The 285,986-nt window shown below is 39.9% G+C and overlaps 8 protein-coding genes and 1 pseudogene across 9 annotated transcripts; 5 read left to right on the forward strand and 4 right to left on the reverse strand.

Moving 5' to 3' along the window:
- Positions 1-13,877: 13,877 nt before the first annotated feature.
- Positions 13,878-33,020, forward strand: LOC139474235 (citramalyl-CoA lyase, mitochondrial-like). Of its 2 annotated transcripts, XM_071257158.1 has the most exons (8): positions 13,878-14,117; positions 14,703-15,017; positions 16,750-16,938; positions 18,641-18,833; positions 19,677-19,790; positions 20,380-20,558; positions 30,789-30,814; positions 32,898-32,949. In XM_071257158.1, coding segments are annotated over exons 2-8 (1,017 nt in total). In that variant the 5' UTR covers positions 13,878-14,117; the 3' UTR covers positions 32,899-32,949. The 2 variants fall into 2 exon arrangements, with proteins under 2 accessions (XP_071113259.1, XP_071113257.1); XM_071257156.1 differs by lacking the exon at positions 30,789-30,814 and having other exon boundaries at positions 32,898-33,020.
- Positions 33,021-42,209: 9,189 nt separating this feature from the next.
- Positions 42,210-59,386, forward strand: LOC139476037 (organic cation transporter protein-like). The gene is made up of 10 exons (XM_071259278.1): positions 42,210-42,475; positions 50,337-50,577; positions 51,147-51,250; positions 52,370-52,524; positions 53,095-53,260; positions 55,364-55,582; positions 56,009-56,235; positions 57,124-57,305; positions 58,418-58,569; positions 59,245-59,386. The coding sequence occupies exons 1-10, from the start codon at positions 42,330-42,332 to the stop codon at positions 59,384-59,386; spliced, it is 1,734 nt and encodes a 577-aa protein (XP_071115379.1). The 5' UTR covers positions 42,210-42,329.
- A 10,362-nt stretch (positions 59,387-69,748) lies between these two features.
- LOC139475952 (organic cation transporter protein-like) lies at positions 69,749-88,357 on the forward strand. The gene is made up of 10 exons (XM_071259161.1): positions 69,749-70,032; positions 79,033-79,273; positions 80,215-80,318; positions 83,421-83,575; positions 83,984-84,149; positions 84,986-85,204; positions 85,594-85,820; positions 86,581-86,762; positions 87,424-87,575; positions 88,228-88,357. The coding sequence occupies exons 1-10, from the start codon at positions 69,749-69,751 to the stop codon at positions 88,355-88,357; spliced, it is 1,860 nt and encodes a 619-aa protein (XP_071115262.1).
- Positions 88,358-93,251: 4,894 nt separating this feature from the next.
- LOC139475225 (organic cation transporter protein-like) lies at positions 93,252-97,502 on the reverse strand (annotated as a pseudogene).
- A 7,279-nt stretch (positions 97,503-104,781) lies between these two features.
- LOC139475953 (organic cation transporter protein-like) lies at positions 104,782-133,720 on the forward strand. The gene is made up of 10 exons (XM_071259162.1): positions 104,782-104,930; positions 107,385-107,625; positions 107,928-108,031; positions 109,960-110,114; positions 111,342-111,507; positions 128,292-128,510; positions 129,236-129,462; positions 130,590-130,771; positions 132,824-132,975; positions 133,582-133,720. Exons 1-10 carry the CDS (start codon positions 104,782-104,784, stop codon positions 133,718-133,720), a joined length of 1,734 nt encoding a protein of 577 aa, XP_071115263.1.
- A 14,806-nt stretch (positions 133,721-148,526) lies between these two features.
- On the reverse strand, positions 148,527-171,548 carry LOC139476047 (organic cation transporter protein-like). The gene is made up of 10 exons (XM_071259285.1): positions 171,403-171,548; positions 157,477-157,717; positions 156,893-156,996; positions 153,477-153,631; positions 152,010-152,175; positions 151,438-151,656; positions 150,866-151,092; positions 149,496-149,677; positions 149,065-149,216; positions 148,527-148,641 (listed from the first exon to the last, which is right to left on the reverse strand). Exons 1-10 carry the CDS (start codon positions 171,546-171,548, stop codon positions 148,527-148,529), a joined length of 1,707 nt encoding a protein of 568 aa, XP_071115386.1.
- Positions 171,549-188,600: 17,052 nt separating this feature from the next.
- On the reverse strand, positions 188,601-213,674 carry LOC139475996 (organic cation transporter protein-like). Its single transcript, XM_071259220.1, has 12 exons — positions 213,605-213,674; positions 203,642-203,793; positions 202,329-202,581; positions 200,452-200,555; positions 199,648-199,802; positions 199,002-199,167; positions 198,008-198,223; positions 196,721-196,947; positions 190,981-191,162; positions 190,477-190,628; positions 190,044-190,136; positions 188,601-188,688 (listed from the first exon to the last, which is right to left on the reverse strand). Exons 2-12 carry the CDS (start codon positions 203,785-203,787, stop codon positions 188,601-188,603), a joined length of 1,782 nt encoding a protein of 593 aa, XP_071115321.1. The 5' UTR covers positions 203,788-203,793; positions 213,605-213,674.
- Positions 213,675-233,172: 19,498 nt separating this feature from the next.
- LOC139476055 (methyltransferase-like protein 27) lies at positions 233,173-238,956 on the forward strand. The gene is made up of 5 exons (XM_071259292.1): positions 233,173-233,322; positions 233,653-233,781; positions 235,484-235,619; positions 236,877-236,975; positions 238,766-238,956. Exons 1-5 carry the CDS (start codon positions 233,173-233,175, stop codon positions 238,954-238,956), a joined length of 705 nt encoding a protein of 234 aa, XP_071115393.1.
- Positions 238,957-247,069: 8,113 nt separating this feature from the next.
- LOC139474229 (beta-1,4-N-acetylgalactosaminyltransferase bre-4-like) lies at positions 247,070-284,672 on the reverse strand. The gene is made up of 7 exons (XM_071257150.1): positions 284,417-284,672; positions 280,647-280,879; positions 263,562-263,749; positions 256,947-257,069; positions 252,352-252,456; positions 247,317-247,455; positions 247,070-247,185 (listed from the first exon to the last, which is right to left on the reverse strand). The coding sequence occupies exons 1-7, from the start codon at positions 284,670-284,672 to the stop codon at positions 247,174-247,176; spliced, it is 1,056 nt and encodes a 351-aa protein (XP_071113251.1). The 3' UTR covers positions 247,070-247,173.
- Positions 284,673-285,986: the final 1,314 nt, after the last annotated feature.

Consider the following 285,986-nt stretch of genomic DNA (forward strand, 5'->3'; position numbering starts at 1 on the left):
TAACATGTTGATATACATGTACCTAACATATATGCATGCAGCGTGATTTAGCATACATTTCGTGCCATGTCTAAGTTAGATGACAGGAAATACTTATGGTTCTTGTTTGGCATCTACAACAGAGTAGTAGTATATTTGAACTTAATAATGGCATGTTTATCTCTGTTGTTTTCAAGTGATCCATTCATATAATTTTAGTACTGCAGGGGTCGTATTTATTTATGACTTAAGTTGTTTGATAAATAAGGCCCCTGGTCTTTAGCAACCCATGCGTGTGGTCAGGCGACTAACGGGAAGTATGTCATCGTATCCCATTTGCGTGATCGATGCTCACGATGTCAATCACAGAATTGTCTGGTGCAGACTCGATTATTTACAGACCCGTGGTCATTAAGCTGGAATATTGCTGAGTGCGGCGTTGAAAAACAAACAAAAATGTCCCAATGGCCATAAATATTGATGTCATCCTATGGGGAGTCCGAAGAAGGCGTTGCCTCAAGTAACCTGTGCTTGTCGTAAGAGGCGACTAACTTGGATTGGGTGGTCGGACTCGGTGACTTGGTTGATTGCGCATCACAGTGCCCCGAGTGTGTAAATAGTTGCTGGTGCAGTGGCTACTTGGAGCAAGTATACCCAAAACACCTTTTTAATTACAATGGATATATCATGTGTTTATTATTCGGTTATGAAATAAATGCCTTTGTTATTATGTACCCCATTGTTTATGTTCTGTGTGTGCACTAAATGCATGGGTGTGGTGTTATACGCTTCGCGGTCGAGGACTGTAGGAATGGGCTTCATACGAAACATTAGCCAGATGTAAGGAATCGAACTCTGCCGTTTCGGCGTGACGTGCCAAAATTTGAATGAGACACTGGGCTACCTTACTGCTATTATGGACATATTTCCATCACACATACACAATTACCGTGCACAGTGTAATCTGTCGAGACAGGACTTTGACTAATCAGCATTTGTAATACAAGGCGATATCAATTGTGCCAAGTATTCTATGATTCATAATAATACATATTTGAATTTTGTTTCTATTTACATTTGTTATACTCTGTTATAATATTCCAAATACAGGCCTCTGTAAGAATCAGACTCACTTTCGGCCCCACAAGAAGTAAAACGTTCATTTCGTCTGGATGTCAAAACAATGACGCAAAGGAGATATTCCACTGTACTACATTGTACACATTGAATGTCAAAAGCCCCTTGCATGAATGCGTGATACGGATGCGACGAGGTAATTCTCTCAAATGTTTGAGGAATTTCAAAGCTTTTTACACATGGGTTGTGGTGTTCTCAGCATCCCAGTTAATAATTCTGCGCTGGCCCTTACGCTCTACGGGCTAGCGACGACGCCAAATACATGATGAGAAATGATGATTAATGATCAATATTTGTTTGTTTGTTGTTAAACGCCACAGTCAGCCGTATTCTAGCTATATGAGACGTGCCGCCAGTCTATATAACCCAACTGTCCCCTGGGTTCACGCTGACTGGCACTTTCTTGTGGCTCCCGGCACACAGCACATAGGAGTCTACCCCTCTCCAACAGCCCTTTATGACTAGGACTTCTTGAGTGTACCAAGTTGTAGAGAATATCCCATTAAATAGAAAGGCTGTCTAGAACGATAAGCCTATGGATGAATAGCAAGTCTATCCTATTCAGAGAACAACTCATTATGTGAAGCCGCGCATCACAACAGGAGCTGAAACATTAGAGACCAACACATTATGTGAAGTGGCGCGTCACAACTCGAGCTTAAACATTAAAAGTACAAAGTCACTGTGACTATATCAAAACTATTTGAGTTAAAAGTGCCCCAGGTTTAACCATAATAATGAAAGAGATTCTGTCTTGATAAAGGGGCGTGTCACTAATGGAGCTGAAACATTCGAGACCAACTCCTGAAGTGGCGCTTCTGGACTGGATCTGAAACATCAAAAGACTAAATCATCGTTATAGGAGGTGGTACTTTCAAAATAGAGTCTTGATTTTGTTTTCTCAATGATCCTTTGGTAATGATACGCAGATCGTTATAAACCTCTACAAAATGTATTTGCCTGAACGGGTATGCACGACAGAGGTCCATAACTACAAATCTTTGCATTGACTATTATGCTAAATAATGTCCAAACGGAGACAGTGTATCGCAAAACCTGAAGCTGAGAGCTTTTTAATATCTATCAGTTAAGTGCTCTGGAGATCAGACTTCCAGACGACCTCAGCTGACACTACAACTGCCTTTCTCCACTACTCGGAACATTCGGACCAGCAAAATACATCCCCTATTCTACCCACCACATTATTCACAGAGAAAGTCCAGCAAAGCATGGCTTTGGTCGTCTAGGTATAACGCACAGTTGTAGAAGGACATGCTTACATTCAGTCAAAGTTACCGTGACGTTCGGAACTATATGGAGTTAAAGCAGCGCCGAGTTCAAACCATAATTGTGGAAAAATGATTCTGTCTGGAAAAATAATCTGCTTCGTCTAAGTGATGCGTCTCAACTGGACATAAATCATAAAAAAAACAGTTAATATTAGTAGGAAGTGGCGCGTCACAACTCGATCTGAAACATATTAGAACAAATGATATGAAGTAACTACATCTGAAACATCAGAGACCAACGCATTTTATGAAGTGGTGCATCACAACTGGAGCCCAAACATTAGAGACCAACTAGCTTAAACACGAGACACCAACTCATTAAATGAAGTGGCGCGGAGCCAAAACATCAGGGACCAACTAGCTCAAACACGTGACACCAACTCATTAAATGAAGTGGCGCGGAGCCCAAACATTAGAGACCAACTAGCTCAAACACGAGACACCAACACATTATATGAAGTGGCGCGGAGCCCAAACATTATAGACCAACTAGCTCAAACACGAGACACCAACTCATTATATGAAGTGGCGCGGAGCCCAAACATTAGAGACCAACTAGCTCAAATACGAGACACCAACTCATTAAATGAAGTGGCGCGGAGCCAAAACATTATAGACCAACTAGCTCAAACACGAGACACCAACTCATTAAATGAAGTAGCGCGGAACCCAAACATTAGAGACCAACTAGCTCAAACACGAGACACCAACTCAGTAAATGAAGTGGCGCGGAGCCAAAACATTATAGACCAACTAGCTCAAACACGAGACGCCAACACATTAAAAGAGGTGGCGCGGAGCCCCAACATTAGAGACCAACTAGATCAAACACGAGACACAAACTCATCAAATGAAAATGGAAATAATTTGCTTCGTCTAAGTGATGCGTCTAAACTGGATATGACTCATAAAAAATCAGCTCATAATAGTAGGAAGTGGTGCGTCACAACTGGAGCTGAAAAGGTAGAGACCAACTCAAAATATGAAGTGGTGCATCACAACTGGAGCTACAACACTGGAGACCAACTCATTTATTCATATCTAAAGGTGCGTCACAACTGAACCTGAAACATGAGGGACCTACTCATTATATTTAGTGGTGCTCACAACTTGAGCTGAGACATTTGAGACCAACCTATTATATGAAGCGGTGCGTCACAACTGGAGCTGAAACATTAAAAACCAACTCATTACATAAAGTGGAGCGTCACAACTGGAGCTGAAACAGTAGAGATTAACTTATTGTATGAAGTGTTGCGTCACAACAGGAACTGTAACATTAGTGACCAACTCATTATGTGAACTGACGCATCACAACCGGAGCTGCAACATAAGAGACCAACTCATTGTATGAAGAGGCGCATCACCACTGGAGCTACAACACTAGAGACCAGCTCATAATACCGGTAAGTGGCGCTTTTCAAATGGTTCTGAGACATTGAAAGACCAAATCATTAAAATAGGATTTTGCACGTCTGAACTGGATCTAAAATATTAAAAGACTAAATCACCGTTACTGGAGGTGGTACATTTCAGTATAAACTATAGTCTTGGGTTTGTTTTCGAAACGATCCTTTGGTGGTGATACGCAAATCGTTATCAAACTCTACAAACGTAACTTGCCGAAACGGGTATGCACAAAAGAGGTCCGTAACACGAACTCTTTGCTTTGACTATTGTGCTAAATAACGGTCAAACCGAGTCAATGTATCTGTTCATTTGAACCTGAAGCTGAGAGCTTTTTTAATATCTATCAGTAAATGTGCTATAGAGATCAGACTTCCAGACGACCTCAGCTGACACTACAACTGTCTTTCTACGGTAACTGGGGTATCATTGGGTGTGGACAGCACCCGCAACTCATTCTTACACTTAACCATGGATGCGGAAGGTTATACTTTCTCCACTACTCGGAACATTCGGACCAGCAAAATACACCCCTATATCTACTGACCACATTCTTCACAGAGAAAGTCCAGCATAACATGGCTTTCTCAGAATGGAGCCCACATGACCACGGACAGTTGCAATGTGTAACCCATGTCCAGGCACCTTGGTCGTCTAGGTATAACGTACAATTGTAGAAGCACATGCTTACATTCAGTCCAAGTCACCGTGACTATAGAAACTATTTGGAGTTAAAAGTAGCGCCGAGTTTAGACCACAATGGTGGGAAAATAATTCTGTCTGGAACAATAATTAGCTTCGTCTAAGTGATGCTTTCACTGGATATGAATCATAAAAAAATCAGCTCATAATAGAAGGAAGTGGTGCGTCACAACTGGAGCTGAAAAGGTAGAGACCAACTCAAAATATGAAGTGGTGCATCACAACTGGAGCTGAAACATAAGATATCAACTCATATGAAGTGGTGCGTCACAACTGGAACTGAAACATTGGAGACACACTTATATGAATTGGTGCTCACAACTGGACCTGAAACATTGGAGACCAAGTCATTATATGAAGTGGTGCGTCACAATTGGGAATGAAAAATTAGATATCAACTCATTACATGAAGTGGTGCTCACAACTGGAGCTGAAACATTACAGACCAACTGATTATGTGAAGTGGTACCTCGCAACTGGAGCTGAAACCTAATAAACCAACTCATTATATGAAGTGGCGCATCAGAACTGGAGCTGAAACATTTGAGATCAACTCATTATATGAAGTGATTCGTCACGACAGGACCTGAAACATTACATATCAACTCATTACATGAAGTGGTACGTCACAACTGGAGCTGAAACAGTAGACACCAACTCATTATATGAAGTGGCGCATGACAACTGGAGCTGAAACATTAGAGACCAACTCAATATGTAAAGTGGTGCGTCACAACATCTAACGTTAGTCGACGCCATATTGTAAGCAAATCGTGTCAAGGTCGGTTTCACATGTGGTAGCTCAGCCCTCGTTTCTGTCGACGGTACACGCGCTACAAACATAAAACAGCTATTGAATACATCGACATAATTTCTAAAATGATGTCTGTTTGTTTGTTGTTTAACGCCACACTCAGCAAAAGTTCCGCTATTTGACGGCGGTCTGTAAATATTCGAGCCTGGACCAGACAAACCAGCGATTGACATGAGCATCGATCCACACAATTGGGATACGATGGGGATGAAATGGAAACCTGTATTGGAAATAAACTTTCACGAATGTCTTTGAATTTGCATGTACATACCTCGGTGTAAAACACACTTTTAAGTCGCATATATGAAATAATATAAAAGAAAAAGTTGTATTTCAAGGACTGGCCATACAAACATATTTTGAGCAAAGGTCAAAGTGAGGCAGCAAAGTTCGAAGTACATGCTGAGACGAGGAGATATGTTTTCTAGTGGTAATTGTGAAACAAATTTGTTTCGAGCACATGACCTGTATATACATTGAACACTACTTCAATCGAAGTAATTGATATTTTCGTAATTTTCTCTTTCACTTGAGTTGGATATTACTAAAGTCTTATAATTGTACCGCAAAAACAATCATATTGCCTTCTTTCACCTGTGCAAGTTATCGTTTCCTTGTATTAAATATCGCCTACTCTATGCTTCTTGAGCTTTCAAATTCAAGTATTAAAATTGTCCAATTACATCTCGTTTCAGGTATTTTTGTAAGGCAGATTAAAACCATTAACAACACATCATAACAACCGAAGTATAATTAAGCGGTCTGTGTAATTGCACAAAGAAGCAATATGCTTGTATGACATACAGCGCCGCAGTTACGAGTGATCGAAAATAGGTTTGTTGAATAGATTTGCTGCCAGTGAAGACGTTTCAACGATCTAGATTGAATCTACATGTACTTCCTATTGGGTGGTAGTACGTTATAATCTTGTTAGTTATTAAGAAATAATAATGATGTCAGATATTGTCAATTTGAGTATTGTTAGGGCTGTTTCGCGATCTTTCACATTTTGTCCTTTGAAAATGTCCGATGTCGAACCCGGGTCGCGAGCGCGCAGATCTTTATGTAAACACATCGCGTACAAAGTCAAGGACGAAAGTAATTAAGGGACGTTATTCTAAAAGACAATAACGAGACCTATGATCGAACAGCTGGCGTTCAGCATTTAAGATGCGTGTTCAGGTCTGGCGTTACTTGATGTAAACTGGGCCAGTTTCACAATACTGCTTGAGTTTGTGATTATGTCTAAAGTCAAGTTTATAGAGAAATCCCTAACATACCTGGAAACACTCAGACTCAAGTATTTACAGACCGCCGTAATATAGCTGGAATATTGCTGAGTGCGACGTTAAACAACAACAACAACAACTACTACTACTACTACTACTACTACTACTACTACTACTACTGCTAAAAACAAATATTGTTCAGGAAGCAGCGCACCCACGAGCGAGTTATGACAATGTAAGTTTCTTTCGTTATTTACATATCCACTCTATTTCACGAATAAACAAGGGACTCAAATACAATATCAAGCTATTTGTATTTAGAAGATGTATTTTTTTAACCTGTCCAGATCCATAATTCTTACCAAAATTTGAAAGTGACACTTTCGTTCACAAAGGGAGATAATTTAGGAATTGTCAAGTTATGTTGTCTCATGGAGTACGCCACAAGTTAACGTGAACATACATATAACGTAGTCCATTTAAAACAAGTGGAGCTAATAAACTGATTTGTCTGATTTGATTTAAATCTGGATGAGGAGCGAAATATCTATACTTTAAATGTGTAAAATCTATCCCAGAACGTAGTTCGATGACGCTTGGCTGGTCTGACAGCATTGCTGAGGGTCACTTAATAGTATTTGTCCGGTGACCCTATCCTTTACAATGATATTATTGTTTGAATAGTCTCATGTATCTATTTTTTACTAACATAAAAAACGGGTAAATGTACATTATTAAGACCAACATCAATTGTTATTTCATAATCGGTCGATTGAATGCAAAATTCAAAGATTATTAATTATGGTGAAAACGGCTATTTTATACAGATCAGAAAAGTTCATTCAATTAACATTTTCTGCGAAAATATATTGGAAAAGGGATTTTGGGCAATGTTCAAAATATGTTACTTCTTTACGACATTTTAAACCCAAATGGGCATGGGAACCCATTTTGTACTTGATTTTTCAAATCGCCATTCTCGAAAATACGATACGAAAATATGTGCTTAATTTCTTCGTGTTTTCTCTAAGTGTCAGTTTGAATCACACAGTTTTTAACAAACCGAAATTTCAATCTTTGAACGTAAAGCAGATTATTTGTTTGAAAAATATCTATGGATGAAGATAACATAAATTTGCGACAGGTATGGGGCTTTCTTAGATTTATGATAATCTTACAGTGTCTTAGGGCTACGGCAGTTTCGAAAATAGGATACGATAGGCTACGATTTCCTTACGATAACTTTACCATAATTTTAGAGATACGATCGTTTCGCAAAAAATATAGCTGATTATTATAGAAGTGATGCGTCTTAGCTGGAGCTAAAAAAGATACATTCATCTTAATAACAAATGGGGCGCCTCAAGTGATACTGACACATTAAAAGACCAATTCATTTCAATAACCATAAAATTGAAAACGATTATGTCTGTATTGTCCAATAGATCTAGATGGATCTCAACTCGAAAACATTAAAAGTACAACTCATTTTGATAGGACGTCGCGTGTCTTAAATCGAATACATTAAAATAAAAATTCGTTATTGTAGGAAGTGGGACGTCACAACTGAAGCTAACTCAAACGAGACAAACTGAACATGATAGGGTTTCACGCATCTGGGCTGGAGCCAAAACATAATAAGTCGCCCTCATCATGATTCATTCATTCATTCACATTATTTCATGGTATAATCGACCGTAGCAAGTACTATCAGCGACAGCAACATCACAGCATCAACATCAGCACAACGTTCGATTCGCCAACAGCTTTCACCGAAGTGGTAAACGTCTGAGACGTGCACCACTTCGGGCTTTCCTCCCACATTAAGCTGACACGCCGCGATATAACTGGAATACTGTTAAAAGCGGCGTTAAACCCAACTCACTCACTCACTCTGACCTATTGTCTACCCCCGCCAACTACTTCAACTCTTAAACTTAGCAAGAGGATCAACACATCAATATAAAATAGCATCTAATTTCAAAATTTATATTCCAAATTGTAAACAGTATTCTCGGCAATTTCAAATTCCACACAGCAAATATTTTAGATTAATCTTTGACAAAGCAAAATTCCCAACAAACCAATTGCCATATATATTCAATCTAAATTCGTCTTCCTTTAAAAATCTTTGTATTCATGTAGATGTCGGTCAATGGGTGTAGCAAAGTCTCACCTTGTGAAGATGTGTTGATAAAAAGTTTGAAGGAAAATGTGACACCTAACCTCACCCCTCCCTATTCAGACACTGGTACTAAGTTTGCGATTGCTTACAGCGGACCAAACAAGTACCCTCGTCGGAGTAAGATTGCTGAATCGACGGTGCTAAAATCGTTTTTATTGCAGTTAATAATGTCACTAGGTTTATTGATATTAAACCAACAGTTTGCTGGTTTCACAAAGAAGAAAGCATGTATTGATGTTACTACACCTTCCATAGCGGAGCTGGACAAGATAGAACTGCAGTGAATGGTTAAAACGACCATTTATGTTCTTACACCTATGTCGTTGGTGTTTTCAACTTAACCAATTACACAATTACAATTATATTTTAACCGCATTACGACGGTAAGACCAAGGATGGGTTTCACACATTTTACCGAATTTGGGTACAAGACCCGGATTTTCATCACAGAAGCGAGCGTTTTAACATGGTTGCTCCGTACACTAGTGATGTAAACAAGAGAAAACAGTTTCGTTGCCGTTATAACGGCTTCCTCAACACAATTCGGCAGTGTTAATATACCATTTCTAAACTCCACCCGTACGAACAAGTGGTACATGTATATCATTTATCAGTAATGTTCTTTTAGATAATGAATGAATGAACGAATGAGTATGTTTGTACGCCGCTTTTAGCAATATTACAGATATATCACGGTGGGGCACACCAGAAATGGGCTTCACACATCGTACCCATGTCGGGAATCGAATTCGCGCGCAAACCCCGAATTATTTTTTTCAATACATTTTCACAAGGAGAATTTTGTCCAACGCCTCCACACATTGGCCAACAACATATGCATACAAACACAGTATTTGCTGATTTAAAACATTTAGAATCAATATGTTTTATGTACATGCATATGCTGTATTCTTACATTAAATAATACGCTTCATTCATTGACGACATGGGAAAATCTCCTCCATCCCCTCCACACACATACAGCCACATCGATTATTCGTATATTTATATATTTACCAACAGATTGTATAATTACATATTGTTGCACTTACCTTGTCGTTTCTTTCAACGACATCTCAAGAGTGAAAACATACGGCAGGGCAGGGAATCACGCTGAAAAATGTTTCTTCGTGAAAAGTCTTCATAATGTACATGACATACCAAAGTTTTAAACGGAGCGTTTAACGTAGCAAGTGAATAATATAAACATGAGAATTAGGGGTCTAAGCCCATTGTAATCTCGATTTTAAATGAATTCCAAACAGCTTTTTTAAAATTAATTGAACATGCACCGGTGCATTTGATAAAGCAAGCGTCGTCTGCTTCGATCCATTGAGTCTGGAAAAGCTCGTGCAACGGAAGTGTTTCCCTATTGGCTAAACTCGTTACCATGACATCACGTGACTATTCTGGTGAACACCTGCATGAAATTAACAACACTCCTAACCTGATATGACATTTGTTTATATAAATAATCTTAACCGGCGTTGGGGGTCATTCTCCGTAATATGGCTCGGATTTTGTTCCAAATTTCGCATATAAATTTGTAACAATAAATGGTACTTTTTAGCGGTATTCATCATAATAGAATGGAGATGTAATACAGTGGATGGACGATCACGAGTTGCCAAGCGCCTTAACTTTTCAATGCATTTTAGTCAAAATGATGATTATGAAAAAGAAATTATCAAAGAATTATGAACAATGTGTATAAAGTAACACCCGAGCAAAAACGCATTACCCTAGGGTCAAAGGAGAGTATACCGAGTTTGTGATATCATGTGATTGAAAATTATTGAAAGAACTGTTGTTAAATTTGATAATGACTATTCAATCATCACCATAAACGTAATCTGTGGCTGGATAATTTTGTGTAAAAATATATTGGTTAGGAGTGAGTGAGTGAGTGAGTGAGTGAGTTGGGATTAACGCCGCTTTTAACAGTATTCCAGTTATATCACGGCGTGTCAGCTTAATGTGGGAGGAAAACCCGAAGTGATGCAGGTTTCAGACGTTTACCACTTCGGTGAATCCCACGAGCACGGTTATGGTGCTGACAAACCTAGAAACATAATCGGGGCGAACCGGGATTCGAACCCACAATCATAGGTTTCTGGCGTGCCCAAAGGACGCAACTCTGCACAGCGAATCGCGGCGGCGCCTTAGACGACTGGGCCACCCGTACCCCCTGAAGGGTAGGAAGTGAACTTGCAACCACATGACCCTAACATGTTCGAACATGTAAGATATCAAAGATACCCATCAGCGAAATTCATAGAGTCCGTCCCTTAGAATTATATATTGTGAGTCAATTTTAAAGAGACCAAATTGCTTGGTTAATCACTACATTCCAGTTCAGTTTAAAGTATTCAATGGTTCAGATGATAATGGGGGAGGGGAGGGTAGCCTTGTGGTGGTTAAAGCGTTTTGTCGTCACGGCAAATGCCCGGGTTCGATTCCCCACATGGGCACAAACCGTGATTTGTCGTAGAAGGCGACTATGCTTGTCGCAAGAGGCGACTTACGGGATCGGGTGGCCAGGCTCGCTGAGATGGTTGATGCAAGTCATCGTATCCCAATTGAATGGATCGATGCTCATGATGTCAATCACTGGATTGCCTGGTCCGGTGTTTACAGACCGCGGTCATAAAGCTGGAATATTGCTGAGTGCGACGTTAAACAAACCAACCAACCAATTGAGTGGATCGATGCTCATGATGTTAATCCCTGGATTGTCTGGTCAAGACTCGATTACTGACAGACCGCCGTCATATTGCTGGAAACCAGGTTAGAATAGGTCTTCAGCAACCCATGCTTGTCGTAAGAGGTGACTAACGGGATAGGGTGATCAGGCTCGCTGACTTGACTGATGCATGTCACCGTATCCCAATTGCGTAGATCGATGTTCATAATGTCATCTCGTATATCTGGAATACTGCTGTATACGACGTTAAACAACAAACAATCTCTATCACATACAGGGGCTTGGATGGCCCAGTCATCTTAGGCGCCGCAATTAGCTGTGCAGAGTTCCTTGTGCATGCCAGAAACCTAAGTTCGTTGGTTCGTATCCCGGTTCGCACCGATTATGTTTCGATGTTTCTCAGCGCCCTGCTCGTGAATTTTACCAATGTGGTAAATGTATGAGACGTGCATCACTTTGGGTTTTCATCCCTCACTAAGTTGACACGCCGTGATATAACCGTAATACTGTTCAAGCGGCGTTAAAACCAACTCCCTCACTTAACTGACATATACAATGTTGTCAGTTAGTCGACCTGAATATTGCTGAGTGCAGCGTTAAACAAAAACAAAACAAAACAAACCAACAAACCCACAGGGGTATAATGTGTGAAGCCCATTTCTGCTGTTTGGCGCTGTAATATTGCTTGAATATTGCCAATTGCAGTGTAAAACCCTACTCACTCACTCATATAAAACCATGACTGCACATTTCATAAATCTGATCTTATTGACGATGCAAAGCCATCTTAATCTGAAACTGTTCCAGATGACTGCCGAAAGGAACAACACTAAAGAATTATCATTATAATTTACCCATTCCTTGATTGTGGGGTTCTAAAGTCATTCCTTTTGGACATATACATCTGTTTCCACCTCTCTTTAGAGTCACAACATTACATTCATAAAGCAAAGAATTTAATCAAAGATTTCAGGGCATATTTTCAAATGAAATTTGAGCTCTGGTTCATCTCTTACTGGTGTAAATAACTCATTACATAAGGCCTACTAACTGTATTTGTATGGTTATGAAATTTGCCAAGCAGCATTGACCAGTTGCCTATAGGTGGTGGGAATAGTTACAGCTAATATAGGCTCAGTGGCGATATATTCGTAACAGGGTGGGACAGGATGAATAGGCCAGCTGACGAAGCACGCGGGTCACCATCCGTGACAAAAATCTCTTAGAATATTAGATTTCTGCTGGAAACGTAATAATTAGCATACAAATGAGTGCATATTTTCAAACACTGACACCAACTAATTCTGAAATAAGAAAGTGATTTGAGCGTGTACACTTCCCCTTTAAGGGATATCACATGAAGATCATGCATATGGGATATTCTATATTGATGTCTTTTGTGTGAGTTTCTAGGATGAACCAGGTATAAGTCATTTTAAATCGCGAACCTTCTAGAAGAATTGTTTTTTTTATTTAAGATGCTAAGAAGACATGCACAAATATCCTTATTCTATGTTAAATAAAATCAGGATCGATACGAATATAGAATCAACTGGCATGGCATCCAAAGGCTTTTACTTGTTATTGTGATTGTTCATTAGCCCGGGATAGCACAGAATAATAATATCGTAAATAATATTCGTTGAATCATTTCACTGGGTAGCATTTAGACTATCTGTTGTTTGATAGAATAGCTTCAAGAGTATGTCGTATGGCAGTCGGAATTTGTGTCGTAATTCACTTAAATTTGTCTTTGCTAAGGCTGCTTCGTGAAAAGGCCGCCAGGTGACCTATAGCTAGTTCAACATTTAGTTGTGCGTTCGGGGGCGGGTGTTGTTTTGTGATTTGATAACCTTCATTTATTCAACCACATTACAATTTATAACTATGACAATGTCACGTTTTAGAAATTAAAAATACTAACAGATTTCCCTCACAACCATACAGACACTGTTCAACTCTCTCTCAATCTCATTAAAATCAGATCTTAGTTTTCGCTACCGCTAAACAAAGCAAGAACTAAGATCTGATTTTAATGAGATTGAGAGAGAGTTGAACATTCTCTCATCAAGAGACGGAGCCCCTTTTCAGCTATGGCTTATGGAACTGATCTTATACAACAGAAGATCCACGAAATCAGTCACTAGTAAAATAAAATGTTCAACATTTCCTGGAATAAATTATTATTTACGAAAAAAACCAACCAAAAAACTAAAATTACCTAAGCCATCCGATACATTACGTGCGTTCGGCTATAAAACTGAGCGAAACGCTTCGCGTGAAGTGTAACAAGCTCCTCACAGCAATAGTTCGTTCGCGGAGCTCTATCGCTGTGATGTTACCGAGAGCGTAAAGAAGGTGTCACGCGCTGGGAAAGAGCTTGGAAGCGTCATGGTCCACGGGAGGTAACTCTTAAATTATATCCCTTCAATTCATGGCCGCGAAGTTTAGGATTTGTCTGCCGAGCAAAAAGAACGAATTAGAACCCCAAGGACCTTCATGGCGTGTGACACCCTCGTTGCACTCTCGGTAACATCGCAGCGATAGCATAGTGAGCTCTGCGAACGGGATATCGCTGTGAGGAGCTTGATTAAACCCCACTTGCTGGTAGTCAAGTCAAGAAATCACTCAGATGCTGGTCGGGCGGCTTTGATAAGCCTGACTCCAAGTGGTAAGTAATGAGAGAATGCGATGCATTACGCAAGTCCTGCGACCGAAAAGTGTTTCCTGTGTGGTGTTGGCTATAGCCTCGAGCATGTCAGCCTACAAGGCCTAGATCTAAACACAGTCGAGACATGATCACTGGAACAGCATGACAGCATCATTTCTCTTGAGACAGATAATCCCTAATCCCGACTAGGGTATTCTGTCTAGTACTCATTGCAATTTTAACAATGAGAATTAATCATCGGATCCATCATTTGATGAAATTAATAATCCCCATCACATTAACTTAATACATGGCATATAATGATTTCTTCCCACAGTTTATGACTTTCCTGCAAATATACTCTTTTTATGACTGTAGAATTTGGGATTCGATAACGTAGTGAGTTACCACTGTGCAAGCATTAGCAAGAATGGTTGCCAGGCCTCTAATAGATGCTTGGTCAACAGCTTGCTCCAAATTAATCGACGCCTGCGCATCTAGTAGCGGAAATATGGTATTAATTTGAATTGAGATGTATTAAATTTGTCATATCATGAACTTTTGATTATTGATTATGAGTAAACTCTTTTTTCCGATATTGAAAAGATGAAGATGAGGACTATTTCAACTCTAACTGGTTGTGTGAAGCAACTGATGTCACAGACTCCCAGGGTGTGTGCATCACAGACGCCCCGTGTACCCCCAATACTCACCCCCTCAGCCACCCGTGCCCCGCCCTGCTTGGTCCCACACCGATGCTACTCAGACAGGGCAAAAGCCTACCACGAGCGGCCATACATTCCGCGGCGGACCCTCATGTATGTTCCTGGACATGATGTGAAGAAGTTGCGGAAAGTCCCGAATCTCGGAGTGGATTGTGCTGTGTTGGAGTGCGAAGATGGAGTGGCTCTTAATAAGAAAGTAGGCAGGAATTTACCTGGGTCATTCTATTTTTTAAGGTCTTAGGACTCTAGGTGACAAAGTTGTAGCCCAAGGCATATGTGGCATGCTTCATTTGATCACAGGAAATTTACTGATGTAATATTATGACACCTGGTCAGAAGCCTGAGTCTGTTATAAATTGTGACCCACAAGGAGAAAAGGGACCTCAGGCTAAAAATAGTAATAGTCTTGGTTCTCAGGCACCACCCGCATCATCATAAAGTAAAACAATTAAAAAATCCTGATACTAGAGAACAATGTGATCCAATATAGCACACAGTTACTTCCCTTTACATGCGCAGTGCGTTACTACGCATCTCGTGTTATGGTCATGGTGGCAGTAGGAGTTTATATGCGTATTTATTTTGGGAGGCCCTTTTTCAGGTTGATCGTACACAACTGTTTATATGGTTACTGGTTTTTTTCAAAAGTCATTGCCTGAGACCAATTAATTTTTTTTTAAGCCTTATGTGTTTGGATACAATTGTACTATGAGGTGTTGAAATGGGGTTTAAAGTCGCGTCCATGATTATTGCACTTATATAGTGACGTGCATGTACGTGTGTGTGTTTGTGTGGCTGCTTGCACTAGTCCAGATTGATGCTTATTAATAGTGGGATTAGTGCTAGCTCACTGAGATACCATGCCGCAGTTTAACATGAATACCCCACTCAGACACAGTATACTGACTCCGAGCCGACCAGTCCTTGTTTTAGCCCCTGAATGCCGAGCGCCAGACAGGGTAACAACAAGTACCATATTTTAACGTCTTTGGGTAGACGCGGCCTGGGGTCGAACCCCGGACCTTCCGCTCTCCGGGTGGATGCTCTACCACAAGACCACGGAGGCGGTTGTCAAGTTAGGTGTAACATGCAAGCTGCAATGTTTTTGAATTTAATCAGTCAAACAGTCATACTGTTTTGCGGCCTGTGGGACCCACAGTGTAAATTATCGGCCTTGTAAAATCACAACCTTGCCAGTCTATTTATAGTTGTGGTTGTGTTTTGCCAGAGTGGTTGATTGTCATGTGAGTAACTGCTTGCTCAAACCAGTTGAATAATCTCGGGAATTCTGGGATAGAATAATTCATGAGAAATGTATACTTGGGGTATGGTGTAAGGTGATGTGACATAACCTGTCCTTGTTTTATCCACAATGTCTAGTGATGGGCAGGGTAACAACAAGTACCATCTTTTTACGTCTTTTGAAATGATGCGGCGATCTGCCACTCTAGCGATGCGGTAGCTTGTTCAAAGAAGCATCTTAATGGATCAAGTGAATCTGTTTCACTGATACTCTGCATGAGTCTATCACTTTATTTATCACGTGACATCTTCATTTCTTGACTCTGTGGTCAAGTGGAGCATCTGCCCGGAGAGCCGAAAGTCGGGGGTTTGATCCCCGGCATTGTCATAACAAAAGACGTTAAAAGCTGGTATGTGTTGTTATATTGCCTGACGCTTGATACTAAGGAGCTAAAACAAGGACTGGTCGGCTCGGAGTCATTATACTGTGTCTGAGTGGGGTATTCATGTTAAACTGTGGCATGGTATCTCAGTGGGCTAGCACTATGAGATTGGCATTAGTCTAGAGTAGTACAAGCAGCCACACACACGTGTATGCATGTCGCTAAATAAGTGCAATAATCTTAAACGCAATGTTAAATCCCATTTCAACTCACCTCACCACATTTCTTTAATTTATGTTTTAGGCTGAAGCTAGAGAGAACATCCGTCAGATGCTGGATGAAGTGGACTTCTCAGGTGTGGACTGTGCACTCCGAGTCAACTCTGTTTCCAGTGGTCTGGTGGAACAGGATTTGAAGGTCATCTTCAAGGCTGACCGGCTACCTCAAACAATACTCCTTCCTAAAGTGGACACTGTAGAAGATCTAACGCAGGTAAGTTGTGTGTAGGTGAGAGGTCAGTGTGTAGGTCATAGGTCAGTGGGTGGGAGAATTGTGTGTAGGTCATAGGTCAGTGGGTGGGAGAATTGTGTGTAGGTCACATATCAGTGGGTGGGAGAATTGTGTGTCGGTCACATATTAGTGGGTGAGAGAATTGTGTGTCGGTCACATATCAGTGGATGGGTGAATTGTGTGTAGGTCACATATCAGTGGTAGGGAGAATTGTGTGTCGGTCACATATCAGTGGATGGGTGAATTGTGTGTAGGTCACATATCAGTGGGTGGGAGAATTGTGTGTAGGTCACATATCAGTGGGTGGGTGCTGACTTTATGGTTTATGCATGTCATCTTATCCCAAATGCATAGATCAACGCTCATGATGTATTTACATTATTTACAGACCGCCGAAATGTAGTTGGAGTATTGCTGAGTGTGGCATAAACAAACAAAAACTACCAAACAGACAAACACAAGTCAGTGGGTGGATTAATTGTGTGAAGGTCACAGGTCAGAGGTTTGGTGAATTGTGTGTAGGTCACAGGTAAGAGGTTGGGTGAATTGTGTGTAGGTCAGAGGTTGGGTGAATTGTGTGTGGGTCAGAGGTTGGGTGAATTGTGTGTAGGTCAGAGGTTGGGTGAATTTTGTGTAGGTCACAGGTCAGAGGTTGGGTGAATTTTGTGTAGGTCACAGGTCAGAGGTTGGGTGAATTTTGTGTAGGTCACAGGTCAGAGGTTGGGTGAATTGTGTGTAGGTCACAGGTCAGATGTTGGGTGAATTGTGTGTAGGTCACAGGTCAGAGGTTGGGTGAATTTTGTGTAGGTCACAGGTCAGAGGTTGGGTGAATTTTGTGTAGGTCACAGGTCAGAGGTTGGGTGAATTTTGTGTGGGTCACAGGTCAGAGGTTGGGTGAATTTTGTGTAGGTCACAGGTCAGAGGTTTGGTGAATTTTATGGAAGACAAATTTGTGCACATCAATAGTCTACTGCTATGAAATATGTTGTGTCATAATAACTAAAACAAGCACACTGTGTGAACACACAATCATATGAACCTCCCCAAAAGTTGAAGTAGCTGCTTGCCAAGCGTCACAAAGGAAAATCAAATTATTTAAGTCAGTTTAACTAAAACATTGTTTCATTGATCCAAGATAAGGCTTTATCACAAAAAGGGAATCAGAGGCAGTTGTTGTTGACAAAAGTCTTCCATACGCTCTGATTTCCTAAATACTTCAGCAGTTGTTATTATATGTCGGAAGTGGTCCATCTCACATGTTTACAATTTGCATGCTTGGTCTTCATACAACTGCACTTCATGTTCTCATTATAAAGACGGGGCGGTCGGGGAGCCTACTGGTTAAAGCATTCGCTCGTCACGCCGAAGACCCGGGTTCGATTCCCGACATGGGTACAATGTGTGAAGCCCATTTCTGGTGTCCCCCTGTGATATTGCTGGAATATTGCTAAAAGCGGCGTAAACCCATACTCACTCATTATAAAAACACACAGACACTTTGTTGATAATCGATTATAAATCATTGTCGGTAGTAAGTATGTTCCCGTGTAAAAAAAGTCTATGTCCCTGTTGACACAAGTGTTTTCTGTCTCTTGCTATGTAAATATCATTCCACCTGGGACACAAACTCTACATGAAATAGGAAGCTTGTTTGATATAATTATGTGTCTTCTGCGTCCTGTAGTTCACTGACCTCCTGCGAGCTGTGACTGCTGACCGCAAGGGCTACTGTCCATACCTACTGACCTATGTAGAGAGTGCCCAGGGCGTCCTAAACATGCAGGACGTCCTACAGAAGGCCAGGCAATACTCAACACAGGGTGTGTTCCACATGGACGGTGTCGTGTTTGGCTCAGATGACTTCTGTGCAGATATTGGTGAGAAATTTGCTGATGGAACTTAATCCATTTGACAGAGACTGAATTTTGAATAATGCTTTTTATATTTGTGTTTGGCTTGGAAAACTACTGTGAAGATTTTTGTGAGACATTCGCTGATGGAACTTAACAGATTTGACAGAGACTGAATTTCTAGTAAGGCCTTTTGAATTTGATAAGTTCACAAAACCGCCTAGGAACTAATATTGTTTATGGCTATATGGAGGAAAGAACCATTACTGTGGCTCCTGGTACTTCTTTTGTGTCATTATCACAATCGACACACGCGTTGATGTTCTCCTTTACCTGTTACAAATAGTTATCAAATAATATAGAATCTGCTGAAACTAGTGGCAACTATCGACTACCAACACAACCAACACTGAGATCAACATCCAACCAAGTTAAGGCTTGTTTGTGTTTCATTTACACAGCATAGGATTGTAGAGGTTGAAATTATGAAGAAAATATATTGGACAGTGTACATTGAATTTTGGCCAAAACATTGGCACAAAGGGAAATTCTCTAGCAGCAGCCCCTTAGTGCCAAGAGAATTTCTGTAGCAGCCTTCAAAGGAAGTTGGCTTCAAAAATAGCATATGTGTTTGAGTGAACATTTGACTTGCCTTTGCATGTGTTTGTGATGGGTACCACCGGTGGGCAGGATACACTCACCTTTTGGCCAACACCTGGATTCATCAATTGATAGTCCTACCTAGACAGATGTTTATATAAGCGTCAGAGTGGGATGGTGAACATTTCTTGTGAATATATAAAGGGTTTTGTTGCTTAGGTATGGTATGTATTTGCAGAGAGACAACAGTGTATGTGTTCTCTGTACCAGGAGCAGTGAGGACGACTGATGCAAGAGAACTGACCTACGCCAGACAGAAGGTGGTGATGGTGGCCAAGGCGTTCCGACTGCAGGCCATTGACCTGGTGTTCATTGATATCAAAGGTAGTTCTCCATTATACTATCCTGTTGGGATTCTGGGGCCAAATAGGTCCCCAGTCAATGTTAGCTGTTGATGCCCCCGCTGTCCGAAACAACTGCCTGCCCACCTTATTTTGGGGAACATTTTCAGGAACAGATTATTTTTTTGTTTAAATTGCCAGGCCCCAAGAATATATCAAATTGTCCACTCCTCATAGGAATATAACACAACGTTTAGGTCACACCTGTTCTATTTTTTGTTTCACAGGCTCGATGACCCTTCTGAAAAGCAGTCTGAAAAGAAAGAAATTAAAGATAAAAATATTATTTTAATATGTCTGCTGCTAGTAATATAGATCCTCAATAAAAAATGTTATATATGAATTCCATTATACATTACTATCAGTGATTCAAAAAGCCAGCTGCAGTTTTAACTCAATGGTAGAATAAATAAATAAATAAATAAATAAATAAAAAAGCTTTTTATTATATTTTGACCAATATTATGTGGAAAAACAGGAATGAATCCGTCAAACATAAAATTTAAAAAGTGTTGCCTTAGTTTATTGCTGAAGATGTGGTCCAGGGTGTTACAGATATGGTCTCTTTCCAGACACAGAGTCTCTCCGACATCAGTCGTTGGAAGGGGCAAGGTTGGGGTACACTGGGAAACAGGTCGTCCATCCCGGTCAGGTCTCCACTGTTCGCGATGCCTTCACTCCGAGTGGAGAGCGAGTGCAGTGGGCGATGGAGCTGGTTGCAGCATTTGAACAGCACCAGGACTCGGGCAAGGTATGCAGGTCTAGATAGGAGGTATTGGTTAAATCTTGGACACTGGTCACAACCATGTGTCACATGTTTGTTTGTTTCTTGTTTAACACATCGCTCAGCAAAAGTCCAGTCGGCGGAATTCAGTTCCTGACGGCAGTCTGTAAATAATCGAGTCCAGACCAGATAATCCAATGATGACATCATGAGCATCGACCCATACAGTTAGAATACGATGACATGCATCAACCAAGTCAGCGAGCCTGACCACCCGATCCTGTTAGTCACCGCTTACAGGCAAAGTTTCATTTTATGACAAGCATGGATTGCTGAAGACCTCATCTACCGTGGATCTTCACAGGTTTTGTCATATCATATGTGGATATGTAAAAAATATGCATAAGATTTTACTGCTTTAATACATTGATTTCAATAATTTTTGCGTTTTGGGAGGTATAACCATAAAAAACCTGTAAATCCAGATTTACACAAAGTGTTCACACCAGTTTTTGTGTTTACAACTCTATAAACATAAAAATTGGTGAATTCAATTGTTATAAATAAACATGTCAACAGTTATAACTTCGCAGACTGCTTATGTAATCATTAAAACACAGTGAAATACACAACAATATGAAATCAGTGACATCTTTCAACACAAGTCCTGCTCATACTATTATCAGCCAATCAGGAAACATTAAAACACAAGTCATGTTGGCTCATTAAGTGTGATAGAATCGCTTGTAATTTATTTGTGTGAAAAGGGTTGGTGCTTAAGGTACACTACTGCCCAAAAGTTCATTCCCCTAACACGCGTTGAGAACGCGTGTAACACGCATGTGACACGGGTGCTCAACGGGTTGCACACGGGGTGAGCACCCGTTGGACATGGGTGTGCAACGGGTGTGCGTCGCGTGTGCAACCCGTTGCACACGCGTGTGCCACGCGTGTAACACGGGACCGGGTTCCAGTTGAAGTTGACAAATTTATCAAATGAATAGTGAGATAAAACAAAACAGTGAGATGTGAAATTTGAGTTAATGAGCGGCCATTGAGCTGTGCTCACCAGACCGTAAATACAAGGTCGGCCCATCTTAATTAGTGTTCGGTTGCTAGACTTTCATGGCATGAACCATTCCACTAGGGTCCAGTCTAGCCATTGTGGCTAGCCGACAGTAGAACAGTAGTGAATTTAGATGCGAGTTTATTGCTAGGGGAACCCCCGTGTTGACACGATTGTCGCGGGTTGGTAAATGTTCGCCATTAATAAAATGATTGTTTGTGGATTGCGAACATATTCATTTGCCCACACGAGGCATTCCATTTGATTGCAAATATAACGTTTTTCGTTCGCCAAATTTATGCTTTAGACAGTACAATTATGATATAGCCGTCACCACTACTAATGTCTCATTATTTCACGAAGGAATATGTCCCATTTCCCCACACCCCACTTTCTGTGTTGTATTTTGAAAGAATAAATAAAAGAAGGTTTTGTGTGGGACACTTTTATACTAATTATAAGAGGATGTTGTAAATGAATATGAACAGCCATGCTGTCTGACAGTTGATAGAATTTGAGATCTTCACAATCACCGGGTGTGACCATGTTGACAGAATCTCGTTAGGGTTTGTGATTTTTACATTTGCCCAATGACCATGGTGAGTATTGCTGGGGATACCAAACGTAACAGTTTATTATTAGAGGTTGTGAGTACCTATACCACGTAGATAGGATATCTTTAGGATTTTAATCCTTCTTTGAGAGGCATTTAGAAGTTGGAGTACTACGTTAGGAGAAGATTTATGGGTGACTTTAATCCTTTCTTTCTCTGTGGGTAATCCTTTCATGTTGATTGGAGGAAGTCACTCAACCAGGTCATGACAGGTCGTGAGTTTACTCACTAACTACTGTGAGCGTTTTTGGCATGACATCTTTTCTTGTATAAACATAGAAACGATGCTCACTCACTCACTGTTAATCTTATGCAGTTTGCTGGCAAAGTGGGGATAAACCTCAGTGTCAAAGACGATCAAATTTAGTTCGAATCCTTGTTTATATGTGACATCTCCCAAATGGGGACATTTTCATAAACTTGGCAAGTGATGATGAATTTTAATATTAATATTATTATAGTTTATGAAATTGTTAATAAAACTTTAATAAAATTGTGCTTCACTCTCACGAAAAATATATTGTCTGTCTGTAAATTTATATGTCACGTTACATCGGCATTTTTCAGTGATATTGGGACTACATGAAACATGGCTGGTTTTACATTTCTGATACAGGTGCTTGACTGACATATATTTATGTATGACCAGAACAGCAAATAAAGTTCTGGTAGATAGGTACCTCGGAGATTTAACGTGCGCTTTCCGACTTTAGCCTATCTCGCACACGGGGAAGCACTTATACTATTAGGGTAAAAAAGCGTAATGATTAAATAAAGAAGTGCAACCCCCCCCCCCCCAAAAAAAAAATAAATAAATAAATAAAAAAAATTAAGTTTAGTCCTTGTAGTAGTCTCTTGGTCAGCTTCTCATCCTGGGGGTCGGGATTCTGGTAGAGACTCTTGGCAAGGAGGGCGGCGGTATTGGCGACGAAGTGGTTTGAGGTCGGTACGCCACTACTCTGGAAGAAGTGGTACAAGTCTGTGTAGTTTGTGATGTCTTACTCGATGTCCTGTCCCCCCTTCTTGTGCACCATGACGAAAGGGACTCCTTGTTTGGCGTAGAGATATTCCTTTGGGGTGTTGATCTGGTCAACCTTGAGATCCGACCGGGGCTTGTAGTGGTTGATCGGAATGTCTGATTTTTCCACTAGTAAATAAAGTTCTTTGGTATGACCTCTTTTATCCCTGCTGACGTTATCCTAATGTTCAATTTCAGTCTGCCTCACCAAGCGTAAGAAAGCATTGTACATGATAAACCACACTGATGCAATTTTCTATATATATATTTGTAGATATGAAGCATTCTAGTTAATTGTGGATACACTGGGCAGACAGAATTGTGTTTATTTCCAGGCCATCCTGATCGTCGTTTACTACTATAAGGTGTATGGTTGGAGGCAAGATCAAAGGCGCCGCACAGCATTTATTAGATAACAGACGGGGTCGTCCGTTTCGCTTTGAACAACCACCCCACCTGTCTGTAGGAGTTATATAATCAGTGCGCAAATAACTGTGTCAAGTCCACTGCCGGGCTGATGCGGTGTCAGTGTCAGCGATGAACATGAATGCCCAAATCATAGACCTGTAGCACTCACAAGTTGCTTAGCCAAAATATTTGAAAAGTGTATATTCAATTCTCTGATAACAGCAAATATAACCTTAGAAAAAGATTCAACATACAAACAATCAAATGTAGAACACAGACCTATGCTTATTATCATTTCTTCTGGATATGATCAACCTGCGGAACCCTCTATCCGATGAAGTAACTAATGCTCGCTCATTAAAAGAAATCAAATCCTCAATTAATCGTTCTGATGCAATTATTAATAATTTTGACTTCAAATATTTTCATAGATCATGCCAAATTGTCCACTGTCGCCTTAGGCTCGGCTGCAGTGACTTAAACGCTGATAAGTTTAGACGACATGTATCAGACATACCAGACTGCACTTGTGGATATCACCTTGAAGATGCAATTCACTTTTTCTATAACTGTTAAAAAATACGATAATATCAGAAACACTGTGTATTTCTACACACATGGGTATGGTCTAAACATGATATTACATGGCAGTAGTTAAGCAGTTCTACAAACATGACTCTTCTTAAATCAGTTCATGACATCATTGTCAAAAGCAAAAGGTTTGAGTAGCTTAATTTTATGCATGTAGTAAAGGAAAACTGCATTACCTTATTTCACAGACACCACTTGCTTCAGTGTACTGGCTTCGTGTATTTCATTTGTGCATTTTGTATGTTTATGTTCATCACTCTCTTATATATATCCAGCTGTTGTTAAGTTGTTACCTGGAGAGGTATTACATAAGCAAGTTTTGCTTGTTTACCGATCCAGATTTCTTTAGAAATAAAAATACGTTTAAGCCAACACAGCTAACCCTAAAACACATGATTGTAAAGTATTCAAAAAGGAGTACTAATCTCTGGCTTCTTCTCGGGTGTCGAACTCAAACTCAAACTCATTTATTGTTAGAATAACATGACATACAATTATCTACAATTTTTATTATGTACAATTTAACAAAAATAATAAAAATAGGATACGTGGATACTAATACAATTTACCAATTGTATTGTACACATTGTTAAGGAATTTAGATAGGCCTTTTAGATTTCTTACACTGTTAGTGGTCATAATTTTCTTAAATGTTTGGAAACTTTAGATATTGCTTATTTAAGAGTTCATATCGCCGTTGGTGTAAAGCTTCACATCGGAATGAATAATGCAATTCATCTCCCACAGCGATAGAATCACAGAGTGGACACTGGCTGTCTTCCCTGGGAATGTTCAGCCATCGACCAGTTTCAACTGGTAATCCTTGGTTAGAAAGTTCTGAATTTTAGTATTGGGAGAAATATTGATTTTAAGAGCAGTAGATATTTCGCAAATGCAGGTTGATTCTTCAGGTAATACGACCTTTGGATTTCCGTTTGGGCTTACTAGCTGCCGTGAGTCAATTTGCTCGTTAACGCAACCGAGCGTGACAAGAGACTGGGCTACCAGTCTGCAAGGACAGCTAAATAAACTTACGCATTTTTGAAAACTGATTGGTTACCCGTGATCTATGAAGATTTCAACAAAGGGCGCATGGTAATTAATTTCTTCAGCCTAAACAAACAGACAAATAACGGCGAAAGCTCATCGGATGTCGTTATTTGGAAATACCCCTGATTGTTACAGTTTGATAATAAAAAAAGTATCGCTGATTGAAAGCATTTGCGGATTTCGGATTGCGTGGATGATACAATTACTACTCCCTTGTTGTCATCCACATTTTCTGGTATAACCCTACACTTCTGTATTTGTCGTAATTCACATGCTGCTCAGTTAATGAATTTATATTATGTATACTCAGTTGTAGCATCACTCAGATTACCGGATAAAGGTTCAAATTTGGTCTTTCTTGTACCTGGGGTAATTATTTAATCTAAATCCAGGTTTGAAGTGAGGTGGAATGTGAATTATGCACGTGGCAGCCCAGCAAGAGATGTATGATCAGTTGATTTACTTTTTTTGTAAATCAACTGATCATTCCCAGATATCAAAGGATCAACAGGAAATACGTTGATTGATTAATTACTGTTATCTTGCACAGTGGATATGTCAAAAGTAAGTGTTTACATGTGAAGGTAGGGTTACTAAACCTAGCGAATACACTCATATCATGGCGTGAAGTACAGATGTAAAAACAACATACTTTGTTCAAAGGGTAACCGATAATACACTGACTGGTTGTTCATTGTTATCTAACTCAATGTATGTTTTTAAGAACCGTGGACATTATAAAAATAGTTGTCACGTGGGCTTTCTCAGCTAACTTGGCACCTATGTGAAACAATTGAAACAAACTAAGTGATCAGTTAAGAAACAGACACGGGTTATAATATTCGATACATTTAAATAACGTTTAAAAACGATATATTTAAATATTTTGATATATTTCATATATATTCCAAATATTGTTTCCAAATAATTATTATCAAAGTATTTGATTCTCACATAGGCATTTGACATCGAATAAGTATTTTTGTACAGCTGCAGACGCAATGGATATTGTTCCTTTATGTTGATATTCCCGGATACATTATAACTTTGGTAGGTTGTAATAATGATATTTGCATTTTGTTTTCATTCATTCGCTGCAGCTTTGAACAGAATCATTCTTGTTCCTTTCCGTTTGGTTGGGAAGTTTTTCGATGCGCGATAGACGTTGTTTTCACAAATATTTTCTTTTGTAAGCGTGTATATGTTACAGTCAATGTGTAAAATATGATTCACTCAGGCAATTTATTAAATATCTAAATATTTCAGTCATTTTACAAATTGACTGAATAATCCATTCATTTATTTAACCGACTGACTAAAAATGATAAAGACGACCAAAAGAGCTTAAACACATCACAATATATTAATTATGCTAAGAAAAGAAGCCAAACAATACAGAACTGTACTTGGTGATGATATTAAACATAAACAAATATTTGGAATTCGTTATCATATTAATAAAGATGGACATATTTTTCAGTTAATTTGTAAAATAAACTGAATATTTAGGCGTTTAATACATTTCCTTAGTGAAATCTGTTTACATTTTGAATGTAAACATATACACACGGTAAAATAAGCAATGTGCAGATGAAATATTTTCTTTGTGTTGCAAGTCAAAATAGTGTACACGAAGATCGCACAATTACCAAGCAAGTGACTTATCAAAACTGCATCACCATTACCGATGCTCCCCACAAATATACCTACATTTCAAAAACTGTATTTCATTTTTGTTGATCAGTGTGACCATATGTCCTTCTACTTTCAATAAAAATGCGCTTACGAATGGCGAGCACAGGTCGCGAACAAGTCTAGATTTCTGCTATATCATCCGGGTACTCACTGAGAAAATACAGTAATGCACAGGTAACAACTACTCCCGCGGAATTGCTTTAGATCAGTGCTCTTTTGTACGTTGAAATACTATATATTGTGAATGCCAAAATGATGTATCAAGGATCAAGTAGAAGATACATTGACCGTTGCACTGGGAGTTTATTCAACAGACCGTGAAAATAACACTGCTGTATCTTATTATTTATTTTAGATGACGCAGTCAAAGCTCACTTCTCCTGGCGGCCATTATCGAACGGCCAGCTAAAACACAACCCCGCGCTTACGTCTACAGGTCTCTTCCTGTAGTACGGTAATTAGTATTCTCTCCCTCAAGTGTATCCTCAATGATATAACCCACCCTCATTAATTACATGCTGCTCTTTTCCAGCCTCACGGCTATGGAGCTGTGATAAAGAGTCCAAGTCATCACAAAGTAATTAGGGTCCAATAAAAACAATGCGCCGCCAAACCTCTTACATATTATCACTGAAAGTCGTACTGCAGACGGTTAATGTCAAATCACAATAAAAGCATTTCAATTGCAATAACATGTTCCAGGACCATGTATTCTCTTAACACCATCGGATTTAGAAGCAATGGTCGTATAAAACAAAACACATCTATTTGATCACAACAGTATTCATGTTATTCCCACAAAATCACATAAAGAAAGGAGACATTATACATGTGCATTATCATTTTTCGTCAGGATAACAAAATTTTCTCTCCTTGTTACCACCTCCAGGTTCAGCTTAAGACGGGTCCTCCTTTGGTCAAAAGTTTGTTCCCCCTCTAATGAGTGTGTCACGCGTTGCACACGAGTGGCGGATGGGGTGCACACCCGTGTGCAACGCGTTGCATACGGGTATCACACGCGTGACCAACCCGATGCACACTGGTTGCGTAACGCGTTGCCCATGCGTGTAAGGGGAATGAACTTCTAGGCAGTAGTGTACAGGGCTCGATTTATCTATATGAAACATGCACTAGTGCAACCTATTCTTAAAAAGTGCAACCGTCACGCGGAAGACCCAGGTTCGATTCCAGACATGGGTAAAATGTGTGAAGTCCATTCCTGATGTCCCCCGCTGTGATATTGCTGGAATATTGCTAAAAGCGGCGTAAAACCATACTCACTCACTCACTCACTCACTCACTCACTCACTCACTCACTAACTAAAAAGTGCAACATATTACACAGTGCTATATTTGACTGACATGGAAGGCGGGCTTACTGTGAAAAGCACCAGGCACACTGGCGTTCCGGCACCAAGGGTGTGTCAAAACAATTATAATTTGTGACTAACGCTTACTTTTCCACAGAACAATGATCTTTGAATATACTCAGAGCCTGTAAGCTTCATGTATCATAGCACATCACAATTCCATGTGTGGTTATGCCCTGTCACGACATGGGGATTTTGGAATGGGTGCTGTCTGTCTGTCCATCCATCTGTCACATTTCGTTTCTGGAGCATAACTCGGAAACTGTTTAATATTTTATCATGAAACTTTGCATATGTATTGAACACATGCTGAAATGGTGCCATTTGATGTTTTGGTATTTCTGAAAAAATAATTGGTGTTTCCTTGGCAACAAACCAGACTTATACTTAAAGATGCGAACCATTCGTTTCTGGAGCTTAACTTGATAACTCGAAAACGGTTTAATATTAAATTACATATATTAAACTTTGCATATGTATCTTCATTTCTGAATCATATATACATAATTTTTTTAATATATTCTCCATGACATTTTATGCCCAAATTAACAGAGTACTGGAATTGTCATGCTATTTTGGATTTCCTACAAAAAGATGTAGCCAGGGTTGTCTGAAAACTGTTACCATAATGTCCTTGTTAAGATGACAAAAACAATTAACACTTGACAAAGGAACTTGTACAAGATCTATGTTGAATGGTGAAAAAAACAACAACACAAGCCACAATTCACAAGTGGCACCAGAACCAGCCTACCTCCTTCCAGTGGGATTAATCATTTTTTTAGTGTTTGCAGTAAGGTTTTTCCAAAAAAGTTCCAGTGAATTTGTCAAGACTGGTGCCGTAATGTTTTTGTTCTGGAGTTACCTCCCTTTCTCAGTAGCTATTAATTACTTTGTGAACAAACAAAATGTCCCCCATGGCAGTGCTAGTTATAACGCGGTTTTCTTAAAGTGGAGAATATATGGATGTCAACTTCTTTATTATGAGGAGTACAATGTTTCGGAGTGTAAGCTTACTCCTTCATCAGGTGAATGAATGCCATGATGCAGAGAGCATATATATGTACATGTAAGGACAACAAAATTAATTAGATAATAAAAGGTGCTGTTTTCTTGTTTATAATTTGTCACATTTTCTTGGGCTTGACGTCATCAAACTGTGGGTACTGCAAGATTGTATGCACATGTTTCAATTAGGTTTTACAGCAATACATCATTGTTTCACTGAAACTCCTGACAAGTCCTGAGAGATTTGAGATTTTATTTGTTTTTATTATTATTTATTTTAGACTAGTGAGGTCTGAGTTTCGACTTAGACAAGTTTATGGGACATGGAGCCATCCTGGTTTTGTCCAAGTAGATTTTCATGTTAACATGCACCTGGTGCGCATTAAATAAAGTTTCTTAAATTGATCTCTGACGTTTTCCTCCTCGTAAGCCAGGATAAGCTGAGTTTTGACCTGGCAATTAACCCCCTATGACTATGTATGTGGTCAGCCCACTGGCACGTACCATTGTGAAGAAAGGGGTAGCAGGTGGTCCGGAACAGGTAATAGGATGTATATCTAGTTCTAGTGGTGTGTTCAATACCACATAATAGTATGTGCCAATGTGAAGTACCTAAAAGTTGGAAATTTCTTAGCAATACATACAAATTGTGCACAAATTTGCGAAAAAACAAACAAATCGAAATTGTCATGTTGGGATTGAAACAATGGACGATTTTGTGATTTACTTCGTCTAATGAACTTACTCTCAGTGATGCCTTTTGCTCCGAGGCACTTTAGCTTAGATACAGACCGACCAGTGGCAATGATGGCTTTTGAGATTGCTTGAGATATATTTGTACATTCTTTCTCCATGTAATTCATGACATTGTAGGCCTGTTCTCGAGCTTGAGAATGTATGAATTGGCCATTCTCACTTACTTGTGACATGTTTATTTGTTTGTAACTCACTTCTATCAAATGACTTTGACTTCTGGTATCGACTTGTCACACCTATCTGTTAGTAGCCTCATGTGTCACGACCTGCACAACATGCATACACCCTCTCTACCAAATAGGTTTGCACAAATTCTGTGCACCACCTATTTGTCTCAAATGTTTTGCGAGTTGGTTCAACTTATCCTGGCTTACCAGTAGGTGCAGGGTTAGAAACTAACAGTTTTTGTCCACAAGTCCTTGTAATGATAACATATAGCAAAACCCTTAAAATGGGCTAATTTCCACTAATCCTTAAGATACCTTTACTATTGGGCAGTTTGGTAAGGACTGCAGGACTAGTGCCAATTTCTAACGCTGAGGTGGACATTTTGATATCAGGTTTTCCGAGTCTCACAACCTCACCTGTTCATATGGTTGACTCTTAGGAACCACCTGTAAGATGAGGAAAATAATGTTGCATGTTCTTTATTTTCAGACCAATATTTTGTCTTGTCTTTCAGATATACTCGTCATCAATATATCACTAGTTTGTATGAACTACGTTCCTCCACCCCCCTGTGAATAGATAGAGCTGTACTGCATTGTAGTGACGCGTGTGTATGTTAAGTCAAGCAGTGAAATAAGGCCATGCAGAAATGATGGAAGTCCAATAAGCCCTTTAATCCTTGCATGGACTTTTGTGATAACTAGTGTTAGGTGATTTTGACCCAGTGTCAAAGTTTGTGGCTGCTTGGCTGTAGCTCAAGTTCCACAAGAATTATTTTTTTTGATTGTTGCTGTTTTGGGGAATTATTGCTGTTTATGGAAATTATTGCTGTTTTGGGGAATTATTGCTGTTTATGGGAATTGTTGCTGGTTATGGGAATTATTGCTCTTTATGGGAATTATTGCTGTTAATGGGTTTTTTGTTGCTGGTTATGGGAATTGTTGCTGTTTTGGGGAATTGCTGTTGCTTTTGGGAATTGTTGCTTTTTATGGGAATTGTTGTTGGGAATTATTGCTGTTTAGGGGTACTATTGTTGTTTGGGGAATTATTGCTGTTTATGTGAATTGTTGCTGCTATTGGGAATTATTGCTGTTTTGGTGAATTATTGTTGTTTATGGGAATTATTGCTGCTTTGATGAATTATTGCTGTTTATGGGAATTATTGCTGTTTATGGGAATTATTGCTGTTTTGGGGAATTATTGTTGTTTATGGGAATTATTGTTGTTTATAGGAATTATTTCTGTTCATGAATACATGCAACTTTTTATGGATAGCAACTTCTTTTATTATTTGTTACGACGTTTCAGAACAACTTCTTGCTTCATCGGGTGAATCATTCTTATAGCCCTGACAAAGAATAAAAGAAGTTGCTATTGATGTAAGGGAGATAACTCTCAGTCCGGAAGTTCTTGTGTTATGATAGTAAATCGTATCAGAGAAGTTGACAGTTGTAAGTATAGAATTATGTCAGTTGTATCATGAAATTCTAACGAATAACGTTTACTTGAAGCAGCGAGTTGTGTTGTCTTATTACTGCCCAGAAAAAGTGTCATGTATTCAGTTTCTTCCAACTTCTAAATGTCTATCAAAAACTATTACTGTTTAGCAGTGTAATCTGAGTGTGCTAATTGGTCAGAGTGCTCGCTAGTTTTTGTCAGGGGACCTTGCTGTGGCTAAATCTGTTGGTAATAATTAGTTACTACCCTACAATGCAATCATATATCTTCACCAGTGATGGAGGTTGGTTGGTTGGTTGGAATGTTATGTTACATAGCACTCAGCAATATTACAGCTATATGACGGCGGTCTGTAAGTAATAGTGTCTGGACCGGACAATCCAGTGATTAACATCATGAGCATCGATCCACGCAATTGGGATACGATGACATGCATCAACCAAGTCAGCGAGCCTGACCACCCGATCCTGTTAGTTGCCTCTTACGACATGCAAAGTCGCCTTTTACGACAAGCATGAGTTGCTGATGACCTATTCTAACCCGAATCACGTGTCTCAATCATAAGAACATGAATTTTCTATGTAAACACCAACTGGGACTATTTGAACACCTAAAATTAAAATTGATAACCGAAGCATTGTTGACTTTTACGGCAGGCATGGTCCCGGTGATGGAGGACCTGGGTATGACCATGACAGATATCCTTAGATATGATATATAGGAGGAAACAGTTCTTAATTTTATTCATCAATGAAGATTGATGTCAGCTAGGTACAAAGACAAATGAATATAAAATTACAATCTGACAACCCAGATGCTATTTTGTGCTTGTCTGTTAGCATGGATAATTATGAGGGTAGTATTATATTTGATTAAAATTGTGTTTGAAATTAAGGCGTATTTATGGTTAAAATGAGCATATATGTAACAGAAACGTTTCTTTTTTCATTTTGGGGTTGCCCATATGACAACAGAACAACGTTTTAATATTTGGCTAACACAGTAATTTGCACATGAAGGCTTGGAGCCTTTCTGAATCAGTTTCTTAACTTGCCTATGAACCATGTGAATAAATTAGTTCTTGAAAATTCCTCCAAGCGAAAATAAAACGTTATTCAATCTCCCTCACAGCTCAATAACACAGATATGATTTTACATATTTCAGGGGGCCTTCACCTTTCACGGAAATATGATCGACATGCCTTTACTACTGCAAGCCAAGAATACCCTGAAAATTGTAAAGAATATTGAGTCATCGGATTCCTAGCAGGTTATTGTTTGTGTCTTAAGTAAACTTTGAATGTGTTGACATGTAACATGTAGTATTTATGGCAAGTAAAATATAATATAGATTATTTTTGTCTTTAATTATCCCTGTGTGATTATTATTGATGAGATGTCTAAATCCTCTTGGTGATTCCAGGGTAGAAATGGTTTAAAGTATCCCAAGTTTGTGTAAAAGCATGCTGGGTTACAATGTGTAGCATGGCTGTCAGAATGCGTTGTCATGTTTTGCTTGTTGTTAACACAGCACTTGGCCACACCTGGGTTTCAGCATCTTCCCGAGGCAAGAGATTTAACTGACTTTAAAAGTAGAAACTGGCCTTTTATAGTCAGTTAACTCACTTGCCTCGGGTAGATGGGGTTTCAGCTATGTGACAGCAGCCTGTAAATAATCGAGACAAAACAGTGATTGATATTATGAGCAATGGACAAAGTCATCAGGATAACAGGATTGACATGCAGTCCCCATTTACTAAATATTCCACCCGTGTCGCATGTTATCAGTTTTGGCACGTCAAACCAGGGGTTGATGGTATGATCATCGTAACATACTGTTAAGGTATGACAGCACACAACCCTCCATCTCATGGAGCCTGAACCCCCAATCCCATGTTAGTTCTTATTGTTATCATAAGTGAGTTCAGTTTTACCCAGCTTTGAGCAGTGGATTCACTCACATCACTGAGGATCAACTTGGTTTTGAAGAAAGCTTGAAGTGATGCAGGTCCCAGACGTTCCACTTTGCTTCAAACCTATGAGAACAGGTTTGGTGCTGACTAACCTAAATGCTGGGTTTTTATGGACGGACCAGGATTTGAATCCTCGATCCCACATTTCTGGCAATGCTATGACGTAACTCTGCACAGCAAATAGCGCACGCTCCGGCGCAATGGTGACACAACACACTACTGCCACAGGCTAATTTGCATATCACGTGACCGGACTTTTGTCGTTTGAAAATAAGACGCTTATTCTGAAAACAACAGACTGGCCTGACGCAAGCCTTTCCGTGCGCTTTTCCTATTGTTTTGCATAATTATATAGATATGCTACTACAACTGCGACAGTGAGGTGCATGAGAATATATCTTTATGGATCAAAGTGACTATAATGCTAGCTCTCCGTTGGTCTTCGATGACAGCACGTGGAGCTGTAAAGCCATTGTAAACAATGGATAAATACACAGATGGCCACACATTCTAGGACACATGTTTATCTAAATGTATAGATGTTTCAAGAATGAATCCTATGTCAAACATGCAATACCTTGAAAGGAGTGTGTACGATGAATCGTCTAATGGCGCTGCCCGCTGGCAAAGGCTCTATGCTGACCGCATGGAACTCTGGGTAGGAGAGTGCAAACGGCCGTGCATTCAACATGAGCAACCTTGTACTGTGCAGATTGTCTTGGCCAAGGCGTATAAATTCTCTTTACTTAGGGAGCAGTCTAAAAATTCAAAGTTTGATTAAAAATACTTCAATCCTTAATCCTTTTGAGACATGCCCCAGGAAAACCCCACACAGTTGCGGGAATTTAACTTTTGGGTTTTACCAAGAATAGCACTGCTGTTGTAGCAGAGTTTTGTACTTTAACTTAAAAAAACAACAGTTTGTATTTTAAAAAAAGGATACATGCAGGGATGCGTTTAAGTCAATTTATAAATAATTTATGTTATAGATATCGATATATGGGTATTGTATGAGTGTTTCATGCAGTTTTTACAGCTCTTATTGAACACTGTTTCAAACAGGATTTCATTTAATGTTAGAACATGAGAAGACGATGTCTTTTCACTAAGAATTTCATCGATTGGACATCAGGGTCCCGAGTGGCATCAATCATGACCAACATTCACAGAACCTTAGCGCCTAAAATGTTGAAACAATATTGTTTCCATTACTGTATTTAATATGACTCGGAGGCCTTCGCACGTGCATTTTGCTCTTTTGCGACTCGTGTTTTGAATTGCATGTTCCGGGGCGAGTATACAAATCATTTAGGACCAAGTCGAGTGTATCGTCTTTACACAACTTGCCAAAGTTGGTGGTCAATTAAGAGCAAACAACTGTTCGTTATCAAGAAAAGAAAATGATTATTGTCTATTCGTTTTAATGTGTAGAACTACAAAATAAAATGCATGTCACTTTCATACATGGTTTTACTATAGTTGTTCTGTTAGTAAAATACAAACATAGAATATATAGGGTAGAATAGGTCTTCAGCAACCCATGCTTGCCATAAAAGGCGACTATGCTTGTCGTAAGAGGCGACTAACGGGGTCGGGTGGTCAGGCTCCTCGCTGACTTGGTTGATGCATGTCTTCGTATCCCAAATGCGTGGATCGATGCTCATGATGTCAATCACTGGATTGTCAGGTCCAGGACGCCGTCATATAGCTGTAATATTGCTGAGTGCGGCCCAGGTCATGTTCATGCCACGGTGGCAGAACACTGTATTCACTGGCCGTCGGTGCCGACTTGAAATCACGCTAAAGACACACGTTTGCCTCAAATTGTTTTGTCATGAAAGGCAATAATAGAAATAAAACCATCGTCATTGCCAAGTGGCGTTTTAATGTTCATTTAGTTAATGCCCGGTCAACAGAACCATGGTTTAGTTTTGTACATGTGGGAGGCGACGCAGGTCAGAGACGTTGACCTTTCCGTTCAACTCACGCGCTCCCGTCATTCGTGACCAACTCGTGTTATTCCGGGAGAAGCTTGCAGGTTACGGAAAGGGACGAGTGGTGACAAATGGGGCTCCTGTGTGTTCTGCTGACAGCAAGGACCAGGATTCCTGAGCTCGCATGAACCCCGCTCAATATACAGCTTAGTAACTCCTCACCCCACCCTAAATAAACGCCCCCACCCCCACCCCCACCCCCCCCCACACTCTCCCCCCAACCTGCGCCCCTCCATCTTCAGTATTTGACACTTTGAAAAACATGATAATTAACCTTCAGATCACCCCCCCCCCCCCCGTCCCCATCTAATTTATTATTTAAATCAAGTCTTCAGTCCGGTCTATACAAGATATCCCGGGACCGATCCATCAGCGGCAGGGCCACCGGTTTATAAACGGCTGATGCACACAATATATAGCACCTTCGGGAGCTAGTAAATTTCTATCCTACAAAATATATTCCGCTCACGTGAATGCTAGTTCCAAAAGTACCGGTTTGGTTGTTGATCAAGCTGTGACGGTGTATTTTGTCACATGGGAGCATGATGTTCGCAGGGAGGCATTGGGCACCGTTGATGTTTCTACATAAACAAAAGCATCTATAAGCGGATTTTTATCCACCACACTGTTACAAGTTAAAATGCGTCTCAAAAACATGAGAAAATGGTAACAAAATTGTAATAAATTAAACCGTTCATAGCTGCAATGATGAGTTGCATTAGATATACAAAGTCCGTGACAGAGAACTTTTAGTTAAAAGGAATTAATAGAGAAAAGACATTTCACATTTATCACAAGAGTATTCTGGAATTTCATATTTATCATTGGATTGGTTCCATGTTATCGTCTATTAGTTAATCAATCAGCATAGAGGTAAGATACTTTTCATTTGTAGAATCCGGAGTGAGTCACAAAATCAATAGAGAGATGATCAATCTGGCACATTGGCTTCGTTATTTTTCCGAATACGACACACGTGAGTTCATGGTCCGATCAAATTTTCAACGAATCAAACTGAGGCATTGTGACACGTGACAAAGAAAGGTTAGTCTCGACTCCTCCAAAAAGATACGTTCTGCACGAGTAAAGTGGCGCGGTTCTGGCAGTGACTGAGGCAGATCGATATCACTCTGTTTGTCCAGTCTATGACGAGTCTAACCTATCTTCTGTAGAAGTTGTATTTGAAGATGGACTGGAGCGTTATTAAAAGTATGTGAGTATAACCCATGTGCTGTGTTAACTATTTCTATGTAAGGGCCGGTACATGAATGTTAATGGAGACAACTCGGAGTAAAAGTCGATAGACCAATCACTCCTTGACTAAGATGACCCGATTCTGACCAAGCCAGTTGCTAAGTCATGGCTTACCTTATCTATGACGACACGGAACGACAATAAACTAGTGAGTGAGTATGGTTTTACGCCGCTTTTAGCAATATTCCAGCAATATCACGGCGGGGGACACCAGAAATGGGCTTCACACATTGTACCCATGTCGGGAATCGAACCCGGGTCTTTGGCGTGACGAGCGAACGCTTTAACCACTAGGCTACCCGACCGCCCCTCAAGTTAATGCACTGGCTGGATTCGGAGGTTTAATCGCTAGCGCCTCGGTTCCATAGAACAGACTCGTGAGGTATGGCACGCTGCTCATAATATCAATCATCGGCTTGTCTGGTCCTGACTCGAGTATTTACAGACAACCGTGATATTGTGGACTGATCACATCACATTTTTTTATGAACATACCTATTGTGTTTTCTCCAGAATAATGTTTCTGGTGTAAATCTAGTTCCGAGAATGTTAGCCCACAAGAGGTTATGACGTCACTATATCACACGGCATAACTGCATTTGATAATTGCAATAACACTGATAGTTATAATAATACTATTGTCTTGGTTATTGGCACTTCTTAACCAAGCAACCTATTCCGCAACAGAATAGAATGTCACACGGCTATGTTAAAGCTGTTGTTACCACTGCCACGTACTATCCTGAGGTGAGGTGAAATGGGTTTTAACGACGCGTCCGAGATTATTGCACTTATATAGCGACGTGTGTGCGTGCGTGCGTGTGTGTGTGTGTATGTGTGTTTGGCTGCTTGTACTTGTCCGGACTAATGCCGATTTACAGTGCTAGCACACTGAGATACCATGCCTCAGTTTAGCATGAACACCCCACTCAGTCACAGTATACTGACTCCGAGCCGACCAGTCCTTGTTTTAGTCCCTTAATACCGAGCGCCAGACGGGGTAACAACAAGTACCATCTTTTAACGTCTTTTGGTATGACGCGGCCGGGGTTTGAACCCCGGACCTTCCGCTCTCCGGGCGGACACAATATCCGAAGGCAGTAATGGCGTTACAAGGTTACAGCATGGCCTTTGTAGTGAGTGAGTGAGTGAGTGAGTGAGTGAGTTTAACGCCGCTTTTAACAGTATTCCAGTCATATCGCGGCGTGTCAGCTTAATGTGGGAGGAAAGCCCGAAGTGATGCAGGTTTCAGACGATTACTCAGCAATATTCCAGATATATGACGGCGGTCTGTAAATAATCGAGTTTGGACCAGACAATCCAGTGATTAATATCATGAGCATCGATCCACGCAATTGGGATCGATGACTTCATTTGAATGAACATGAATAAATTCACTTTACTTGATTGACATTTATGCTTTTCTAATCTATAGTGAAGTGGAGACTCGCCTAGCATGACACGTGGCATGTCGCTTTGGGCGTCAATCAGCCATCCTAAAATACAAATGACGGACAGGCCAAGCTGTGTCACTTAATTATATAATTGAACTTTTATTGTGTGACGTCAGTGCGCCAACAGTTTTTGACGATACCATTATAACTTAATGATTTAACTTCCTTCTTCATATTTCTTTATGCTTATAAGTTATTGAAATATGTATGCACATTGTAAATATATATATACATAAAAGTGAGTGAGTGAGTGAGTTGGGCTTAACGTCGCTTTTAACAGTATTCCAGTCATATCACCGCGTGTCAGCTTACTGTGGGAGGAAAGCCCGAAGTGATGCAGGTCTCAGACGTTTACCACTTTGGTGAAACCCACGAACACGGGTGTGGTGCTGACAAACCTAGAAACATAATCGGGGTGAACCGGGATTCGGCAAACTTGTTCCTGGATTGAATCTAATATATTCTAAACACTAACTCACAAAATAAGCCTATCTAAAGTGTCACGGATACGAAGAGTTTCTTCAGCAGAAGAAGTAAGTTTTGTTTAACGCCGTTTTGAACTTTGTATCAGTTAATCCATGACGTTGAACCTCAATGGTGGAAATGATTGGTCTGCCAGCGATCGGGGACTTTTTAGTCTTTCGGAACTCAAGAACATGCCGAAGTGTCAGGAAAAGTACCAATTTTCGCAAACTACTCGTAAATATACTATTAAAAAAAAAGAAACGCATAGCCCGTATTTGCTGAGAAAATGTTGTATATTCAAACATGAATAACTTGGTAGGAAACGATCTTGAGTACATGAAATTTTACATCCGTTTAGGAGAGATCAATGTCTATACAATGATGTCCATAACGTGAGGTAAGGCATTAACAATATTCCTCAAACGTGAATGGAGTATCAATATATGTTGTGCCCACCGCGTGCACGAATAACAGTTCTCCACGCCTTGTCATGGACTGGATGAGACGCTGGATAACGGCCTGGGGAATCCTCCGCCACTCCTCCTGCAGAAATGCAGCTAGTGCCTGGATAGTTTGGGGTTGATGTTGACGCTGACGGAGGCGGCGATCAAGTTCATCCCACAGGTGCTCTATTTGGTTAAGATCCGGGGAACTGGACGGCAAAGGGAGCACGTTGACATTGTTAGCAGCGAGAAAGGTCATTGTGACACGTGCCGTGTGTGGCCGGGTGAAAGGGGGCATAAGACTACTCTCTCCTATCCCCACTACTCAAGTAAACGTTAGTGCATAGCACAGTGCAACCAATGTGGATGTCATGATTGTGTCTTCTGTTCATACGAAATAACGATGACATGTATGTGTATTAGATCACAGTTAACAGTGAGTGAGTTGGGTTTATCGCCGCTTCTAACAGTATTCCAGTTATATAGCGGCCCGTCAGCTTAATGTAGGAGGATAGCCCGATGTGATGCAGATCTCTATATGGTAACATCTGGGTGAACTACATGTATTCTTGAACCGTGAAGATCCAGGTTAGAACAGGTCTTCCATGCTTGTCGTAAGAGGCGGCTAACGAGATGGGGTGTTCAGCTTAGCTGACTTGGTTGATGCATGTCATCGTATCCCAAATGCTAGAATCAATGGATTGTCTGGTCCAGGCTCGATTATTCACTGACCGCCGTCATGTAGCTGGAGTATTGCTGAATGCGGGGTTAAACAACAGACAGACACAAAATCAAAAATCTACTGCGCCCTGTAGTTCACTGACCTCCTGCGAGCTGTGACTGCTGACCACAAGGGCTACTGTCCATACCTGCTGACCTATGTGGAGAGTGCCCAGGGCGTCCTACAGAAGGGCAGACAATACTCAACACAGTATGTGTTCTACATGGACAGATACTGGTTAGAAATAAGCTTACCTTAAGGGACTTTTTTCATAACATAAACCAGCATGAATACGAAAAACAACTCTTTTGCCAACACTCCTATTGGTCAACTCCGTCGTCATCCTAGGAAAAAAAGGCACCGAATACCTGCCAGTTTCCAAAACTATTTCGGATTCAAGACAGGTCTGTCTCAAGATACTCAAACGTGGCACACTTCTGGAAACTCATTAGTACACTTACATGTGTCATAGGGCCGCTTCTTGCTGTTACCTGGGGCGTTCGGGTAGCCTAGTGGTTAAAGCGTTCGCTCGTCACGCCGAAGACCCGGGTTCGATTCCTGACATGGGTACAATGTGTGAAGCCCATTTCTGGTGTCCTCCGCCGTGATATTGCTGGAATATTGCTAAAAGCGGCGTAAAACCATACTCACTCACTCTTGCTGTTACCAGTAGTGCAACCCGTGGTAATGCCTTTTGTATTGTCAACCTCACATTGTGTGTTTCAGTAGAAGTTACTAACTATTCATGTGATCTTGTGTGGTCATTTACTGATTTCACCATTTAGCACTCTACGAACCGATTTCTGGGCTTACCTTTGCGTTTCAAAATGGGAATCACCTCACAAGTGAATATGATGAAAACAAGGAACCATGATGAATTCAAGTACCGACAGACGCTAGTAGACATGAACACTATTAGACATGAACAGAACAATTATGATAAACATAATTATTAGCAGCCACGAGTGGCACAAGAAAGCATTATCATTACAAATATCCATGAACACAAATAAACACGATGAACACGACTAAGCATTAAGAATGTAAGTATATATGATAAATTAGAGTAAACATGAAAAAAGGCAACCAAGAAAACAAATAAACATGTTGATAACAAGTACACATGAACACAAACTAGTAAACGTACTGGTGACGGTAATGATACATGAATACCAGTTACCACGAACACAAGTAAACATGTTGAACACAAATAAGCATGAACACATGCAAGCAGAGTGAGTGAGTGAGTGAGTATGGTTTTACGCCGCTTTTAGCAATCTTCCAGCAGTATCACGGCGGGGGACACCAGAAATGGGCTTCACACATTGTACCCATATCGGGAATCGAACCCGGGTCTTCCGCGTAACGAGCGAACGCTTTAACCACTAGGCTACCCGACCGCCCCACATGCAAGTAGATATGATGGTAAAGGTGAGTAAACATGAAGAACACAAGCAATCACAAACACAATAAAACAAGAACATAAGTAAAGATGATGAACACAAGTAATCACGAACACAATAAAAGTTAAACACGAACATGAGTAAAGATGATGAACACAAGCAATCACGAACACAATAAAAGTTAAACACGAACATAAGTAAAGATGATGAACACACGTAATCACGAACACAATAAAAGTTAAACACGAACATAAGCAAAGATGATGAACACAAGTAATCACGAACACAATAAAAGTTAAACACGAAAATAAGTAAAGATGATGAACACAAGTAATCACGAACACAATAAAAGTTAAACACGAAAATAAGTAAAGATGATGAACGCAAGTAATCACGAACACAATAAAAGTTAAACACGAACATAAGTAAAGATGATGAACACAAGTAATCACGAACACAATAAAAATTAATCACGAACATTATTAAAGTTAAACACGAACATGAGTAAAGATGATAACAAAAGTAAGCATAAACAGTAAACATAACGAGAACATGTACACATGATGAACATACTTGCAACTGATTCCCCTATGACTGATATGTTTATTGCAAGCTGGCAGTTGAGCGAGGACACATTGCTGTCATTTGTTAAAATAATGCCAGTGCCCCCAAAAGAAGGTCAAACTAACCTGCGTATGCATGCCCCCGGCCACGTTTGTATAGCAATAACACAGAGTGGGACAGTACCATGTACTCGGGGGTACATACAGTTTCTGCTCTCATGTTATCAAGTTAACGATACATCATCACATCTTGTGTTCACCTGTGTTTTGAATCACTGTTGCAATTTCTCTGCACTTATTCTCAACTCGGTGTTTTTTTCCAGAACGATGAACTTTGACGACGTGTTGAGGCAACTGGGGGAGTTTGGGTCATACCAGAAATGGCTCTATGTACTCCTGTGCTTAGCAGCAATACCGGCGTCTCTCCAGGTTATACAGGCAGTTGTGTTTCTATTTGCCGTTCCTGAACATAGGTATGTGTATTCAGCAATTATATAAATTATTTTAATGTGATGGTATTCGAATCCCAGATTTGCATCGATCATGTTTCTAGGTGTGCTTGTTCGTTTTGCCTAAGTGTTAAACGTCTAAGACCTGCGTCTTTTTGGGCTTTCCTCCTATATCAACCCAATTCATGTGCTAACTAACGCATCATTACCATGATGCTAGTTTCACACAGTCGTTTAGTCATGCATATACGTGCAACGAATATAGGTAATAGTTTTGTTTCTGGGATAACGAACATAAATGATTTAGTATCCATGGTTACATACATGTAAGTTTATCTGTAGTTGGATCTTTGCAGTTTAGCCTAAAACTCTTCATGTGTACATGAGTTACACTAAATATATTCTTTTTATTTTTTTCTTAAATAACAAGTGTATATAGCGAAACTTGCTCTTCAATACTTTAAAAATAATGTTTGCTTTTCTACATAATTCCCTTGTGTCTTCAATGTTTGTTTTAACAAATGCACGATAATTTGGAACAAAAATTGCATAAAATGCAATAGTTGTAAATTCTGAATAATGAAAATACTTAATACACAAAGAAAAAGGTTAAGCACATCCTAATATATTTAATTATTGTTTGGTTCCAATATTTGTAACAGTCATTAATGATCTAATTAGGGGAAGAATTATGTTTTCTCGAGAAGATGTAATCAGTCATGCGAGACGAAAGCTCACGTGTCATGCATGGAAGGCAGCATGCTACCCTCGAGTATCACTAAAAGCAGTATATCCAAACGTTCTAATTGCTTTCTTAAGCTCGGTTTTAAACAGTTATTTCATAACATTGTGTGACCATGACATGAAGGCGATGATCAAACGCCACAAGATGGCAAATAATCGGCATGTATAACGCAGGAATGTCTTGTAATGCCATTGGTCGGATTTGGGGTTATAATCACACTGTCGTAAGCCTTTTAGTCAAGAAACTCAGACCGGTGATGTACAGGACCGTCCCAGATCCCGAAGACCCCCAGTGACGATGCATCGCGAAGACAGGGACCCTCTCCGTCTCATACGCCAATGCAACATAGACTCTACCTTGGCCAGCAATGAGCCCAGATTTTGACCCCCTTGAACATGTTTGGGATATTCTCGGGCGGTGCATACAGGCACGATATCCTCCTGTAATAGATTGGAAGCAGCGTTGCATCATGTTGACCCATCAACAGATCCAACGTCTGACTGGAGGCATGAGGCGTAAGGTGGAATGCTTCATCGGGTACGTGTCGGTTATGCACGCTACTGATCTGTTTCACATGTCATGTCAAGTAGAGACTTTAAGGAACATTTTCACTCGAAACATCAAACGTAACTCGTTTACTTAATCCTGCAGCTCCATACCTTTAGGTATTGTCTAAGGTAAAAAACAGTACCTGTGTTAGCATGATGTTTTTGTCAGTAAATTTCAATCACAACTCATCTATATCTTCTTCATTTGGTGTCAAATGTTTGTTCTATCCGATGACATTGGCATCGCCCAGCTTCTGTGGTCAATTATCCCATGCCATGATGTTTGCAATTTGTCATAGTTCAGAAATAGGGGTCTGCTTAACATTTTTCTTTGTGTATATGTTAACATAGCACAAAGCTTGACGGTTTATCAAAAGAACGATTTACGTCGTATTTACCGATGACTGCACTTGAAAGAGCAGATATGAGATGGCTCTTGCTTTGTCTGAGGCGCTGTGCAGTATTACGTCACTGGTACTGTCGTCAGGTGACTCGGTACTGACATCAGAGGTGTGTGTTGGTACTGCAGAGAGGCATCATTGGTTCGGTGGTTAAAGTCTTATCATTAGTACTGCAGTGTTTTATAATGTAGTCCGAGTTTCGTTATTGGTATTGTCGACGTTGGTACTGTCGAGGTGCGTCACTGATACTGCAGAGTTTTGTCGTCGGTACGGATGTCAGAGTCGCGTTATCGGAACTGTATACGTACATGTAGTCATAGTTACGGCATTGGCACTGTAATGAGAGACGCGTCATCGGTACTGCAGTGTGACCCCGAAACTCGGGAACTATCGATATTTATCTATTTTCGACTGATCCCAAGATTGTGGCTTTTACGAGGTTGTACCGGTTTCCTATTTGGAATACGGGAAGAGGACATCCGTATATCAGAAACTCATGATAATGTTTGGGGATAGAACTTAACAAAAATGGGGACGATATGCAAAATTCGAAGACATAATTTTGAATATAGTGATGTTCGCCCACGTACATTATGTATGGAATAGAACCTCTCAAAGTCGTGTTTAGGGAATAGTGTTTGAAATCTCTGAAACAGTTATACATTGTTTTGAAAATGCTCATTTATCGTAAAGCAAACAGAAGATATTTCCAATAGATCTACTTCTTCTTTATGTTCATGTTGATGTAGCAGGGCGTGTAGTCATCCCACACATGACATCCTTACCTATTCAGTTTGCTGACGGGGTTAACCTCTTTGGTCATGTGGACGAGGCGTCCGACCTGTCACCAGAAGGTCCCTGGTTCGAATCCAATCACTGGAATCGGAAATTTTATGGTCGCTACCTTTACTCCCCCGTCAACAGGAGGCACGTCCCGGGCCGCTTTGTAGGGTATGTAGGCTTATTTTGCTCAAATTTAATATGAACGTCCTCAGCCCCACGTTGGGCGCCAAATGTAGCGGCCATACAATTTCCGAGTCCCGTGATGGGATTCGAACCACGGACCTTCTGATCCGAGGTCGGACAACTAGCAAAAAAGTTAGTTAATATTTGTACAAACTACTGGAAGTCATGAAAAGTAATATCTATAAACACACATTTCTTTTATCATTCGTAACCAACTCGTGTTATTCCGGGACAAGCCGAATAGCGACTCGTGCCCCTCTTATGGCCATTTTTGCGACTAGGTTCCGTCTTAGCGCAAACGGGCATACCTAAAACAATTGTCAACTCGTTGCGTAATGGTTCACATATATTTCCCCATATATTATATATATTTCTGATGCAATCTAAAGGACGTCGGGACGTGCGGAATTATACAGTATGATTGAACACATTTAACTGTGTCTTGGGTATATTTTTAGGTGCAAGACATATGTAAGATCAAAAATCATTTCTGAGGGATTATTTGACAAAGAACTCGAAATCATACGCGCATTTTGATTGGTTTGTCGTATTTTCGCACATAACATCCATCGAGAGGGGGACGAGTCTTCTTGCAGGTTACGGAAAGGGGCGAGTGGTGACGAATGTTCTTTTATAAGACGTTGCACAGTATTCCAACGACATTCTATGTCTCATACAGTACTATATTTTACAACCATACTATATAAGTGCAATAATCTTGTAAGCATTTGCTATGAGATCCCGTGGTCAGAAAGGGGGAAAACAAAAGGTTTTAGAAAGTAAAAACTAAAAGAAATCCGCAGTGTAATCCAAAAATACCATGTACAGGATGTTTTTTATAACAGTATTCACGAAAACATTTCTTCGGCATATAACAGCATTCTCAGCATCGATCCATCACTATTGATACGACAGTATAGGTCATTAATATCATCAACCAAGTCATAAATGAAAACTGAGAATAACGTCGGACACAACACACAACCTTGCTTTTCACCGCAATGCATAAGGAATTCATTGATAAAGTGACCGTTTAACACAAGTCTTCATGTAATGACGATGTAATGATGTTGTCGACCTCAGAGCAACCATTCTTCACATACGTGAAGTTGTGTGAACCGTTTAATATAAAGAGGTTGACGTTCACCAAAAAGTCAATCAATACATGAACATATGCATATTCGTTACAGAAGATAGCTTCTCTCTGGGTCACTGTGCCTACACTCCTATGTAATCCTTTTTGGACCCAATTGGAGAATTGTAATCACCACAGATACCAACAGACCCTAAGATTTGGTAGAAGTAGAGCTGTTCTAGAAGCATTTAAAAAAATTCGAGGCAAGTAGGCGGAAGAATGCAAATAAGTACAAAATCTGGATCTTCGCATGATGCTACCTTGAACCTAATAATGCCATCTGTGTCATCATTGTCTAAAATATGAACATCGATTTTTTTTAAAAAGAATTTAAACAATAAAACACCCACCATATCCCACCCGATTCGCGTCTAACCCATGAGTCAGTGTTATTCCTATTATTGCCCCCAAGTAAAACCGTCAATATTCAGGCGTCATTCTTCCATAGAAACCTTTCACACACACCGAACATGTCGCATTAAAGATCCTTCAAAACATATTCTCTTAATTCTTTGTTAGAGTATTTGCGCTGTGACCATCCACCTGCATTCCAGCATCCAAGCCGCACTGACTCTTATTCCTTGGTTGCTACGAGACGTTTTCCGTGGAGACGCTTTCCGTGAAAAGTGCAGATTCTTCCTATTCAACATCATCTTTCACTTGTGCTCGACTGACTCTTGTGTCGACTAAATAATCCCTGGTTTATCATCCTTACATGTCATCCGCTTTGCACTTGCATCCCGCACATCGGCAAATATCAAGCCATTTCAAAATAGTTTGTTGACACCTTGGATTGTGACGTTTTTATCGTTTGATTCTCGAGTGTCGACCTGCAAATTTCGAATGACTCCATTCTCTGTCACTATCACTAGCCTTTTTCACAGCATCCCCGAAGTTAGTATTCACCTGGCTTGTAACAGCTTCCAGCCTCTTTATATGATTGTCAGTTGATATTGTATGGGAATGTTCTAGTTTCTCATGTTTGCAGTTTCTTGTTTCAACACTGCTGTTAAAGTTCTTTTGTCAGTGTGGCCTTATTTTCTACGAATGTGTCAGTGAATAGTCCCTCATTGTGTTAATTTCTGCGAGGATGTCTGTGTTAGTAATGATGTTATTAACACACTCGTTAGACATATTATCACAATCAATATTACCTGCCCCGCAAGCATAAGGAGTAGTAGAATGTTCAACTTCATTATTCTTCATTCAACTTTTTATTTTTATTAGCAGCTGAAGGTTCACAGAAGTAAACGGATACCGACGCATGTACACCCGGCTGTGGCAACACAGCATCCACAAAGTCACCTCGTCTTCCAAAGCATGAGACATAATTCACAGTTTATGTCAAAATTGTTAACAAAACTTATATCAAACTTGTCAGTGAATGTTTATCTGATGCAAGAAAGCACAAAAAAGGTATATTCGACTTTGGATGGGTACTTATATGGATGAACTTTGAAAGCGTGTCTTCCAAATTCAGGGGCGGGTAACTCAAAATGTGTTATGGTATGCGTGTGTGTACGTGCGTGTGCGAGCGTGTGTACGTGTGTGTGTGTGGTCAATCAAGAAAGGGAGGAGCTTGATGAAATCATACTCTCCCAGTTAATTCTTATGTCATTAAAACGATGGTTTGTAACCGTCCAAAAAACACTGTTTTCCCGTCCAAAGACTATATACCGAAAAAACGACGTTTTCCTGTTTGCAGTGTTCGATTTTCAAGTAGTGACTTGTGCTGATTTCCAAGAGATGACTTGGACAGTCCAAACAGTGTACAGCAGGTTGTGATGAAGTTAGAACATATTTCTTTGGACTAAGCTTGGAGGGTCATTTGGCAACTTCTTTTTGAAATTATATGTGTTTTGAACACTGATGTTGAGCCAGTAAAGACTATGGGTATTTTAATGTTAAACGTTAGTAGTATGCGTTACCTAAATAACTACGGGTGACCCCTTTTCAGAATTTTTTACGATGTTGGAAATTTGTACCCTGTGTAGTTCTCCCTGCAGTGTTTACTCATCGTTTATTTTTTAATACATACTTCAATATAACACATGTCGCATAGCAAAAAAATAATATATACTGACAGGCCTGCAGAATAAGTCCCTGTCGTAGGTGTTGCAACCCCTTAGATGTGGATACAACAACCCTTCACGGGTAATTGCGATTTGGAGAACTATACCTTAAATGGACCCTTTACCCTTAATTTATATATGGGCATTTCTTTCGTACCTGTGGGTGAGAAACCCATTTGAGATAACTGGTATTAAACATATGTGTGAGGTCAAATTCCGGGCCAGTGATTGGCTACTCCATAGTGATGACCTGAAGTCAGATTATGACGGACTACTTACATGTACCTGATCTTAAGTCATTGATAAGTTGCTCGTGCTTCAGTCGAATGTCAACATACGTCTGTGTTGAACAATATGGTTTTAGATTGTTAACCCCCTCCCCCTGGATGTCACATCGACATATTGATGTATTCCTGTGTTATGGGTTTTCCGACACTTAAGAAACATTTGCAAATGACAATAACCGTAAAACATCTCATTCACTTGTCAAGGACAGCTTTATCTAAAATTCACTCCATCGTCGGAGTATTTACAATGTCTGTTCACACCACAACCCTCGTTATAGCTGAAGTAATTCGCGAAAGACATGGCCGTCTGAAAACATACGATGTCTGAAAACATATGATCCGACAATATACATATATCTCTCCTCTTCAACCCTCACTTCGCAGTCAACTAAAATTCAAAATACACCATGCAAAATAAAAGTTTGGATTCTGTGGGAAATGTCCTCTTCTGCGACATCATCCACTGTTATTTTAGGCAAAGCAAAATTGCTGATATTTAGTCGAAGGAAGGAATTTCACAAATAGCATATTAGTGATAACGGGAATTTGTTTTTCACCAAAACACCAATGATAATTCTGAAACGTCGTCAAGGAACCTAGAATCGTTTAAATGTTTGGAAAACATTTGACGTATGCCGGTTATGAGACGCCTATTAGATCACGTTCATTTCAAACTTAGCTGCGATACGTACATCCCTGAATTCCTTATAAAGAGTAGAATCAAATGACAAATGGTCTACAAATTATCTAGATGAAATCAAACGAAATAAATTAGGTGTGGAAAGGTACACTGTGCTCGGAAAATTGTACTTGTTGAAATGTAAACAAAGCAAAATTCAGATTTTACCCTCTCCCATTTTGAGATCAGTTCATCTAATTGTTGCATACATTGGCTAACGCGTTTGAGAATATTCGTGGGAAGAGTATCGTAGCACGAATTATGGATTTACAAATATATACATTACAATGATCAGATAAATTCAAAAGAAATCGTAAAAGTTTCCGTCCTGTGTGACGCCATGACTGACGCAAAGTCATGCACAACAACGACAATAGTAATCTGCATTTCTGACAAGTTATCTTGGTTACGTTGTAAGACATAAAAACAAATAACAGTATGCACATTTTCTGATTGTTTCTGATTACTTACATGGCACATTTATGTATATACCATCCCTCAATCAACGAAAATCCTCCTCTGAAAATCGCGCGTACTGTCAGATCGTTGTTTCAAAACGTATCACACAGACATTCGTGTAGTAATCTCTATGTACAGTAAACTACGGTTATAACGAACACGCTTATAACGAACTGATGGATATAACGAACTTACTTTTTGGTCCAGACTATTTGCTGTTGTTATGCTGTATATATGCTTATAACGAACTACGGCTATAACGAACTAAAATTAGTGGTCCCTTTGAGTTCGTTATAACCGTAGTTTACTGTATCTCATATACATGCAAAGCACAGTGCAACCTGTGTGGATATCATGTTTGATCTTCTGTTTTTACTTAATAACGATGACATGTGTATTCAATAAAAGTTGACATTACCATAAAACTTCTAGATGGCTCTAACACGGCGACCACACTTTAATTACAGTTGGGAAGGAGACTTTAAACAACTGTCTTCTTCTTCCTTCTCCTTTGGCATGAGTAAGTAAAAAGATATTAGGTGATAAAATTGTAACACGTTGACTGCGACATAATACTTACTTTGTTATAACAGGTGTGCCTTTCCAGGATTTGCTAATGACACCTACGAAATTCAGAATGACTTTCATAAACAACTCGTAAACCGTTCCATTCCTATGACATCTGGTTACTATGGTGAGGAAAAGTATTCCCGCTGCCAACTGTATCTACAAACCAATGCCTCCAATGTTTGGTTGTCCACGAGGAATATCACAGAACCGTGTCATGCCTGGGTGTACGATCAATCACAGTTCATATCCACGGTTTCAGAGACGGTGAGTTGTGATCCAATATGCAAACTTTTCTCATATTAAACCTTTCAATACTTCAAAGAACATTATTCATACATTATTCGTACAATGTTTACCGATGTTGTCAGGAAAAAAGATGAAACTAAAAGTTCTGCCAAAAGTTTTGGACAAAATTGTTATTCTTGCATATATCTTTGGGGTTATACGTGTACATGTATGTTGAATTAAAAAAATCATTTATCTACTCGTAACCTTATTCACTCTCGGGATTTGGCAAGTTTCGTCTCTCTCCATCCCCATACTAATTACGTCCACCAGTTGCCCTGGTTCTAATGATTTGATTGTAGGCATGGTACCCGTGCTCGATGGTTTCATCAAAGCGTCATACACCTGAGTCCTGCATCATTTATGGCTTTCGTCCCTCATGAGCATGTGCTAAGTTGTAAAGGCTAATAAGCTGTAAAAAAACATTTTTACTTTGACTGTCAAAGGTTAACTTCATCAACGCATTTATGGAAAGTGTGATGCATGGTTGTTTTCATTGAGCGACGAATCAGTAATTGCTTAAATAGGTTTTATTGTATTCTTTTCAGATGAACTTTGTATGCGAGAAAACGTCCTACGTGACTAATGCCAAGATGCTCAGTATGTTTGGACATTTGGTTGGCACCCTGATTATTGGTCCATTGTCAGACATGTGAGTAGTCTTCACGGAATACAGGAGACAGGAGAAAGGGAATGAATGAATGTTGGTTAACGATACAGACAGCAATAGTCCAGCTAAAAGGCGATATGATCGAAAACCAGTGATTGAACACATGACCAACAATTCACCGCAAAAATCGAGGTACGATGAGAATTAATCACAGACCCTCACCACTCGATCCCTATTTTAGTAATCTGGCATGAGGTTGTGGAGATCTGTTCTGTGACAGGGATTCAAGGCAATAAGAGACCGTTATGCAAGTGGCAAGAGCCAACTACAATTGTCGATTTGTACAATTTGTACTGAAATCGAAATTAAAAGTACAGTATGTTTATGAATGGAGTGTCATACGATGTCTGTATCTATGGAGGTTCGGCTTCATATGCTCAACAATTGAGTACACAAAAACATCATTTGACATCATTTAAAGGAGAGAGTGTTTGGCACCACCATTACAACAATATGTCATTGTTTTCAATAGAACGCAATCGAAAGAAGACCTATATTAAACGCCTGCGGAAGTTCACAATCTATTGTCAGTGAAGAGATTCTTCTTTTCTGGAAGTGACAATAATGTAGAAAAACCAGCACAAGATTTACTAATATGGATTGTCTATCTCTTGTCAATGGACAGGGCAGATAATCCGTCGTTGTAGCTAAGATAATAATGATAAACCACTGACATATACTAATCTTCTAGAATTTCAAACGAATTATATTTTTCATTGATGCTATTACGATCCAATCTCCAGGTTCGTTCCTACACAACAATCAACAAAGGAGTTGACTAGGGTTGGGTGGTGGGGTTGGGGCTGGAAGGTTCGAAAGCACGTTAATAATTGCCCCAGAGGATGGTATCTAACTGAATTAACCTATGGTATATACTTCCGTTTAGTTCTAATTGTGTTTATCCATTATGCATTATCGATATACTTCATGATATCCAAATATAAGTATCGGAGCCCAATTATCTTGATGTTTTTCGTATTCTGGTGGGGTGTTTTTAGTTATGAACAAAGTTATAGGGTCATTGTTAATACATTTATATAACTGAAAGCCGTTAAGGAGAATGTTGAGTCGGATTATCTTCAAAAGTTTTGTTTTCTGCAGGTTTGGAAGAAGGCCAGTTGTAATCAGCACCATGTTTATAATGGTGCTGTGCAGCATCTGTCTGGTGTGGTCCAACTCAGCCCCTGCGGTCCTCTTCCTTGAATTCGTCATCCAAGCCTCTTGCCATGGCCAATATCTCGTGTGCTTCGTATTTGGTAAGTCGAACTGATTTGATAATCAACTATAAATTCACGGTCTTTGTCATCCGTCCAAGTAAGAGATCAGAATACTTTTTCTTTGCCTAACTGGTGAACTTGCTCATTCCATTTGGGATTGTGTGTGTGTGTGTGTGTGTGTGTGTGTGTGTGTGTGTGTGTGTGTGTGTGTGTGTGTGTGTGAGCATTAGTGGCAGAGCTTTCATGTGTCTATAGGAACAAGAATAACAGGAATGACCAAAGCACAGCTACTGTCATTGTGATATGACACTGTCCTCGTCATACATCTTTTATGTCTGCCCATGTATGAAGATATTTGGTATCTGTAAGTGCACCCCGTGTGCAGACCGGTGAAGACTATGTCCGTAGTATTCCATGCTTGTCATAAGAGCCATCTTGAAAGGATCGGGTGGTCAGGCTTGGAGACTTTGTTTGTGATATTGTGCTCCTATAGCATTGGTCGTTGCTGATGATTTCAGTCACAGGTTTACTTGTTCCAGACCAATTTACTTACATGTCGCTGTGACAAAGCTAACTGACATCAAACGCTTCCATTTATGTTACAAACAGGCATGGAAATAGTCGGTCCTTCTAAGCGCATGTGGGCAGGTGTTGCCATGAACCTCTTCTGGAGTGCGGGGAACATGGTTACAGGTCTAGCGACCTATCTCTTCAGGGACTGGAAGAGTCGACAACTGATTGTCAGTGTCCCTGCAATTGTCTTTGCTTATTTATAGTAAGTACATTGACTGGGATATCAAATCTTAAGTTTTATGTACATAATGTAATGTACACATGGAAAGAATACAGCTGTGTTGTTTGCATAAACCTACAGAACTATTAGTGAAATGGTTGTGAAGGTGTAATGACGTTTATGTCTGTAAAATTAATTTCGGTGTGTAGATAATATCTGGAGTGTTGGCCAAAACATGCACGACACCCTGATGGCATACAGTATATTATCTTACCGTACCGATGCCCTTGGTATTGCCCGACATTCCGCCTGAAGAGCTGTTCCAGACTGGGCCACGTTTGCAGGTGCTGGGTCCCTGGCGTACATTATCCTCCCGAGAACATACCACAGATGCCTAATTGAGGACATTTCAGGGGACTTAGCGGGCCAGTCCAGTGTCCGTATGCCTTCTTATCAGAGGTGATTGGTGACGACTGTAGTTATTGTAACTAGATGTAGAACTCGAATGAACATACCACAGATGCCCTATTGAGGACATATCAGGAGACTTAGCAGGCCAATCCACTGCCAGTCCACTGCCCATATGCCTTCTCGTCGGAGATGATCGGTGACGACTGTAGTTATTGTAACCAGTTGTAGAACTCGAATGATGAGCCTTTTTCTTTAGCAACAGTTTGTTTAGTAAAGTCGTGTTGACTTTGTGTCAATGACAATGTGTCCATACTCTCTGCCAATTGCCCAAAACACAATTGTGCTGCCACAACAACGAACTGAGCATGATCTGGGCAGACATGTCATCTTGCAGTTCAAAACAAATTCCTGCAAATAGAACTACGACAGGACGCAAAATTTCGTCAGCATATCGCTTTAACACAAATGTTGATTCACAGTAACCAAACATTTCTGCAATCTGTTAATCGGAGGCAACATCTTGATTCGTCTGTACACATGGTGTTTCGACATTCACGCAGAGCCCGTCCCTGGTCTTGCTCAGTCCACCTCAAACTTTGCCGCCGATGGTAAGCTGTTAGGGTACCGCTCTTTACAGGACACATTGCTTTCGGGCGGGCTGCATAGAACCAGTTGTTGATGATGGATATTGAAATTCGCCTTCCTATTATGGCATGGACTTCTCTACTGATAACAGGAACAGATTTGAATCTACTGCATAGGGCAGTTATTGTAATGAGACGGTATTGTCTAGGTGTCGTTTTGCAGGCCTGCCACGTCCAGGTGTCATTGCAACTCCAACTGTTTGATGGTAATTGTCCCACAGTAAAAAAATTACACTTTTTGTGTGCACACATTCGGGCAACTTGGTATTTCTCCCACAATACACCGTTTTGTCTTACAAACTGCATCGGAGGCATTTGTAAGCGTGGTTTTATGACAACTGTATTTAATAGAGATTGTCAGTCCCCTTTGGTTTCTGTGTTCAAGAATATCACTCCCTGTTCATCCATGATGTGAAATGTCATTGTGATGAGATGTTGCATTCAGATGCAACGCCACGGTATTGTAAATGTACACCGCAACAATAGCTTCACTGAAATCATTAGTTCCCATATTTGTTTTCGGTAGTACATTTGCTTATGTTCTTGGCATCTTCTGAAGTAGGCCTCTTATGTTACGATGTTCACCTAATCTTGATCTATCGTCTTGTGATTTCATAAGGTACCCACGAACAACTGTTAACTGTCCAAATCCCTCTGGTATAATCTGGCAGTGATGTAAAACAGGTGGCATATACAGAGGAATTATAAAACAATAGTTATCATTGTTAAAAATTTAACAATACCGACTCTTTAACTTTAGGAGTAATCCCTCCCACTTCTCAAACTATCTCCATCTAGGATGATGTTTGCTTGAAAAAAGTGAAGTTTCCCGCCTTGCGCATGCGCAAGAGCAATGGACAGTATTAGCCTATTGTCTGCACAACTATTAATGAATATCTGACTGAGGAGAAAATCGGAAGATTTTATTGTGTGATGTCAGCCAAAATTCAGGATTTATAGCAGTGATGTAACAGAGGTAATATTCTTACAAATATAAGTATTTCGTTACATCATGAACATATCATATGGTTCATAATATATTCATGAGATTTACAAGAAAACAACTAAACTATATTTATCCACCACACAGTTTTATCCCAGAGTCCCCAAGGTGGCTTCTCAAACATGGAAAGAAGGAGGAAGCTAAACGGATAGTGGCAACTATTGCGAAGAAGAACAAAGTGAAAATAGATCTAAATATTCTTGATGAGATCGATATTGAAAATGAGGAAGTTAAACAAGAACCATTCTGGAATCTTTTGAAGTCTTCAGTGATGATGCGTCGAATGATTATCATCTGCTATAATTGGTACGAGGTTGTTCCCCAAATTATCAGTTCTCTGTTCTCAAACGTTTGATAGTAATGTGTGTGAAAACTAGTTTCCAAATGCACTCCAGACAGTAATTGAAATTAACAATGTTTGAAAAAGATGCAGGTGTTTATTGTTATAGTAAGTTCCTATTAAGTACCCGTTAGTTCATGCTATGATTGTAGATAGTCGTTACTAACAACATCTTCTTGGGAAAGGTATAATCATTGGGAAAAAAGTCATGACAGAATATAAGCAGACATAAGTGCAAGTCGTTGGAAACGCATTTAAGTTTTGTACTCCTTTTGCAATATCTTTTTGTTTATTTTGCTCACACAAGTGATTCTAGCGAGAAATAAGACACTTGTCATTCGTAAGATTCCTTCTCTTTTATGCTTGATCACCATCTTTTAATGTCTCTTCAGGTTTGCAGTTGGAATGGGTTTCTACGGCCTCAGCATGAACGTCACCACACTCTCTGGAAGCATCTACCTCAACTTCTTCTTATTCATCCTCTTAGAGGTTCTAGCTTATATTTCCTGTTTTTTCCTAATGGATCGTATCGGACGAAAGTTGTTGCTGTGTATGTCTCTATCGCTAACCGGGGCAGCTTGCATTCTTCCTTTGATTCCAGTACTACTTTCAGATACACGTAAGTGTCAATATCAGAATGCACAAACACGTAAAGTATACTTATGTTCTTGATCCCTGAATTAAATCCAATGTGTCATTTCTAGAATTCATACATTTGCATACTTATGACAGGTAACCGATTATAGTTGAATAATATATTGCAGAAAGAACCTAAATATCTCCAATAGCATCATTACAAAGCGTACATTTTCTTTGTTCCTTTACAACATTGAGACATCTGACAGTCGATCCGACCCGTGAAGGTGTGGGGTAGAATTGGTCTTCAGCAACCCATGCGATGCGCATGATGTTAACAGCTGGATTGTCTGGTCCAGACTCGATTATTTTACAGACCGCCGTCATATAGCTAGAATATTGTTTGTTGCGTTAAACAACAAACAGTACAATATATATACAATACACAGTCGCTCCCGTGGCCACGCCATATTAAAAGATGTTAATATGGTTCTTGGTGCCTTGAAGGGATACAACAAATGCTGGCTAGGATTGTGTCAAAAATGTATTTTTGTTTGGTATCCATGTTCCGTTGGCTAGCAGTAAAAAAGGGCATGTGTACAAACAAGTTCAAGCAGCCGCACATCACATTACGAGTTAAATAACCTTTAACAGGTATATCACCTCACCTGACACATGTAACATACAAATTGCTTAAATTAATCACAAGCTTATCCAATTTTAATATTTACCTTGTAGAAAATACCTGTATATTTTTCATCTTGCCTGTAATGTATAAAAATCAGCAACAATTAAATTAATGCGAATGACGAAAAACAACAAAGGTGGATATGGTAAAAGAGTAATATAGAATTATGTCAGAAAACATATTCCGATTTGCCTTTTGTAAATTTCCCTTTCCTGTAACAAACTCTGCCTCTCTGTCCATTAGCTGAGAAGTGGGCAATCAACATCCTCGCCATTGTAGGAAACACGTGTGCCTCTGCTGCCACGTGTGCCGTCTACACCTTCACAGCTGAACTCATGCCGACCACATCAAGAACATTTGGCATGTCAATGAGTTCCATTTGCTGTAGAGTTGGCAGTCTACTGTCTCCCTATATTGTTGACCTGGTGAGTTTATGAAATCTTTATGATTGTAGGGTTTATTTGTTTAGATTTATAAAAATCATTGCGACTTCTTAAAGGATAAGTATGATGAGATGGTAAAGTGCTGTAAATATATAATGTTAATCCTTAGAAGAAGAGAGGCTTTACAATAGCCATGACATTGAGGAAATAATACAGAACAAACCTGCTGTGGAACTGGGGTTTGACACAACCGAGTGATAACAAAAGATGACTGGGGGGCCTGTGATTAACTATGAGATAACCGGCGGAGTTATGGGTTAACTATAAGATAACTAGGGAAATATGTCCTAACAATATAATAACTGAGAAAATATGTGTTAACATCGAGACAACTGGAGAACTATGGGTAAACTACACGATAACTCTAAAGCTAAGACTTGACTGTGAGATAACACGATTTTCTATGGGTTAATAGAATACCTGGTTAACCAAGCGATAAATGGGTGACCTATGGGATAACTGTGAGATAAACGATGGAACTATATGTTTACGACAAGATACTTGGGGGAAGTATGAGATAACACGATTAAGCATGGGTTAACAAGTTATCGGGGCGAGCTATGGGTTAGCTACTCAATACCTGATGGATGATATGGGTTAACTGGGGTCAATGTTTGGAGAACAAGATAACGGGGGCAACTATGTGGTAACTACAAGATAACTGATGGTACTATTGGAGGATCATGGGTTAAGTACAAGATAACTGGGGAACTATTGGCAAACTACAAAGTAACTGCAGCGCTATTGGTTAATTGTGAGATAACTGGTGGAATTAGGTGTTGACGTTTTAGATACTTGTTTCTTGGAGATCATGGTTAACAGTGCGAATCCAAGGTAGTCCCGTGTAAAGTTTTAACTAAGTGGAGGACCTCTTTGTTAACTGGGACTCTCAGTGCGAATCCAAGGTAGTCCCGTGTAAAGTTTTAACTAAGTGGAGGACCTCTTTGTTAACTGGGACTCTTTAATACTTGGTGACCCTTGGTATGACCTGTAAATAACCGAGGAGCCATGGTCATATGGTCACAATAACGATAAACATAGCAATGTGTCGAAACCAATGAAATAAAGCACTTACAAATAACCCTACATTTCAGACGATGTACATATCCGGACGTTTTGGTCAGATTCTCCCCATGCTAGTATTCGGGGGAATCACCATCTTGGCGGCCCTCCTGGCTCTGCTTCTCCCGGAAACAGTGAACAAGAAGCTACCGGAAACCATCAAGGAAGCTGAGATGCTCGGGACGTTAGTAGTTTTAACTATCACTTCAGTGACGTTTTAGTCTCAGCATCAGTCCTGGTCTTGTGATCGGTTTCAGTCTAGTAGCTGACTCAATCTCAGGTATGGTAAGTCTATTTGCTGTTTAAATCTCGTCTGGCCAACAAGTCAATTTTAATTTCATTTTTAACCTAATTTATTTGAAGCTTGGGTCCAATTACCGATCAGTGTCAATTTCAGTTTTATTCGAATTTCAGGTTCAGTACCCTATTTGTAAAATTAACGGCCAATGTCCGATTCCAATCTAGTTTCGGTTTCAAGACCAAATTTAATTTCACTTTCAGCCCAATTTTCTTGCAATTTCAGTTCAATTACCGATCAGTTTCAGTACATCTTTCGAAATGTTAACGGTCAGTTTCAGTCCAGCTTCCCTGACTTTTATTTTAAATACATCTGTCAGTCTTCTGGGTAAAGAAAAGGTTTCAAAATCTTGAATTTCGAGTCAAAATCCATATTTGTATGTTGGTCACGGATACAAATTGGTCAGCGTAACTGGACCCGATTACATCCCAAAATACAGCTGCAAAGTGTCACTGGGACCTGAATATAGATCTTTGTATGTCAATGTATAATCGCGACCATATTGTATATAAATGACATAAACATACATTTTATGTGAAGCACCTAATTCGTTACTTACAGGAGTGCGTACGAGGCTGCAGATGCATCTCCTGTTCAGCTGATTCCACTTGAATCTCAGTCGAAGGAGAAAGATGGAGAAGCTGAATATAAGCACGGCGCAAGAAAAATAGATGCAGTTTCGAGGGATGATCCCCTTGTATGAACAAACTTAATAAATAAACTCATAATATTATTACTAACACTTCTCGTTGTGAATGCCGTTCCCTATGTACTTTCACATATCAGACACAAAGATAGAATATTACCATACATCAAACATTGTTTTCAATACTCACAAGTGATAATCATGGATAGTAGTTATCCTTTTAGCATATGATATACTGCTCTTTCGCGCCGTTGAAGTAGAATTGTCAAACGTATTACAAAATGCTTCTTTGACGTTCCTATACTACAAATACGTAGACACATGTGTGTTCATGTATATACATTTAATGTATACAATGAAAATCCCCTGTTAACCAACAGTAACAGTTTCATTGATGAGCTTCAGATTAACTCATTCCCGGATTAATTCGTACATTCTTAAAAAGTGTTGATGTCTGGTTTCCGGGTTAGAAATGATCCTATGCAAACTAGTTGCAAATGACATCTAAATTGACCGGCTACCTGGTTGATAATTATTTGTAATGATCAGACACTGGTACATTTAACGTGATGCATTTCTATTGCTGGTAGCTTACAATATTCGCTGTTTGTTGTTCTTTTCACACACTGAGAGACGTATATACGGTTATTACGTACACAAAGATCGCACAATTACCATGCAAGTGACTTACCAAAACTGCATCACCATTACCGATGCTCCCCAGAAATATACCTACATTTCCAAAACTGTATTTCATTTTTGTTGATCAATGTGACCATACGTCCTTCTACTTTCAATAAAAATGCGCTTACGAATGGCGAGCACAGGTCGCGAACAAGTCTAGATTTCTGCTATATCATCCGGGTGCTCACTGGGAAAATACAGTAATGCACAGGTAACAACTACTCCCGCGGAATTGCTTTAGAACAGTGCTCTTTTGTACGTTGAAATACTATATATTGTGAATGCCAAAATGATGTATCAAGGATCAAGTAGAAGATACATTGACCGCAGCGCTGGGAGTTTATTCAGCAGACCCGTGAAAATAACACTGCTGTATCTTATTATTTATTTTAGATGACGCAGTCAAAGCTCACTTCTCCTGGCGGCCATTATCGAACGGCCAGCTAAAACACAACCCTGTGCTTATGTCTACAGGTCTCTTCCTGTATACGGTAATTAGTATTCTCTCCCTCAAGTGTATCCTCAATTATATAACCCACCCTCATTAATTACATGCTGCTCTTTTCCAGCCTCACGGCTATGGAGCTGACATAAAGCGTCCAAGTCATCATAAAGTAATTAGGGTCCAATAAAAACAATGCGCCGTCAAACCTCATACATATTATCACTGAAAGTCGTACTACAGACGGTTAATGTCAAATCACAATAAAAGCATTTCAATTGCAATAACATGTTCCAGGACCATGTATTCTCTTAACACCATCGGATTTAGAAGCAATGGTCGTATAAAACAAGACAGATCTATTTAAACACAACAGTATTCATGTTATTCCCACAAAATCACATAAAGAAAGGAGAAATTAGCAAATACATATGTATTATCATTTTTCGTCAGGATAACAAAATTTTCTCTCCTTGTTACCACCTCCAGGTTCAGCTTAAGACGGGTCCTCCTTTGGTCAAAAGTTTGTTCCCCCTCTAATAAGTGTGTCACGCGTTGCACACGAGTGGCGGACGGGGTGCACACCCGTGTGCAACGCGTTGCACACGGGTATCACACGCGTGACCAACCCGATGCACACTGGTTGCGTAACGCGTTGCCCATGGGTGTAAGGGGAATGAACTTCTAGGCAGTAGTGTATACAGTTATGTTCTAATCTTAGACGTCACTTGCCTCAGGGGAACGTTGCCAGCACTTGATATTTTGACCGTTAGGACAGTCTGTTATGAGGAATCTGTCATATATTGCCCTCATGACATCTCTATCACAGCCTTGCTACTTTGCAGTGTACAAAGCAAAATTGAATGCTTGATGTCGTATGAGGAAACAAAATGGATCTGATGTATAGTTTATAACGGACCGCCGTCTGTTGGACAACAAATACAGACAGACAGACAATCTGTCCTCTGTCTGTCTGTCTGTCTGACAACAAATAAACAACCTTATTAGTATAGGAATTGTCCGAGTATGTGGGCTTGCCATTGTAACGACCATTTCGATTGTCGCGTTCCGTTTGGCATTGACTATATACATGTATGACTCGAGTGGCGTTTCTACTGCATCTCGTGCATCGATACTGTTTATTCTATCTGCGTCAGTTGCATGTAATTGGATTAATTTAATTTTTGATTTTCGTTGTTTGTTAGTTCGTAGAATGCACAGTTAAATATATCAATAAACGCATTGCAAACAATGTTGGTTATTAGAAGTGTCGGTTGTAATAGTGGGTGTAGTTTTAAACTATTCAAATGTAACCCGAAACCAGTGTCACGGGGTGACGCAACACCGACGGGACAGATTGAGGTAGGCCAGTAGGGTTCGCCATTGGCAAGTGCGTGATTTGGGACGTGTTGTATACTCTGAAGAGAGCAGGGTTTCTCTGGTCACACCTGATGGTCGGCGTCCGTGGATTCAGACGTGTGTCCAGGAAGTTCAAGGGTAAGGACGGAGAGGGGTAGCGTCTTTGTCTGGGCAGCAATGTGTGGGATTTGAACACAAGGTATCGGGATGCAGGTTCCCTGCGCACACTGCTGCCATCCCTTCACCAGCAGCCATTGGGTATATACTCTTTCAACAAGACCCCATTCTTCAATATTAGACGGCTGCAATGGCTGGTGGTTCGAGAACTCCTGGTGTCATTACTATTTCATAGTGATTCATTTACACCTGCTTCTGACTTCTTGTCGGAATCGTACCATACTGCTTTTGACTCATGCTGATAACACAATTTTAGTCGCGGACAACACTGAATCTTATAAATGTCACTGGAATATTTAAAGACCATGTTTTATTATACACTTCAGTGTGAAAGACTGAGTTTTCTGAAGTGTAGAAGAAGGGATATGTTAATGACATCAACAGGAAACCCTGTGTATACAGCATTCCAGAACAACCTGACAGGGGTCCGGGGGCATGCTACAAGATGTATCAGGAGAATCGTCCTACTTAAAATCGTCCTACTTAAATGCTCCTCGCCATCAACCATGGAGGAAAGGCAGGTTCACCCTGGTACAAGAACTCTACAAAGGCCTTTTATAAATTATACAGCATAATGAATGAGATGAGATGAAGGATGGAGCCAAACTTGCTCAAGAGAAACGGATCAAACCGTACAGGTAATATTTGATAATATGACTATTAAAAAATATGTGCAATAAAATCATTTACAGTTTGTGTACTCTCACGGAGTTTTCTGCCACTGCCCATTAATCAAATGGCTAATAATTTGAATAAGTATAAAAAAACTTACCATATTATGTTATTTCTTCCAAGAATATTATAATTGATTAGAAAAATATAAATTGACGAATATATGTGTTACTTTTTCAGAATGAGAAAGCACCTTCTACAGAAACTGGTGGATGAAGGTGTTTCTCCTCATCAGATCATGGAAGTATCAAGTGCATTCAATGGAAATATAAATCTGAACATTACATATATTAAAACATTAAAACACATTAATTTTTTTCTTATCATGGCTGGATTCACTGGATCACTGGATTGTCTGGTCCATACTCGATTATTTACAGACAGTCGTCATATAGCTGGAATATTGCTGAGTGCGGCGTAAAACAACCAACCAACCAACCAAAGCATATTGTCAAAGAAAAGTATATCTTGGTGTCGTATTAACGAATGCGGGAATGTTTTGCTGATGACACAGTTTTAATCGCAAACACGCCACTGGATCTTAAAACTCATTGGGAAAATTTAAAGACCATGCTGTATGATGGAAACACAAAATCTGTGACTAATTATATATCAAAGACTGAGCTTTTTATGACAAGGTCAAGTCCTTCAGGTTATATATCTTCAGGTGTCTTATGTACGAATGATGGAAGGTTTTGAGGGGCGGTCGGGTAGCCTAGTGGTTAAAGCGTTCGCTCGTCACGCCGAAGACCCGGGTTCGATTCCCGAAATGGGTACAATGTGTGAAGCCCATTTCTGGTGTCCCCCGCCGTGATATTGCTGGAATATTGCTAAAAGCGGCGTAAAACTATACTCACTCACTCACTGGAAGGTTTTGTAAAGCTCCAAAAAAGATGAAAGTGTCCGTGTGTGACGTCACACCTTTACTCCGCACAACCAAGCGCTGCGCAGAATAACAGGCTTCGCTCATGATTTTATAAGAACAAATCGAAGAGAAGGTTCGTGTGTGTTTCATAATGATGAGTTACAATATGCTAATTGCCATTTTGACTAGATTAGAAACCAGTGTTGGTCAAGCCGCTATTATTATATATATATGCCTTGGTCGTACGAAGCCAATCACTACCCTACACAGACTCCATTGCGGCCAGCCAAGTGCCTCTGCCACACCGTCATATATTACACAGTCCATTCAAGGTATTAGAAAAAATAACATTTGCAGACTTTTTGTAGCACCCTAAAAAAGGGAAGCCAAATACTAGGTCCCTGTGGTAAAAAACATTTAAAGCCGTAAAGGAGATTTCAAAATCTTTACATTCACCCCCATTTATCCTAACCACAGATGAAGAAAAGGCTTACTTCTCCGATGTCATGGCTACCAACACCACGATCATAACCAAAACAAACTTACCCGCCATGCTGCTGCCTCGCCTCTCCACCTATCCAAACTTTTTACACTTAAACTTAAAGTTTATTTACAGGCCAATATCACAATCAGCGGCTTCACTGGATAGATATTTCTTATTTAGTTTTTTCCTTGTTGGAATATATTATATATAATACATTCAAAACAGTTTTTCTCTTCTGAATTGTTATTAGTAATTTCATAAATAACCCCCTTGCTTTAATATTTTGATAAGGTTTTTACAACTATCTTCTATTCTACATATTTATTGTTACTTAACCCCACCTGCCTCCGTCCACGAAATTGAAGCGGACGTAAAACACCCAAAATGAAGATGATGATGGTATTACATATGTTTTTCATTTCTTTGAGTCGACACATTTAGTAAAATGTCACATGTTTCTACAGGAACAAAAATGAAACAGTTCAAATAGTCTTTTTCTCCTCAAACCACCGACAGTGGTACAAAGAAGTAGAAAAAAATAAAAACGTGCTCATAAAGTGTTAATATATACACAACCGCTAAAGAAACGCAAGTGAAGTTTTTTTTGTGAAATGCACAAAATAGTTATTTCTGAAAAGAAATGTATACAAACGTAAAGATAAGCATTGAAGAAACACTGTTCACTGTTTACATCATTCATTTTGAGAAGGTCACAGGAACGCAAATAACATGTAAACATGCGTGTATTTTCCCCCTTGTCTATCCTTTATAAGCCACCGTATTAAATAAAACACACTAAGTATTTCACACTCGACTCGCACTCGAAAAAGGACATGGAACATGGTTCGGTTAACTGAACTCCAGAGAGGGGTAGCCATTGATATGCTACAGGCTGGATCAACGTCAACTGCAGTGGTGAGGCAGTTTGAATGTTATATGTCTACCATCACCAGATTGGTCGCAAGGCATAAACAGATAGGCAATGACCGAGACCGGCCCGATGTTACTTCAGCCCAGGACCGTTACAACCGTGACACATCAGCCTGACGACAGCGATCAGCAGCACAGACAGCTGCAGCCATTCCAGGCCCACGTCATGCCGTGTCAGCCGAGACAGTTCGTCGTCTTAGAGCGGCAGGAATCAGATATGGCCTTACTGACTCGACGTCTCCGCCTACGTCTGCGTTGGCGACGTCACGAGTGGCAACAAGTTGTCTTCTCAGACGCATCAAGGTTCAACATTTCGCAAGCCGATGGCGGCATCAGAGTGTCGAGACGACGTTATGAGCGTTAAGCTAACTTCTGTGACTAACAGGCCGACCGATGCGGAGGAGGAAGCATCATGGTGTCACAGGGACCCTCTACACGTGTTCCGTCAGCTTTTGACTGCTGTCGTGTACCGGGATTTTGTTCTGCGGAATCACGTCAAGCCTCTCTTCCTGGGTCATCCTCAACTCCAGGTCTTTCAGCAGGGCAACGCTCGTCCCCATACAGCATAGGTCGCTATGCACTTCCTCAGAGTGAATAACATTCTTGTGATGTCCTCTCCGTCTTTGTCACCGGACATGGCGCCAAGTGAGCATGTCTGGGACGAGATGGGGAGACGTCTTCAGGCAGCTACATAAACTTCAAGACCTGGAAACATCTTTGGTACTGGAATCGAACGGGATTCCTCAAGCCTTCTTCCAAATACTTGTCGACTCAAAGAGACGGCGACGCGGGGCCTTTATCGCAGCTACTGGAGGCCACACACGTTATTGATGGACACGACTGACACTTGTCATTCTTCTGGTTGGGGGTACACTGTTTTCGGGGGGATATCTCAATAAACACGGATGGTTGTCATCAAACAATCAACGCCTATTTGTTATCAAATGTTTTCTCTGTTATCATTTTTTAATATTATCTACATATGTTTTATGCTCTTAACATTATCCGCATTTTATGTACAACTTGCGTTGCTTTTGCGGGTGAGTATATGACAAGATGACAGCATTCATTGACATAATAACTTTTCTAGTTAGTATTTTCTTACAGCTTTATATATTTCATCGACATACCACGATAGGTCCTTATGACTGGACAAATATATCTTAAAAGTATACTTGTACAATTTAGACCATTTACTCTGATAAGCAATTGGTAAGTACACGCAAGTCCATGTTATAACAGAGCTTGACATCTAAACACAAAGGAATTCGTCTGCAGCTGAAGGAGAATTCCACAGTTCACATACACGATTACATTATTCCAGCGACCGGTTTCAAATAATGGTTACGTGTTCTGAATTTTCAGATTGAGATTACATATTTTAAAGAGCGTCATACGACTCTTGATCAGAAGTTGTTCCATCAAGGTTACAACATTCAAGGCCTCAGGAAAGCCTACAAAACGTTTTATGGTAGACATGTGGAAGACATTTCCAAATTCGACGCATCAGTGACAAAAATGATGTCCGATGCAATCCCCTATTTGACTTGTACCATAATGTTCCCGTGTTTTTTTAGGTCAACATTTGACTTGCCTTTGCATGTGTTTGTGTCGGATGCCCTCGGCATCTTTTCGCGAACACCTGGTATCATTACTCTTTGATAGTGATTCATAAACACGTGCTTTCTATTGGATATGATACGGTTTTGTCGCTTTATATACCTTTTGTCAATAACAGATAGCTTTCAAATGTTGGCGTCTCTGTCAGATACAACTAATTGTAACCTCAACTGCTCAATTTCTCATTGCTTCTCCATTCTTGTATTGCTATAGTACCTCGCCTCCCTTGAAACTATGCGTTAGTCCATAGTTATTTAATATAGTTTTAATCCATACTAGCCAGATATTAATCACATCATAATAATTGAACGTAATGATAAGTCATTTGTGAAAAGAGCCGAGTAAGCTCGGGGTTATCTTATGTTTGCAAAAAATGCTTTACAACGTTTGACGAACTAGCCCTTTAAGGGTTAATATAAGCTGTCAGTGCAAGAGAATTCCAAGTCTAGATTATCCGCCGAAACAGTTCGATTCGGCAATCATCTCTTAGCTATCTGTTATGTGGCGCATAAGGCGGGCAACACCTTGACATCAAAATCCAAATCAGGTAATATGTAACTGCAACTTGATGACATGATGACAGTGTTTACAAAAATCAGCGTGCTGTCGACTACGACGGGGCAGAGCCTCTGAGTCTTGCGATGGCTCGTTGATATTTTGTTTGCACTGTCGAGTTTCAATCATGTAACTGTTTTCTCCAATGGTGGACGACAATTCTCCTGAGTGACATGTGCACATTCGCATTAAATCTTTCTGGCACATCCGCATTAAAGCTAATTCATTATTTCAAAATATTTGACATAGAGGTGCTCGATTTTTATGATTTGGTGTTCATTTAATAGCACGTATTAATTAAAACGGGTGTAATTAAAATGTTTTTATTTTCTCCTGACTTCGTTTGAAGTTGTTACATTGCATTGTGTGAGGGCGACGTCGTTATCGGCCAACTCCGCCTTCATTTTGCGAGTCATCAGTCAGCCTGGTAACCAAGTGCTGTGGTATTTCAGATACAACATATCAGGGCCTGTTTTCGAGTATGGCAATATTCACCATTTAAGCATACACGGAATTTATGCCGGCAATTGGATAATTGTTTCTTATCATGTACTATAATAACATGTGTGCTACAAGAATTCTTGGTGAAAACACACAGTGAAAACTAAATTTGAAATTACCTCTCACAACCGAAATCAAACTAACGTACGTTGAAGTAATCTGTTTTGGATAGTTTTACCAACCTCGAGGTAAAGGAATATAGCCAGAAGGAAGAGAATATATGGATCTCAACTTCTTTATTACCAGATGAAGGAGCAAGCATATAATCCGATAATCCGGAACGTTGAGTTCCTCAGAATAAAGAACTTGACATCAATATATTCTCTTTCTTATGTGCATCACTTCTCAATGCATTTCAAAGACCTATAATCAGAAGGTTTGAATTTTTGTGCTTAAACATGAACCTGTACATGAATACTTTTTATTTTAATTTATTTATATTTTTTATGCTGGTTTTATATCGCATCCAACTGAAGTAGAGTATGCTGACCCATGGCGAAGCCGTTCTTGTTCTATCCCCTTAATGGCGAGCGTAAGGCAGGGTGTTACGGAGCTGTGCTCCGATGATCAGGGATGTCATTGAAGTTTCGGATCCCGGAGAGGACTATATCTCCTAGACATCCGGGTAGAACAATAGTCTGCTGCGCTTAGTCAAAGTGTTTCTTAACCTGGGAAAAACACGAAAATCTAAGTACTATATCCAGATGCAAGTATCAAAATAAAGCGCTGAACCTTAGCCGTCCTCCGGTATCACTAACGATTTACTATCAACTATGTACAATTATTGAGGAGGCAAACACGATCTTATATCCTATGAAAATATCTGTACCTCCATAGGAATTTCGCGCTACAGCGTACAAGTAAAGCCAAAAAACATTTTCAACACATGCAGCAAGCATATAAGGGATTACAAACATCAAGTCAATACATGGTCAGAGTGTGCCATTAAATCACAAGAGAACGAAATAGTCGGGTCACTAATTCTCTAGCGAAGACTGCAAAAAATTGTTCGACGACGAAAACCATTTGACGAACCGTCACAGAAACAACGCGAGGGAGCGGTACGGTCACTAGACCGCGACACAGGGTAGTTTTTCGACCCAGTGATACCATCTTTTACCCGGATTTCACTTTTTCCCTCAATGACCCGTCCTTTATGACGATTGTTAATATCCATCAGTAGATATGTGTGTATCTCATATCACTAGAACCATGTTGTGATAAAATAACATAGTTATGTAAAAGAGGTATTAATATACTAGATGATATATTTTTTGTGTCATTGGTCTCTCTGTAATACATAGGGAATGAACGCTAACAAATGTTTGGCATATGCTTTGATTTCCCAAATACGTCAGAGTGAGTGAGTGAGTATGGTTTTACGCCGCTTTTAGAAATATTCCAGCAATATCACGGCGGGGGACACCAGAAATGGGCTTCACATATTGTACCCATGTCGGGAATCGCCCCAAATACTTCAGAAGTGGAAGTGCTACGGTTAACATAATACCTACTTTTTATTCACATGCACTTTGTACTCATTAAAAAGACACAAAGGCAGTCTGTTGATAATTGGTTAAAACATTGTCGGTTATAAATAGGATGCAAAACATCGAACAATTTCATATCAATATAATGTCCCTCCTATCCCGCTTCACACAACATAACATTTGTTTGTTTCTTGTTTAACGCCGCACTCAGCAATAAACCAGCTTTTTGACGGCGGGCTGTAAATAATTGAGAGTCTGGACCAGACAATCCAGTGGTTGACATCATAAGCATCGATGCGGATGGAATACGATGACATGCATCAACCAAGTCAGCGAGCCTGACAGCCCTATTGCCTCTAACGTTAGACGCTTCTTACGACAAGCATAGTCGCCTTTCACGATATGGGTTGCTGAAGACCCCGAGTCGTCACGGGCCACACAACATAAAGACTCCTGAGGGACAGCAAATGTGGCCGACGTTATTGTAATAACCCACGCATGGTTTCATTTCAACCCTGGGTTGTGATACACCAAGTAGGACACGGTTGACGTCAGGCTATCCAGGTGTACATAAAAGGCCCTAGCACAAGTTCATACACCATTAACATATAGCGGGGCAGTACCACGAACTCGAGGGTACATGCAGATTCTACTCTCATGTTATCAAGTTAACGATTCATCATCACATCTTGTGGTCACCTGTGTGTTTGAGTGTGTTTGTTTTGTTGCAATTTCCTTTCACTACTTCTCAACTAGCGGACGGTGGTTTTCCAGAACGATGAACTTTGACGACGTGTTGAGGCAACTGGGGGAGTTTGGGACGTACCAGAAATGGCTGTATGTACTTCTGTCTCTCCCAGCAGTAGCGGGGTCTATTCAGGTTATACAGGCGGTTGTGTTTCTGTTTGCGGTTCCTGAACATCGGTAAGGATTTAAAGTTTTTATTTGATGTATTTCGAATCCAGATTCGCTCTGGTTATGTTTCTAAACATTACCCGTGCTTGTTGGTTTCATCTAATTGGAAAACATTTAAGACCTGCGCCAAATCAGGCTGAAACGCCATGGTATAACCGAATCACTGTTCAAAACAAACTTTAAGTTAAATCAAACTCACTTCATGACTAATTTTACCATTACAAAGTTGCAAATTTCTCAGAATGCCTATGTTTATGACATCTGTAGGAATATAGATTTGTAGAGGAACTGATGTGAAATGGTTTTCATTGCTATCGATTATCTGTGGTTAAATAGTGGGTGAGTGAGTGAGTATGTTTTTACGCTGCTTTTAGCAATATTCCAGCAATATCACGATGGGGGATACCAGTAATGGCGTGGTTAAATAACTGAATCTGGATCTTTTCAATTGAAAACTGTTAACAGAGTTCAATAGAGAGTTATGCTTAAGATATTAATATTTCTTCTCAAATGACAAGAGTATATGCCGAACCTTTGTCCATCTTATTATGGAAATTTCGTTTTCTTACGTATTACATTTTGCTCATCGATTATTAGTTTAAAATAATAATGTATGGTATTTCGGGACAAAAACTCCGTGGAGTACAACAGTTGCAAATATTAATTATGAAAAAATTAGTTATCTATGTTAATAATTCACAAAGTGTGACAGTCAGAATAGCGTCATTGGTACTGTAGTCATAGTTGCGTGATTTGTACTGGAGTTAGGGGGCACGGGTGGCCCAGTCGTCTAAGGCGCTGCGATTCTCTGTGCAGAGTTGCGTCCCTTGGGCACGCCAGAAACCTTTGATTGTGGGTTCGAATCCCGGCTCGACCCGATTATGTTTCTAGGTTTGTCAGCACCATATCCGTCCTCGTGTGTTTCACCGAAGTGGTAATCGTCTGAAACCTGCATTACTTCGGGCTTTCCTCACACATTAAGCTGACACGCCGCGAACTAACTGGAATACTGTTAGAAGCGGCGTTTAACCCAACTCACTCACTCCCTGTACTGGAAGTTAGATGTGCGTCATTGGTATTGAAGACCGAATAGCCTCATAGGTACTTTTGTCGGAGTCACGTCGTCGGTACTGCAGAATGACACTGACACACGGTAATTACTTTAAACTTGATTTAATTCTACGAATCCCAGAATTGAATGACGAGGTTGTCACGATTTCCATTTTGGAATATTTACACATCGATTTCAAGTAATCAGAACCTGATGATAATGTTTAGCGATAAATCTCAACAAACATGGGGAGTATCTACAACACATGACGACATATTAATCATGCTGATGTTCGTCCAAGTCAAGTATATATGGAATGGAACAACTTATAAACGCGAAGAGGGAATATAGATAGATATAACATTTTGATATCTTGAAAATGCTCATTCATCGTAAAGCAAACGGTTGACATTTCAAATAGATCTACCTTTGTTCATTGTTCATGTTGACAATTAGCAGAAACTACTCATCTTTAAATTAGGTAATATTTGTACAAACTACTGGAAGTCATGCAAAGTAATATCTGTAAACACACATTTCTTTATATGAAGTATCCGTATCCCACGATATTCTATGTCTCATACATTACTTTTTCTTGCAATCACATTTTATACAGTATACTACGGTTTTAACAAACTGAAAGGGACCACTAATTGTAGTTGGTTATAACCGTAGTTGGTTATAGGCATTACACAGCATATATACAGCAAATGGCCCGGACCTTGATAACCACACATTTCTTTTGTGTGAAGTGGAATTGCATTGAAATGACAGTCTAGGTCTCCCACAGTAAGATTTCTCGCAGTCAGGGTGTAGCTTACTTTATGTAAAGTTTAAGCCTCTCTTTCAAAAATCAAACTGGGACAAGAGTCAGTGGTATCCAAAGAATATTTGACACGATCTCATTTATGCCATGAACCACTCGACCATGACGGCGGATGAGTTAAAGCTTGCCTTGGGCCTTATAGTGTTCATAATAGTGTCAATAATTTTATAGAGACGGCGATATGCCCCGCGCACACGTTTTGCAACGTGTAAAGCCCACGCTCCGACGTAAAGACTTATTTATGATGAAAATAATCAAACGTTCTGCTACGATATGTTGACTTGTTCATTTACAAGGTGTTTCAGGAATTGACGTATAACTGTGTACAATAGTGCAACAAACAAACAAACATGGAATAAACCCTTAGGATATCTGGCTTTTAATTTTACGATACTTATTTTGCAGATATTTTCTTTGCTAAGAATATACAAATAAAAATTGTCATTAATTCTGAGATTTGAAATCTTACCAAACTGAAAACAATCCACTTAAAACGCATAATTATCTGTAACTCGAAATGAATGACAAGAAAACGATTTTGGCAGTACATGTTTCCACAAGAAGAAAAGACTAGGTACCAAGCTATGCATGTACTCTGTTATACTACTACTACTACTACTACTACTACTACTACTACTACTACTACTACTACTACTACTACTTCTTCTTCTTCTTCTGCGGCACAAGTGCTTACAATTATTATTACACCTGACAATGGTCCCTGAGGAGAATATAATCCAATCTGGGTATTTTTTGGCGGAAGATGGTTTATAGTCATATGCCATTCTTTTTCTGTGAGCCCTTGATTTGATCAAATCAGCCCTCGTATGACGCGGGAGGAGATCGAACATCCGACATCCCGCTTTTCGGGCAGATTCTCCATCAAATGTCCAATTAATATGCTTATAAATACGATTTGTCCTCTCTCTGTTTTCAAACACTTTATTAAGTTAAAGGGGGCGGTCGGGAAGCCTAGTGGTTAAAGCGTTCGCTCGTCACGCCGAAGACCCGTGTTCGATTCCCGACATGGGTACAATGTGTGAAGCCCATTTGTGGTGTCCCCCGCCGTGATATTGCTGGAATATTGCTAAAAGCGGCGTAAAACCATACTCACTCACTCACTCTTAAGTTAAAGATATATAGTATATTTATACCCACATGTAAAATTACAAAGGCAACACAATATTATGCAGCGGGGCTTTTGAAAAAAGATGGGATAGGCTCGGTCTATCAGTCAGTTCCAAGATCTTGTAGATCTTTTAGGTTGCAATATCCACAACCTTGGCACAAGAGACGACTTCGGGTATTCGTACCGAGAACTCTTATTAAAACAGAACAGCAGAAACTAGTTTCTTCACTACTCACCAATAGGTTTAGTTTAACGCCGCTTTGCACTGTGTATTTCAGTTATGTCATGGCGTGTCAGCTTAATGTGGGAGGAAATCCTGAAGCTATCCAGGTCTGAGACGTTTCCCACTTTGGTGAAACCCACGACACCGGTATGGTGTTGACAAACCAAGAAAATATAATTATTCAATGGAGCAATCGAACCCACGATCATAGTTTTCTAAGACACCATATTACACTTTTCCTTTCTCCTTGTCCCCTACATACTTAATCAAGACACAACACCATTAACATGGGAATACGCTGTGTGATATACGGCCGATTTATTTGGGTATCGTAAAAGACAAAGATATTCATTTCTACACATTTGTATATACATGGTCAGCAATCTGCTATGAATATTTATATTTTGCTGAAGCGTAAAACGTAAAACCAGATATACAAACCTATATAAGAAAACATCTGGAACCGTGTTCCCTCACCGGATGCAGCAGCCAATACTGGAGGGTATAAAGTATAGTCATGATATGTATATGCAAATCCAAACAGAAATACTATTAATTCATGAACATATGTTACAAATTAATTTTATAATCTATTATATACAGTGCAACTCGCATAGTATATGCAGTATTATCAAAGCTCTTCAGCTAAGTCTATATGGTCTTATTTTGAAGATATGTGATATAAGGGCTCTGCAGCAGACGGATTTTCTGTTTTAACAGATGTACAAATTACACATAATTCATAAAGCAACGCTGTATTATAAAGGTCCGCCGGCCAAGCAATACCATTGCATCCAACAATGCAGACTTTCACAATAAAATAACGCTGTATTATAAAAGCTTGCCAGCCAAGCGATATCATTGCATCCAACAATGCACACTTTCACAATAAAGCAACGCTGTATTATAAAGGCCCGTCGGCCAAGCAACATCACTGCATCCAACAATGGACTTTCTCAATGTAGCAACGCTGTATTGTAAAGACTCGCCAGCCAAGCAATAGCAACACTTATAACAGTACACATTACCCCCAAATGTGCATTCCATTTCCACGATTATTTGCAACACATGAATTTTTACTATATACATGTACATCAAATAACTATAAGAAACAAGTGTGAGGCCGTGCATGCACAGTGAGCGAGAGAGAACAATTCAAAATTGTACCACCCCTTATATAGTCCCTTAATCACGCCACCTAGGGGCACGTAATCACCTTGACCGACATATCGCTAGGAGAAAATAATTTCAATCTTATTCATTCTTCAAACGACAGAAATATTATTTCGACTTGCAAGACAGGCCTTCCGTGCAATGGACCAATTTACACACGGTAAACATAAGAATTTACGACAATTTAACAAACATCACTCGTCCTCTTTTCTTGTGTTTTCGTTCCTATTACCATAAAGGTACCGAAAAACATAAATTGCTCTTCAGTGGCAGCTTAAATTAAAACGAAAAATGATTCCACTTATTGTCAACACAACCCCACCCACCTGACAGAGTTAAATGTCACAGTCTATGTATCTGATAGACAGGTAATTCAATGATAGATGATTGGAGATCACATCTACACTGTCTATTCAACAATACACACTTTCACAGCAGGTCTTGTGTATTCATCCTTGGGAGTTTTCACCCTTGGGAGTTTACACTCTCACAGTTCTCACTTCACTATCATCACCAGGCAGAATGTCAATTATTCTTCCCATTGCGCACTGACCTCTGGGTTTAGAGTCATCAACTATCAGAACAAGATCACCCACTGATATTCTGCCACCACCAACTCTCCAGCGATGCCTTACTGTCAAGTTAGGTAAGTACTCTCTCATCCATCGGCGAGTGAGATGATCTGCAAGGACATGGGCTTGGGGCCATCTTTTTCTGCTGCACAGCGCTTTGTCCTGGAACACATCAACTGGTTGGAAAGGGTGAGATCTGCCGAGCACAAAATGGTTCGGTGTCAAGGCTGTGAAGTCGTTTGTGTTTGCACTGCTGTAAGTCAAAGGTCGACTGTTCAGCATTGCTTCGACTTCAGTCAGATATGTGCGAAGCACAGATTCATGAACACAGGTTCCTTTCAAAATACAATTTAAGGCTGTTTTTACATTGCTCACCAGTCGTTCCCATGCACCACCAAAGTGCGGGCTAAGCGGCGGATTAAAGTGCCACTGAAAACACATAGAAAGTCACTGATTTTGGCTTGTTTGAGATTGTGAAGGCACTGACGGAGTTCGTTGTCTGCTCCATGTAAGTTTGTACCATTATCGCTATACAAACGTTGAGGGTTTCCACGACGCCCGATAAAGTTTCTGAGAGCGAGAAGAAAATCATCTGTTTCAAATGAATCTGCAAGCTCAATGTGTACTGCCCTTACAGACAGACACGTAAACAAACATCCCCACCTTATCATTGTGCTTTGCTTGAACTTTACCAAAATCGGGCCGAAGTAGTCCACTCCAGTATGAGGAAATACTCCATCTGTAAGGCTTACACAACATGATGGAAGGTCTGCCATCTTGGGTGCAACTGGATTCACGGAACACTTTCTACACTCTTGACAACTTCTGACAGGACGCTTTGCTAACTTTCTTGCATGAAGAGACCAGAATTGCTATCTTACTGAAGCTATAATGTGTTCAGTACCACAGTGAGCATTTTCCTTGAGAGTTTTATTCATCAGTAGCAGTGTGACTGGGTGATAATGGGGAAGGTTGATACTTCGCTTCTCTCAGAATAGTAACTTTTCGAAGTCGTCCTCCCACTCTGGGATGTCGTCCATCATAGAATGGTGATAGTGTTATCAGAGATGAATTTGCAGATATTTCGTTTCCGTATTGAGCACAATAAATCTCATCTTGAAATGCATCCTTTTGTGCTTTTGAACCCAGGCAAGCAATGCTTCCTCACATTCACTCACTGTCAGACTTTCCTCTGTTACGAATTTGAGGTCAAGATACCTGAGTTTCGACGGAGAGTTTCTAGCAGCTCTGAGAACCCAAGCTGAAATGCGACACAATCTTAGCCATGAAGAATAGTCAGCTGGATTCAACAAATTTGAGATTTGTGGTTCAGTCAAATGTCTTTGATTCAGATTGATTTCAGATGATGCATTTCTAGTGGTCTTGAACCCACTTTTCTTCACTTCAAGATCACCACAGAGCATATCAATAGGGTTTAACAGTTTTGGCCATGTGTCGTCACTTTTCCATAAGAAGTCTGGACCCCGCAGCCATGGATGTGTTTCTGTGTCCTGTTTTGCCTGATGTTTGCGAGTACAGTGATCAGCCAGATTGATATCTGACATGACGCAATTGTTGAGGTTTTGTGGAATCATGGATCTCTGCTATCCTGTTAGGGACGAAAGGCTTGAATCGCTTGTTTGAATTGTTCAAATATTGTAACACTGTATTTGAATCAAAGACACGCGGGTCTTTGCGGCCAGGAATTAACAAGTAACTTTATCCTGGTCAGGGTAAGATTTGTAGCGCATGTATGCACATGCTCCAAAGCTTTTCTCGGAGGCATCCGCGAACAGATGAACTTCAATGAGACTGGATTGTGATGAAAAGCCCTGGTGATGCCTGCACAGGTCTTGAATTTCCTCCAGCCAGCCATTCCATCTGGATTAAAATTTCTAGTGGCAAGTTATCATCGCAATCAAGACCCCTAGCTTCCATAAGTCTTGTATGAGACACTTTGCGCAAACTGTGTATGGAGCCAAATACCCACAAGGATCAAAGATGGAGTTCACCATGCTTATCACACCTCTCTTTGTTTTGGCACTGTTGTGAATTCTCGGATCAAACATAAAAGTGTCCGAGACAATATTCCATTTTAGTCCAAGGGCTCTGATAGTGGCTATTTCGTTAAGATCAAGGTTCTTTGAGCTAACAGCTCTTTCACTTTCAGGGATTGATTTCATCCCAACTTCTGAATTCGAAATCCACTTCTGGAGGTGAAATCCACCCATTTTCATGAGGTATGTAATGTTTTGGATCAGCTGCACTGCAGTAGTTTTAGTCTCAACTGATTCCAAAAGATCATCAACATAGAAATCATTTAGGGCTGTATCAATCACTGACTGCTCAAATAGGTCAAATTGTCCTTAGCTGTGCGCTTCACAGTGTAGTTTGCACAAGAGGATGAGTCAGCTGTTCCAAACACATGTACTTTCATCCTGTACCCATCCGGAGGACCAGGAGTCTTGAGATCGGATTTCCATAGAAATATGAGTGCTTCAGAGTCCTCCTAAGGGATCCCCACTTGATGGTACATACCTTCTATATCAGCAGCTATCACAACTTCAAAAAGTCTGAATAGCTGGAGAATGCCAAACAAACTGTTGACGAGATCAGGACCAATCATTAACTTGTCATTCTGAGATGTGCCCAAGTATGAAGCCGCAGCGTCGCACACAACTCTCACCTTCCTTGGCTTATTCGGATTCGTCACACCATGATGGGGTAAGTACCACTTACGACATGATGAATTGTCAATTCTTGAGCCAGGAGTGTCTCTGCTTGATCCTTTGACATCTAGTCGTTGAGGGTTTTGTTATAAAGAACACCAAATTCAGAGTCTCTCACAATGCGAAAAGGTTAAGATTTTGAGTCTTCTTTGAGCTGCTTTCAACTTGTTTGGCAATGGTGATTCATCACGCCACAGCATGCCAATTTGATAGTGTCCTTCAATGAGTTGAGACGTTGTTTCAAGGATGTATTGTGCCTTTTCATCTTGAGTTGAATAGGGCTTTGTCCTGTGAAATCCCAAAAGATTCTGTTTTCCAGAAGTCTTCGAGCTGATTACTCAAATGTTGATCACGAGCAACTTTTAGGTTTATTCTAGCTTGAGTTTCATGATACAGTTCATCATCACTGTGGGCTATTCCCATGACTGTCCACCCCAGTAGGGTTTCCACTGCAACGGGTTGATTTTCAAATCCTCGGATGATGTCAAGTTGAAGGTGTGCTTCAGGGACATCAACACCAATCATGTTGACCTGGGTGGGCAATCAAAGGCATAAGTATCAACTGCCCAAGTTTTTTTCAATTGGATTTTCTGTGCATCAAGATCACTATCTGATTCAATGTCAAGTGATACCTTAAGAGAGTTTTCAGTTGAAACACTGTTGTATGTTTTTACCTTGAGCTTTCTTCTCTCTCCAAGGAGACCCAAATCGTTTACCAGATCCCTATGAATAAGGGTGACATCACTTTCTGAGTCTAACAAGGCAAAAGTCTAACAATCTGCAAATACACTTTTGCTCTGGATGACTGCAGTTTCTTATTATAAACGACCAGTGGCTCAGAAAAAAACATTGTGCAGTAGTGTGTGATTTTTCTTACCACAATGTTTAACATTTGAGAATTAAATTTATATTATTTCGAACGAAAGATATCTAATTTAATATCATATATTATATATGATTATATCTAATATTTAAAGTTATTTTCTATTGAATATGTTACTCAGTGGTACATATTCTAGTTCAATTATTGTAAAATAGAAGCAACAAAACCCTTTCCATATTCATAAGAAAAAGTCGATTGTACGATTCCTACTATATCATGAGCATGTGTTTATGAATCACTACCAAAAAGTGATTATATCGGGTATTCGCGAAAAGGTGAACGTATCCTGTCCCACCGGTGGTACCTGTCATACACACATGCAAAGGCAAGTCAATTGTTCACCCGAAAAACAATTATTTAACATAATAAAGTTGTTACACGTTGATCTTGCCCTTACACTCGTCATGTTATTTCCAATTACAGATGCGCCATTCCAGGATTTGCCAATGACACCTACGAAATTCAGAATCACTTCCACGAACAACTCGTAAACCGTTCCATTCCCATGACATCTGGTTACTATGGTGATGACAAGTATTCCCGCTGCCAACTGTATCTACAAACCAATACCTCCGATGTCTGGTCGTCTACAAGAAATGTCACAGGACCCTGTCATGCTTGGGTGTACGATCAATCACAGTTCATATCAACGATTTCAGAGACGGTATGTTGTAAGCAATAAGCGTGAGTGAGTGAGTGAGTGAGTGAGTGAGTGAGTGAGTGAGTTAATATTTAACGTCACATCGGCAATATTGCAGCCATATCGTGACGAGAGAAAATGTGACTTTAATAACATATATGTAAACTGTATAAAATTCTGTCGACGAAGGACAGTAAAACAACTAGATTATCACAGATGTAGATTGTAAAACTAGCATATCATAATGAAATTCATAACAATTCAGAACAGTACACAATAAAATGGGCTATAGATCACCAATAACCAAAGGTAGGTCACCATACTAGGTACCATGGGGACTTACGATACTTCTGCTACCTACATGGTAACCCAGCAGGATTTACACCATCCCTCTGGCTACTGGTGATTGTCGCCAAAATATTTAAAAACAACAAGAATTCTACGCTTAAAAACATGGAAAATGAAAAATACTTTGAATGAAATGGGACTTACATACCTTCTCAGGGGGACAATTATTTTACGTTACTTCAACCCCCTTTGAAGGTACAGCCACCAACAATCTCAGTTATTAGTTCATTATACCAAATTAAAATCACATATTTTTTAACAATACATATCAAAATTTGTCAATCAATTCTATTTCTTTTAAAAATCCAAGAATTAAACGAGGGCTTACAGTAAAAAGATCCTTTATGGATGAAACCTTGAAATAATTTTCCCTTGTGATGGAAAAATCGATACAGTCAAGGTAAGCAATAAGCAAAACGTAACCCATGACAAACATTTTAATACATATGATATCGATTTTATGTGGCATTTTGTCACGAATCAATGTTAAGAAGTGTTAAAGGATATCTTTTGTGACTGCCTAGAAATGTGTACAGATCCATGGTTGTTTCATTCGTACGACGAATGTAATTATTTAGATAGATCCTATGAATCTGTTTGAACTGTATTCTTTTCAGATGGATTTTGTCTGCGAGAAAAAGTCCTACGCGAGTCATGCCAAGATGCTCGGTATGTTTGGACATTTGGTTGGAGCTCTGATTAATGGTCCAATGTCAGACATGTGAGTAGCCATGCCAGAATTCATTAGACAGGAGATAGGGAGACAGGGAGTAAATGCATGTTATTTGACATGTTATTTGATTAATGGTCCAATGTCAGACATGTGAGTAGCCCTGCCAGAATTCATTAGACAGTAGATAGGGAGACAGGGAGTGAATGCATGTTATTTGACATGTTATTTGATTAATGGTCCAATGTCAGACATGTGAGTAGCCCTGCCAGAATACATTAGACAGGAGATAGGGAGACAGGGAGTGAATGCATGTTATTTGACATGTTATTTGATTAATGGTCCAATGTCAGACATGTGAGTAGCCATGCCAGAATTCATTAGACAGGAGATAGGGAGATAGGGAGTGAATGCATGTTATTTGACATGTTATTTGATTAATGGTCCAATGTCAGACATGTGAGTAGCCATGCCAGAATACATTAGACAGGAGATAGGGGGACAGGGAGTGAATGCATGTTATTTGACATGTTATTTGATTAATGGTCCATTGTCAGACATGTGAGTAGCCCTGCCAGAATACATTAGACAGGAGATAGTGAGATAGGGAGTGAATGCATGTTATTTGACATGTTATTTGATTAATGGTCCATTGTCAGACATGTGAGTAGCCCTGCCAGAATACATTAGACAGGAGATAGTGAGATAGGGAGTGAATGCATGTTATTTGACATGTTATTTGATTAATGGTCCAATGTCAGACATGTGAGTAGCCATGCCAGAATGCATTAGACAGGAGATAGGGAGATAGGGAGTGAATGCATGTTATTTGACATGTTATTTGATTAATGGTCCAATGTCAGACATGTGAGTAGCCATGCCAGAATACATTAGACAGGAGATATGGAGACAGGGAGTAAATGCATGTTATTTGACATGTTATTTGATTAATGGTCCAATGTCAGACATGTGAGTAGCCATGCCAGAATGCATTAGACAGGAGATAGGGAGACAGGGAGTGAATGCATGTTATTTGACATGTTATTTGATTAATGGTCCATTGTCAGACATGTGAGTAGCCATGCCAGAATACATTAGACAGGAGATAGTGAGATAGGGAGTGAATGCATGTTATTTGACATGTTATTTGATTAATGGTCCAATGTCAGACATGTGAGTAGCCCTGCCAGAATAAATTAGACAGGAGATAGGGAGACAGGGAGTGAATGCATGTTATTTGACATGTTATTTGATTAATGGTCCAATGTCAGACATGTGAGTAGCCATGCCAGAATGCATTAGACAGGAGATAGGGAGATAGGGAGTGAATGCATGTTATTTGACACCACAGTCAGCACTATATCAGTCTCATGACGGCGATATCGTCGAATCTGGACACCAAAACTGTGAAACTGTGAAAGCATGACTACAGATTGATTGATTGATCGATTGATTGCTTGATTGAGTGTGATTGCTTGCTTGCTTGATTGATTGTTTATTTTTGCTTTTACGCTGCTTTTAGTAATACTCCAGCAACATCACAACGGAGAACACAAACGCCAAGATGCTCAGTATGTTTGGGCAGTTCGTTGGCGCTCTGATTAATCCCTTGTCAAACATGTGAGTAGCCTTGACAGACTACGTTAGACGGGAGAGATGGAGTGCAATAATGTTTGCAGCTGCAGTCAGCAGTATTTCAGCTACATTTGGGCGATATCGCCGAATCTGAACCAACCAAAACAGTGATTGAAAGCATTACTAATGATGTATTCCATCGAATGAGTGAGGAAGTAAGTTAGTTAGTATGGTTTTACCTTGCACCGAGCAATATCACGACGGGGGACACAAGAAATGGGCTTTACACGTTGTACCTATGTCAAACCATAGAGGTTCGATTATCTGACAAGCCATGGATCCTGATCGGATGTTACAGGCATATACTGGGGGTATGTTCTGAACTGGGATCCCAACAAGATCGGGGATAGGGATTCCAGACTACAACAGACCCCTAAGCCAGTAATCAGCCGACTACAATTGACGATACTTTGTGCTTTTAAAATCGATCTTCACACATCATGACTACGTTTATGCCTGGGATATATTGTGAGTTCTGGATCTGTGGCAATTAGGCCATGAAATCATTGCAGCAGGATCACTCGGGGATTATATAAAACCTAACGCGGGACGCATTGAACCCTGTGTACCCTGCGTGGTCCTGCTACAACTTATATTGTATAGAATAACCAGCTCTGAATTACGGATTATCTGTTTCTTGTGAAAGAACAGGTCAAATAATCCGTCCTCAAAGCTGAGTTATTAGACTCAGGGTTAGAAAGACGACAGCGCGTTAACCAGAAGCTGGTATCTAAGTAAATTCTTCCACCTCAATTGGCTTGTGAAGTTGAGATATGCAAAATATTAATATCTAAACACAGTTATCGGAACCCAATTATAATAATTATCCTTGCTTGACAACGGTATAAGGATCTATACCAAAGTGTCACCTTGATAGTAAAATAAAGAAGTTGTTGTCCATAAATTGTGTCTATTTCTTCATCAACTTCATTCTAAGACATGCCTATCAATCAATTCAGGGTTTCTTATTGTTTTTTACGGCAAACTGTTCGAATTATTCGATAAATTGATAGAGGTCATATCCATTAAGCATTTTCAATATGCAACATATTGATATCCAAAGTGTGTTATTGGAGTGAGGGAGTGAGTTGGGTTTAACGCTGCTTTTAACAGTTATATCACGTCGTGTCAGCTTAATGTGGGAGGAAAGCCTAAAGTGATGCAGGTATCAGACGTTTACCACTTCGGTGAAACCCACGAGCACGGGTATGGTGCTGACAAATCTAGAAACATAAACGCGACGAACCGGGATTCGAACCCACAATCATAGGTTTCTGGTGTGCCCAAGGGACGCAACTCTGTACAGCGAATCACAGCGCCTAAGACGACTGGGACAATCCCCTCCCCCCCCTCCCCCTCCCCCTGTGTTATTGGAGCCCAATCGTGATGGTTTTCGCATTTTATTATTGGTAACCCGTTCAGCTCTTCGATGAAGTCATAGTGCAATTGTGATTACATTTAAAGGACTGAAAGCCGTTTGGGAGAATAATGTGTGTTAACATCTTGTGTTTTCTGCAGGTTTGGAAGAAGGCCAGTTATAATCTGCAACATGTTCATCATGGTGTTGCTCAGCATCTGTCTGGTGTGGTCCAGCTCAGCCCCTGTGGCCCTCTTCCTTGATTTCGTCATCCACACCTGCACTCTTGGCCAATATCTCGTGTGCTTCGTTTTTGGTAAGGCAATAGATTGTTTTATCTCTTATAGATCCACGGTTTTTATCAGCTACGATGATCAGAAATATTATTTGCCCAACAGGTGATTTTGATCATTCAATATTCCCTCGGGGATTATGTGTGTAAGCATAAGCGGCAGAGGTGGTATTGTACTCTGATAGCATGGATCATCGTTGACGATTTCAGTCACTCGTTTGCTTTTTCCAGACTAGTTATACTTTGTAATAAAGCTTGAATTTCATTGTCTACGATGTTTATCAAAATTATTCACTCACTTTATTTGAGAAGTCAACTCGTGTGACGCAAACCAGATATCGTGAGACCAGTGGTGTATTGAGGACGCTAGTTGTATTTTACCTATCCAGTGTATAACCAACAATAAATTCTAACCATTTATCTCACAAACAGGCATGGAGTTAGTCGGTCCCTCTAAGCGTATGTGGGCAGGTGTTGCCATGAACCTCTTCTGGAGTGCGGGGAACATGGTAACAGCTCTCACGGCCTATCTCTTCAGGGACTGGAAGACTCGACAGCTGATTGTCAGTGTCCCTGCAGTTGTCTTTGCTTACCTGTAGTAGGTATATTTATTGTCAATCTGATGTATTGTGTTCATGAAAAAAGATTACAATTGTACCATTTGCAAATACTTGTTAAACCGAAAATATGAGGACACGGCAGATTTGTTATTTTAAATGTTGTATTAAAATACAAACAACGATTTGAAAGAAAGCGACAAAACGCTTCCTCACCATAATCATAAGAAATCTGTGCCACAAGCTGATTCCATTGTACGATTTCAACTCCAAATCGTACGCATGTGTTTATGAGTCACTATTAAATAGTGATGCCAGGCATTCTCCACAAGGTGAGCGTATCCAGTCCCATAAACACATACAAGTAAGTTAATTGTTCACCTGAAAAACACACATGATAATATATGATACAAGTCATAATAGGGAATTGCATCAGACATAATTTTTGTTCAATGAAGAGTCAAATTTGGAATTGTCCTCCAAATGTCTACCATAAACGGTTTTTGAAGCTTCACAAAAGAGTTGAATGTTGTAAACGTGATGTAACAGACTTTGAGCAAGAATCGTAGGATGCTTTGAAAGATGCATCGGAATTTGATGTTTTAGTTTGTATGCATGATTTCTGAAGAAAGTATACTTTCTTATTCATTCAGTTTGATGTTTTCCCGTGAGCTGTAATCTCTGCTTACTGCTTCATTTATGACTTTATATTGTGATATCATAGAGCTAATGATATTATACATTGCATTAAAGTATTATTCATATAAATATTTGTTTTGTAGCATGAATATGTGCTTCAGTATATCTTCCTAGGGTTGACAGGAAACCCATGTCCATTTATTTATGATAACAAGAATTATATTTAACCATTATACAGTTTTATCCCAGAGTCCCCAAGATGGCTTCTCAAACATGGAAAAATGGAAGAGGCTAAAAGGATAATAGCAAATATTGCGAAGAAAAACAAAGTGAAAATAGATCCAAATATTCTTGATGAGGTCGATATTAAAAAGGAAGAGGTAAAGCAAGAACCATTCTGGAATCTTTTGAAGTCTTCAGTGATGATGCGTCGAATGATTATCATCTGCTATAATTGGTATGCGTTTGGTCTGATCTCAGGTGTACAATATGTGACAACTAGTTTCCGTAGACACACACTAACAGATTCACTCGAGTCAGTCATTTACAGTAACAATGTTTGTAACAGATGCAGGTGTTGATCCTGAATGTCACTTCGTATCAATTAACTGTTTGAATAGTAGTTTTTAAAACATCTTCTTGTGAAGTTTCTTGAAAATATTAACATTGGCATACGTTGCTCTCGGTGTGTGCAAGTCGACGAAGACGCTTTTAAATTTGTACTTATGTCCCAATGACCTAGTAATTTTCCTCTCTTACAAGTGATTCTAGCGAGAAATATGACAATTGTCTTTATAAAAATTCCTTCCCTTCCTGTCAATTCACCATCTTTTAATGACTCTCCAGGTTTGCAGTTGGAATGGGTTTCTACGGCCTCAGCATGAACGTGTCCAACCTCTCTGGTAGCATCTACCTCAACTTCTTCTTGTTCATCACAGTAGAGGCTGTTGCATACATTTCCTGTTTTGTCGTAATGGATCGTATTGGCCGCAAGTTGCTGCTATGTATATCGCTGTCGCTAACAGGAGCAGCATGCATTCTTCCTTTGGTTCCAGTACTAGTTTCAGATAAACGTAAGTGTTAATATCAGAAAACACCATTGTACTTGAATAAAATCTAATGTTTCATTTCCAGAATTCACACATATGCATGCTTATGACAGGTGATTGTTTAAATTAGGGCATTGCAGTAAAAAGTTAAAATATCGAATAGCATTATTACAGATTGTCTTTGCTTCTTTCTGCCTAACTAAATCTAATGTGTCATTTCTAGAATTAACACATACAAAAACATATCTGTACCACGTCTGATTACATAACCTGGCCGCGTCCTATAAAAGGATGTTAAAAATGGTACTTGTTTCCCAGCGTTCGGCAATAAGGGGAGAAAGTAACGACTGGCCGGCTCAGGGTCAGTATAATGAGTTTCAGCGGGGTATCCATGTTCAGTGGGCAAACTCAATAAAAGAGGCAATAAGTACAAACCGCACTCTATCAAAAGCCACACATACATGTGCATACCCGTCGCTGTGTAAGTGAAATATCCTTGAACGCGATGCTGAACACAATTTCACCTCACCTATTACAGGTAACATGAAAATTGCTTAAATTGTTCACAGGCTTATTTAATTTGTATGTGTTGCATGTAGAAATGTCATTATGTTCATTTCACAATTAAACTAATGTTGATGAAATCAAATTCTTTTTAATTAAATAAAATAAGAAAGGTGAAGATGGAAAAAGAGAGATGCAATCATGTAAGAATACACATTCCGTTTTGCCTCTTGCAAAGAATCCTTTCATTCAACGAACAAACTGTCTCTCTGTCCATCAGCTGAGAAATGGGCCATCAACATCCTCGCCATTATAGGAAACACGTGTGCGTCTGCTGCCATGTGTGCCGTCTACACCTTCACAGCGGAACTCTTGCCGACCACATCAAGGACATTTGGCATGTCAATGAGTTCCATTTGCTGTAGAGTTGGAAGTCTACTTTCGCCCTATATTGTTGACTTGGTGAGCTTTACGAAATCCTTTTGATTGTATGCAATTTATATTTTAGTCGTTCGCTAAACTCATCGCGACTTCTTAATGGGTAAGAATGATGAAATGGAATGTTGTCAATATTTAACGTGACGCACCTTCGATGACGATAGGTTTTACTATAGTGAATAAGTTGGGTTTAACGCCGCTTTTAACAGTATTCCAGTTATATCGCGGCGTGTCAGCTTAATGTGGGAGGAAAGCCCGAAGTGATGCAGGTCTCAGACGTTTACCATTTCGGTGAAACCCACGAGCAGGGGTATGGTGCTGACAGACCTATTAACATAATCTGGGCGAACCGGGATTCGAACCCACAATCATAGGTTTCTGGCGTGCCAAGGGACGCAACTCTGCACAGCGAATCGCGGCGCCTTAGACGACTGGGCCACCCGAGCCCCCGGTTTTACTATAGCCGTGGCTGAGACATTGAGCAAATACCGTCGAACAATACGTGCAGTAGAACTAGGGTTGTAGACAACCGTATGACATGAACGTCCTGAGTGGCCTTTGTCATTTGTTCACATAAGCAGTAAATATAACAATGTGCCAAGCTTTATTCTAAACTAATGCCATCACTTTCTACCGAGTTGTCAACATATGATTTAAAGCATTCACACTAATTTCCACATTTCAGACCATGTACATATCAGGACGTTTCGGACAAATTCTTCCCATGCTGATATTCGGGGGAATCACCATCTTGGCGGCCTTTCTGGCTCTGCTTCTCCCGGAAACGCTGAACAAGAAGCTACCGGAAACCATCAAGGAAGCTGAGATGCTCGGGACGTAAGTACATATAGTATTAATAACTATCACATCAGTCCCAGCATGAATTCACCCATGTGATTGGCTTACGCCCAGTGGCTGATCCAATCTCAGGTACGGGAAGTCTGTTCGCTGTTTAATTCCAGTCTACTCTCCATATTTGTCTCAAACTTTCAGTAGCATGACTGTGATTCATTTCACGTTTCAGCCTAATCTTATTGCATATTCAGTCCAAGTTCCCATACCCGTGCTCGTGGGTTTTGACCGAAGTGGTAAACGTCCGAGACCTGCATCATTTCGGGCTTTCCTCCAACATTAAGCTGACACGCCGCAATATAAATGGAACCCTATTTAAAGCGTCGCTAAACCCAACTCACTCACGCACTCTCGTTCAGTGTTTCATTCATCTGGACAAATATTTTAAAACCTTGGCTTTGGAGTTGATCCGTGCAAGCAAGCATATCTGCATCCCCCAGTATGCCACTGATATAAATTGCAAAACACAACTCTACCCTTATTACATTCCATACATTCAGCTGCAAGTGTCACTGGGACCTTTATATAGAAACATGTTTATCTTTGCATTTCAATGTGCAACCACGACGGGATTGTTTATAAAATGAAGTGAATATGTACAAGAACAGCTGTGAAACGCCCAATTCTTTGCTTACAGGAATGCGTACGACGAAGAGGTTACAGATGCATCGCCTGTTGAGCTGATTCCACTTGAACCTGAGTCAGGGGAAAGAACGGGCGAAGCTGAAAATGATAACGACACAAGAGAAAAAGATGCCATTTTCTAAAGATAGCCGGCTTGTGTGAAATCAATACAGACACGTATCCAGAACAATTCATTATCACAAACTTGTATCATTGTGAATGCCGTTCCCTTGAATTTAGATAGAGATTCAGATACAGATAGAGATTCAGATCAGATACAAAAATCAAATGTTTCCATATTTGTCACATAGTTTTCATGAATACTTTTAAGCATATGATATATAGAACAGATTGTATATACAGCATTGCATGACACACAAGTGATTTAAACAGTTCAGAACTTAACAATCTAATTTAGAGACGGATGCTTCATAAGATAACAAATCCAAGAAACAAGAAATGGTTATTCGATGGTGATGGAATTTGGACATTATGTTTGCAGTGTTTCGGTGACTGTTTTCAGCCTGGTTAAGTTTTGATAACTTTTGTAATTTTATTGTTCCAGTAAATTACGTTTATAACGAACACGCTTATAACGAACTGACGGACATAACGAACTCACTTTTTGGTCCCGACTATTTGCTTTAGTTACGTTGTATATATGCATATAACGAACTACGGCTTAAACGAACTATAATTGGTGGTCCTACGGAGTTCGTTATGACCGTAGTTTACCGTAATGCCAATGTTCAACGGCTTTGCAACTTATCAGTGCATTACCCAAACCTATGCTGGTCGAAAGGGGAAACCGCCATTGCATAGCTAGAATATTGCCGAACTTTTCAAACATCAAACAAAGATAGAATAACATTTGTTTAAGATTGTTTTGAATATTAAGTCGTCCATGACATTGAGCTTGTTGTTACGAACTCACACTTTGTATGTATAAAATGTTTTACAATAACGTCATTTGTGTATTTTTGCTTTATTGTTTTATTGTTATCTGTACAACGTCTAACAGCATGCAGGTAATCCACGTATTTGACAAATGAGTACATCTCTACAATTTAACACGGGTTGGTGCTCAGAAATCGAGAATGATTATCAAGGTGAATCTCGTTCGGAGCGACGATCATAGGAACCGGGTGCGAGAGAGAGAGAGAGAGAGAGAGAGAGAGAGAGAGAGAGAGAGAGAGAGAGAGAGAGAGAGAGAGAGAGAGAGAGAGAGAGAGAGAGAGAGAGAGAGAGAGAGAGAGAGAGAGAGAGAGAGATTCTTTATTTCCAGAAAATGGATATTACTTTCGCAGTCAAATATAACCAACAAATGCGCAATCTAATATGAAACTGAAACTGAATAACTTGCCGGCAATCACAACCTGACTTTGTACAAGGTGACCGATTGGTATATTGTTCCAGAGAACATGTACCGATATTGATTTCTGATATTGCATGCGAGTTAGAAAACTATGTTTATTATATTTTTTACTTTCTTCCTCCCCCTAATTGTCATCTGACCTGATCACATTGACTCGGGATTCCCATTTTTCATTTACACACGCTAGTTGCCTCAAATTGTAAATAGTGATCTGCGTAGTATTATAACGTAGTCGACCATTTTCTGTTATTGCCAACAATTGTCACATTCCGAAATGAGGGTGTCTATGCAATAGATATCAGGCCTACCACTCAAACCAATCCTAACAGGAATGCCAGTGTTAATTGTATGCAATGTGGTCATATGGCAGTGTACCAGAAGTTTACAGGTTGTATTCCGCAAGATTGTGGCTTACGGTTACGTATCATATTTTGCCAGTACCTCACAATCTGAACAACGTAAAATCTTGAAAGAGTACATAGATGACTTGCATATGATCCATCGCGACTGTTTCTGTTTCTAAGGTATGAGTCATGTGTATAATAAGAGGATGTGCTTGGCAACCAGGATAGACAGTTTTTGTGCTTTGTTTTGCTGCTAAGCAAGTCACAAATAACGTTAAGTTGCTTTGAAGGCATTACATAGAAATACTTAATATGCATAAAGAAATAAACATTGCTAATGCAAGATTAGTTTTATCTAATACCATTAAAATAATCATTGGTAATTATGTTTGGAAGTACCCAGATGAATTCCTTGAAATAGGTAAAAACTACCAGCTTCTAGAATTCATTCACAGAGGTAATACCCCAAGGATCCCAAAATAGAACTTAGTCGAAACATTCCGCGACCAACTCAAATGTGTACGCGATGCCTTTTTTTTGTGAACTCTTTGTTTCATTTTTCACGTTTGCCTTTCTTTGTCTGTATTGAGATTATTTTTCACGGTCTGCACTTTCCGCAGATACCATACTGTTTGGGGTTTTCGATATAGGTCACGTATACGGGGTTACTGCTGGGCAGTTAAAAATCGCTGGAAATTTTGCTTTTTTCATAACTTCAAATGTCATGTGCAGAGGATATATTAGTTTCACCAATATTAGAACCAGAACTTTTAGCCTACAAAATAATTGAGTGTTTCGCAAACGGGCCAAGTCGAAACGGATGAGAAAATGACGTTCATACAACTATGTGTAGGAACGGTTTGCCAGAACGAAAACAGGATAATAATGTTCACCAGTTGTGAAGATACATGCTCGCACCTTGTCTTTCTCACAGTTTCTGAACCTTATTATTTTCCCATCCACCCAGGCCTTACTGTAATGCTATAGTTCTAAACTAAGCAAGTCTAAATTTTCAGAAGGTCTGAATCGCCAATATTACTTGGGCTCCTTTTCAATTTAAATGTTGTGATGTGTCTGTCAAGTTTGTATATTTCCAGAGACTAAGCGTTAGTCTAGCTCACAGATAGTATAGTACGCACACATGAATCTGAATGTGGCATTTTAAACAGTTTGTAGATAAAAGGCCCGGGTTCTCAGACTGTCAGAAGCCATTCGTAAGATTTAATGAAAATGGTCTATATTTTTAAAAAGTGAGGAACACGCAGCTCAACAGCCTCTTTGATTTTGTGGAAATGTTTTTAACTGTTTAATCAACTACAATAAGTATGATCATAAAGAGAATGCGCGCGCACGCACGCACGCACGCACGCACGCACGCACGCACGCACGCACGCACGCACGCACGCACACACACACACTTTGTGGAATGAGGTAAATTATCAACTAAAATTAACTGGCCTCAGCACCCTGCAGTTCTCCAACCACCCGTGGCAAGCCTGTCTGTGCAAATGAGCCATAGTGTAACTGTTAACTGATGATCAAGGGGAAGGATCTCCTCTATCAAGTTATACTGTGACTAGCATGCCACGAGAATGAGTAGCCTTGCTGTGGCTCTGAACATTTTACAATATTCAGCGAACTTTGATATGAACACAGCAAACATAATTCTGTTTAAGGTCATCTTGATATACCAGCCTCCTGTGAGCTGGTATGAATCTAGTAAAGTACGAAGCAGGTCTATTGCTCATAAGTCCCTCTATTCCACCAAGCGGTTGTTCTACTTGGTATCTTTTCATGAATACTGTAAATCATGACACGAACGAGTCATCTAAATAATGCGAGTGTCCACCGCTGGCCTAAAATGCGAGTAGCTCTGCCTTTGAACTATAAAAACTAACCTGCAAACGATAACACCAAGACTGCAAGTATTCTTGAATTCAATCCCAATAAGAACAAAACTATAACATTCAGTCGCAAAGTTGATTCTGGTTTTAGACCAAATTTATACATGGAGAGTACTTTTAATGAGGAAGTACAAAGTCATAAACATTAAGGAATTACGCTTCAATCTCCCTGTTCTTGGAAAATACATATCAACGAAAAGTTAGTCCAATGATCAACTGCCTAAGGAGTTTTAAATACAGACTAACAAGAAATACTCTTGAAACTATGTACACATCTTTTATCCTACCTAACTTCGACTACTGTTGTCATATTTGGGACAACTGTAAAACGAATAATCATTGTTACTCGAGAATTTACCTTTGGACCGATGTTCTGTAAGACCACAGGGCCCACACCATGATGCTCGGACCACCCTACAAGTCTCTCTCAACAACACAAGCATCCGAATTATATTCCCCATGGCGTCGCCAGACTCTCTCTCCGCCATATGCTGTTGAGATACAATAACGGCTCTCGTCAGAGAAGAGGACTCTTCCCCACTGCTGTCTGCGACAATGCTGGTGGCCCACTGAAGACATTCTTGGCGATGACGTGGTGTCAGAATGGGTCCTCGTTGTGGCCTGTGACAGTGGAGTTGTCTGCTCGTCAATCATCAACGCACGGTGTCCGCACTAATGTGTCGCCGGTGTAGCCCCATGGATGTCGAGCAGTTTCCACAGCAGTAACAAAGCCATCGTGAAGATGCTGTCGCACAACCTGACGATCCTGTCGCCGTGTAGGGACTGCTACGTGGTCGGTCATCTGTAGTGTTGGTGGTCTGGTACCGTTGCTGGAGCCTGAATATGGTCCTTACGTGGACTTGAAATGCATTGGCTACCTGCCGGGTGGTTTGTCCGGCTTACAATCGTCCAAGGGCTTGGTGTCGCTGATTTCTGATCAATCTTGACATGTGGTAGCAATTCAAAAACGAATGAATGTTATCCGATCTGGAGAATAGCGGCGAAAAATATATGAGTGAGTGAGTGAGTTAATATTTAACGTCATATCGGCAATATTTCAGCCAACAAATATATGAATGAATCACTGAAAATCAGTGATGACATGAGGTGTTCGCGAAAAGGTCAAGCATGTCCTGCCTTACCTTCAGCTCCCGTTACCAATGAACTTTAACAACTTAAAATTTATGGGTCTAACGTAAATCCGCGAAACGTCATTATTACAGGTAAAATGTAGTTGTTTGCATGTGCACATTTAGGGATTCCCGTTTGAAGTCATGAAAAACTCATCCGTTTATATTTCTGTTACAGGACAGTGACGTTCTAAGTTTACGACAATGGTTTTAAGTTACTGAATGTATGGACCTCACCGAGTCCAGGAATTGGCTTAAAGATAGGTTCATTTCAGAAAATTGTTTCACAGAAGTGGAACATTGTTAGAATCTTTAACTTTGCCTTCTTTCGTCTCGGACTTAGATTCAACAGGAGATGCATCTGCAATGTCTTCGTCGTACACGTCCCTGAAAGCAACGAATCTGGAGCTTCACAAATCTCAAATATGGTCTTAGTGGATACAGGTTCCTTTATTGAATATACTTGTATCACTTTAGGACAATATTACCATCAATATAATATTACCATCGATATTACACTTTAACATACACATCACGTTCCACTATGACATTCAGAATAGAAATGTTTATTGAATGATGGTATGATGATCAGATTGTATCAGTGACATTGTGTATATAAATATGATTAGGTTCGACTTTAACGTCGAGGTTTTACACTATTTCATTCAATCCAGTTGAATAACAGATTTACCAGAAAAAAGAACATTCACGAGATTGAAACCGGAATTTGATTGAAATTGAACTGAAGCAGGGCTGAAAGTGAAGTGAAACTGAACTGAAAATGGACTGATATTGAAATGAAAGTCGAGCCTCATACCTGGGAATGTGCCTACTACTGACCTTATACTTAGACTGAAGTGATAGTTACATACAGTACCGTCGTGGTTGCACATTGAAATGCAAAGATAAGCATATTTCTATATAAAGGTCCAAGTGACACTTGCAGCTGAATGTATGGAATGTAATCAGGGTAGCGTTGTGTTTTGCAATATATATCAGTGGCATACAGCGGGGTGCACATATGATTGCTTGCACGGATCGACTCCAAAGTCAAGGTTTCAAAATATTTGTCCGGATGAATGATAAAAGTATTTTTAATGAAATAAACCATATACGAGACTAAGACGAAAGTTGGACTGAAATCGAACTAACTGTGGTCCCTACTGTTTCGAGAAGTGTACTGAAACGTGGCTGAAACTGATCGGTAATTGGACTGAATACGCAAATGAAATGAGTCAGTCATAATACTGAAAGTGGCTGGAAATGTGAGTGAGTCGTTTGAGACAAATATGGAGGATAGGCGGGAATCAAACAGCTATAGACTTCCCACACCTGGGATTGAATCAGCTACTGGGCGTAAACCAATCACATGGATAAATTCATGCTGGGACTGATGTGATAGTTATCAATACTACATGCACTTACGTCCCGAGCATCTCAGCTTCTTTAATGGTTTCCGGTAGCTTCTTGTTCAGCGTTTCCGGGAGAAGCAGAGCCAAGATAGCCGCCAAGATGGTGATTCCCCCGAATACCAACACGGGCAGAATCTGTCCGAAACGTCCTGATATATACATCGTCTGAAACGTAAGGGTTATTTGTGAGTGTTCTATTTCAAATGATGACCGACATGTATGAAATCATAAGGTATTCATAAAGTTAAGAACGATGCCCCAGTATAAAATTGTGAAGCGTCTGCAATTCATTTGACAGTAAAACGGGTCCCCAAGTTGATTCTCAGTTTTCTAGGTTAACACTAAACATATAAAACCTGCAATCACAAAGATTTGGTAAAACTTACCAAGCCAACAATATAGGGAGACAGTAGACTTCCAACACTACAGCAAATGGAACTCATTGACATGCCAAATGTTCTTGATGTGGTTGGCATGAGTTCAGCTGTGAAGGTGTAGACGGCACACATGGCAGCAGAGGCACACATGTTCCCTACAATGGCGAGGATGTTAATGGCCCATTTCTCCGCTGGTTGGGTAAATCAATGGAGATGTATTAGCTATATGACCAATATTGAACCCTATCAGATCACGTCCAGCATTTCAAGTATATGTTTTAATGGTAAACATCAGATAACATTTGCTTTCCCAAACCTTGAGTGACTGAGTATGGTTTTACACAGCTTTTAGAAATATTCCAGCAATATCATGGCGGGGGACACCAGAAATGAGCTTCACACATTGTACCCATGTTGGGAATCGAACCCGGGACTCGGGTCTTCGGCGTGACGAGCGAAAGCTTTAACCACCAGGCATCCCGACCGCCCTCCCTCCCCCGAATCTTCACAATAGAGATGTTGCTGTACACATACGGTAATCAAATATCAAGGAATTTTTTTTTCAATACGTTCTTCATGTGAGATAGTGGTATCCAGAGTGGAAACAACATTTTTGACAGATAGAACTTGGATCCTTTCTGATATTTCAAACATTAAAGCAAATCCTTTGTGCTTTTGATAACCCACGTGGGAGAATCCCAGTTGGCTCTGCAATATATGTCTCATCAAAAGCAGAATATGTCCTCAGGTTTTTGTGTCAAATCAAAATGTTGCTATTTCTGAGCCGTGTCTTTGAGTTCATACCCAGTTGACATACTGGTTTTGGTTTGGTTTATTGTTTGAGCAGCAATGTTCCAGCTACATGACGGCGGTCTGTAAATAATCGAGTCTGAACCAGGCAATCCAGAGATTTACATCATGAACATCGATCCACGCAATTGGGATCGATGACATGCATCAACCTGGTCCTGTATGTGGTCATAAGGGTCTATTTTAATATATATGCCTTTACCCCATGATACAAAGTACATAATATCTTAATATTATGAGCAGTGAATATGTTTCCTTCTTTTATATTGTATAAATGATTATAATGTGCATGCTTATGTGTGAAGTCTTACAAAAATGACACCTTAATCGTTGATCCAGTATTTATACATACACTAATTAACATGTTTGTGATTTTTGTACAGATACTTACGTGTATCTGACACTAGTACTTGAACCAAAGGAAGAATGCAAGCTGCTCCTGTTACCAACAGAGACATAGACAGCAGCAACTTTCGGCCAATACGATCCATTAGGAAAAAACAAGAAATGTATGCAACAGCCTCTGCGATGACGAACAAGAGAAAGTTGAGGTAGATGTTACCAGAGAGGTTGGTGACGTTCATGCTGAGGCCGTAGAAACTCATTCCTACTGCAAACCTGGAAAAACAATGACAGTTACATCTTTTTTCTCTGTCGTGACCTTCGACGGAAGGAATGTATAGTATATTTCAAATCTTCCTCACTTACTCGTACAAACTGAATAAAACAGATGTTTATGTTGACTCCAATGTAAAATTTACTTCCCCGCAGAAATTTCTTCCTCTTGTTTGCTCGTTTGCTGTTTAACGCCTCAATCAGCAATATTCAAGCTATATGACGGCGGTCTGTAAATAATCGAGTTTGGACCAGATAATCGTGATGATCCTCGATCTACATAATTGTGTCAGGGTTTTATGACTATTAACAATATGTTCCCAAACTAAGAGCAGGTAGCCTTTACGAAACACATTATATACATCACTTTTTGTAGTTCTGATAAGATTCTACTGGCTGAATTGATGTTAGTAGTTTGTTCCTATTGTTTTTAAATTTGGTGAGAATGTATTATGTTGGGAATAACCTCGTACCAATTATACCAGATGATCATCATTCGACGCACCATCACAGAAGACTTCAAAAGATTCCAGAATGGTTCTTGTTTTACCTATTCCATTTCGATATCGACCTCACCAAGTATTTGTGGATCTATTTGAACTTGTTTTTCTTCGCAATATTTGCAACTATTCTTTTAGCTTCTTCTCCTTTGCCATGTTTCAGAAGCCATCTTGGAGACTCTGGGATAAAACTGTGATGAAAACAAATAACATTAACCCGGTTATCATAACTAAATGGACAGAGCTTTCCTGTAAATATCAATAAGTTAATAGAGACCATATCACATGTTCATGATGTCAGGAATTACTTGTTCTTTGCATATAAAAAATATGAATGTAACGTAAGAATACTGTAAATGAAATGGTTCTTTGCTTGATTGAACAATCATATGTTGGTAAGTCACTGACGCTTTCAACTGAGATGCAAAAATTTAGTAACCTTCACTGTTTTTTGATACATGACAAGTTATTATTATTCCGATATCATGTCATGTACAATTTAACTACAAAAAATAAATCTTCTCTTTTTTCCATCGTATTATTACTCCGATGAGGCGATACTAAAAATAACAAAACATGTTTCACTGCAACCTTCTATACATAGTTTGCACATTTTCATGTTTGTGATACGTTTGAAGTTCATCAGAATCCAATTCTTACTATGCATAAGCAAAAACAACCGTCGGGATACTGACAATCAGCTGTCGAGTTTTCCAGTCCCTGAAGAGATGGGCCGTTAGTGCTGTCACAAGGTTCCCCGCACTCCAGAAGAGGTTCATGGCAACCCCTGCCCACATACGCTTAGAGGGACCGACTATCTCTATGCCTGTTCCAACATACATATAGTACTTCACTCGCAGGACTATGTAGATTACAATTATACCCATTTAGAGTACCACCTTGTAGTCGCTGTTGTTTAATGCCAAACTCAACAAGGTCCAGCTATATTACAGCGGCCTTTAAATAATCGAATCTGTACCAGACAATCCAGTGGTTAATATTATTGCAAAGATCCACACAGTCGTGACACGATGACACGCAATCATTAAGTCACTGCACTGATCAGTGAGTTGGGTTTAACGCCGCTTTTAACAGTATTCCAGTTATATCACGGCGTGTCACCTTAATGTGGGAGAAAAGCCCGAAGTGATGCAGGTCTCAGACGTTTACCACTTCGGTGAAGCCCACGAGCACGGGTATGGTGCTGACAAACCTAGAAACATGATTAGGGCGAACTGGGATTCGATCCCACAATCATAGGTTTCTGGCGTGCCCAAGGGACCCAACTCTGCACAGCGAATCGCGGCGCCTTAGACGACTGGGCCACCCGTGCCCCCTGCACTGATCAGACCGATCCGTTCGGTCGCATATTGTGACAAACATGGGTTATTGGAGGCCAAATATAGTTACACCATCTGACTTCTGGAATAATATCATCCGACTTCAAAGTTTTGTGACAAGTATCAATATGTATAAGAACTAATGTACTAACGTTTGGAGAATGTAACATACGCAACTATCAGTTACAAATGTCCCATACCCTCGATTGTGTAGTGTATTATGTACCCAGTGTGATCTGTAGTCCTACAACTATCATAAAACCAATCGCCACTTCATGACACGGCGACTTACCACACCGTTAGGTATCAGGAGGAAGAGAGTGTTGCCCATTTTTGTGGGAATGGTCTGCAATAGTACTGTCTGTAGGTTATCCCGATGACAATGACCTTTAACATGGGAAGGGTAGTAAATCTTAAGTTGGTTGGTTGGTTTGTTGTTTAACGCGGCACTCAGCAATAATCCAGGTATATGACGACGGTCTGTAAATAATCGAGTCTGGACCAGACAATCCAGTGGTTAGTATCATGAGCATCGATCCACGCAATTGGGATCAATGACATGCATCAACCAAGTCAGCGAGCCTGACCACCCGATCCCGTTAGTCGCCTTTTTCGACAAGCAAGGGTTGCTGAAGACCTATTCTACCCCGGAATCTTCACGGGTCAAATCTTAAGTAATGCGTGATTTCCCCCGCACGCCGTATACAGCTAACAGCCACTTAGTTGTTAAGGACGTGTTAAAACAGAAACAGACGAAACACAGGTGGCATTTAGTGGATCTGAGAAGCTGATGTTCCAGAAAATAGTAGGGGCACGGGTACCACAGTCGTCTAAGGCGCCTCGATTCGTTGAGCAGAGTTGCGTCCCTTGGGCACGCCAGAAACCTATGATTGTGGGTTCGAATCCCAGATTATGTTTCTAGGTTTGTCAGCACTATGCCCGTGCTCGTGGGTTTCACCGAAGTGGTAAACGTCTGAGACCTGCATCACTTCGGGCTTTCCTCCCACATCAAGCTGACACGCCGTGATGTAACTGGAATACTGTTAAAAGCGGCGTTAAACCCACCTCACTCACTCAAGGAACTGGGATGAGGCAGAACTTGACCTACATCACTGTTACTGCCAATGGATTTGTTTACAACACTCTTGCCTTTGCCTAGTTACACAAAGCAAGCGCTAAGTTGACAACCCCGATCTAGTATTTGGTTCAACATTAACTTGTATATTTACTGGGAATGAGACTGATGGTGCAACGTCATTGACAAATGGAGTGAGTGAGTTTATGCTTTATGTCAGTCACATCGGCAATATTTCAGCCATATCGTGACGAGAAGTAATACCTTATTTATACATATATCTAAACTAAATAAAAACCTGTCATCGATGGACAGTACAATTACCAAAATATCACAGATTAATATTTAAATCTATCATACAACCATAAAGATATCACTAAACAGTCGTGAAACAGCACAGTGTTAAAAAGGGCTATAGATCGCCAGCATCTGATTGACAAATGGAACTGCGTGGCGTACGACTATTTTGGAGGGATTGGATTTGACCTGTCAATTTCAAAATTTCACAGCATTCGTCGTCAGTGTGTCACAGAAATGTGGCAGTTGTGGCCCGGAAACCGTGAGTGGTTCGTGTGTGATTTGCTCAACTGTGCGTGTTCTGAAATGAATGTCATCAAGTGTGATAAGTTGCTATGACAAGTCAGTATACTGTGATTTCAGTGATGTCGGAACATTGTTTTTGTTGCCTTACGTATGGAGGATGGTTTTCTCATGGACTTTCAATCCCAATCAAAGATTGCATTTTACCCGTTCTATTTCGGGTTCTGCCGAATGGTTATTCTTCATTAACAATGGTAAACTCGTCAACCCATGTTTCCAGAAATGTGATCAACTGTTTCTTAAATTTTGTTGGGACACTAGTACGCAAATATATTATAAGGATTTGACGCTATCGGTGATTAATCTAGGCAGCATGTTGCCAAAACAGATTCCTTTGGTATGAATGGCAAAGACCTTTTTCAACGGCATAACCAATACCCGGTACAGATTTTAGTAAGTCTGTTAGGCATTGATAAGCACAGTCTTCGATTAATGCCTGTGGAATGGCCCTCCATTGCACCTGCAGAGCTTGAGTTAACCCAGGGACAGTCTGTGGTAGTTGCAACTGACGTCGAACCCTACGGCCAAGCTCGTCCGACAAATGTTCAATTGGATTCAAATCCGGCGATCGATAGGGCCAGTGTAACACTTGCACATTGTTTTGTTGCAAGAGATTCCGGGTCACGCGAGCTGTATGTAGTCGGGCATTATCATGTTTGAATACCAGTTGGTTAACGCAACGTCGACGTCCTCTCAGCAACGATAACAGCGCTGGTTGCAACACTGTGTCAATGTAACGCTGGGCGTTGATATTTCCACGAATCACAACCAAGTCAGAGCGAAAGTTGGCATTAATTCCACCGCACACCGTGACGCCTCCACCTCCAAAACGATCATGTCCGATGACGCAGTTTTAAGCAAAATTTTCATGGTTCCGTCTGCATACACGGATGCGGCTATCTTCGAAACTGACGTTGAATCGTGATTCATCTGCAAAGATGACATTTCTCCATTGCCTGGGAGGAAGATGACCAACTACAGCTGCCCAACGTTGACGTGCAAGACGGTGTGCGTGAGTCAAGATCTGAGTCGACTGCGACGGTTGTTTCGTGCAGCAAGGCGACGTCGGACTGTGCGATCACTGATTGGTCGTCCTCTTGTTCCCATCATGTGACTCACAATGGTGAGCTGGTCCTGCCTCCGTGACGTCACAGGCAGCGTTCCTTGTCGAGGACGGTCGGCAACACTCCCAGTTGTCCTGTGACGATGCTGCAGTCGGACAAGAGTTGATCGATGGCCATTGAAGTGCGCAGCAGCTCCAAACATCCCTATTGCTCAGTTCCTCTCTGCGTTGCTTCACCGTGGCATCGTGAATATGCATGGTACCCTGCCCGCAGTGTGTTTTTTATAGGGCCCAAGTCCCACTTTGCAGGTGCATCATGGCTTTTTTCTGATCTTCCTGATTTCCCACATTTCACTTTCATGGTTGCGTTTTAGTCGTCAAGCCAGTGCGTTCAACTCAAACATTTGATGTTCGCCATTGTTCTGTATACCCCCTTATTTCATGTCATTTGTTAGACAAACAGACACAGACACAGCCTTTTATGCCCAATGAGAAACATATATTTAAGGAAAAATCAGTGATAACAAGCGGTATTCGCGAAAAGGGGAAGCATGTCCTGTCCTAACGGTAGCTACCGTCAATTACACAGTGACTAACACATAAACAAAATATTATATGGTTCTTGCCTGACACCTCACAACAGTACTTCCCAAGTGTGATGGCGGTATTTAAGCAAACCAGACATAATCTTTTTGAAAAATGTTAACACTAAATTAAATGCATCTAATGAACTTCAACAACTTAATTAATAATTGTAACGTAAATTTGCTAAATGTCATGTGTTACAGGAAGTTGTTGGGCGGTCGGGTGGCCCAGCGGTTAAAGCATTCGCTCGTCACGCCGAAGACCTGGGTTTCATTCCCCACATATACAATGTGTAAAGCCCATTTCTGGTTTCCTACGCCGTGATATTGCTGGAATGCAAAGAAAACGTGACGTCACTCTATTGCAAAACTATAATGCTTACATCCCTGTCACATATCTTCATTGAGTTGTTATTACTTTGTTCCAGCTATTTCCAAGTATAAATGCCCTAACCAATCAGAATTATTCATGCAAGATGATGATAGCAAAGACCTATCTTGTGTGCCCTGTAAGAATTGTAGAATGGATCACCAACATATACATGTATATACTTGTATATTATATATAATGTAATTCGTGTCGTGTTATGATTGCTTGAAGTTCTCAAAGAATCATCGAACAGCCATTTCCATTCCACTGATTTACATATCTGAACTAGAAATATAGGAGACCAGTGAGACTCTAATTTGTTTCGTATTTAGATCTATAACATAATGATTCAGAGTGACAAACTACTATATAACAACGGAGATGACTTCAACCTTCCAATAGTCAACTTGCCCTTTATGTCGAGAAATATTCCTAAAGCTTTTAAGGTGTAATCGAGCATGCTCATTCTTCCAAGATTTCAAAGAGCGTCATACGACTCTTGCTCAGAAGCTGTTTGATAAAGGTTACAACATTGTGACTGGTGTCACCGGTTGGTCACCTTTTCGCGAACACCTGGTACTATCATTATTTGTTAGAGGTTCAAAGACACATGCCCATGACCTAGTCGGTATCGTACAATCGACTCTGCAGAATATGGAAAGCGTTTTGTTGTAAAACGATCGTGACAGCAGGTACGTGGGCCTGTATAAATGGATAATAGGTATACAAATTGTGTCGTTTGTAATTTGCTGTGCGAAGTTTTGCACATTTATTGCTATATTAATTTCATGAAGTGGTAACTGATCATCAAATTCAATTTTCCCGGATGTTTGCCAACGGTCTGTTACATACAGATTGCATTGGAGACCGACCACGGTCTAACTGTCAAACATCTGTACCTAGCTGATGATATCCGTTTTATCATTTGGCAGGAGGCCACTTGTTTATATGTTCTATTTAGCCCTGTCAACTTGAGCAACGTCAATCCTTAATAGTGTCAACTGTTGGTCCTGTTGGGCTTTTCGAATCATCAAGAGAAAGGTTGACCACTTTGTAAATTTATTACAACTTAAAACCAAACATCTAACTTCTTAATGGCATGAATAATACCCAATATTAAATACATATTACATTGGTACTTATAGAACCAAACATGTACCTCCCTCGAGCACTTTATTCACATTAATGTGCAATAATGACTATTTAGGATAAAAAAAATTGCAAGTTGTCTTTAGTTGTTGATTAAGTTAATTTCTATCCAACCTCCATCTGACTCCCCTACCAAAACCCATTGCTGTGCTTGACAGGTCAACATTCAAAGAGACAGTGTGAAGACAGGCTGATGAGATATTACTGATAACAGTCTGCAGATGAGAGTAATTCACGACACGCTTGGTCTGGATTTTATAACATCTACATGAGACATGTACATTAGAAAACAAATGGATGGAAAAAACCTGTTGCAAACGCATCTTTGCAAACATGCGCGCCTGTCCCAAATAAACATAGTTTAACCATTTCTGAACTCATAAATTGGAAGGAACCTTTTTGTGATGCCAATAGTGTGGTCATCACTCAGATCCATTGAACCTCTATGAATATAATATACTCTTCAAACAAGGAAACGCAAAGCCACATTTGTGTGAGGTAGGAAAATACATTTATACAAGGAACCGTAACAGGTATTGAACCAAAATGTCGTGGAGAGAACACTTGGTGATTGTATTCATCTCAGTCATCGATATTTAGGAAAAGTCCAAGGTGAAGGTCAGCTACAATCAATAACGCGTATGTCCCCTGTTGGAGTCGATAGCGGCCTGACAGCTCCTGCCCTTTGAAGAGAATGCGAATCACATCCTGGGGAATGGTAGCCCGTTCGGCCTGCAACGCAAAAGCCAACTGTTGCAACGTCTGTGGTTATGGTTGACTAACCACTTCATCCCACTAGCTATGGACGACACCTTTCCTGTCATGATGTGAAATAGCCGCCCACATCATAACGCTACCCCCAGCAATTATGTCCACTTCCTGTACGCAGTTTCCGGCGTAACGGTCTCCCCAGCGTCTGTAGACCCGTGCTCTTCAATCCCCTCGACGGAGGAAAAATTTTCATTCGTCGCTGAACCAGACATCTCTCCATCGCAATGGAGGCCATAACACGTGTTGACGACACTAATTCAGTCGTTGTTGACGATGTCGTAGACTCAATATGACGCGTCGAACAGGACGTCTTGCTCGTAGACCTGCTGCTCTTAAACGGTTTCGTGAGGTATGATCGGAGATTCTGCACAGTCCGGGTATTTGGGATGCGGTTGAGGTGACTGTGGTCGTCATTTCACGTAGGTTACGCAGTCGGATGTAGCGAACTTTGGCGGTGATGGTTACTCTTGGTCGTCCCGATCACGTGTTGTCCCATGCTGTTGAAACCGATCCCAAAGCCTTGTGATGGTGCTTGATGCTACATCGATAACCGTGGCTGCTGCTGATCGGGATTCCCCTGCCTGCAAGCGGCCTATGACGTTGGTTCTTTGTTCAGTGACGCAGATGCCAGGCAATCAAAAACCCTTTACTTTAATACCGTTCATAGTGCTACAGCACGTGCAGTGCGTGCAACTCAATGGCCCTTTTATTATTGACTAGGTGCTTTTTTCCCGAATCGTACGTGTTTCCCGACGAATGGTTTGATATTCCATGTTGTGATAATTTTGATCCGTGAATTTTGTCACTGACACTATAACACATTAACCCTTTTTATTTTGCACCTCTGCTAATTTTGCTTTTATTGCCAAAAGTATGTATGTTGCGTTTCTTCCTTTGAAGAGTATATATGCATGAGCCTCGCTCCGCAGATAACTGCACGTGTCTGATTGGTCGAATTGAAAGCATGAAATCGGGATACTGAACGAATATAGCCACTTTCGCAGTTGGTAACGATTTGCACACCAACAACGTGGTTGTACAGAGGCTACGCCTTTGAATGTTCTTCATCATGTACACAGCTGTGTGTTGACGGATTGCTGTAATCTTCATTTGTTCATTTCTAAGCAAGCGGACGGTGGTGCCGCAGAATGATGAACTTTGACGACGTGTTGAGACATCTGGGGGAGTTTGGCCCGTACCAGAAATGTCTGTACTTACTTCTGTGTCTTCCAGCAATAGCGGGATCTCTCCAGGTTATACAGGCAGTTGTGTTTCTGTTTGCAGTTCCTGAACATAGGTATGGATATTTAGCAAAGCATCTCAGATCTTGTTGCATTCTAATGATTGTCATTATCACCTGCACATATATCAGTGATAGAATAGGTTTATGGAAGAACGAATATTGTTTCATATAAATTAACAATTGTTAGATCAGTCTAGCTGTGTGTATGATCTGTGGGTACAAGGACATACACGCTTTGTAGGATGCTGATGAAAACACATCATGAATGCAACAACTACTTGTCTTAAACGGCAAGTGTATATATCGATTGTTTTGTCACATGTACTACTTCGAAGAAAGTGTTTCTACAAAGGTAATTATAATGTTACCAATTTTTAAAGAAAATAAAAGTAAATGAAAAATATATGATATCTTTCCATTTCACAATACTGTTTGAGTAGTTAAAAGTAAGTTTAATCATACTAACAGCACACGCGTCTACATGTATATTGTCTGGTACATTTAGCCTACATCACTGCAGATGTCTAACTTATTCATTAACATTAGACAACGACAGCAAATGACAACAGCTCAACCTGATCGAACAATAGATCTTTGATAGAATCTAAAAACCAAAGAAATAGCATCATGTAATCTGAACAAAAGCAATATGAAACAGCGATAGGGTTCTCCATATGCAAATGCAACCAGCTTAGTTTATACTTAATTAAATCGACACCATCCTTTCCATATTCATGAGAAATAGTTTTGCCTCTCTGAATCGTTATGAATATATCTCAATATGAAATAGATGAGACGGTCTCGTTGGTATCCTTAAATTTCTAGCTCAGGTGGGTATAACAGTAGAAGATGAACTTCTTGGCCAAATTCCTTTGTTTTGATTTTGCAAATCCGAGTATGCATACATAAATAGATCAGCAAGGAGGGGAGCACAATTGCTGCCCATGAAGATGACAACTACTTGCCTACATGTCCTATCCTGAATGTCACATCTACCGTATTCGACGTAATAAGCGCCCCGCTCTATTAAGCGCCCACGGCAAAATTTGCTAATATATTGGCTAGTGAACAATCCCAGTTAGCACCCCTTCCGATTGATCAATGTACACAAGACCTATTTATTCGCGTATAATACGCACTCGTGTGTTATATGCATTCTTAATTATGGGCATTTGAATTCCGGAAAAATGTATCTGTCTATCTGTATAAACATTTCAGTGTGTCAGCATAAACCACGAAATTTATCTTTCAAATCTCTTTTACCCACCAAAATAATATTCTAATAAGAGCCCCCTATTTTTAATTTTGAGAGCGCCCTGGGCGCTTATTACGTCGAATACAATATATGAAGTATCACGTATGAATAAGTCCTGCATGTCACACATAGTTTTTCTCAGTTGCCGTTTATTATAATTAACAAATTATCCTGCACGTTTGAAAATAGAAAACTTACTATGTCTCAGAACACATTTTACACGTTCTGTTAAATGAGAATTCGCCCAATAACAAGTTTGAATTGTACTGATATCTAATTTCACAGAGGGCACGGGTGGCCCAGTCGCCTAAGGCGACGCGATTCGCAGTGCAGAATTACGTCCCTTGGGCACGCCAGAAACCTATGATTGTGGGTTCGAATCCCGGTTCGCCACGATTATGTTTCTAGGTTTGTCAGCACCATACCCGTGCTCGTGGGTTTAACCGAAGTGGTAAACGTCTGAGACCTGCATCACTTCGGGCTTTCCTCCCACATTAAGGTGACACGCCGTGATGTAACTGGAATACTGTTAAAAGCGGCGTTAAACCCAACTCACTCACTCACTCTAATTTCGCATATTTATGTATGATAATGTTATAATGTTTCTGGTTGGCATTTTGCAGTTATTCACTATTTGCATTAGGACTGATAAATAAACATTGTCAATTTGGGATATAAGCTTCTGATATCTGAAACGTTGCTTGTTTCTTCATGAAAACTATTAATATTCATATGCAGCAATGAGTTGTGATCATTGAATAAATTCATGAAAATCCATCACCTATTGCTTAGTTGTGAATAATCCGTTCGTGTTTAGGGGCGATAGATGGCTTCATATTGGTTTGTTTGTTGCCGCACTCAGCAATACTCCAGCTATATGACGGCGGTTTGTAAATAATCAAGTCTGGACCAGACAATCCATTGATTGATCCTTTGAGCATCGATCCACACAATTGGGATACGGTGACATACATCAACCAAGTCAGCGAGCCTGACCACCAGATCCCGTTAGTCGCCTCTTTCGACAAGCATAGGCGCCTTTTACAGCAAGCAGGGGTTGCTGAAGACCTACTCCAACCCGAATCTTCACGGGGTCTTCACTTTGGTAGAATGAAAATAAAAAAACCATAATGACCACCATATCGCGTGGGTAAAGGTAAGGAGAGATTGAACTATCTTATTTCCGCACTTGACACATGCTGACGTTTATGTTGACTGCGCCCTAATATTCATTATGATATTTCCAATGGCAGGTGCGCTATTCCAGGATTTGCCAATGACACCTACGAAATTCAGAATGACTTTCACGAAGAGCTCATAAATCGTTCCATTCCAATGACATCCGGTTACTATGGCGAAGAAAAGTATTCCCGCTGCCAACTGTATGTACAAACCAATTCCTCCAAGATTTGGTCGTCTACAAGAAGTGTCTCAGAACCCTGTCATGCTTGGGTGTACGATCAATCACAGTTCATATCAACGATTTCAGAGACGGTTAGACCAACAAGCAAAACTTTCCATATGACAAATATGCAGATGGTTTCCGTTGAATAACATTTAGTTTCAAATTTTGTGTGGAATTTCACCATGAACCAATGCTAAGAAGTCTTAAAGGCATTCATTTATCAAGAATATTTGTACTGTGACTGCCCAGTACAGGAATATCAAGAGACTTATGGATTGTGTATAGTTATATTATTACATGTTTGCGAGGTATCATTTATTACTCAGCACAGTCATTACTTAAACAGGTCCAATTAAAATATGTATGATTGATTGTTCTGCATCCTTTTCAGATGGATTTTGTCTGCGAGAAAAAGTCCTATGCGAGTCATGCCAAGATGCTTGCTATGTTTGGACATTTGGTTGGCGCTCTGATTAATGGTCCATTGTCAGACATGTGAGTAGCCTTGACAGACTACATTAGACAGGAGAGAGGGAGTGCAATAACGTTGTTTGCAGCTGCAGTCAGCAGTATTTCAGCTACATGGGGGCGATATCGTCGAATCTGAACCAACAAAATCAGTTATTGAAATCATGACTAATGATTTAATCCATGTTTGGAATGAGTAGGAAGGTAGGTAGGTAGGTAGGTGAGTGAGCGAGTTAAGATTTAACGTCACATCGGCAGTATTTCAGCGATATCGTGATGAGTAGTACATTAATAATACATATATTTAGAATAAATAAAAAGCTGTCAACGATGGGCAGGTAGGTAGGTAGGTAGGTAGGTAGGTAGGTAGGTAGGCAGGCAGGCAGGCCTGCCACGCCACGCCACAGACCCCGACCATTAACATCCCTGTTTCAGGCGGCTGTTACAACAGACATTAAATACCGGGTCCTATTCTGAACTGGGATCCCGGGACCACAACTGACCTATGTGTCAGAACAGACGATAGAATTTCTTTTGGATTTCTTTCTTTTTGCTTTTAATGAAAACCCGTCCTCAAAAAGTGTTTTTTGCAACGCCATTGTATTATAACAATATGATATTTAGAATTAGAACGGAATAGAAAGTTACACATTTACCAAATCTAACTTTTACTCCTTTGGAAGTCTACAATCCATTATCAGTGTAGAGATTATGTTTTGAAGCCATTGACAATTTGTATTGCAATGTATGCATAACAATCAGCGCAAAATTGCGGATTATATGTCCCGTGTGAATAGACAGGTAAGAAAATCCGTCCACATATTCTCTAAAATCACAGACATTTACTGATATTATATAGTTTGAAAGAAATTGTGTTTTTCGTTGATACTACAAATTTCCGTACGATCCAATCTCCAGATCCTTCGCTCCTGAACCATCAACAATGGAAATACTTGGTTGATTGGAGACAGAAGAGAGCACATTAAATCTTTATATACCCGAGGGTATCTTCCCGAGGCAAGGTAGTTATATAACTATAAAAGTCCAGTTTCCACCCTTGCCGATCTAGGCTGGCATTGTGAAGTTATATTTTGGCTGGACTAACGAGTCCATGCATAGTCCAATCAAAATCGCGCAGCTAATTCTAAATCCGTTCGTAAACCTTCGAGCAGTTTTCGGTCGATTGCAGGATTTGCAAAGCATGTGCATCACCAACTCGTTGTCAACAGATATTTTCCAAATGTTTTAATGTTTAGGTGCTCACGTGATTTGATGTATTTCACGATGTAAGACCCGTTTTATCACAAAAAAGATCTTGATTATCGATCAGATCGTCCTGACTGGGCGTAGCCATTTTGTTTGAAGCAAATGTAAGTGATACGAGAAGTGGAATCTGATTGGTCCATGGGAGAGGCTGGGAAGGGACATAAGTCGTAAAAGCCACTGGTGGCGCTACGATCGAGCCTAGGAATTCCAGTCTAGTTCGGCAAGGGTGGAAACTGGACTCGGGAAGATGACCAGAAGGCGATATCCAAATAATTTCACCTTTGGTATACACATCCACAGAGCATAAATAGGATTTACCCATTATCAATTTTCGGCATGCAACATACCTGTGAAGATCCGGGATGGAAAAGGTCTTCAGCAAACCCATGCTTGCCGTAAAAGGCGACTATGCCTGTCGTAAGAGGCGACTCACGGGATTATTTACAAACCGCCGTCATATACAATGTAGCTTGAATATTGCTGAGTGCCTCCTTAAACAACAAACAAACAAACGATATGCAACATATCACTATCCAAAGAGAGTTATCGGGGCCCACTTATAATGGGTTTGTTATTTGTTGTAGCAAACGTTTCGTTATTCGAAGTTACAGGGTGTCATTGTTGATACATTTGGAGACTGTAAGCTGTTATGAATAATAATGAGTCAAATTATGTTGTGTTTTATGCAGGTTTGGAAGAAGGCCAGTTATAATCTGCAACATGTTCATCATGGTGTTGCTCAGCATCTGTCTGGTGTGGTCCAGCTCAGCCCCTGTGGCCCTCTTCCTTGATTTCGCCATCAACACCTGCTGCCTTGGCCAATATCTCGTGTGCTTCGTATTTGGTAAGGCAAAGGACTGTATATGGTTATCACCTTTGTCGTCCGTTTAAGTACGAGATCAGCATTCTTTTTGTTTGCCCAACAGCTGAATGCACTCTTTCTATATTCCCCGGAGGAGTGTGGGTATGTATGTATGTGTGTGCGTGCGTGTGTGCACATAATCGGCACTGTGTGAACCTGGACTAAGAGAGTAGTCATTGGCAGTCCGGGGACGAATATGTGCCTGGTATTCCATACTTTTCGTATGAGCCGTCTTCAGAGGATCTGGTGTCCATGCTCGGCGATTTGGCGTGTGATATTGTGTTCCGATAGCATGGATCCTCGCTTATGATTTCGGTCAAGGGCTTGCTGTTTCCAGATTAATCTACGAAGGTCAAGTTCACACAGTGCCGATCATGGCTCCCGTTTGAGATCAGACTGCGCTACGACACGAAAAGTGAAAAAGTCGGATTACTATCCTCAATGACCTTGAGTCCAACGGATCGGGAAAGGTCCAGAGAGGTCGGTCAAGCACTCCCGACAGTATGGTGCGTCCCGTAACATTCGGGAAACTCAGCCGATTTTGTCTTGTTGGCTTAACAATCGGGGCTATGCCGTGGCAGATTCTGCTGTATCGGATCAAAATCGTAACAATGTCCGGTGTTGTCTGGACGGTGTCCTGTTGATCGGGACGCTGTCGTGATGAACGGGAATGAATTGTTCATTGCCGTTTCTTGTTCACTTAGGCCAAATTGCGTCCAGATCTTGCCGAATGCGAACCGTCTTTGTCAGTTCACTGTCTGATCTCTGTCGGATCGCATTCGGGAGAATCGGAAGGCTGTCGGGACAGATTCGGTCGTTTTTTACCAGGCGGATTTAGAACGGGAGATTCGGGACGAATTCGGCTGGGACGCTTTCTGAACAATATCTGATTGTTTGTGAATATCCCGTCACGAATCACGGGATCTTGATCAGACTTTTGACAAATTTTCATCGGGAATGTTCCTGTCAAAGACAGCAGTAAAAGTCCTGAATATGTGACTTAGCCCTTACAGGCCTTCCAAGATAAAACGTCAATGTTGTTGACTGTTAATGACATTCACTCACTTAATTTATCAGAGAAGTCAATTCAGATGATGCAAACCAGATACTAATGAGGCCACCGGTGTCCGGACAACACTACATGTAGTTGTACTTTATCACTGCAGTGGATAACTGACAATATACGCTAACCATTTATGTTACGAACAGGCATGGAGATAGTCGGTCCCTCTAAGCGTATGTGGGCAGGTGTTGCCATGAACCTCTTCTGGAGTGCGGGGAACATGATGACAGCTCTAGCGGCTTATGTATTCAGGGACTGGAAGACTCGACAGCTGATTGTCAGTGTCCCTGCGGTTGTCTTTGCTTACCTGTAGTAGGTTTATTGACTTGGATTTGAAATCGTGTTAATTTGATAACATAAGGATACGGCAGTGTAGTTATTTCAAGTCCTATGTTACTACTACTACAGTAGTATAGGTAATGGAGGTTCTGGCTCACTTCCACTGGAGCCGGATTCATATACCTATACTGCTACTACAGGTAGCATTTTTTATGTGTAAATGACTATGCGATTCAACGATAGTCATGAGATTAAGTTAAATTGACCATCACCTGGAGCCAATGATATAAATTTTTATAGGTAATGGGGGTTCTGGCTCACTTCGACTGGAGCAGGATTCATATACCTATACTGCTACTACTATGCCAAAATGATTATGCGATTCAACGATAGTCATGAGATTCAGCTCTAGCTCACCAATACCTGGGGCCAATCATTGCTTTAGATGAGTCTAAATGGTAATAAAAATATTCTTCATTATTTTTATCTATAAAGCGATATTCAACATTTTTATTAAGTTCTTCGTTCATTTACCGTATTTGGTTGGTTTGACATCACTGATATAATAAAAACCTTGTGATATTTCTCTCCATTTAATAGTTTTTTCCATTATTATATATTTATGTAAGCATTTGTCTAAATGTAATCACACGATAGTAAGCAATTCATTTTTAATCTCCAAACAGTTCTTTGGTTTTGGCACGGAATAATTGACGCGCTTGTTGCCTCCCCTGTTCTATGAACTTTTTTTTCTCGTCTTCGCTAATACCATTGGTCTTACGAGATTTTGATCGAATCTCCTGCTTCATTTCGTTGTATTTGGTGAGTTCTGACAACACTAAACGAAACTCCTCCTCGGATATCTTACAATCGGCCATTGCTGTCGAAATATGATCCTCAATGCTGTTCAACTTTGCTTCGGCGAGTATCCGAATACTATCGTGTTTTAATGCTTTCTTTTGCAACCTACGAGAAATGAATTTTATCGCTATTCCTGCCAGTCCCGAGACTCCGGCGGTTATTTCCATGCCGAGCACGATAGGCGCGGCGATTATAGTTGATAGTAAACCGACACCGGCTACACCGAGTCCCATGCCAGCTACTACAAGAGCGGTGTCAACTCCGTCCAGAGCATTCACGGCTCTGCGATACTTTTTATACAAACTCCCTATCCTTTTCTATTCGATGTTTTATGTCGCTTATTTGATGTAATCGAAATCCATCAACAGTTTCCATCTTTTCATCGAGCGCTGGATATAAACTCATAGTGTATATTACGAATATATAATAGTCTTTAATTGGTCTTGCTTAAATGTTTTGATAGTATACATCAACCTTATCAAATGTATATTATACGGTAAGAATATCTTAGAAAGAGAAATTCTGTCACTTTTAATAATTTAATAACATTTTGGATTGCCGGACGACTATATAACATATGATCTGGTTTTTCTGGCAGGGGAGTGACTAACACACTTTTTCGTTTTGACGGGATATAGGCTGCGAGTACGATCTTAGTTAAATTATGTCCCTTACCCATCATCGCATAAGGTGGGGTAATGGCGATATTCAGCAGCCACTTGATGTTTGCTTCGACCATAGTCCATTTATTCTCACTGTTGTAAATAATATTGTACGGAGTGGTTTTAAGGAGTCTACTAACGTCGACATCGTTTAAATCTTCTAGATTACCCATGAATGTAACTTCTTTCCGCTTGTATACATTATCGTGTAAGTGTAAAGCGTATAACTTACCATTGGTACCGGGTTTACCGAATCCTTCTGTGTCTCCGAGATCGGAAAGCGCAATTGTATTACATTGTCTTATCGTTCCAGGGCCTGATGCATCAACCATTATTTATAATATGGAGTGTTACACTTAAGTATCCTATATGTACAGGTTGGTGTTTTACATCTAATACAGAAATTTTGAGGTCTGAAATAATACCCCGCTTTAATTTTTTATATTGTAATGTTGAGAAAGATTCCATTCTACCGCTATTGTATTTTTCATCTTTCACTGGAACACTTCTGAGTAGAGTTGAAGGACTTTCTTGTTGAATATTATCCGTTGTACTGATTTGATCAAGATGGATGCACAGCTCTTTATAGGGAACTAAATCGGGTAAATAGAGTCCCTGATCTGATGTCTTGATTACTGTTATTTCTCCTCCCCATCCAAGTGTGTATGCTAAGTTACTGTAAAGCTTTACATCCTTTTTTCCAGCGTTTAAAATCAGTAACCCATTTGACTCATTTTGTGTTAGACTAATTCCATTAGGCTTAAAAAATTCATCATTGAGTGAGCATACGCTGTAATACCCATCAGGTATAATGTATTTTTGACCATTTATTTCTGTCTCATTATTATAACCTCTCGTAGCTTTTTTATTGGTCCACCGTGGGTAATACGTTACATCGCATAGAGCTACTTCGAGGTGTCCATCCGAGTTATCGATAGTACGAAGCAGTTGAATAGACTGACTATTTGTTATTCCCAGGAGTGTAACATACATATCAAATATACAATGATACTATATCATAACTTGAATATGGAATCAACCATTATTTATAATATGGAGTGTTACACTTAAGTATCCAATATGTACAGGTTGATGTTTTACATCTAATACAGAAATTTTGAGGTCTGAAATAATACCATGTTCATTTTTTTATATTGAAATGACGAGAAAGATTCTGTTCTACCGCTGTTGTGTTTTTCATTTTTCACTGGAACAGATCTGAGCAGAGTTGAAGGACTTTCTAGTTGAATATTATCCGTCGTGCTTATTTGATCAAGATGGATGCACAACTCTTTATAGGGAACTAAATCGGGTAATGCATATATAGTTGTTTTTGCGTTGGGTGGTAATGTTTCTGACTGTCCAAATTCAAGTGTAATTCCTAAGTTCTCACCAATAATCATACCTATTTCTTCAGTGTATATATTCATTATCCCATTCGCCTCATTTTGTGTGAGCCTAATGGAATTAGGCTTAAAAATTTCATCATTGAGTGAGCTTAAGCTGTAATACCCATCAGGTATAATAGTGTTGCTTCTAACAACATATTCGTTTTCAATTAACCTTATCTTATTATTACCTCTCGCAGCACTTATATTGGTCCACCGTGGGTAATACGTTATGTCACAGATAGCTACTTCGAGCTGTCCATCCGAGTTATCGATAGTATGAAGCAGTTCAATAGACTGACCATTTGTTATTCCCGGGAGTGTAACATACATATTAGATATACAATGATACTATATCATAACTTAAATATGAAATCGAGATACATTACTAATCAATCGATTATAGTAACTGCCTCTGGTGCTGAATTTTTAGTTAAATTCCCCGATATCTTTGAAAAGTACAGGGTCACGGCAACTAGCGATAAACTGGTGCACGATTGGTTTCACAATCCGATGCAATTTTGGCAGAATCAGTTAAACTTTGCCATATGGTGTGCCACAACGGGATGTGGCGTATCTCTTTACGCTCCAGGATTTGAACTGAATAAGTCTGTTATGTCATTTCACGTGTACTATCAGATTAGACGTATACTTAAAGAAATTAGTTCTCCATTACCGCAGGATCGAGCGTGGAATTCCACAAATAATAATTATGATAGGTCCGCGTATGAGCGTATTTGTCAGTAATTTAATGTTTCTACAAGTAAAGATTGGCGTATTAAAGGAGCAAACCATGGTCTAGGTGTTCCTTACACAGAGGAAAATAAATCCGTCAAAGCAGAAAGCGATTATGTATATAAAGTACTTAATAAACTTCCAGTTAATTTTGGTAAGTTGTATAGCACCAGCAAACTTTACGCAAGAATATATGATCATTGGCATAAAACCGGTGATTGGTATAAAGGCTGGGAACTTTATAGTAATGATTGGAGAGGGGATATTATGAGTTTTAAGAGTGATTTAATTTATATTGTTAAAAAATGTATACAAATTAATGATACCGCAGACGCTTGGAATGAATTTCTTAATGATAAAACGGAAAATAATTTTACTAATCCAGGATTTGTAAGAGTTAATGAATCGATAAGAACTTATGTATGGGCAATTCTCGGAGCACAATCGCAAACACGAACGTCCATTATCGGTTCTGGGACGGCGCTCGATGCGCAAAAACAGTTTGTCTCAAACGTGGAGGACGCCATTAATTCACCAGTTGACATACCATCGTCTATAAAGCGTTTTCAAGATGCATTACAGTACGCTCAATCCAAAGTGGACTTCGTTTATGCGCCGGGACTATACATGTCTCCGAGTAATATGGAACTTAAGATCGGTCAAGTGATAGGCTATGATAATAAAATTGTTATCGCTACCGATCAACAAAAACCAGGTATAAATTCAGATATGAACGTCGAATTAATAACGCAAACGATCACAGGCGAAAAGGGAATAGTCAAGCCACAAACACCAACTATCGCTCAAACATCTACTGATGCACAAGTGTCACCGCATATTGCGGCTAAAAATCAACAACATATCGATGAAAAAACAGCACTTGTAGTGGGTGGAGTCACGGTTGGCTTACTAATGATTTGGTTAAATAGTTGTTAGCGAATACGTACAACAACCCTGCAATTGCTACGATCAACCCCCACAAGTTTTGACTAAGCCAAGTGGTGGTCTTAGCTAATAAATTCAATAGCCAGGAAACAACACTCCCTATTATACCGGGAAGTGCAGCCGCGGCTTTCTCAGCTAGCTTTCCCAGTGCTGAACCTAATGCTTTTAAATGCTTTTTCATCCACTCTCTTATACCGTTTTTATCGTTAGGGGGTGATCCGCCTCCACCTGTGCCACCTGTTAATGAGAGAGTCAAAGTCGATATAATAAATCCCAACGCGGTTAAAATACTGGCAATTGTTATTCCCTGTTCTCTGAACAATGTTTTAATTTTATCGGCCATTGTAGTGTCATCGTTGAGGACTTGATTGATAGTTTCTCGAATACGACTGATTTGCGAACGAAGTGCCTTTCTATTACTGGAAGCTGCTTCGAGGCGGGCCAATCTTTCCTCTTCTAGGTTACGCAATCTTTCAGCAACGCGGCGTCTACTGAACTCATCGCCCGCCTGTTCGAGTTTTGTTTTCTCTTGAGCGATATGTTTGTCGATTTCGGATAGCTTGGCTATATTTTTTATCAGTTCTCCCCGCATAGTTCGCATTGCCTTGTTAAGACCTCGTAATTCCCTAATACTGAACTCCGAATATGGTACCTGTAACGTGGAATTATCGTAATAGGTATCTAAGATTTCTCGGAGTCCGTCCGAGGCCACCATCGAGGCTGCTTCCAAATCATCTGTATTAACGAGTTCTTTCCTCATAGTCTGAAGAGCCTTAGTAGTCTTCGCGGAAAGTCGTCGGTAGTCTACAAAACCTAATTCATCACGAACAAAGCCGATGCCTTTTTTAGCGGCTATCGTAGACAAGGCTAGGGGCTTACAAGTACGAGAATGCATAAGATCAATATCCGGAGCGCCATGCAGTCGCAATATTCATTTACTATCTATCTCAAACTTTGAATATTCACGACCTATTGGAGTAACATAATTTTTATCATCTTTTAATGCATCGTAATAATCATTGACGGTTGATTGTAAAATTTCATCGTTAAGATTTGTGCCACCAAAGTTGGTTTCATCAGTACCTTCGATTGGGTTATCAAAGTCATCAAAGGTACTTAGATCAAAGTCATTATGTTCAAAATTAGTCATTTTTATATTAAACATAGGGTACATGTTTTCAGTATAACAATGTCTTCGCAATACGGACGCAAGTTAAACCCACAACGTAGACTTCGAGATCCATTAGGGGTCAAGGCAATTCGTCAGTCTGTTACTATAACTAATAACCCTAGTACCATCGATCAGAATCAAACGCTTCTGGTTCGCTTTCCTAATCTCGGCGCACACGATGTGTTAGTTCCGGGAACTGTCCGACTAGCATTTACGATTGTTTTGACTTCTACCGACGTTAACAGGGAGCCCGTTCAGAACTTAGATCGTGCTATCGTTAAGAAAATCGCCATTAAAATTAGCAGTAATGAGGTTTTGAGTATCGACGATAGCGATGTATACTATTGTTACATGGATCTCTGGAGAACGAATAAAGAGCGGGAAAACTTACAGTACCAAGGTATTTGTAATAAGAACACATTGAGACTGCGCGTAGATGCTTCTAGTGGTGATGGTACTGTCGTAAAAGATCAGGCCGTTGCCGACGCATTAGGTAACAGATTCTATATTCCCCTAGACTTTGAATTACTAGATTCCCACATGCCCTTTTATCAAGCATCCCTAGGCGATAGGTTAGAATACGAACTCACTTTTAACGACTATGGTAGAGTAATCAGAGCTGCTGAAGATGCTAGCTATTCCATTGATAATATCTCGCTCGAGTACGATATGATAACGGATCCTGAATTAGCCAGACAAATTCGTAACCAGTATTTGGGAAGTTTAGCCATTTTGTACGATCGCGTGCTGCGGCATCGAAAGATCACAAGGGACAAAAAAAATACGATGTGGAATATCAATCTAAACGTCCCCACGAGGTCGTTAAAGGGTATTTTAATGTTGTTCGATGATCCCTCCGATGCGTTTAAAAGAAATACCGAGAAGTTCTACAATCCCAAGATTACGAAAGTAGAATTGACTATCGAGGGCGTTCCTAATCAACTATATAGCCAAGGAATGGTAGCGTATCACCAGTGGGATGAGATTAAAAAACTTCCTTCTATAAAACGTTCCCCGGAAGTTAACGCGGTCGTGAAAGATCTGTCTCTCAGGAGTGTATCGATGGGTGAATACCTCACCACGAAGTACGCGCTATGGCTCGACATGCGAACAACGGACGATGACCAATTACACGGCAGTGGGAGGAGAATAGAAAATGCTAGCGAGGGTGTCACCATACAGATAACGAAGCTCCAGGAATCGGCTGGTAAATTAAACATATATTTGTACATGATTATGGATGCTCAACTTAATATACAGAATGGGAGATTCGTGCAAGCAATCTATTGATAATCTTTTACCTAAAGATCCGCACTGCGCTATCATATGCGGGCAAACGGGCTGCGGAAAAACAGCCTTTATTCTAGATATTTTAGAAAGTCATTATCGGGACGTTTTCGATCATATTATTATTCTGTGCCCGACTATAAGCGTTAATAAAACATACTTATCGAGAGATTGGGTAATGAATGACGACGGGGGTACACAGAGTCGATCCGGGCGATCGTTTACAAGACTGTCTCCGAGTATGTCACGAAAAATACAAAGGAGAATCAACCCTTTTCGTAATAGACGACTGCAGCGCGAGTAAAGAACTCACAAAAAAGAAAGATATGCTTTCGTATTTAGCATTCTCCGGAAGGCATACTCAACATAGCGTTTGGGTTGGGTACTAACTCAAAAATACAACTCTGTCCTGAAAGATCTCAGAGAGCAGACCAAATGGGTAGCGCTCTTTCATTGCAAAGATCGAGATTCATTCGAGGAATGTTTACGCGAAAATGATGTCATTTATACCAAGGGTGAACGTGACAAAGTCAGAAAAGTGTTAGCAGCAACGAAGCACTGTAAACTCGTATTAAAAACCGATCAACCAGCTGCTTATGGAATTGCTTAGCAAAAATGTAGCAAATTGTAGCAAAATGTAGCAAAAATGTAGCAAATTGAACATTAGCGGTTAATATTACATAAAATGTGGTTCGAAATCATCATTCTTTCGCAACAGTTCATTATTACGGGATGTATTGGATACGTCATATTATATTATGTTAGACTTAAATATCTCCTTAGGTATTACATTATGGAATGCGACGAACTCATCGAACAAATGCTCAAAGAATCTGATGCTGAAGTAGTTACAGATAAACATAGAGAAAGACTCGCGGCTTTGGTAGCCGGTGGAAAATGTTCCCAATATTTGGGAGAAAATTATACCATCGAAAAAATTGATAACATGACCGACGAAGAGATTAAAAAACTGTACGCGCGTTACGAGTCTAGACTGGGAGCTACCATGACTAAAACGATAGGGTCGTCTATATTACAACTATACACAGTCGTAGCTAGTACGTTTCTCCCCATCCCGGCAGAACATCGCATGTATTTATGCGAATCTCTAGAGAAAGACCCATTCATCGAACACGCTATAAGCTCAGTCAGCTGTGAGTTTTATCATAGATTCGGAATGTTCTTAGCTCCGTTCACCACAGCTTTAATAATGGCTAGGTATTGTCAATTTAAACATACGTGCCCACTTAATAATAATGGAGACACAACAGGTGACACCACAACAGATTGCGCAACCACAACAGATTGCGGAAATGCAACCACAACAGATTGCGGAAACGGAACCACATGTGAATGAGGAACCACAAGTGAATGAGAAAATACTAAAACCCAGAGTTACTAAGAACCCCCCAAAAATAGCTGCAGGAAGAAAGGGAGGGCTGGCGCGCAAAGCAAAATTAATAAATAATCCAAATCCGATTAAAACATGGGCACTAGTAGGAGTTGCAGGTATAGCGGCTGTATGGTTCTTTTATAAGACCGGAGAAGAGAAAACGTCACCCCCGCCGCAACAACAAGTTCAATTAGAGGTTAGTCCTCATATAATGCTATAAGAAGCATGACTACTCCAGTTACAGACGGTAAAATGTTGGTAAACGCGACGTATCATTCAGCGGTGGTCACCGGCTTGGCCATTGGCTATGCCCGTATGGCTAAAATGATTACTAAAGCCACACCTCCCAAGCTAGATTTTAATGGATTTGATATAGGTATGATGGTTCTGGATATTGGATTAGCAATGGCAACGAAGGATATGCTCATCAAACAAGGACTTATCCCGGAAGACATAATGAAGTAATTAAACATTTGAATATTTATATTATATGGCATCAATTGCGATGATGGTCGGTGGAGCTGTTGTTAATGCTCTAGCTTTTTGGGGGAGTAATTATTTATTTTCCAGTATGAGGGAATCAAACGCTAAAGAAGTTGAAGAGGAGCGTAAACGACATAATAAAGCATTAGAACAATACCAAGCAGCTCAGTTACAATATACGCAGCAGAGAATGAAGAGATTAGACTTTATTCATGAACAACTGATTAAGGAAGGACATTCAATTTAACGTTTAAGGATGTCGAATCTGCCATGCACGAATACTACCTCGTTTATGGGAAAACCTCGACCCAATACCGAGACCAACAATGAGTCAGTTTTATACACCCTCAGAGGCTCAGAAAGACAGAGAGGTCACATTTGTGATTATGGGATTGACTGCTCTATTGATTTTCAGCTATACCATGAATACGCAGTGACAGCTGTGGCTATGCATAAACCATGATCTATAAATAGACTAATCAATATCTCGCCTAGTGTAGATGTGATTTGCATTTAGACAAATGATATGATAGATGTATATACCATGAATAACTGCAAGTTTACACTCATGGGGAAGACGACTCTATGTAACAGACGCTGTGTTGAAATTTACTGCGGCGTACACAATTATTACATCAAGCGTGGACACCTAAACTATACGTGTTCTGAATGCGGGATAGGGGTCAAAGGTCGTTATTGTTTATGTAAGAAACACGGTGCTGATAGGGTCAGGAATCAGATTATTTATGCTAGGAAGAGAGATTACATCAATGAGAGGAATAGGTTGGGGAGAATACGTATTTAGATATATGAAAACAACCAATTAGACATTTGTTTCATTTTGCATATACCATTCAACCACTATGGTTTTTGTCAGAGAGTTGAAGGCTATGGCAAAGCAACGTGGTCTACGTGGATATTCTCGTATGAGAAAAGCTGAATTGATTACCTTACTCGGTTTGGAATACAACAGACCACCCCTGACTTTTAGAGAACTCAAAGTTCGAGCAAGAAACAGTGGGCTGAGAGGTTATTCTCGAATGAGAAGAGCTGAATTGATCGCTTTACTAGATAATAATAATGATGATGATTATAATCAACAAGAACAAGACGAGGATGATAATAATCAACAACAACAAGAATTAATATTTGTACCCACATCCGCCGGCGTTGGTAAATATCTAAGAGGTTGGAAGATGGATATTAATTCTAACATGGATGTTAACGATATTAAGCCCATCATATCGAGTAAAATTAACGAGGAATTAGATGATTTACAAAGCATAAAATACCAGCTGACGATTAAAATGTCATTGAGTAAAAGTAACGCAGACGATAGCGTCGAATATACCGAACCATATTTCCGTAGCAATCAAGAAGTTATAACCGAATCCGATACTCTAAACGCATCATTAGATACATCAATTCAGAGGATACAGGAAACTTTATAACGCTGGACTAATAGAGGTTCGGGTTGTGGTGTGGATAAAATCGATAGTTTATATTTAGATATAGCGAATTATATGCCCTTCAAAGGTGGATCTTATATAGATTTACCCCCGTATTATAAGAAGAAAAAAGCCATAATTAACGTAAAAAATAATTCCGATGATTGTTTAAGAATGATGATAGGATCTCCATTGTTCCCCGTAGACAAAAATCCGGATAGACCTTCTAGCTATCCCCAAAACGATGGACTCAACTTCGATGGTATAGACGAACCTATACCAATATCACAAATTGATAAGGTTCGAAAAGCAAAATAATTTAGCTATAAATGTTTTCGGACATTCTAAAGGAATTGTTGTACACAGGATAAGCTCCGCTCCAGAACATATTCCCAGAATCAATTCATTTCTGATCGAAAAAGATGGTAAATATCATTATACGTGGATAAAGAGTTTAAACAGGGTGCTATACGATCAAACAAAACATAAGAAAAAGAAATATTTCTGCGAAAGATGCCTGCATGGGTACAGTAGACAAGATCTATTAGAAGCGCATAAAGAAGACTGTAGAGGTGTTGGACAGAATGCTATCAGGATCGATATGCCTAAAGAGGGAAAAAATATATTAAAATTTGAACACTATTGTAATCAAATGCCAGTACCGTACGTAATTTACGCCGACTTCGAGGCGCTTATCAAACCCATAGAAAATACCAACCAAAGCAATAATGATACGTACAAAACTCAAGAACATATTCCTTGTGGGTTTGGATATATAGTTGTAAGGTATGATGGGAAAACAAACACTCCCGTGATTTACAGAGGTCCCGATTCAGCGGGAAAGTTCCTAGAATATCTACAAAATGAAGAGAGAATAATCAGGGAAAAATTATCGTGTAAGAAACCCATGCGTATGACGATAGATGATTGGAGGGCCCACAAGAAGTCAACGAGTTGTCACGTTTGTAATAAACCCCTGGATGGGGATTCCATAAGAGATCATTGTCACGTCACAGGTAATTATCGGGGAGCCGCTCATAACGAGTGTAACTTGAAACTAAAAATGAATGCTCAAACAATACCCATCCCCGTTGTGTTTCATAACCTTAGGGGATACGATTCACATCTCATTATGCAAGCTATCTCAAAGACCGACGGCGGTTTAACGTGCATTCCTAACAATATGGAAAAATACATATCATTCTCGTTGACTAAACCTATACATTATAGGGACAAGGATGGGAAATCTAGAATAAAGCAAAGTAATGGGCTTAGATTTATAGACTCCGTTCAGTTTCTGTTATCTTCCCTGGACAATTTAGCTAATGCGAACAATCCAGATGACTTCGCGATAACAAATCAATATACCGATAAGATAACTCGTCATTTGTTGCTGAGAAAAGGTGTATATCCTTACGAATATATGGATGATTGGTCTAGATTCGAAGAAACTGAATTACCACCCATTGAATCATTCTATAGTAACTTAACAGAATCTAGAATAACAGATGCCGATTATGAACACGCTCTGACGGTCTGGGATAAATTAGGTTGTAAGAATTTAGGTGATTGTCACGATCTGTACTTAAAAACCGATGTACTGTTACTCGCCGATATATTCGAGATATTTAGAAAGACGTGTTTAAAACAATACGGCTTGGACCCGGCATGGTACCATTCCAGTCCCGTACTATCGTGGGATGCATTGTTGAAGAAGACCGGCGTAGAACTAAAATTACTCACAGATTACGATATGCACTTGTTTATTGAGAAAGGATTAAGAGGTGGTATATCGATGGCAGCGAAAAGGTATTCTAAGGCTAATAATAAATTAGTGGAAGGATACGATCCGAGTAAACCCGACACGCATATATTATATCTCGACGCTAACAATTTGTACGGATGGGCTATGAGTCAACCTTTACCCACGGGTGGTTTTGAGTGGGTCAATGTGAATGATATCGATAATAATGATGAGAATAAAGGGTACATACTAGAAGTTGACTTGGAATATCCGAGTTCCTTACATAAAGACCATAACAGTTATCCGCTAGCTCCCGAAAGATTAATGGTTAATAAAGACTGGATGTCGTAATATCAACACTCCTTGATGGGTAATAGTAGGTTAGCTAACGTAGAAAAACTCGTACCAAATTTGATGGATAAGACAAAATATATAGTTCACTACAGAAATCTCCAGTTGTATCTATCGTTAGGTATGAAACTTAAGAAAATACACAGAGTTCTAAAGTTTGATCAAAGCCCTTGGATGGAGCCCTATATAAGGCTGAACACAGATTTAAGAAAGATAGCCACCAGCGATTTCGAAAAGAATCTATATAAGCTCATGAATAACTCGGTATTCGGTAAAACTATGGATAATCTAAGGAAGCGTGTTGATGTTAAATTAGTCAGATCTAATGAGGAAGAAAGACTCAGGAAACTTATAGCCAGTCCGGCTTTTAACAGAAGCAAGATATTCGATAACGACTTAGCCGCGTTGCATATGCAGAAGAGTAATATAAAATTCAACAGACCGGTGTACGTCGGTATGAGTATTCTCGACTTGTCAAAACACTTAATATATGACTTTTATTACAACGAACTTAAGAAGCAATACGGCGATAGATGCGAGGTGTTATATACCGACACAGATTCTTTGTTGATGGAAATACAAACCGAGGATGTGTATAAAGATATGGCAGAAAAAATAGATATGTACGACACGAGCGATTACCCTAAAGATAATCCACTGCACAGCCTTGTAAATAAAAAGGTGTTAGGTAAGATGAAGGATGAATGTGCTGGGACTCCTATAGCGGAGTATGTAGGATTAAGACCTAAGATGTATTCTACAAAAAAGTCCGATAATGCAGAGATAAGAAAAGCTAAGGGTGTTAAGAAGTATGTTGTAAAAAAGCATATCAAACACAAACAGTATAAAGAATCATTATTCAACGGTAGAACGTTCAAACACGAGATGAACTCTTTAAGAAGTTATGATCATAGGATATATGGATTAAGAATGAACAAGACATCATTATCCCCCTTAGATACAAAGAGATGGATTGATAATGATGGTGTAACTACCTATGCTTATGGTTATGGTGGTAATACCGTACCGTCGGGAACTATGAACAACTCTTCTCATACAAATGCCCTGCCCGGTCCATCTTGAAGATAATAAAGAATAGGCTCTCCTTCTTTCGTAACCAATCGACTAATGTTATACGTCATAAGGGACCATATGGGATCGGTTGCGCGACGTAGGCCTCCCTCGAGTTCACCTGCCTGGTATAAATATCTTACCCTTACTCTATCCGGAAGTTTCGTTCTTTGCCTCTCCTCGGTGCTGAAGATTCGGAAGTCACGGATTTCATTTTAATCGCATCGGATGGTTTCTTCCCTATTAATCTCATTACTTCATTATTCAACGCTGATACAACGGCTGATAATCGTGTCACCCATTCGGTTGATCTCAATCGCTCGGATTTCATTTCGATCCCATACTGATAGCCAAACAAACGTTCCGCTAGTGTCCGGTTCAATCTTTTGACGATAGCTTGACTGCGGTGGGCCTCTCTTTCACCACGGACGATTTCGACGTCGTGCTTTGTTAAAAGTTTAGTTATCGATCCCATAAACTCCCGACCGGGATCTACTTGAAATAGCTTAGGCCATTTTAGCGGTCCGCGTTTATATATGCGACTCAGTGCATTAGCTACTTCTGTTGAATCTTTCGAGGTTAATGGCTCAGCCTCTTTGTATCGACTAGCCACATCCACTACTGTTAAAGCGTATTTATACGTTTTGCGTTTTACCTTATCGTGGGGAAGAAACAAGAGGTCAGCCTGATGAACTTCATTCGTTGTAAAAATATCAAACTTCTTCCTCGGTATATAACGCGGTGCCAGTAAATATATTTGGCACAAAGTTTGTTTCTTTAACCAATCCTTGGCTACATCTTTAGATACCTTAGCCGCGGTGGCTAATTTTTTTATTGCTCCTACACCGTTCCAATATCCTCGTGGGCTATAGTACATTTTATTCATTATTAATTAATATTGATGTTTCGTTTAATACATCTCAGGACTATCGTTGAATCGCATAATCATTTTGGCATAAAAAATTCCATCTGTAGTAGCAGTATAGGTATATGAATCCAGCTCCAGTGGAAGTGAGCCAGAACCCCCATTACCTATAAAAAATTATATCATTGGCTCCAGGTGATGGTCAATTTAACTTAATCTCATGACTATCGTTGAATCGCATAGTCATTTACACATAAAAAATGCTACCTGTAGTAGCAGTATAGGTATATGAATCCGGCTCCAGTGGAAGTGAGCCAGAACCCCCATTACCTATACTACTACTACTACTACTACTACTACTACTACTACTACTAATATATCTTTTAAGCTTTTTGCTCAGCAAAGAGGAAGGTTATCACCTGGGACCTCCTAAGCACAGATCCCCATAACCCCTTACTCACCTCCTTTACGTGGATGTCCTTGAACTTATTGTCAATGGGGGATCTACACTACAAAAACCCGATTCTGCTTGTCGATTCCTTTTCTAATGATATCGGCGTGTCCTTTGGACTCAACATTCTTCATTTGAAACGTGGCACGGTATAAGAGGGAGGATCAGTCAGTGTACTTGGAGGAGGAGTTATTGACCAACTTGTGGAAGGTCAGGCCTATACGTACTCAGGGATGCAGATTAGGGACAAACTCCAGTATGCCCATATCAAGGGCTAACTTCTTGCAGAGTACATATATAGACTAAAGAAAATATGGAGTTCAGAGCTGAACGCTCGCAATATAGTCAAAACCACAAATACGCCCGTCCTTTCGTATTCATTTAGTGTTGTTGATTGGACGAAACAAGAAATGTAGGCAATTGACACCCTCACACGAAGAATCATGTCAGACAATAGATCCCACCTACATCGCTCTTCCCTCAATCGCTTATATTTACCAATTTTGATGGGAGGGCGTAGGTGGATTAATGTGGAGGCTCACATGATAGAATTGGTTTTTTTTGCACTTTTACACCCATTTATTTGTCTGATGGTCCTTTTTTGAAGCATGTCAAGACTCGTGATGAAAACAAGGCATTCCACAGTTTTCTTAAACGAGCCAAGGATGTGGGACATAATCTCATAGTCAGTGCTGATTTTGTTGATGGTTCTGTACTGCCGGACGGTACAGAAATGAGTGTCAACCAAGTGAAGTGCCATATCAAATCGGCCCAGACTCAAGGAGTTTTTCAAGGAGAGCCGTTCTGAACGGCCACTGCATCGAGTTTATGTGCAGTGTGTTGAGAAGATAAGCAATCCTGCAGCGTCCTTCGCTTGGAGGAGATGTCTGGCCTGAAAAGTGAAACCGAAGGCTTTCTGTTTGCTGCTCAGGACAAGTCACTTCCAAATCGAAACCGTCAATGTGTGTTTTTGCTTCAAAATGTGAATATGAAATGTAGATTATGTAATGAATTTAATGAGACTGTCGAACACATTGTCAGTGGATGCCCAGCTTTGGCTTCGCCATGTTTGTGGTTTTGACACTGAGGTCCATCTATGATACGACCCGGAATATGTAGAGGGCGTCATGGAAAATTATGAATGCAAAATCCTTTGAAACAGACCCGTATACATACATATCCAGGCCAATAAACCTGATCTTGTCCTTCTTGCTAAATTCAATGAAATCATTCATATAATTGAATTGTCTGTCCCATTTGACACTAATGTGATTGACAAGATTGGGGAATAACATGGCAAATATGCAGACCTTGCTTTCGAAATGTTACACTTGCATCCCAAGTACCAAGTTGTCCAACTCTTCATTGTTCTCGGTGCCTTAGGTTTGGTAAACCCCAATCTGTTGACTGACATTGGGAGAGTACCCAGGTTTGCTACCAGGAATACAGCCCTTCTGACAATCTGGGTAATGCAGAAGGCTACAGTGTTGGGGAGTGTTGGGTGGGTTTGACTAGGCAGTGCTTCCTGGGAGAAATCCCATTCGCTGTCTGGGCTGCGTGTAGAAGGGGCAAGGGCTCTGAGCTGATGATGAGGCTAACCAGCCTGACTGTGCCAGGGTCACCCAAACCCTCTTTGCTGCATTTTTAATTTTAATCTGTAAATAATAATAATGATAATAAATTGGAATTGCATCCGAGATCATTTTAGTGAAGGTTTTTATTTTTCAAGGTTTATGTTTTCACATTAACTATAAGCTGTGCTTACTGCTTCATTTGGTTACTTAGTTCTGTCATACCAGCTGAAGGCGTAGAGCTATTTGTTCAATTGTAACATAACATTAAACAGGTTTTCATACAAGTGCAATGATTATACGATAAACACGTCAGTAAATGTTCTTGAGATTGACAGGAAACCCACGTCAATGTATGTATGATAACAAGGTTTACATTTATCAACCACAGTTTTCTGCCAGAGTCCCCAAGGTGGCTTCTCAAACATGGAAAGAGGAAAGAAGCTAAAAGGATGGTAGCAAATATTGCGAAAAAGAACAAGGTGGAAATAGATCCAGGTATTCTTGATGAGGTCGATACTGAAAAGGCAAGGGCAAAGCAAGAACCATTCTGGAATTTATTGAAATCTTCAGTGATGAGGCGTCGAATGGTGATCATCTGCTACAGCTGGTATGAGTTCGGTCTCAAAAGTATGATTGTACAATATTTGAAAAATGGTTTTGGTAGATTAGACGCACACAAACATATGCGCTTCAGTCAGTAATTTACATTTGAAATATGTACAGATATATTACTGTTAATGTTTAAACCTGTATATTATCTGTTAGTTCATGATGACTTTTCTTAGGTGAGGTGAGGTGAAATGGGTTTAACGTCGCGTCGAAGATTATTGCACTTATATAGCGACGTGCATGTACGTGTGTGTGTTTGTCTGGCTGCTTGTACTAGTCCGGACTGATGCCGATTTATAGTGCTAGCTCACTGAAATACCATGCCGCAGTTTACATGAATATCTCACTCAGACACAGTATACTGACTCCGAGCCGACCAGTCCTTGATTTAGGCCCTTAATGCCGAGCGCCAGACAGGGAAACAACAAGTACCATCTTTTAACGTCTTTTGGTATGACGCGGCCGGAGATCGAACTCCGGACCTTCCGCTCTCCGGGCGGATGCTCCACGGAGGCGGTCTATTTTCTTAGGACGTTTCAGGCATAGTCATGTTGCTCTCGGTGTGTGCACGTCGACGAAGATGCGCATAACTTTTATACCAATTTCTCAATAGCTGTGATACTTTTCCTCTCTACAAATTGATTCCAGTGAGAAATGAGACAATTGTCACTATTTAAATTCCTTCCCTTCATGCCATTTCTCCATCTTTTAATGACTCTTCAGGTTTGCAGTTGGAATGGGTTTCTATGGTCTCAGCATGAACGTCACCAATCTCTCTGGAAGTATCTACCTCAACTTCTTCTTGTTCGTCATCGCAGAGGCTGCTGCATACATTTTTTGTTTTTTCCTCATGGATCGTATTGGCCGCAAGTTGTTCCTGTCTATATCTCTGTCGCTGACAGGAGTAGCTTGTATTCTCCCTTTGATTCCAGTCCTAGTGTCAGATCCACGTAAGTGTCAATTTCAGAATGCACAAACACGTGTACTAATGTCCTGGGCCTGAATCTCATGTGTCATTTCTAAAATTCTAACATATTCATACTTATGACAGGTAATTGGTGACTGTTTTAGTTAGGACAGTTAAAAATGATTACGTAGCGTACATGTATTTGTATCTTTACAATATTGTGCCTTACTAAATCAAGGGGGGGGGGGGGGGGGATTCGCTTGTGTTCCTTGATTGTGGGTTCGAATCCCGGTTCGCCACGATTATGTTTCTAGGTTTGTCAGCACCATACCCGTGCTCGTGGGTTTCACCGAAGTGGTAAACGTCTGAGACCTGCATCACTTCGGGCTTTCCTCCTACATTAAGCTGACACACCGCGATATAACTGTAATACTGTTAAAAGCGGCGTTAAACCAAACTCACTCACTCACTCGTTCACTATAATTTCACATATTTATGTCACTAGTAGCCTAGGCCCATAAAACAGGCATCAATATAAACCGGACTAGTTCAATCAGACACTCGTGTATATACACGTTGCTATATGAGGTAAATAATGTAAGCACAGTTTCACCTCTCCTTACCCATTACAAGTACAGTAAACTACGGTTATAACGAAAACGCTTATAACGAACTGACGGATATTTCGAACTTACTTTTTTGGTCCAGACTATTTACTGTAGTTATGTATATATGCTTAAAACGAACTACGGTTATACCGAACTGAAATTAGTAGTCCCTTTGCGTTCCTTATAACCGTAGTTAACTGTAACATAAAAATTGCTTAAAGTATTGACAAGCTTATATTATTTGAATGTGTAGCATGTTGAAAAGACCTGTATATTTCAATCCGAAATATATTTAGTTGATCCATAGCATTTCGGTTATTTTGCAGTTAATCAATAGTTGACGGCCCATTGATCTCCCACTTAACTCCGTAGCTCCCGGTTATATCTCTTGAATAATGTTTAAAAATAAAATTTGATGAAATCAAATTCATCGTTATAAAAATAGAAACAAATGAGGAGATGGAACATGAATTAGATACAATCATGTAAGAATACACATTCCGTTTTGCCTCTTGCAAAGAATCCTTTCCTTCAACGAACAAACTGTCTCTCTGTCCATCAGCTGAGAAATGGGCCATCACCATCCTCGCCATTATAGGAAACACGTGTGCCGCTGCTGCCATATGTGCCGTCTACACCTTCACAGCGGAACTAATGCCAACCACATCAAGGGCATTTGGCATGTCAATAAGTTCCAATTGCTGTAGAGTTGGAAGTCTTCTTTCTCCCTATATTGTTGACTTGGTGAGTTTTACGAATTCCTTGTGATTGCAGGCAAGTCTTGTTTTATTAGTTCTCAATTTAAAAATACAGCGAATTTTTAAAGGGTAAGTATGATGACATTGTGGAATGCTGTAACATATAAAGTGAATCGTTAAAGAGGAAGCGAGGTTTTACTACAGCAGTGGTTGTGACAAAGAGGATACAATATCGAACAGTGGAATTGGGGTTTGATACAACTGGATGACATGAGACGACTTGGGGACCTATGCTTAACTATGAGGTAACTGGGGGAGTTCTGCGTTAACTGACATGTAATTGGGTGAACTATGGGTTAACTACAAGAACATTAGGACATCTGTGGGCAAACTGTAACATGCATGGGGCATATGTGTTAGCTACAAGATTACTGCGGCAACTGTGTCTTCACTACATGATACCCGGGGGAAGAATGAGGAAATCACAATATAATTGAGGATCTGCTATCTGCAACATACCTGGGGGCACTGTAGGTTAACTGCCAGATAGCACAGTGAAATATGGGTTAACAATTTACCAGGAGAAACTATGGATTAACTACCAGATAACTAGCGCGTTATGGGTTACTTATAAGAAAACTGGGGAACTATGGGTTAACAGCACAATGACTTGGGGAACTCTCGGTTAACTACAACAGAACCCTGGAGCTTTGGGTTTACTATTAGACAACTGGTTAACCACGGGCTATCAACAAGATAACACCTAAGGACCAACTATCAACTGAAGGACTATATGCTCACTACAAGCAAAGTTGGGGAACAAATGATTCACTACCGATTAACCGCGAGATAACTTCATGAAATATGAGTTAACTACAAGATCAGTTGGGGAGTTATGGGATTAACATGAGATAACTGGGAGTGAAGCACAAATGGAAGGACTATGTGTTTACGTCATGATAGCGGGGGAATTATGTGTTGATTGCGAAATAACTGAGAGCTCTGTGGTCAACTACAAGATAAATGGGGGAGCAATAATTGGTTGAATACAAAAAAGTGGGGGAGCCATGGGTTAACTGCAAGATAAGTAGGGGAACTATAGGTTATCTGCGGGATAATTTGGAAAACTGTGAGTAAACGGCAAGATATGTATGGGACCATTAGGATAACTACAAGACAACTTTGGAGCTTAGATTAATTGTGCGAGAAAAGGACATTTTAGTAAACTACAAGATATATGCGGGAACCATGGCTTCTCTACAAGATATCTTGGGGAAGTATGGTTGAAATACAAGATAACGTTGGAGCTATGGGTTATCTAAACGACATCTCGGGGAACTATGTCTATACGGCGAGATTACAAGCTGAACAATGAAGTAACAATTTACCTGAGCAAACTGCGATTTCTGGGGGAGTTACTGTTTCACTACACGATACCTTTATGGGCTAACTACAAGATGACCGGGAAAATTATGGATTGACTATAAAATAACAGAGCTAGTGGATAGACTACAAGATAACTGGGGAGCTGTGGGTTAACTATCTGTTAATTTAGGAACTTTGAGATAACAACAAGATAACGGTGATGTATAGGTTAACTATAAGATAATGTGGGGAACTATTGGTTAACTAACTATTGGTTATGTACAAGGTAACAGTAAAAAAGCTATGGATTAACTAAATAAATCTTGGGCGCTGTGGAGTTAAATGCGAGAGAAGTGGAGGATCAATTTACCTTTAAATAAATGTAGGTTAAAACCAAATGTGGGAGCCACTGGTTAATTAAAGATACCTTGGTGACTACTGCTTATCTTCAAAATATCTGTGGAACTATTGGTCAACCTGGAGATAACTGGAAAAAGTATGGGTTAACTGCAAGATATCCTGGGCAGCTATGGTAAACAGTGAGATAACGAAGAGGTCCGCCAGTGCTAAAAGTTAACTGGGAATCAAGGTGAATAAATACTGATTGACCCTGGTTTTGTCTTGTAAATAACTGAGGCCATATGTTCCAGCGTAATACTAAATCAATGCCAGCACTTTGTATGTTGGTGTAGTCATAAAAAATAAAGCATTTTCACATATTATCCAATTTCAGACCATGTACATATCGGGACGTTTTGGACAGATTCTGCCCATGCTGGTATTCGGGGGTATCACAATCTTGGCGGCTATCTTGGCTCTGCATCTCCCGGAAACGCTGAACAAGAAGCTACCGGAAACCATCAAGGAAGCTGAGACGATCGGGACGTAAGTATTTTGTCCGACTTTCACAGTGATGTTCAGTCTCAGCATCAGTCCTAGTCTTATAATCGGTTTCAGTTCAGTATCCGATTCAGTCTGTTATTTAATTCCAGTCTGTCCATTATACTTGTCCAAGTCGAGATTCACGCACATTTCAATCCACTTAAAGTATCAAGACAATGATTCATTTTACTTTCAGCCTTATAGCATTACAGATTCAGCTCAATAACTGATCAGTTCCAGTTTCAGTGCACTAATCGTAACATTTACAGTTATAGACAGTTCGTTCGATTTCAGTCCAATTTCGGTCTCAGTCTCGCGTATGATTTCTTATATTACAAATACATATATCATTCATCCGGGAAAATTGTTCAAAACCTTGACTTTGGAGTCGAATCCTGTAAGAACTCATGTTTATACCCCTCTGTATGTCACTCATACAAATTGCTAAGCACAATACTACTCTGTTTACATCCAACAAATACAGCTGCAAAGTTTCACTACGACCTGAATATAGACGTAAACTTATTTTTGTTTATCAATGTGCAATCACGACCATTCACTATATGAATGACATGAACATTTGTGAAGCACCTAATTCGTTACTTACAGGAACGCGTACGACGCTGGAGATGCATCCCCTGTTGAGCAGATTCCACTTGAATCTCAGTCGGAGGAGAATGTTTTCGAAGCTGCAAATAAGAACGCAATTGAAAGCGATGCAGTTTCGAGGGATGATCTGCATGTGTGAACAAACTACATACACGTATCTGGAACAATTCACATTATTACCAACACGTCTCATTGTGAATGCCGTTATCTTTGTATTGGACACATCAGATACAATAAATCAAATGTTACCATATTTGTCACATAGTTTTCATGTGTACAAGCGATAATTATGAATAATAGTTTTTCTATTTAGCACATAGTATATTGTACATCGGTGTTTCTTAAGAGAAATTAGTATAGGTAGATTGTTTCAATGTTTCTGGTATTGGAGCAAATGACAATAATAATACTTTATTACCCTCAAGGTAACATGTACATATTAACGTGCAAACATATTGTATGCATGAAATGACATGACAGGACTATACTTTCGTTCGAATGGCCGTTTATTATGAAGAATATTATGGATATTAGAGTTCCTGACGCCTCTATGTCCTCCCTGCTAATTACTGGTGTGTTTTTGAGTTTTTTCCTGAACCTGAGAAAAATCTAGACTTGCTTCATTTAGGGCTTTTGCATTACAGAAAGGGCTGGGTGGAAGGGCAAATAAGATAGTTTAGGGACTGTGAGCCATACTACTGATGTGCAAAATCACAGCATAACAATTCAGAGTGACCACTCCACTGGTTAGCATTAACAGTCTGCACTTGATATGATATGTAATAGTTCCATCAGTACACTGTTGTAACACCCATTTATCATATGGCATGACTAAAACACATGTCTCCAAACACACTCCATTATGTTAGATGGCCCGGAAGACAGATGCGCTTAATTGTGGCGATTGGTATTGTTGACTTTATTTCAAGCTTCTTTCACATTTGACAATTATCTACAATAAAACTATACATAAGGCAGGGCGGGACAACTTCGGAATGACCAGGAGTCCGAACTTGACCACAAGGAAGGATGCGAGCTACAAAAAAACATGTTTTATATCATTGGACAGATCTCGTGGAGACGAATCCAAATAATCCCAGTGTGTACACATGTTTACAAGCTCAAAAATTGGCTCAGAAAATGCATTACTGCAGAAATTTCTGGCAGATTTTTTTTCTGCAGAAATTACTGGCAGAATTGATATATTCCTGCAGTAATATTTAGCAGGATTATTTTAATTCAGGAGAAATAACGTTTAATTATTGGATAGTTTAATCTAGAGTTGCTTTAAATGACATTTTTTACAAATAACAAACAAAACAGTTGTAGTTCACATGATTACAAGCAAACAAATAAAACTAATTTCGTGAGATCTTTCAAATAAATATTTATTCACATGCTGTATTACAAGACATGTCCTTGGGCGACTTTGCACTAAGTCTCATGGGTAAGGCAATGTTTTCAGAGATGGGTCCTGTCACAGAAGAAAAATAGATGTATAGATGAGTGGATCCATATTGTCTAATATAGCATCAGCTAAATTGCAGCCTATATGCAGCTTAGAGTTAACAATAGAGCCATAAAATGTATTATGAATGTAAATAGTCCGCTCTACTTACGTGTTCTTCCTAACATACTTGAAATGAATTCTTTTTTTCGTCTGGTCATTGAAAGCTATGTGCACATATTCTGAAAAGATATGAAAAAAAACATGAAAATGAGTTGAAATTGGGTTTAACGTCGCGTCACGCGCGTGCGTGCGTGCGTGCGTGCGTGCGTGCGTGCGTGCGTGCGTGCGTGCGTGCGTGCGTGCGTGCGTGCGTGCGTGCGTGCGTGCGTGCGTGCGTGCGTGCGTGCGTGCGTGCGTGCGTGCGTGCGTGCGTGCGTGCGTGCGTGCGTGCGTGCGTGCGTGCGTGCGTGCGTGCGTGCGTGCGTGCGTGCGTGCGTGCGTGCGTGCGTGCGTGCGTGCGTGCGTGCGTGCGTGCGTGCGTGCGTGCGTGCGTGCGTGCGTGCGTGCGTGCGTGCGTGCGTGCGTGCGTGCGTGCGTGCGTGCGTGCGTGCGTGCGTGCGTGCGTGCGTGCGTGCGTGCGTGCGTGCGTGCGTGCGTGCGTGCGTGCGTGCGTGCGTGCGTGCGTGCGTGCGTGCGTGCGTGCGTGCGTGCGTGCGTGCGTGCGTGCGTGCGTGCGTGCGTGCGTGCGTGCGTGCGTGCGTGCGTGCGTGCGTGCGTGCGTGCGTGCGTGCGTGCGTGTGTGTGCGCGCGCGCGTGCTTGTACTTGTACTAGTCCGGACTGATGCTAGCCCACTAAAATACCATGCCTCAGTTTAACATGAATACCCTACTCAAACACAGTACACGACTCCAAACTCACCAGTCCCTGTTTTAGCTCCTTAATGCCGAGCGCCAGACAGGGTAACTACAAGTACCATCTATTAACGTCTTTTGGTATGACGAGGCCAGGGATCGACAATGTAAGACTTAATAAATTTGAATCATAGCATATTTAAAGTTTTAGGTCACATAGCATGCGTACAATTGAAGGGGTATAGGCTATTTAAATATTCATAGAATTACCTCCATCAATGCGCTCCACATGACTAGGGTATCTATCTGCTCTGTACACCAGCCATGGGGTCTCTTCTTCGTCACCTTTCTTTAAAGGGGAAGTGTACACGCAAAAATCACTTTCTTTCTTTTTCTAAACAAAACGCAATTTTAGAATTAGTTAGTATCTGTGTTTGAAAATATTCACTCATTTTTTTTCACAGTGAAAGTAGGAAGCTCACAATAGTGTGAAAGTGATATGCCGTTATGAGGCCTTCGTTTTACGAGCGAAATAGGCCTGAGTTATCCCCCTTAGATTATGACGTAATTGGTGCCAATTCAACTGGGTCCCTGTCTATTCTCAACGCAAAACATATCAAGGACCAGTTTGCGGTAAAACAACATGGTCTACGACACACTCCGGCGCAGTGGTGACTCAGCATAACACAATTCTGGCTGGCATCTGAGATGCTAGAATCACAAAACTGTACCTACACCACGTGAAGCGGCTCTAACAAAGCATGATGACGTCATAATGTTTATCAATTGGCACCAATGACGTCATATTGCAAGGGACATAAGCCATGGTGTTTTTGTTATGGAAATAGAACACTTGGTAAATGTGAAAAATATAAATCGTTTTAGTGCAAAAAATATGTTAATTAAAAATGATGTTTTTATATTTTTGTCTATGACACTTCTATGTTAACACTTTTAATGTGGAAAAAGTACAAGAAAAAAAGGTTCATTTCCGTGTGAACTTGCCCTTTAACTAAATCAGATATATAATTATATATTAATTCTTGTTACCTGTATATTAATTCTTGTTACATATTTACCAATTCTTGAAGGCTTAAAAAAGTCACAGTGAAAAGTTTTAGACAATACAAATGTGTAAATAGTGACCAGCTCTGAATATAAATGTAAACATTCAGATAAAAGGCTATGAGAAGTTATAGATGGTAAGTAAGAAAATCAGTAATTATGTTGTAATCTGTGTGAGTGAGTGTGTTTGGTTTTACGCCGCTTTTAGCAATATTCCAGCAATATCACGGCGGGGGGCACCAGTAATCTGTGTGAAAACTATTATAACTGATTATGTTGACCCTGTATCTTTGTATTCTGCTTACCTCTAACCTAATCTGGTTTGTTGATAGCCACTCGACTAAGTTGTAGCAAGTCCAATGTATGTTCACTTTCTCCTTCTGGACCGATAATATTTTGGCTTTATACCTGTATTTTTTTATTTTAAGATAAAAAATAAATCATGATTTAGGCAGAAAATGAAGGATAACATGAATTTCTATTTTCATAGAACTAACTTCTATCACATGTCTCCCTAATTTCGATAATACAATAACAAGTTCTTGTCAGTTACTGTAACCATGAACTGGACTTCAAAGAGAACATCAATTTTATAAGAATTGTACTACTCAGATGCTACAAACATGTGCTAATCTGCATATCATCACATAAAATGTCAGCCTAAAACCCAGAGGTTTCAAAAGATATGAAAACTGCAGTTACTTGGCATAGGTAGTAGCTGGGTAACAGATGGGATTGATCAGACAGAAAAGACACTATGTTATTCAGCATAAACTGCAGAACACCTGCATGTTCACCTACATACAAATAACCAGTTGTATTTTTCGGCACGTTTTGGATAATGTCCAAACTGCTGGCTTTTATAGCACCAGGGTGGGTTTGGTACATAAACCTCCACTCCGATGTTGAAATACCCAGCTTTAATTGACTTTAATTTGGCAGTACTGCAAGACAGAAAGACAGGTAAGTATTTGGTGTTATTATATCATAATTTTTCTTTCTGGTAAATCGCTTAACAGCGGTTCAGTTGTGATTTCTCCCTCGCTGATGTCAGACAAACAACGAGCTCGGTCTCTGACAATTCCTCTACATGAGTTTAGCTTCTTGTGCACTGAGACAACAGCCTTTGTGTTAGCCAACTGTTGTAAGGACAGCAGATTGACAGATTGTTGCCTCCGTTCACATTCCACTAGGATCGTACCACCTCGGAGGTGTGTAACATTTGTAACGTTGCCACAGGCACCTTTGATGCCTTTAGCAATGACTTTGATGCCTTTAGCAAATGGATTTAGTCTCAATGGATTAACATCTTCAGAAGCAATAACGATAAACCTTGGCAAAGAATCTGTGACATTTGAAAAGACTTATTCGTCGGATGATAAAGCATCAACATGACGACGTTTGTTCTTTGATGAACCTGAATAAGTGTTGTGAGACATGGTTGAAATAATATGATTTGGCACCCATGTTCCCCACCCGAGTGTCAACATGGATGAAGCCAGCCTACAACATCAGGGTTACAGGGGTGTTATACTCCAGAAATATAGACATGAAAAGCTTTGATGACTAAAAGAAGAAGTGGCAGACTGGTTCGGCCCACGACACTTTTCCCAGATTGGCCCATGAGCCACCGCCTTCTGGTATTGGACTCTAGGCAAATTGGCAACACAAAAGTCATTGCTTACAAGCAGCGTGAAAAAGCATTGTCATGAATAATTTTTCTAAACTTCATGTCCTCCATGCTGAGGGATGGCGTGACCAGCTGATTGATAGAAGTGGCGTGTTGGGCAAAAGGAACACTGTTCCTGGCTCAAGTGCCGTCCACCACCAGAATCTTGTCCTCCACCGACACAGGGGCGCAACCCACGGCAAACGGGTTCCCAATTTAGTCGCCTCATACGACAAGCAATGGGGTGCTGAGGACACATTCTCATCTTTCTGGGTCCCCACAGGGGAGAGAGGGAATTGACCTTGTCCGGTTGTCGACGAGTTATTATGTGTATATTGTAGGTCATTATGGGACTATGCTGTGTTCCGCTTTGTTCCACGAAAGTGACGGACACAAGATACAGACTTATTCTATTCCAAAGAAACCTGAATGGCGTCTAAGAAGTTTATTTTAGGACCATTAACTGAGTAAACGCCGATGAAGGCGAATGGATACCTACACCAAATTCTAGCGTGTACAGTAAGCATTTCATCAAGGGACACACAAGAGTGTCAATACGGACACCTATTACCTACCAACATAGTTTATGCCAAGGCAACCCGCCACATCTTTTAATCGAGATATGATGACGCATTGCACCATGGTAGGTCAGCTTGACCTCCAGATAACGTTATGTACAGCACTAGAACTAGCCAAGGCAGTTAAAAGCAAGGTCTGGGGAAAAACCAGTTTCATCGATGTTTGCTAACTCAGTTGAATACATGTCCTTTCTATAGTGTGTAATTTCCGCATCAGAGTACAATGCAAATGTTGAACTTAGATGATTTTGTGTGAGTAAATGGGAATTAAAAGATATAATTTACAAGACAGACTGAATATTGATGGTCAAAGATCATAATTATATGTGCATCCTGATATATAAATTAGAACTCGTGAAAGATTACGTATTACTCATGTAGTGCTATAAAATTCCCTTTCTCAATATAATGTCATAACAAATAATGTAATATGTATAACTGCACCTTTGTGTCTATGTACCTAGCAACAGCAGTGCTATTATATAGAGATTACTACACGAGTGTCTGTCAGACAAAATGCATCAATTCGATGCTAAAAAGGTGCGAATGTAGGGTATGTAAGAAACAGATTACTGCACTCATACCTGTCAGAAACCATATGTTTCCTACATACCCTATATTCGCACCTGGTCTTTTCTCATGATCGCAGTGGCGCATCAATAAATATCAAAACGTTTCATGAGCGACGTCATCCGACGTACCTCTTACTATTCATAAATAATGTAGATTCTGGGGTAGAATAGGTCTTCAGCAACCCATGCTTGCCGTAAAAGGTGACTATGCTTATCGTTAAAAGCGACTAACGGGATCGGGTGGTCTGGCTCGCTGACTTGGTTGATGCATGTCATCGATCTAAATTGCGTGGATCGATGCTCATTGAATTAATCACTTGATTGTCTGGTCCAGACTCGATTATTTACAGACCGCCGTCATATAGCTGGACTATTGCTGAGTGCGGCGTTAAACAACAAACCAACGAACCAACCAACATAAATAATGTGACCATACACAAATATACCTATTGATTTTCAAGGCGATAACAATAATGCAAACTAGATACGATCAAAGAACCTGTTAAAAATTTCACCTCAAAGAAATTACCAAATATGTGAAACAAAGTTATCGTCCGTATGGCATCACTACCGCTGACCGACTTTGTCAAAATGACGTGTTCACTGACAACAGTAGGCGTGATTTTCAGAGAAGGAATTTCATTGATTGTGAAATCGTATATACATAAATGTGCGAGGTAAGATATCAGAAACAGTCAGACAGTCTGCGTTCTGTTGTTTGTTTTTATGTTTTTTTCCAATGTAATCAACGGGCGGTGGGTTAGTCTGTTGGTTAAAAGTGTTCGATCGTCTTGCCGAAGACCCGGGTTCGTTTCTCCACATGGACACAACGTGTGAGGCCCATTTCTGGTGTCCCCCGCCGCGATTTTGCTGAAATATTGCTGAAAGTGGCATCAAACCATATCCACTCCCTCCCTCCAATGAAATCAAGAGAATTGCAGATAACTACTGTTTTTGTTGTGCGTGACTTTGCGTCACCGAGGTCGGACACTTTTACGATTTCTGTTGAATTCACTTGATCATTGTAATGTTTAATTACAAAATTCGTGCTACGATACTCTTCCCATGCAAACTCTCAAACACGTCTGCAACTGTATGCAACAAGACGTTTGGATCGCTCAAACAAGGAGAAAATGCTCACAGTGTAAAATCTGAATTTTATAATGTTTACATTTCAACAACTACAGTTTTTCCAGCACAGCGTTCGTTTCCACACCTATTTTTTCCGCTTGGTTTCATCAAGATAATTTGCATTGGTGGGAAGACCATTTGTCATTTGATTCCAAAACGTATGAGGTATTCAGGGAGAAGGAGTTTGAAAGATACGCGGTGAATGGTGATTTAGCTACATTTAAGATGTACCTCATTGTCAGAGGTCACTTGCAGTAATGTTATCATAACGTTCAACACAGACGTGAGTGAGTGAGTGAGTGAGTGAGTTAAAATTTTAAGTCACATCGGCAATATTTCAGCCATATCGTGACTATCAATAACACAGACGTGAATATGCGACTCAAGCACGAGAAACTGATCAATGACTTACCATCAGGAAAGTAGTCCGTGGTAATCTGACATCAGATCGTCACCATGGAGTAGCCAATCACGGGCCTGGAGTTGGATCTCACACATTTGTTTGATACCAGTTATCTCAAATTGGTTTTTCACCAACAGGTGTGTCAGAAAAATTATTATTATTATATCCCAGCGAAGCCTAACACCCCAAGGTATATCCATAATCAACGCCTGTCCTTGTATCGACAGAGCATGATGTGAGAAAAGTCACAGCTGATGACGTAAATAAAAGTCAGCTGAAAATGTAGTTTAACTAAGAAACCCCAGAAATATTTATCAATCGAAGGGAATATCCTCATTATTCTAGAAATTCTAAATAACAAATATTCTGACACATATGTATAGATTGAGGCATAACATTGATTCTTCCAAAAGGTAGATTCAAGTATTTTTCACTTGTCAAATAAGGTTGATTTATTGGAAACGAAGTGGCAAAATTCGTTCAACTGACTTCCCGAGGTCGGCATATTGTTTGAAGCTGATTTAAGTGGCCCAGTATGCGTATTACAACAAGGTTAAAACAGGCGTAAAAGTACTACTCACTCGTTTACTTTTACTCACTAACTTCAGTTGACTGCTGTAAATTGTATTTTGAAACCTCATTATCCAAGATATGACTGCCGAGCATTGCTACAGTTTGTTTAACTATCAATATGCAGTATTTCATGATGACATACATAAATTTAATTTTTCCTTTTAAATTTTGTCAAAAGTGGATCACTGGGCTGTATGATAACATGGTGAGGTAATGCTGTCATTTAATAACTAAGATTACCAGGACATTTATTTAGAATTATATTGAAATATAATTAGGTTCGCTGACTTGGTTGATGCATGTCATCGTACGCCAACTGCGTGGATCGTTCCTCATGATGTCAACCACTGGATTGTCTTGTCAGACTCGATTATTTACTGTCCTCCGCCATACAGCTGGAATATTGCTGAGTGCAAACAAACAAATGAGGAGTGTGCAGAGACCGAGGGACAGGGCAGTGTTACTATTTATCATCCAAAACTGGCTCCCACAGGAGATATCGCTTGGATTAGATCAATCGATATCTACACTGTAGATATCGCTACAATGAAATGACATCACAATACTTTGCAGACCATTGTGACGTCACTGGTTACCGTGACGTCACAATCAAATGACATCACTAATGGCTCTGCTACTGAAGCTGTTAGCAGTACTTTTTACACTGAAGACCCTTCTAATTACTGTCTACAAATTGAAAAAATGGAAGAATGATGTTGGATGATAAATAAAATCTTACCCTCGTGTCTTTTGATATCAAATATATCAACACTCGTTGATAAAAGTGGCAAAAATCCTCGGCAAGCCTCGGAATCTTTCCGATTTTATCAACTCGTGTTGATATATTTGATATCAAAAGACACAAGGGTGAGATTCTCTATTTCTCAACCCGTTTACAGTGCGATGGTACACCGCATCGAGGATCAGGAGAAAGAGATAGACACTCTAACATTGTATGTGTCTTCTCTGGAGGAAAGAATATTGTCAATCAGAAGCATTCAGGATAATGAGAAACGTGTACGCTTTTATATAGGATTACAACACTATGAAACATTCAGTGCAGTATGTAGTTTTCTTTTGCCCTTAGCGGAGAGAATGCACAATATAGAAGGCAAAAGCACTGTTGCAAGTAATTCTAGGAAGATCTTAAATCGTCCAAGAAAACTTTCCTTTGAAGAAGAGTTTTTATATGACTTTGGTCAGGCTAAATATTGGCATGATCAGGAGAAACTTTGGGACAAACCAGAGCTGCTGTTTAAAGATTATTAATACCTTGATTGTATTGGGAATTAAAATCCCTCCAAACAAAAGGTAAACAGTACTATTCCAGATTGTTTCAATCACTTTCCAAATGCAAGGGTAATTTAAGACTGCACTGAGCAATTCAATGAAACTCCGTCAAGTTTTAATGCTAAAAACTCTTCCAAGACAAACAACACCATGAAGTTCCTGATAAGCATAATGTCTCATGATAACATGAGTTTCATCCCTAGAGCATGGGGTGGGAGGGCTTCTGAGAAACTATTGACCCGGGGCTCGGTGTTTTTCATTAGTCCACTGAGGGAGATCAGGTTATGGTTGACAGGGGATTGGACATTGAAACTGAACTCAAAGGGTTGGACTTGTAATTACAGCATTTAAAGGTTTGAAGGAACTGTTGCGTACATCTTAAGTGAATAGATCTCTTCGTATTGCTCAATAAATAATCCAGAGCACAAGTGGCACAGTCGTCTAAGGCGCCGTGATTCGCTGTGCAGAGTTGCGTCCTTTAGGCACGCCCGAAATGTGAGAATATCGAACAGTTTACAACTCTGACTCAAGACAATTAAGATAAAAAAATATCATCATGGGATGTTATAAATATATTTGGAGTGAGTGAGTTTGCCGGTTTAATGCCGATTTTAAAAGTATTACAGTTATATCACGGCGTGTCAGGTTAATGTGGGAGGAAAGCCCGACTTGATGTAGGTCTCAGATGCATAGCACTTCGGTGAAACCAACGAGCACGGGTATGGTGTTGACAAACTTAGAAATATAATCGGGGCGAACCGGGATTCGAACCCACGATCATGGGTTTCAGGCGTGCCCAGGGGACGCAACACTGCACAGCGAATCGCGGCGCCTTAGACGACTGGGCCAATTGATGAACGTTTCATGAAGACAGATGAAACGACGATTGGTACTTATTTTAGATACTCTTCCAAGACCAAGACTAAAAGCAAAAGGCAAAAATCATGGTTTGGTAAAGATTGTACAAAAATGAGGGAAATGTTTTGAGGCTAAAATGTCTTTAAATATAAAACGAAACAAAGTAGCGAATTTGCAGCGCCCAAAGAACAAAAGCAAATCGTATAAGAAATGTATGTTACAATATTCAGATTTGCCAAAATCGATAAAAAGATCATACTTGTACTTCTTTGGGTTAAGTCCCATGTGATCTAGACAACCAGTTGCCGGGCTTTTATTTTTGTGGAAGCCTCGATGGCTTGTGTACTTGTGATTAGGTGCCTCACTTTGGCAGTGCGGGTTCGAATCCCGCATGGGTGTCAACGCAAAAAGTACGAGAATCTGTGCTTAACTAAGAAGGTGTTATCCCAAATATAACATTTGTTATATTTGATCACTTTCTAAATGGCATTGTGTGTTCATAGTACACTTGTCAGAGGGGTACACAAAGTATGTGTTCTTGACAACCAGTTGCCGGACTTTGATTTTCGTGGAAGCCTGGGTGGCACAGTGGATTAGATCGCTGACTTTGTGAGCTGGCGAATAGGTGCCTCTCTCTGGCAGTGTGGGTTCGAATCCCGCATGGGACTCGAACTAGAAAGTTCTAGAATATGTACTTTACTAAGAAAGTGTTATCAGAAATATTACATTTGTTACATTTGGACACTTTCTAAATAGAATTGTGAGTTGCAAAAGTTAAATTTCGTTTTCACCAATTTGAAAGAATTCTTTTCATTGTTTCTATTCAGTTTCTGCCCAGTCGTCTAAAGCGCTGCGATTCGCTGTGCAGAGTTGCGTCCCTTGGGCACGCCAGAAACCTATGTTTGTTGGTTCGAATCCTGGTTCGCCCCGATTATGTTTCTACGTTTGTCAGCACCATACCCGTGCTCGTTGGTTTCACCGAAGTGGTAAACGTCTGAGACTTGCATCACTTCGGGCTTTCCTCCCACATTAAGCTGACACGCCGTGATATAACTGGAATAATGTAAAAGCGGCGTTGAACCCAACTCACTTATACTATTCGGTTTCTCGCTTTTATCATCCAAATATCTATCAAACAGGAATTTAGTGTAATTCCGAATGCTTCAAATTATCCATAAATTAAACCTGTCTAAATTTAAGTCTTGGCTGAGATTTGGTTACTTTCTGTCATTGATCTTATCTATATCGCCTGGATTTTATCGATATATATTTTTAGTCCAAACATTTTGTAAAACTTCAGAGCTGTCTAGAAATAATTGAGTATTGTCGAAATACTGTCCAAGTTTATGTTCTGTTTCATTTACAGTAATCCCCTGTAAATTGGTATTTGTTATTATCATAATACCTAATAACTCAGCAATAAACAAAAAATATATTGGCTGAACGTGGATATCGATTTATTAATATTTTTTACGGAATCCAATTGTATCTAACAGCAACATCATGACACGCTTGGAAATTATCGAATGCCTCTTTTAGTCTCAAACCAAATAGCATATAAGATATACATCATATCATATAATTGCTTATAAAACGTTCTTGATCATTAATCAGCATGCGACCAAGAGTGAGTGAGTGAGTGAGTGAATATGGTTTTACGCCGCTTTGAGCAATATTCCAGCAATATCACGGCGGGGAACACCACAAATGAGCTTCACACTTAGTACCCATGTCGGGAATAGAACCCGGATCTTCGGCGTGACGAGCGGACGCTTTAACCACTAGGCTACCCGACCGCCCCTCATGCGTGTACGACTACAAATAGAGCGAGAGGGCATGGAGTACAACATATCCGGCTAATGGAAGGAGTAGTCAATAAAGGTAATGCTATCTTATTTAACGTGAATTACCGTGATGCACTTTGAGTGTCTTAAGCAGCCTAACACAATTCTTAATGTGTTATAATATTGTGTCCCTGTTAAAAAAGGTACATAACTAAGCACAGAAATATTTTCACAATATGTCAATTGGACTTTAATGTGAGTGAGTGAGTTGGGTTTAACGCCGCTTTTAACAGTATTCCAGTTATATCGAGGCGTGTCAGCTTAATGTGGGAGGAAAGCCCGAAGTGATGCAGGTCTTGGGCGTTTACCACTTCGGTGAAACCCACGAGCACGGGTATGGTGCTGACAAACCTGGAAACATAATCGGGGTGAACCGGGATTCGAACCCACAATCATAGGTTTCTGGCGTGCCCAAGGGACGCAACTGTGAACAGCGAATCGCGGCGCCTTAGACGACTGGGCCACCCGTGCCCCCGACTTTAATGTGAACAGATACTATTCTTGATTATAGATCTTCAGTCATATTTACAGTGCAGGTCCAGGTTTCTGAGGGCCCTTGGTCTCCATGATACCTTCTGTAGAGACGACTTTCATGCGCGTCCTGATCTTGTTAGTCTCGTGGATTGATGCGGCTTGTCTGCTGAGAATTTACCCGCTTCTTCTTGGTGGTAGTTTGGTCTGAATACTGATCCCCCTCTCTCTCAACAGTGCTTTTGCCTGAAAAATGGCCTCTCTGTCTGGCATGTACGCGAATGTAGACATTATGCTACTGGGTGCGTTGCGGTGAGGTGCATTGGGTCGATGTGCCTTCTGGTACTCAGAGTGAGAGAGTCAATAATTATGGTCACATCGGCAATATTTCAGCCATACCGTGACTGAAGCAATTAAGTTAAGAAAACTATAATTTAGACTTATAAAAACCTGTCAGCAAAGGACAGTTATATTACTAGACTTATCAAAGATATCTCTTTCTGGTACTCGGGCAGCGGAAGCCTGTGAACGACTTTAAAAATAATGTCGTCCACGCTGGATTGAGAAAACTTCAGGGTCTTAACTAGATCTTCACTTTACCTTTCACATCATACAGTTCTTATTTCATAGAGGCAATTGGTACTTGGATATAGACTTTCATTAGTATGATAAGTTCGGATAGCCTCCACAATATCCTCTACTGTAGCCATTTTCGACCGAGGCGATCAAATTAACAATATCAAAAAAAGTTTAAAGTCGTCCACATATTGCTCACAGATAGTTGCTGTGAGACGGGAGGGATCTTTCCAAGATGTCAATGTATTCATAATTCTCCAGTGTTACAGATAAGCAACGAATTGCGTACAATACGCTAACAACATTTGTAAATCACCATGACCCGTTTGTGTTGCTTGTTTACAAATGTGCATGAAGAAATTAGATAATTCAACAGTATACTTATTGTATATGTTACTTTTTCAGTTTACGTACACAACTGTTTTTACAGAACTTTCAGTCTTACTAACTGAATGCAAGCATCGCTTATCCACGAATTCTTCTGCAGTGACTAATGCACAAATGTGCAACATTTCGCTTAGTGAACGTGTATCAATGAAATGAGGTTATGCAACAGACGGACACATGGTAATTAGACGTTTAAATCTAAAACAGCACAGAAGTACAATTAATCACAAAAAGGTCACTCATAGGTTTAGTAAATACCCAATTCTACCTAACAGAGAGTGAGAGAGTAATAATACACTGAATACCCCAACAAATTTCAATACCCAATGTGAATGATAACATGTAAGTAAACGTTCAACAGCTCAAATATATTTTGAACCCTGGTCTCCTACACTCCCACACAATTACAAAATAACTGGCAACCCGGTGAAGTGAAGTGATTAAACTGATGACCTAACACACACGTTTCAGCTTGCATAATAATGTTTTGCTTAGACAGTCCCTTAGCCTTATGAGATTGGTGAGATCATATGAGCCTGGATGGCAAAGGACATCAAGAATATGTGAAAATAACGTTAACATGAACCCAATATTTCAAATGTTAGAAACATAATATCATCTTGTGTGAGTACCGGTAAAATGAGCAAATACAAAGTGATCAAATACGTACACTGGATATCCTGAATGATACATAACTTTCTTAGGCATGTAACCATTTGAAACTTTACAAATTTACAAATGTTTCTCCACCTAAGAAATGTCGATATTTCAAACCCTAGTAATCTTACAAAGCAGTTTACAAAATAATGCTTGCACCGATTACAATTACGATAAATGCATAGGAAATACTCTGGTCAAGTATTTACTGGAGTATCAATTTTGGAACTCAGGCTTAGACATGTCTGCATATCATGATAGTGGTGCAGGTGCATACGGAAATACAGGATGATCATGTGGTGCAGCTACATATGACATGCATATCGGGAAACATATGCAAATCCGGTCATAGAACACATTTCCTACTGTATTTGCGTTTGTTTCGATGTTGAAAAATCCGGCCTTTGGTCCTGTGATATACGTATAGGTATCGAAACTTCGCTCGATATCTCCAAACTGAATACACAGTAGGTATTTCTACTAATTATTCTCTGATATGTTCATTACGTGGTATTGACTTTCATCATTAGTTTAAAATGACCATGTAAATAATTCCAGAGTATTTGTTTTTACGCAAGTAGGACATTGTTAGAATCTTCAGGTGCGTCTTCTCTCAAACACTCAAGTGGAATCAGCTCAACATGCGTAGGAGATGCACCTGTAGCGTCCTCGTCAAACGCGTTCCTGAAAGCAACGAATCTGGAGCTTCACAAATAAATATTTCAGTTGGATACATGTTCATAATACATTATATTTGCATCTCTTTCGGACAATCTCAATTCAATTTAACTATCGTGATTATATTTTGATATACAAATGGAAGCAAGTTGTAATTATGTTTATGTCTCATTTACACAATTACGGTTTACAAATACATTTTCACTGTGATCCGTTTGCATCCGTTACATATATGATTACATATATATGATTAAATGCTAATCCAAACTCAATGTTTTACACTATTTCATTAAACCCAGATAAATGACAGACTTACCAAAACAAAGCAACAATTCACATAACTGAAACCGCAATTTGACTAATAACCCACACCTTAGATTGTGTCTGCTATGTCCCTGACACAAAGACTGAAGTGATAGTACTACTTACGTTCCGAGTATCTCAGCTTCCTTGATGGTTTCCGGTAGATTCTTGTACAGCGTTTCCGGGAGAAGAAGAGCCAAGAGGGCCGCCAGAATGCTGATACCCCCAAATATCAACATAGGGAGAATCTGGCTGAAACGTCCGGATATGTACATCGTCTGAAATGTGTGTATATTTGTGACTATTCTTGGTCATATGATGACGGAAAACAAATTATGAAGTACGGGCCTTTGTTTATCTACAGATGATCATTATGTTGTCCACGGTTCCCCAGTATTACATTATTAAGCCAGGGTCCCCCAATTCATTGCTGTTGAAGAGGTACCCATGTTACTCCTATTGGAAAAGTTATGAAACACCTGGGGCTATAATTCATTTTTTGGACCTTAAAAATAAATAGGAAATGTGTACAGTCAAAATGATTTTCTTAACCTCACCAAGTCAACAATGTAGGGAGAAACTAGACTTCCAGCTCGACCAGACAAGGAACTCAGAGACATGCCAAATGTCCTAGATGTGGTCGGCATGAGCTCAGCTGTGACGGTGAAGATGGCACATATGGCTGCAGAGGCACACGTGTTTCCGATAATGGCGAGGATGTTGATGACCAATTTGTCCGCTAATGGAGTGAAACAGTTGAGTGGAATTAGCAATATGACCTCATTTATGTTGAACAATATCAGATCATCGATACACCTGAAGCTTCATTTACACTTCTCCTTTTATATTTTGCCAACCGAGAAGAAATTACGATTCATAACCATAATTTAACATGTCGACAGGGAGGTGAGTGCAATTTTGTCTAAATGTCCTATCCCCAATTTTCACATTGATGTTATCAATGAGAAAGTTCAGCACTTCATACGTATGTTTTGTTTCTGACTAGAACTCAATTGCGTCTATTTTTGACAAACTGTCCTAACCTTGAAGATAGAAATGCAAATATATGTATATTTATTGTCACCTTCAGTTGCTAATTCCAAATGCATCAAGGAATGACGTTTTGTCCTTAAGTGTGTCGTGTATGAATGTGGTGTACAGATTGGTAACATTAAATATTTTGACAGATTGAAGTTGGTTCCTTTCCGATATTGCAAAAATTCGGATATTGGTAATCCACAAGGGCTAGTAACACTTGTCTCACATGTTTTCTTTTAACATAAGAAACTCCTTCTTTGATGGATTATATAGTTAAGGTATGAGGCAGAGATTTGGTGTTTTGTTTGCATGGCCCTGCAATATATCTCTCAGCAAAAGAGGAATGTACATGTATTCAGGTTTTAGTGTCCAGCTTATAGTTGAGAGTACCGATGCGTCATAACAATATACGTTAAAAGATTGTACTTGTTGTTATGCTGTCTGGCGCAGCGCAAAACAAGGACTGGTCGCCTCCGAATCAGTGTACTTATATGTGCATGTGTGTGTGTAAGAATCCTGGAAGCGATGTCAACACCATTTCACCTCACCATGCATGACATGTTCATGATGTCAAACACTGTATTGAGTCGATTATTTACAAACCACCGTCATATAGCTGGAATATTTCTGAGTGCGCCGATAAAGGCACAACCAAGGAAGGCCTTGTATGTGGCAATAAAGTATTATATAAATGTATATTCCCTTACCTCGTGATGGACGAAATAGATAACATGTTAAACGATGAATATGTTTCCTTCGTACGTCTTGTATAAATTCGTTCAATGCATGTGCATATATGTGCTTTCTTCAAAATAACACCTTAAATTTAGGTCCATTATTAATGCATACGCTTATAAACACGTTTGTAATATTTGGTAATGACACTTACGTGTATCTGAAACTAGCACTGCAACCAAAGGAAGAATGCAAGCTGCTCCTGTAAGCGACAAAGATATACATAGCAGCAACTTGCGACCAATGCGATCCATTAGGAAAAAACAGGAAATGTATGCAACAGCCTCTGTGATGATGAACAAGAGGAAGTTGAGGTAGATGCTACCAGAAAGGTTGGTGACGTTCATGGTGAGGCCATAGAAACCCATTCCAACTGCAAACCTGCAAGAACAATGACAGCTATCTTTTTTCTATTAACTTTTGTCGCTATATTAGTACCACATTTACAGGATTTTCGCTCACTCGCACACACAGAGAAACACAGATGTTTACGTTTAACGTCATATAAAACATATCCAAATGGAATGTATTAACTATTAACAATCTCTTCAAACACTAGCAAACAGTACCCTTCACTTATGGTCACATTCTATGATTGTGCTTATTGTCTGTACTGGCTGAATTGCTTTTACTTGTGTGTTTCTTTTATTTTTAAACTAGTTTTCATGTAAGGTGATGTATAACCTATGATCAGAACTAATGTTTTAGGAACTGAATTTTAGGTACCAAATATAGCAGATGATCATCAGTCGGCGAATCATCACAGATGACTTCAAAATATTCCAGAATGGTTCTTGAATCACCTCTTCCATTTGGATATCGACCTCATCAAGTATTTGTGGATCTAATTGTACTTTGTTCGTTTTCGCAATATTTGCAACTACCCCTTTAGCTTCTTCTCGTTTGCCATGTTTCAGAAGCCATCTTGGAGACTCTGGGATAAAACTGTGATGAAAAAATATAAACCTGGTTTTCAGAACTAAATGGACAGAGGTTATGAAGTTAGGAACAACTCGTAATACTTGTAAATGCACAATATATGTCAGTTACCAATTAAGTATTAATAAAAAGTAGTGAAGCTAACGTTTATGTTCATATTTAGTAAAATAGATATACGTTAGAAACTTAAGTTATTGTTATTCGTTCATGTACAAAAAATGGAAAAGATACATCATATTTTGTTTGTTTACGTCAATATTATTCCGATGAGGTATCACTGCAAAGTTACATAAACATTGCATACTTTCTCTCTTTATGTATGTGATTCATGTGAATGTACACCAAATTTCAATACTTACAATAAATAGGCAAAGACAACCGCCGGGACACTGACAATCAGCTGTCGAGTCTTCCAGTCCCTGAATAGATAAGCCGCTAGAGCTGTCATTATGTTCCCCGCACTCCAGAAGAGGTTCATGGCAACACCTGCCCACATACGCTTAGAGGGACCGACTATCTCCATGCCTGTTCCATGAACATCAAGTATTATAACAGATTAATGTTTGCACTGACTGTGTTTTGTTTCTTTTGTTTGATTGTTTGCTGTTTGCCATGAAAGGCGACTACTCTTCTGAGGGGCGACTGACGGGATCATGTGGTCAGACTCAATGACTTGTAAGACAACATGTCATCGTATCATGATGTCAGTCACTGGATTGTCTGGCCCAGCCGCGATTGTTTACCGACTGCCGTCATGTAGCTAGAATATTGCTTAGTGCGACGTTGAAGAACAAACAAACAGTGTGGATTTTACAAGGGCTTTTCTTGCCACGCCTCGTTCTTGGTCCATGACACGAAGCAACTTTTTTCTGGAAAGAGGGAATGAAACCAAAGAGGGAAGGAAATCAAAGTGGCATTCTTAGACATTTGGAAAGCTTTCAAAAAGGAATGGCACACCAGAATCCTGTGGAAGTTACATCAACATATCTCTATGGGATCTCTTCAGCAGCATGTACAGGGCCATCATTACATGCTCAATAACGAAATCCACTGTTATGTCTCTGCAGAGGGCAGGCTTTGAAATAAAGGGATAAACAATCTTCCTCTGAGCGCAAAATTTATCATCATGGTGCCTTAAACAAGTTTCGTTTTTGGCTGTGGACAGTGGTCCAATTTGAGAAAAGATGAAATAATTGCTGTGGAAATTTTGCTTGAAGCCCATACAAGGCTTGCCCAAGACAACTCACACAGGTACTTTCAATGCCACTGGGTCCAATTCTGTAGAACTATACACTGACACTGATAAAGTACTGTTTCCTTAACATTTGTGCAAGAACCAAACACATTACGTCAGCAAGAAACTGTTCAGGGCATGTCTGCTTTCCTTTAGGAACAGCTGTACTAAGACGTCACATGGGTTCATATCAGATTCGTAAAAGACCACCAAATTGGGCAGCCTGTTTGCCCTGCTGGGTATCATACAGGAAGCAGAGGTACTGTAAGTCCCCATGATCCCCACCGAGGTGGCCTAGCTTTGGTTAATGGTGGCCCGTGTTTTAAACTGTATTAATGATATTGTTATGCTCAAATATGTGTCATCAATTGTTTTTAAATATAGTATCCTTCAATATGTTACATAACTTGTTTTTTTCTTTGCCCAGGCACCAACCACAAGACCGAACATCACTGCCAAAGAGAATGCCAATAGATTATCCTCGGTCGCTCTCTCTGTTATAGTACATATACTTTTATATGACATAAATTCACAAAAGAACAAGGTGATACTTTGAATCAATATAGGCAATGAAATTAACTCAAAGGCTTACCAAATACAAAGCATGCGACATATCTGCTCACGGTGCAGGCGTGGATGACGAATTCAAGGAAGAGGACCACAGGGGCTGAGTTGGACCACACCAGACAGATGCTGCACAGCACCATTACGAACATGGTGGTGATTATTATCGGTCGTCTTCCAAACCTGGAGAAAACAAAACATAACAGAAACAGCACTCTCAATAATGGCTCAAACGTTATGGCCCTAGGTATAGTTACATCCATATATTCAGAGGTTGAAGACAATTGGTTACAAGTGAAAGCAAATGTCATTTCAAGTTCTTTGAGAAACTCCCATTTGTCAGATACCTTAAAATCACAAATGCCACGGTTGAGTTGTCCCACTCTCCAAGGCTTGTTGTTATCCAAGTGATAAAATTTTAATCTTTTTAATCTTATCCAATTTGGCAGACACCTCATAAATATAAAATAAATAAATGAAAAGACTTTTATTGTGTTTTATAGGCTCTATGGGTTATAATAGTCACATAATAAGCCATCAAGGTATAATGCATTACTACGTTAAGGTACATTGCATGCATTAATCAAGGTACATGACATGCATATATCATTAAAAATTTGTGAAGCGATGGAATTGCAGGCGAGTCCTGCAGATCGTACTTGTGAACTTTGTTCAGGTAGATGGCTGGCAATGATATTGTACATGGAAGTTGTTTTCATGAACATATGGTCTTCAACATGTGAAATGCTGGACTTCATTGATAACATATATGTTGAACTTGAGGAAATGGCAGTTAGGCGAGAATCCCAACTGTTTCATATCTACATCTATGAAAAAATGTCCAGACGCACTTTCAAACTCTCCGGAAGACTGTACGACGAGAGGGATGACTTCAACTCTCCAATAATCAACTTCCCTTTTTACCTCCAGCAATACCCCAGTAGCTGTAGCTCCATTTGAGATACAATCTAGTTTTGCTTTTTATTCTTATTTAAGGAATTCTAATCTTCTCAAGTACTATTGCCCAATTCCCAGCAATGCAACGCTTCCACTGTTGTTATATAGAAAATCTGACGTATTGAAAATTAATTACTGTAGCAGTTTATTTAAGGAAATGTTAATAATGTGCATAATTGTTGATTGCATTATTTATGCATATTATAATTAATTATTTAACAGCATGATGTGTGTTGTATCCTATACTAGTTGATACTCTGCGCTTTATCTGAATGTACTAACACTTTCCTATGTATATCTAATGGGCCAGGTCCCCCTTTACGTCAATAAATCATTAATCACTTAAACTTGAAAGATGATTTCATATGATAAGGTCAGTAGATTGAAGAAAAACAAATTATCTGATGAATTAAGTATATGAGATTAACATTGACAAATGATTGTCATTGGTTTCGGCCACAGCTTGTATTGAGTTCTTTGCCCAAATAATTATTTTGTCGGCCTTGTTACACATGTAGATTTGACGTCGAATATGTCCAATGTAGGAAGAACAGTTATAATAATTAATATGAATGTATATTTAGCGATAACTTCATTGTTTTAACCATCGAATAAGAATGGTTCTACTATAAAAAAGGAAAATGTGAATGGTTTATAAGTCAATGCAGCTAAATCTTTAAATCAAACTGTCTTCAGTATTTATATCCAACACAAGTATGCTTCTGCAATGGAATTACCTAATGGATCATGTGACCTTTGATCCGTTTCCCTTCTATCTGGAGCTGCAGATACAAACAGTTGTACCGAATATAGCTTTGGTTCTTTGTTCAAGCAGGGATATCCAGGATATGTTATGAAACATTTCCATGTGTATTATGAATAATGTCTGGTTGTTATCACTCCTGCGTCATGTTTATGTCTAGCATTATGTATACAGATAAAAATGTAATTTGGAATGTGCATGACTCTTATATACTTTTAATGATTTATAACATTTCAAGATATGGCTGAAATACTCCTGATGTGACAATACATTTTACTTCACTCACTCACTCACTCACTCACTCACTACACATGCAAGCCAATTCAGTTATGCACCTGTCGCATACAAGCTGAACTAGCTGAAGAACACTACTACCTAAATAGTCAATGTTATATTGTTTGTCCTTTGTCCTTCCTTTTACGGGCGTACGGGTGGCCCAGTCGTCTAAGGCGCCGCAATTCGCTGTGCAGAGTTGCGACCCTTGGGCACGCCAGAAACCTATTATTGTGGGTTCGAATCCCGGTTCGCTCAGATATGTTTCTAGGTTTGTCAGCACCATACCCGTGGTCGTGGGTTTCACCGAAGCGGTAAACGTCTGAGACCTGCATCACTTCGGGCTTTCTTCCCACATTAAGCTGGCACGCCGTGATATGACAGGAATACTGTTAAAAGCAGCGTTAAACGCAACTCTCTCACTCACTCTTCCCTGGTACATTACAAACATAAGAAAAAAAATGTTGTGATAGTGATTTTATGATAATCCATTTTAGCTATAATAGGTTATAATAAATAATATCCTCAGTAACGAAGGTATTATAAGTTTTCAAACTGTAAAATACATATATGTTAGAATTAATGAGCATCAAATCGCTAAGATCGTTAATCATGACTCATAAAGCATAAACCATAGGTGTTACTTCTATATTTTATAAATGAACAGTAATCAAACAATAATCATTTTCAGACAAAACAAACAGCCTTACATTACATAAGTAACCAGTCTACCTGCTCCGCCATCTCCATGATTGGTTGGATCTTATGGTTCTTAAGTATTTCTGCTTGTTTATTATTGTTGTTTAACGTCGCACTCAGCATTATTTCAACTTTTTGACGCCGGTATGTATATAATCGAGTCTGAACCAGCGAATTCCAGTGATTGACATCATGCACAGCCATCTTTGCATACGATGACATGCATCACCCAACTAAGAGAGCCTGACCACCCGGTCCCTTTGGTCGCCTATTACGACAAGCAAGAGGTGCTGAAGATCAATTCTAACCCGGATCGTCATGTCTATGTTTACTTCTGAAATTAATTTTTCACCAAACACAAGTTTAACTGAAAGGTATTTTGATTGTTTGTAGCTGCAAGAGACTGCAAGTTACATGATGATTAATAAAGCTGGCCTTAATTATTGAAAGTTTTTTTGAAACTCTAAAACACATTAGGTCATCATCAGCTTCACTGATGATATAATGTTTGCAACTCGTTTTGAATAAAATTGGCTGAGTGATGGTCATAAATAGGTTTTAGCAATATGAATGACGTGGATTCCATTTTTAAAACCATTTGTGTGTTGTCACTGGTAGGAAGATGCATGTGAAGTGTCACTGTTTCAGCTTCGTATGAGTTTCTGAGTTTCTGAGTAGGAGATGATCTCATTGCAAAGACATGCATTGTTAGAGATCTCTAATGTCGGCGATTCCTCGTCCTGGGTACTCACATGTCTGACAATGGTCCGACGATGACACCACCAACCAAATGACCAAACATAGCCAGCATCTTGGCATGACTCACGTAGGACTGTTTCTCGCAAACAAAATCCATCTGGAAAAGATACAGTTCAATCGGCCGTAGAAGATGCGTTAAATTTTTGGAATAAGTTCGTGATTAGTTAATGGACCTTGTCAAGGGTTTAATAAATGGCTCGGAGTCAGTATCATGTTGGAGTCAGTATTATGTGTCTGAGTGAGGAGTCCATGTTAAACTGAGACATGATATCTCAGTAGGCTAGTACAAAAAATATCGAATAGTCCTGACGAGTTGAAGCAGCCATACACGGGTTGAAGCAGCCATACACGGAAGTGTAATACTCTTGCACACATTGATGAAACCAATTTCATTTCAGGTCATGTCACAATATGTCGGATATATAAATTGCACTTATGTCTTATATCTTTCGAAGAAATGCGGGTTTCATATTTTTTCTGATAGATTTATGTAAATATTGTTGTAATGATATTAGATTCCAAATGAAACCACCTGAATGTTAATAATCTGAAGTTTGCTTATTTGTTTACAACTCACCGTCTCTGAAACCGTGGATATGAACTGTGATTGATCGTACACCCAGGCATGACACGGTTCTGTGATATTTCTCGTTGACAACCAAACATTGGAGGCATTGGTTTGTAGATACAGTTGACAGCGAGAATACTTTTCCTCACCGTAGTAACCAGATGTCATGGGAATGGAGCGGTTTATGAGTTGTTTGTGAAAGTCATTCTGAATTTCGTAGGTGTCATTGGCAAATCCTGGAATAGCGCACCTGCCATTGGAAATAACATAGTAAACGTAAACGTACAGCGTTTTTACGGTGGCATGTCAGGAATCAAATTTGGGGCATACATATATAACATATACATGTTTTTATCAACCATGATCAGAAAAAATACGAAACATAATACAGGGTACTATGACGAAAATACGCAGTATTACTACCTTATTGAAATAGTTATATCCGATTTTGATTTAAGCATTAGCATATAATTGTACAATATTATGACGTGTTGGGGCGTTTAAAGAGAAATTAGTATCAACAGTAAAGTATATTGTTACATGTCGATTTCCAAATTGTAACAAATTGTTAACGGAGAAATCTGAACGTAAGAGGGCAATGGGAGAAACCAACAAACAACCAACAAGTGGAATACAATCAACAAATGTATTACAAAATTCACAAAATTTACAAATCAATGCAAATTACTGCATGTCTACGAGGCAATAATTTACGGACGCTTCACTTTCTATCTAAGTCAATTAGAGTTATCACGTGTTTCAAATCAGTGGTTTCTACGCCTACTCAAAGGTCTTATCACCATTACTCAGGTGCTGACATGTACAGGTTTTTTACCCTTTTTGTACTACGGGTATATGACGATTAAAGAAACAATACTAACATCTTTTTTCGAAGTCGTTATACTGCACAACAATTACAATGGTAGTACTCAATAGAGTGGGAGTACAATATTCAATGACAGTATGTCAGTGGTCAGTGTCAAATACAAAAATGTAATGGTGACAGTAAAAGTCTGTGACAATAGTATATTCACCCAACAGCAATGATAGTCAAGCTTCCGAGATGGGCAATGAGTGACCCTCACACGAAATCAGGTCTTGATATGATGAAATGCCTGAGAGATGCAAGAGGCATGCTCTTGTCCCTTTAGACACCGTCCAACTAGCTACTGAAAGTTTCATATAGTTCCCTCATAACAAAGAATATTCTCCATGTTTCTATAACACACTATCACAGTCTACAGTACTCCGGACGTTTGCATATCACGTCAGGATCTAAATGAAGTAACTTCAAGACGACTGCTTACATTAAATAGTACTACATTCCTGACAACTAATCACTGTCCAAAACCAGAATGCAATGAGCATCAAGCGAATCTCCACAGAAACAATGTAACACAATTACAATCATTTTTAAACAAAAAATACCCTGCGATATAACACTCTCCTTCAGAGAAAGAATGTTTGAACATAGTGAGAACTTTCTTTGCTAATAAAAGTTTAAAGTACAGTACATAATAATAGACATTATACATGATAACAATGAGAAATGTTTACAAAAAATGCAAATCATGTTTGCAGTCAGAACTGATCACGTTCATCCAACTCGAGATAACATATCAGCAATAACGTTGTCCGTGCCTTTGATATGCTTAATGTCTACATCAAAGTCATGCAAAGCCAGGCTTCAGCGTATCAGGCACTGGTTTTTCACTGTATTAAGGAAAAGTCATTGTGGATTGTGATCAGTGTACACTTGAATAGAAAACAAAGTAGTACCTAAATACACTTCAAAATGTTGCAAAGCTAACAAAAGAACAAGAGTTTCTTTTTCAATGGTCGAATAATTTTTCTGATGGTTGTCAAATTTTCTTGTATAATAACAAACAGGATGATCAAAGTCTGAGGTACCTTCCTGCAACAGGACAGCTCTAGCACCAATGTCACTATCATCTACTGCTAATGTGAAAGATGTTTCAAAGTTAGGTGCTTGGAGAACAGGAGAAATCAGGAGAATAACTTTAATTTTCTCAAAAGCAGCCTGACAATTGCTGTCCCAAACAAATTTCACCTTCGTTGATACGGGCTATAACCGACCGTGGCCTATGACATGACCTATATAATGTACACGTGCCTGTGCACATTCACTTTTCACTACATTTACAGTTAACATGGCTTCAGTGAGTCTCTCGAAGAAAGTGTTTGTCCAACTCCATGGAATGATTGATGACATCGTCAACGTATGCTCTGTAATCTCTCTGAAATTTGTTGAGACGATTGAAGGTGCCTGGAGCCCAAATGGTATCAATTTGTATTAATAAAGTTCATCTGGAGTCTGATAACAGCTTAGCGTGCTCAGTCAGTGGAATCTGCCAATACCCTTTCAATAGGACCACCTTGATTACGTACTTGGCTTGACCGATTCTGTCAATACAGTAATTGATTCTTGGTATTGGATAAGAGTCAGTTTTAGAAACAGAGTTAACACGTCTCATGTCAGTACAAAATCGCTAACAAGCATCAGGCTTCGGCACAATAATGCAAGGTGAACTCTAGTCACTATGATTTGGTTCAATAATGTCATTATCCAGCATATATTGAATTTCCTTCTTTAGAGCTTCAAGCTTGATTGAATTCATTCAGTAGGGATGTTTCACAGCGGCACCTCCATCTACATCATGACACACTAAATATTTATGACCAGGTACATCTATCAACAAGTGAGTAACCTCTTGAAATAACGCTGACAATTGAACCTTTTGCTCAGATAACAAATGACATTACTTAGCATCCAAGTTAACTAAAACTTCAGAATTGTTTAGTTTATGGATAGCATTATCAGCAATGCCTTCGAACTTGACAAAGTCACAATTCTCATCAGTATCACAATCTAATACAATTATACATCATAGTATCATAGTGTCAGTATCACTGACTTTTCTGTCAATAACATACGGACCAAGGTAGCTACTAGCACGCAATGGCTGCCAAGGGATTTACAACACACTACGACTTTATCACCAGGGTCCACTTGCACAAAGCGATCTTAGTGCTACAATTATTGTAAATCCTTAAGATCACGATCTTACGCTTCGGACACAATCGCCATCCACTTGCACAAAGCGATTGTAGGCTAAGATACAATCGAAACTTACAATTGGTCCGGACCAGTCTTAAGTAGCTAAGATCGTTTTAGTCCCTGACAAAATGGCTTGCAAGACAGGGCTTGTTTCACATTAATAATCTGCTTTAAAGCCAACGGATAAAAACGATATCCGTTGGGGTCATATGCGGATAGAGATGCAAATATCAAAGGTCAAGTAGGACTACTTTCACTGTTTATAAACAAACATGGCGTCGCCCTCGTCATTCGGCGATCGAGTCAGAGATACAAATTCGGAATCTGGATAAACTACAGGGGTAATTGCTATGATTATCAAAAGAACAGTCTAACATACTGAAAATCAGTGTCTAACTGTGACGTAGCTAAGGCATTTTATAAGTTTTGGCACCTTTGGAGATATGAATTTTGAAACAATTTTGCGAGGGCACGAGGCCTAGCCGTGCGGGATCAGTAGCCATATCTGCGCTTGTAGACCTCTGCGGCTTGGAACCTTCTCCACAAATCAAAATAGTTAGATTTGGCAGAAATATGTTTGAATTGTTACCTTGTTTCGTTTTGTCGCTGTGTGTACATCTGACTACACTTCTTAACGTTATGACAGGACAGACCGACTGTCAACAACGTCTGACCGTGGCTGTGACGTCTCATAGACTAGGGTTAGAGTAGCTTCCCTTTGACAAGGGGCAATTACTCTAGCGGACAGACCGGTGGATTGCCGCAAAAGGCAATTAAAAACAACTGTTGTTTTGCGTATATGTTGCTTCGCCACTGGATAAGAAACAGATTTCAGTTGGAACTATATTGGCTACTGTCACTGTCCGACTGACACATCACTTACCCTGTGACCAAATAAATATTAATGCGCGCATTCCAGGAAAACTCGCAATGTTTTGGTAATGTTTGTGAGAGAGGGAAAGCAATTTTAAAGCACAGAATTAAAGAACGACATTGTATGATAAACAGGTTATCACGCTTGTGTGTTTGGGGATGGTAAATATCCTGTATTAGGAATAAACACTATGTATTTAGCTCGCCAAGGGTCGCTAAATACAATGTTTATTCCTAATGCAGGATATTTACCATCACCAAACACACTCGCGTGATAACCTCTATTTACGTTCAAACACTGCCTCTTTATTTTGTTAAATTTTATGATTCGAATCGACACTTCAACAACACGAAGACCGCACCACAGATTTAACATCAGAAATATCGTTAATTGCGATAGTGAACCACATAACTATCGAGTCGATAGCTAAAAGTACTATATCGTCTTAATGCTGAAAGAAGTCTGAAACAACATACCTTATCAAGGGAAGGATAAAACCTAAGTCGCCTGCAAGCGATTTTTAACGTCCGTGACCTTCTAGATAAATCAAGGGTAGCTAATCATAGTTTATACTCTAGATGGGAGTGGTTTCCCTTTGTATAAGTATCGTAGAATCAACCTTGCCCAGTGTATTAATGTTGTAGAACCGCCGAGCTCCTCCTGTATCTCTTTTGCGTCACATTCCTGTCAATTATTTTGTCGTTAGTTTATCATTAAATTAATCTACAAGTAAACTCAAGTCGAAGTGCAAATTCATACTTTTAAATCTAAAATCGAGTGGAACGGACACGATCGGTTGTAATATCTGAATTTAGAAGAACCCAATACAAATACAAATGATGAAACATTTGAAATTTGTGTAAAATATCCCATAAATAGCAAAAGTAAAATTCACACTTTTAAAAAAATATATAAGTAATACCCAGTGAATATACATTAAACAACTGCTTTCTTGAAACATTATTCATTATTCTTATTTCCCATACATGCATTCTCGAAATCTCCCGTCTTACTGTGTTTTGAAAAGGTTGTCATAACGTCCTTTGTAAAAGCAGCGAAACTAAAACATGAAGGATAAATATGTATTTAAGATTTTACGGAAAGCACCCCCAAATAGATGACGATCATACATTTACCTGTTATGTTATTTGGACATATTATTATTTTCTATATTTATTTTCATAATAAGAATGTCACTAAATCTATATGCCAACATTCTAGTTGTAGTTTCCTTAAAATAATTGGGACCTTTCAACTGTGCAAGGTGCGATGGAGGGAGGTACGTGTTTATGTCATAACCGGTTCCACACGTTGTATCCGCAGCCAGATTTGCGTGTTTGCAGACAAACGTAGACAGGTGTCTAGTTTAAGATATTCGTACCTCCACCATTGAAGGTAGCGATCTTAATTCCAAGCCGTCTTACAATCGCGCTAAGACCGGTTTGTGCAAGTGGAATAGGACAATTGTATGGTAATTGTAAAGTTGATTGTAGCCACCTAAGATCGATTGTAACTGTGCAAGTAGGCTCAGGATTGAAATTTCTCTCTTGAGACTTTTTGTCATAATGTACTTACTCCAATAAACCTATCATTAAGTCAATGTTCTTTAAAATGCTGTAAAGGTCCATGAACAGTATTTCCCAAGACTTAAACCTAGGGACTAAGGAACTGACTCCCTCAAAGGAAACAATAACAAATTAATGCCTTCATTACAATCTTAGTCTCAAAATAGTAAGTCCTAAACATGTTCTTAAGAGTCTGATGAAACCTCTCTAAAGCTCCAGGAGATTCAGGATGATATAGATTACACTTCAATTGAGTTATACCTAACTGGTGCATTGCTTATTGGAAAACACCTGACATGAAATGAGAGCCCTCATCTGGCTCAGGCAAACCATCCATGGTGATATACTTTACTAATGCCTTGATAAATACCTGACCTGTAAATTTCCGCAAGGTGCAGCTGGGATGTTCTGATTCGGTTTGCAAACCATTTGACACACATGACATTGCAAAATAAGCCACATTATTCTGCAAATTAGGCCAAAGAAAATTTTGCCACAAGTTTTGTTTACATTCAAATAACCTGCCAATGGAGTTTCATGTGCCAAACTCGAAACATGTTTGATATGAATTTGAATGAACAATTTGATGGAAGACCAATATTCATTGTCAGCAGTTACATCTGGTCTCCTCTGTGTCCTCATGCAAATGCTATTCTTGATATCATAGCAAACGGGAACCTTGTCAGCTTCTTTTGAAGAGTGTGTGCTCCCCCTGTATATTTACTAACTGATCCCTATAAAGAACTGGTTCCTCAACAGTAAAACTTTCAGAATGTTCATTACTCTCGCTCCCTCGAAAAATTAGACAGGTCAAGAGAGTGCCAGCCAAATCATAACTGGAATCATTATCAGAAGACCTCAGCCATAGTATGTGTAACAACACACGAAGGAAACATACCTGGAATTTCATTTTCAAGATTTTGAGTACTTTCTGAAGTGCTAGGCTCAAGACAAACAACGGGATCAGCCAAACATCTTGTCCCTGCCAAAGCATTCCCAGTGAGCAAGTCTAAACCGTTAACAAGTAGAGTTGCTACAACAAAAACCTTGACCAGCCAAGACACCACAACTGTCTTCAAATTCGAGAGGTACACTAGAAGAACAACGTACACCCTTCATCAAAACCTCAGAGGTCGCTGATGACTCCTCAGAATGTTGGCCAAATACCATAAAAAACATATTTTGAAGAGCACCCGTGTCCCTTAAAACGGTAATGTGCTTAACATAGGAACTGTCACCTTTAGAAGTTTTAATATCGTGCCCTAGCACCACTAGAGTGAGTGAGTGAGTGAGTATGGATTTACGCTCCATTGAAGGTATATGTCTAAATGTTACAAATGCTACCCATCTCCGGTCAGGTTCCCTGCTTGTGGAATGTGCACGGAGACAACAATCTCATCATTTTGCAAATACGGAGATTGTTGTCTCTGTGCACCAAATTATGTCGAGGCATTATACGCGATCGTGCAAAGTACTTTTTAGATATGTCCGAGGAGGAGATTACAACAGAGCTGAAGAATCAGGGTCTGACTTCTGTGAAGATATTCACAAGGAACGATAGTGACAGCTTCATTGAAACCAATACCTACATTTGCACGTTTGCTCTTACAGGGTTTTTAATCATTGGGGTGGATGTATATATACCAAATCCACTCCATTGTTTCAAATGCCAACAGCTGGACATGGTGTGAAATCCTGTCATAACTGCAATAAGACCCATGATAGCACAGACTGCACAGATACCATCAAATGTGCAAATTGCAGCAGTGATCACATGACCTGTTATGGGAGACAAACAAAAATTCACAAACACAAACTCTAGCTTCACAAACTCTACTTTCTACAGAACCTCTGCCAGAATCTGCACCTGAACCTGCACCTGAACCTATCACTGAAATAATGAAAAATGTAAGCATGACAAGAAAAGGATAAAAACAACAAAAGAAAAAAGAATCAAAGGCCCTGAAACAAATTGAGGTGCCTTTATACCATTGACAGTCCCTCTGGAGGTTCATAACCCCTTTGAACCTCAAGATGTGGCAGTCACTTCATCTCCGCCAATTCAACGGAAAGGTTCTTCCTCCCGCTCACAATCTCCAGTTGAACTCCCATGAGTTGCTCTGCTACCTTAATACAATGGAATTGTCAATGACTTCGGAACAATTTAATGACTTTCAGCGACTCATTCAAGATTTAAAACCAAGAATAAAGCAACTGGAGGATCTTCTGTTATGGTGAGCTGGGGCGTCATTTACAGTCCTGTTCCTCTCAATAATCTTCTTCAGTCGGTACGTATAACATTAAATATTGTTTTGACTTTATGTGTATCACCATCGTACTCTCTTCGACAGTCTGATCTTCAGGCACTATTTGACCAACTACCTAACCAATGTGTTATCATTGGAGATTTAAATAGGCATAACCTGCTTTGGGGTAGTAGTGAGACTAATAATAAAGGAAAAGTACTTCAGGACTTTTTCCTAAATAATGATTTGTGCATTTTTAATGATGGTTCTCACACATATCTACTACTGTCCTGTGACTGGCACTTACTCTTTTCTGCCGTTGTTGATTCTAATATACTTAATGAATGTGAATGGTCAGTCCACAATGACCTCTGTGGAAGTGACCATTTTCCTACCATTTTACAAACCGTGGCACCATCTGATGTTTCCCATCATCAACATGGAATTTCTAAGGCAAATTGAACTTTCTATGAACTCCTTTGCACTAATCAACTAAAACTGGATGGTTTTCTTGATGTTCTCGACCTTTTGAAACATTTTTGTTCCGATAAACTTAATTAAAGAGCTGATAAATGTATTCCAAAGTCCTCCTCAAATCCTCACATATGTAAACCATGGTTGGTTCAGCAATGATTGCAAACTAGCTAGGAAGACAAGCACAAAGGCTAAACAATATTTCTGTCGCCATCCTATGGTCCACAATTTGAATAAATTTAAAATATTAAACGCTAAAGCATAGCCTACATTTAAACAAAAAAAGCTTTAGTCTTGGCAAAAGTATGTCTCAAAGATAAATTCACACGTATGCTGATATCTAAAGTATGGAATATTATTCAGAAAATTAAAGGTAAGGGTTCTAAATTTAGTATCCACCACCTTAAAAAGTGGAATGACTTATTAACTGATACTTCTGACAATGCAAATAAACTTGGTGAAACTCTGGCTCAACATTCTTCCTCCTCCCACTATGTCCCTAAATTCCAAAAATATCAAAATCAGCAAGAAAAGAAACCCATAAGTTTTAATTCAAATAATGGGGAAAATTACAATAAAACGTTTTTCATTCATGACCTTCAATACTGCCCTTAGGCAAGCTCATGATACTGCTACAGGGTCTGATAATATACATTATCAACTCTTAGATCATTTACCGCAGTCCTGTTTAGAAACCCTCTTGGTGATATTTGATGAAATCGGGACGTCAGGAGAATTTACTTCTTCATGGCGTGATGCTATAACTGTTCCCATTCCTAAACCTGGACGTGATCATACTGATCCTTCCAATTATCGACCCATTTGAATGACTGCTGCAAAACCATGCAATACAAGTGGTACTTGGAATGAAATAATCTAAAGACCTACGTCCCCTATAAATAGTGGACCTCTACCAAGGATGGGGGCGGTCGAGTAGCCTAGTCGTCAAAGCGTTCGCTCGTCACGCCGAAGACCTGGGTTCGATTCCCGACATGGGTACAATGTGTGAAGCCCATTGCTGGTGTCCTAAGCCCTGATTTTGCTGGATTATTTCTAAAACCATACTCACTCACTCACCCAAGGATGGTAATGACAATATTGACTTCAAGCTGTTGAAATGGTACATCACTTGGACTGCTCCTTTGAAAATATTGATGGTTGAAAGGCATATCTATACTCAATTTTCACTTCATGTATTCGAGTAAATCAGCCTATAAGTAGAATTTTCAAATATCAATGATGAATAGTTAAAGTGAAAAGTAATTTGAAATTTCTCAAGGAATTCAAAACCTCTGACGTATGACGAGTCCATTGATGAACTTTGGGAGGGGTGAAGGGTGTAGTCAAGGACTGTAAACACAGCCCTGTCTTGGAGGGGAATGAATACAGATGGCTATCTGGTGCCATTACCTCTATCACCACAAGTATTTTATTATGAGAGTATAATGATAAATGAAAGACATGTCTGTAAGAGACAAAACATATGTTTAATCTAAGAAAATACTTTACAATAGTTGGAATATGTCCAAGTTATCTTCTATATATAACCAGGAAATGTTCAGCTCTGAGACAACAAGACTGTTGATGCCTGAGACTGACAGGGAGGAGTATGTGGGACCTCAGTGGGAGAATGTGAAGAACATTATTCTTTGCAAAGATTGAATGATTGATGATGAGCATACATTTTGCTCTATTTTGTTCATTTCTCAATAAGAGACATTTTAAAATAATTTTGTTATAATCTTGTCTCATTAATATACAGTGAGCATGCAAGATAAATTATAAAAATGAAGAAATGAAAACAATGTAATAGAAGTTATAAAGATTCAACATTAAAATACAGGAAGTCTTAAGCAGATTTGCTATAGTCAAAGAAAAACAAATCACAAAGTTTATTGTTAGAGTGTTTTGTAGATATTTTGTAGTTATTGACAATATACAGTTATTTGAATGATTTTTCAACAATTGTCAGGAAGTTTTTTTTACCCCACCAAATTTACATTAGAAGTGCCATTCGATGACAAAAGGCACATGCCTACACAGCCACATGACCAAGCCGAGATCTCTGTCAGGCTCCAATTGCAGTCACCCCTCCGCTTGGTAGGCATGTGCTAGGCTAACAATTTATTACCATGGGAGAAAACCTCGGGCCTTTAATCACAAAACTTCAATGTGGTTACCATTGACTAAATACATTTAGTTCAATTCGAGTCATCCGTAAAGAATTCCAATATAAACAAACAACATGCAGTGTTAATCGTTTTCGATCCAGAAAAAAACATATGACACCACATGGAAGCACCATATTTTAAAAGACTTACATGACTTTGGATTGCGAGGCCGTTTCCCTCAATTTATATCCAAATTTTTATCCGACAGACAATATGAAGTTCGTGTGGGTTCAACCCTGTCTGATCATTATAATCAGGATCAGGGTGTCCCACAGGGCAGTAGTAAATATGTTACATTGTTCAGTATAAAAATAAATCATCTTTCCAAAGTATTAAACGATTCAATTGATGGATCACATTTTGAGGATGCTTTTAGCATATCATGTTGTGGTAAAAACTTGCACACGTTTGAAAGACAATTATACCTGTCTATATAAGATAAATAAATGGTCGTTGGAAAATGGTTTTAAATTTTTGAAATCCAAACCAAATTGTATACATTTTTGTAGGAAATAAAAACCTCATTAAGACCTTGATTTATTTTTAGATAGCACTCCAATTTAAGTTGTAAAAGAGACTAAGTTCCTCGGTATTATTTTTGATCACCACTTAACCTTTAAACCACACATAAAATATTTGAAATATATGTGCCTGGAGGCCCTTGACCTACTGAAAGTAGTTTCAAATTCCAAGTGGGGAGGGATATCAGAAAACCCTCCTCCAAAGCACTTATTTACTCTAAACTGAATTATGGCTCCATCATCTATGGTGGAGCCTGCAAAAGCATTCTGAAGCTTTTGGATTCTATCATCATCAAGATCGAAGACTCTGTTTTTGATTTTTCCGAACTTCTCCTATTGATAGTCTGTACGTTGAGGCTGATGAACCATCTCTTAAACAACGCCGAATTAAATTATCCTCACGGTATATATCTAAATTAAGTTGTAATAAGTCGAATCCAGCATATGACTGTGTTTTTAGACCCCTTTACCAAAATCTCTACAATAAAAAATCATCGGTTCTCCCTCCACTTGGAATATGACTACAATCTGATATTTCTGCTGCTAAAATTTGTCTTGCAAATATAGCCCCCCCCCGCCCCCAAGCTTTTGCCTTCTCCACCTTGGCAGTATAGGTCGAGTTCCATGATTGATGAAAAAATAACAAGAAGAGGTTTGGTTGTGAATTATAATATAATCTAGGGAGGGGTAACAAATTATTGATCAACCCCAGTTTGAATGAAATTGTGCAATCGCAGGTAATGTAAGCTCAAAGTAAACAATGGTAGGGTAAGAAATTTCATTTTCAAACGTTGTCTGAAATGTCACCAAAAAATTGTCAGACACACTACAAGTTCATGGTTGACACAGTCGTACCTGTCTCGCCCATCGTAGTCTCAGGCGTCCATGTTGAGCAGTTAGTACCATTCCTCGGAAAGGATGATACGCTCGGATTCCAGCAGCACGACGTCGTCGCGTTACTGTACGTTGGCTTATGGGATGCCCCAACGCTGTTGCTGCCGTCGCCGTCGCCATTACAAATCTGTTTTGAAGGTGAATGAGCCGCATCTGACCGTCTTCAAGTGGTGTTGTCAGGCCTGTCCTGTGTCCTCCCTGTCTGCTTGTACCAATGAATCAGCCTTGCTACTGTCAATGGTGTACAACCAAACCTTCTGGCAATTTGGACCTGTGTTGCCCCCATTTCGGCAATACCGATGGCTCTCTCTCTCTCTCTCTCTCTCTCTCTCTCTCTCTCTGTGCTCCTGTGACAGTCGTGGCATTTCTTTTGTGTGCTTTAATCACGCGTGGTTATACCCTGCAGACGAACGCATTTATACAGCTAACCTGCACGTGCAGTTTTTGCCATAGGCGGGAAACCTCTTTAACCATTTTTTTGTCACCGCACGAGCGCCGTCAAAGGTGGCGCGTTCGGGGAAAGTGTTTTTTGGTACCTGTTCCTGCTCAGTCATATTTCCAATACCCACTTTCCACTAGTTAACGCTGTTTTTAGGAAAATTACAAATTGCCAACCTATACTTTCTTTTGCTGCATAGTTAATTTATCAACAACAAAAAATGAATTACGAAACACTTATAATACTTACAAATCTATATTTACAGATAGATCCAAGGATAGCGGTGATGTTGCCAGCGCCACGTCATTGGATCCAGGACTATCTCCTCCAGGTTACCCAATAATAGTTCTTTTTTCACAACAGAGGCCAATGCCATTTTAACAGCTTATCAGTAAACTGTCAAAATGTAAGAAGTTTATCATATATCTGATTCACTTTCTTGCCTTCTGGCTATTCATAACATATCATGTCAACATCCACTTGTAATCAACATTATTGAATTATCTAATGAATTTGCTGTTGGTTGCCCAGTTATGTGGGCATAAAAGGCAACACAATGGCTGATGCTACAGCAAAAGCAGCACTCAACAAATCTGTGACACCTCTTCTTATCCCATACACAAATCATAAACCTGTAATCAGCTCTTATATTCGTGATCTGATGCAAAAAAACTCCCAAGTAGTTGTCAATAAATTACATGAAATCGGTTACACCTACTTGGGCTGACAGTCCAGATTTGAAGAGGTCATTATGCGACGATGTCGTATTGCCCGTAGTAGATATACACACGACTATTTATTGAAAGGTGAGGATCCTCCATTTTGTATCCCTTGTGATGACTGTATTGATGTTTCCATCACAAGGGATAAATATTTCATTGTAAAGACAGTCAAGGACCTTTTTAGTAAAGTTAATTTTCATTTAATACTATGTTTTTAAAAGAAATAGAACTTATTCATAAATTTGATGTGCTAACTGTAGAGTTTTAAAAATTGTTAGAGGAAAGTAATAACTTAGATTGTTGGTTGCGGTACTATCGGGTGGGTGGTGGGTCGGTGGGGTGGGTAGTGGGTCGGTGGGGTGGGGGTGGGGTGGGGGGGGGGGGGGGGGTGGTTGAAGCAGGCTAAAATTATTGTCCCCCAAAGAGTATGAACGTTCCACATCATTTGATGTATTTTTATGCATGCCAGGCTTTTAAACGTAGTATATTCGTCATTTTAATCTTTGGCCCAACTGGTACACTGCCGCCAGGGATGATTATAATCCTGCCAGGGTCCATGCAGGTAGCAAAGGCACTGTAAGTCCCCATTGTCCCTAGTATGGTGATCTTCCTTTAGTTAATGGTGATCTCTAGCCCATTTTTGTGTTGTTAGCCCATTCTTTCTGCTTTTAACTAGTTTTAACTCGAATCTGTGTTATTCAGGTTATTGCACTGTCCTTCTATGACAGGTTTTTATTTAGTTTAAATATATGTATTAATGTATAGCTTTTCCTCATGATATTGCTAAAATACTGCCGATGTAACGTTAAATATTAACTTGTTAAAATAACTCACTGATTACTGACTGAACACAATGCAAACACAGAGCGTATAGCGAATCTCAACACAATGTAACACAGTTTTGTGCTTGTTACAAAATAAAATACACTGCCATATAACAATATACATACCTATGTTCAGGAACTGCAAACAGAAACACAACTGCCTGTATAACCTGGAGAGACGCCGGTATTGCTGGTAGGCACAGAAGTACATACAGCCATTTCTGGTATGTCCCAAACTCCCCCAGTTGCCTCAGCACGTCGTCGAACTTCATCGTCCACGAAGACCACCAAACAAACTTTCAAGAATTGAAGGAAATGATAAAGCAGTGAGTCAACACACAAGTCCACACGCGATGACAAACAATCAAAAACGTAGATCCCAAATGCATTATTCAATTGGATATGACGATCAATTACCAGGGGAAAACAATACCTACGCTACACGTTACATTTATACAGGCCCACTAACCAGGTGTCAGGATAATATTACCATATATAAGTGGTGCAATTAATTATGTGTGTCAAAGTGTGGCCATATGGTGACGATAACAAATTAATATATACAAGTGAATCATGAATACAATGTTATCTTTACACATAAATTTGTCAAACTTATTTTAGCATTACAGCAACCAAAGCAAACAGCCAAAGCTAGGCCACTTCACTGGGCATCATAGGGATGGGGGCTGTGCTTCCTGGCACAATATCCCAGAAGGATTCACGTCATCACTTTACTACAGATGGTTGAACACAGTACTACCCAATATTTAAAAAAATGTTCAACAATGAGTTGGCTCAAAGCACATGTTGATGAAGGTTAGATCGATTATAATACAAGTTGTAGCAGGATCACGAGGAGTACATTGGGTTTATACGTCCCGCGTAAGGATTTATATCACAAGCTTTGAAGCGGGGTATAAAGGATTTATTCAGTCTTAAAGAAATAAACGTGCAGCATGTAGTGCCCGTGGCGGGGAATGAGAGATTTATTGGTCGAAAACCCAAGCTTCTGATTGGTCGATCCTTTTCTTTTTGGTAGACATCTCCACTGCCACCACAATCATGTTGTGGAACGGTCGTCTTAATTCTAAAGGTAGACCGACAGGACAGACATGGACGTGATGTAGGAATGCCTACTTGATGTTCTTCGTGTCTCCATGCAAACGTGATGCAACTTGTGACTACAAACAGACTTCTTTTTTTTTTTTTTTATGGACATACGTAGTGTTGTCACTCGCTCATCCATGCCGAGTAGTTGGCACTCGTGTATGCCTGCATGGCGGTTTTTTTACTCTTGACTCCATGAAAACGTGGCACCACTCCTGACAACAAACAGACGTTACTAGAGGTATAGATCGATAGACATATGTGACGTTGTCACTCGCTCATCCACGCCTAGGTGTTTGCACTCGTGTATGCATACATGTGTGCTGTCATCCGTGTCTCCATGCAAACGTGGTGTCACTCGTGTCTCCATGCAAACGGGGTGTCACACGTGTCTTTAAACAGACGTTATATATATATATATATATATATTTATATGGATAAAGAGAGATCGATAATGTTACTCGTGTTTTACCTCCAAGAGGACGGGGAGGGTGTGGGTTCCTTTGGATTGTTGTTGCTTGTGTTGTCAAAACAATGATCAAAACGTTTCTTTCAGGAGAGATGGGTGGCCCTGAAAATGGCCGTTGGAAAACAAACTGGAAACTCAAAAAACAGTTGAGCAGCATGTGCCACTTTGCTCAGATGTTATATATCTTCTTCTTCCTCCTCCTCCTCCTTGGACTGATGACATCGACGGTGCTTTGAAGGGTGCTTTCTTGAGAGGCTTCTGTCATGTTTTCTTTTGCATAGGCATGGTGTGACGTCCACATGGAGTTGTGTGATGCATTCGTTTAGGGCACGGCCGTCGATATGCATGTCTTCTATGAGATGGAGCACTTGTGTCACTTGTGTCGACATTGGCAGTGCTGCTGGAGTCTTCTTTCAACTAGGTTCTGGGCAATCTGCAGCGAAATGGCCCACGGTTTGGCAGTTGTAGCACAGGCCCTGGGGAGTCTTCTTGCGGGGTTTCTGGGCAATCTGCAGCGAAATGGCCCATGGCTAGGCAGTTGTAGCATGAGGGAGTTTTCTGCTTAACTTGACTGCTTATCTTCGTCTTCGTACAGTCATAGTGGCGGTGACCTTGAGTGTGGCACTCGGTACATGTCACTTCAGGGCAGTACAGGTAACTGTTACTGTCAGTCTGACACTTCATACAGGTGTATCGAGATACATGGTTGATCTCTCATTCAGTGCTAGGATTGTGATGGTGAGCATGGCTTCGGTCTTTTTTTATAGGAGAGGCACAGAAACCCTGCTTCCTGATTGGTCCAAAATGCAGCGCACCGATTGGATCGTTCCGGCGACTGGCCTGAGCCTCGGTTTTCCAAACCGAACTGACCCTTGTGTTTCCATAGGAACAGGCCAGGTATGATGTTGTGGTGATTGGGCAAACAAGTTCTGAGCGATGTACAACACGGATGTGTTTCAGTGATGACTTTACTTGGTGAACCGTCGCAACACTTCCGTTTCTTTTTCTTTTTTATTGTCACCAAGCAAATCAACAATGACGAACCACCACTTTTTCTGGCAAGGTACGATCCGCTTCTTTCATGTCTTCAACTTGAAAAAATGGATGACATAACGGGCAAAGAGTCCTCCTTCCTGGGTCTCTTGGTCATACGTGTCAAAGGTGTCGAAATGCCAAGCTTCATACATCTGAATCACTTTGTAGCCACACTGCTTCACGGCTTCTTGGACTTCTAGGGTGGTGTACGTGTCCACCCAGGCCCTCTCTTCGTCCATGTGCACACAGGACGTCTCTAACTGGGTTTTGGCACAAGTGCAGCACAAAGAAAGGAGCAGTTGTCCACATACCTGAATGGTAGTAGAGGATGGTAGAGTTGTGCCGGGGGTAGGACATGTCTTTGGATAAGGCCGTGCAGATCAAACAAGGTCTCCACAGGGGGATGGTCGCGGAGGGTAGGATGTCCTGTGGGAAAGGTAACGTACTTGCAAATGTAGGGATAAAGCGACATCGATATACTGGATGGTTTCACCTTCTTTGGCCTCGTAGTATAATTGGGTGGCATTGGTTCGTTCACAATAGAAGGCCTCATGAGGGTCTAGCGGGGCAGGAAAGTCGATACAGTGTGGTCCATGCAAGAAAGAACTCAAAGCTGGGTCTGTCCATTGCTTGGCTTTAAAGTCGCATTCCCACAGGATGATGATACGTTTCACATCACAGTGTTGGTTCAAGAAGGTCAGGCGATGCTGGGTCTGGAAATACCCATAGACGTGACCAGGACGGGATGAGGTGCTCCATGTTCGGTTTTGTAACAGGTGGGGCACCCATGCCAGAAACAGCCCATGAATTCAAAGACGGTGCCTGTCGCTGGATCGTATCCATACACACTGTAATGTGGCACACATGAAAGTCACTTCACCCCAATTCCTGGCATGATGTATGTGCAGATCCGGAGTGGTCTTAATTAGATAGGGCGGTCGGGTAGCCTAGTGGTTAAAGCGTTCGCTCGTCACGCCGAAGACCCGGGTTCGATTCCCGACATGGGTACAATGTGTGAAGCCCATTTCTGGTGTCCCCCGCCGTGATATTGCTGGAATATTGCTAAAAGCTGCGTAAAACCATACTCACTCACTCACTCACTCACTTAATTAGATAGCATAACCAGTGCAAACAGGCCAGTGAGAAGCCTCTCTTGGGTCGGTAGCCTTGAGGTGGGATGATGGCAATGGTTTTGGGTTTCAGAAAGAGTTTATTGTAGGTTTATTCTTGACATGGATGGCAGTCTTCTGAACACACTTGTTGGGCCATGGGTGTCACCAAGACATGGACTCGTTGAAAACAGGTCAGACACTTGAAAGGCACTGGGTCCTCCCTCTGGTGTTGACTGGCGGGTGTAAAAGCGCTGATTTTGGAACCATCCTTTGCATGACAAGCAAGAGAGACCATGATCTTCCTTGATTCAACAAGGTGTGGGGTGGTGGCATGCATGGCAGCTGTATGGCTTGGTGCAGGGATGTCTTTTGGGATGGTCATAACCACGGTCTCAGTGCTCACAGTAATAGCTAGACCCATGAAAAGGATGGCATGGCAGTGATCACATCAAAGTGGTCATGATGATGGTATAAATGCAATACGGTGGAGCCGGTTGGAGCCTCATCACTCTTAATCAACAGTCTGTTGAACAAATCCTGACTGTAGACTTTCAGCCGATAGTTCCTTTGGGCATGTATGTTCCACACGTTCTAGGGTGTTCAGGTCCTGACAGCGGCCTTCAGGGATGCCTAGGCGCCGAAGCATTGCCTTTGCCAGTTTTTCTTGAACGTTGGCTCGCCACATTCGTCCCATTAGTCTCCATCTCTGGCTTGACCATTCTTGAATAGGGGGGTCGGTCTTCTGTGCATAATGTTGTGCAACCACAATGGACCTTGCCAAACAGGATCGATCTTTGTTCTTGATCTGTACAATGCACCTTTTGCGTTCTAAAAATATTTCCAGCCCAACCACATTATTTAGACGTCCACTGCCTGATCCTAGCCCATTGGGATCTGCTACATGTAATAATTTCACATACTTGGTGTCATCAATGACAAGGTCTTTGTTGGACTGCTTGACTTTTTCCATGGCATACAAGATATCTTGGGCACGGAGATCTTCAAAGCGGCGAAATGAAATCCGTATGAGGGACTCCAAAGCGGGGTGACGGATACAAAGACCAATACCCTTCTGGCCTGACACCTGTCGGCAGATGTCCTTGATCACGCTGTCTTCCAAGTAGTCTTGGTTCAATGTATACTTGGTTCAATAAGTATTGTTAGAGGTTCTTCACTGTCTGGCTCGAGACACCACTATCTTCTCCAAGCGATACGGTTCACTCTGCTTGTCAGTCATGATGCCTATGAGTGCCTGATGAACGTCCGCTTTTCTTGATTTACAGACAAGCCTTCCTCAAAACAGTATAAAAAATCTGGCCAATCAGAAACTTGGGTTTTCGACCAATTAGAAGACAGCACCGACCAATCAGAAGACAGCAACCGAGCTGAATTGTGCTTTCTATCCCATGGCACAGGCCTGTTCCTATGGAAAAGAAACACAAAGGTCGGGTCGGCTTGGAAAACCGTGGCTCAGGCCAGGCGCCGAAACGGACCAATTGGCGTGTTGCGCTTTGGACCAATCAAAACAGGGACCACCATCTCGATCGACTCCCTCTCCTATAAAAAGAAGATGAACACTCTAGTGGGTTCAGTGTCACTTGTGAAAAATTCAACATGGCACGGAGAATGGCAGAGACGAGAGCTGTACAGATGCTTGTGAGGGGACCAGGACTCTTCTGGATTCTTGCGGACCCAGGAGTGAGGGTACGGATGCTTGTGATGGTAGGCCATCGCCATCCAGTAAGCCACTGTCGCCCCATTATCTACACTTTGTAAAAAGGCTAGCCACATTTGAGGGTTAGCCTATGCAGATGAACCAGACCGCTGAAAGATGGCCCATGTGGTCTTCGTGTACACTCAAAGTGCCGATGGTGTGTACTGCTTTCATTGCGGCGTGCGGCTGATAAAATGAGTGCCCAACGACAATCCTTGGCTGGAACACCTCTTACCTCAATCTGACCGGGCTGGTGAGACACAGAAGAAGAACATGTCAGCTACTGCATACTGGCACTATGTGAGGACAATGCGAATGAGGAAGCTTCTGTTTCCCTTCTAGTTCCAGTTCCTATTCCAAATTGTTGCCAACAGCCCTTTTCAGGGCCACCCCACTCTCCCGAAACAATGCTTTCATCATTGCGTTACCTACCCATCACAACCACAACAAAAAAAACCTCCTCCTCCTCCTCCCTCCACCACCACCACCACTTTTTTTCGCTTTTTTAAAAAAAAGTGGAGGATTTTACGCTTCTGTTCCTTTTGTTCCATCCTGGGTGATGCGTGCGCATCCATGAAATGAAATGAACAAAATGTTTTTTCATTTCATGGATGTGCACGCATCACCTAGCATGCCCCTCTTTGTCAATCCAAGATGGCGGCACTTTCGGTAGGGGGAGATAACTCCTGCTGACTTAGTCACCAGGGTACGGTCTATAACTACTCACATTGGCCAGAAGCAAGATCATTAAATAACTCAAGAATTTGGATTAAAAGTGGATGTTTATACGACATATTTTTAATTGCCTGAGTGTGAGTGAGGGATTTAATATTTAAAGTCACATCGGCAATATTTCGGCCATACAGTGACTTGAACAAGGTATAGCATATATAAAAACTGTCGTCAAAGGACAGTACAACAACTAGCAATATATCAGAGATTATAATTTAAAACTAGTTTTAGATCAATAAAATGATTGGATTACAACAGACGACACATTATAAAAACAGACTATTAATCACCAACAACTAAAGTTAGGCCACCATACTAGGGACCATGGCGACTAACATTACCTTTGCTACCTGCATGGTTCCCCAGCAGGATTTACACCATTCCTTTAGTCATTGGCGAATGTTGACAAGATTAGCCGAAAATTAAAAATAGATGAATTACTTTGAATGAGGTGGTCTTACATATCCTCTCTGGGGTACAATAATTTTTAACTACTTTAAGCCCCTTCGAGGATATAGCCACTTACAATCTCAGTTCATTATTCATACTATCAATAGTAAAAGTTTTTTATTTATTTACAATACATTGTCATCAAAATTTATCAATCAATTCAATTTCCTTTAAAGAGCAAGCATAAAATGAGGACTTACCTGATTAAAAAGATCCTTAATGGATGGTACTTTGAAGTACTTATCCCTTGTAATGGAAAAATCAATACAGTCAAGCAGGACATGATCGTGATTCTTTCATCACAAGGGATAGAGAACAGAGGATCTTCACCTTTTAAAAGATACTCATGTGTATATCTCGAGTGGCCAATACCACATCGCCGCAAAATGACCTCTTCAAATCTGGACTGACAACCCAAGTAGGTGTAGGCAATAGTTGGTTTAATTTCATGCAATTTGTTTACACCTGCTTGGGTGTCCCACTTCTGTTTCATAAGATCACTGATATGACAACTGATCAATGGCTTATAATCGCTATATGGAATCAGAAGTGGTGTCTCAGATTTGTTGAGTGCTGCTTTAGCTGCAGAATCAGCCATTGAGTTACCAATAATACCAACATGACTCGGTAACCAGCCAAAAACGATGTCATTTTGGCCAGTAGCAAGATCATTAAACAATTCAACAATTTTGATTAAAAGTTGATGTGTACAAGATAGATTTTTAATAGCTTGAAGGCAAGAAAGTGAATCTGAAAATATAATAAATTGTTTATGTTTTGATTGGTTATTTATATATTCCAATGCTGTTAATATGGCCTTAGCCTCTGCCGTAAAAATGATACAGTTATCTGGTATTCGGTTTGATATAGTCCTGGATCCAATGACAGTGAAGCTGGCAAAGGCGCCACCATCCTTGGATCCATCTGTAAATATAGTTTTGTAGGTATTGTATGAGGATCGTAATTGGTTGTATTCTTGTAGATAAATTAGTTGATTTGTGTCAGATTTTTTAAACTTAGTAAAGAAAGGTCTACTTCAGGCCTGACTAATTGCCAAGGAGGAGTAGACAGAAGTGCATATGGAGATATGATGTCTAAATCAATATTAGAAGCTGCAATATGAGGTTTGATCCAAACCCCAAGTGGTGGGATAAGTTTGGGCTTGTTGTGAAACAGTTCCTCATTAAGTGGATCAAAAAAGACGCAATTAAATCCTGGATTTGATGGGTTGCAACGTAATTTAGTTACATATTGAAAAGATATTTTCAAGCGGCATTGTGCTAGCGAAGGATCATCCACCTCCACATACAAACTATCTACAGGAGAGATTCTAAATGCTCCAAGACAGAGACGCAGTCCCTGATGATGTATGCTATCTAATTTCTCTAAATTACTTTTAGCAGCTCCACCATAAACAATTGAACCATAATCTAGTTTAGATCTAATAAGGGATCTATACAGGTGAAGTCTGATCCCCAACCCAATTTGTATTTGCATCAACTTTTAGTAGATCAAGAGCCTTCAAACATGTAGTTTTAAGATATTTTATATGGGGTAAAAACGTCAAGTGGCGATCAAATATAAGACCCAAGAACTTGGTCTCCTGAACAACCTTGATGGGGGCACCGTTTAACAACAGTTCCGAGTCTTTATGAGGTCTATAATTTCTACAAAAATGGATACAATTTGTCTTTCCCTTAGAAAATCTAAAACCATTTTCAAGCAACCACTTTTGGATTTTATTTAGGCAAAGCTGTAGTTGCCTTTCCATTGTGTGCATGTTTTTGCCACGACAAAGAGTGACCCATCAATTGAGTCATTCAAAACCTTGAAGAGACTGTTAATTTTAATGCTGAATAATGTGACAGACAAGATAATGCCTTGTGGAACACCCTGATCCTGATTGTAATTGTCAGACAGGGTTCAACCCACACGGACTTGAAATTGTCTGTTGGTTAAAAAACTGGTTATAAACTGAGGCAAACGACCTCGCAATCCAAAATCATGAAGATCTTTTAAAATGCCATGCTTCCAAGTTGTATCATAAGCTTATTCTAAATCGTTGTTGTTTATTTACAATGGATTTTTTTATGAACGATTCTAAACGCACAAGATGATCAATGGTACTTCTATTTTTCCGGAAACCACATTGTATATCTGTAATGAGATGATTGGTTTCCAAATACCAAACTAATCGATTATTCACCATACTTTCCTTAGTTTTGCAAACGCAGCTAGTGAGAGATATCGGACGGTAATTTGATGGATCTGTATGATCCCGTCCTGGTTTTGGTAGAGGTACTACAATCGCATCGTGCCACGAGGGAGGAAAAAGCCCTGATGTCCAAATATCATCAAATACAGTTAAAAGTGTTTGGAGACATGATTCAGGCAAGTGTTTTAAAAGCTGATAATGAATAGTATCTGCTTCTCAAGTTGAAGTATCATGAGCTTGCTCAAGGGCGGTATTGAGCTCAGGTAGTGAAAATACTTCATTATAGTCTTCACCATTATCAGAATTAAAGTTGACCTTTTTCTTTTCCTGTTGTTGCTGAAATTTCTGAAATTTAGGATCATAGTTGGATGATGAAGAATGCTTGGCTAAAGTTTCACCTAATTTATTTGCGATATCAGATTTATCTGTTAATATATCATAACCATCTTTGAGATGTTTAATGCTGGATTTAGAATCCTTGCCTTTTATTCTTTGAATCATATTCCACACCTTTGATTTAATAGCCTGAAGGCACAAAAGGGAATCAGAAAAAAATAATCGTTTATGATAAGGTTGGTTATTGATATATTTTAGATCTGTTAAAATGGCGTTTGCTTCTGCTGTGAATATGGAACACAATCGTGAAGAAATTGTTCTGGATCCAATGATAGTGGCACCAGCAACTGCACCACAATCCTTGGAACCATCTGTAAATATAGATTTATAAGTGCCACATGTGTTTCTTGATTGATTGTATTTATGTTTATACATAAGTGGGCTTGTGTCTGATTTCTATGTTTAGTTTATGTCAGGTCGACAGCTGGTCTTACCATTTGCTGATGATAAAGTTAAATGGGAGCTACATCTTTTGGGTTAATTTAAGCAGGTTAATTCATATTCCAAGTGACGGAACAAGAGTTTATTCCATAGTGTAACGAATTCCGTAAAGAGGATGGAATATGCATTCAATAGCTTGATTTGACTGATTAGAATATAATTTAATGACGTCCGGTGAGGATTATCTCAGACGGTGTTTTTAAAGGGATGGCCCATCTGCTTCCACATATTGACTTTGAATGGGAGAAGTCCTGAAGACTCCAAAGCAAAGCCCCAGGCCCTGATGATGGATATACTAGTTTTTGTAAATGACTTTTACATGCTCCACCATATATATGATGGAGCTGTAATCACGCTTGGAAGGGATTAGTGATCTATATAAGTGTACGAGGGTTGTCTGATCCCCTCCCCACTTAGAACTAGAAACTACTTTCAATAAATCGAGTGCCTTCAGACATTTAGCTTTAAGGTATTTTATATGCGGTAATAAAGTTATATTGCTGTCAAAAACAAGTCCCAAGAACTTGGCCTCCTTTACCATTTTGATAGGGGTGCCATTCAAAAATAGTTCAGGGTCTTTATGCGGCTTATATTTTCTTCAAATGTAAAGTTAGTATTTGATTTAGAAAATTTAAACCCATTCTCAAGGGACCCCTTGTGAATTTTATTGAGACAGATTTGTATCTGCCTTTCTGTGGTATGCATATTTTACCACGACACGAAATATCAAATTCATCCATTAAAAGTGATTTTTCCACTGAATCACTAAAAACCTTTGAATTTATTATAATACTTAATGTAGTGACAGACAAATTATCTTGTGTGACACCCTGATCCTGATTATAATGGTCAGACAGGGTTGAACCCACTCGGACTTGGACTTGTCTGTCAGTTAAAAATTATGATATACAATGAGGTAAACCAAGATCATGTAAATCCTTTATTATGTCGTGCTTCCAGGTAGTATTGATACTATGTGTTGTTTAATTACAATAACATTTTCAACAAAGGATTCTAATGGCGCTAAATCATCAGAAGTTCTTCTACGTTTCCAACAACATTGAACATTAGTAAGAAGGTTATTGGTTTCCAGATACCAAACAAATCTTGTATCTACTATTCGTTCCATGGTCTTTCAAACACAACTGGTTAACCATATAGGGCAATGATTTGAGGGAGGCCAAAGGTTTTGGTTTGGTTTGTTTTGGTTCTGTTTGATTTTGTTTGGTTACATGTTTTCAGCCGCACTCAACAATATTCTACCAATATGACGGTGGTCTGTAAATAATCGAGTCTGGACAAGACAATCCAGTGATTGACATCACGAGCATCGACCAACGCAATTGGGATCGATGACATGCTTCAACCAAGTCAGCAGGCATGGCCACCCGATCCCATAAGTCACCTCTTACGACAAGCATAGTCGCCTTTTACGGGAAGCATGGGTTGCTGAAGACCTAGTCTACCCCGGATCTTTACGGGTCGCCAGGTTTTGGTATTTGGACTACAAAGGCGTTATGCCATGAAGGAGGAAAATTCCCAGATGTCCATATTTGGTCATGTATAACTAAAATTGTCACAAGACATGATTCAGGCAAATGCTTGAGTAACTGATAATGGATACTACCATCCCTTGCTGCAGTGTCATGAGCTTGCTCAAGAGCGGTGTATAAAATGCTTAAAGAATAAATGTCTGAAAGCTCTAGATTTGTTAAAAGTTGTCTCTAATTCCAAGTGTGGAGGGTATCAGAAAACCCTCCTCCGATTTAACAGAGCACTTATTCGCTCTAAACTGGATTATGGCTCCATCATCTATGGTGGAGCCTGCAAAAGCAACCTTAAACTTTTGGATACTATCCAGCATCAAGGTCTAAGACTGTCTTGGATCTTTCCAAACTTCTTCTTTTGACAGTCTGAACGTTGAGGCTGATGAGCCACCTCTTACACAACGCCGAATTATATTATCCTTACAGTATGTCTCTCAATTACGCTCTAATAACTCGAATCCAGCATATGACTGTCATCAGTTCTCCCCCAACTTGGAATAAGACTTCAATCTGATATTTCAGCCGCTAAAATTACTCTTGAAGATATAGCCCCTACGCAGCTTTTGTTTTAATCACCTTGACAGTTAATAAAGCCAGAGGTTGATCGGACATTACCCAAATTAAAGAAATCGGAAACAAACCAACTTATTTATCAACAAAAATATAATGAACAAGCATGAAATACTCACATGTCAGGTTGTGTGCAATGCATTAGCTCCTGTGAACTATGTTCACTGGGCCTTTTTGTAAATGGCCTTATTGCAACACTTAAAAAGTTATTAATGGTGTTGTTTTTCCATCTGCAGTTAATGATAGAATATGTAACTGAATTTGTAATGAGTAAGGATGAGACATATGGACGAACAACTTCTTTATTACAATTAGGAGCGATGGTTTCTGTGTAGGTTCTGACACCATTATCAAGCAAGTGAAGTACAGAGTATGGGTGACAAGAATATATAGTCTTTATACAGTTCAGTAAGATCAGTTACACTGTTGTATTTGTAATGAGTTGTGTTTCTGCATGAAGTTAGTCAGTGAATGCAACAACTGTGTCCATGGCACTTTTGGAGGAACATACACTCAAACAATGCAGAACTTACCAACAAGAAAGGAAATGTATTCAATACTGTGAGATGACATTATGTGTCAAGTTTGTTGAAGAAATATAGTACGGTTTTTAAGATCTGCTCCGGAAGCGAGGACTGGCGCCATTTTAAGTCTAAATCAAAGTCGTTGCCATGGAAACTCGAAAAATATTTTTTTGAACATCCCAAACAATCAAAAGGTACCAGTTCACCACTAGAAATATCTCTGTGCCAAGTTTGATGAAGAAATATAGTATGGTTTTCAAGATCTGCTAGGGAAACGGGAACCACCGCCATTTTCAGTCTAAATCAAAGTCGTTGCCATGGAAGCTCGAAAAACAATTTTTTGAAAAATCCCAAACTATCAAAAAGCACGAGTTCACCACTTGATCTATCTATGTGCCAAGTTTGGTGAAGAAATATGGTACGGTTCTCAAGATCTGCTCCGGAAACGAGGGCTACCGCCATTTCATGTCTGATTTAATGTCGTTGCCATGGAAACTCGAAAAATTATTTTTGAAAAATCCCAAACTATCAAAAAGCACGAGTTCACCACTTGATCTATCTATGTGCCAAGTTTGGTGAAGAAATATCGTACGGTTCTCAAGATCTGCTCCGGAAACGAGGGCTACCGCCATTTTATGTCTGATTTAATGTCGTTGCCATGGAAACTCGAAAAATTATTTTTTGAAAAATCCCAAACTATCAAAAGACACAAGTTCACCACAAAATCTATCTTTGTGCCAAGTTTGGTGAAGAAATATGGTACGGTTTTCAAGATCTGCTCCGGAAACGAAATGTGACGGACGGACGGACAGACGGACGGAAGGACGGAACGACGGACGGACGGCACCCATTCCTATATCCCCCTTCCACTTCGAAACACAGATAAAACTTACAAATCTATATTTACAGATGGGTCCAAGGATAGTGGGGATGTTGCCAGCGCCACTGTCATTCGATCCAGGACTATCCCGATAATAGTTCTATTTTCACAGAAGAGGCCAATGCCATTTTAACAGCTTTAAAATATATCAGTAAACAGTCAAAATATAAGAAGTTTATCATTTTTTCCTATTCTCTTTCTTGCCTGCGGGCTATCCATAACATATCATGTCAACATCCACTCTTATTATTATTTAATGAACTTGCTACTGGCCAATACGACATCGTCTTTTGTTTGTTGCCCAGTCATGTGGGCAACACAATGGCTGATGCTGCAGCAAAAGCAGCACTCAACAAATCTGTGACACCACTTCTTATCCCATACACTGATTATAAACCTGTTATCAGATCTTATTTGTGATCTGATGCAAAAGAAGTGGGACACCCAAGTAGGTATCAATAAATTACATGAAATTAAACCAAATATCGGTTACACCTACTTGGGCTGTCAGTCCAGATTTGAAGAGGTCATTTTGCGATGATGTTGTATTGGCCATAGTAGATATACACACGAGATATACTCACGACGATTTATTGAAAGGTTAGGATCCTCCATTGTGTATCCCTTGTAATGAAAGAATCACGGTCAGGCATGTCCTGCTTGACTGTCTTGATTTTTCCATTACAAGGGAACAATATTTCAAATCATCTTCTTTAAAGTATCTTTTTACTAGTATTAATTTAAGAATTGAACGTCAGTTTGGATGGGTTCACACTTCAATGAACCCATCCAAACTGACGTTCAATTCTTATAATTTCATACTTTGTAGTTTACTGGTCTCGCTAAACAATATTGCAACACAGTGACTGCTTACTTTGAAGTTCTCTGGTTACGCCGAAGAACATTGCAACAATGTTACTTGATCGGTATTTGCCGGCTCTCGGTCACATACTTATCCCCACTCATAATCATTTACGCAAAGAAAAATAGTTCTTTGACTATATACAACATAAGCCGAAAATATGTCAACATCAACATAATTTTATTCTCTGAACAAATGGACAAATAATGTTTGGAATTAATCTTATCTTCAAAAAGCGTAACAGGTGAGTAAATATAAACATAAACATGACCCGATGCACTGAGGCGAGGTCAACCTTCAAGGGCGTATTTATACATTACGACATAGAAGTTTGTGAAAAGGTGTATTTCAATTCGAACGGGATCACAAGGACGGAATTTACGTATACTTACTGCTGTGGAACGTGAAGTTAATGAAACAGTTATGGAAAACACCCCGAGGCAAGAACCCTTCCATGGCACTAGCAAATCGGGAATATGACTGATTTGTGAAGGCGTTGCCTGTGTTTGGATAATCACAAACAGATTTGGACGATGTGGACTGGACTGGTAGGGATTCACGGAGTGCTTGGAAACTTGTGTGTTTTGTGTTTCAACTGTGTTTGGTCTTTGCGATTTGTCGTGTGTGATCTCCTTTAATACTTTGCTCAGCTGGTGTTTCTTGTCACCTGAGATAGATCTACTGTATGACCTTATGCTTGCTTCATTTCTATGCCCTGACAAGTACATGATGTGACGCAATTCAACATTTGCATCGGCTAGTGCTTGAATGGCAGTTACACGAATGCAGTGAGGAGTATAGGCCCGGCTGAGACCTGCTTCCTTGGAAATTGTGTGAGTGATCAAACCAAGTTGACGTTCCGACATGGGCTTACTCGAGTACCACACTTGGTCATTTACCATGGCACTTAATTTGGGAATGCAAAACAACTTTTCTGCATTTGAGGGCTATTTTGACATGAGAAGTTTCAAGGTTGCGACGGGACACTGTGACGTACCAGAAGCATACATGCGTTTGTCGGTTGTGGAACCAGGTGCTGAGAGTGAAATTCTAGGCCACGTGAAACAAAATGAACAGTGATGTCGAACCAAGCTTTATACAGAACACAGAGTGGACCCTCGTGTGACAGATAATCTTGATTTTTTGTCATATCGCCATTGTCAATAATTGGCTTATGTTGTGTTGGCATAGATTGACCGTTACGGACATTGGATTTTAATTTTCCATTGAGAAGGTCATTGGCACGTTGGAATCCTTTAGAGTCCTTTACTATGTCTATTTGGCGACCCAAGAGACGGATATTTCTGTTGAGGGCAGCTCTCACATTCTTCATCGTGTTTCTATGGTACTCATCGGACACTGGACCCTTGCCATCCTTCCTCATGTGCCGCCGCGTCTCGGCGTAGAATGCACGGAGTAGGACGGCCAACTCACAAACCAGAATAGTAATCCAGTCGACGAATATTTTTCTCGTCTCCGATGACCAATCTGTTGTTCATTTTTACGCCATTGAACACGTGCGCTTTATGACTTTATAGAGATTCGCATCAATAGGTAGGTATACTACAAAATTTCTTTCCGCCGTGTTAATCCTCTGGATCAAAGTGATCGTGTTTCTGTATATAGAGTAAATAATGATTGTCTCCCCTTTACAATTGCGCTATTCCAGAGCTAACAAACAACACTTACCAAATCCAGAACGAAGACAATGAACGGCCTTTAGTTTATCCATTCCAGGTGAGTCACACCATAAGAACAGCAACGAGTATTACAAAGACAAGCTGTATGTCCGGACTTTTGTATTGTATATATGATCTTACAATACGCGAACAGTTGTGGATCAAAGCTGAAGAAAAACTCTTGCTAGTTCTTCACTGCCCTCCCTTATTGTTTCTAAACATATGAGCATGCTCTTCCAATCTGATCACATTACTTCCATTTTGATTATATTACTTCGTTGCGTCATTAATTATGATCATAACCCATGATCATGTCATCACTCATCTTCCCGAGACAAGGGAGTTAACTAACTGTGAAAGTCCAATTTCCAACCTTGCCGAACTAGATTGGAATTTCTGGGTTCGATCGTAGCGCCACCAGTGGCTATTACGAGTTATGTCTCTTCTGTGTCACTCCTATTGACCAATCAAATTCCACCTCTCAAATCGCTTGTATTTGCTTCAAACAAAATGGCGGCTTCCATGACAGTACATGATGCCACACAACCAGGTCACACCTTGCCAGCTTCGCCCGTTGACTCTCATGCTGCACATTCCTAGGGGAACTGGGTATCGAAGCACCAAACACTGAACACACGTTGGCATTCCCTTGACACATACATAACGATCATTCGAAAGCATATTGCACAAACAGAAATGTTTAGTTGTCTCAGCATTGTCTCTTTAATGATCCTTTGGCACAATTTCCGGGCTGGCTTGTTTCTGCAAAATGTGGTGGTAGTCATCCCTGTTGACTTTCCACCCACATTTTGCTGTCAGATGATACTAAAGAAGATCAAGAAGAAACACTTTCTCCCGATATTGCTGACCTAGTGAGTTTACACATATGATATTCAAATGGAATTTTCACAATATTATTAACAAAACAAGTCTTAACCGTTTGTGCATTATACTGTTTGGACACAAAATGATATTTGTTGAATGTTATATGCTTATTTTGAGGCTCTCTACAAAAGGCCGTCTTGCCAGCCAACACCTGCAGATGTTGATATACGGAGGTATCGTGACCTTTTCTGGTAATTTGACCCTGATACTGCCAGACACATTACGAAAAACACTTCCAGAAACCATTAAAGCGCCGAGATACTCGGCGTGTAAGCATTAGCCTATAATCTACAGTTTCATGGCTTTGTGTGGTCAATATGTATAACAAATCTCAGTCCAGAATTTCATCACAATTCGATGGTAATTATAAGATCGTTGAGAGTCTGCTACAACAGTGCAACTACTAGCAACACTTTGATATCAGTTATGGTAATTGGGTAAACTTTTAATAATATTGTAAACTCAACATATTATGGAAAACCTTACAAAGAAGGCTGATCACTGACAACTGCAGTACTCTCCAATCTTGAATCAGACCAACAGTAGGAAAAGACAACAAACAAGAATGACAATGAAAATGATATAATATGAATAGTCGACAAAGATGGAGAGTCCATAATCAAATAGATTAATGTGTATAGTTTTAATATGAACAGTTAAATTCAATTGATAAGTATTCATACATCTACAATCTGGATGTATGCCTTCATAAGAAAACATCCGGTTCCATTTCGCGTGGTCTCTTGTCCTTAAAACGAGGACTATGTGCGTCCCTGTCGGTTGTATCTCCAAATCTGATAAATAAAGAATAAGGCATAAAACGTGTTCTTCCACATGTACTATTCTTGGCTAGGTTTCTCATACTGGTGTTTGTCAAAGTGTAGATTGAAGCACTTCGACCTTTACGCCGATGGGAATTACATTCACTAGTCATTGATGTAACGTAATCAGTGCCATCAGACAGTTCCATGTAAATGTAAAGGTTCTGACTGACTGAACAACCACAGAACCACTTGGATTTTAGAACCACACAGCGTGTGGACATGCAAGGGATAACATGTCATGCATACCTTTATGATATATGTGGGATTAATGTACTGACACATTGATCAGTTATCTGAGGGTCATCCCCGAGGTCCAAGAAAAAATGTTCGTTTAAACGATAACACAAGATTTATTGACACTTTGACATTCGTGAGACAGGGCTGCGATCTGACGTGGTTGTGAGTGACCTATGTATAACGTCAAGGCCATTCTAAAAGTATGCTTGCCATTTTCAATGATCAACATTTATCTATACATTAAATCTTATGTATGTAGTGGTTATATATTTTGAAGTATGACGATGATGACTGGCTAATGAATTCAGTGGCAAATCACTGTGACCTTCTGTCAGTGAGTAGCATGTGCTACTTTTGTGTTGTTACGTTGTACTCCATCAAGTGACACAATTTGTATATATGCTGGATATCTCTTTGGATATCTCACTTATGCGAGTGAGTGAGTTAATATTTAACGTCACATCGGCAGTATTTGAGCCATATCGTGACGATCTTTGGAAAGGATTTTGGAAAAACATTTAAGGGCAACTTTACCGTCATACACACAAAAGTAATTATGCCGAAATAACTCGAGAAAAATATTCTGTAGGTGAATGAAACATTCTCTTTCGGCGTTGTTAGGTTGAATTGGTACAAACGAAACATTTGATTTTTTGCAGTGCAGATTTTTAGAATGTTCATTCTCAAGGTCGTACACCAAACAATGAGTAATGGTCGTGGTAACTAACGATATTTTCTCAGCAATAGGATGAAATTTGGTCCATATCATCATTAGAGTGGGGCATTGAATTAGTTAAGATCACTGGAAAGGTCATTTGGTCAACCATATCTGTGTATCGTTGTATTCTGAAACAACACTGTGCAAGAGCAAGCACCCATGCATTTAACAAGGAATAATCAGGCACGTGATTGGCTGAACTGGAGGGTCAATGTAATAAAACATCCAGTGCTTATATATCTTTCTCTCTCGGGTAGCTGGATGGACCTTATCTTTAAAGGATGTTTTGCATTATAAATGTTTCTTTCCAAACCAGGAAATGAAGCTATTAAACTGGAAGTGATTTCGCTTGTCGTAAGAGGCGACTAACCGGATCGGGTGGTCAGCTCGCTGACTTGGTCGATGCGTGTCATCGTATCCCAACTGCGTGGATCGATGCACATGTAGCCAATCACTGGATTGTCTGTTCCAGACAAAAATAACATGGCAATAATTTGCATAGACTACCACTTGAAGTATCAAGTATCAAATTCTTCACAAGGTGGCCCAGTCGGGTGGCCCAGTCGGCTAAGGCGCCGAGATTCGCTGTGCAGAGTTGCTAGAAACCTATGATTGTGGGTTCGAATCCCGGTTTGCCCCGATTATGTTTCTAGGTTTGACAGCAACATATCCGTAAACGTCAGGGACCTGCATCACTTCGGGCTTTTCTCTCACAGTAAGCTGACACGCCGCGATACACCTTAAAGCGGTGTTAAACCCAACTCACTCACTCACTCACAAGGGGTATAGATATTGCAACTTACGTCACTATGTTTTCAGCGTCCTGTATTGTTTCCGGAAGCTTTCTATTGAGTGTTTCCGGGAGTCGCAAAGCGAGAACACCAGCCAAGGCAGTGATGCTTCCAAAGATGAGCAAAGGAACAATGTTCTTGTATCTGCCATCAATATGCAGTACCTGTCGAGGTATAAATATAGGGAAGTCGACATTAAGAAGAAGATTGGATTGGAGACGCTGAAAGCGTTGGTTCTTCACCGAATCCTAAAACTATTTTTAGCATATTAAATACCATATTTGGGATACGAGTATATTGTTCACATTGTCCACAATGATTTCCCTTGTTGTTTTATGATATTAGAGAATTTAAATATTATAACAATACCGTAACCAACTTAATATTTCCAATCAATGATTTCAAGATTTCCGAATTATCAACCAAGAAGAAATTAATATTAAATTGGCGCATTGGTGACATTCCGGAAGAACAAACAGATTTATGTTCATTGGAAAAAGGGTAAAGTTAATTCACCAAGTCATTGATGTAAGGTGACACCAAGCTTCCAACGCGACAGCACATGGAACAGAGGCCAATGCCAGAGTTCCTGGATGTCGTTGGCAGCAACTCCGCCGTGAAAACGTACAACGCCGCAAACCCTGCTGACACGCACGTATTACCCAGGCAGGCCAGCATGTTGATAATCCATTGCTCAGCTGAAATTATAACAATCTATACTAAAGAACACAGAACATCAAGTATTACACTAAAATTTGTCAGCTTTAACTTGAAAGCCGTAAGAAGACATGACATGGGTTTGGTGACTATTTAGAAGTTAATGCATTGCTCAAATATCAAATGACGTTTAGGCAAAGTTCCTAGTCACACTCTCGCTGGGTCCATTGGAAGGCTTTGCAGAAAGGTATGTACCTTACCAGATGTGATTGATTAGTTTATTGGCGTACAGAGAACATAAACCATTTATATTTCATTACAATCATTTCTGGACAGAACTCGAAATACTGTTACACAGCAAGCATCGTTGTTTTGTTTATGTTAATAATGAAATATGCAGTGATAATGTCACATACATTGTTACAATTAACCATTTTGAGAGATACAGTTACAGTTACAGTTACGGTCATTTCTCTTCTGTGATTTGAATCACAGTGCTATGCAGACAATCATCGGTTACCATTACGTCACAATCAAATGAAATAACTGATCTCTTGGCCACTGTTAGCTATACATTGTACACTCAATACCCTAGTTAATGATGTTTACAAACTGGAACATTTGGAAGAAGGATTTGTTACAGATAAATATAATCTCTCCCTCCTGTATTTTGATATCACATATATCAGAACTCATCGAAGTTTTAAATCCTTTGGAAACTTTTGTAGCTTCAAACCTCTACCATCCCGTGTTGAAATATATATGACATCGAAGACACTTCAAACAAACATCACCTGGAAGGATAAATCAGCTTACAATGTGTTGTCTGTAACCTTAGAATAATATTCAATTCTTGCTACGCTCAAGTTCTTTGAGGTAGAATGTCCGATGACAACTGTACCCCCAAGTACTTAAATTTGGTTAGGTCTCAAATTTGGAGTTGCATATTCTGAACTTTTCATAATTTCTTAATTTGCCAGTATTTCGTGAAACTATCACATTACACGTATCAGTATTTATTTACAAAAATAATTACTAAATATGTTCAGGCGCTTTTGTTACCCATTATCACTTACATTCATAATGACAATATTAATATCGTCAGCAAATAATAAAATATTCTCCATGTTGACCTTCATAACTAAAAAGAACAACACCATCAATTTATGCATCGAGAACGAATTCCTCCTCTAAATTCTGAAGAGTAACGAAATACGATAGACAGAATCAAACGCTAGTCTCGATTATCTGCCGGAACAGATTTCTTTGGGCGTAAAAGGCCAAATAGTGGTGAAAATGTAATGAATGGATCACTGAAAATCAGTGATGTATCAGCTATTCGCGAAACCGGTAAGCATACCCCGCTCTACCTGTAGCACCCAGCACTCGCACAATTTGCAAGAAAAGTAAGCCTTTGTTCGCTGACGCCGCACAGCTCCTGCCATACTTTGGCGGCCTGTATTGAAACAGATTAATTGATGATCCAGCAACTCCAGTCTAGATTTATTTTAACTATAAAGGATGTGTTAAGTTTGAATTACGTCTGATGTTTACTAGTGCAGAGATTCTGCTGCGTATAAGGAATGAAAAACATTTAAGAAAAATACTGAACCGCAAAAAAAACGTCATTCCCAAGTAACATTGCATGAAAAGGTGTCATTTAAATATCAGGGTAATTTTTGTCAAAGTTTCTATAATTTAACATTACCTTGTCCGGAAAAATGAAATTTGATGATAAAAAACAAAGCGGGTAACAATAAAACCGATCGCCAAAACGCATCACAGCAACGGCCATGGTAACCCGATGCACATACGTTCTCCCATTTCTTGCCCTGTAAAAATCCACCCAGATCGGATAGCATTCATTGGTTATTGAATTGCTACCACATGCAAAGATAGACAAGAAATCAGCGACACCAAGCCCTTGAACGATTGCAAGCTGGACAAACCGCCCGGCAAGTAGTCAATGCACCAGCAACGGTACCAAAACACCAACAGAACAGATGGGCGACCACGTAGTTGAAGACCAAGGGTCACCACCCTACGTCAGGATCGTCAGATTGTGCAACAACACCTTCAAGATAACTTTGTTACAGTCCGTTTGACTCCAAATGAAACAATGAATTGCAAAATAACTCGAAATCCAGAAAAGTGTATGAAACATCAATACGGTACTTGACCATAGTACCCTGTACCCAACAAAATCTGAATTTTGTTTAATTTAAGACCCATGACGGATGAAGTTTTTTAAGAAATTGTATTGTAATTTTGTATAGAAATGTGTACATGACACGTAGGGGGACAAACCGTGGAAGGAACAGCGCAAGCACGGTCTGCTCGTGTTACTACACAGTGACTGTGTTCATTCAATGACAAGATGCGCTACTCAGCAGATGTTAAACAGTTGATGTTGAATGTGTATGATTTCTTTAGAAGTGAAGCAGAAAGACCAAATCCTTTTTAAATTCTTGTCCCCTCAGAAACTTAAAAATGTTGTTTGTCGACGAGATACAAATAGTCAGGCCAAGGAGGTAGGGAACATGTCAAAACCACGCAAGGTTGATAAATTAGACAGTTTTCAGAGGGATCAAGTCAGACGTGCAATTGTTAAACTGCACTCAGAAAATAACTACCTGTCCCTAAAATAAGAATTTTGAAGAAACACCTTGAAACTGACCATGATTTACGTGTTACAAAGTACAAACTATGGCAGCTGTTGCATACATTTGGTTACAAATACAAAAAGATAACTGAAGAAAATAGGGCTGTGTTGTGTGAACGGTCTGACATTGTTCGTCTCCGAAATCATTACCTTCGTACCATCAAGCAGAAACGTGAAGAAGGATATGAGCGCGTCTTCTTAGATGAGACCTGGGTAAATGCGTCACACACAGCCAGCAGTCAGTGGGTACCCAGTGGTGACTGTAAGGAGTCTGGTAGAAAGTTAACAATGGGAAAGGGTGAAAGACTCATAGTTCTCCATGCTGGTTCTGCTAGTAAGGGTTTTCTCCCAGATTGTGGCCTCGTCTTTAGAGGCAAGGCCAAAGACAACAGGGACTACCACACAGATATGAATGGCAATGTATTTCTGGAGTGGGTGAAAGATAAATTAGTCCCTGCTTCGCCTACCAAGTCTCTCATTGTCATGGACAATGCATCTTATCATAGTGTGCAGGATCCAGAAAGCAAGACTCCAACCTCTAATAACCGTAAAGGAGACATGGTTACTTGGCTGCAACGGAGGAACAGTACCTTTCCTACTCGAGCAACGAAACCACAGCTCTATGACATCATCAAAACTATGAAACCTGACCCCGTGTATAAAGTTGACAGTTACATCAAGGGTCAGGGTCACGCTGTCTTACTACTGCCACCTTTTCACTGCGACCTGAATCCAATCGAGTTGATATGGGGCATCGTCAAGGGTGACGTTGGACGATCGAACACAACGTTCAAATTACGAGAAGTTGAACAACCAACTCGTAAAGCAATCCCTTGGTCGGGTAACAGTAGAAACACGGAGGGGTTTTGTGGACACAGTCGTTGACGAGATAGAGCCACGTTATTGGTCACGAGATTGACTACGGCCAGCAACAGTCCAACCTATAATAGTGGCAGTCGGTTCAGGCACCAGCAGTTCCGACGACGAGATCTATGGCATGAGCGAGTCAGATTGCGATTGAAATTATCATGAGACGGCCCCTCTAACGCTCTGTCATTTCCCTTACCACAGACCGCGCAGTGCATGCGTGCTTGCGCTGTGCCTTCCACGGTTTGCCCCCCCCCCCCCCCCCCAACGTTTCATGTACACATTTCTATACAAAATTACAAGATAGTTTCTTAAAGAACTTCATTCGGCATGGGTCTTAAAATAAACAAAATTCAGATTTTGTTGGGTACAGGGTATTCATGGTCAAGTGCCGTTTTGATGTTTCATACACTTTTCTGGATTTCGAGTTATTTTGCAATTCATTGTTCTCATTTGGAGTCAAACGGACTGTACTCCTGCGGAAACTGCTCGACAGACCATGGGGACACACCAGCGACACATTAGTGCGGACACCATGCGTCGACGATTGACGAACAGACACGGCCACTGTCTAGGGCCACGCCGAGGACCCATTCTGACACCACGTCATCGCCAGGACCGCATCCAGTGGGCAACACATCACCAGCATTGGCGCCAGAGAGAGAGAGAGAGAGAGAGACGCCGTAGGGAACATTATTCGGATGCTTGTGTTGTTGAGAGAGACTCGTGGGGTGGTCCGAGCATCATGGTGCGGGGTGGAATTGGTCTTGCACAGAGGGTCAGCCCTGTGGTCTTACAGAACATCGGTCCAGGGAGAGGCAATGGTATCACGGAAGCTCGGTACATTGATCAAGTCTTGAGACCACACGATATACCCCCATTTGGCACGCTGCCGCAACAACGAGTTTCAGTATGATAACGCCCGTGCCAACACTGCGAGAGAAAGAAGACACTTCTTCCAGCAGAATGGCATCAGAACCATGGAATGGCCTGCTCTCAGTCCCGATTTTAATCCCATTAAGCACCCGTGGGACTAGAGTCAAAGACGGCTGAATGACGTCTGACCAAGGCCGACTACTGCAGCTGAACAACGTCTGGCGTTCCTCAGAGTGTGGGCTCAAGTGCCCATGGCCTTCATCAACCGCCTCACCCATTCCATGTGTCGACGTTGCACGGCAGTAATCAATGCACTTGGCGGAAACTCGAGATACTGACTTGTGATGCCATTTTCTCAGAGACTGGTGTTGTGTTTCACTTTAAGAACATTTGACACTTTAATTTCAACTTAGCTATACTTTGAATGGTCATCCCAATTAGCCTTCTTTCACACAGGGAGAATTAGGAGATAAACATACTGTGTTTTCAATATAGAGCTAGGTTACCTGTAGATTTAACCCCGCTAAATTGAATTTGGAACCGAACGCGCAGCGTGAGGTTTCAAATGTTAAATTTAGCTCGGAGAAGCGAAAAGAGTAAGTGTAAAAGAGAAAAGAGTTAGTGTAAATATTGGTAAGTTAACCTACTTAATGCCATTACGCATTTTAAAACAGCGACCAATAGATATTTTCACAGTTACTTCTGCAAATATCTCCATGGCTTCACACACCAACAAATATTCCAAACTAATAACGTTTAAAGGTTATCCTCGAAATGCAAATTGTTGAGTCATTTCAAGCGATACTAGAGCGGTCCGGTAGCCTAGTGGTTAAAGCGTTCGCTCGTCTAGCCGAAGACCCGGATTCGATTCCCGACATGGGTACAATATGTGAAGCCCATTTCTGGTGTCCCCCGCCGTGATATTGCTGGAATATTGCTAAAAGCGGCGTAAAACTATACTCACTCACTCACTCAAGCGATACTGTATCGGTAATATGATGACAACTTCAATTGATAACTGTTTATGATAAGGGAGTCAATCAAACATTGTTAAGGGCACCTTAGAATATAATATGCTGGAACTTAAACTGCTTGCAATATGTACGAACTATGTATGTTAACGTTTAGCTTAACGATACGACTAATTGTGAAAAGCAGCCTAGGTGTACCAAAGCAGGTAAGCTTCACACTCACGATTGTTTGAGAGTAGCAATGGAAAAAAGGAGAGAAGGCAAGCGACGCCCCCAGCTATCATGGAACCGCAGAGCATCCACTTCCTGCCAACTCGATCCAACAAGAGCAGACACAAAACGTAGGCGCACGCCTCCACGGAGACAAACAGGAAGAAGTTGAGGTAGACGTTGCCGGAAAGGTTGGTGACGTTCATGCTAAGGCCGTAGAAGCACATTCCAACTGCAAACCTGAGTAGAAATACTATGTTAGGTATTATTTACATTGTATATAACTTCTATTTCGAATTTATTCATATATACAAATGAAACTTAATGTCAAATCCACAATATCTCAGCGACGGGAACAAATTATACATGGTAAACGCTCCCAATGTCGACAGTAAAGTAAATATCACAGATTCGATACATAACACACACAAATTTACAATACAGTTGAACTGCAATCAAAACATGTAATCATTCACAAATTGAAATTAATCAATCAATATCAGAGATAGGAAGAACGGTACTGAAAAAATCCTCCTACAAGGACTATTCAATGACATTTTAGAATCCTGTAGTGTCATTGATCCACCAGCGGTATCGAACAAACTTGACGTACAAATAGTTTGAGTGTGTATTGTTACATTCAACATTGAATCATGCTTACACGATTTCTGGACCTTTAGTGTTTCGTTTAAGTGGTTTAAGTATTAAGGAGAGAGTTATGGTTTGGATACATGAAAGCAAACAAATATGCAAATAAGCAGATTTTTCATGAATTCGCCCTTTCAACTTACTGATTCTGGTCAACCGATGCTACATCACCACTGATTTTCGCTATCACCAATTTGTTCTCCTTGGTATTATCATTGTGTAATGGCAGTGTAAACCATGTAATGGTTACAACTTAGATACCTCACACTATGACATTGGTAATTTTGAGATCATTATGTTTCTGAAAAAAAGTGTCAACTACGTGCAATATTGTGCGCTAGTCGATATTGTACAAATGGGGAATACTATAACATCCTTCTATGTTAAGGTCAATAAAAGCAACAATAAACATTTAAATTATCAAAAGAAGTCACAAAAACCAGAGTCAATTGTACGATAGTCTGAGTACTTCATAAACATGTATCACTATCAAATAACTATGATACCAGGAGTGTGAACACAATCAAACACGAAATCATAACACAGAAACATCAAACAAATAATGTACATAACGATTGAAAGTGTTTACATTAGGTTTGAGTCTTTTTGGATATTTTGAAAATGATTATTATAGCTACTATTGGCACTTTACCAGTTATAGAATAGAATCAGCATTCTTCGTAACAAGGTCGGTGATTTAATGAGCTCCCAAAAATATTCTATCTTTGATTCTTCTTTTGTTGTGATACTCTCTAAATCGTTTTCATGGATGATAACTCCATTTGATTTAGCAATCTTCAGTAATGTTGTCTTTGCTCTTTCGGTCTTGCCCTTACTGAGAAGCCATCTGGGAGATTCTGGTATAAAACTGAAATATATAAGTAAAGATATTCATGTACAATGACGCATTCTTTGGATTCCGGTTTTCTAACGGTTACATTGGATCCTGTTCTAGAACATCCCAAAAATATAGAGAATGTATGGATACTGTCAAAATATATTTTTGTTTCTCGTCACTTCTTTGAAATTTATCCTTTCACATGCAGATTGCTAATTTGTCCATTTATCATTATAACATTCCCTGCATCTTATAGCCATGGATTTGAATGTGAACATTTACATTCATTGATCTTTCCCATTTCATTCATACCATCGTCAACAGTGATGTAATCAATATACAGAACAGTCTTGTAGTTCCCTCATCAACGCAGCACATGTCTGTATTTGGATAAATACTGGACAACATTAAGGTACTTACAACAAATATAGAAAGAAGGAAGGATAGCACACTCAGCACCAGTTGCCTTGTTTTCAAGTCTCCAAGGAGGAGTGAGTGAGTGAGTGAGTTGGGTTTAACGCCGCTTTTAACAGTATTCCAGTTATATCACGGCGTGTCAGCTTAATGTGGGAGGAAAGCCCGAAGTGATGCAGGTCTCAGACTCCAAGGAGGAAGGCAGCAAGAGCAACTATCTCGAGTATTTATAATAACATTCATAGTATTTTGAATGTAGACATTTACATTCACTGAAGTTTGTCATGTTTCCCCCTTAGCTTTGTCTACAGTGTTGTAACCAATATAAAAAGGTCATGTAGTTCCCTCTTGAAAGCAGCACATGTTGGTAGTAGGGCAACATTAAGGTACTTACAACAGATATAGAAAAATGAAGGATGGCACACTCAGCACGAGCTGTCTTAATTTCCACTCTCTCAGAAGGAAGGCAGCAAGAGCAACTATCAAGTTACCGATGCTCCAGAAAAAGTTGATAGCTACTCCCGCCAACATCCTCTTTGAATGACCCACCAATTCCAGACCTTTCAACAATAAACAACAACAGTATTGAAAGTACATTGATTCTAGAACAAATAATTGTAACGTTTACGAGTGCACAGCAGTCTGAAGTATTAGTAGCGATCGTCGTAGAGAGTTGGGTATTACGCCGCTTTAGCCATATTGCAGCAATATTACGGCGGTTGAAACCCTTTCACCGACGTGGTGAATAGGACCTGGGCCTTTTTGTTAACCATCAAAATATAGTAACCTCCTGAGAAATGAAATTGAAGAAATTTGACAGACGCGTACCGTATTCTCATGTGGTGGCATATGACATGTGAGGGGGAGTGCAGGGGTGAGCGATTTAGTTTTAACGCGGCTTTTCATAAGTGAGCGGTGACCCGGAATTCGATCCCAACGATCATCAGATCGTGGTACATTTACGCTACCTCAATATGCCAGAAGCTTTAGTTGGGCAAATTCAAAGTGCAGTGTTTACAGATGTGGGAAAAGACAGTCACCAAAGACGAAGCTAGCCAGATACTGAGTGCTTGAACACGCCGTCATCAGTATGACTACAGGGACCAAGACATTGAAACTGGTGACCCATGGCAGCAACACGCTCAAAACTGTGGTTAGGACCATACCAACGACAATGACAGTCTTGCGGCCAAATCTGTAACGAAACGAAAAGAGCTATCCAGGCCATGTCAGAACATAATGAGTATTCCTACCAGTGCTGAAGAAAATAAGGATCTGATAATTCGTCTTCACATGCTTATCAAACAAGCTACAACTAATTGTTGGGACCGACCATGGGTCATTTTTTCGAGTATGTCTGAGAAAGGAGCCGGATAATGTTCATGGTTTTGTTGGTTAATGCCGCACCCAGCTATTTTTCAGTTATATGTCGGCGGTATGTAAATATTGGAGTCTGGACCAGACAACCCATTAGGATAAGACGACATGCATTAACCATGTCAGCAAGCCTTAACCATGTCAGCAAGCCTTATCACCCGTTCCAGCTAGCCGCCTCTTACAGTCATGGGTTGCTGAAGACCAAACCTAACCAGCAGTTATTTTTTCACAATATAATTTTTGCAGTTTATGTTAAACCAAATAACTTTCCAGCAGCTCCCACCCACCGAGAATATGACATGGTCGGTCCCTGATAACACTGACCACTATATTCTGTAACGAAAGTGTTATGTAGGCAGTTTATCCGTACCAGATTCGCACTCAAGCCAAACATATGCTCGAGTGAAACAAAATAACATTAGCATTTCATTCTGATATTTATTTTACATAAAAATGCGCTGACATACATGTCCGAGAGAACTCCACTGACGACGGCGCCGATCACTTGTCCCGCCATGTTCAGCATCTTCCCGTGCGTCACGTACGATTTCTTGTCACAAACCATATTCATCTGCAATCAATGATATTGAAAAACCTATACGTTAATGGTATGTGATGCATAGATGATGTGCTTGTTGTTTTACGCCACTGCTCAGTTGTTTCAGCCATGTTATGGCGGCATTTAAATACAAGGAATTGAATCTTGGCCCGTCCAAATAGTGCTTCAGATCCCAACGTCCCAACCACCACCAGCCGACGGGTCCAAAGAGGTTTCTGGGCACATACTCTGAATATCGTCCCCACTGGTGGAGATTAATTAAAGCTGCTAATACAGGGATTTCACTCATTGGGGGATATTGCTGTATCTGGAATTAAACTAAATCACAATTCACGGCAATTATTCATGTATGTTTTGACAATTTACTATCGGATATCATTCGGAGAGTTAGAGTACGAACATAGCACATTATCGATTACGGAAATCTGTAATTTATCACATCACTAATAACCATTCCGAAACGTCGCGAAGAGACCGAAACGGGTTTGCGTGTTTTGAAAAATATTTGAACACGAACACCGAAGTGAACTTTCGGCCATATTGGATATTAGTAATTACAAAAAAATTCCCGTTTCGCGTTCGCCGTTATGAGACATACATTGCATCACATATATTTTAGTAACTCCGTTGCGATACATACATTCCGGAATTCCTCAAACATTTTAAAATCAAATGACGAATTGTCTGCAAATGAAACTGAAAACTCTTTACATGCTTGGAAACGTTAACAAAGCAAAATTCATATTTACGCTTTGTAGCGTGTTCTCCTATTTTGAAATACATTGCCTTACATTACTGAAAATATGCCTGGGGTGGTGATCATAGCAGGAATCGGGGAATCGGAAATAGATGCATTATAATAAGTTCGTAAATTTAACAGACATTTTCAATGTTCAGTTCCGCGGGACATCATTTTGGACGCAACTGAACGCACATCGGCGGAATTTATCTGCACGTCCGATACAGTCTATTGGTTACAATGGAAACATGAAAACAATACGCAGATGTGTTTTTCGTTTATGGAGGTATAAACGTTTCAACTGAAAAAGTTGAAACACTGATTTTGGATGATAAATAGAACCTCACCCTCGTGTCTTTTCTATGTCAGATATATCAGCGGACGAATAATGAACCGATTAATACAATTTAAATGTCGAATTTCGTAAATAGTATGCTGAAACAGTCTTCCATGATATGATATGTCTTTACTGATTTCCTTGTTCTTTAAGGCTGCACTCAGCCATATATACAAGCTCCTGACGACGGCATGTCAATAATCGAGTCTGGACCAGAGAAATCATTGATTGATCTTATTGGCATGGCGAGGCTAACTCGCAGAACCGATAATCATGACCCACGACAAGTGAGTCCTGACATAGCAGACCCGTGAAGATTCCGGGGTAGAATAGGTCTTCAGCAACCCATGCTTGTCGTAAAAGGCGAATAACGGGATCGGGTGGTCAGGCTCGCTGACTTGGTTGATTCATGTCATCGATCCCAATTGCGTGGATCGATGCTCATAATATTAATCACTGGATTTTCCGGTCCAGACTCGAATATTTACAGACCGCAGTCATATAGCTGGAATATTGCTGAGTGCGGCGTTAAAAAACAAACCAAACCAAACCTGACATAGCAATTGGACGAAATTCGACATAACCAGGTGCGTCGCCTTGTGTGCATGAGGCAATATGTGCTCATTACTATGCTTGGGCAGATCGAGACTAATTATTGACCTTTATAAATGGGCTGATATATTAATGATATTAGATGGCATATACATACAGACTGTGCAATAGTCGTGTCGAAGGAACTCTTATCATACACCCATGAATGACATGTTTCTGTGTATCTGCTGGGGCGGGTCGTGTGGTTATCATCACTATTCAAGGGTACGTCGCTGGGATGAGCGTACAGTGTACACGGCGAATAAGAAATGTTATCAGATGCCAGTCGAGGAATGGTGAGGTTGATTAAGTATTCATGAGCTTTGTTCTGAACTTCGTATGTATCATTTTCAACGCCTGGAATTGCGCACCTGAAACATATCAGGAACATGTTAAGTGAAGTGAGTCTTCTTCCGCTTTCAGCATTATTATAGATATTATGATGAGACCTTATAAGACAGACCGGTGGCTAAAGAACGATTCACGCCATCGGGATACAGCAATACATCAGCTAAGTCACACATAATGTCCAACCAATCCTCATTTTACGACTAGCCGGGGATCTGTTCTGGGTCGAATCCTCACTTCGTACAGGAATCACATCCATTTAATCATAAGTATGACATTACAACGTACATCACAAGTAATGTCCTTACGTTAGGGACATACACATTTTCCTATATTAAAATGTTGAGTAAAAGAGCTTTGGATTTAGTTATTACAGCAATTCAGGTGTTGTGTGCCAATACTCAAACCATAGCATGAAACAATAATGGAATGACCACATGTCGTTCAATAATAGTCAAATAGTCAATTCCCTTCAGCTAGTTTACCCACATGAACCAGAAATATACGGGACAAATGAAACCGATACATCTATTTCTCATTAAGAGCTATGCATTCACTATCACAAGCCTGTATAACAAAACTGCATGCCCTGTGTGAGGAGCAATATCCCGGCCTTTGTTGCGCCTGCAGTTCACATTTTTTTAGATACAATAAAGCATGCTCTTTTTACGATGATTTCAAAGAACGCTATATCACACTTACTCAAACGCTGTTTGGTATGGTTATAACATTCAAGATTTCAGTAAAGCTTTCAAAACATTTTTTGGCAGACATTTCGAGGACATTTCCAAATTTTACGCATCGCCGACCATAATGATGTCCAATGCAATTCTATATTTTGACTTGTACCATATTTTTCCATGTTAATCTTCAAGTGAACAATTGACTTGCCATTGCCTGTTTTTTATGACGTGTGTTACCGGTGGGTCAGTGTATGCTTATTTTTTCCATCATCACTATTTGAAAGTTATTCATAAACACATGTTTATGATATAGCCGGATTTCATATGAGTTCTTATGGAGAGATTTGTGTAGGTTATATGTTCTTATTGAACAACAGTATTTCAAACACATGTTTCTTACCGATGCTCGGGAACAGCAAAGAGAAACACGACCAAAGATATGCTCTGGATAGCGATTGATATTGCAGGCAGGCACAACAACACATATAGTCGCCTCTGATAGGGTCCAAACTCTCCAATGGATCTCAAGAGATCATCGAACTGCATTTCCCACTGCAACAGAAACCACAGTAATTTTGCATATTGATATTGAACCATTTCAGTGATGTAACATCAAAGAATCTAATCAAGTAACTGTAACAGAGAATTTTCACTCATGCTTTACCATGAAACACCACAGTATCATCACTATTGATATAGTGATAAAGATAAACACATATTCATCATATAGTCGGAATCGCACATTAGAATCTGCTTTTAGCAGAGACTTTTTATGAGCATGGAAAGGGCTTTGTCACTTTTATTTTAATTTTTGACAATGAATGGTCAAGAATTTCACCACGATTTAAGACAAAACGGTTTGTGTTACCGTATGCAGAGGTGGACAAACCAATAAAATGGTGCAAGATGCCTAATATGAATATGCCAAACAGCGTGGTGACCATGTGAGTTACGTTCGTATGTTGGGGCACTGGGAATGCTATATTCGTACGTACATGTACACACGAAGAGGGAACATAGGCAGTAGGACATCAGAACAAGTTACTGAGAATGAAAACTTCTGGTCGCCAAATGAAACATGTCGGGAATTGATACCACAGTCATACAGAAACAGCAATGATTCACGCTAGTTTTACCCATCTAAATGACAACGTTGAATACGTGCTATATATATTTCCATGCTTAGCGTTGGCACATGGAGAGTTCCCTTAGCCTTATACAACTCTAGGCATCTAGAAAAAGGTCGCTGACCAGTGTGATGTGCCGAGTCTAGATGTACACTGGCTCACAGAGAACACTGCAACCTACCTGGACGAGATGAGAGACAAGCTTGACTGTCCTGTTTGGATTATGTGAAGTAGCTATTCTAGTGAAACTTTTTGCTAGAGTAGCTATGTATGCGTACGTGACGGTACATGTGATGACGTGATAGATGTGACCATATCGATATCTCAACAACAATGCCTAGACTTCTGTATAGTTTGCGCTTCACCCCTTCAACAAATCAGAATATCAGCAAATATGCAGAAAGCTTGAATAGCGTATTCGGAAAAAAAAAAACACTCCGGCTAAGACTATCTTTAATACTCAGCATTTTACAAGGATCAGTTCTGAAAATAAATATGAATTGTACGGAGCCTTTAAATATTGCTGACCACTATCTTGTGATACTAACGTTTCTTGGTGACATTTTCCTCACTGGTGATAAACAGTGGCATCTACAATCGCAGTCCAACTCAAACTGTATGAAAAATGAAAAGACAGACAAAAAGTTGATAAAGTTGTGGGGCTAAATCCACTGACAAGTATTTAAATATGAAGTCATTTTAATCTCCTAAGCAACCTCTATGAACTATGGGCAAACATATCACCAACAGAACTCCGTGAATTAGAACTACTGCAACACTACTTTGCCAGATCAATATAGAAGTTCCGCAACAGATCAACAAATTACTACAGAAACTCTTGGTCTCTGGACAGTGAAAGCAGTGATTGACAAGACTAAATCTGCCTACCCTCGTGGACACTAAAGATGTAAGGCAGACTATTTTGTTAAAACCCTATTTTAAGTAAGACTAGGACAGTACATAAATAACTGTCTCAGACAAAATGTTATGCATGATCTAATGATCTACTAGACATTGCTAGGAAATTCAAGCTCTTTCAATCCACAGAAACGTATTTCACCAAAGACAAAATGGAAAAGAATTGATTTGAGATAGAGATAGAAATGGATAGGAAAGGTGTCAACTCGCCAAGAAAATGATACATGAAAGGGTAGCTCAACAGACCTAGTCGAAGGTGTGTGACTTTTACAACACGAATAGCAGGCTATTTTATGTTCAAATTAAACTATGTATTTTACCTACAACTTGTATATGTATGATGTGTGAAGAAAAATGGATTTGATTCTGGACACTACACGTCACATTAAACTTTTGCTTTTAGAAATATTGACTATTGGTAAAATATAATAATAATATATTTGTGTTTTTTATTATATAACATGGAACTTGTTAATGTAAGTTATATACAGTCGTTCCGTATTGATGCAGGATGCTTTCAACACCTGATATTTTTTCGATTTGATAGTTATTCATAAGCACATGCTTCTGGTTTAGTCAGAATCGTACAAAAGACACTGACTGTAGCAGAGTGAAATGATGATTACGGAAAAGATTGGTCCTAACCTCAATATAAAAGCAATCAGATTAAAAAGAGAGAAACAGAAATACGAGCATGTTAATACTGCAACAGTAACAAAGAAGACGAATATCATCACTTACGGAGTCAACACCTTGTAACTTAAATCAGCAATATTATTTTATTCATATTTTCACTTAGTAATGCTTAAAGTACACGTACGTGAAGTAATAAACTGTTCCCTTGTGTCCAAACAACATTGCGACACTGTTTACATTCTCCTTTGGATACAGGGATGTTCCGGCTTGGTTCTGCAAAGGTCTTCTCCCAAACGTGTCAGAACACACAATAAAATGTTCACAGGGTGTCTTACAGATCTTGTGTAATTGTACTGCGCTTCCAATGATATCAATTGTATGGAGCTGAAAGAACTGTTGTAACTGTTGGTTACAAAAATTATCCTTGAAGAGGCCCAAACTTACCATCATAACCTCTCAATGTGTTGGATAGACTACAGAAAAGATTATGATTCTGTACCTCCCGAATGGATTGTAAAGTCACTGAAATGCATTGACCTCTCCGAGCGACCACTTGTTTTACTCAAGTCTTTCATGAATTGCTGGGGCGGTCGGGTAGCCTAGTGGTTAAAGCGTTCGCTCATCACGCCGAAGACCCGGGTTCGATTCCCGACATGGGTACAATATGTGAAGCCCATTTCTGGTGTCCCCCGCCGTGATATTGCTGGAATATTGCTAAAAGCGGCGTAAAACCATACTCACTCACTCAAGTCAACATCTCAACTTAAGATATATTCTCAGGGGGATTCTTTTAGTCCTTTGCTTTTCTGTTTGTCACTAAATCCATTAAGCTTTTTGCACAGAGGAAGGTTGTCATCATGGATCCCCTCAGTACAGATCCCCAACAAACCTTACCCACCCCCTTTACATGGATGACCTTGAACCTCTTGTCACAGGAGAATGCATACTTAAAAATGATTGTCCTTTTCGAGTTCTTTTGTAATGATATTGGCATGTCCTTTCAAATGACAAATGCAACATTCTTCATCCGCAACGTGGTAATGTAGAAGAGAATGTTACTGGTCACCCTGTGGCCATCTCAGACCTATCTGTACTTACGGTTAGAGACAAACTCCAGAATGCCCATATCGGTGACAAACTTCGGGCAGAATACTATTGTGGACTTGAGAAAAACTGGAGTTCAGAGCTAAACGCTCTCAATAAAGTCAAAGCCACAAACACGTATGCTGTTCCCGTCCTTTCGAAACAAGAAATTCAGCATATTGACAAACTAACACGAACATTCATGCCAGCTGCAGATAACACATCCCACCACCCTTGCTCTTCCTAAATCACTTATATTTACCAGTTATAAAGGGATGGCTTGGTTTGAATAACGTGGAGGCTCTTCGTGATAGAATCGTATTGTGCACTTTTGCACACATTTAATAGTCTGATGATCCTCTTGTGAAGCATGTCAAGACTCATGATGAAAACAAAGCATTCCACAGTTTTCTTAAAGGAGCCAAGGATGTGGGACATATATACATTGTAATCCCAATGTCCGTGTTTTATATTGATGATGTTTCTGTACTGCTGGACGGTACAGCAATGGGTGTCTTTTAAGCGATGTGTCATATCAAATCAGCCCAGACTTAGGTTTTTAAGGAGAGGCTATCTGAACGACCATCGAACCTGCAGAGTCCTTCGCTTGGATGAAGTCAGATGGCCTGAAAAGTGAAACAGAAGACTTTCTGTTTGTTCAATGTGTGATTTTGCATCAAACTGTAAATATGAAATGTAGAATTCAATGAGACTGTCCAACAAATTATCAGTGGATGTCCAGCTTCGACACAAATACAGTATCTTAAGTGACATAATGGAGTGGCTCGATCATTTTATTACCGTCTTCGCCATGTTTTGGGCTTTGACACAGGTCCATCAATGGTACGACCCAGAATATGTAAATGGCGTCATGTTAAATGATATATACATGTATACATTTTTTTAGAGTAGGCCTGTATACAGCCTCAGACCTATCCAGGCCAACAAACCTGATCTTGTCCTTGTTGATACATCAAAAGAAATGATTTATATCATTGAATTTTCTGTATGGTTGCCACAATTGAGGAAAAACATGGCAAACATGCAGACCTGGCATTCCAAGTACAGACTCCCAACTGTTCTCGGTGCCTTAGGTTCTTTTTTACCTCCCAATCTGTTGACTGACATTGAGAGAGTACCCGGGTTTGCTACCGGGAATACAGCCCTTCTGACAATCTGGGTAATGCAGACTCCTGCAATGTTGGGGAGTCTTCACACCCTCCGAAAGGTTCGGGGTGGTTTCCATTAGGCAGCGCATCCTGGGAGAAGTCCCATTCGCTGTCTGGGCTGCGTGTAGAAGGGGCAAGGGCCCTGGGCTGATGATGAGCCTAACCAACTTGACTGTGCCAGGATCACCCAAACCTTCTTTGCTGCACTTTCTATATTTTAATCTGTAAATCTGTATATCCATGACATTCTTAGTATATATATACTCTTCAAAAAAAGAAACTTGACATAGATGTAAAACCACTTTTTGCCAAATTTGCTAAAATAATTACATTAAATGAGAACCAAATAAGTCAAACAGAAAGATTGGTTTGTCAGACCAAGGACAGGAAGACAAAGGGTGACAACCCAAGTACAAGATCGATACATCCGGCTTCGACACCGAGACCGCACTACCACAGCCACGTCTGCAACCACACAGATCCCTGGGGTACGCAGAATATCAGATAAAACGGTACGCAACAGACTGAGGGAGGCTGGACTTTTTTGCACGAAGACCTGTTCGACGTCATGTATTGACCCCACGTCATCTGGCGGACCGTCTGCTTTGGTGCCAACAGAGGGTTAGATGGGCAAGTGCAACATGGAGAGATGTACTGTTTACTGACGAGTCCCGTTTCCTAATCACGCCTGCTGATGGGCGCGCACGTGTCAACAGACGTCGGCTTGAACGTTACGCCCCCAACTGTGTGCAGCAGGTTGTCCCATTTGGCGGCGGGAGTGTCATGGTATGCGCCAGAATTCATCACGGTGGTAGGACGCCTCTTGTGCATGTGGCAGTGCATTGACAGGTGTGCGTTACAGAGACTTGATCCTAGAGCCTTACGTTCTTCCTCACGTCAACGGTCATGGCGGACAGTTCCAGCAGGACAAGGCTCGAAGGCATATTGCACGTGTTTGTCAGGACTTCTTACAGCACAACAACATCCAGACATTACCTTGGCCAAACCTTATGGTTTCCGTGTCCTATTTTGAAACAATCGCATTATATTACATTTTGAAAGTCAGCGTCAAGTTTCTTTTTTGGAAGAGTATATATGCATATATTATTTGTATGAATCATTTACTTATTGTAAACCTATCCTACATAAAATATACTGAACCGCAAAAGAAACGTCACCCCAAGTAACAATTTTTAACACAGTTTCTAAAATGTAACATTACCTTTTCAGGAAAAATGATTTTTGATGATAAAATACAAAGCAGATGTCAATAAAACCGATCGCCCAAACGCATCACGGAATGGTAACCCGATGCACGTGCGTTCCGTGCAAATTGAAATGCACATGCGTTCCTCCATTTCTTGCCCTATAAAAATCCACCCAGATCGGATAACATTCTTTCGTTATTCACTTGCTACCCCAGGTCAAGATTGTCAAGAAATCAGCGAGCTGGACAAACCGCCCGGCAAGTAGCCAATGCATTTTAAGTCCACGTCAGGACCATATACAGGCTCCAGCAACGGTACCAGACCACCAACACAACAGATGAGCGACCACGTAGTTGAAGACCAAGGGTCACCACCCGTCGTCAGATTGTGCAACAGCATCTTCAACATCGCTTCCTTACTGCTGCGGAAACTGCTCGACAGACCATGGGGACACACCAGCGACACATTAGTGCGTCGACGATTGACGATCAGGCTGTTAAGGGCTTACACAGTTTCGGGTCAATACCCAAAATGTCAGTCAATACCTTAGCATTGAAACAGCAATGATCACTGCCACACACCCTCTGTACATTGAGTGGATCAGACGATTTGTGAAGGCCCTAGGGATCCTCCTGCACACATCCAGAACAACTGTGCGTAGTTCATCGGCAGTTGTAGGGACTGGGCGCATATTGTGCAGACGCCTTTGAACCTCATCCCACAAGTGTTCGATGGGGTTCAGGTCAGGGCTGAGGGCTGGCCACGGTAGAAAACGGATGTTGTGTTGTTGCAGAAAGGCCATGGTAGCTCTGGCAACATGGGGACGAGCCTTGTCCTGCTGGAAAATGTGTTGTTGATGTTGTGCAGAAATGGAACAACGTGGGGTCTGATCACTTGGTCGATATACCGCTGAGCAGTGACGCCGTGTCCCCAACCTTGACCAACATTCAGAAAGCACATGGGCCTAAGTCTCGCATTAAGTCCAATCCCTGCCCATATCATGACGCTAGGTCCACCCCACTGATCCCTTTCCACAACGCCTCTGTCAGCGAAACGACCACCTTGACGCCGCCAAGTTCTGACTCTTCCGTCTGCATGGGAGACACAAAAGCGACTTTCATCATAGAAGATGACACGCCTCCACTCACGATGACGCCAATTGTGATGACCCTGTGCCCACTGAAGTCGTGCTTGTCGTGCTTGTCGGTAAATTGTGGTTATGTTAACGTTGAAATGACGGGCAAAATCTTAGACAGACTCTCCAGCTTCCAAACGTCCGATAGCCTGGTTTCTCTGAATTTGAATTAGGCCTGGCATTGTTGACCAAGGAGTGGCAGGTCCAAGAATCAGCCACAGTTTTATACCCACTTCAGCTCGTGACAGTTCGTGCATTTTCTATTTCGCGAGAAATGGGTGCATGATACCCACATATTCATTGAAGTGGTGCGTTTTGGCGATTCGTTTTTTATGTTGCGTTTTTACTCGGGGCTTCCAAAATGCAACCAAAATTATTGATAACACCATCAGGCTTCACTACATGCTAAAACTCGTATCAGTTTATGGTTCCGTGTTTGTTACCTATTTGCTTAAAACCACTTGCGTTTCTTTTGAGTGTGAGTATATATATATATATATATATATATATATATATATATATATATATATATATATATGCAAAAGGATTAAAAAAAAGGTTTTCTGTGGTGTGTGAAGCAAGCAAGACATTTGATATAGTCAACTGGACTAAATACATCTACAAACATGCTGTTTAATATCCGCCCTTAGCGCTCAGTTTGCAAGTGAATCAGTACATGCATACTTGTCAAAACTCTTTCCACAATAATGGAGTACATTGTAAGATTCCGACTATATCATAAGAATACTTTTATTGATCACTATCAAATAGTGATAGCACCGTGTGTTCACGAAAAGCAAAGATAATTGCGTGATGGTCATTTTCACAACGTTGGTGATATTCTTACGAAGAAGTACATGTTTATCTAATTCACTTGTGCCTCAAGTTAGAACTTTCAACGTCACTAAGGGACCATCCATTTAATATTCTTATGGTGGGTGGAGGATGGTTTTGCAACAATGGCTCCTACAATAAATTTGTTTTTCTTATTGATACAAACACCCATGTCCATGAATCATTTAAAATTATTATTTATAAATTTGAGAAAATATAATCCCCAAATATATGGGGAAGTGTCCCCAATACGATGTGTTTTCTTAAATGCTCACATCCTGTTTACACCATACACCCTCAAAGCCATTCTAAAGTAAATAATGCAGAGGTCGATAAACACTGGGTTGACAAATAAGCAGCGTACATAAGGAACTTCAGTGGTCAGTTTACAGCAAAGTGGATTTCCTCGCCATGTGTTAAAATTACCTCAATACATGACATGAACCCAGGATGTAAATATAACCAAGTTGTCTACCGAACCATTGACATAAATGCTATTTCTGTCAATATGTCATACTTTCATTTATCAATGACGGACAATTTAGTTATATAATTGACATAGGATAAATCTAAACCCGGTTATGCTAAATTTCACGGGTAATGAAATCTGCGTCATATATGCACAGAATTTACGATTATTGCACACATGGTAATAATTCATGAAAACGATGACCACATTTACACGATTCTGTATATGTATGTTCATAGTGACTTTGCGCATTAACGCGGGTTCTAAAACCAAAGAAGAGGAACTTCTTTCGTTTTAGAACCCGCGTTAATGTGCAAATTTGGCGACCAAATGATACGTCGTTGAGTGAGTTTGTTGGGTTTAACGCCGCTTTTAACAGTATTCTGGTTATATCGCGGCATGTCAGCTAAATGTGGGAGGAAAGCCCGAAGTGATGCAGGTCTCAGATGTTTAACATTTCAGTTAAACCCACGAGCACGGGTGTGGTGCTGACAAACCTAGAAACATAATCGGGGCGAACCGGGATTCGAACCTAGAATCATAGGTTTCTGACGTGCCCAAGGGGCGAAACTGCACAGCGAATCTCGGCGCCTTAGACGACTGGGCCACCCGTGCCCCCCATACAAGTTAGGTTTTAATTCTATTTTAGCCATAGTTTTATACACATTCTATTTCAGATATTATACGTACATGTATGTTCTAAACGGTTAAAGATCTCTGAATAGACGTTGTGTCCTTGCATGAGTACATGTGAAAAATATTATTCCTTTGTGTGGTGTGCTGTTGTCTGGTAAACATATAGTAGGGAGATTGGCAACTTTTGGGTGACAGTCTGGACATACCGAGGACACTGCTAGACAACATGGATAGAAATTAACATTTACGATGAAAACGGATCCAAATAAAATCGCATTTCTTGACACCTGACATTATCGAGAATGGAAGTGCAGTGGAAAGCGACATAATCTACAAAATCACAGTCACAAAACAGTACATCAGATATTCCTCCTGTCATCCCAGCCTCAACAAAAAAGATTACCTTACAACTTATCACTAATTTTTAGAGTGTGTACCATGAGTTTAAGAGTATGTACCATGAGTATGTGTCCAATGCGACTTTATTATATAAAATAGCTACGCGATAAATCGCAAAGAACAATGAAGAACGAAGCGTGGTCATTTCACGATATAACATTGTGACGTCATTTCTGGAGGTTCGAACATGTGCTCGCAACTTGATGGCGTTATTTTGTAGAGGGAAGTGTCTGGTAAGTTGTTCCCCACAGATGTAGATGGACAACGCAGATAAACGCGATAGCGGGACGATCGCATCCCAAAGTGGGAGTGATGTGACAATCGGTTATGGGAAAAAAGATACATGTAATCAAAGTGAGGATTGTGAGAATATGCGGGAAATACCCCCCTGTGCATGAAATGGACTTGTCCGACATTGCCAGGGTCGGATTCTATTGAGGGAGTCCTCATTATTTAAATACGGGTAAATAGGTTTAAAGGTTGTGCATTTTATCATCCTTAAAGAGGCTGTACATAATGTTATATCTCATATAAGAAATAATAACGAGTGAGTGTACAATCAAACACAGAATGGAGAATAAACCATAAGGGGCGCAGCCCCTCGTGGTTTATTCTAAATGCAAAAAAATAATACATAAATGAATAAAATACTAACCTCTCTCCCGTGTAAAACAAGTGTTATGAAACTCATAATATTTAACCAGCTCCTGTGTAATACGTATGGATGTAATATATTCAACTTTACTTACATCAGCAAGGAAAACACTTCAATCTGTTCCAAGAATAACAGTTGCTATGAGCAGACGGGTTGCAAAGTTGACCGAAACTCGAAAGTAATGTTCGCAGCCCTCGCTGTTTTTGATTCCGCATACAATCTAAATAATGTGTTGAATCTCGTTTTGATGTACACTTGAGAACTGACACGTCTCAAATGACACTTGAATTTAATAACATTTTCTATGTATTAATTGACACGGCTTCAAACCAAACAATTAAAACATTGAGATATCAATGCATTTCAGTCAACCGTGTTATCCCTCATGGCGAAAAAAATTAATTATATTCGGTGATTGATAAAAGGAAAATATACAGAATATTTTTTTATGTATTTGTATACAAGTAACTAACATATAACATTTACCAACTGTAACACCTTTTAGAAAAAAACTGAATACAATATTTAATTGGGCCACGGGGATGTCAGTGGGCGGAAGGTGGTTCGTGGATGGGAGGGGGTCAGTCGTTTGAGGCACTGGAATGATGGAGACAAGCGTGTTCGGGAATGAAACCCGCAATGTTGATTGAGAATTATCAGACGTTACAACCACAAACCGAAAAACATGCAAAACGCACGATCGTCGCACGAGTAGCATGTCGTATGCGTGAACGTTAGTGTGACTGGTTATCATTGATGGCAATTGTTAGAACACATGAGACACATAATACATTGGTTGGTTTGTTGTTTTGTTCTGCTAGAACGAATATAGCTTATAGGGGGATCATCATTGGTTGTGGCACCATGCATGTGAAGATTCAGCTTCATTTGTTTGTTTGTGTGTTGCTTAACCCCACGCTCAGCAATATTCCAGCTATATGACGGTGGTCTGTAAATAATCGAGTCTGTACCAGACATCCAACTGATTGATATCATGAGCATCAATCCACGCAATTTGGATTGATGACATGCATCAACCAAGTCAGCGGGCCTGACCACCCGATCCCGCATAATACATTGGCTTTGCAGAGGTCTTAGGAAGAATTTTAATGAAATACAACTTTTCTTCCAAGCTTTTAAACTGTGAGCTTCTTGTCTCAATGAAACATATCTACAAAAACACAGATCTATTTGATATCCGGCAGTACAGTTCTTACCACTCGTTTTCCCCTCCTGGTGATAAAGCTACAGGAGGTTCTTCTATCCTTTTGAAGCAGGGCATAATCTATATCAGCCTTTTACCTCTCAACACTACTCTACAAACTGTTGCTGTCCGTGTTACTTTGAACATAGTGTTTACACTGTGTTCACTGTATCTCCCACTTCCCTCAACTATCCGTCAATCAGATCTTCAGACTTTGTACGATCAGCTCCCGAAGCCCTGTGTCATCATGAGCTATGTAAACGGTCGTAATCCCCTATGGGGAAGTACTGATACAAATAATAAGGGAAAAGTCCTTGAACATTGTATCTCAAACAATGATTTATGCATCTTCGATGATGGTAATTACACATATCTGCATCCTGCCACTGGCACATACTCTGCCCTAGATCTTTCACTGACAGAATCAAGTATTTTAAACGATTTCGAATGGTCGATCCATGATGACCTTTGTGGAAGTGACCATTTTCCAACAATACTTAAACTATTAATTCGTCAAATAACTGTCAGGCCTCGATATGGGGAATCAGCTATTGGGAGCTAGCCTTGAAACAAGAAAGTGTGTTTATATCATTTAAATTAAATGAATTAATATATAACAATACAGTGATAATAATGATTATAATATGCTAACCCAGTGTCAATCTAAATCTGGGAATAAAGTCAATGTGTTTAATATTGGAGTATGTACGGTGATAATATACAACGGATATTTATTAGAGTGATGACGGTAATACCAAATAACATTTCTTCAGAGCTAAATTGAGTAATCGTAACATTTTAATAGAGCATGTACGGTAAACCTACATGATAATTCTATGTGTGGTATGTCGCGCCTATTTGGGTAACAACGGTTAACCATTTATGGCTATTAACATTAAATGAAAATAAATACGTGGAACATATACGGTAGACTGCGCAAACGGTTCAGATGAGGAACATGACACGTACTGAAAAAAACGTTGAACATTCATATTTGTAGTTTTAGTAATAACTTTCACATCATAATAATTTCGGGAAAATAAGGAACTCAAGGTAAATATTTCATCCAAATAAAGATACGAATGTATAGCTCGGTTGTAGTTAGAGTAATTATTAGTTTTATTAGTAATTATTTTGGTGACTATGGTAATGTATAACGACGGCTAAGATGCTACTGACGACGCGCATTTCCTGAATATATGCGGAGCTAGACGACAAGGGCTAATGGAGTGAATACGGTAATTGTATACTTAAACGGTGCGCATTTCAATGCACGTTGATGTGTAGTATAAAGGATGACCATAACTGTATTTAAATGACTACGGTAATGAAATTGTTGTACAGGCTGTGTTGTACCGTATACAACTGTATCAGGGGCGGGTCTAGTTACAATATATACAAGTACTTACTTCATGAGGATAAAACCTAAGAAATATGGAATGTGTCGTTACACCCTATCCCGTAAGTTCGCATGGAAGTTAAAGCTGCTCATAAAACCTCTGATCGGTGGACTGCCGGAAAGTATGGAATAACCGACCTACGTATAAAATACATCTTGCTTGAAACAGTTGTGTAAACTCAAGTAACCGTTCTGTGGCTAAGCTATCTGGCATCTGGCATGTTGAACAGATAATGAACAGATAATGATAGACGTAGAAGGCGACTGTAATCATGGATGTCGAAATATAGGAGAGAAATATTGGTTTCTCACATTAATGACACATCAACTGGAGGAGCCCACGACCCGTTACACCTCAAGCATCAGTGGATAGTGCCTGAGATATAAAGGTAAATAATATATAATGAGCTGTCATTAGAACTTGTACACAGTAGATAGAGGGTTACAATATGGCAGTACTGATTCCGCTTAACTATAATATTTTCTAGACAATAATAAAAATGAAATTAGAAGTTTAGTCATAAAATAGGAATATTTAAATGTTTCTTACATTGAAACGAGAGAGGAGCGAGTTGTGAGGTCCTTAGAGTTTATTCAAGGAATTGTGCCGAGGACCAACACCCCACAGCTATACTCGTGTCGCATTAACAATTTCTGATCATGATGTTGTAATTTCTGTCTATGTAATCTGCCATAGACAGTCAAAGTTGACTACACAAAACAGGCGGTAACAGAACATTTAAGTTTTGCCTAACAATTGTCGATTTTAATTACAGTTTTAGATGATAGTCAAAACCTGCGCCAGCTGGTAACAAGACATTTATCACGAGAACAAAGGCCGGGGCGGACATTAGCACTGAATTTATCTATGATTAGGCAATTAACTGTTCGCGTGAACGAGCTCGACAGGTGACAGCCGTCATAGCAGATCAGCGGCGATGAAAACGAGAAATACTGGTCTAGCGACTTTCGAATTTTAAAATTTTAGAATTTCCTAGGTTGTGAAAAATATAAAAAAGTATAATGAAATATATGCACTGTAATAGAACTTTACAAAGTCCAATTGGTCGTTATTCCAAACACTATGTCCTGCAAAATTAAAACACGACAGTTTCAGGAATGTTCCTGATCCTATACAACTTTTTTTCAGATATATTAAATGCTATTGGAGATGAAAGCATCCCTAAGTCCTCTGCAAACGTAAACCATGGTTTGATAATGATTGTAAACAAGCTAGGCAAAATAGGAAGAAAGCCGAGAAATATTTCCGACGACATCCAACTGTCCATGTTAAAATCACGGGCCCCAAAGCGAGGCATACCTCTAAACAGAATAAACGTCAATCCTGGAGGAACTATGTATCAAAAGTCAGTTCCAGCACATCCATGTCCAAGGTGTGGAACATGATTCAAAAGATTAAGGGTAAAGGATCCAAATCTGGAGTTCACCATCTCAAAGATATCTGGGATGACACAACCCTTAATGTAAAAATTACTTAAGGGTTACGTTTTTACATTAAGAGTAACAACCCGCAACTCTTTAAAATCGTTACATATCGCCCCTTAATGTAAGATATTCTTATAAACTAAGTTTTATTTGAAATATAGGATATGTTTTGCTATGTTCACGTTTTTTATTGTTTTTGCTCGGTTTCTTGCAATTATTCGTAATAAGAGTAATTCGTGAAAGGTCCAAGTTCGGGAGGTATTCGGGGGGTACCTTTGATAAAATATTCACTGGTAAGACATGTTATTGATTTTCGCTACAGATAACACGCTATTACTATTCTGTTGCATAAAAGTATGTTTGGTTTCAGTAGCTCTACATTATGTATGTTTACAAACATTGTATATCCAACCGGAGAGATCCATCTGGTAATAATAACAGAGACAGACAAAATGGGGTAGAGATTTTGTTGTATTTTTTATTGAGTAGCCTGTAAGAAGACCCACCTTTTTAAATCACTGTACTTGAATTTGTTTGTTTGTTTGCCTGTTGTTTAACGCCGCGCTCAGCAATATTCCAGCTACATGACGATAGTCTGTAAATAATCGAGTCTTGACCAGACAATCCAGTGGTCGACATCATGAGCATCGATACACGCATTTGGGATATGAGTACATGCATCTACCAAGTCAGCGAGCCTGACCACCCGACCCCGTTAGTCGCCTCTTACGACAAGCATAGTCGCCTTTTATGGCTAGAATGGGTTGCTGAAGACCTATTCTGCCCCGGATCTTCACAGGTCCATTGTACATGAACAGTAAAACCGGTGTGACGCGGGACTATGTGGAGAACGATGTTATACACCATGTTGAAAATAATAATTACTTAATTGATGTTTTTACACAATTTGAGATGGAAAGATATTCCTGTGATAATTTACTTTGGAAAAACTCTTTTGGAAATGTGTTCAATTCTGAACATACATATTGTGAATGGAAGATTTGGAACTGACTATCAAATCGGTGACTGGACATTTATTGGGCTTTCAGTGAGTGAGTGAGTTGGGTTTAACGCCATTTTTAACAGTATTCCATTTATATTCAGCAAAAATGTGGCAGAGTAATATTTTGTACATACAAGTTAGGTGAGTGAGTGAGTTGGGTTTAACGTCGCTTTTAACATTATTCCAGTTAAATCACGGCAGGTCAGCTTAATGTGGGAGGAAAGCCCGAAGTGGTGCAGGTCTCAGACGTTTACCACTTCGGTGAAACCCGCGAGCATGGGTATGGTGCTGACAAACCTAGAAACATAATCGGGGCGAACAGGGATTCGACCCCACAATCATAGGTTTCTGGCGTGGCTAAGGGACGCAATTCTGCACGGCGAATCTCGGCCCCTTAGACGACTGGGCCACCCGTGCCTCCCATACAAGATAGGTTTTAATTCTCTTTTAGCCATAGTTTTATACACATTCTATTTCAGATTTATTTTAAGTACATAGTTTATTTACTTTGTCTTACTTTTGCCATATAATTGTATTTCAGTTTAAACATTAATACCATAACTAATATGTTTCATTCAGTCTATTATTTATCCAGCCTTGACTAACCATACCACTGCATGCATTTCACCCACAGCACTTAGTACCCCACCCCGCGCTTAGCCTAGTCTATTGCTCTCTGTGGTCACTCACAGCTGACCACAGGTACACCTTTTTTCTAGTGATCTGGGGCAGTTGCCAGATTACACTTGACGGATGTACATCATAGTCATTTTGTGTATATTTTGAATGGATCTTGTGTTCAGAATTTTATTCATGGATCCAATGGATGTGTTAATTTCATGGATTTGAAGGTTAGTTGTAGTATATTTCTTGTGTGATGCTTTGTATGTATTTGTGTATTTTTAATTCTTAAAGTTAGAAATAAGTTGTGCTAGGTTTATCGCTAGTCAGGTTGTGTATTGAATTCACAGTTCAGTGTATTCTGGTTATGATTATTTTATATGATAAAGTCATATAAAGCAGTTTCTATAAATGATAAATAGCTAATTTATCCTAGGCTATTATCATCTTAACTTGAACATTAACTAAGTAAAAATGAACCCTAAATAAACTCATAGTAATTCTATACTTCATATCACATTAAGGTAATTGTGTTAATTGTGTATAAGCATGTATGCATAAGTGTGAAAGTGCATTATTTAAGTAATTTGGTAAATCCTTGTTTTAAATACCTATTTTACCTTTGTGTTGTGTATAATTATAGTGTAAATAGTATCTACATTAGTTTATACTTTGTCAATGCAGATGTAACTGGTTTAATCTTAGAGGCCTTGGTGACACGGCACAGGTTTCACCAATCTGGTATGTATTTTTTATGTGTTATTCATGAATGTATAAATGTATGCATCTGTATATATGCTGACGTCGTATATCTTTGTAATTATCATGTGGTATTGTACGTGTATAATTTTATGACAGTAGACAGGGTTTATGTTTAGTTTAAATTGATTATAGGGTCATTAGCATATATATTACTGTATCATTGTGCAGGTTACTTATTACACGAGTAGCATAGGTTTCTCACTATTTCTCGCTTTTTTCAAGTTCATATAATTGAATGTCTATTAGATTTAAGGCCATTATAACAATGTCAATGTTCTATGTCTTTTGTGCAGTATGTCTTATTATTAATACATTGTTTCAGGCCGCATTTATTCGCCTTTCTCTTCTGAGAGAATAAACATCCATCAGCTCACACCCTGTAGCCGTTTGTTGTGTTTACCACCTCGACAACTAGGTGCTACTACAAAAACACAACCACGTTAGCGCTTTGCGCTGAAATACGGCGGAACATGACGTTGGGTTTTCATTGCATGCCATCACAATCTTACAGCAAGTGAATAGCGAAAGCATGCCACGACTAACGAAAGCCCAATGCAACAACTCCATCACCCGAAAGCAAACAGGAAAATCATCTTCATCTGTCGCCAGGCTCTTCCACGTGGCATCAAGCACCATTACAAGACAAGTGGAACCATTTTCAGACACACGGGACAACACGGGACCTTCTCAGATCCTGTCGACCACGTATCACTAAAGAACAGATTCCCAGGGCAACGTCACTTACCTGAAAGAACCACCACGCTCAACTCTACTGCTTCGGCAATACCAGGATTGCGTAGGATATCAGCCCAGACATTGAGGTACACTTTACACATTGAAGGTATTCGCGCTAGACGACCAGTTCGAGGTGTCATTTTGACGGACCTGCATCGTCGGCTGCGATGTCAGTGGTGTCATAGAGTATGGTCATAACTGCGATGGAGACAAGTTTGGTTTAGTGACGAGTTACAATAGTTACCACGTGGTCCTGAGTCCTGTGTAAGTGTTTAATTTGCTATATCTCTCTTATTTGTGATGGAAATTGACTTTAAACGTTGCATATTTATTGACAGTAAACGGTTTCATGTGTTTTCAGCTTGAAATATTGTTTGAAAAAAATTAAATGATTTTTATTTTATTTTGTTGAACGTCGGATTGTATGCATTTGTGGATATGAGTGTGTGCAAGCGCCATATTTAGTCATATGAGTTCCTGTATGGTAGAATTATGTATCACTACACCTGTTGTGCCTCGTTTTAGCTCACATGATCTTAAAATGGCCAAACTTGAAACCTTTTGAAACTAATACAGAGACAAATTTTCTCAGCATTCAGTGAGAAACGAACAAAATAACCAGTGTAAAATCTGGTATAAAGCATACCCCAATGGGTATGGGGTGAAGAGATATCACTACCCCCATATCTAGCATACCATAAATGCTCACCCATGAAGATCCGGGGTAGAATAGGTCTTCAGCAACCCATGCTCGCTGACTTGGTTGATGCATGTCATCGATCCCAATTGCGTGGAGCGATGCTCATGATATCAATCACTGGATTGTCTGGTCCAGACTCAATTATTTACAGACCGCCGTCATATAGCTGGGAGGAAAGCCCGAAGTGATGCAGGTCTCAGACGTTTATATCACTTCGGTGAAACCCACGAGCACGGGTATGGTGCTGACAAACCTAGAAACAATCGGGGCGAACCGGGATTCGAACCCACAATCATAGGTTTCTGGCGTGCCCAAGGGATGCAACTCTGCACAGCGAATCGCGGCGCCTTAGACGACTGGGCCACCCGTACCCTCTTGCAGTTATGAAAGAACAACAGTGGCAAAGTATATGGTTACAATTTCATTTATTTGCCGAGTTTCATCACAGTGACCACTGATTGTAGTATTGCATATATTCACACGACATAGCAATACAGCAATTATCACCTTTCCACTGAAGTTACACAATGTCAGTCATAAGCAAGCCATTTGCACATGTGTTACAGCAGTGTTACTGCATATTTTTGTTTTGTTTTTAATCTGAATGTTCAGTTTGTTTGTTAAAATATGGCGTTGGGTTGAGCCTTTTAAAGCCCACCCTCTGTTTGTCCCTTACTTTTAACTTTTCACAAATGTTTTTCCCAAACTGCAGAATTTGTCCTTTAGGAACACTCAGTCTGGGACTTTTCTGGTATTCCTTGTGATGGGCAAACCTCCTGTCCATGTGTTCAAGTGACCCCACTGCTTAACTTGATAGTTCTACACCAGAAGTTTTGCACTTGTTGACCGCTCATGTCCCGGGGCCATTGTTGAGTCTCCCAATCATGTTCCATGAAAAGTGTTTGGCAAAGGAATCCTCAGCGATCAATTGCCTGTTTCACACATCTGTGTCTCTGTGTACAGTTTCTTCTGTTCGACAACTTCCACATTCAGCTTCTTCTTGAGAATTTCATTCAGTAAGTGTTTATCATTGTCATCCATGTTGAAATGAGTAATTGTGTTGCAGCCGAGTGACATGTATCGCTGCCACCAGCTGTTTGTAACACCACCACCACCACCACACACAACATAGTACCGGCCAGACCTGGAGCAGTGGCTGCTGTGGCACTTGAGGGTTGCTTCGAGCACTCTAGGTTAGATAAGGTTAGATCATGTCGCCTGCATGAGTTCTTTCAGTATCAGGCTGCACAGTTCCTACATCCTGACTCAGCACCCTCTTAGCCTCCAATGTATGTGTACGAATAGTGCCTGGGAACATATCTTAGTAGAAATCAGCTCTTGAGCATTGCCGAAACTGTCCTTGAGCCAAGTGGATGGGATCAGCTAGCCTTTGCACCTTCCACAGGGTCTAACACTTTCAGAGCTTGGTCCATATGCAGACTTAGAGTCACCATCGGTACTACCATACTTAACAAGCAGAGTCTGTAGTGCAATGTCCTTTCCCATATACAACTCGGAGACTTGAGCGGAGGCCAACATGTTTTCAGTACAGTCTGGACATTTCACATCCATTCCTTTTCCTTTCAGCCAAGCACCAGCTCAGCAGAGTTCATTTCGGAATGGCGCGCTGATGATGCCGATTGATTGTGATGCATTCTGCCCTGGCTTCTTCCTGCTTGCTATTGTGGTTGACTTGTATCGGCCATACATGGCACTATTCATCTCACATGGCCCATCTTCCGATTAACTTCATTCACCAATGCAACGTTTTCAGCCATAGTGTGTGTATTTAGTTCAGTTACAGTCTTAGACACTGCGTTAAAGGCCCTCTCCATCTTGCCCCTGTATGGAGGCGGAATGTTTATGTTTGCCATCAGTAACGTGGCTTTTGTATTTCCAATAGGGATGTTTTAAAGACCCAAGGCAAGTCCTATGTTAGGTGCTGCTTGGTTTGGTCAGTGTTTGCCTGTCTTGATTTCTTTGTTCATTTCAGGTGCTGTGAAGTTACACATAACACATTTCAGTGTTATTTTCCAGCATGCTCCCCATTTTCTTACCTTGTCTATCTGCAGCTCAATGTCGTCGCAGTCAATGGATGTCGAACGATACAGTCGCAGAGCTGTGTTCCATGCTTCAGATACGTTTTCATTGTCGCATACCCTCCAAATAATCTTTGCTTGACACTTGATTCATGTCTGGCTTGCAGGCTGCAGTAGGACGCTACAGCCTCACAGAAGTAGCGATGCACACTCAGACGTCGACAGCCCAGTGCCATCCGACCCAGACCTGGTAACCAAACTAGACTCGACTTCTGTCTTCAGCACTCATCCTTGTGACACTCCTGGTAACTGGGGGCACTAGTGGCCCAGTCGTCTAAGGGGCCGAGATTCGATGTGCAGAGTTGCGTCCCTTGGCCACGCCAGAAACTTATGATTGTGGGTTCGAGTCCCGGTTCGCCCCGATTATGTTTCTAGGTTTGTCAGCACCATACCCGTGCTCGTGGGTTTCACCAAAGAGGTAAACGTCTGAGACCTCAATCACTTCGGGCTTTCCTCCCACATTAAGCTGACATGCCGTGATATAACTGGAATATTGTGAAATCGCGGCGTTAAACCCGACTCACTCACTCACTCCTGGGCACCTGGGATGGAGAGGCACTTCGCTCGGCATTAAGGGTCTAAAACAAGGACTGGTCGGCTCGGAGTCAGTATACTGTGTCTGAGTGGGGTATTCATGTTAAACTGCGGCATGGTATCTCAATGGGCTAGCACTATAAATCGGCATCAGTCCGGTCTAGTACAAGCAGCCACACACACACGTTCATGTACGTCGCTATATAAGTGCAATCATCTTGGACACGACGTTAAACCCAATTTCACCTAACCCCATCCATCCGATCGCCCAGCACAATGTGTGTTATGACATAACGAATTTATGAGAAAATTGAAATATTGTTTCCAATAAATATTCCTTCATGGCCTGTACACTAAAAGGTTAATTGCACATATTTAATTAAATAAAATTTAATTAAATGAAAGCAAAGAAAGTTGTTATTGAAGGCATGGTTGTTGTGTGTGAGGCCAAATGAATGTTCCCAGCATTGTCTGGAAGTAATTACTTTGCAATAGTCAACATTTCATTTGTGTCGAGCAATATTCCTGCAGGTGCAACATTTGGTGAGTACATTTCACATTTTGGAGATGCTCTTACCCCACAAAAATCAAAAACGGCTTTCAGGAACTTCATAGTATACATATGGAGGACCAATATGACGCATCGGTGTCAAACACAATATCCAATGCATTGCCCTATTTTAACCTGTGCCATAATGTTTCCATGTTTGTTTGGGTGAACACCTGACTCGCCTTTGCATGTGACGGATGCCAAAATGGGGCAGGATACGCTCACCTTTTCGCAAACACCTTGTGCCATCACTGTAAGATCAGAATTCATAAACGTACATGTATGCATATGATATAGTTGATTCTACTATTGTGGAGATGTCTTAAGGTAATGGAAAGGGTTTTGTCGCTTTCATTTGTATTGTCCGTCATGCAGCTATATGACCATTGTGCGTGTAATGACATTAATAGGAGAGGACCGAAGATGAGCATGCATGGGTGTACATGATTGACGTTGGTTTCGTATTGACTTGTTGGAAAACATCTGCAACGAAAACTGTTAAATACATCACGAAAACAGATTGTTTATATTGCAGAGCTGTGATGAAGGTAATGTGTTACTTCAGTTAAAAATGTATTTAAAATGTATGGTCAAGGTCTCCCACTCGCTACAAATGCCTGTGAATGATCACACATTCTGTCAGAGTAGGTGACTGCAGCGTTAAACTCAGAGCAAACGTAACCCGGATCCTATTAATTATTTTTGAAAATAATAAAAAAAAAATTATTATAACATAGATTATGTGGCTGTGCATATTATCACTATTCTAGCTGTGTAACAACATATGAATAAACAATGACATTCCAACATTTGTGCAAGAACACATGTAATCCAGGCAAAGTTATGAATGTTTTAGGGGGTGATTTCTGACGAAGTTATTTCCATTTTTTTTATGAAAAAGCAGATGATTATTATGTTCTTGCATAAAAATCTATCAAGCGACCGATGGACAAGGCAGGCAGCCTCGGTGACTTGGTTCTTTGCCTGTCACTGGATTGTGCGATGCAGACTCGATCATTTACAGGCCGCATTGCTTGGCATTTTGCTATCATAGCGTTAAGCTATAAAGAATGGAAACAAGCGAATGTTGTACATGTCGCTTTTACCTAACTTCAACACATGATAGAAAAGGTTGAATTACGTGTGTGTGCGCGACAGATGGTGTGGTTCAGTCAATGAACAGTGAAATTCACTGAGGTGGCTAACACATAGAATCAATAACAGGTATGTGTTACACCATTTAAGCTCACGTGTCATGGCCTGCTTGTTCGGCGTCGTCGGCGTCTGCAAACCCTACTTCTCCTCAGAAACTACTAACCAATGGTGACTATATTTGTCGTAAAAGGCGACTAACGGGATCGGGTGGTCAGGCTCACTGACTTGGTTGATGCATGTCATCGTATTCCAATTGCATGGATCGATGTTCATGATGTCAATCACTGGATTGTCTTATCAAGATTCGATAATTTACAGACTGCCATCATATATCTGGAATATTGCTGAGCGTGGGGTTAAGCAACACACAAACAAACAAATATAGCTGAATCTTCACATGCATGGTGCCACAACCAATGATGATCCCCCTATAAGCTATATTTGTTCTAGCAGTTCGAATATTGACACATGGTTGCCATAGCAGGAATTGTTTAACCACTTATTGTAACCATTACTCATCTTTATTTAGTCAAACTATCTTATGAAATTTGGTATGTGTTTGGTAGTAGTGGGACTCGACATATATTCTAGTATTCATTCTTTTTGCGATAGTTTAAATTAACTTTGTGCACTTTTACAGTGCTCCAAATTCTCTGAAAATGCATTGTTGACTTATGCTTACTGATAGAAACACTCATATATTTTTAAGTGTTTTTCTTTGTCGATATGTTAAGCTGTTCCTAAGTAGTCATCGATCCTAATCTTCATCAACTCACGCTTCCGGTAAAAGGCGACTAAACTTGTCGTAAGAGGCGACTAACGGGATCGGGTGGTCAGCGACTTGGTTGATGCGTGTCATCGATCCCGATTGCAAGGATCGATGCTCATGATGTCAATCACTGGATTGTTTGGTCCAGACTCGATTATTTACAGACCGCCGTCATATAGCTGGAATATTGCTGAGTGCGGCGTTTAACAACAAAACAACCAACCAACCAATATCTTATATTTTGTCGTGTGTTCTAACAATTGCCGTCAATGACAACCAGTCACACTAATGTTCACGCATACGACATGCTACTCGTGCGACGAACGTCCCGTCACAACTGCACTATCCATGTTGACGAAACGCCATCTGTAGCATTGTATCCAGTTTATATGAGTAATCATGCAAAGAGAATTACATGTTTATATGTATGTCTATTCTAATGGGACCGCGTCCGTGGTCTAGTGGTAGAGCGTCCGCCCGCGTGATACCAAAAAACGTTAAAAGATGGTACTTGTTGTTACCCTGTCTGGCGCTCGGCATTTTGGCTAAAACAAGGACTGGTCGGCTCGGAGTCCCTATACTGTGTCTGAGTGGGGTATTCATGTTACACTGCGGCATGGTATCTCACTGTGCTAGCACTATAAATCGGCATCAGTCCGGACTAGTACAAGCAGCCACACACACCCGTGCATGCACGTCGCTATATAAGTGCAATAATCTTGGACGAGACGTTAAACCCAATTTCACCTCACCTATTCTAATGGGCTGTGCTTTTGTGACGATCGAAGAGCCCACTGTTGAGGCGTTACTCGAAAATGATTCAAAGTGATGCTCCCGCTTTACACATCCCCTATCCGTATTGTTCATGTTGTTTTTCAATACGTACAACTTAAACCCCTTGATGCCAGAGAGACATACATGTATATGCCCCTCCTCTTCAACCCTTTACTTTGAAGTCATATAACATGGAACATACATCACGCACACAAATGCACTTCACAGTTTTGAATAATGTCGGAAATTCCCTGTTCTGTGATGTCATCCACTGGCTTTTAAGGCCAAGCAGAATTACTGAGAATGACCTCTGAAAATTAGGTACATCGTAAACGTCGCCATTTTTTACACTTTACTAAATCACCATTCACGGCGTTATTTACAGCATGTTTTGAAATCTAAATTTCGGATATAAAAATGATTTTCAATAATATCATATTAGTGATCATGGATATCTGTATATTATGAAATGACCAATGATCATCCCAAAACGTCTCCGATAACCCTAGAATCGTTTAGAATGCTTTGGAAAATACGCAAACACGAACGCCGAATGGAACTTTCCGCCATATTGGCTAGTGTTTACAAAATCACGTTTGACACATACCGGTTATGAGACGCCTGTAACATCACGCATATGTCAAAAACAGCTGCCATACATACATCCGTGAATACCTCATACATTTTAGAATCAAATGACAAAAGTCTCTGTCACCAATACAAAGTGTCTAGATGAAATTAGGCAAAATAAATTAGGTGTGAAAACGAACGCTGTGCTCGAAAACCAGCACTTTTTTTTAAATGCACACAAAGCAAAATTCAAATTTTACCCAGCGTAGCATTTTCTACTATTTTGAGAATGGGTGTACATGATTGACGTTGGTTTCGTATTGACTTGTTGGAAAACGTCTGCAACGAAAACTGTTAAATACATCACGAAAACAGATTGTTTATATTGCAGAGCTGTGATGAAGGTAATGTGTTACTTCAGTTAAAAAAGTATTTAAGATGTATGGTCAAGGTCTTCGACTCGCTACAAATGCCTGTGAATGATCACACATTCTGTCAGAGTGGGTGACTGCAGCGTTAAACTCAGAGCAAACGTAACCCGGATCCTATTAAAAGAAATTGAAAATAGTAAACAATGATTATAACATAGATTATGTGGCTGTGCATATTATCACTATTCTAGCTGTGTAACAACATATGAATAAACAATGACATTCCAACATTTGTGCAAGAACACATGTAATCCAAGGCAAAGTTATGAATGTTTTAGGGGGTGATTTCTAACGATGGTATTTTTACAATTTTTGATGAAAAAGCAAAATTAAATACTGATGATTATTATGTACTATGGTTCTTTGCGTGTCACTTTGCGTGTCACTGGATTATCTGATCCACACTCGATCATTTACAGGCCGCATTGCTTGGCATTTTGCTATCACAGCGTTAAGCTATAAACAATGGAAACAAGCGAATGTTGTACATGTCGCTTTTAGCTAACTTCAACACGTGATAGAAAAGGTTGAATTACATGTGTGTGCGCGACAGATGGTGTGGTTCAATCAATGAACAGTGAATATTTGCACTCATGATTCATTACAGTCACTGCGACATCCAGTTGTTCGCTGAGTTGGCTAACATATAGAAGCTTGAACAGGTATGTGTTACACCATTTTAGCTCACGCGTCATGGCCTGCTTGTTCGGCGTCGTCGGCGTCTGCAAACCCTACTTCTCTTCAGAAACTACAAACCAATGGTGACTATATTTGTCGTATAAGGCGACTAACGGAATCGGGTGGTCAGGCTCGGTGACTTGGTTGATGCATGTCATCGTATTCCAATTGCATGGATCGATGTTTATGATGTCAATGTCCTGACAGTCTGGTCCGATATCCTCCTCAAACCAGGGATGCGTCCTGCAGTCTCCGTAGCTGTGGCATTGCGATGACGTAGGTAGGACAGTCGAATGTAGCGATCCTGTGCTGGGGTAGAAACTCTTGATCGGCCGGTTCTCGGACGGTCTGCAGTGGAATTGAACTGTGTGGATCGGTCCCAAAGGCGGCAAATGGTACTGTGGTGGACGTTGCAGTGACGTGCAACAGAAGACTGTGATTCCCTTCTTTGGATACTTCATATGGCAGGTTCCGATCGGCAGCGCTGAGCCTCGGCATTTCTGAACTTGAAAAATGTTGGCAATTGAATGCCAAATGAAATGCCTTATGCTTGCCTTTTAACAGCCACGACCACGAGTTACGAATGCCAAATGGACGTGCATTTTGCTTTACTGTTTTCTCCATGACATATTTGAACATGTGTGAAAACAATGCCGTTTAAGACATTGCAAATAGACAATGGCGGGGTTTTGACGCACCATTGGTCGAATATCAGGCCACCAACATTTTCCAATAACATATATCCAATTTATATAAAGGATGTTTTGTGTAGTCAGGTTCAATGAGCTACATACTACCTGTGTGTTTCTTTTTTTTGAAGAGTGTATTTCTTTGGAATGTGATACTCAGTATTGTAATTTCATAAACAGGTTAATGAATAGCCGTTTGATTATATTTTAAAACCATAACTGAATATATTACTTTAACAAAATGGATAAGACTTTTGTTAAAATATATACACAATTTTAGAAAAAAATATCTTGGTCTTGGAATTGTTTTTATGTCGTTATTGATATACAGAAAGGTGATACCTGAAGACTCGCCAGGTGTGCCTTATTGTCACAGACGATTTATGAATTATTCCTCTCGTTTTGTATCATATAATTAATGGGTTCACCATTTTTTAAAAAACATTGTGATCACAGGATTTTGAACTATTTACTTTATTTCTCGGAGAATTGTGAAAATAATAAAAAATATATACCGTGTCTTATACGATTATCCTGATAATTCTATACCAAAGGAACTTTCTTCGCATCTTCACTGTATAGTTCCGAGACAAGATGAAGAGAAAAAATCACATGATAATGAACAAAAACAAGTCCAATATTGAACATACTTTTGGTTGTTTTGAAATATTTTGGGGGGTTTTTCATTACGTAAAATTGATACAAAACAGGTGCGTGTCTTGTCCAATGAAGGTACACGGTAAAGTAAGTAATTGTTTATATATTCAACACATTATATAGATTGTAAAAGCAGTCATTTATGTTGAGTCAAAAAAGCGTCAAATTCCGTTTTATAAATCGAGATTGTCCATACCACGAACGAAAATGAGGGGATAAATATATATTAATCAAATTACCTGTGTCATCCTACTCCGACGTTGTCAATGCAATAAAAAAATAGAATGGTGTCATGTTTTTAGTAATTCACTACATTTGATGAATAGGCTAGTGCTCCATTAATAATGGTGCAATATCAGTCAAATTACACTTGCACAATCAGGAGAATGTTGGAATCTAAGGACTAATTTATAGGTGAGATAGGGCCATCTATTTCGCTTTTACTTCCTCTTTTATGAAGTACGATTTCATCATTTCTTTATGTTTTGTTTATGCCTAAACGTATAAAGTTTCAATATCGATATTTGTGTTAAAATAGTTTGCTTCCTCGTGAACAAATCAACACGAAAATATTTTGTCTTATCCACAGCTAATTCTAACCAAGTGACCTGAGTTTTGCCCCCTTGTCTCTGTACGTGAGTAACCCTTGTCTCTGTACGTGTGTCTTTTGACGTCATAGAGGAAAATCAGTTTTCGTCATTTACGGCAGGCTATTTTGTATTGAATGTATTACGTTATACATATTAAGCATATAAATCCATTTGATATATATTTATGTCGTTCAGATATAAGGCAGTATTTTGTTCCACCACAGTTTCTGTAAAACTGCTAAATAAAAAAAAATCGTCGCACATTACTTTTGTAGGTGTACGATAAAAAGCGGCGAAATATTCTGTTTTTCAAAGCAGAATAAATTCTCGGACAACACTTTGCAGAGTCCTTTTTCAAACCGATTTAATATTTGTAGTTAAATTTACACCATGAGATAGGAAATTTAATATTCTACATCAATTTATGAATCCAGTGCCGGTTGAGAGCAATTCGCGTCCAACCGTCACTTTTCAGATTTTAGGAAAATGTGCGTCAGTAAAAAAAACTCGGCATCCAGCGGGTTAAATAACCATATGAACGATGCATGATTTTTCCAAGCGAAAGCGATTTTTCTGACACAAATTTCGTCAAAAAGGTGTGTTAATTACTTTGTTATGAGGATTTTGGCGAATGCAACGAGATAAAATCAAATTCACTGACCAAACAGCAACCCCGTTCTAAATATTGATGGATATCCTTACCGCCCTGATACTCAAACCAATCGTGCCCTATAAATTGACGCTTTATTGGAATAAGTTATCACAAGTGACACTTCTGTCAATTATTAATTAATAATAATTGACAAAAGTGTCACTTGAAATTGCATGCTTTCAATGCAAACTTAATGGTCAAAAAGTGTACCCTGTCTGTTCCTGTATTCGACTTTTCATCCAGCACATTGTATGACATAAAGTTTTTCGAAGCACAGTTCATATTTTCACGGACATGGAAAGTTTTTTCCGTGAGAAAGAAGCCCTAGTAAGAATCTGTTTCAGATTTTGGCTCCGTCTTTTACATTTGATAAGTTTATTTTGTGTCATTTTTAGTTTTAGTTCTTTACACTTATTAAAATATATGCCTTGCCGACACGCGGCAATTTGGGCATCAAGATTACAACAGTCAGGGGGACGTCAATTTTTCGTGTCAGGTGAAGGCCAGTATATATGGCGAATAACTGTAAGATATTCGATTAAATAAGAACTATTAGAACAAGAACATGACAACCCTTGTCTGATTTTGTGCACTGGCCCAAGCACGGAGGAAATGAATGATTCCGTGTATTACGGGGGTCGGATCCAGTTCGCGTCTTTGTCTGTCCTTCGCACTCTATAGATACTAGATACTCTTTTCCATCAGTGTACGTTTTAATACTGATACACCCAACCGCGCCCGCATGCCAGCATGGATCATATTTAGCGACCAGAGGTAATATGGCTTCGGATTGCTCCTGCCCAACTACCCCGATGACCACATATTAACCAACCTACTTCCTCATTTTTCAGGACTCATATTTGTTTGGTAAGGTGCCTTTAACATCTCTCTTTAATTGTATGTTTAGACAGATTCCATTTGCTTGAAAACGTGGTCAGTAGAGAGGGCAAAACCCGCAAGAATTCCACGTTATGTAGCAGGGGGATATTCGTCAACGTTGCTTCTTCTGGAACTTCTTCGACAGTTTTGCATTTAATTCAGTGAAATGGGTATCTTGTCTTTTCTGTCATAATGTTTGATTGTGCTCATGTAGGATGCAAAATTTAAATTGATATATTGTTTGGCAGTGATTTCATTCTCATTTAATTAGTCAGCAATTTCGGTGCCAGCAACATCCAAATAATTGTCATTTAATTGTTCAGCTGGTACTTGCGGGGGATACATGTGTCAGTGCGAAGTGACAGTTTTCTGGTATTCTCTGTAGCCTGTATCATGGAAACTGTCCAATACCACCATTAGTTTGGCCAACAAAAACATTTATAATCGTGTTTTCGGGGACTGAATGCTCTTGAGAACTCTTCCTTTTTTAATTGTTCATCAATTTTAACGAGATTGTTTATGGATATTGTTTTTTTTACGGGTTCGTGAATACGTTTTGTGTGAAAATATATCTTGTCATAATTATTCCTCGATTAAGGTTTTGTTTGAAAGAAACATGATTTTTGTCTACTATGTTATTTGCTTCCAGGTTAATTATAATTGATTTTTATAGCACTGCAATCTAACTTCCATAATATTAAACTATTCGCTATACTAACCGTGAGACAGTAACAGCCGAATTAAGTCTTTAGATTCAACAGAAATATGTGTGAGAAAGCAACAGCAACCCTAACACGGAAAGAGATGGATCTTGAGGAACCAAGGAATATTCTTCGTTATTTGAGTGGAGACGACGAAACAAGCACGGATGACATCATTGACCGTTTTTCCCAGATAAGCCCCAAATATGACAAGGTTGGTATATCTTGAATTCATATTTCATTTTGGAAATTGATAGAAGAAAGAGTTATATATGCCGCGGAAATATATATCATCTAGCGCGAATTAAACAGCTTTAGTATATCACAATAATGATGCTGAGAGTATATGAGTATATAAGAATATTGCTGAGGGCGGCATTAAACAACACACAAGCAACATACAACTTGCATTGGCATATAGCTGGAATATTGCTGAGTGCGGCGTTAAACAACAACACACCAAAATCATCCATCCGGTTCACCTGAAGCTGGTCATGGCGATGGGAAACACGAACTCACATTGATGGCCGTGTCTTTATTTAAGATTTTGGAAGCAGTGGGCTATGATAGCCCGATGCAGACTGCCCAGACAACTGCAGAATTGTTCCCTGACAACAGAGAACATATTTATATTCTCGATGCGGCTGCTGGAACTGGACTTTGTGCAGAAAAGGTCAGCAGACAACAATATAACAAATCTCACCCGAGCGTATTTTGATGTAAAATGTTTCGACGGGTGTTAATATATTCAATGTCAAAAGACACCTGGGTCAGATTTTATTTACCATCCAAAATCGTTCTTGCCACTCATTTCCGTAAACCGTAATTACCACTCCCATGATCGTATAAATATAAGCGACAAAACACTTTCCATATTCATAAGAAATCTCAGTGAAAGAGTTGATTGTACGATTCCCACTATATTATGAGCATGTGGTAATAAATCACTATCAAACAGTAATGACACCAGGTGTTCGCTAACCAGCGTGTGACAGCGAGAATAGTCAGGTCGTTTGATTTTGACGTTTTGGGACATGTTCATGTCGAAACCAATTTTGGATGATCATGATATAACTCTGTACATTACTAATGTGCACCATCCACCAGTGTAGAACGTGCGCTAATAGGTGGTAATGAAATATTGTACATTTCAGACATTAACAATAAATGGTTCACAGATTGCAGACTCTAAACTCACAGCAATCCCAATCGATATATTGACCCGTGGAGATCCGCGGTAGAATAGGTCTTCAGCAACCCATGCTTACCGTAAAAGGCGACTATGCTTGTCGTAAAAGGCGACTAACGGGATCGGGTGGTCAGGCTCGTTGACTTGGTTGATGTATGTCATCGATCCCAATTGCGTGGATCGATGCTCATGATATGAATCACTGGATTGTCTGGTCCAGGCTCGGTTATTTACAGACCGCCGTCATATAGCTGGAATATTGATGAGTGCGGCGTAAAACAACCAACCAACCCAATCGATATATTTGTATATAACGAGAAACTTACTCATTTGTTGCACATTTCGGTATGGAAACGTTGTCTAGAAGCATTCTAACTTACCCTGATAGAAAAATATTCGACACATTGTATGTGATAGATAATTCCATATTTAATTTCTTCTTGTCTAAGATCTTAGGAGTGATGTCTCCATCGTGGTCATATCAATGAATACTCCTCGTTAAACCGAGCGTATTTATATGTATCCATAACACAGCAGAAGTCTTTGTATGTGTTTGAGATTGATGCCACCGGTGGGGCAGGATGCACCTGGTATCATCACTATTTATTTGTGATAAACATAAACACATACTCGGGATATTGTAGGAATCGTACCATAGATTCTGCTTTTAGAAGAGATTTATCATGGAAATTGTGCAGAAGTCTCTGCATGTGTTTGAGATTGATGCCACCGTTGGGGCAGGATGCACTTACCTTTACGCGAACACCTGGTATCATCACTATTTATTTGTGTTAAGGGGGCACGGGTGGCCCAGTCGTCTAAGGCGCCGCGACTCGCTGTGCAGAGTTGCGTCCCTTGGGCACGCCAGAAACCTATGATTGTGGGTTCGAGTCCCGGCTCGCCCCGATTATGTTTCTAGGTTTGTCAGCACCATACCCCTGCTCGTGTGTTTCATCGAAGTGGTAAACGTCTGAGACCTGCATCACTTCGGGCTTTCCTCCCACATTAAGCTGACACGCCGTGATATAACTGGAATACTGTTAAAAGCGGCGTTAAACCCAACTCACTCACTCACTCACTATTTGTGATAAACATAAACACATACTCGGGATATTGTAGGAATCGTACCATAGACTCTACTTTTAGAAGAGATTTATCATGGAAATTGTGTCGCTTTTATTTACAGCTTTTCTCTTACGGTTTTCGAAAAATGGATGCTCTTGAACCCTCAAGCAAAATGCTCGAGGAGGCAAAGACGAAAGGGCTTTATCGACGATGCTTCATAAACGGATTAGGAGAAAATACCCTGGGAATTGACGATGGTAAGCAGTGTTCTCTATTTGCTGGTAATCATGTGACTGTGTCTCTTAGACATGCTTGCCTGATAGATGTGGTCTGTTTGCTATTCTGATGTCAACCGTGAAGATCCGGGGTAGAATAGGTCTTCGGCAACCAATGCTTGCCGTAGAAAACTACTATGCTTGCCGTAAGATGCGACTTACGGGATCGGGTGGTCGGGCTCCCTGACATGGTTGATGCATGTCATCGTATCCCAATTGCGTGGATCGATGCTCATGATATCAGTCACTGGATTATCTGGCCCCCACTCGCTTATTTGCAGCCCGACGTATAGCTGTAATATTGTTTAGTGCGGCGTTGAACAACCAACCAACCAACCAACCAGTTATTCACTTACTGTTTATCAAATTTGTGGATGTGTAATTGTACTTCTCATTTACAAGGGACATATATATTATTTGCATCTGATGGTACAAACTACCATTTTTTTTAAAATCACCATCACTTCCAATTTAATTTCTGACGATATGAACTTGATGTTCGAATGTATTACATGCAAATAAATAAGACACACGATTGAATGTTGTTTTGCGCAACCAGTCAATATTTCTGCTATCTCACGACGTGTTGTATTATCGGGTCTGGGCCTTGCACAAAACGCCATCCTAACCTGCCTCTTAACGTGACAAGAAACAGAATGTCGTGAATTTATGCCAATCCCGATCCCTAAGTGTGACATGAATAAATATACTTTTTTAGGACACAAGCATAATTGCCATCATTATGCACATGCATATACTCAGAGTCAGCTGTTTGTGTCAATTCATAGGGAGACCCGTGAAGATTCCGGGGTAGAATAGGTCTTCAGCAACCCATGCTTGCCGTAAAAGGTGACTATGCTTGTCGTAAAAGGCGACTAACGGGATCGGGTGGTCAGGCTCGCTGAATTGGTTGATGTATGTCATCGATCCCAATTGCGTGGATCGATGCTCATGATATCAGTCACTGGGTTGTCTGGTCCAGACTTGATTATTTACAAACCGCCGTCATATAGCTGGAATATTGCTGGGTGCGGCGTTAAACAACAAACCAACCAACCAAATCATAGGGTCGTCATAGACCAGCAACATTGGAATATAATTTCACATGAAATCTCAATAAAGATATTGGCAGGAGATTTTAATATACACAAAATATATTAAATTTGTTCTCCGTCAGCGAAAGAGCTCATTTGGTAGCATGGTTCTGACTAGATTGGCATATATAGTTTAATATTTCAGAAACTTACGATGCCGTAACCATTTGCGCAATGAGCACAGTGGTCATGAAAAAGCTGCCTATGAAAGCATTTGAGGAGCTTGTCCGCATCATCAAACCAGGTAAGTGAGTGAGTGAGTGAGTGAGTATGGTTTTACGCCGCTTTTAGCAATATTCCAGCAATCTCACGGCGGGGGACAGCAGAAATGGGCTTCACACATTGTACCCATGTCGGGAATCGAACCCGGGTCTTCGGCGTGACGAGCGAACGCTTTAACCACTAGGCTACCCGACCGCCCAAACCAGGTAAGTATACATCAACGATTCACTTGAAATTAGTTGGATGTTAAATTTCTGGTTTTGCAATCTCTAAGATATAAGGAAGAAATGGCTTCTTGTCCCTCAAGACTGAGCGAAAGGGGTTCTCATTTGATGATGGATACACCAGCATACTTCACAACTAACTTCTATTCTAATGGGGTCCTTTCGCTATCTGTATTTAAATGTAAAGATCACAAGTAGATTTCGACATTCGTCACCACTCGGCCCTTTCCGTAACTCTGCAAGAAGACTCGTCCCCCTATCGATGAATGTTATGTGCGAAAATACGACAAACCAATCAGAATGCGCGTTTGATTTCAAGTTGTTCATCAAAGAATCCCTCAGAAATAATTTTTGATTTTACATATGTCTTGCATCTAAAAATATACCCATGACACAGTTAAATGTGTTCAATCATACTGTATAATTCCGCATGTCCCGATGTACTTTAAATTGCATTTGAAATATCTATAATATATGGTTAAATATATGTGAACCATTACGAGTTGACAATTGGTATTCCCGTTTGCGCTAATATAAGACGGATCCCGGTCGCAAAAATGGCCATGTGAGGGGCACGAGTCGCTATTCGGCTTGGCCCGGAGTAACATGAGTTGGTCACGAATGAGATTTCGATTGAGGGAGTGCATATTACTCAACGCCACATCAATAGTTTTCATCTATGTCAAGAAACGGGAACATGATTATGTAGCTGATATCTATATCAGCAGTGGTGATGAGAACGAAAGGAAAGGCACTCTTGGAGGTCTTTCATAGTGAGTGAGTGAGTTGGGTTTAACGCCGCTTTTAACAGTATTCCAGTTATATCGCGGCGTGTCAGCTTAATGTGGGAGGAAAGCCCGAAGTGATACAGAGTGCCGTCCCTTGGGCACGCCAGAAACCTATGATTGTGGGTTCGAATCCCGGTTCCCCCCGATTATGTTTCTAGGTTTGCCAGCACCAGAACCGTGCTCGTGGTTTTCACCGAAGTGGTAAACGTCTGAGACCTGCATCACTTCGGGCTTTCCTCCCACATTAAGCTGACACGCCGTGATATAACTAGAGTACTGTTAAAAGCTGCGTTAAACCCAACTCACTCACTCACTCCTGTCAAAATATGGAAGTTGACATCCATAAATTCTCTTCCTTATGTGTTTCACTTCTTAATGCCTTTCAAAGACTATTTACTTATTGGTTATTATCAGTATAATGCGAAACAAACTGCGTACTCGTTGAATGTATAACAATATAGATGTACTCTCATGAGTTAATGAGTTAAGCGTACAACAGGATTACATGCAGGGTTGGCATTGTTGTTTCAGCTGACAACGACTGAGCTTGCTTCAAAGTGAGATAACATCACTGGATTGCCTGGTCAATACTCGATTATTTACAGACAGCCGTCATATATCTGGAATATTGCTGAGTGCGGCGTTAAACAACAAACCAACCACTGCATTCCATTGATAATTACGTTGAACATAAAGGCTGACATTTCTCCTTTAGTATGCGGGATGCTCTAAAAATTATTCTGTCTCAGATATCCCGGATTATTTTGTGTTTCGCACATTAGTATCTGATTTTCTTTCAGGTGGTTACATCATTAATACCGCTTTCTACCGCCTGTTCCCTGAGGACGGAGATGACCACGCACGGTTGTATAGAGCAAACGTGAAGACATTGGAACGTCACGGGAGACTAAAACAGGTGGAGCTCAGACGGTTTCCTCAAATCTTCTTTGATGCAGATGGGGCCGTTTCAGTCCACAAAGTCCTTAAATGAACTCATGGAAAACTTGAGGAACTTTCCATTACCTCCCAGATGCGCGATTTGTACACAATTGTAAAATATCGCTCTATCTGTATTAATTTAGATATGTGAAACAAATGAAACTTATACTGGAATATTTAAAGTCAAACATGGGTCAAACACGTGTTTGGGTTGTTCCAGTTATTCATTCACCTGTCGATCATTTGGACCAATCAAAATGCTGCAATTTCCTCCGTTTTGATATCAGCCATGTTTGCTGAGAGTGCCTGCCTGAATTTATTGTCAATTAGGAAAACCATGAGAGGTAAAACTAACAAACCTTACCCCAAAATACATGTAATGGCGATCTGTTATTGGATGTGCGATTGCAAAACGCTGAAGTCATTTGTTAGCGATAGCATACGACCAAGGATTTATCGTTCCTGAAAGGACCCATCGTCTCTGGAGAGGATGTATTTGTCTTGAAACATTTTTTCCACTTCGTCCAAGTACGTACCGTTTGTGAAAGATCTTTAAATTAGAGATAAACTGAGAGCTTCAGAAGCAGAGGAAAGAGGGAAAATTGGAATTCTTTGTGCGTCAGTACACTTTTCATAGTTAGCAAAATTCAAGAAACGGTCCAACTAATCTTGGGGCACGTGTGGCCCAGTCGTCTAAGGCGCCGCGATTCGCTGTGGAGAGTTACGTCCTTTCGGCACGCCAGAAACTTATGATTGCGGGTTCGAATCCCGGTTCGCCCCGATTATGTTTCTAGGTTTGTCTGCACAATACCCGTGCTCGTGGGTTTCACCGAAGTGGTAAACGTCTGAGACCTGCATCACTTCGGGCTTTCCTGCCACAGTAGGCTGACATGCCGCGATATAACTGGAATACTGTTAAAAAAGCGGCGTTAAACCCAACTCACTCACTCACTCCAGCTATTCTGCAGCATGAGATGTATCTCTGCCTGTAAAATTATCCGACATTAAAGGCTAATCTGCCATTTTAAAGTCAGGGGTAGAATTTTGAAAGTCGCCAACTGACGACAAACTGAGGGTGGTATCATACTTGACGAAATGGTCATCGAAAAAATATTTTCGTAAGGAGACTATAAATAGTGTAAGGTGGTCAGGCTCGGAGATTTGGTTGATTTTGATCCCAAATGCGTAGATCAGTGCTCACGATGTCCATCTCTTATCAAATGATTGATATCGTACTTGAAGTTATGGGCAAAGCTTGTCGTAATATTCTTGAAGAAATATAAATATGCTTCTCGTAAGAGGCGATTAAATGGCTCGGGTGACCTCCTACACACGAATCTCGTCAGAATGTTCATTGACCTAATGATATAACAAGAGTCTTGTGTACAGATGGATGGCACCCTAACTCGGAACAAACATGCATGCATGCACATAGATGCCCAATCTCTCTAAACAGGTGGTAGGAGCATCCTAAATTCTTTGGACAGAGATCCGTAACCTCAAAACGTCAACGCCAGGGAATAATCTGTCTCTCTCAGTTATCAGCGGATACAGATTCCATCGGGCGTAAATGGCAAGACAGTGATGATAATTTTAATGAATGAAAATCTGAAAATCAGTTATGTATGGAATACTAAAAGGGACATTGTCGCGTTCTCGCATTGTCGCCCTTGCAAAAACAAGCAAAACGTGTAAAACGTAACCAAAGTGTGACATTGCGACATTTCAGCCATTTGTCGCACTGTCGCGTTGTCGCGCTTTGAATAATCTTTTTCATTTTACCAAAGCGCCACAATGCGACAACACGACATTTTTCAAGGTCAAAATATTCGCGTTGTTGCATTGTCGCCCCATCAAAAATGTGTTAAAAAAGGCATTAAAATGCGCGACAACACTTGATAATGTCGCGTTGTCGCCCTTTTCGTGCGTAGTTCGTGAATTAACCTACGCATGCGCCGAAATGGTTATACTCCTTTTCAAACTCCTCTGGTCTTTTGTTAGTTCCAATGGTTCTAAAACCAAAGCAGAAAAGGCAATGTGGTTTGCTTTTCTCAAAATGAAAACAAATCGTTCATCGTTGCTTTCGGAATTTGTTCATATATCCTTATTGTCCGTGTCGGTTTCCATAAACCAAACGTTTTTTTCACATCACTTTGTTGGTTGTTTTGTTGTTTTACGCCGCACTCAGCAATATTCCAGCTATATGATGGCGGTCTGTAATAATCGAGTCTGGACCAGACAATCCAGTGATTGATAGTGAGTGAGTGAGTATGGTTTTACGCCGCGTTTATCAATATTCCAGCAATATCACGGCGGGGGACACCAGAAATGGGCTTCACACATTGTACCAAAGTCGGGAATCGAACCCGGCTCTTCGGCGTGACGAGCGAACGCTTTAACCACTAGGCTACCCGACCGCCGCCCAGTGATTGATATCACGAGCATCGAACCACGCAATTGGGATCGATAACATGCCTTTTTTCACAGCGAAAAACATAGATCTACACTATTTAATTTAACTCCGGTCTTTTTTCAAATGACACACGGTTGGCTCTGTCGTTTTAGACGGCGCAGTTCGCTGTGCGTCTCCTCGACGTACCAGAAAACTGTGATCGCGTGTTCGAATCCCAGCACTATACACATACATCATTTAGGGATTTCCTCCCACATCGAGCTGACACGCTTTGAAATAACTGAATGCTTGAAATAACAGAATAACTTCTAGCACATCACAGGCAGCTTAGGTCGTAAATACATATACCCCTTAGATATGAGAATGACGGGGGTAATAATGTGCTTTGAGCATGATTTTCAGCATGAGTAGTATAAGTAATGACAGTTCTGCCGCAAATCCACTGGAACCAGATTTATATACGTATACTGCTACTACAGAGGGAATTTTTTATGCAAAAATGATGATGTGATTCAACGATCGTCATGAGACTAATATTCTCTATTATTTTTACTCATATGCATACCATTATTTTGAACAAACTGATATTCAACATTTTACTAAGTTCTTCGTTCATTTTACTAGGTGACCAGACTATATACTCTTTTTCGAAATTGGAAAGAAACAATTGATGACCGTATTTGGTTGGTTTGACATCATTTATATAATATATACCCTGTGGTAATTCTCGCCATTTTATAATTTTGTCCCGTTGCATAAATGTTTTTGTTGACAGTATTATAGACGTATGTAAGCATTCGTTTAAATGTGATCCAACGATACGAAACAATCTATTTTTAATCTTCAACCAGTTCTTTGGTTTTGGCACGGTAAATACAATGGAGGTTCTTCAGTATTCCTGAAACACGGGATCATCTTGCTACAATATATTTTTAATCTTCATCCAGTTCTTCAAGCTGTTGCCGTCCGTGTAACCTTACACATAGTTTTTACTTTGTGTTCGCTCAGAGTCTATATTCCACCATCTTCTTCCCTTCGACAGTCTGAACGTCAAGCGCTTTATGATCAACTCCCCAAGCCCTGTATCATTATGGGTGACTTAAATGGACACAATCCACTCTGGGGTAGTGTTCAGATAAATAACAAGGGTAAACTTTTGGAAGGTTTCATTTCGAACAAAGACTGGTGAATCCATAATGACGGTTCAAACACATATCTACATCGCGGTACAGGTACCTACTGTGCTCTTGATTTATCACTTACTCTGATTTATTAAACGAATTTGAATGGTCCGTCCACGAAGACTTCTGTGGCAGTGATCATTTCCCAACCATTTTAAAACCCGTATTACCTTCAGATGTTCCTCCTTCAACAAGATGGAACTTTACTAAGGCCAACTGGCCTTTGTTTGAAATGCTTGCATCCAATAAATTAAAACCTGATCTGTTTCATGACGCTTCTGACACTGTACAATTATATTCTGATGAATTAAACAAAATTGCTGATGAATGTATTCCTGAGTCCTCTACAAATCCACACATCCGTAAACCATGGTTTAACAATGACTTCAAACAAGCTAGGAAGGCACGGAAAAAGGCCGGGCACTATTTCCGTCGCCATCCCATGGTCAATAATTTGAATAAATATAAAATCTTAAATGATATAGCCAGGCGTACGCTTAAACAAAATAAACGCCAACCTTGGCAACATTAAGTTTCCAAAATAAACTCACGAACGCCCATGTCCAAGGGACCCGTGAAGATTCGGGGGTAGAATAGGTCTTCAGCAACCCATGCTTGCCGTAAAAGGTGACAATGCCTGTCGTTAATTATAAAGGTGACTAACGGGATCGGGTGGTCAGGCTCGCTGTCTTGGTTGATGCATGTCATCGATCCCAATTGCGTGGATCGATGCTCATGATATTGATCACTGGATTGTCTGGTACAGACTCTGTTATTTACACAGACCGCTGGAATTTTGCTGAGTGCGGCGTTAAACAACAAACCAAACAACCAACCAACCTTGTCCAAGGTATGGAACATGATATAGAAAATTAAAGGTAAGGGTTCTAAATCTAGCATCCGTAATCTTAAGAATAGGGATGAACTATCAACTAATAAATCGGATATTGAAAAGAAACTGGGTGAAACGTTAGCTTAACATTTTTCTTACTCAAATTATGTCCCTCAATTCCCAAATTTTTAAAAACTGCAGGAAAAGAATTCTATAAATTTTAGATCAGATAATGGGGAAGATTATAATGGAATATTTTCGATCCATGAATTTTATACTGCTCTTGGACAAGCTCATAATACTGCAACAGTAGCTTATAATATACACTATCAACTCCTGAAACACTTACCAGAACCGTGTTTAGAAACCCTTTTGTTAATTTTTGATGATATATGACATCAGGTTAGTTTCCTTCTTCCTGGTGTGATGCCATGCATAGTTGTACCCATACCGAAACCTGGACGATCACAGTGATCCTTCAAATTATAGACCCATTTCATTGACAAGTTGCGTTTGCAAAACCATGGAACGCATAGTCAACAATAGATTAACATGGTACTTGGAATCAAATAATTTAATTACAAATATTCAGTGTGGCTCTCGTAAGAATAGAAGTATTGTTGATCATTTAGTACGGTTAGAATCATTTGTGAAAAATGCAATAATTAATAACCAACATTCAGTGTCTATCTTTTTCGATTTAGAAAAAGCGTATGACTCTACGTGGAAAAATGGGATTTTAAAGGATTTACATGATTTTGGATTACGCGTCCGTTTGCCTCAATTTATATCCACGTTTTTAACTGACAGACAATTTCAGGTCCACGTGGGTTCTACCCTGTCTGATCACTATCGTCAGGATCGGTAGTCCCACAAGGAAGTATTTTGTCTGTCACTTTATTTAGTATAAAAAGGAATAGTCTTTCTAAGGTTTTAAGTGATGCAGTAGATGGATCACTTTTTGTGGATGATTTTAATGTTTCTTGTCGTGCAAAAAATATGCATACAATAGAGAGGCAACCACAAATCTGTCTCAATAAAATTCATAAATGATCCCTTGAAAACAGGTTTAAATTTTCCAAATCAAAAACTAACTGTCTTCATTTCTGCAGAAAATATAAGCTGCATAAGAACCCTGAACTATTTTTAAATGGCACCCCCATGAGAGTTGTAAAGGAGGCCAAGTTCTTGGGCCTTATTTTCGATAGCCATTTAAATTTTCTTCCACATATTAAATACCTTAAAGCTAAATGTTTGAAGGCACTTGATTCATTGAAAGTAGTTTCTAATTCAATGTGGGGAGGGGGATCAAACAACTCTCATACACTTGTACAGGTCACTCATCCGTTAAAAAATTGATTACGGCTCCATCGTCTATGGTGGAGCCTGCAAAAGTAATTTACAAAAACTAGATACTATCCATCGTCAGGGCCTGAGGCTTTGCCTTGGAGCCTTTATAACGTCTCACATTCACAGTCTGTATGTAGAAGCGGATGAACCTTCTCTTAAACAACGCCGTCTGAAATTATCTTTACAATACGTCACTAAATTATACTCTAATCAGTCAAATCCAGCTTTTAATTGCGTCTTTAATCCTCTTTACCAAGATATTTACAATACAAAATTATCGCTTGTTCCACCACTTGGAATCAGAATCCAGTCTGCCATGTCTGCTGCTAATATTAAACTGCCAGATATAGCTCCCTCTCAACTGTTTTCATCTCCTCCTTGGCAAATGGTAAGGCCAGAGGTAGACTTCAAATTAACCAAATTAAAGAAATCAGACACCAATCAATTAATTAAACAAAAAGAATACAATCAACTCAGAGACAAATATGACACTTATAAATCTATATTTACTTATGGATCCAAGGATGGTGGTGCTGTTGCTAGTGCCACTGTCATTGGATCCAGAACAATATCCTCACGATTACCTGATAATACTTCTATCTTTACAGCAGAAGTGAACGCCATTTTTACTGCACTGAAATATATCAACAACCAATCAAAATATAAACAGTTAATAATTATTATTCGTTAGGCAAATAAAAATATGTTTTTGAAACATCCGCTTTTAATCCAGATTCTTGAATTAATTAATGATCTTGCTACTGGCCAATATGACATCGTCTTTTGTTGGTTACCAAGCCATGTTGGTATCATTGGTAACACAATGGACGATGCTGCTGCAAAAGCAGAACTCAACAAATCTGTGACACCACTTCTGATTGTCATACTTTGGAAATTGAGAATGGAAGTCATTATAAAATCCCAAGAAATTTAAGAAAATGCAAACTTTGTAAATTAAACCGTGTTGACACTGAGTACCACTTCCTGCTTATTTGCCCATCGTATGTCAAGTTACAGCAACTATATCTCAAAGCAAAGTTCTATTGTCATCCTAACGTTCATAAATTTAATATGCTTCTGCCATCACCAGATACATATATTATTGCAAATCTAGCAAAATATCTATATTATGCAAATGAAGTAAGAAATGCGAAACTGAAAGTTTAAAACCTGTCTGTACACAAAGGCCTGTGGCCTATACATACTCTGTATTGGAAATAAAATGAATGAATGATCCCATACAGTGATTATGAGACTAGTATTAGATGTAACACCCGAGATCTAATGCAAAAGATGTTGGACACCCACATGAAATTAAACCAAATATCGGTTACACCTACTTGGGTTGTCAGTCCAGATTTGAAGAGGTCATTATGCAACGATGTCATATTGGCCATAGCAGATATACACACGAGTATTTGTTGAAAAGTGTAGACCCTAGCATTGGGATCTCTCTTCAGTGGCTGGCAATCTATAGCTAATTTTTATGTTGTATTGTTACATATTTTTATGGATATCTACTAGTTTGAAATATAATCTGTGATAAATCTAGTTATTTTACTGTCCATCATTGACAGGTTTTTATTTGGTCTAAATATATACATTATTAATTTTCTTCTCGTCACGATTTGGCTGAAATACTACCGATGTGGCGTTAAATTCAAACTCACTGACTCACTTTCGGGTGTCAAATGCGACCCTATTACAGTTACTGAAAGTATTGCCGTTCCTGGTCTTCATAGTCAGTTAAGCCATGACTTTGCAACTCGCCTTGTCAGCATCGGCTGAGCTCAGTCATTGGTCTAACGACGCATACTCCGAATTATCTCCATCAGAATTTATACTCGCACAATAAAGAAACGCAACACCAGCTTTATACTCACATTAGTTGTACATACTCTCAGTCCATCTATCAATACACGACAGGGTCAGACCAGCCAGGATCGTGACTTGAATCGATCGGTATTCGACTTGATCGACTGCAAACCACGCTCTCCTTTCCTTATATTGAAGGTATCATTTTATAGTGTTCGGGCCTGGCCTGTCTTTGTCAAATGTCACAATACCTCAGTTTGATTCATTAAAAGTTAGAGCTGACCATGAACTCATGTGTTTTGAAATCGGAAATGAACCGAAGCCTACGTGCCAGATTGATCATCTCTCTATTGATTTTGAGACTCACTCCGGATGCTACAAATGAAAAGTATCTTACCTGTTTGCTTGATTCATTAACATGGAACCAATCCAATGATAAATATGTAATGTCCATTATTCTCTTGTGATAAATGTGAAATGTCTTTTCTCTAGACGCATCTTTACCTTTTAACAGTAATGTGAACACTTTAGGCCAAGCATACATGTAAGCACAATGAGTTTAAAACAAACTTCAAAAGTTGTTTTAATTTTAATATTTGAAACATTCCTTCTCAGTGATTCCTTCTCAATAGAGATGACTAGCGTCACCCGTAGATGTTAATGTTCCTCAGCAATCAGTCAATGATGACTCTGGAACAAAAAGATACAATGTAAAGGCGACATCCGCTCATTCTAAAACATTAATCCAGACTTAAAATTGAAGAGGGTGGAACAGCTAAAATGTCTAAAAGGTATATCCTGTTTCAGTTACAGGTTCGTACCTTTGTATCCCCTTCAACAGGTATGCGTACAAAAATGTAAGCAAATAATGGCCGATATTCCCTTTTAAGAACGTCATACTTCAGTGAATTCAATCCATCACTTCTCATCCGTGTCTTCATTCCTTTTAAGAGATTTGCTCTGCAAAGAAGATTTGTGTGGGGTTGAATTAATAGAATCCAAATCCATACATTCACACTTGATACTTTGAGACTGAGATTATTGTATCCTTCACAAACCCATAGTGGACACTGATTCCCGCTTTGGTAGTTGCCACATAGATATGTCAACTTGCCTACATATATGTTCATGGAACGTTCAAGGACTGCTAACAAAAATAAATGATACTAATTTTAAAAGTTTTCTTGAAGGGTTCGATATATTTTGCCTAATTGAAACAATGGTGTACAACGTTGATAAAATCCGTTATCTGTTTAATGATTATATCTGTCTCCCTGTCCCAGCAAAACGTATAAGTACATTTGGTAGATTTTCTGGTGGCGTAGCACTGTACATAAGAAAGACATATGCTCACTACTTCAAGAGAATTCATCCAGAATGGGAAAACTGTGGGTTTGTAAGCTTATTAGGCTGTAGAGAACCAGTTATTTTAGGAGGAATATATATACTGCCAGAAAATTCCCCATTGTATGAAAATCCTAAAGGTAATGGTATTGAAGAGCTTGATGATAAAATAGCTGCCATTAAGTCCGAACATGATAGTGACATAGACCTACTCCTATTTGGGGATTTGAACGCTCGAGTTGCACAGCAGGATGATTTTATTATTGAAAGTGAAGAAGATGTAGATTTGCTGAATCTAGGGGAAATGTATAGCTCTGATGTATTCTGTATGCCTAGAACTTCTCAGGATGAAAAAATAAATAAGTTTGGTTTATCACTTCTTTACATCTGTAAACTTTGGGGTATCCATATAGTTAATGGAAGAAAGCTTGGGGACAATGAGGGGTGTTGTACGTTTATCGGCTTTAATGGAATGAGCTTGATAGACTATTTTATAGCATCAACTACTATATTTGATCATATTACCAACATGTTTGTGCATAGTCGTACAGAGAGTGATCACTTACCAATATCATGCCATTTTAGTTATTGTCCAAATCAAATCCCTCAGTATCCCAAAGATAACGTACACACAACAAGTATCCCAAGATATATTTGGGAAGAAGGTGGAAAACAACAATTTAACGCCAATTTCTCTTCGGATAAAGTACAATCAATTATTCAGAAATTCTCTAACTTAGTAAATGAGAACATAGATGAAGCTGCAGATGAATTAACAAATCTATTTTATGTTGCAGGATCTCATTTTGAGAAAGTAAGGAAAGTACAATCAGATGCATTTCAGGTTCATAATCAACCTCAGTGGTTCGATAATGAATGTAATGTATTAAAGAAGTTGAAATACAACCGTTTGCACCTTCTTCGAACAACAAAAAGTCCCCTAAATTTGAGGTTGTACCTTGAGTCTAAAAGAAATTTTAGAAAATTATGTCATGAAAAACAAGAGTGTTTTAAGCAAAAAACGATTGAGTCCATAAATTCTGCCCTACTAAATAAAAACTGCCAAACTTTCTGGAGTAGTGTTAAACGTTTATTACAGTACCGCAGTCGAAAATCTGGGGTGCCACCGTCTGTATGGGTTACTTACTTTCATGAACTTTTAAATCCTGAACAAGTTTCTGATAATGAGTTTGATAAATCTGTGGCAGATTTTATCAGACATCATGATCCTCTGAATCGTGAGAAATGTAACGATACTGAGGTGCTTTCAGATATGATAACAGATGAGGAAATAAAACAAGTATTGAAAACTTTAAAATTAGGTAAGGCGCCTGGATCGGATGGAATACCACCCGAGTTTTATAAATATTGCATGAATATGGTCCCATACTTAAATATACTTTTCAATGCCATTTTAAAGACAGGGACTTTCCCTTGTGCCTGGAATATTGGCCTTATAATTCCTTTGTATAAATCTGGTGAGTCAACAAATCCTAACAATTATAGAGGAATATCCCTCCTAAATGTAATGGGTAAAATATTTACTTCTGTTGTTGAACATAGACTTAGATACTGGGCTGAAATCAATGAGATGTTATCGGAATCCCAAGCTGGATTTAGAGAGGATCATTCAACAACTGATAATATTTTTGTTTTGCAGGCGTTGTGTCAAAAGTATTTAAGAAAACCAAAACATCGCTTTTATGCCGCCTTTATAGATTTTAGAAAGGCGTTCGATTTTGTTGATAGAAAGAAACTATTGTTTGTACTTCTCCAAAAAGGCGTTCATGGTAAAATGTATAAAGTTATTGAAAATATGTATAAAAATGTTTGTGCATGTGTGAAGATAAGTAATAGCAGATCGGATGTTTTTAACACCTCTTGTGGTGTAAGACAGGGCTGTATGTTGAGCCCATTATTGTTTATCCTCTTTATTAATCAATTAGTGTCTGAAATTGAGGCAAGTGAATGCCGGGGCATTTTTGTAAATGAAGTTATTGAAACAATTAAGCTGCTGCTCTTTGCAGATGATGTTGTCCTACTTGCAGACTCCGTGATAGAATTGCAAAGAAAATTAGATATATTAGAATTATTTTGCAATAAATGGGCAATGGAGGTAAATATGGAAAAATCAAATATTATTGTTTTCAGAAACGGGGGGTATCTAAAAAAAGTGGAAAAATGGTTTTATAAATCTATGGAAATGCAAGCAACTTCACATTATAAATACCTGGGCATTATATTTTCTTCCAGGTTAATCTAGTCTAAAGCTTGTGAGACTATTTCATTACAAGCTAGAAAGTCATGTTTTCCGTATAAATTATTTTAGCAGGTGTCTAAAATATTGGTGTAGACTTATTCGTATGAATCCGAAGCGTTACCCCTATGCCTGTTATAAAATGTTACAGTCACACGATGCGATTGGGGCTTTGAACTGGGTTTCACATGTCAGGATGTTGTTATTTCAAACAGGTTTTGGTTATGTCTGGATTGCTCAGGATTGTGGAAACACGAAGGGTTTCATAACTATGTTTAAACAGAGATGTGTAGATATGGAGATACAGAAATGGTTTCAAAAGATTACCAGCTCACATTTCCTGTCACATTATAATTCATACAAGTCATTACTAGCGCCAGAGATGTATATCACATCGGGTGTTTTAGATAAAGACTTGATCTGTGTATTAGCTAAGTTCCGCACTCTTTCGCATAGTTTGAAAATACAAAAACTGCGTTATAGTAAAAATAATGCGAAAACAAATGTTGATCAGCTGATGCTATACTGTGACCAGTGTGATGAATTAGTTGTAGAGGACGAGTACCATTTTGTACTAGTCTGTTCATACTATAAGCAAAGTAGAAACACATTTATTCCACAGTATTACCATAAACATCCTTCTCGTCAAAAATTAATTGAACTAATGTCCTCTACAACACATTCAACAATCAAAGGTCTTGCTTTGTACCTAAAGAGAAATTTGAAAAACACAAGAAACAAACAAACATAATTATGTAGTATGTATTACGTCACATATTATGGAAACATTGTAAATCAACTGTGTGAGATCCACAAATAAGTTAGATATAAATGTATTGTACTCTGGGCCACGAGGCCTCCAATACTGAAATAAAGAATCAATCAATCAATCTACAAAAATCTCTTTGGGTATGAATGTACATAATTTACACACCGAGAGCATTGGTATATTCGTTATGGGGATTGCGAAATTCTGTATGTTTGATTGTTTATTGTTTCACGCCGCAATCAGAAATATCGAGGTCTTTAATGCAAATACTGCATTTGTGAGTCTGTACGGACAGGTAATAGTAGCATATGTACTTTGCCAAAACACCCATATCGTAAAATCTATATTGACATACTATTCGCCCATTTCTTGAAAGTAGCATTATTTTCTTGCTCCTGTGGCACCAGGGCAAATGCGTACGAAGGCAAATCATGATTTCACCAGAACAAAGACGAGATCCTGTGGTACAAATAGAGATATGCGTCGATCATTTTTTAGGCATAATATAAGAATTTCTCAAAACAACTTTTTAACAGCTTTACAAAGGCCCTGAATACTGTAACCCTTAATAAAGACCTTTAATTGGCCTGGAGAAGCGGGAATATTGCTCGAGATAAAGGGAAAGTTTACTATTGAACGTTTTTCATACATTCTTGTGGAGACTTTATTGTTAATCTGAATCTTTATCTATAGATCTGGATAAAAAAACCAGATGAAACATTTTCATTGATCTCATATATTTCTGGTTCAGGTGGATAAATCAGTGGAAGGGAACTGGCTATTTGATAATGATTGAACAATATAAGGTCATCGATATACTAAGCTTACTTCTGGGCCTAATTGCTGAACACCTGGTGTCTTACCTGATTTGGACTGGGGTCTTGTGCAATAGCAAATCAAAATTGTACTTGACCCGTTTGAATGTTATTGTGAAGCTTTGATGACTTTACAAACATGTGATGTGGAAACGGGGTAGTATAATTGTGCAGTTGGTTTTGAAAAAAAGAATAAGTACGGCCTCTTTGACAAAAGAAACCAATGAGGTGCGGCGGGCTTAGATAAATCATCGATGCGAGACATACAATGATCGTGTTTAAGGTACACAGTCAGAGGACAGTTCTTCTCCAGGCAATGAAACATTCAGCATGAAAACAGTGACAATTTGTCACCAGATGTATTGATTCTTTGTCGAAAGGATAATGCCCAACATATATCGAGTTATACAAAATATCATTTTAATTTCTAATATAACAACAACTCACAGGTGTCAACCATTTTGTAATATGAAAGATTATCACCAGATTCTGTCACACGCCGTATTTATCAGCTGACATGCACAAATGAAACTGTTTCAAATCTGTAATCTGAATAACATTCATAAGTCCATTACAAAATTGAAAATGTTAGATTACATTTTCGGGTTGGTTTTTTTACACATGATACCTGTAGTGCAGACATTTTGTTTTTTTTCATTAATGTGTCTTACCTGTCCTTGTTCTTTTGGTTTGTTTTATCTCGTAAATGTTTTACCATCTTATATCGACCTATTTCTGCTGGCCCTCGTGACACTTTCAAACCATTTTGATGAATTCTGCGAACAGAAATATATGTTCATATATTGTGTGGATTTGATGGGTTATTGCTTCAGTTAGTGTGACTTATCGGTAAGATTATGATCAGTCTTGAGTTTGCGAAGTAACACTAACTGAAGCAATTAACCACATTTTACTCACTCGCTGATTATTATATTGTGATGAAGGGGTTTAATTCAATTGATTTTGGTAATTATTAGAAGCAAGGAAATATTAATGTTCTGAGATGCCCCGGTTAACAATGTTCCATCCTGATCAGGGCGGCGTCTTCATAAACGTGTCTAAAGCCAGTCACTGAAAACGCAAATTGCAGCACATTCGGGCGCTATGGCACGCTAACTAGGTGTTCCCGAAGAGGGTAAGCATGTCCTGTCCTTTGGGTAGCTCCCGCAATTCACACAATTTGCATTAAAGAGTATTTTTGCCTGACGCAGGACATCGGTGCTCCTGCCATGCAACGTCAATCGGTACACGGATAAGTTATATAAATTATACGATTTATTGTAAAATTTATAAATTTTTAAATTTATCATATCTCACACAATGCATGTATCCCACGGTTGGAAGGTGAGGTGCAATAACGACAACTGAAAGATTTACACGAGGACGCTGGAGCTTATCTTGATACAAAACCATATTAAGTAGCACTGTCTAGTGTCATATGACAAAGCTCGTGGATAGGGATCAAACACTCCCAAAGAGTGTTGTGACCCTGATACGCGAACAGAGGAAAACACACGAAGTCGGGTACAATAAGTGTAAAATGTTCGCATTTGACTGAGCTGATTGTAATGCCAAACAAATCAATGTACGACTTGTAATCGATTCGCCATGTGTTTGGTCTATCAATTCTACCAGACAGGTGTATCACTATCTCCAATGGAAGATTGAACCAACCAACTTGGCATCTCTTTAACTCTTCGTGGAAAACCTCTATCACTGTCTCTGTGATTGAATCGAAAGGTTAAGACGAAAAGAGGAGAGATCGATGATGCCATAAAAGGATCATCGATCCACTACCCAACAACACATGCCCAATGCAGAGGTGAGCGGAGTAGGGGATGGGGACATTGACATCTGGCCGCTTCAGATGAAGACCGCAGTGAATGCATCATCCGTTCAAATACTCAGTCTGGGAGAACGCCGCAAAATGCAACAAACTTAAAGAATCATACCAAGGTATATTTTATCTAGAGAGAGAAGTCATACAAGAAAACTGGATCGAGTGCAGGTGTCACAATCTTTGCGCATGTGTCTTAGAGACTTGTGCAAGAACCAATAGCCCAAATTGGTGCAGACCTTGGATGGCAGTCACACAGATGTCTTGGCTACCCTTCTAGAATAATCCTAGATGAAATCTTCTGTCTGTGAGTTGGATGAGGGTGGTGAACCAAATCCATGTTGGTCAATCCGCAGCAACTAAAAGTATTGTGAAGTGACTGGTGGACGTTACCTTCTGAAAGACCCGAGGTGGAACATCTTTTGGGGAAAAGGCTTAAGTGTGTTAGCCTCCTACGAGATTGCTAACTGAGGATCTAGGATAGGAGATATGAAGTGCGATAGCTAAGTGTAGAAAGGGGTTGGGAAGAGATCGACGTCAGAGCACTGACAAATGCACTGGAAGATCATTGGATGTGGGCGCCATTCCATGGGAGATGGTTTGTGGGGTAACTGGGAGTCGGCTATGACTTTGGAGACGGCAGTATGTGTTTTGTCCGAACATGGATGTTGAGAGAGTCTATCAGTTGAAAAAAGTCAAGTATCAGAGACAGAATGACATCGACTTGGTGGAGCCCATCTTGTTTATGTACTTGGTGATGGATAGGTTGTCCGAGTGGATCATAAGACCAGAGGATTGCTTTCTTCGAGAGACCACCGCTTGCAACTTGTAGTTCCTTACAATGAGCTCCCCAACCCTCGGTTTAGGCGTCGACAAAGAGATGTGGAGTCGGGATAATCTGCCACAAGGAGACTGCTTCTCAAACTTTTGACGGAACAAGCCACATTTGAAGATGTGTCCGTAAGTGGTTCGACAGGGAGATTACAATCTGACAAACGTAGTTCATGGAGAAATGGTTTGAGAAAGCACTGAATTGGTTGAAGGTGGAGAGCCTGTACTGATGTCTTTGTAAGTGTTAATGGGACCAGGTGTTGAATTTTCCTCCAACGATCCATGGGTAGGAACATCATTTCCAGGCGTATAAACTAGGACTTTCAGTTGGGATCAATTCGGATATTTTGACAATAATGTTCCAGCTGAATTGATGAAGAAGACGGTGCGTGAAGCTGAGATGTAGGAGAAGAACGCCTGCATCTTGATTGGCGTCCTTCGCCGATTCTTTTTACTTTTTCACTAAGAGTTTTCTTAGTTTTTGTTGTTTATCCAGTACCTCCCTTGCTCTCGGCGCCGACATTTATGAAGGTTAATACTGAAGGTTTCTTCAGGCACATTCAACGCATAGAGCACAGCGCACAGATGAGTACAACACCCACGACAGTCGAAACAAACATCTTGCGGGTCGGATGGGGAAATTACCGGTCTGTCAGAGAGACTCGTGGGATGACGCTGGGGCTGTTTCTTCTTGATAAACACTGACTTAGAAGAAAACAAAAAGAGAATGAGTTGGCATGGGAGACCAGGTGTTTAGCGTGTGTGGGTCAGCCTGAAGGAAAAGCATGCATGACCTAAATTGCTAAGAGGTGACCATCGTGACACTAGGCGTGCGCGGGTGAATTGCTTCTTAAGACACTGGAAACCTTTGTTTAGGCACGTTTCCAGTCGGGTTTGAAAGAAAAAAGAGAAATGCATCCTGTGAGATAGGATAAGTTTGGGAATTGCATTTAGGGTAAAATTGGAAATTGCATTTGACGTCATTTTTTACGCAGATACCTCACATTTCGAAATATCCTCTAAATGTCTGGAATATCATTAAATAATTTTAACGTGTACTGCTTTAACTTGTAACACTGATCAAACAACGTTTGAGCAAGAGTCGTATGACGTTACTTGATACCATCGTGAAAAGGGCATGGAGCTTATTGACATGGTTGTTTGATGCTGATGCTAATTTTAGCTTTTGTTTGTATATCGTGTAACACTACAGTCAGCAAACGTCCAGCTATGTCAAGTTTGGAACAAATAAACCAGGTGTCTATATGATCAGCAATACCCCTCACCGTCGGGGTTTTCGTTATATTCACAGAAAGTATTTGAGACAAGTGGAATTGACACCATGTGGATTCTCAAAAACTCAAAGGATTTGCATGACATTTTGCAGTCTCAGAAAAAGCCAAGTTCCATCCTGTCAAAACATTTGATTTTTTAACTTTGTACACCACAATCTCACATGACAAATTCCATTCCGTGATCCATTGGGCTTTTTGCTAAAAACGTGATGAAAACAGATACAGTTATGTATCTTTATTCAGAGATTCAGGACAATTTGAGAAAAACGAAAGCAAATTACTGGGAAAACAGTATGTGAAATGCTGGACTTCCTCATTGATAGATTCCGGGGGTAAGACATTTAGGCAAGAATGGGCACCAATTGTGCTCCCATTGTGGATCTTGTGGATCTTTTTCAGTATGCATATGAATCGGAATTATTTCTGCTTGGATTTGGCAAAGTCAAAACAAGGTTATTTGGCAAAGAAGTTTAACTTAATGAGCTTCAGGTATATCGATGATCTGATATCGTTCAATAACAATCAAATAGCCCATTCCCTTCCACTGATTAACCCACCTGAACTAGAAATAAAGGAGACCTGTGAGACCGCCTCATCTGATTCATATTTAGATCAATGCCTAAAGATTCAGAGTGGCAAAACACTCATCACAAGACTTGTATAACATAAGGGATGACTTCAAGTTTTCAATAGTCAACTTTCCCTTCATGTCGAGCAATATTCCAGCAAGCTTTCTCTACCAATAATTCAAAAAAAGCGTCATAAGACTCTTGCTCTAAAGTTGTATGATCAAGGTTACAACATTCAAGGCCTCCGTAAAGCTTTCAAAAGGTTCCATGGTAGACATGTAGAGGACATTTCCAAATTTGACGCACCAGTGACAAAACTGATGTCCGATGCAATTCCCTTTTTTGAATTATACCATATGTTCCCGTGCTTTTTCACGTGAACAATTGACTTGACTTTGCATGTGTTTGTGACGGATGCCACCGGTAGGGCAGGATATGCTCACCTTTTCGCTAACACCTGGTATCATTACTATTTGACAGTGATTCACAAACACATGCTAATCATCGATTGGAATCGTACAATCGAATTTGCGTAATTCAGAGATTTATATTGTTATATGGAAAGGCCATTGTCGCTGTATTTATTTGAAGACACCCAATCAATCAAATAAGCCAGCCTGACCACCGATCCAGTTTGTTTAGTCCCATGTGTTACTTGATACTAAATTTAACCTAGCGTTCCCACTGTTATTTAACATAATCGTTCAGTGGCATACACTGATTGCAAATCTCACCTCTGATATAAATCATCATCCTCGCAGCCCCATCCAAAGTACATATTCGACCAGCCATTCACTTTGATCACATGCTCCTTAGTCAATGCTACCACGCCTCCGAAGGCGCCTGGGTAAGGAAGCCTGAGGTCAGTACAAACGAATATTATAAATAGTAAATAGTTTGATTAATATGTCCTAGGTATGCTAATTATCTAGCAAACCAATACACAGTCATGATCATGATACTGCCATTGCCAGCAGTGTTGGTAGTTTTAATAGTCATAATGAAGCCCGTACAGCAGTGTTGGTAGTTGTGATACCGTCATTATACAGGCACAGGGAACAGTGTTGGTAGTAGTGATACCGTCATTATACAGGCACAGGGAACAGTGTTGGTAGTTGTGATACCGTCATTATACAGGCACAGGGAACAGTGTTGGTAGTAGTGATACCGTCATTATACAGGCACAGGGAACAGTGTTGGTAGTTGTGATACCGTCATTATACAGGCACAGGGAACAGTGTTGGTAGTTGTGATACCGTCATTATACAGGCACAGGGAACAGTGTTGGTAGTTGTGATACCGTCATTATACAGGCACAGGGAACAGTGTTGGTAGTTGTGATACCGTCATTATACAGGCACAGGGAACAGTGTTGGTAGTAGTGATACCGTCATTATACAGGCATAGGGAACAGTGTTGGTAGTTGTGATACCGTCATTATACATGCACAGGGAACAGTGTTGGTAGTTGTGATACCGTCATTATACAGGCACAGGGAACAGTGTTGGTAGTTGTGATACCGTCATTATACAGGCACAGGGAACAGTGTTGGTAGTTGTGATACCGTCATTATACAAGCACAGGGAACAGTGTTAGTAGTTGTGATACCGTCATTATACAGGCACAGGGAACAGTGTTGGTAGTTGTGATACCGTCATTATACAGGCACAGGGAACAGTGTTGGTAGTTGTGATACCGTCATTATACAGGCACAGGGAACAGTGTTGGTAGTAGTGATACCGTCATTAAACAGGCACAGGGAACAGTGTTGGTAGTTGTGATACCGTCATTATACAGGCACAGGGGACAGTGTTGGTAGTAGTGATACCGTCATTATACAGACACAGGGAACAGTGTTGGTAGTTGTGATACCGTCATTATACAGGCACAGGGAACAGTGTTGGTAGTTGTGATACCGTCATTATACAGGCACAGGGAACAGTGTTGGTAGTAGTGATACCGTCATTATACAGGCATAGGGAACAGTGTTGGTAGTTGTGATACCGTCATTATACAGGCACAGGGAACAGTGTTGGTAGTTGTGATACCGTCATTATACAGGCACAGGGAACAGTGTTGGTAGTAGTGATACCGTCATTATACAGGCACAGGGAACAGTGTTGGTAGTTGTGATACCGTCATTATACATGCACAGGGAACAGTGTTGGTAGTTGTGATACCGTCATTATACAGGCACAGGGAACAGTGTTGGTAGTTGTGATACCGTCATTATACAGGCACAGGGAACAGTGTTGGTAGTTGTGATACCGTCATTATACAAGCACAGGGAACAGTGTTAGTAGTTGTGATACCGTCATTATACAGGCACAGGGAACAGTGTTGGTAGTTGTGATACCGTCATTATACAGGCACAGGGAACAGTGTTGGTAGTTGTGATACCGTCATTATACAGGCACAGGGAACAGTGTTGGTAGTAGTGATACCGTCATTAAACAGGCACAGGGAACAGTGTTGGTAGTTGTGATACCGTCATTATACAGGCACAGGGGACAGTGTTGGTAGTAGTGATACCGTCATTATACAGACACAGGGAACAGTGTTGGTAGTTGTGATACCGTCATTATACAGGCACAGGGAACAGTGTTGGTAGTTGTGATACCGTCATTATACAGGCACAGGGAACAGTGTTGGTAGTAGTGATACCGTCATTATACAGGCATAGGGAACAGTGTTGGTAGTTGTGATACCGTCATTATACATGCACAGGGAACAGTGTTGGTAGTTGTGATACCGTCATTATACAGGCACAGGGAACAGTGTTGGTAGTAGTGATACCGTCATTATACAGGCATAGGGAACAGTGTTGGTAGTTGTGATACCGTCATTATACATGCACAGGGAACAGTGTTGGTAGTTGTGATACCGTCATTATACAGGCACAGGGAACAGTGTTGGTAGTTGTGATACCGTCATTATACAGGCACAGGGAACAGTGTTGGTAGTTGTGATACCGTCATTATACAGGCACAGGGAACAGTGTTGGTAGTTGTGATACCGTCATTATGCAGGCACAGGGAACAGTGTTGGTAGTTGTGATACCGTCATTATACAGGCACAGGGAACAGTGTTGGTAGTTGTGATACCGTCATTATACAGGCACAGGGAACAGTGTTGGTAGTAGTGATACCGTCATTAAACAGGCACAGGGAACAGTGTTGGTAGTTGTGATACCGTCATTATACAGGCACAGAGGACAGTGTTGGTAGTAGTGATACCGTCATTATACAGGCACAGGGAACAGTGTTGGTAGTAGTGATACCGTCATTATACAGGCACAGGTAACAGTGTTGGTAGTAGTGATACCGTCATTATACAGGCACAGGGAACAGTGTTGGTAGTAGTGATACCGTCATTATACAGGCACAGGGAACAGTGTTGGTAGTTGTGATGCCGACATTATACAGGCACAGGGAACAGTGTTGGTAGTAGTGATACCGTCATTATACAGGCACAGGGAACAGTGTTGGTAGTAGTGATTCCGTCATTAAACGGGCAAAGGGAACAGTGTTGGTAGTTGTGATACCGTCATTATACAGGCATAGGGAACAGTGTTGGTAGTTGTGATACCGTCATTTTACAGGCATAGGGAACAGTGTTGGTAGTTGTGATACCGTCATTACACAGGCACAGGGAACAGTGTTGGTAGTTGTGATACCGTCATTATACAGGCACAGGGAACAGTGTTGGTAGTTGTGATACCGTCATTATACAGGCACAGGGAACAGTGTTGGTAGTTGTGATACCGTCATTATACAGGCACAGGGAACAGTGTTGGTAGTAGTGATACCGTCATTATACAGGCACAGGGAACAGTGTTGGTAGTTGTGATACCGTCATTATACAGGCACAGGGAACAGTGTTGGTAGTAGTGATACTGTCATTATACAGGCATAGGGAACAGTGTTGGTAGTTGTGATACCGTCATTATACAGGCATAGGGAACAGTGTTGGTAGTTGTGATACCGTCATTATACAGGCACAGGGAACAGTGTTGGTAGTAGTGATACCGTCATTATACAGGCACAGGGAACAGTGTTGGTAGTAGTGATACCGTCATTATACAGGCACAGGGAACAGTGTTGGTAGTAGTGATACCGTAATTATACAGGCACAGGGAACAGTGTTGGTAGTAGTGATACCGTCATTATACAGGCATAGGGAACAGTGTTGGTAGTAGTGATACCGTCATTATACAGGCACAGGGAACAGTGTTGGTAGTTGTGATACCGTCATTATACAGGCACAGGGAACAGTGTTGGTAGTTGTGATACCGTCATTATACAGGCACAGGGAACAGTGTTGGTAGTTGTGATACCGTCATTATACAGGCACAGGGAACAGTGTTGGTAGTAGTGAAACCGTCATTATACAGGCACAGGGAACAGTGTTGGTAGTTGTGATACCGTCATTATACAGGCACAGGGAACAGTGTTGGTAGTAGTGATACCGTCATTATACAGGCACAGGGAACAGTGTTGGTAGTTGTGATACCGTCATTATACAGGCACAGGGAACAGTGTTGGTAGTAGTGATACCGTCATTATACAGGCACAGGGAACAGTGTTGGTAGTTGTGATACCGTCATTATACAGGCACAGGTAACAGTGTTGGTAGTTGTGATACCGTCATTATACAGGCACAGGGAACAGTGTTGGTAGTAGTGATACCGTCATTATACAGGCATAGGGAACAGTGTTGGTAGTAGTGATACCGTCATTATACAGGCACAGGGAACAGTGTTGGTAGTTGTGATACCGTCATTATACAGGCACAGGGAACAGTGTTGGTAGTAGTGATACCGTCATTATACAGGCACAGGGAACAGTGTTGGTAGTAGTGATACCGTAATTATACAGGCACAGGGAACAGTGTTGGTAGTAGTGATACCGTCATTATACAGGCATAGGGAACAGTGTTGGTAGTAGTGATACCGTCATTATACAGGCACAGGGAACAGTGTTGGTAGTTGTGATACCGTCATTATACAGGCACAGGGAACAGTGTTGGTAGTTGTGATACCGTCATTATACAGGCACAGGGAACAGTGTTGGTAGTTGTGATACCGTCATTATACAGGCACAGGGAACAGTGTTGGTAGTAGTGAAACCGTCATTATACAGGCACAGGGAACAGTGTTGGTAGTTGTGATACCGTCATTATACAGGCACAGGGAACAGTGTTGGTAGTAGTGATACCGTCATTATACAGGCACAGGGAACAGTGTTGGTAGTTGTGATACCGTCATTATACAGGCACAGGGAACAGTGTTGGTAGTAGTGATACCGTCATTATACAGGCACAGGGAACAGTGTTGGTAGTTGTGATACCGTCATTATACAGGCACAGGTAACAGTGTTGGTAGTTGTGATACCGTCATTATACAGGCACAGGGAACAGTGTTGGTAGTAGTGATACCGTCATTATACAGGCATAGGGAACAGTGTTGGTAGTAGTGATACCGTCATTATACAGGCACAGGGAACAGTGTTGGTAGTTGTGATACCGTCATTATACAGGCACAGGGAACAGTGTTGGTAGTTGTGATACCGTCATTATACAGACACAGGGAACAGTGTTGGTAGTAGTGATACCGTCATTATACAGGCACAGGGAACAGTGTTGGTAGTTGTGATACCGTCATTATACAGGCACAGGGAACAGTGTTGGTAGTTGTGATACCGTCATAATACAGGCACAGGGAACAGTGTTGGTAGTAGTGATACCGTCATAATACAGGCTCAGGGAACAGTGTTGGTAGTAGTGATACCGTCATTATACAGGCATAGGGAACAGTGTTGGTAGTAGTGATACCGTCATTATACAGGCACAGGGAACAGTGTTGGTAGTTGTGATACCGTCATTATACAGGCACAGGGAACAGTGTTGGTAGTTTTGATACCGTCATTATACAGGCACAGGGAACAGTGTTGGTAGTTGTGATACCGTCATTATACAGGCACAGGGAACAGTGTTGGTAGTTGTGATACCGTCATAATACAGGCATAGGGAACAGTGTTGGTAGTTGTGATACCGTCATTTTACAGGCATAGGGAACAGTGTGAGGTAGTTGTGATACCGTCATTATACAGGCACTGGGAACAGTGTTGGTAGTAGTGATACCGTCATTATACAGGCACAGGGAACAGTGTTGGTAGTTGTGATACCCGCATTATACAGGCACAGGGAACAGTGTTGGTAGTTGTGATACCGTCATTATACAGGCACAGGGAACAATGTTGGTAGTTGTGATACCGTCATTATACAGGCACAGGTAACAGTGTTGGTAGTTGTGATACCGTCATTATACAGGCACAGGGAACAGTGTTGGTAGTAGTGATACCGTCATTATACAGGCACAGGGAACAGTGTTGGTAGTTGTGATACCGTCATTATACAGGCACAGGGAACAGTGTTGGTAGTTGTGATACCGTCATAATACAGGCATAGGGAACAGTGTTGGTAGTTGTGATACCGTCATTATACAGGCATAGGGAACAGTGTGAGGTAGTTGTGATACCGTCATTATACAGGCACTGGGAACAGTGTTGGTAGTAGTGATACCGTCATTATACAGGCACAGGGAACAGTGTTGGTAGTTGTGATACCCGCATTATACAGGCACAGGGAACAGTGTTGGTAGTTGTGATACCGTCATTATACAGGCACAGGGAACAATGTTGGTAGTTGTGATACTGTCATTATACAGGCACAGGTAACAGTGTTGGTAGTTGTGATACCGTCATTATACAGGCACAGGGAACAGTGTTGGTAGTAGTGATACCGTCATTATACAGGCATAGGGAACAGTGTTGGTAGTTGTGATACCGTCATTATACAGGCATACGGAACAGTGTTGGTAATTGTGATACCGTCATTATACAGGCACAGGGAACAGTGTTGGTAGTAGTGATACCGTCATTATACAGGCATAGGGAACAGTGTTGGTAGTTGTGATACCGTCATTATACAGGCACAGGGAACAGCGTTGGTAGTAGTGATACCGTCATTATACAGGCATAGGGAACAGTGTTGGTAGTAGTGATACCGTCATTATACAGGCATAGGGAACAGTGTTGGTAGTAGTGATACCGTAATTATACAGACACAGGGAACAGTGTTGGTAGTAGTGGTAGAGTTGCGATACAACTATTGACAACAGTGTTTGCCTTTATGATAGAGATTGCACTTGGACGTTTGTTGAAGTCATTTAGTTTTCGCTTACAAGACGAAATACGGCATCAGAAGTATTTGTGTTCCATTAGAAGAAAATATTCAGAGGGTGTGATTAGTTTTTCCTAAATTCACCACCTAGCTAAAACATAACTCACTTGTAATTATTCTTGTCGACGGAAACTGCCAGATGACTTGGTGAACGTTGACAGTTGTACAAATTTAGATCGTTTTCGGGGATATGGTCAACATCATGGAATATAAAGCATTGGAAGTCGTAGTCCTTCAGTGCCTCTTTGTAGCCGATGTTCATCAGGACTGCTCTGTTGAAGGTGGTGGGCATTGCCTGTAACACAACACCATTGCAAAGACGAAAAATAATAGTAATAAAAACAACAATTATATCTTTTTTTTAATTAATATCATCTGTTTTAAGTCAAAATCTTGGAAGACAACGCAGTTGAATATAAGACGTCAGCGCCAAATAATAATTAGTCACGATTATCTGCTGGACCAGATTCCAGAACGCTTCAAAAGCGAATGAGGATGACACAAGGTATTTGTAAAAAGACTAAGCATGTCGTGCTCTAATGGTAGCCATACTCATGTCATTGGTAAGTGAGACCCAAACTTAGAAAAGCATTATCCTGAAAATATAGATTTGACCAACAAATTACAAACGTTATCAAAACGTAACTGAGCTGACAACAGTCGCCGAAACATTGCAAACATAGAACTCCGATACCCGTATCAAATACATCACCACTTTGTTAGGCAGTTAGGTAATATAACAACCTACTTAAACATACACATGGTTAGGGCCTCCTTACTTTATTTGTGTGTTTCTCATCTCACGCCGCCTGCAAATGTTCCTCCCGCCTAAAGAATAATATTTTCATCCTGAATTATCTGCCGTCCATCTGTATTAAACTTGATATTCCGCTTCTTAATAAAGTTTCACAATTAAAAAGTGTTTAAACCATGGTCGTATATACAAATAGCAATACGCGTTCTTTATGTGAACTGTTGAAATTTGGAATGGAGGCAACTCTCAGTTACTTTATTTCTGTAATGATCAGATATATGATCCGATTTAATTATAGAGCATATATTAAGCGTGGAGCTGCCTTGATGTTTGAAAACCTGTGACAATGCACACACACAGGCGGGCCTCTCTGTTCTTTGTAAAGTTCGGAGTTGACACAACCTTGGTCGTTAAAGCAGACGTACACAAGCCTGTTCAACATTCCTTCCACCAACCTATACGCCTGGTTGACTTGTTGACTGCTTCACGAAATCGATAGCACAAACCGCAGTGCCCTCTATTTAAAATAAACACCCGTGCGTACTTTTTTCAAGGACATTTAAGACGTTCTGATTTATATATGTTTTTGAGAAAACCTCGGTTTAATCAAAGCTTAATTACAATATTATGCATCTCTGGTATCCTTGAGATATAAAAAAATGTTACTAAGTTGACTGCGATTGTCCTATTTTCGTTCAGCTACATTTGATATAAATAAACATTAAAATATTGGGGGAATTTATTGTATGAATTGATGCTTTAAAATATGAAATCTGCTTTATTTAGGAAAGGATATTGTGCAATTCGTTGTTGTAAAATTTACGATTTATTGAATCAGTAAGATCAGGTCTATCTGTCAGTCTAATTTTATGAATAGAAAATATATTTAATAAACTATCTTCATCTAATCTGTGTCGAAAGTTGTTCCCTTGTTACAATCCCTAGTGTTCACCTAAACCTAAGTGAAACTATGAACCCTAAGGGGTTTAAACCGCAACCCCTAGGATAAACACGTGAATACTGAAACACTAGGGGTTGATATGGTACCGTGCATTTATTTTGTATTTGCAACCCTTAGAGTTCACATTTTTTTCAGATGAGGCGTGGAACTAGTTTTCGTGACATATGGACCTTATAAAACAGCAATGCAATAATTCATTTTCTGTGTTGGGAAAAATTACCAAAATGCCTATATACCTATATACAACTTTGTAGTGTCTCCGATCGCTATAATTATCAGTTTATTACATTGCTGAAGATGCATTTTGATTCTAACTCAATTCAAAGAGCAAAACTAAACGTTTCTGGACAAATGAGATCTGCCTACATATGCACGTTTCGTTTTATTATTCTGCAATCCATTGTTAGAATTACCCGCTGGCCCGGCCCGACTTTTAGGCGATCCCTAAACATGACACAGAAAAACGGCAGCTGGATGAGTCAGGAGCGTGCAAATTCAATGACAAAAAAAACAACACTGTTATATAACCTAGGTGCACACGAAACCCCAAACCGTCCACCAACCCCACCTTGTCGAACGTCACCATGGATAGATATATGAGAAACCTTATTTGTCCAAAAACTAAAATTCTGAACTTAACAAATCACACAAAGTCAATGCATTTGATATAGTTCATAACGGTATAACCGGTCCGGACATCAAACTCGTGATCGCATTTTGTGGAATAATATAGAGACATATATACTGAAACTCAAAAGAAACGTCACCTTGGATCGATATATGAGAAATCTTATTTGACCAAACACTGTAAACATACTTTGAGACATATCAAAAAGATGAAACTGATCATCAAGGTTGAAATTAAAGAGTCAAACGTTCTTAAAGTAAAACACAACACTAATCTCTGAGAAAATGACATCACAAGTCAGTATCTCGTGTGTCCGCCATGAGCATTGATGACTGCCGTGCAACGTCGATACATGGAATGGATGAGACGGTTGATGAAGGCCATATGCACTTGAGCCCACACTCTGAGGGACACCTGACGCAGTTCAGCTGCAGTTGTCGGCCTTAGTCGGACGTCATTCAGCCGTCTTTGAATCTCGTCCCACGGTTGCTCAAAGGGATTTAAATCGGGCCTGAGGGCAGGCCGCTGCATGGTACTGATGCCATACTGCTGGGGGAAGTCTCGTTGCTCTCGCAGTGTGGACACGGGCGTTATCATGCTGAAACTCGTGGTTGCGGCGACGTGCCAAATGAGGTATGGCGTGTGGTCTCAAAACTTGATCAATGTACCGAGCTGCTGTGACACCATTGCCTCTCCCTGGAGGTGTCTGCTCGTCAATCGTCGACGCACGGTGTCCGCACTAATGTGTCGCTGGTGTGTCCCCATGGTCTGTCGAGAAGTTTCTGCCGCAGTAACAAATTTTAAAGCGACCTTCAAGATGCTGTCGGACAATCTAACGATCCTTACGACCGTTTGTAACCCTTGGTCTTCCACTACGCTGTCGGTCATCTGTAGTGTCGGTGATCTGGTACCGTTGCTGGAGCCTGTATATGGTCCTTACGTGGACTTGAAATGCATTGGCTACATGCCGGGCGGTTTGTCCAGCTTGTCCAAGGGCTTGGTGTTGCTGATTTCATGTCAATCTTGGCATGTGGTAGCAATTCAACAACGAATGAATGTTATCCGATCTGGGTGGATTTTTATAGGGCAAGAAATGGGGGAACGCATGTGCATTTCAATTTGCACGGAACTCCCGTGCAGCAGGTTACCATGGCCGTTGCCGCGATGCGTTTTAGCGATCGGTTTTATTGTCATCTGCTTTGTTTTTGTATCATCAAATTTCATTTTTCCGGACAGGGTAATGTTAAATTTTAGAAACTTTGCCAAAAATTACCCAGATATTTCAATGGAAACAATGTTTCTTTTGCGGTTCAGTATATTATTGTAGGTACTTACATTTGGGATAATATAAGCTAGCTTCGCGATAAATCGCAAAGAACAATGAAGAGAGAAGCGTGGTTTATTTCACGATAAAACATAGTTCTATCATGTCGTAATTTCTGGAGATTCGAACATGTACTAGCAACCTGATGTCGTCGTATGTTTGACGACGTTATTTTTGAGAGGGGAGTTTCTGGTGAGTTGTTCCTCATAGATGTAGCAGGGATGGCCGAGCGATCGCATCCAAAACATGGAGAGATATGACAGTTGGTGTTGGGAGAAAAGTACAGGTAATCGACGTGAGGATTGCGAGAACATGCGGGAAATACCCACCTGTGCATAGAATGGACTTGTCCGACGTTGCCGAGGTCGGATTCCATTGAGGGAGTCATCATGATTTAAATAGGCGTTAATTTCTTTAAAGCTTGTACGTTTTATCAACATCCTTAAAGAGGCTGTACATAATGTTGATTTCTTATTTAAGAAATAAATACAAGTGGGAATGTTTATCGTAAATAAAACACTGTAGGGAGAATAAACCATGAAGGGCGCAGCAATGTTTTATTGCAGTATAATCAACTCCCACGCGTCGTGTATTTATTAAATATAATATCCTGAAGGGTGCTCTCCTGAACACCATTGTGTGAGAGGGGCTGTCGTAGCTGAATTGGATACTAATTCTTTGATTCTATTCTTATTAAAATGTTAGGAAACATGCTTGAGATCAACCAAGGACGTTACAGTTGGGCTTGTTTCCACAGTTGTGGATTAAACAACTTCGGACGTATTTGTTCATCTGTCAGCTACGTATGCCGAGTGGTGTTCAGGGGGAACATTCGTCCGCGTGTGTCGAGTTGTGTTCAGGGAGTCTGTAAGCTGTGTGTGTCGAGTGAAATTCAGAGGGACTGTCAGCTGTGTGGTTCGAGTGGTGTCCAGGGAGACTTTCAACTGCGTGGGCCGAGTGGTGTCAGGAGAGGACTACCAATTTACGTGGGCCGAGAAGTGTCCAGGGAAGACTGCCAAAAACGTGGGCCGAGTGGTGTCCAGGGGGACTGCCAGCTACGTGTGTCAAGTGGTGTTCAGGTGGACTGCCAGGTGTGTGTCAAGTGGTGTCCAGGGAGTATGTAAGCTGTGTGTGTCGAGTGGTGTCCAGGGGGACTGCCAGCTGCGTGTGTCAAGTGGTGTCCAGGTGGACTACCAGGTGTGTGTCAAGTGGTGTCCAGGGAGACTTTCATCTGCGTGGGCCGAGTGGTATTAGGAGAGGACCAGTTAATCCAATTATGTATAACGGTTGTGGACATGTTTCAATGTTAAGTTTGCTGAACAATGGGTTTGGGTGTTGGTGTGGTGAGGGAGGCGCGCTTGATTTTCCTTTGGTTTTGTATACATATCCAGGACACACTGAAGATTGATATGTGCATCAATTCGGTTATCATTGCAAATGTACGGGTTAATGAATGAATGAATGAATGAATGGGTTAATGAATGAATGAATGAATGAATATTTTTGGGATAACCCTACATCTCTTCAGAAGCCAATACATGATTTTTATTATCATTGTAGGAAATAGAAACTTAGGCCTTAATAGTTGTTTTTAGTGCTGATAATGTTAAGAAATGTTAAGAATAATAAGAATAATACGCCACGGCAATAAAAAGCGATGAAGTAATATGTTTAATTCGACATCAAATTTCAAGAAAATAGGACCCGTGAAGATCCGGAGTAGGATAGGATAGGATAAGTTTTATTCCATACTGAAAGGCCTCAGGCCCATAGTACAAATCTGTTTTCGGGAGTGGTTACAGATCCGTTTAACAGGTCATATTCTAATTAACATAGCATGATAAATGAACATTGATAGATTTTTTAGAGTATCTTTATCAGTTGTTGACATGATCGTTGTAAATCTTTGTATAGTGGGATGTACATAACCAGGCAGATCAATATATTTTCTTCTAAGGTGGTCGTATTTTGGACAAACTAACAAAAAATGAAACTCATCTTCAATCACATTTAAATCACATTGCTCACATATTTTCAATTCTCTGTCTATGTTTCTATGCCTGCCTACTTCGATCCTAAGTCTATGAGAGCTGCATCTAAATTGTGCTAAACTTATTCTAAACCTTTTAAAGTTGATGTCAAACAAATAGTATTCTGGGGAAATTGTTGTCTTGAAAAGCTTGTAATAATTGCATTTTTCTGAACTTAAAACATGCGATGCCCATTTTTGCAAGTATATATCCTTAAGTCTTTGGCGTAAAGAAACTAAAAATGAATCTGCATTGTTTGGTACACATTGATTACGCCAAACATACCCATAGCCGCAATCATTTAATAACGACTTTACATCATATACCCAATTGCGGCTTCCATGTTTTTCATACAATAACATCATATTGTAACATTTTCTAGGTAATCTATCAATAGGCATTTTAAGAATCTTGAACCAATACTTGAGAATTCTAATATGCTGAAATATGTAAAGTGGTACACGTCCACATTCACCATATACCATAACACTCGATGTAGAGTTTTTTACGCCAAGGAATCGTTTACAAGCATATAGATGGACCAGTTCAATAGTTCTGTATTCAGTATGCCCCCAGACCTCTGCTCCATATAAAAGAATTGGAGTAATTTTTGTATCAAATATTTAAAAAAAGGTTTGATATGAGAGATCAGTGAACGTTTTCAAACTATGTAAGATTCCCATTAGTATCTTTTTTGCCTGCATTGCTGCATTACTGGTGTGGTACTTCCACGTTAATCTGCCTGTGAAGGTTACTCCCAGATATTTATAAGAAGTGACAATTTTTAACGGTTGTGAGTTGAAGAACCATTTTTCCCTACTTGATAGTTTATTTCCCTTTTTGAAAACTAACACTTTCGTTTTCTCAGTGTTCACTTGGAGTTTACAATTAGAACAGTACAGCTCCAGTTGATCTATCAAATTCTGTAAACCTTTTATCGTACTAGAGAACAGGACTATATCATCAGCAAAAAGCAACAGAAATATCTTAACAATATCTGGATGCAGCTGTATACCATCCGTACAATTTTCCTTAATTTGTGCAGCTAGTTCATTAATGAAAAAACAGAACAGAAATGGGCTAAGAATACAGCCTTGGCGTACACCAATGTTACATGTGAAGACATCAGAGTATATTCCCCGATTTTTAACACATGACTTTACATTTTGATAAATATTGCATAATAGTTTACCCATTTTATTACTCACCCCATTTGAAAGAAACAATGACCACATTATATTTCTGTTTACAGAATCAAACGCTTTTTTGAAATCAACAAAAATTGCATAAAATTTTCCACCTTTTCTCTGCATGTATTTGTGAATAATCGCATTAAGTACGAAAATATTATCCGTGGTTGAATACCCTTGTCTAAAACCTGCTTGTTCTTCCGAAATTTTATCTAATGAATCTGACCAAAAAGTGAGCCTTTTATTAATAATAGAAATAAATATTTTGCTAAAAACACTCAGAAGGGTAATTCCTCGATAATTTTTGGTATCGGTATGTGATCCTGATTTATGTAGTGGAACAATCACACCGATAGTCCACTCTTTTGGGAAATAAGACGTTTCTAAAATCTTATTAAACAGTAATTCAAGGTATGTGAGTAGAATATTAACAGAATGTTTAAAAAATTCTGGAATTAAACCATCTATGCCGGAACTCTTGCTGTTTTTCAAATCGTAGATAGCTTTTTGAATTTCCTCTCTTGTGATTGGCGAGTCAAGGATTGTAGCAGTTATGTCATTATCACATGTTTCCTGATCTGATAATTCAAAGTAGGTATCATCCCCAACACCATTACCACTAAACATATTTTTGAAATAATCATACCATTTATCAATTTCAATATTATTTTTAAACTCATAATGTGGATTTAGCTTGTGGAGGGTTGTCCAAAATTCTTTCGACGACTTAATGTTATCTTCCAAATATTGTTTTTTCTTTTCAAGAAATATAATCTTCTTTTCCCTGCACGTGGTTTTGTAAAGAATTCTAATTCTTGTATATTCCCTTAATGACTGTAAATCTTTATCTCTTCTGAATTTATTGAGGCATGTACATCTCTCTTTTTTTAGTAACTGACATTCCCAATCAAACCATTTTTGTGTTTTCTTGTCCACGTGAACCACTTTCTTCATTTCGTTCCCAGCATAGGAGAGTGCTTCTCTAATAAACTCAATACTTTCATCAATATTTGTGAATACGGTATCTACTGCTTTTTCAACCAGTGATACAAACTTGTCCGAAGCTAAGTTACAAAGAAATATTTCTTCTTTATCAATTCTCCACGTAAATCTAAATGTACTTGCATAATTAATATCATCATGACCCTCGATGACTGAGTGAAGCCTACACGTACGTAAAGCCATTGTTAATGGAAAATGTTGCGACTCGTACCGTGTGTCTATGTCGAATGTTTTACAGAGTTCAAACATATGTACGGTGGAGATAATATAGTCATTTATGCTTGCCCCTGTACTACTGATGAATGTATAGTCCCCAATACCAGCGTCACTGCCACAACGACCATTCATAATATGAATATTTAAAACAGAACATAGGTTCAACAAACATTTACCAAACTTATTCAAAATAGTGTCAGCGGAGTATCTCTGCAGATCAAAATGGTCTATCAAGAAGTCCCAAGACGAGTTATGACGCCCTTCAAGATAATCCAAAATGTCGTCTTCCACAAAGTCGAGTTCTGTCCCTGTTCTGGAGTTAAAATCTCTCCCCATAATACATGAAACGTCATCGATCTGATTTAAAATATCCAGGAGCTCGTCTTGAAACATCAGTACACCATTTCTAGAAGTAGCACATTTATCATAATAGGTTGAGCCTTCTGGGTGTATATATACACAACAGTATAACACATCTGTTACAGTACCAAACAGTAATTTATCTAAAAGAATGTAAATACCACTTTCTTTCACCCAATTCCGCTTAATATATTTTTTCAGCTGTTTTCTAACCATAACTATGATACCACCAGAGAGTCTCCCTGCTTTTGCTAACTTATCACCTGGTCTATTATAATATAAATAATCAGCAAACTTGTTCTGGAAGTCTAACTTCTGAATCCACGTCTCTGTGAGGCCTACAATGTCAAATGAATGTAAATATGAAACAAAGTCACAGTCATCTAATTTAGATTCCAATCCAGATATATTCCAATATAAGAGTTTTATTGTAGGAGAGTCATCACTTTTTAAATCCTCTGAGTCTTGGTATGGGCCCCGGCCACACCCCTAGGTAGTGCGGTCCTGCTGGCTGCCCCTAGAGCTGGTAGCCTGACTGCGGGTAGTGGGGCGCGAACTCCCCTCGTTCCTGGGTGAATTGTTGATTGTGTCAGAGATCCCACCTCTTCTCCCATCCGTGACATTGATTGAAGCATCCGTAACCTGTTTGGGTGCTGACACAATTTTACCACCTTTATACAAATAATGTTTAGATTGGTCTTCATCTTTACATTTCTTTAATTCTTGTCTCTGTTTTAATGTTAAGTCATTGGAAATTCCATATCCCTTTGACCGAAGGGAATCTCTCAAACTTAGAGACTTCATCTTATCCTCCCAGTGCACAAGTTTAGCGATCACAGGGCGTGGTCTATCAGAGATACGTTGTCCTATTCTATGTGCCCTCTCAATGTCTCTTGGAACAAGCAGATCTATGTTCTTGGCTTCCCTGGCATTGTTCAACACTTCCAAAGTTTTGTTTTTGCAGATTGCATAGGATTCGCTCGGTCCCTCTGGAACACCATACAAAATGATATTATTTCTTCGACCCCTTCTCTCAAGATTCTCTAGACGTGTATCAATATTGTCAAAGTCATAATATACATCGTCTAGTTTTTGACAGACCGCATCCACATCAAGCCGAATGATATCTTGTTCTCCCTTGTTCGTACTCACTTGATTTCGTAAATCTGTGACGTCACAGCGTAATGTTTGTAGTTCTTCTTTCACTGAACCAATTTCCTTTAATAGTTTGTCTTCGGATGCCTTGATTTGTTGAATAATTGCCAATTTCATATCATCCAGATCCTTACTAAATGGGCCAGGGTTCGATTCAACATCACCTGACAGGTGTATTAGCAATGATACACAAGGACAAAACAGTCGCACCACACCTCGGTCCGGAATTCGATATGTAAACAAAGACGATGTGTTACAATCAGTGGGACAAAAGTTCGCATCCATGATACTGAGTGGTGGATTTGTCAATATGTCACATGTATACTTCATCTTATCTTCGATGATCGTACCTGAGGTATATATTGAGAGAAGAAGTACTGTGCACAAGAGTAGTCGATAGGCCATGTCAGTCCCGGATGTCCATCCCGATGTCGTCGAATAGGGTCTGATTTTCTCTATCTGCCTGTGTCCTCGGGGCGGTACAAAACATCCGATACTGGCTCTCCAGACATCTATAGAGACTCCCATATTGTCCCAAAGTGCTTAATTAGATTGGCCTAGGCTCCGATGTCAATATTTTTCATTTTTTTACGAGAGACAAAGCGGAATGCAACCACTCCCCAAGGGAGCTAACTACTAGCCGGAGTAGAATAGGCCTTCAGCAACCCATGTTTGCCGTAAAAGGCAACTAACGGGATCGGGTGGTCAGACTCGCTGACTTGGTTGATTCATGTAATCTTATCCCAATTACGTGGATCGATGCTCTTGATGTCAATTATTTACAGACCGCCGTTATATATCAGGAATATTGCTGAGTGCGGCGTTAAACAACAAACAAAAAACACAATCATAAAATAGAACGACCGTTACGCAGTTACACCTTTGGTTGAGAATTCTAAAAAAGCTTCATTTTGTTTTAGTGTATAATGATATAACTATTAACCTCCCGATTGATTGTCTGATTAGACTATTTGATGTGATGATTTCACCTATTCTACTTTATGGGTCTGAAATATTGAGGTTTAAAAACTTATGTGTTTGAAGTCCGAAAATCCAATGCAACTGTTATTAATATATTTGGTCAGATGCTGCTAGATCTGTTATATACATTTCAGTTGTTCATTGTCAATGGGAAATTGTATGGGGATACGCTTGGGGCATTTACCTATTGTGGAAACCACGGTGCTAGCATTAATGATTACTTTATATGTTCTCCTGATTTCTTCATTATATTAACATGTTGAATGTTAGCGATTGTCTAGAATCTGATCATTTACCTTTGGAATTGGCCTGTAAGTTCCCTCGTGTGAATTAAACATATGACATGTTAAAACATGAAAGTGTCACGAAGAAGAAACTAATATGGAATGACGAATTTTCGAAGGATTTTCTGAGCAAGCTGCAAGAAAGTATAACATATTATAAACATTGACTTCTCGATAAACTTGATAATTATATTGAAGGGGCAATTGATGACTTTGTTGAAATTATGTTTAATAAATTCAGTAACATGTATGAGAAAAGAATTCAAACTGAACATGGATAACAATAATACTTATAATACTGGAAGTAGAATTGCAAGACGTAACGCCCACAAAGCGCTAGGGAGATGTAGAACTACTCCTACTAGTCTTGACAGAAACAAATACTGCGCAAGTAGGAATAAATATAAAAATTGCTGTCGGAAATACAAATTTGATATGTACAGACATAGATAAGACAAAAGGAAAAAGTCTATTTACAACCCTTCTGCGTTCTTGAAACCAATACCATCTCCTAAGAATAGATCTTCTGCTACAGATAACATAAGACAATCACAGTGGCTTGGTCATTTTAAGAAGGTTTTTTCCAATTATACAATATTCACTACGGCAGTTGATGATATGCAAAATTATCTCAGTGAATGCTACACGGGTGTAGATGAACTTATATTAGATTCACCCATTGTTGGGGGACACGGGTGGCCCAGTCGTCTTAGGCGCCAACGATTCGCTGTGCTGAGTTGCGTCCCTTGGGCACGCCAGAAACCTATGATTGTGGGTTCGAATCCCGGTTCGCCCCGATTATGTTTCTAGGTTTGTCAGCACCATACCCGTGCTCGTGGGTTTCACCGAAGTGGTAAACATTTGAGACCTACATCACTTCGTTCTTTCCTCCCACGTTAAGCTGACACGCCGTGATATGACTGGAATAATGTTAAAAGCGGCGTTAAACCCAAATCACTCACTCACTCACTCACTCACCCATTCTTGAAAACGAAATAATATATGCGATAAATCACCTGAAGCAGCTGGTCCTGATGTCTTTGTTATCGAAATGTTGAAATGTTCTTAATTTGAATGTTATGCCTATTCTTTGTACGTGTTTTAATTGGTTATTTGAAAATGGGGTTTTCCCTATCAATTGTTCATGTTCTATAATAATCCCCCTGCATACAAAGGAGACAGGAGTGACCCGGGTAACCATAGAGGTATTTCATTAATGAGCACTTTAGGAAAATTATTCACTACACTATTAAACAATAGAATTTCTAAATGGGCGAACGTGCGTGATAAGATTCCCGAATTTCAAACTGGCTTCCGAAAAAGAAGTTATTCTAACTTAGATCATAAATTTACACTTTATTCACTTATTCAAAAAATTCGTCACGGTGTAAGCTTAAATTGCTTGTTGATTTGTATATTTTAAAATGCTTTTGGTTCTGTTAATCGCTTTAAGCTATGGACTTGTCAACGAAAAGCTGGTTTACATGGGAAACTATTTACTATTCTAAAATCAATGTATTCGTATGTGTGATCATGTTTCGTTGTGGGGATAGCGCAACAGATTTCTTTGATTTACCTTTGGGCCTAAGACAAGGCTATATTTTGAGTCCGATCTTATTTTCATTTTTCATTAATAAATTATATAACGCAATAACTTCGATTGGAAAAGGTGGTATCCAAATGTGTCCAAATTTGGTAGAAATATCTTTGTTACTTTGCGCAGACAATGTCATTTTAGTGTCAGATACTGTCGCTGGTCTGCAATGGCAATTAAATATTTTAAGTATATACACGAAAGAATGGAAATTATCAGTAAATTTTTAAAAAAAAACAACTAAAATTGTGATCTTTAGAAACGGTGGTCCAATCGCGTCCAAAGAAAGATGGTCATTCGATGGTCAGTTAGTCACTATAGTACACCACTATTCATATTTAGGAAGCTATCACACACAATGAATTGGAAAAATGTGCCCTTGACTTGTCCTTGCGTGCAAAGAAAGTTTTAATAAGTGCACTGGCTATTGCTCCTAAAGTTGGAATACGGAAGCGTAGTAGTGCCACGGTGAAATTGTTTTGGTCTAAGTATCTCCTACGTAGGACATATCAGGTTTTAGGTTTAGTCCCATCCGGGATTCGAACCTTCACTGCCAGAGTGAGGCACCTAATCGCCAGCACACAAGGACAGCGATCTAACCCACTCAGCCACCGAGGCGTCCACAATAATGAAAGTCCGACTGGTAGTCTAGATCACGTACTCTGTGGACCTCTCTGACAATGGCCGTTACATTTGTTACATTTGACCACTTTAATTATAAATGGTATTGTGTGTTCATATTCGACATTAAAGGAAAGTTGAAGTCATCCAACATGGCATACAGTCTTGTATTACTTCTTTGAGAATCATTTAGTGAGTGAGTGAGTGAGTATGGTTTTACGCCGCTTTTAGCAATATTCCAGCAATATCACGGCGGGGGACACCAGAAATGGGCTTCACACATTGTACCCATGTCGGGAATCGAACCCGGGTCTTCGGCGTGAAGAGCGAACGCTTTAACCACTAGGCTACCCGACCGCCCCGAGAATCATTTAGAAGTTGTAGTACTGAGTAAGGATAAGATTTATTGTCACAACTTCATTATAACGATTAGGAGCGACGTTTCGGTGTAGGCCCTTACACCGTGATCAAGCATGGTCATTTGCTTGAGAACGGTGTTAGAACCTACACCGAAACGAATCAATCAATCACCCAATCAATCAATCAAATTCAATCATCAGTCAATCATCAATCAATGAACTGATATATTCGTTATAGGGGTGGGGATGGGGGAGAGGGGGAGACTCTACCATATTTGTCCGACTTCCTCATTTTATGCCGGAGAGCGGAAGGTGCGTGGTTCGATCCCCGGCCGCGTCATACCAAAAGACGTTAAAAAATGGTACTTGTTGTTACCCTGTCTGGCGCTCGACATTAATGGGCTAAAACAAGGACTGGTCGGCTCAGGGACAGTATACTGTGTCTGAGTGGGGTATTCATGTTAAACTGCGGCATGGTATCTCAGTGTGCTAGCACTATAAATAGGCATCAGTCCGGACTAGTACAACCGTGTGCGAAATACGCTGTAGTCGGAAAGCGCACGTTAAATCTTTTATATCAGTCAGTCAGACTAGTACAAGCAGCCACACAAACACACACACGTACATGCACGTCGCAATATAAGTGCAATAATCTTTGACGCGAAGTTAAACCGAATTCCACCTCACCTCAGTTGCGGTTTACAACGTCAACAATATTTCGGACTTCAACACTGCCATATCTGGCTAATCTTTAATGCACATACAGGGTTGTTAGGCGTTAAACCCCATTTCAGCTCACCTCACCACACCTCATTTTATGTGACATTTTGTTGACATTAAGAAGGTTTAACTCTTAATCACTGTAATCTGGGAAACATCTGTAAACAACGATCTGAGTTAATGATTTCATTGATTTTATCACAATGTGTGGCTGAAACGTTCGATGTATATGAAGGATGTATAGTACGCCTTTAAAACAGTTTGCCTGCATTGAGTACAATACTTTAATACATTGCACATTTTTTATCAAATACACAACCAGGAATAAGCTTGCTACATCAGTGGGATGTACATGCCCTTGTATTAGCCATGAGCACCTACTAGGAAACCAGTGAGACACAATGATACGTGTAGGAGTGAGTGAATTTTGTTTTACATTTCAACAAGGGGATTCCAGAAGAAAACAAAGTCTTCAGAGGAGTTACAGGATTTCGACAATCTGTCCAATGACCATAACACTGTTTGCAGTGTGTGATCCTTCTAGAACGATGAAGAAATATTGGTTGAACTACGTGTACTTGCAACCGATCGTCTTTGAGCAAGAAGTATGGTCATGCTACTGTGAACAACAGATGTGTAGAAAGGGGGATGGGCGACAATCGGCTACCGTAAACAATATACAAATAATTACACTTAACGAGGTCAATATGCGAAAACTAGGACCGAAGACGCGACCCCTGAGGTGGTCCGACTCGGCGGCCGCCGCGGGGTCGGTTACGAGGGTCCCTGTTTATTGCTTATTGACCTCGTCAAGAGTAATCATTCGTTTCGTTATACCGAAGTTCACTGTAAAGTTTATGAAAAACTTTACCCTGTTTCGTTACAGTAACTTAAATTTCCTTTTTGTCAACAGTTTCTGTTGCCAGTGGGGCTCAAAGCCGCATCATAGGATTTGTGGACGTGCAATGGCGGGCCTAGGCAACGGCGACAAATGACACACTTAACTGAAACATATTTTACAATATTCGTATAATCCTTTGAGGCTGAGGCAATCGAAAGAGGCAACTATGTGTGTCGTAAGAGGCGACTAACGGGATCGGGTGGTCAGGCTCGCTGACTTGGTTGATGCATGTAATCCTATCCCAATTGCATGGATCGATGCTCATATTAATCTGTGGCTTGTCTGATTCAGATTGTTTACAGACCGCAGTTATATACCTTGAACAAGGCTGAGTGCGGCGTTAAACAACAAACACACAAACAAACAAACATACAACAACTGTACAGATGCAGTGTTGGGTAAATACATCGCACAATGTTCATTATTCCTTATATATTTAGGTTGTTGGTTATGTTCAAATGAGATAATCGAGAATGTCATTGTTCCATTCTTCATTTTGCATTTGGTGGTCATATTGAATATTTTAAGTGGCCCCATATCTGAAAAATAATTTAATTTCATTACCTACAACTGTGCACAATTTTATGTTTTTATCACTAAGTGCACAATTGACTCTATATCTGTCACGAGACGGCTGCACTATATGTATTATATTGCATTATGCTGCCTAGAATGATGTGAATATTTCATTAATTAGATAACGCTATGATAAGAAGAATCATAGACCATATACCGACATGTGCCGTCACTTTATTGTCACTGGAAAAAAATAACTACAAACACAGGACAACTTATGTACCATGTTATTTATATTTCATATATGCCCCGTCAGCATGTTCTTAAAACAGGCAGACTATTGGTTGGACAATCGTTTCGAGTGAGTGAGAATGGTTTTAAGCCGCTTTTAGCAATATTCGAATCGAGATTCGAACCAACTATCATTCGTTTCTGGTCTACGCACGGCGAATTGCGGCGTCTTAGACAAATGTGGAACCCGTGCCCCCTTAAAGCATTTCAACAAAAAGAACACGATGGACAGGAACACTTAAAAGAAATACGTTTCTGTCTATATGAATTCATGTTAATATTTATATAATATATGACTTTCAGTTTTAATGTTATATATTACTTTCAAATGCAGAAGCTTTATGATCCGAAACCGGATATGACATAACTTGAACCGGAAGTACTGTTTACTTTGTGCTTAGAGTAGCTTAAACCATTAATAGTTTTCTGTTTAAAACGCAGAAACGCGTTTTCGGAATCAGACGTGGTCATCACTTTGTTACAACCTTGGATCGAGCCGTTATATTTCCTGGCGACTTCATGACGTTGGACATATGCCGTAATGCCATGATTCTAGATTCTGAGTTAGAGAAAGGATGATCTTGGTTGTAATTCTTTCATTACGCCACTGTCAGCAATATTATAATTATATCACGCCAGAAAATAATCGAGTTTGGGCCAAAGGGACTTGTTTCTTTTGTTTTTGTGGTCATAATTACCAAAAAGGAGAACATGTCGACATACATATGTGTCAAAATGGACAATCCATAAAATACATGTGCCGCTTGGAGTCTTTCCATGACCACTTGCAGCTATGCTTCAAGATTGTTTTAGGTAGAGCGAAAACAAATAATAAAACGTTACAATTAGGCCCTAGGTGTGTAAACTATTAAAACACAAATGGAGTAATTATACTGATATTTAGGGTCACGCGATCATTACTAACTGTACGTGTACTCGGGATGCTTGCCGGAAATGTGAATTTAAAGTAGGGCCCTAAGGACTTCTTGATGACATCGGATCTAAGTATCCCATTCTTGCTGAGGATCGAAAGGACACAAGGTGTGACATTGCTCATTGGACGTGGTCATGTTAGGATTACTTCTCGTGTTACCAGCCAAATACTTCCACATGATATATATAGAAACAACATTCAGTCAACCATCAAGGAGTTAACATGCAGCAGAGTTTTAACCATAAGCAGTTGCATTTATAATATGGTATAACAAAACACATTCTATCCTGACCCCCGAAAGAGGGACGACATCATAAACCAACACAGATGGGGCCACTTGTTTATATCTGTTTGAAAGACAATGTCCTTACCATTTCCACGACGTAGATTCCATAGTCTAGTTGCTGTCGTTCTAGCATTGGGAGAAGGTTTTTGAGGAGGATCTTGAGGTGGGACTCTCGGTCGCGAAAGGGCACTATGATGGCCACTCGGTGACGGGATTTACAATCCAGAGGTTGGAATCTACCGCCAGGTTTGATGTATGGATGTCTCTTTTGTATTTCCTCGAATGACTCTGGTTCCATGTTGACGAAGAATGCACCAACTGAAACATCCAGTAATGAGTGAGTGAGATGGGTTTAATGCCTCTTTGAACAGTATTAATGTTATATCACGGCCTGTCAGCGTCATGTGGGAGGAAAGAGTGATGTGATGCAGGGTTTAGACGTTTACCACTTTTGATGAAACCCCCGAGCACGGCTGTTGTGATAACACAAGAGGAAACAGAATGACGGCGCATCAGAGATTCGAACCCAAGATCATGGGTGTCTTCATCTGAGCCATCTCTTTAGCTACTGAGTGAACAACGGCGCCTCAGACGAAAGGACCATCCATACTCCATTATTGTATTGATAGATGATGAGGGTTATGATTGTGTATACCATATGGCGTTACAGACTGATTTCTGGGTAGGAACACAGCAATCATCTTGTCAACTATACCAGGGAGGTAGAGTTGTTTTAATGCTTCTACGGTTCACATGGAATGTCTTACATCTTAGGGATATCTAAATGGAATGAAAACAAACGAACATTTCACAATAGTAAATACCAGTACACCTTTCAATTTGAGAACAACAACGAGATCAAATATGAGTGATCTCTAAACGGCGATGATAAATATACCTGCTGTCCTGAAAGGGTCTACAATAGGTTGTTAAACATAAGGCATCGAACGGAATGCCCGAAATTACAAGATCTTTACTACCTTCGAGATTTATCAACAAACTGATGGCCCCATGAAAACCATAGGATGGCGTTTTTAGAGATTTAACGGTTTATTTGGAATGTCAATGTGATTCAAGGCAACCGACTGACCAGTCAGATCAGAACATTTTCCACAAGTATGTTTTTTTTAACAAAATATGCTCTTTAGATATGTGAAAGAATGGGCACAGTTAAAACAGAAGAATGTAATGACGGATTATCTATTCAATATTTATGTCTGATTCAAGCCATAGATATTTCAGCCTACTGACGTTTTACACGGTGTATTAAGCAACATGTGTTTGCAACGTGCGGTAAATCTGGATTATAAACGACATTGATTAAACAAATTTTATCAAGACCACATTTTACTTAACAAGAAGAGTAATAAGCTGAACACACCTAACATAATCAGAGTAAGACAAGGCGAGGTAAATGTGGAGGTGAGGTGAAATTGGGTTTAACGTCGCGTCTAAGATTATTGCACTTATATAGCGACGTGCATGCGCGTGTGTGTGTGTGTGTGGCTGCTTTTACTAGTCCGGACTGATGCTGATTTATAGTGCTAGCACACTGAGAGACCATGCCGCAGTTTAACATGAATACCGTACTCTGACACAGTATACTGACTCCGAGCCGACCAGTCTTTGTTTTAGCCCCTTAATGCCGAGCGCCAGACAGGGTAACAACAAGTACCATCGTTTAACGTCTTTTGGTATGACGCGGCTGGATATCGAACCTCGGACCTTCCGCTCTCCGGGCGGATGCTCTACCACAAGACCACGGAGGCGGTCAGGTAAATGTGGAATGACTAGGAAGAAATTTAATATATCATTGCCTGAAGGTTCGGCTTGCGCTTAAATTAACTTCATATGGACATCTTTGCACTTCTATATTCAACTGACAAGGGTTTTGAGCACTTCATGACCTTCATGATGGCGGCCCCAGCTGTAGGCGCGTGAGAGAGCTTTCCCAAATGTATGGATTTTTCGTAAATCTTACATAATCTCTAACATAAGAGGAAGCACATGTGTCTTCCCATGGGAACTGAAGATCGGTATAATTGTTGCGGTTGTACATTTGTATGTTGTACAGAAGTGAACACACTATCTCGACATGGAAGTGGGTTTAGACGTTTACCACTTTGTTGAAGCCCCCGAGCACGGGTGTTGTGATAACCTAAGAGGGAACAGAATGACGATTCGAACCCAAGATCATAGGTGTCTTCAGCTTGGGGGTCTTTTTAGCTGCTGAGCGAAATACAGCGCCTTAGACGACAAGGCCACCCATACTCCATTATTGTAGTGACAACTGATAGATGATGATGGTTATGATTGTGTATACCATATGGCGTTACAGACTGATTTCTGGGTATGAACACAGCAAACATCTTGTCAACTATACCAGGGAGGTAGAGTTGTTTTAATGCTTCTACGGTTCAAATGGGATGTATTACAACTTAGGGATATCTAAATGGAATGAAAACAAACGAACATTTCACAATAGTGAACACAGCAGCATTAACACTGATGCAAACATATTGTGTTATATTCTCAACTTGCTGTAGAGTTGCAATATATTTGCCAACATGGGATATTTGTAACTGTTCTGTTACACAAGAAATGGACATTAGGCTCCTTTTCCATGCTGCTGATGTTGTAATATTTTACTATTCTGTAAACGGTTTGCAAAAACAATTGAAAGTGGTACATAAAAAAAGGCACTACTTGGTGAACTGGCCGTAGTAATATTTTTGTAGCCAGCCAATTAAGGGTAATTAATTACTCAGAATGATGCCTGAGAGAGTCATATCAATGTTTCAAAATTTTAAGGTACTTGATGATAATGGAAAAAGAATTGGGTTTCAGATGTGAGAAATCTATTATTTCTTAGTGCCTTTGCATATGTATGGATTTCCAAAGAGAGATCCACAGTTATTTTTATATTCATTTATCCGGAGAAGTAGAGGATGAATAACATGTCTTACGTATTTGTGAAACGTATTCCTATTTAAGGAATACATTTCTCCCCATATTGCAGGGTATTTTTAAATTTTTTGAAAATTCTGATGTGTTCCATGCTGTTTCTCTATTTTTAAAACATGTCTGTATAATGAGAAATGTGTCATTTGATTGAAAGTCTAATCGTGAACATGACGTGACAAATGTTAACATGCAATCTGCATAGTACTGTGGGCCGTGATGCCTAAATTAAACTGGATAAACTGTCTGTTTTTTTCGCTGATTGTCATCTATTCAGTGTTAATGTGCATTTCGGTTTCGTTTATGGATCCCTATAAATTGCTACCTTACTTGAATATGACCGTATACATACAGCAGGTGATAGTCGCATTCTGCATCACTTGACGCGCTAAAGTAGGCTCTTTACACGTCCTATAGGAAGTGATGTAATAACACTTAAAAGTTAAGTTGACCATTTATTGATAACACACACACACAAGTCTATTTATGATGACATGTGCTTAATAGTTCTACAAATTGAAAAAAACAACAATTGAAATGAAAACGACAGATACGAGTTTCAATGAGTACTGGGGTCACACATAACTAAGTATTATTTTCCCTTTCAAACATATGCACGTACCAAACAGAGAACTGAAGCAAGTGACATACACCCTGTTGCGACTAACAGGAGCCGAACAAGTTTTAATTAATTTTATTCAGGACATCCAACAAACAGTATAAACATGAGGGAAAAAATATTATTTATCCTCAAAATATTCTTCTTCTCAACACAACCCCCCTCCCCCCTCTCCCCGTTAGATGGCGGGTCCCTGGTGCACTTCTAAACATTCACAATGAGAACCTGAGAATAGTATATAAGCAAGATCAACTGCTATATAAAGAGATACTTACTAAGATTTGGTGGCACTATCGGACACAGGTTTACTGTTACATTATTATCGTTCCTCGTTGCTTGTTCCTTCTCAAACGAATGCTTCACGTGTATTGCCGGGGCAGTTACGAGTTGTCTTGGGTGATCTTTAGCGATACCAGCCAATTTTGCCCTTCCCTCATTGATAACGTGCCTTAAATACGGTAGAAGTAATATTAAAACCAGTATTGACACTGTCGATTTTCTTATATTGTGCAATCTTCTACATTGTCCCATGGTGACGAGATGACCCCTTCGACAAAGTGGGTAATGGTCCTCGCCTGTAGTCTGATATGTGTCATGTGACGTTGTATCGATTTGGAAACACAAATCTTTGCAACAAATCAGTCACCTGTTGTATGTTAATCTCTAACCTGATGCTAACTGTCCACAATTTATAATTTGTGACAACGTATTGATTCTATTTAGTTTGCTGCACGATGGAACTACCGCTGACGTTCAGTATTATATTCGAACTACATATTTACTGTGTTAATCTAACTCGACCATTGTGTAGACGGGTGTTAGGTTGTATTGAGCTTTTAAATCAGGCGAGGTAAGCCACTATGACGGCGGAGAGAAGCATTCTAAGGGTTCGATCACAGAAAAACACATGTGGCGTGGCTCCTATTCGAGTGGAAACCGGTCGGTACGAAGGTGTACCTGTCCACAATAGAAAATGTTTTCACTGTAATGACAGCGTAGAAGACGAGGTCCATGTTTTGTTTCACTGCGTATTATATGACGATATCAGGGCAACTCTTTTTTAATGAATGCATTGCTAAATCTTATAAGGTTTTAGATATACCTGATATCGACAAACTTTGTTTAATTTTCATAGACTCCAGTGTGTGTTTTATACTTGCCAAAGTCTGCTTTTTAATTCTTAATAATAGAAAACATCTTTTTATGGATAACTTTTTACTATATCCTTCTTATATCATTTATGTATACGTTTTATGATAATTAGTCTCTCATAATTCTATTGAATGGTTCTGTACATTCAATCTATGTCACGTTGTACAAAGCTGTTTCATGTATGTACAGAAGTGACACGTTAATTAACTAGTGTCTGTCTGTCTGTCTGTCTGCCTGTCTGTCTGTCTGTCTGCCTGTCTGTCTGTCTGTTACACGTAGTGTCTTCTAAGACAACACTTAATGACTTTGATCTGAATATAACAAAAAAATCAAGTTACACCAATCGTGGACGCATGGTGCACTACGAGTGAGCCTTTTTCACTATTTATATTGGAAATACAAACGTGCTTGTCAATGTCCACGAACGTCTGCAATAACACTGCTTGATATCTATTAATTAATACTTCGTACCTGATTTTGCATACCTTTTGCATATTAATTAATATGATTGCCTGAATTACGTGTGTTCAACATAGTGAATGCGATTGCGATCCGGGATGACTTACACCCCTCTATCTTACGTCACGACACTGAATGTATGCACGTGTCCGAGGCAACCTGATGCTCATGGGCAAGACGGTATATTATTTACAATGGTGTGGACAGTATAAAGGTTTCCGAAGGGGACAGGCA

Source organism: Haliotis cracherodii, unplaced genomic scaffold (assembly GCF_022045235.1).
Source record: "Haliotis cracherodii isolate W230 unplaced genomic scaffold, xgHalCrac1.p SCAF_3, whole genome shotgun sequence".
Taxonomy (NCBI): Eukaryota; Metazoa; Mollusca; class Gastropoda; order Lepetellida; family Haliotidae; genus Haliotis; species Haliotis cracherodii.

Excerpts from the sequence above, each read along its gene's own strand:
- LOC139474235 (XM_071257156.1), top strand. The coding sequence starts at position 14,703 with ATGAAGATGAGGACTATTTCAACTCTAACTGGTTGTGTGAAGCAACTG. Across the intron at positions 15,018-16,749 it reads GAGTGGCTCTTAATAAGAAA|GCTGAAGCTAGAGAGAACAT; the intron begins GTAGGCAGGAAT and ends TTTATGTTTTAG. Across the intron at positions 19,791-20,379 it reads GGTGTTCATTGATATCAAAG|ACACAGAGTCTCTCCGACAT; the intron begins GTAGTTCTCCAT and ends GTCTCTTTCCAG.
- LOC139476037 (XM_071259278.1), top strand. The coding sequence starts at position 42,330 with ATGAACTTTGACGACGTGTTGAGGCAACTGGGGGAGTTTGGGTCATAC. Across the intron at positions 52,525-53,094 it reads TCTCGTGTGCTTCGTATTTG|GCATGGAAATAGTCGGTCCT; the intron begins GTAAGTCGAACT and ends TGTTACAAACAG. Across the intron at positions 57,306-58,417 it reads CTCCCTATATTGTTGACCTG|ACGATGTACATATCCGGACG; the intron begins GTGAGTTTATGA and ends CCTACATTTCAG.
- LOC139475952 (XM_071259161.1), top strand. The coding sequence starts at position 69,749 with ATGCAGATTCTACTCTCATGTTATCAAGTTAACGATTCATCATCACAT. Across the intron at positions 84,150-84,985 it reads GTTGTCTTTGCTTACCTGTA|TTTTATCCCAGAGTCCCCAA; the intron begins GTAGGTATATTT and ends ACCATTATACAG. Across the intron at positions 87,576-88,227 it reads GAAGCTGAGATGCTCGGGAC|GAATGCGTACGACGAAGAGG; the intron begins GTAAGTACATAT and ends CTTTGCTTACAG.
- LOC139475953 (XM_071259162.1), top strand. The coding sequence starts at position 104,782 with ATGATGAACTTTGACGACGTGTTGAGACATCTGGGGGAGTTTGGCCCG. Across the intron at positions 128,511-129,235 it reads GTGATCATCTGCTACAGCTG|GTTTGCAGTTGGAATGGGTT; the intron begins GTATGAGTTCGG and ends ATGACTCTTCAG. Across the intron at positions 130,772-132,823 it reads CTCCCTATATTGTTGACTTG|ACCATGTACATATCGGGACG; the intron begins GTGAGTTTTACG and ends ATCCAATTTCAG.
- LOC139476047 (XM_071259285.1), bottom strand. The coding sequence starts at position 171,548 with ATGAAGTTCGACGACGTGCTGAGGCAACTGGGGGAGTTTGGGACATAC. Across the intron at positions 153,632-156,892 it reads GTCGGACCATTGTCAGACAT|GTTTGGAAGACGACCGATAA; the intron begins GTGAGTACCCAG and ends TGTTTTCTCCAG. Across the intron at positions 148,642-149,064 it reads GAAGCTGAGATACTCGGAAC|GAACGCGTTTGACGAGGACG; the intron begins GTAAGTAGTACT and ends CGTTGCTTTCAG.
- LOC139475996 (XM_071259220.1), bottom strand. The coding sequence starts at position 203,787 with ATGCAGTTCGATGATCTCTTGAGATCCATTGGAGAGTTTGGACCCTAT. Across the intron at positions 202,582-203,641 it reads TTTGCTGTTCCCGAGCATCG|GTGCGCAATTCCAGGCGTTG; the intron begins GTAAGAAACATG and ends GATATGTTTCAG. Across the intron at positions 188,689-190,043 it reads CGAGCTGACCACCCGATCCG|ATTTGGAGATACAACCGACA; the intron begins GTTAGTCGCCTC and ends TTTATTTATCAG.
- LOC139476055 (XM_071259292.1), top strand. The coding sequence starts at position 233,173 with ATGTGTGAGAAAGCAACAGCAACCCTAACACGGAAAGAGATGGATCTT. Across the intron at positions 233,323-233,652 it reads TAAGCCCCAAATATGACAAG|ATTTTGGAAGCAGTGGGCTA; the intron begins GTTGGTATATCT and ends TCTTTATTTAAG. Across the intron at positions 235,620-236,876 it reads TACCCTGGGAATTGACGATG|AAACTTACGATGCCGTAACC; the intron begins GTAAGCAGTGTT and ends TTAATATTTCAG.
- LOC139474229 (XM_071257150.1), bottom strand. The coding sequence starts at position 284,672 with ATGGGACAATGTAGAAGATTGCACAATATAAGAAAATCGACAGTGTCA. Across the intron at positions 263,750-280,646 it reads GAATCTACGTCGTGGAAATG|GCAATGCCCACCACCTTCAA; the intron begins GTAAGGACATTG and ends GTTGTGTTACAG. Across the intron at positions 247,456-252,351 it reads AACCAAAAGAACAAGGACAG|AGCAAATCTCTTAAAAGGAA; the intron begins GTAAGACACATT and ends TCTTCTTTGCAG.